The sequence below is a fragment of the Hemiscyllium ocellatum genome, chromosome 15, assembly GCF_020745735.1.
Source record: "Hemiscyllium ocellatum isolate sHemOce1 chromosome 15, sHemOce1.pat.X.cur, whole genome shotgun sequence".
In the NCBI taxonomy this organism is placed as follows: domain Eukaryota; kingdom Metazoa; phylum Chordata; class Chondrichthyes; order Orectolobiformes; family Hemiscylliidae; genus Hemiscyllium; species Hemiscyllium ocellatum.
In genome coordinates, this window is record NC_083415.1 from 4,224,852 (window position 1) to 4,513,209 (window position 288,358).

General features: G+C 43.0%; 3 protein-coding genes across 3 annotated transcripts in view; 1 reads left to right on the top strand and 2 right to left on the bottom strand.

The window, feature by feature from the left end:
• Positions 1–27,384: 27,384 nt before the first annotated feature.
• Positions 27,385–148,314, bottom strand: vapb (VAMP (vesicle-associated membrane protein)-associated protein B and C). The gene is made up of 6 exons (XM_060835934.1): positions 148,214–148,314; positions 104,837–104,989; positions 47,432–47,535; positions 38,978–39,058; positions 32,033–32,206; positions 27,385–28,550 (listed from the first exon to the last, which is right to left on the bottom strand). Exons 1-6 carry the CDS (start codon positions 148,269–148,271, stop codon positions 28,392–28,394), a joined length of 729 nt encoding a protein of 242 aa, XP_060691917.1. The 5' UTR covers positions 148,272–148,314; the 3' UTR covers positions 27,385–28,391.
• A 64,128-nt stretch (positions 148,315–212,442) lies between these two features.
• rab22a (RAB22A, member RAS oncogene family) lies at positions 212,443–264,976 on the bottom strand. The gene is made up of 7 exons (XM_060836246.1): positions 264,739–264,976; positions 237,934–238,013; positions 237,760–237,841; positions 226,039–226,110; positions 224,372–224,478; positions 215,900–216,009; positions 212,443–215,135 (listed from the first exon to the last, which is right to left on the bottom strand). The coding sequence occupies exons 1-7, from the start codon at positions 264,772–264,774 to the stop codon at positions 215,038–215,040; spliced, it is 585 nt and encodes a 194-aa protein (XP_060692229.1). The 5' UTR covers positions 264,775–264,976; the 3' UTR covers positions 212,443–215,037.
• A 310-nt stretch (positions 264,977–265,286) lies between these two features.
• The window catches only part of ppp4r1l (protein phosphatase 4, regulatory subunit 1-like), a 139,458-nt gene continuing 116,386 nt past the window's right edge, over positions 265,287–288,358 (top strand). Inside the window, exons 1-3 of the mRNA XM_060836247.1 lie at positions 265,287–265,367; positions 265,469–265,513; positions 279,048–279,180. Coding sequence (XP_060692230.1) covers positions 265,361–265,367; positions 265,469–265,513; positions 279,048–279,180 — 185 coding nt within the window. The 5' untranslated portion in view covers positions 265,287–265,360. The remainder of the gene's footprint in view (positions 265,368–265,468; positions 265,514–279,047; positions 279,181–288,358) is intronic.

Consider the following 288,358-nt stretch of genomic DNA (forward strand, 5'->3'; position numbering starts at 1 on the left):
TTTGTAAAAAATGTCAGTGTCAAATCATTAATGGAGGTGGAGAGGTCCAGGAAGGAGAGGGAGGTGTCAGAGATGGTCCAGATAAATTTAAGGTCAGGGTGGAATGTGTTGGTGTAGTTGATGAATTGCTCAACCTCCTCGCGGGAGCACGAGGTGGTGCCAATGCAGTCATCAATGTAGCGGAGGAAGAGGTGGGGAGTGGTGCTGGTGTAATTACGGAAGATCAACTGTTCTACGTAGCCAACAAAGAGACAGGCATAGCTGGGGCCCATACATGTCTGGAGGAAGTAGGAGGATTCCACCAGATGGCCTCCTTCTTTAGAGACCGCAATTTCCCTTCCCACGTGGTTAAAGATGCCCTCCAAAGCATCTCGTCCATATCCCGCACCTCCGCCCTCAGACCCCACCCCTCCAAACCATAACAAGGACAGAACACCCCGGCGCTCACCTTCCACCCTACCAACCTTCGCATAAACAAAATCATCCATCGACATTTCCGCCACCTCCAAAAAGACCCACCACCAGAGATATATTTCCCTCCCCACCCCTTTCCACCTTCCGCAAAGACCATTCCCTCCCTGACTACCTGGTCAGGTCCAAGCCCCCCTACGACCCACCCTCCCATCCTGGCACCTTCCCCTGCCACCGCAGGAACTGCAAAACCTGCGTCCACACCTCCTCCCTCACCTCCATCCAAGGCCCTAAAGGAGCCTTCCACATCCATCAAAGTTTTACCTGCACATCCACCAATAGCATTTATTGTATCCATTGCTCCCGATGCGGTCTCCTCTACATTGGGGAGACTGGACGCCTCCGAGCAGAGCGCTTTAGGGAACATCTCCGGGACACCCGCACCAATCAACCACACCGCTCCGTGGCCCAACATTTCAACTCCCCCTCCCACTCTGCCAAGGCCATGGAGGTCCTGGGCCTCCTTCACCGCCGCTCCCTCACCACCAGACGCCTGGAGGAAGAACGCCTCATCTTCCGCCTCGGAACACTTCAACCTCAGGGCATCAATGTGGACTTGAACAGTTTCCTCATTTCCCCTTCCCCCACCTCACCCTAGTTCCAAACTTCCAGCTCAGCACTGTCCCCATGACCTGTTCTACCTGCCTATCTCCTTTTCCACCTATCCACTCCACCCTCTCCTCCCTGACCTATCACCTTCATCTCCTCCCCCACTCACCCATTGTACTCTATGCTACTTTCTCCCCACCCCCACCCTCCTCTAGCTTATCTCTTCATGCTTCAGGCTCTCTGCCTTTATTCCTGATGAAGGGCTTTTGCCTGAAACGTCGATTTCCCTGCTCCTTGGATACTGCCTGAACTGCTGTGCTCTTCCAGCACCACTAATCCTGAATCTGGTTTCCAGCATCTGCAGTCATTGTTTTTAAGAGAGATATGAGATAGCCTTGGCAGGTTAGATTACTGACAATCCAAAAAGATTTTACAACTGTATTAAGAGCAAGAGAGCAATTCGAGAGAGAGTAGGACCCCTTAAAGATTTATGAAGTCATCTTTATGTTGAACTTCAGGAGATAGGAATGAATATTCAGGAATGAATATTTCGCATCAGTTTTTACTGTTGAGAAAGAAATGAGGGCTAGAGAACTCAGAGAAATGAATATTGATGTTTTGAAAGCAGTTCACATGATGAAGAAGAACTGCTGGAGGTCTTAGAAAACATAACATAGATAAATCTCCTGTACCTGACCTGGTGTATCCCAGGGCATTGTGGGAAATTATTGAGGCAATTGCTGGACCCTCACAAACATTTTTGTATCATCTACAGATGAAGTACCAGAGGACTGAAAGGTGGCTCATGTGCCTTTGTTTAAGAAAGGCTGTAAGGAGAAGCCTGGAAACCATAGCCTTGTGAGTCTGACATTGGTGGTGGGTATGTTGTTTGAGGTGATTCTGAAAGACAGGATTGACATGCATTTGGAGAGGGGCAAGGATGGACTAGGGCTAGTCAGCATGCTTTTGTGCAAGAAAAATCGTGTCTCACAATCCTGACCGAGTTTTTTAGTGAAGTATTGATGAGGGCAGAGCGGTAGATATTGTTCACTTGGATTTTAGTAAAGCTTTTGATACGGCTACACGTGGTAGACTTCTGGAAAATTTAGATCACGTGGGATTCAGGGTGAGTTTGCCAATTGGATACAAAATTGGATTGGAAACTGTGACCAGCAGGGTTCCATGGGAATTGGTGTGGGGACCACTTTTGTTTGTCATTTATTTAAATAATTCAGATGAGAATAGGAGGCACGATTAGTAAGTTTGCAGATGACGCCAAAATTGGTTGTACAGTGGACAGTGAAGAAGGTTAAAAAATGAGGTCTGCAGATGCTGGTGATCACAGCTGAAAATGTGTTGCTGGCTACGCCCTCCTCCCTACCTTTTATCTTAGCCTGCTTGGCACACTCTCCTCATTCCTGATGAAGGGCTTATGCCCGAAACGTCGAATTTCCTATACCAGTGAAGAAGGTTATCAGAGATTACAAAGATCTTGATCAATTGGGTGAAAGGGCTGAGGAGTGGCAGATGGATTTTAATTTGGATAAATGTGAGGTATTGCATTTTCGTAAAACAAACAAGACAGGACTTGTACAGTTAATGGAAGGACCCTGGGTCGTGTTGTAGAACAGAGAGAATTAGAGACACAGGTATATAATTCTTTGAAGTTTGCATCACATGTAGACAGGAGAAAGTGAGGATTGCAGATGCTGGAGATCAGAGCTGAAAATGTGTTGCTGGAAACGCGTAGCAGGTCAGGCAGCATCCAAGGAGCAGGAGAGTTGACATTTCGGGCATAAGCAGGTCGATTCTCCTGCTCTTTGGATGCTGCCTGACCTGCTACGCTTTTCCAGCAACACATTTTCATCACATGTAGACAGGGTGGTTAAGAAGGCATTTAGCATGCTTGTCTTCATTGCTCAGACCTTAGAATATAGGAGTTGAGATGTCACGTTGAGGTTGTACAGAATCTTGGTGGGGAGAGGCAGTTCTAGTTTCCCTGTTATAGGAAGGATATTATTAAACTGGAGAGAGTTCAGAAAAGATTTACCAGGATGTTACTGGGAATGGAGAGTTTGAGATATAAAAATAGACTGGAAAAACTTGGACTTTTCTCACTGGAGCATTGGAGGTTGAGGGTTGACCTTATTGAGGTTTATAAAATCATGAGGGGAATAGATAAGGTGAATGACAAGAGTCATTCCCTAGAGTGAGGGAGTTCAAAACTAGGGGACAGATTTTTAAGGTGAGAGGAGAAAGATTTAAAAAGGGCACAAGGGGTGACTTTTTTTACAGAGAGAATGTTTTGTGAGTGGCACGGTGGCTCAGTGGTTAGCACTTCTGCCTCACAGCGCCAGAGACCTGGGTTCAATTCTCGCCTCAGGCCACTGTTTGTGTGGAGTTTGCACGTTCTCCCCATGTCTGCGTGGGTTTCCTCCGGGTGCTCCAGTTTCCTCCCATAGTCCAAAAATGTGCAGGTTAAGTGAATTGGCCATGCTAAATTGCCCGTAGTGTTAGGTGTAGGGGTAAATGTAGGCAAATGGGTCTGGATGGGTTGTGGGTCGGTGTGGACTTGTTGGGCCGAAGGGCCTGTTTCCACACTGTAAGTAATCTAAATCTAAATGAACTGCCAGTGAAAATGGTAGATTTGGTGGTCACAACATTTTAAAAGATATTTGGATATGTTCCTGAATTGGAAAGGTTTAGGAGGTATGGATCAATTACAGGACTAGTTTAGTTTGGGAACATGTTTGGCTTCCATGCTATATGACTGTATGTCTCTATATAGTGGACACAGCATTATTAATAGGGGGACAGAGTACAATTGCAAGGAGGTTATACTGAACCTGTACAAGACATTAATTAGAGTATTTTGTATAGTTCTGTGATAACGTGAATGTGTTGGAGAGCATGCAGAACAGGCTTATAAGAAAGGTTTGGAGCTACAAGGAAAGTTTGGAGAATTTGGGACTATTCTTCTTGGAGAGGAGAAGGCTGAGGAAAGATTTGATAGAAAGTTTTGAAACATGAGGAGCCTGAACAGAGTAGGTAGGGAGATGGTTCCTTTTATAAAAGAATCGAGAACCAGATTGAAGGTTTTATTGCAAAAAAAACAAATGTGAGGTGATAAAAATGTTTTCCACATGGTGAGTTATTGGAGTACGGAGTGTACTGCCTGGAAATGTGATGGGGGCAGGTTCAATAGAAGTTTTCAAGAGAGTACTGGATGGTTACTAAATAGACACAACATGCGTGATTCAGGGGAAAAGGCAGGAGAAGTCAAAATACTCAGAGGGCGAGTGTAGGGTGAAATGGTCTCTTTCTGCATTAGAACAATTCTGAAATTCCGTCTCTGTGCACCACACACAGTTATAATACTCTTCATATTTACAATGAGGTAAAAACAATGACTGCAGATGCTGGAAACCAGATTCTGGATCAGTGATGCTGGAAGAGCACAGCAGTTCAGGCAGCATCCAAAATGCAGCGAAATCGACGTTTCGGGCAAAAGCCCTTCATCAGGAATAAAGGCAGTGAGCCTGAAGCGTGGAGAGATAAGCTAGAGGAGGGTGGGGGTGGGGAGAAAGTAGCATCGAGTACAATGGGTGAGTGAGGGAGGGGATGAAGGTGATAGGTCAGAGAGGAGGGTGGAGTGGATAGGTGGAAAAGGAGATAGGCAGGTAGGACAAGTCATGGGGACAGTGCTGAGCTGGAAGTTTGAAACTAGGATGAGATGTGGGAAGGGGAAATGTCGAAACTGTTGAAGTCCACATTGATACCCTGGGGTTGAAGTGTTCCGAGGTGGAAGATGAGGCGTTCTTCCTCCAGGTGTATGGTGGTGAGGGAGCGACGGTGAAGGAGGCCCAGGACCTCCATGTCCTTGGCAGAGTGGGAGGGGGGAGCTGAAATGTTGGCCCAGGGCGGTGTGGTTGATTGGTGCGGGTGTCCTGGAGATGTTCCCTAAAGCGCTCTGCTAAGAGGCGCCCAGTCTCCCCAATGTAGAGGAGACCGCATCGGGAGCAACAGATACAATAAATGCTATTGGTGGATGTGCAGGTAAAAATTTGATGGATGTGGAAGGCTCCTTTAGGGCCTTGGATAGAGTTGAGGGAGGAGGTGTGGACGCAGGTTTTACAGTTACAGATCCATGCACCGGTGCCATGTGCCTATTCCAGTACCCTTGGTCTTAACATCCAATTACACTGCCGCATGGTCCAAAATAGTTATGTTCCCAATCCTGCAGGCAAACACCGAGTCCAAACAAACCGACGGAATAAAGAGCATGTCAGTTCTCGTGTGACTTTTGTGCAGGTTGGAGTAGAAGGCAAAATCCCTCCCATTGGTATGGAGACACCTCTATACAAGCACTAGGTCCCACTCCCTACACAAGCCTACTAGCTGTCTGGATTGCAGGGGTGTATCCGACAGACCCCTTGGCATCCTGTCTACCCCAGGGTCCAAGCGACAACTAAAGTTCCCTCCTATGATCATACTGCACACCTCAAGAGCCATTAATTTAGAGACTGCATCAACTAAAATTTTGAGGGGGTAACTGGGGGACAATAAATGTTAAGGATGCCATACTCTTCTCCATATACCAGAGCCTTGAGAATGACCAACCATCCATGCTCATTCTTGATTTGATCTATTATCTGAAATGGAAGGTTCCTTCTTACCAGTATGGCCACTCCTCTGCTTTTGGAGTCAAAGGAGGAGAAGAATACCCTATCATATCCCCCCTGCTGAAACTTTGGATGTTCCCTATCAGTTAGGTCTGTCTCCTGCGCAGAGCCATGTCAACCTTTTCCTTCCTAAGGTTTGAGAGAACCTTCTTTCTTTTAATTGGGGAATAGCTTCCTCTTATATTCCAGGTGCACCATTTTTAACAGATCGCTAGCCATGACTGCTCACTGCAGCACGTGGTCTCCCAAAAGGAAGAGGCTTATTCAATATGTAGCGAGTGGAAAAACACAGACTTTATAGAATCTAAAAACTAGACCTACAAATATGGCTAAAACTAAAAAAAAGCTAACCACTATGCTTAACTTGACCGAGCACGACTGCGGCACAGTGGTTCAGTGGTTAGCACTGCTGCCTCACAGTGCCAAGGACCCAGGTTCGATTCCAGCCTCGGGAAACCGTCTGTGTGGAATTTGCACATTCTCCCAGTGTCTGCGTGGGTTTCCTCCGGGTGCTCCGGTTTCCTCCCACTGTCCAAAGAAATGCAGGCCAGGTCGTGTTAAATTGTCCACAGTGTTCAGGAATGTGTAGGTTAAGTGCATGAGTCAGGGGTAATTATAGGGTAGGAGAATGTGTTTGGGTGGGATACTCTTCAGAAGGTCAGTGTGGACTTGTTGGGCCAAATGGCCTGTTTCCATACTATACTATAGGGAATCTAATGTAATCTAAACATATAAACCACAAATCAGTAGGGATCCCTCCTTGCCTATAGGGGGCATACATTCCAAACCTTGCAGCCATCCTGGTCTCTTCCAGCTAAGGCTACCCCCAAACCCAAGCGATACACAGACAGAGAAAACATGTTATCTACACTCCTGGAAGTTAACAATGGATGCCCTTCCCTCCACCTGCACACCTCAACCTCATCCATCTTTACACAAAAGAAATAACCACCCCTCACCCAGGAAAAAGGGCAATGAAATAACAGATAATTACCAAATGGACGAAATATTCAACAAATGAAGTTTTACACTAAAGCCTATAGGACCAAAAACCACGAAAAGGAAAAGAACAAAGAAAAAAAAATACCTTGGTCCGCAATTATCTTTTTCTCCACTCCCCCCAACGGCCCAAGTAATTTATTTCAGAGAGTTCAAAAAATTCTTTGCTTTTTCTGCCAAGTCCAAATTCTAAACGGACCCTACATGAATAAAACAGTACTGCCGGGTATCTCAGAGAATATTGAATATTCAACTCTCTTAATTTCTTCTTAACTTCATCAAAGGATTTCCTCTTCTTAATTATGGCCCCGGAAAAGTCTTGGAAGAACATTCTTCTCGAACCTTTGTACACTTGGGCCTGTGGATCTGTTCCCAGTCTTCTGGAGGTTTCTATTATTAACTGCTTCTCTTTACAGTGTTGGAGTCACCCTAGGACCGGGCGTGGGGGCACTGATCTGACCTGGACCTGTGCACCACGATCCGGTGGACCCACTCCACGCTCGCCTGGCCCGACTCGATCTCCAGCCCCAGAAACTTCAGGAGCTACTGCTCCAAGAATCCAACCAGACTCTTGCCCATATCACGCTCCAGGAGACCAACGACCCATAAGTTATTCCTCCGGCCTCAGTTCTCGAGGTTGTTAACCTGGTCCAGTAGGGCCCGACCTGGCCTTCCAGAGTTCGGATCCGCCCCTCTGAGTTCTCCATCGTGGTCTCTGACACTGTGGTCCTTTGCTCGATCGCTTCCACACATTGACCCAATGTCTGGATCTCCCGCTGGTGCTTTTTCAGCGTGGCAGAAATCAGCTCCAGCGTTGTTTCAATGTTTTCTCAGAGTTTTATGAAGTCCGCGAGTAAACCTTGCTGATCCACCATGTTCAAAGGTGCTGCGATGGGAGTCAGAGAAGAGGCTGTGGATGTGCCCAACACAATAAGGGAATGCCCTGCCTGGTGTGATCCTTTCGCTCCCATTCCCTTGTTCGCCTTCATCTCAATCCCAGGGCTTCCAAATCAAATTTTAAGACGTTCTAAGTATTTTGCCTACTTTGTGCTACCAATTCTTCTTGGGGTGGCTAATGGGGGGGTGGGGTTAGAAGCCCACCTTGCCTGGGGTATGGGGCAAGACTGCTGCCATCTTGGATCCCCTTCATCCTAGAGTACTTAAGGAAGTGGCCCTAGGAATAATGGATGCATTGATAGTCTTCTTCCAAGATTTTATAGGATCTGGAACAGTTCCTATAGATGGTAGGAAAACTAAGTGACCTCATGTTTTAAAAAGCAAGGAAGAGAGAAAACAGGGGATTACAGATTATTGAGCCTGACATCAGCAGTGAGAACAGTGTAAAAGATGTAATAGCAGGCCACTTGGAAAACAACGGATTTACAAAAAAACATTTTGCTTGACAAATCTACTGGAAGTCTTCAAGGATGTAACTATTAGAATTAATTATGGGAGTCAGTGAATGTGATTTATTTGGATGTTCAATAAGCTCACCCTTAACAGATGAATTTGTAAAATTAAAGTGTATGAGATTTGGAATAGTGTTCTGACATGGATAAAGAATTGGCCAGTAGACAGGAAATAAAGAATAAATGGGTCTTTATCCAAATGACAGTGATCAATCAGTTGACTACAGCACGGATTGGTGCTCAGACCTAGCTTTTCACACTACAAGGAGCTCTTCTATAACGCAATGGTTATATTCTTGTACAACCCTGCATTACAGAAAAATCGCGCTTAGAAACAGCATTTAAAGTGTTGGTGGTGGAATCGTGTTACAGTCAATCCACGTTTTATAGGTTAGTGCTTTAGAAAGTGTCCCCAGTTCGTCAACTGCATTACAGCGAATTTGTGTTAACAAAACACTTGTTATAGCAGAATGACCTGAGTATATTAATGACTTAGATGAGGGAAAAAAATATAATATCCCCAAATTTGCAGAAGGTAGAAAGTTGGGTGGGACACTGTGCTGTAAGGAGGATGCAGAGATGTTTCAGCGTAATTTGGACAAGCTAAGGAAGTGGCCACTCATGGCAGGTGCAGTATAATGTGGATAAAGTAAGGTTAGCCACTTTGGCAGCAAAAGCAGTAAGGCAGATTATTGCAAGGTTTGTGAAGGTTTGTAGCTCAGGTTGAGGTTTAGGGTGTAAGTTTGCTCACTGAGCTGTAGGTTTGATATCCAGACGTTTCATTACCTGGCTAGGTAACATCATCAGTGGCGACCTCCAAGTGAAGCGAAGCTGTTGTCTCCTGCTTTCTATTTATATCTTTCTCCTGGATGGGGTTCCTGAGGTTTGTGATGTCATTTCCTGTTCATTTTCCGAGGGTTTGATCGATGGTATCTAGATCTATGTGTTTGTTTCTGGCGTTGTGGTTGGAGTGCCAGGCCCCAAGGAATTCTCTGGCATGTCTTTGCTTAGCCTGTCCCTGGATAGATGTGTTGTCCCAGTGAAACTGTTTCCCACACTGAAACTACCTCACACTGAATCTGTATCTCACACTGACACTGTCTCTCAACTGATTCTGTCTCTCACACTGAAACTGTCTGTCATACTGAAACTGTCGGTCACAATGATACTGTCTCCCACACTGAAACTGTGTCTCACATTGAAACTGTCTCTCACACTGAATCTGTCTCTCACCCTGAAACATTCTGTCACACTGAATCTGTCTCTCAAACTGAAACTGTCTCTCACACTGAATCTGTCGCTCACCCTGAAACATTCTGTCACACTGAATCTGTCTCTCAAACTGAAACTGTCTGTCACACTGAAACTGTCTCTCACACTGAATCTGTCTGTGACACTGAAACTGCCTGTCACACTGAAACTGTCAGTCACAAGGAAACTGTCGCTCACACTGAATCTGTCTCTCGCGCAGAAACTGTCTCCCACACTGAATCTTTGTCTCACACTGAAACTGTCAGTCACACTGAATCTGTCTACCACACTGAAACTGTGTGTCACAGTGAATCTGTCTGTCACACTGAAACTGTCTCTCACACTGAAACTGTCTCTCTCACTGAAACTGCCTGTCACACTGAAACTGTCTCTCACACTGAAACTGTCTCGCACTGAATCTGTCTGTGACACTGAAACTGTCTGTCACACTGAAACTGTCTCCCACACTGAATCTGCATCTCAAGCTGAAACTGTCTCTCACACTGAAACTGCCCGTTACACTGAAACTGTCTCTCACATCGAATCTTGTCTCTCACATTGAATCTGTCTCCCACACTGAATCTGCGTCTCAAACTGAAACTGTCTCCCACAGTGAAACTGTCAGTTTCACTGAATCTGTCTCTCACACTGAAACTGTGTCTCAAACTGAATCAGTCTCTCGTGCTGAAACTGTCTCCCACACTGAAACTTTCTGTCACACTGAATCTGTCTCTCAAACTGAAACTGTCTCCCACGCTGAAACTGTCGCTCACACTGAAACTGTCTCGCACTGAATCTGTCTGTGACACTGAATCTGTATGTGACACTGAATCTGTCTGTCACACTGAAACTGTCTGTCACACTGAAACTGTCTCGCACTGAATCTGTCTGTGACACTGAAACTGTCTCCCATACTGAAACTGTCTCCCACATTGAATCTGTCTCTCACACTGAAACTGTCTGTGACACTGAAACTGTCTCCCACAGTAAAACTGTCTGTTACACTGAAACTGTCTCCCACACTGACACTGTGTCTCAAACTGAATCTGTCTGGCACACGGAAATTGTCTCCCACACTGAAACTGTGTCTCACACTGAATCTGTCTGTCACACTGAAACTGTGTCTCACACACTGAAACTGTCTCACACTGAATCTGTCTGTCACACTGAAACTGCCTGTCACACTGAAACTGTCTCTCATTCTGAAGCTGTCTCTCACGCTGAAACTGTCTCTCACAGTGAAACTGTCTCTCACATCGAATTTTGTCTCTCACGCTGAATCTGTCTCCCACACTGAATCTGCATCTCGAACTGAGATTGTCTCCCACAGTGAAACTGTCGGTTTCACTGAAACTGTCTCCCACACTGAAACTGTGTCTCAAACTGAATCTGTCTGTCACACGGAAATTGTCTCCCACACTGAAACTGTCTCTCACACTGAAACTGTGTGTCACACTGAAACTGTCTCCCACACTGAAACTGTGTCTCACAATGAGCGGCATGTGGGCGGCACGGTGGCACAGTGGTTAGCACTGCTGCCTCACAGCGCCTGAAGACCCGGGTTCAATTCCCGCCTCAGGCGACTGACTGTGTGGAGTTTGCACGTTCTCCCCGTGTCTGCGTGGGTTTCCTCCGGGTGCTCCGGTTTCCTCCCACAGTCCAAAGATGTGCGGGTCAGGTGAATTGGCCATGCTAAATTGCCCGTAGTGTTAGGTAAGGGGTAAATGTAGGGGTATGGGTGGGTTGCGCTTCGGCGGGTCGGTGTGGACTTGTTGGGCCGAAGGGCCTGTTTCCACACTGTAAATCTAATCTAAAAATGAATCTGTCCGTTCCATTAGTTAGTTTCATTTTCCACAAAGTATTTGATTAAAATCCCAATGGTTTATTATTCAAGGCGTTTACGTGTTTGAACTATAAAAGTATTTCCTGCTTCAAGAATAATACTGTAGAGAAATATTTTAAAATTGAATCTTCAACAGCAGTAAACAAGTGACTGACCATGAACAGGAAACCCTGTTTCCATGTTTTGTTCACTCATGGTGTTGTCTGTCCATGAACATTGCACAATAGGACATCATTCAGAAAGAAGTAGCATCATTCTGGGAAATATTTCCCATGAGTCTCCCTGTCACTTGGCTGTAGGTCATTGGACAAGAAGAGATCTAAAATAGGCTAAATCATTGAGGTCCAAAGTCAAGATGACCATTATCTCCCTAGTTGAGAAGATTTCCATCTCTTCCTCTCTGTTTGCAATGGGGAATTATTGTAGAAAGAAGGCTAGTTGGCTCCCCAAGCCATTTCCATCAGTCAATGAGATTATAACTGATCTGTAACTTAACATCATTGACTGGCTTTGCTTTGCATCCTTTACTTGTCTTGTTTAGTTCAGTTCCAGTCATTTCAGGTTTAGAATCAGTTACTTTCTTCACAGAAAGAACTAACTTCCTTTTGAAATCATGATCATTTCTGTTCCCGCCCTCCCTGTCCTGGGCAGCGAGTTCCAGGGTATTACCACTCAATGTGGAAAAGTGCACTCTTTTCATATTCCCCAAGTTCTGTTGAATCTGTGATCCCTTGTTTGTCAACCTGTTCAGCAATGTTACGACACCCCTCTGGAGCAGGTGGGACTTGAACCCAGGCTCTGAGGTAGGGATACTACCACAGCACCACCAAAGACCCATCCTTTGTCCTTATAACACTAGTTATACGGGAACAGTTTCCCATGTGGACCTTATTCAAGCCTCTCATGACCTTGTACATCTCAAACAATAATTAGGGATGGACTATAAATGCTGGCTTAGCCAGTGATGTCCATATCCCGTAAATGAATAAAACAAAGAAAATCTGCCCTTGATCTCCTTTCATCCAATGAGAATGAGCCCAGCTTCTCCAACCTCACCTTGTTGCTAAAACCCCATATCCTTGGAACCACTCTAGCCAGTCTCCTCTGTCCCCTGCCCATGTCTAAGATCCCCATGTCCTTCCTCAAGTATGGTGACCTGCACTGAATTCTGGTAGTTATTCCATTAGTGACCTAACCAGTGCTTTCTGAAGAATTCACTGTAATATGGGAAATGGTTGATCATGACAGTGTTAATGAACAGAAGCTCCCTCCTGTACCAACATCAATATTAGAGGTAGCTACAGCTTAAGTCGTTTCTACTGAGCTCCCTTTCTCCCAAAGGGGTTGATTGCTGCTGTGCTACAGCCTCATGGACACTTGCTTCTTTCCCCTCTGCCCCCCCCCATTCCAAGGTGAAATAGATTTGGTGTGAATTTGGAAATGGTTGGGAGAGTTTGGGATCACCTTCCTCACCTTGCAAGGTAGGAGGCCAGGTTAGGAGAGCTTTGGAATGGTTTAAACACCACGTGAGGTTAAACCGAGAGATGGGAGCTGAGCTTAACTTCTGACAACTGCCCCTGGGATGGCTCATGGGGAGTCAGAAACAGTGTTGGATCTTGGGCTGTCAGTTTCAGTTCCTGAGGGTGAATGGCCACACTGTTATTAAAAACAGAAACTGCTGGAGAAACTCAGCACGTCTCTGTGGAAAGAAAGCGGAATTAACAAGTCATGTTAAAAATGACTCTACTTCAGAATGTTGGTGTCTGTTGGATCTTATTGGAGATTACTGCACATTTGAAATTAAGAGTTTGAGGGAGCTGTTTACATTCATCCCAGGGTCATGGCAGGGAGCAGGATGTGTAGTTTGTGTAGATCAAAGTTTGTGTGGAAATGGCCCTCTTTTACCAATTATTTCAGACTTTACAGACCTTTAACAGTCTGACGTGGAGACAGCTTACTGCAAAGATTGTTGTATTCTCACCAACCTCACCGGTGAGTTGTGTCAAGAGATCTGAAGAGAAGTCTCCAGCAGAGGGGGTAGTGACTCATTGATCCTGGCTTGAGATCAGCTGGCCAAAGAGAGTCAACTCATTTGCAGCTCATACACCTGTCTGGAGATGTACCTGATACATCTATCTGTAGAATTACTCTGAAAAGAATCATTCACAGACCTCTCCTTCCTGTTTTCATTCTGGAGAAGACCAGTTTCAAATTTGTCACATAAATTCTTGCAGCCACGGCTCATGGGGCAAAAGGAAAGTGGCACAGTAACTAGTGACAGCCACATCCCAGGAATGAATTGTCAAAACGTGTTCAAACACATGCCTTCACACACACCAAGGCAAAAGAGTTAAGCATCTTTACGGATTACAGTGATTGCAGTCTCTGGTTTGTGGTCTCTGGTCCCTCTGCAGCTTGCTGAACAGACTCGATGCTTTAAGATTAATGTTTATACAACATCCACAGCAGGTTGTTTTTGGAGCTGGATTCTCAGGTAAACATTAAGCAGGACTGGCTGCCTGATTTCTTACCGTTTGTTATGAAGTCTGCTTTGCAGAGTGAATGAACTGACAGTTCGGGAGCAAGTGGCTGCAGATGTTGGAATCTGTACTGAAAACCAAAATTACTGGAAATCAAACCAGGTCAGTCTGCATCTATCTGAGTCTGGATGACTCTTCCTCAGAGCTGATGTGAAGTGTGGAGGGGGCAGCGTTTGTGCAGTAGTGTGGAGTTGGCGTCCGGAGCGGGGGGAGAACGATTAAGTGATCAGAATGTAGGAAGGGCAGAACAACAGTGTGTCCAACTGCCAAACCAGAAAGAACAGATGGTCCCACTGGAGTAGAGGGAGAGGAGAGAGGATATGGTGGCAGAAAATGTAAAGGAAAACATCAAGCTAAAAGAAAGGGAAGGAATGGAAGTGGGTTCACAACCTGAAGATGTTGAATTTAATATTAAGTCCAGAGGTTGTAAAGTGCTTGGTGTAAAGATAAGCCTTTGTTCCTTCAGTTTGTGCTGTGATTTGCTGGAGCATTGCTGCGTGCCGTGCACAGGTAAGTGGGCGTGTGAGCAGGATGCTGTGTTGAAATGACTGGCTTTGGGAAGGTCGGGATCATGCTTGCGCCTGGCCCAGAGGTGTTTTGCAAAGCGGTCACTCAGTCTGTGATTTGTTTCTCCAGCATAGAGTAGGCCACATTGGGTGCAGTGAATGCAATAGACCAGATTGGAGGTGAAACGCTGCATCACCTGGAAAGACTGTTTAGGCTCTTGGATGGTGAGCAGGGAGGGGATGGAGGGGCAGGTGTTGCACCTTCTGCGGTTACATGGGTAGGAGGGTATGGTGTTAGTGGTTGTGGAATGTGCTAGGGTGTCCTGGAGGGAACCATCCCTGTGAAATGCAGACAGGGGGAGTGAGGGGAAGATGTCATTGGTGTTGGTGTTCTGTTGATGTTGTCTGAAATGGCGGAGGATGATCCTTTGAAGGTAGAGGCTGGTGGGATGAAAAGTGAGAACAAGGAGGACCTGACCATGTTGTCATTAGTGATGGGAAGGGGCAAGGGTGGAAGCACAGACAATAGGTCAGATGCAGTTGAGGGCCCTGCCAACCACAGAGGGAAATAGCAGTTGTGGAAGAAAGAAGCCATGGCAGTAATGCTGTTTTGGAAGTTAGTATCGTCCAATCAGATATGACATTGGTGAAGGAACTGGGAGAATGGGATGGAATTCTTAAAAGCTTATGCCTGAAACGTCGAGTCTCCTGCTCCTTGGAATCTGCCTGACCTGTGCTTTTCCAGCACCGCACTCCCGGCTGGAATCCTTACTGCCCAAGCGTGACCCTGACCTTCCCATGGCCAATCATGTTGACACAGCATCCTGTTCACATGGCCACGTGTCTGCTACCGGCAACCTGCGGTGTTCCAATGAATCACAGCACAAATTGGAGGAACAATATCGCATTGTCAAGCTAGGCATTTTCCAGCTTTCTGAATTTAATATTGAGTTCAACGCCTTCAGATTGTGAACTCACTCCCATCGCTTCCTTTTCTTTTAGCTTTACTTGTTGCATTCTCAGTCACCATGTCCTCTCTCCCCTCCCCCAATCCAATGGGACCATCTGTTCTTTCCACTGTGGCAGTTGGCCACGCCATTGTTTTGCCATTATTAGATTCTGAGCACTTAATCTGCATTATCAGCACCCTTTCAAACCCAGCACTCCACAAGCTTTCCCCCCTCCGCCCCTGCAAAATTGCATAACAGCTGCCCCCTCCACACTTCACATCAGCTCTGATGAAGAGTCAACTAGACTCGAAACACCTCAATGGATGCTGCATGACCCCCTCTGATTTCCAGTAATGTTTGGTCTCTAATTGACAGTTCAATGGCTCTGGTAGAACTGCCGACAAATAGCTTCTATATGGCTGTCTCCATATGGCTGTTTCCAAATTTGAAGTTGCTTTCTGAATAAGGTGGGATGTTCATGTTGATTATATGCCCTGGGTTGTGGGTTAACAGCTGCTGAGGGTTTGTGACAGGGGTCGTGATGCAGTGCTACATGAGCCATTCACTGCCACCTGCCTCAAAGTGAGGTCCAGTTACAGTACATGGAGAGACAACCCTTTTGTGTTTGTCCATCCTGAAACAAAGAGGAATTCTCTGAATGGCTGTGGGTAAACATTCGTTCAACTGATACACAGTATTGGCTCTCGTTCAAATGCCAACGATTTTCAACTTCCATTTTCACAACTTAGTTGTGCCCAGTTATTAAAAGAATTGACTGAAAATTCATAACAAATTAGGCATAAAAATATACCAACACTGAACTATTTACTTGGTCTTCCCAGTGCAAGCTGCTCCCTCACCTTGCAGTCCCCCACAGTGTGATACTTCTAATGTTTGAGACAATTATTTCGAAGGGTTTTCTTGTCTTTCAGAAGATTTCCATAGAATGCAGTGCATCTTGTTTGACATCTGATCACACAACATCTCTGTGGTAGAAATATTCAGGTGCGACTTTTCAAGTGAACAAACTGCATTCACAACAGATAGGAGAACTTCAACATGGACTGTGGTATCTGGCAAACACAAAATTAACTTAACCAGAGACAGGTATCCCACTCCCTCGCTGCCCACCTCCTGGAGAGCATTTTGCCAACTTTCATGAAGAAGTGCTTTCTCAGTGTTCCTGTGAAACAGGTGATCACTGGCCAGTCCTCAAAAGAATGACTCTTCTCTACTAAACACCATTTGGCAATTCTCTTGTTGCAAGTGATCAGGCTGTTTTGTGTGCTGTCTCACAGCACAACCCTGTTAAGCTTTCAGTATTATTCAGAAACGTTAATAAAAAATCTTGACTATATTGCAAACTACTTCCATCTGCAAACTACTTCCTAGTTTCAATTACAAGTTGAAAGAAAAGTATAATTTTGTGCAATGTCATTTGAGACTTTCTTTAGCATCAAAGGGCAATTCTCTTGAGAGAGAAACTATTCGCCAAAATTCTGTCCATTACTGGTCTGGTGAAAGGAATAGTCTACTTCCATTCTCTAACAATTTAGAACAGTTGGCGTTGAAAATTGGCGGAAGCCTTTTAATTTTTGGACAGGAACAGTGGGTGAAGGACTGTGTGTCAGCCAGCTGCTATTTGGAGACAGGTGTGAACAATGTGAGGTCGACAGCCAACATCAAAGATCTTTCTTGGGTTGAGCTGCAGTTTTTGCCATTTTTTTGAATTTAGTATGACCAAAGTTCGTATTAGTACTGTCTACACAAAGCCCTGCAAACATTTCACATTTCCAACGTCACAGGTTTTGATTAGAAGTAAATTTGGTAGTTTTTACACTTACACAAGAGCAAGGAGCAGCTTTTAGTGCTTTTTGTTGGTTGGATCCAATTCTTTTCCATTTCCTACAGTTTATTTAAAATTACATTTAATTTTCATCAATGTCAACTGTTAGCAGAACTGTTTATAGGATATAGACGTTGTTCAGAGATTTCTCATCCTCATTACATTTTCTGGATTAATGCACTTTGAATGAGATACAGAATTTTCAGAGTCATATTGTCATACAGCACGGAAACAGACCCTTCAGTCCAACTAGTCCATGCCTTGGGCCACAGTCTTCCAAAACTTTCCTATTCATGCACTATCCTTTTAATATCTTTTAAATGTTGTAATTGTACCCACATCCACCATCACTTTTGGAAGTTTGTGAGACACAATTTCCTCTGCACAAAGACATGTTCACTATCCCGAATCGGTCCCTGGCTTCCCCTTACCAATTTCCTTAAATAATGGCACAATATGAGCCAACCTCCAATCCCCCGGCTCCTCACCCATAACTATTGTTGAATCAAATATCTCAGCAAAGGGCCATCTTTGGACTGTGGGAGGAAAGCAAAACATCTGGAGGAAATGCATGCAGACGCAGGGAAAGTGTGCAATCTCCACAGGACTGAACCCAGTTCCCTCGCACTGGGAAGCAGTCGTGCTAAACCTGCCACCCATAAAATGGCTGTGCATTGAACTCTTCAACATCTGAGAACTCCTTTCTGGAGCAGAAGCAAGTCACCTTAAATCATGCAGAACTGCCTCAGAAGAAGATGATGTTCATATGATGTTAAGAGACATGCTCATTGTGCCATTAAGGAAATCCATAAACTTGCAGTGAGGGGAATGTACTCCTCATGTCTGCATTAACACTGTGGTGATGTCATTTCCTGTCCTTTTTCTCAGAGGGTGGTAAATGGGGTCCAAGTTAACGTGTTTCTTGATAGAGTTCCGGTTGGAATGCCATATCTCTAGGAGATGAAAAGAATGGGAAATAACATCACCACTGGAAATGACATCACCAACCCAAGGAAACCTAAACACATAAATAGAAAGTGGGTTACTAACACCAGTGCTTCACTGGAGGCTCACTGAGGATATTACCTAATATGGTGATGAAATGTCTGAAAATGAACCTTCTAGCTCAGCAATAAAACTTACATCCAATTATAAATCCTGTCTCTCAGAATCCTCTCAAATAATTTGCCCACCACCACCGTAAGACTGACTGGTCTATAATTCCCAGGGTTATCCCTATTCCCTTTCTTGAACAAGGGAATAACATTTGCCACCCACCAATCTCCAGTGGACAGTGAGGACTCAAAAGATCATCGCCAAAGGTGCAGCAATCTCTTCAGCAGCATTAACTGCAGAAACTACCTTGTTCTTTTGTTTCTGAGCTTTAGATAAACTATGAAGCTGATTATTGGAATTGCATTGCTAGCACGCCACAACAAAACAAGAACAAAGTTAAAGAACAAAGAACAAAACATCAGTAATAATTTTGTCTGGAATAAGGGACGAGGACAAATTATGATAGAGGAATTGAAAGCAATTAGCTACGCCAGGAAAAGGTAGGTTAAGAAATCATTTTAACAACTGGTTGCCCTATGTCACATAGATAAATGGTTACTCTGCAAAAGAATTTAAGGAGTTAATTGCAGATGAATTCTTCAAACAACAGTCAATGCTGAATGTAACAAGGAACTGAGAAACTACAGCTGATAAGCCATGGGCGTGGTGACTTCAGAAGTGTCATCAACGACATCACACATAAACTTTTGGGACAGAAACTATTACAAGAATTCAACTCCAGGATTCTTCAGCAACAGAACTTTAGAGAACAGCACTGCACAACAATCAAACCTTGGACATCCAGAGAAATATGATGTTGGTTGGAATTGTAGCTAATTTCCATGACTAATTGAGTAATCGTCAAGTTGGGTTGCGAGGCTTAATTTCCTTACTTGAAGGGTCTTATTTGGATGCAATGTCCAATAAAGTTTAAATAATTGCCTCAGTCTTTGATTGTAAGAATTTTTAATAAGTAGTTGAATTAAAGGTAGCTTATGGCAATTTACACACCACTGTGATGACAAATGGGCTGACTCCTGAGGTGACATAACCATGAACATACATTCACTTAAGCATTTACTGGCTAAAGAATCAGGTTTGACTTGTAAACAGGATATATGCCTGAGTTAGAGAATCATTTTCATGCAGAAAGAGGCCATTCAGCCCATCATGCCTGCACCAGCTCTCCAGCCTTTGATAATGAAGAATCTTTGACGTGTGGTCACTGTGGCAATGTAAAAGTCCCACTCTATAGATTAATAGAGGAATCAACTCAAACTCAGCAAGAGGCTATTATTGGTCACGGCATGGTGACTCACTGGTTAGTTTTGTGGAGAAAATATAGAGAATCTCCAGGAGACACAGGGAGTTCTTCAAGAAGTAGGGCTTTTATTTGCAAACAAAAAACCGTGTCACTGAGAAAGCTGATTCTTGAATGCTCACGGACCTCAGGGTCTGTGGATTTTTATATCTTGTATTATCATGTTTCAGCATATCCAACTATATTAATCAAAGTACCTCACTCTAGTTACACAATAAACCAGTGATTTTAGTTCCCATTATCTCTTTAGTTGTACTTTCTACTTAATGTTATTCTAATGTCACGGTTAGATATTTATTGCTAACTCTGCTACAGTGATCTTCCATTCCAGACTAACCTAACCTATTTAGCTAGTCCATCTATTACAATAGTTTCCTGTCTGAAGCTGACTCCACTATTAATTACATATTTTAATGTCATGTCCCAAATATTTATTATCCCAATCCTGTCATAATAACACTTAACAGAGAAACTTGCTTTATTACTTGTGTTATCTCAGCTCACCATAGTGACGTTTCAGCCTTAAACTTACTCTGCTAATTAGTGTATGGTTATCCCATCCTGCCTCCACAGAATACAGATTGCCAGTGGTCTTCATGCTTTAACCCTTCTCATGCTTTCATGTTCTTTATTTTCCATATTAGCACTGCCATCTCACAGCATCGGAGACCTGAACTTGATTCCAGCCTCGGGTGACTGTGTGGAGTTTGCTCATTATCCCTGGGTTCTCTGGCTTCCACCCCAATGTCCAGTGCTGAACAGAGAGACCTTGGAGTACACATCCACAGCTCCTTGAAAGTGGAGTCTCAGGTAGATTAGATTAAATTAGATTACTTAAGTGTGGAAACAGGCCCTTCGGCCCAACAAGTCCACACCGACCTGCCGAAGCGCAACCCAACCATACCCCTACATTTACACCTTACCTAATACTACGGGCAATTTAGCATGGCCAATTCACCTGACCCGCACATCTTTGGACTGTGGGAGGAAACCGGAGCACCCGGAGGAAACCCACGCAGACACGGGGAGAATGTGCAAACTCCACACAGTCACCTGAGGCGGGAATTGAACCCGGGTCTCTGGCGCTGTGAGGCAGCAGTGCTAACCACTGTGCCACCATGCCGCCCACAGCGGATGGGATAGTGAAGAAGGTGTTTGGTATGCTTTCCTTTACTGGTCAGAGCATTGAGTACAGGGATTGGGAGGTCATGTTGCAGTTATACAGGACGTTGGTTAGGCCACTTTTGGAATATTGTGTGCAATTCTGGTGTCCCTCCCATAGGAAGGATATTGTGAAATTTGAAAGGGTTCAGAAAAGATTTACAAGGATGTTGCCAGGTTTGGAGGATTTGAGCTACAGGGAGAGGCTGAACAGGCTGGGGTTGGAGGCTGAGGGTGATCTTAAAGAGGTTTATAAAATCATGAGGGGCATGGATGAGGTAATTGGCAAGGTCATTCCCTGGAGTAGGGGAGTCCAGAACTAGAGGGCACAGATTTAGGGTGAGGGAGGAAAAATTTAAAAGGGACCAAAGGAGCAAGAGGAAGTGGTGGAAGCTGGTACAATAACAACATTTAAAAGGCATCTGGATGGTATATGAATAGGGAGGGTTTGGAGGGGTATGGGCCGGGTACTGGCAGGTCGGACTAGATTAGGTTAGATATCTGGACAGTATGGATGGGTTGGACCGAAGAGTGTGTTTCCATACTGTATATTTCTATGACTCTATGTGCAGGTTAGGTGGATTGGCCATGAGAAATGCAAGGTTATGGGGATGGGGTGAGTCTGGGTGGGATGCTCTTCAGTGGGTTGGTGTGGACCTGATGGGCTGAATGGTCTGCTTCCACACTGTAGGGATTCTATGCTCTGAGGAGATTTTCATTTGATAAATTTGCTTGCTGTGGGATTGCATGAAGAGCAAGACAATGACCAGATAATAGCAGTCTGCACATCCGACTCTTTCTGGGAACTTTAACATTCACTTCAATTGGGGGGGGGGGGAAGGGGGTGGGGGTGGGGGGTGCTTGTTTAACATCTTACCTAAATGACTGTTGGCATGTATCAAGAATTCAAGTCTTTGGGGTGGAACAAACTCATGACTTACCCAGCAAATGAGCCAATCCTAGCCTTACAAATGATTCTGGTTGGGCTGCTTGTGTATTTGGGAATGTACCAGTGGGAGCACCAGTGCTGCATAACTACAGCAGCTTAAAGGGTCAGGCATCACCTCCAGCACTTTTCACATGGCCAAGTAGAATTGTGAGATCTGTGTGCACTCTGCAAGGAATCCAAGCTCTCAGAGGTTTCCTGATCTAGTTGGACAATGCGTATATGAAGGTACCCATGGAAATGTGGAAACTTAGGGATACAGGTGACCAGAGTATTGTGTGTTCTCCATGACTCCACGACTCCACAATACAGAGCTACAAGAGGTTTAATTATCCAAACAGATCAGGCAAGGTATGAAACCAACACATAGAATGTTGGAGAAATGCGACAGCTCGAACAGTGTCTGTGATGAGAGACTGACATTTCAAGTCCAGTGACCCTTCTACAGGACTTTTGCAGAGGGCACTTCTCCAGTTCGAAATTCTTTCCCAGAAAGAAGCTGATGCTGAGGCGGTCACAGCCAACCTCCACCCATCCTGATGCTGGGAGGAGGAAGCATCAGAGCCGCTCGGGATTCTGATGAGAAAGGGGACAGGGAATTCTGAAAAATACAAGGTCAGTGTGACATTCTGCTCACCTTCCTCCTCAGGCTGCTGGATTACAAGAATGCCCACAAAATATTATATTAATGTTCTGCTGAAAGTCATGTGTTCCTCAGCAACTTAACAACAACTTCCCTGGGAAGAAGCTAAACTGAGGCTCCATCTGCCCTCTCATGTCGACATTAAAGAGCCAGTGCAGATACAATGGGCTGAGTGGTCTCTTTTCTGCACTGTAATCATTCTGTGATCCTTCACCAGGAAATATTGAGCTCAAAATGAACCAAGTTCCTTTATTGCATTTGTCTTCACCATTTCCTTAACAAATACCAGTCATTGATCCAACACTCAGCAGAAATGCTAGGTGCTACAGTAGGGATGAGAAAACTGGGCTGGAAGGTGATGGTGTAGGTGTTATTGATTAGAGGGTTAAAGAGGCTCTGATAGAGAGTCTGGACTTCATGTCCTCTCCTGTTTGCAGAGGATCTGATGTATTGATGGTACTGTGGATTAGAACAAGGTATGTAGAGCTGATGCAGATCCATTAGAACAGTTGTGAGCACCTTGCAGTCATTCTTGGAAAGATGATTTAAAGGTAGAGCAAGTCAAAAGTGAGGACTGCAGATGCTGGGGATTAGAGTCAAGATTGTGGTGCTGGAAAAGCGCAGCAGGTCAGGCAGCATCCAAGGAGCAGGAAACTCAATGTTTCAGGCAAAAGCCCTTCATCAGGAATGAGGCTGGGAGCTTCCGGGGTGGATAGATAAATGGAAGTGGGGTGGGGAAGGTAGCTGTGAGTGTAATAGGTGGATGGAGGTGGGGATAATGGTGCTAAGTCGGAGAGGATGGTGGAGCAGATAGATAGGAAGGAAGATGGACAGGTAGGACAGGTCATGAGGGCAGTGCTGAGATGGCAGGTTGAATCTGGGATAAGGTGGAGGGAGGGGAAATGAGGAAACTGGTGAAATCCACATTGATGCTGTGGGGTTGGAGGGTCACAAGGCGGAAGATGAGGCGTTCTTCCTCCAAGCATCAAGCAATAGGGATTGGCGATGGAGGAGACCTAGGACCTTCATGTGCTTGGCAGAGTTGAAGTGTTCAGCCACGGAGCGGTGGGGTTGACTGGTATGTGTGTCAGGATGTAACTTTAAATAGAACTTCCACTCACCACACAAATGAGTAATCTTGTATATGAACTTCAGTGCCAGTGTGATGCCAGGTATGCAGACCACATATCCCAAAGATTGGTGGACTGTGCATAGTACAACAGTATGTCCCTTCAGCTAATTGCAACAAGAAAGGTATTGACTGTACCCAACTAGCTCATTCTTCCAAAACCCAGATCACAGCATCCAATATTAGATGTGGTTTTATGATTGGACATTTGCTAAATAATAGTGAATATGCAAAGAATTATGATGATAACTGATTTGGGATTCTCATTCTGGCTTGCAATGTGATACAATGGAGTGCACTGAAATTATATGTATTAACATACTGCAGGCAGATAGAACACATCCATACACTGCTCCGATTTCAAATCCAGAAAACAGGAGAAAGCCAGTTGTTGGTTCATTGCTCAGAGCAATGTCTTGAATAATCTAAGTCAACAATCATACAAAATTTGAAAGCTTGTAACAAAGTTGCCTCACAGCGCCAGAGACCCGGGTTCAATTCCCGTCTCAGGCGACTGACTGTGTGGAGTTAGCACGTTCTCCCCGTGTCTGCGTGGGTTTCCTCCAGGTGCTCCGGTTTCCTCCCACAGTCCAAAGATGTGCAGGTTTAGGTGAATTGGCCATGCTACGTTGCCCATAGTATTAGGTGAAGGGGTAAATGTAGGGGAATGGGTCTGGGTGGGTTGCGCTTCGGAGGGTCGGTGTAGACTTGTTGGGCCAAAGGGCCTGTTTCCACACTGTAAGTAATTTAATCTTAAAAAAAGTTGAGGCTAGATTACTGTAGACAGTTTTGGTCACTTTATTTATGGAAAAACACACAGGTATTTGGCAGTTCATCGAATATTCACTAACTGATACCAAGCATCAAAAATCTTTCTTACGACTAGAGGTTGAGCAGGTCGGACTTGTGCAAGTTGGAGTGTACTGGAATGAGAGGTGAGCTTATTGAACACATTCAACGTTCTTAGGGTGCTAGACAGGATAGGTGCTGAGAGGTTGTTTTCCCTTATGAGAGACCCTCTGGGACCAGAGGGTCTTAAATATCCAAAAGAGAAAATGCTGGAAAATCTCAGCAGGTCTGGAAGCATCTGTAAGGAGAGAAAAGAGCTGACATTTCGAGTCTAGCTGACCCTTTACAGATGCTGCCAGACCTGCTGAGATTTTCCAGCATTTTCTCTTTTGGTTTCAGATTCCAGCATCCGCAGTAATTTGCTTTTACTCTTAAATATCCAGTTTGAAAGGGATAGCCAATAAAAGTTAAAGATCCTTCAGAAGAATCCTATGTGTAAACATAAAAGCAGAAAGCAAGAGATCACCCATTTCGGGCAGATTAGGAATAATTTCTTCACTCAGAGGGTAGTGATGCTTTGGAATTTGTTTACAGCAGAGGGCAGTAAAGACTGGGTCAAGGCTGAGATAGACATTTTAAATCAGTAAGGAGACCAAAGATCAGGGGAATAAAACAGGAGAGTAGAACTGAGTGGCAGTTAACTGTCAGCCATCTTCTAAGTGGAGCATTCTCTATGGCAACACCTCTACAAATCAGTGTCCACTTGCCAACCAATCAGTACTCTCTTCACAGTATAGATATTGTTTTCCCTTTTCCAATGATAGTCTTATGAATGGTCCTGATAAGCACAAGATGAGTAATTCTGACAAAATCTCTTTTTCTTCAATACTCATTTATTCTTCATTTGCACCCATCCCAGTTACCTCTAATCCTCCACTGAACCAAATCATGATCAACTCTCTGGAGAGAGTGCACTGACCCTTCAATGTCTGCTGAATAAGTCACTGGGTTAAGGGAAAAAATTAGTTGAAATAATTTGAAGGTTTTTTTTCCTATTACTGGACCAGGGGATACAATTCAAAAACAAGGGATTCCCCATTTATTCTTTGATTGGAAAAGAAAATCCTCAGCACTAGAATTATGAGTCTTTGAAATTCTTTTTCCCAGTCATGGAAGCAGGCTGATTAAATATTTTTAATACAGAGGGATAGACAGCCCAACAAAAGAGCCAAAGGTTATTTGGGGGAAGCAGAAATGTGAAGTTATGGCCGCAGTCAGATAGCCCACAATTTTATTGAATGGTAGAATAGGCTAGAGGGGCCAAATGGGCTGCTCCTAATTCCTCTGTAATTTAGCACACTCAGTTCAGGTGCAATCTAACAATTTGCTTGCCTCGGTTTCTCAGCATCCAGAATTTACTGTGTTACAGACCTAAAGCATAGCATCCCAAAATCATTCTTGATACTTTCTTTCTCAGCCCATTCCTTGTTTTTGAAAGTATTCATGGAAACGTCAGCACAGAAAGAGGTCAAGTGGCCCATCTTGCAATGATCCACCCCTTTTGCTGCAGCTCCTCTGTCCCTGTTAGATCTTTCTCCAAGGGCTCTTCTCATTCACTTATAAAAGCTACTTGTCTGCTAATACACAGATGTTTGAAGCCTAGATCTCCAAAATTAGATCATGCACTCAAAACTGATTGATAACAATTTTGTTTCAATGGTAGATACACTGTTAACTTTGTTGCTTCAGAGTCCAAGCCTCTTGTGAGCAACCTGTAATTGCACTCCAGACAGCTGGACACATCTCCCAGCTTTGCTAATGAGTGCTGCTGCCTGGCTTCAGTAAGCTTTAGACTTTAGTTTCTCTGTGCTATAACCATCTGGTCAGATCTAACTACCTCGCACATCAGATTCACCATTAGTTTTTCAATTGTTGAGTCTTGGTCGGGATTGATGTACAGTGCTTGTGGAGCTGCAGTAGCATCCCTACCTCTGAGGCAGAGGATTCAAGTCCCATGTCTGAACAGGTTGACTAAAAATCTCCACACTGAGAAGAGGGTCAAGTAGTAATGCTGGCAGACTTGTACTGCTCGTGAGCTGTGGTCTACCAGCATCTGGCCTCAAGTCATGAAGTTCTTGGCAGTTCCTGCACAATTGTACTTTTCTAGTTAATAAATTTCAGGCTTTTTTACTGAAAACTCTGATCACCCATCAAGGCAGTGGCCATCCAATCTCGCCAGGAATGACTCCAAACTACATCTCTACTTTGCAGATGACTTTGCATACAGTATGTTCAATAACAAATGTTTCCTTTTAATCCTTTCACAGGATGTAGATATCAAATTTCCCAAGAGAGAAGGTGCTTTCTTGAACCACTGCAGTCTTTGGGCTGTGGGAACACCCAGATTGCTGTTAGGGAGTTCCAGGATTCAACATTTGGGAGAAGATTTGTAGCTCGGGTGCTCGTTGTTGTGGTTCTGTTCGCCGATCTAGGAGTTTTTGTTGGAAACGTTTCGTCCCCTTTCTAGGTGACATCCTCAGTGCTTGGGAGCCTCCTGTGAAGCGCTTCTGTGATGTTTCCTCCGGCATTTAAAGGTCTTCACAGGAGGCTCCCAAGCAATGAGGATGTCACCTAGAAAGGGGACGAAACATTTGCAACAAAAACTCCCAGCTCGGCGAACAGAACCACAACAAGGAGTTCCAGGATTTTGACCCAGCAGCAATGAAGGAAAAGTGAGATATTTTCAAATCAGAAAGGTGAGGTAGGAGTTTGCAGGTCTTCATTCTGCCATAGCCTTTTTAGGTGGTAGAAATCACAGGTTTAGAGGATGTTGGCAAAGTTGCCACACTGCATCTTGTAGATGGTACACACTGTGCATCAGTAAAGAGAGTGAATGTTTAGGTTGGTGCATGGGATATAATCAGGCAGGCAGCTGTGTGCTGAGTAGTGCTGAATTTCAGCTGATTATGGAGCTCCGCACATCTAGGAAAATGGATATGCAAAGAGGTCATCCCACAGTACAAAACTAGACATCTTCGCTGTGCCTGGATCAAGCATTTTGCACTGCACATTATTCAGGTGGGATGCTGGTGGATAGAGGGCTGCAGCTGGTAGTGAACTAATGTTCACACGCTAGACAGAATGATAATGACCTTACTGCGCTGCAGTGTATTGTGGAGATATCTAACCCCATGAGAATGTAGTGACCGTGCAACTTCTGAAGGAATAACTGCAGGCAGAAGGTTCCACGTACGAGGAAACAGAGTTCTGGAAAATAATGACATGGAGCAAAATCATTTAAATTTGGGTCTTTATTAAGATGCTACATAGCCAAACAGGATTGGTCATTACAGCATAGACTATTTAACTACAGTACTAATATTCATTGTGTTCTCTCTGATAAACAGTTAATTATATACAAAATAGTTGCCCAACTGCTGTAGTCCAATATTGAATGATCAAAGCTGATAGTACACATCTAATTTCACTGTAGTGCCTAAGGCATGTGTGGGGGCGACTATCCCACAGTGTGGTTCTCAGCAGCAATGGCCTTGTCAGTCCACCAAGCTCCCAAATGTGGGTTGAGCAGATAGCAGGTAACAATCTTTGACTTTAGTTACTTGTATTAAGTGTGAAATGGAATACAGGAGGTCCTTTATTATTTGTCAAATAAAAGCATGGGACAATACGTTAAAGAGTAAGTGGATCTAGCCATTTGTTTTTTTCTTGCTACTCTATCTTCTTTCTAACCCTGACACCGGCCATTCTGAAAGACGGCATTGACTGAAACTGTTCAACACTTTTCCCTTTTGGGGTTGGGAAAGACAGGGCGCTTTTGAAAATCTTACATGGGATTGATAAGCTCACTTTCCCAGCCACCCAGCCCAGTTATACACACCAGGTGGCAGAGACAGCACCAGCATTCATTTAGTGTACATAAACTGGTAATCCTGTGACAGGTACCATAATCTTACATGATTAAAATGACACCTAGAATATGCCATCACCACATCAAAATGTTCTCTCTTGACCCTCACCCACCCACCCCCACCCGATGATGTGAGAACTCTCTGCATGTGCAACTTACTGTACAACTTTATAATTAACACAAGGTTTCTCCCAATTATCTGACGGTGCTTGTGCAAAGGGGTAACTGAAAGGCAAGAACCCGTGAGATGCTGTACATTAAAGTGTTTTTTTTATTTTAATTTTTGATCATGAAATCATTTCTACCCCATGATATGGCAGATCAAACAAAAAGACAACCCAAGCTAACAGACCACCAGCATGCTGCCTCTGTCTACAATACCAGTTTTCCCACAATTGTCCCCAGGATAAAGAACAGGACAACCATAGCGATCATCCGAGTGGCAGGTCCTTCTTCTTTGATCATTACATTCTTGGATAGTATAGGATTCCCAGGCTGAGTAACCCTCCTCATTCGCAGCCCATCATCCTCCTACAGTACAAAAAACAGTTCAAAAGGTCCTTTAATCATAAGAGTTTGCTGACTGAGGTGAGCAACAGAATACCTTACATCTCAAACCCAGACAAGTACAGTACAGGTCGTTCTTCTAGAATGTGATGGCTGCATTCTTTTGCAACCCTGCATTATATAAAATTGCGTGGTAAAAACAGGGCTTAAAGTATTGGTGATGGAACCATGTCACAGCCAACACATGTTTTAAAAGTTTGAGTTTTAGAAAAGTGTCCCCAGTTTGTCAATTGAGTTACAGTGAATTCACACTAACAAAATGATTGTTATAGCAAAACGACCTGAACAGTTTAAATACATGGTAATGCTCCCTCTACACTGTCCTCATCAAACACTCCCAGGACAGATGCAGCATGGAGTCAGATACAGAGCAAAGTTTTCTCTACATTCTGCTCAGTAAATAATCCAAAGATAAGCACAACACGAGCTTAGATAGAAAGCTCACTCCACATTATCCCCATCAAACACTGCCAGGGCAGGTAACACACAGGACTAGTTACAGAATTTGATTCTACAGTGCTTCAGTGATGTGGTATTACCCCCAAACTGAAAGAAACCCCAATTGTGCACCAGCAAGTCTTTCTTTTATTTCACATTGTGCCATCTCATGCCCTTCACTGTCAATGACAATGTCAACATTTGGGTTAAAAAAAAAGCCCTAGATGCTGATGTTCAGCCCAGGAACTTAGGTGCAGAGGAGGAGTAAAAGGACAGCAGATGATTAAGGGATGATCCATTGCAGTGAGTTGGGGCAGCAAGCCAAGGATCAGCAATCTGCTTTAGCTGAGGAACTTCTCTTTCAAAAAAAGTCTACGTAAAATAAAAACTATTGGGAGCTGCAAATGAAAGTTTCGCAAATAAGCAGACTGACTCCACCAGGATGTGTCACTCCCATTAATAATATAATTACATCTATGGTTTTTATTTCTCAATAGAAAAAGAGTTATCTTAACTCTGAATTGATAGTTTTAAAAACATCTTACTATAATTTTGAAGTTTCAGTGTGGGCTTACCAGAGACTGACATTGCAAGGAGTAACAGAGAAAGGGTTTCAACCCCATGTCTTGGTTGTAATGCAGACTGGAGTTTCAATGGTAAGTAGGCTAGTGCAGGAATTTCCAACCAGCCATGCCCAATTTTTATCAGTCAGTTTGGATTACCATTAAAAATAAATAAGTTCAAAAATGAACTTGATTATGGGGCAAAAATATTTATTTAACAGAACTAGTTACAGAATTTGTTATATCTCCAATTTGTGCAGGACTTTCACAGAAGTCACCACGTGCTCGAAATAAATGCACTCAACTGGGAGAGCTAGACTGTGTTTTTGGTTTGATAATTGGCTTTCAGGTTGTCACTACTTTGTTTCTTAAATAACCAAGATGTTAAATTATTTAAAATGTGATCGTGGAAGTTTTTTTTAAATGGCTTGAATCAATAGCTAAAGAAATCCTTAATTCTCAGGATCATACATATAAAGTTTGTTTCAAAGATAATTTTAATAATAAAATTATGCCCACTTCACACAGAGGGCTATGAATCTTTGGAACTCCCTACCTCACAGGGTTGCAAATGCTCTGTTGTTGATTATATTAAGGTTGAGATAGCCACCTTTTTTGGTCTCTCAAGGGGTAAGGGGATAAGTGGGAAAATGGGAGTTGGAGGCCAAAGGAAACAGATTCCTTTCAAAGGGGTATAAAAGGAGAACCCCAGGTAACTGTCTGTGTGGAGTTTGCACATTCTCCTCGTGTCTGTGTGAGTGTCCTCTGGGTGCTCCAGTTTCCTCCTACAGTCCAGAGATGTGCAGGTCAGGTGAATTGGCCGTGCTAAATTGCCCCTAGTGTTAGGTGCATTAGTCAGAGGGAAATGGGCCTGGGTGGGTTACTCTTCGGAGGGTCGGTGTGGACTGGTTGGATCGAAGGGCCTGTTTCCACACTGTAGGGAATCTAATCTAATCAAAAAAACCTCACAGATTATTTTGAGGAGGTAGGGTACTTGCCCAGTTGGCCTGACCAACAATTGACCCTTGGTTATCACCAACAGAATTAGAATTAGGTTTATTGTCACATGTACTTCAGTTACAAAAGCACAGGAGTACAGTGAAAAGTGTATAATGTCACCAACACATGGCATCATCTTAGATACAAAAATAGAGAAAATAAAGAAAAAACATTACACAACATTACAGATATACATAGTATAAATTAGGAAAATAAAAAATAAAACTAAAAAGATAACTTTTACAGTCTTTCAATAAGGGCTATAAAGAGATGACCTGCTTATTATTACATTGCTACTTGTGGGAGCTTGATTTGTTACAAATTGATTACCAGGTTTGGGGTGTTACAGAGAATCATAGAGTCATACAACACGAAAACAGACCCTTCAGTCCAACTCATCTACACCAACCAAACATCCCAAACTAATCTTATCCCAATTGTCAGCAAATAGCCTATATCACTCTAACACCTTCCTATTCATATGTCCATTCAGATGGCTTTTAAAATCTGAAATTGTATTGGGCTCCACCACCACCAGACATGCACAACCCATATTTGAAAAATATACCTTCAGCTCCTTTTTAAGTCTTTCCCCTCTCGCTTTAAACCTAAGGCTTCTAGTTTTGAATTGTCCTATCCCAGGCAAAAGACCCTATACATGCTCCTCATAATTTTATAAACTTCTAAAAGTTCACCCCTTGGTCTCCAATGATCCAGGCAAAATAGCCCCAGCCTATTTACTCAACCAAAATGCAATAGCTTGCATTTATCTAAATTAAGTTCCACCTGCCACTCCTCAGCCCATTGGCCCATCTGATTAAGGTCCCATTGTATTCTGAGATAATAATCTTCATTGCCCACCACTCCACCTATTTTGGTGTCATCTGCAAACTTACTAACCATATCTCCAGTATTCACATCTAAATCATTTATGTAAATGAGAAAAGCAATGGACTCAGGATGGATCCTTACAGCACACCACAGTCATAGACTTCCAGTCTTAAGAACATTGCTCCACTACCACCCTCAAGTCAGTTATGTATTCAACTGGCTAGCTTCCTCTGGAACCTATGTGATCTAACCTTACTAACCAGTCTACCACGCAGAACTCTGTCGAATATTTTAGTGAAGTCCACGTAGGCAATGTCTATCATTCTGCCTTCAATGTTCTTTGTTACCTCTTCAAAAAACTGATTCAAGTTAGTGAGACATTATTTCCCAAGCACAAAACCATGCCAGCTACATCTAATTGGTCTTTACCTTTCCAAATGCACGTAAATCTTATCCCTCCTATAGCTTACGTAAGGCTCACTAGTCTTTGGTTCCTTAGCTTTTCCTTACAGCCTTACTTCCAAAGGATTTCACAGCTGCAAAGCGCTTTGAATATTCCAAGGTGGTGAACAGTACATCAATCCACCTCTTCTGTTTTCATCCAGGAAGCCTCACCTTTAATTGTTTGTTCTCCTCACGGAGTCTCTGAACCTCTGATTTAAGTATCCTGCAGTCGTCCATCACTTTCCTCAAGTCTGAATCATCCAGGGAGGAGCTGGTTGATTTTGTCATCATGGAGGCTTCTGTTTTCAGTGAAGTGGAAGTGACTTTATTCATCTCCAGCTCATGCTGCAGAAAATGGTCCAAAAAAAATTAAATAAAATGAAATAAAAGTGCCACATTTGAATCTAAAATTATTTAGATTAGAATGATTTAACATAGTTATCAGTTCTGTTACAAGTTAGTGACACAGGAGATAGGGATTTTGCTCACTGGCAGTTGGGATAAATAGCAGCATTCTCACCTCCAAGTGAGGCTCTCAAAGGTTCAAACAGTCCGACAGGACATACTCTGGTCTGTAGGCCAATGCATCACTGAGTGAGGACTGTATTGGTGGACGCATTATCGCTTGGTGAGATATTCAGCTAAAGTCCTAAAGCAGAGGAGCTCTCCCGGTTAATGCTCATTGCTTAATCAACATCAAAATCAATTCATATGGTCACCTATTTTGCAATTTGAGGGATTGTTTGTGCGTTTGCATTAGCTACTCTAGTTACGAAACCATAATGAACATAAGAATGTACTGACTGTAAATCACTTAAGGGTGGCATAAGCAGGTGGAAGACCACCATATATACAAGTTCCTTCTTTAACTGAAATAAAGGACACTAATTTTTTTCCCTCTTGCCTAAGTATTGGGGGACACCTAGGATAAAGCACTGAATGAGGAAGTCTGAACTCCCCAGTTCTAGATCAGCAACACTACTCTCGCTGGCAGTTAAATCTGACAATGCATGGCCTTTGAGAAAGTCGATAATCAGCAAATTCTACAGAACAATGCTCTCAGATTGAGTATGCTTGTTCCACTAAAACCCTTCTTAATGTTTCTGTCCAGGCTGAAGTTGCACACAGTTCTGAGGAGTGAAAACACTGTTGCATTACATTCAGGTGTGGATGTATTTGTAGATGCATGGATTTACAGAGATTTCACGACATGGTGACTGGTAAAAAATTCCAACAATAACGATGCAATAAGTAACGGATGCCACTGAGAAATTGACGGCAACTGAAGTAAGTTTCTTCAAAGGGTGAGGGATCCTGTGGAATGCACACCGCATCTTCTCAACTGTCCTTTGTGCTATTCAATTGCATGAGGATTGGAAACACAGGTAAAGACAAATGCAAGTTAAAAGTAGAACATGAAGGAAAGCAGGAAGTATCAGAAATGGACAGCAAGAGCTGTCAAAGTTGGTAAGGGAAAGGACAGTGCATGGATTAAACCATTCAGAGTTTTAGCATTTGCCATAAAACAACTGGGAAGTGGATATGGTGAACACTAGACTGAGTTTGTTTTATGCACACCATCCTGGCCAAGGACAATCACACATCTTTTAGTTTTGAATAGGTACACTCACTGTTTAGTTTTCAAGTGGGTTGCATGCCTTTAAGGGTATTATTACAAATCACCTAAATCTTATTTTAGTAAGTCTTCACACACACACACAAGTGCGCACAAGCACTTATTTAGTACACTAGGTATCTGGCATGGACCTTGAACAGATAGTACATGTTCATACGTACAGATACATTAAGTTAACGGTAGGGATGCCATCATAATATTGAACATTACAGCTGATGCTGCAAGAAAAAAATGTGTCAAGAATAACAATATTTAAGATCTTATACTTGCCCTGATTATGTGTCCTGTAATATACTGTCACACAATCTATAATGAGGTAGTTTGAATTGTCAAAGCCGCCTGGTTGTGGGAGCTCCTGTGTGTCCTTTTGTAAAACACTGCAGACCACTACAACTCTTAATGGGGAAGTGTGACATGGAGGGGTAGGTATGAAGATTGTTCATTATATAATGATACCTTACATCACTAACAGTAAGTGGAATTGGTAGATTAACCCTAAGCAGAGAGGTCCACTTTCAGGAATTCCGCAACAAACTACGACAAAAGTTGTAGACAGCCTGACAACATTCCTACAATGAACTCCTGATTTCCACTCCATTGTGGAGCCAGAACAGGTTGAGAAAATAATTATATTTATGGAGTGGAATTTGAAAACTTTACAAGCAACCTCTTACACCCTGTGCAAGAAAAGGAACGAGATTTCAGATTTCTCAATAACCCACCAGAAGTGAAAAATTCAAAATGGCAAAGTCTGGCAAGAGTCCTTGTGAGAGGCACCTCTTGATTGCAATGAGACTCTATTCTTACATACTTACAGCACAGGATGGGTTTACATTAGCCCATTCCTTAAAATGGGCTAGTGATATGGCATAGAAAGAACAAGAGCTTGTTTCCAATAGACTCCCACCATTTGAAGCACGGTATTGGACCATGCGATGTGAACAGTAGTGTTACTGGGGCTGAAGTCAGTATGTGCTGAAGGGGAGTGTCACACCACGTATATTATATATCATGACATCACCACATCCAAGAACTGGTTAGGATAAAACGGTCAATCCAAGACAACATTAATCTCACAACCGTGAGGGATTACATTTACATCCTTACATTTCTCTTTCTGTGTACTGGACGCCACTGAAACATTAAGAGAAAATGTTGCGGAGTTATACATTTAATAATACAATACCCTCTGGTCTTTCAAAATAAGGTGACAAATATCTCCCATAGACATCTCTGTCCCACCACTGATATTTCACATTTTTGATTTGCACAGTGTGTAGCTGTGAAACAGAAGCAGCTCATGGGGCTGCTCCAGCAAAAGCACATTTTCCACATTTTGAGTGGATTATAAATTTGAGGGTGTGTCCCAGTACAGAAGACCATTCAGAGGTTTGTGACGATGTTAGCCCTTTCAGGTTGGCCGAGCTGGTCTCACTCTTTCCTCCAGTAGCCCTGGAAGTGTTTCCTTTCCAAGTATTTTGTTATCGGTGTCTACCCATTGCAAAGATGACAAAATCTCCCCTAATTCGTTCTCACCTTACATACCAGCAAACTCAAATAATGTAACTTATCATTTTCTATCCTGGCCATGTTCTACGTTTCTCAAGATGGAAGTGTGGTAGGGTTTGACAGCTGCTAACAGCCGGTTAGAATGTGAGAGCCTAGTGTGGAGTCAGGCTATGTTACCGAGGTCTCTCAGACATCCACATTCACGTACATTCCTTTTGGGGCTACTGCCTTAATGCTGGGATCCTGTTGATCTGGAGTTTTGAGTTCCTTAGCCTAGGGGCACTAAGTTACCAATTAAAGCAATCCAAGAGTGGCTCAAACTGAGATGGGAAAACCTGTACAGGTCTCACAGCTTGCATGGTGTGGCACTGCACTTCATGGTGCTTGTCAAGCATTCTAAAAGACGGCTTCTCCAACTTAAACTCTGAACTTTCCACCAACTGACTGTGTTGATGGACATGGAGGGAGCAGCCACCTACCAATTGTACACAGATTAAAGCTGTCCCACTTGTTTCTAGCACAGGCACAGGATGACTTCCTAAATTAGAGACTACAACAGGTGAGTTCAATTTGGAACATTTGCCAGCAGAGGACTCGATGTGAGAGAGAGAGAGAGAGAGAGAGAGGGGGAAGTGTCTGAACAAGGTGCCATAAGTATGTGATGGTCATTGAGACTCTTTTGGTGCAGTGATAGTGTTCTTATCTCTGAGCCAGCTAAGTCTCATCTGCTCCAGAGCTGTGCAATAACATCTCTGAACAAGCTGGTTAGAAAATATCTTGCAGATAGTCATTCTTAATTTCAGTAAGGAATTTGGGGGAAACTAATTTGCCTGGAGAATGGTGAGGATGTGGAACTCACTGGCACAAGATTGGCTTAGATGCATTGAAACTGTGCTCTTATTTAATGAAGCAGGATGGAAGGAGTTTCATATGAAGGGAAGAAATGATTATCGATCCATTGGGACATATGTACTGTTAAATGCAACCTAATATGTAATTAGGTGAGGTCAAAGATGTGGCTGATTGTAGTTCATTCAGGTGTGTTGTCCAAAACATCATTCGTTTCCTGGCATCAAGATGGGTGTGAACAAGATGAAACAGCAATCCAACTCACAACTGAAGCCTGGTCCCACTATAAATTAGGGTACACTTCATAGATGAGGGACTCCAGTTGGACACAGAACTAGCTCGAAGGTAGAAGACAAAGGATGGTTGTGGAGCGTTGCTTTTCAGACTGGAGGCCTGTGACCAGCAGGGTGTCACAAGGATTGGTGCTGGGTCCACTGCTTTACGTCATTTCTATAAATGAACTGGAAGGGAACATTGGAGGTATGGTTAGTAAGTTTGCAGATGACATCAAAATTGGAGGTGTAGTGGTCTTGATCAGATGGGCCAATAGGCCAAGGATTGGCAGATGGAGTTTAATTTAGATAAATGTGAGGTGCTGCATTTTGGAAAAGCAAATCAGGGCAGGACTTATACACTTAATGGCACAAAGAGACTGTGAAGTGCAGGTTCAGGTTCTTTGAAAGTGGAGTCACAGGTAGATAGGATAGTGAAGGGGGTGTTTGGTATGCTTGCCTTTACTGGTTAGCGCATTAAATATATGAGTTGGGAGGTCTTTTTTCATTGGAACAAAGAAGGATGAGAGGTGATTTGCTAGAGGTGTACAAGGCATTGAGAGGCATAGATAGAGTCGATAGCCAGAGACTCTTTTCCCAGGGCAGAAATGGCTATCACGAGGGGGGCAGAATTTGAAGATGATTAGAGGAAAGTTTAGAGGAGATGTCAGAGATAGGTTCTTTACACAGTGGTGGGTGAGTGGAATGCACTGCCAGCAGTGGTAGTACAGTCAGATACATTAAGGACATTTAAACGACTCTTGGATAGCACATAGATGATAGTAAAACGAATGGTATGTAAGTTTGATCTTAGAGTAGGATAAAAGGTTGGCACAACATCGAGGGTCGAAGGGCCTGCATTATTCTACGTCGCAGCGGTACAGAACATTGGTTAGGCCACTACTGAAATACTGCGTTCAATTCTGGCTCCTTGTAATGGGAAGGATGTTGTGAAACTTAAAAAGGTTCATAAAAGATTTACAAGGATGTTGTCAGATTTGGAGGGTTTGAACTAAAGGGAGAGGCTGAGTAGACTAGGACTATTTTCCCTGGAGCATCAGAGGTTGACGGGTGACCTTATGGAGATTTTTAAAACCATGAAGGGCATGGATAGGATAAACAGCCAAGATCTTTTCCCTGGGGTGGGGGAGTCCAAAACTAGGGGTCATAGGTTTAAGGTGCAAAGGGAAAGATTTCAAAGGACCTAAGGGGCAACTTTTTCATGGAAAGGGTACTGTATGTGTGTGTGGAATGAGTTGTCAGAGGAAGCGGTGAAGGCTGCTACAATTACAACATTTAAAAAGCATCTGGATGGGTATCTGAATAGGGAGGATTTAGAGTTATACGGGACTAAAATTATTTAGGATATCTGGTTTCCATGGACGAGTTGGACCGAAGGGTCTGTTTTTGTGCTCTATATCTGTATGACTCTATTGAAATAGGCCGCAGATCGCTCAGAACAAAGGGAAGCAGGCATTCTTTTAAATGAACGACAAAATATTGCCAGGTAGTCCATGAAGGCAAGTGACATGTTGTACTGTTTAGAGGTGACATATTAGTGAGATTGCATGTGGAGTGTCCACATACTTTTGGTCTCCTTATTTATGGTGACAGTGACTTGGTTTGGTGGGTGGGATATTTCCCCCCAGCAATGGAGGTAGATCAGAGAACTTTCAGTAGGATGACTCCTAGGATAAAGGGGTTGGAATTTAAGAGGCATGAGAGGAGATGTAATTGAAAATACATGATCCTGAAGTGGCTTGTAGATTAGATTACGAGAGAATGTACTACTTGTAGGGAAGTATAGAACTAGGCCTCATAGTTTCATGGAGCCACCATACAATAGGAAGGGTGTGGTTGCACTGGAGGAGGTGCAGACAAGATTCACCAAGCTGTTGCCTGGGTTTGAGCATTTTTGCAGCGAAGGGAGGCTGAATAGGCTTGGGTTGTTTTCTGTAAAGCTGAGAAGACAGGAGGAGTGGGGTTCCTGATTGAGATATATGAAGTATATGGACAGGGTGGATAGGAAGCAACTGTTCCTCTTAATTGAAGAGTCAATAACGAAGAGGCATAATATTAGAGCGAAGGGAAGGAGAATTTGAGGAAGCTTCTTTTCACTCAGAGGGTGGCAGGAATCCAGAACACACTGCCTCCGAGGGTAATAGAGACAGGAAACCTCACATTTTAAAAGTACGTGGATGAGCACTTGAAATGTCATAACCGTGTACAAAATATCTGGTTCCTCTACTGACAAAGACTGAATATGAAATGATACTGAATGTACACAAACACACAGTTATAGCATCCATCATAAAATCCAGTTAAGAGTCGAAGAGTGTGGTGTTGGAAAAACACAGCCGGTCAGGCAACATCTGAGGAGCAGGAGAATCGACATTTCGGGCATGAGCCCTTCTTCAGGAATGATTCCTGATGAAGGACTCATGCCCGAAACGTCGATCCTCCTGTTCCTTGGATGCTGCCTGACCTGTTGCGCTTTTCCAGCAACACATTTTCAGCTCTGATCTCCAGCATCTGCAATCCTCACTTTCTCCCCTTAGTTTTGTGTAGCTTAAGTTTGTACCTTCAATCAACTACCTTGAAGTTTCCTGCCATTTCCATCAAGTTGCAACCTTCAAAGTATTAGTGGTTAAAATTAAATTGAATTACGTCTCAGTCAGGCATGTAATTACCCTGATCATAAAATGCCCGCTTGCTATGTTCCAATTTTGGGCACGCACTACTGTAGCTAGAATACCATCTCAAGTGATCACCAGGTGCTGATCTTAGTTGGAAAATCCCCAGGGCTGGAGCTCCCTTCCTCCCTTCCAGACAAGAAGCTTTTCAACTTACTGTTTTCTCATTCTCAGAGGGCAGTTCAAAGACGCACCGCAGCTTGGAATCCATCAAATCATCGGGCTTTGCCTCTTTCCACTGGAAAGAATCAATAAACAGGTTAAGTGTTTAATCACTGACAACCCCTTGTAAACTAATAGAGGAGCAAAAGATCCATTTCACACTCAGGTGGCCTGTTATACCAGGAATTGAAATATGTGGAGGATCTCAGGTAGTTCACTGAGGCAGACAGTGGGAGCCCAATTTGATGATCCAACAGATGACACTGGTCAAAATTCACTTTCATTTGTGACTCACTGCTTATGACACATAGCTGGCAAGCTCAAACAGGAGGTGAGCCAGTAGAAGGACATCGAATAAGATTTAATTTTACACAAACTATACCAAAGAGGCTCAAATTCAGACATAGATTGTAATACATCAAACTCAGAAACACAACACTCAGTGAGTTTGTCAGTACTAATGTTTCGTGGCACTGATTGCCAGTCTTAAATTTTATGTGTAAACAGTGTGTGTAATGTGATGGTGGGAATAATGACTGAGGGCAACAACTGAGTGTAGGGTAGGAGTAAGTGAGTGAAGAAAGAATAATGGATTTTGGGAGCAGCAGAGAGATCAACAGATCCAGGGAGAGTATGTGTGGGGGTGCGGATGTGCTTTTTTTTGGGGGGGGCATTGAGCATGAGTTGTGTGCATGAGCATGGGGGGAGTGTGCGGTGTGCGTGGGGAGTATGAGAGTCGAGACTGTGGTGCTGGAAAAGCATAGCAGGTCAGGCAGCGTCCGAGGAGGAGAATCGACGTTTCAGGCATAAGCCCTTCATCAGGAATGAGAATGAAGGGCTTATATATCCAAAACGTCGATTCTCCTGCTTCTCGGATGCTGCCTTACCTGCAGTACTTTTCCAGCATCACACTCTTGACTCTGATCTCCAGCATCTGCTGCCATCACTTTCTCCTGGGGTGAGCGCGCGCGTGCGGAGTGTAAGAGCATGTGCGTGGTGTGTGCATGTTGAGACAGAGGTGGTTGCAGAGGGACAGAAAAGATTCAGACGAAAATGGAGGGTGTGGTAAGAAGCAATATTGGAGTTTACTCATTTTAATTCTGCACTTTAGGAATGAGTGGTATTGGTCTTATGAGCACAAATATGTTAAAATTACCATTATCAGTAGAATGACTTTGCAGTATGCTGTTGTCATCTGCTTCTCCTGACTATCTGTGGCAGAAAGGCTAAATTAAATATGATTTTCCTGTCCAACCTGCTTTATGGACATTAGTAGCAGCCTTGAATGAGCACTTTCCACTGTTACTGGATATCTAAATATAGCCTTGTAATTAGTGATCTCCAGCACAGACAGAAAACCATTTTAACAGGCAGCAAAAGGGGAGGATTCTGGGTAATCCAAGATGGAGGGCAGGAAAATTTGCGGCTGTACGAGTTGCTCCTTTTTTTGAGGTATTTTAGATGCTGGAAGTGATTTCCTCGAATTCCAGGAGCAACAATACTGTTTTATATGCTGTTGCGTTGTTTTGGAACTTTGGAGAAAAAAGTCAAAATAAGGGCACTTTTAAAAGGGGGGAAGACAGGAGGCAGCACAGAAATGATAAAGGAAAGAGAGAGAAACCTACACGGCTAACTAACGTAACAGTGAACCTGCGCAGTTACTGCCTTCGCTCTTTGAATTCATGTATCTCTGGACATCGGAGTGCATCTCAGAAAACTTAAACAGCAAAATTCATAACTGATCTTGGAGGAACCTGTTTCCCAGAAGGCACAGCACAGAAACAATAAGTGCATAATTTTAAGTGTAGCCTTGCTGTAAATCTACAATAGCGGTTAGAGTGGGTTCTTTCTTGATTACATGTTTTATTAAGATCTGTCTCTTGACTAAATTTTAAAAATATAAGCCAAAAGTATTAAGTTAGCCTGGAGCAGTGCTTGTTTAGAGCAGTAAGACGGTGCTATTTTCTGGGTCTATAGATTGCGAAGGAGCAAAAATGGTCTTTAATAGAGTGATATGCTCTTCCTGTTGGATGTTGGAGTTTAGAGAGAGTTTACGTGTTACTGAGGATTATATCTGCAATAAATGTCTTTGGTTGCGAATCCTACATCTCTATGACTCTATCAGACTGCATGGATCGGTTGGAGCGACAGTTGGAGGCAACGAGGAACTTAGAGAGCAAGGGGGTGTGACGGATGGCAGTTATAGGAAGGTAGAAAAGCCGCAGATACAGTCAGACAGATGGGTTAACTCCAAGAAAGGTAGGCAGGTAGAACAGGAGTCTTCTGTGGCTGTCTCCATTTCAAACAAGAATGCTGTTTTGGAAAATGTAGGGAGTGATGGATTCTCAGGGAAACGTAGCACAAACAGCCAAATTTCTGGTATCAAGACAGGCTCTAATGAGGGGTACATCGGGTTCCAAGCGATCGATTGTGTTAGAGGACTCTCTAGTCAGGCACAGATAAACGTTTCTGCGGCCAGCAGTGAAAAATCAGAATGGTGTGTTGCCTCCCTGGTGTCAGGATCAAGAATGTCTCTGAGAGGGTGCAGACTGTTCTCAAAGGGGAGAGGGATCAACTGGAAGTAATTGAACACATTTGAACTAACCGTTTAGGAAGATAAAAGGATGAGATTCTGAAGGGGGAATATAGAAAGTTATGCGAAAATTTAAAAATAAGGTCCTCATAAGTAGTAATATCTGGATTATTTCCAGTGCTATGAGCTAGTGAGGGTAGGAATAGGACGATAGAGCAGATGAATGCATGGCTGAGGAGCTGGTGCATGGGAGAAGGATTCATATTTTAGGATCAGTGGAATCTTTTCTGGGGTAGAAGCGACCTGTACAAGAAGGATGGATTGCACCTGAATTGGACGGGGATTAATATACTGTTATTTGGGTGGAACTGAGAAATACGAAAGGGATGATCACCTTATTTGGATTGTATTATAGACCCCCTTACAGTTATCGGAAAATTGAGAAACAAATTTGTAAGGAGATTTCAGTTATCTGTAAGAATAATAGGGTGCTTATGGTCGGGGATTTTAACTTTCCAAATATAGATTGGGACTGCCATGGTGTTAAGGGTTTCAATGGAGAAGAATTTGTTAAGTGTGTACAGGTAGACAACCCTTTATCTAAAATCCTGAAAAGCTCCTAATTCCGAAGGTTTTTTGTGTAGTTGTTTTTCTCATCAACTAGGTCGTTTGGCGTGCAAACAGTTAAGCCAAGTCCACACCCACTTGATACATGTCACCAGTTGCGACATGGGGGGGGGGGGGGGGGGGGGGGGGGGGGGTGAGGGTGGCCCAGCACTGGTAGGCCTCAATTCTCTCTACAGGCCCATTTTATTGACAGTAAGTCTATTCTTCGGAAAGATTTCACCATCAAACAGCCACTTATTCTGAAATTCACAAAATTGTGAATTCTGAAAACCAGCTTGTCTGGAGCATTTCGGATAAAGGTTTGTGCACCTGTACAAGAAGATTTTCTGATTCAGTATATGGATGTACCTGCTAGAGAAGGTGCAAAACTTGACCTACTCTTGGGAAAAAAGACAGGGCAGGTAACGGAGGTGTCCGTGGGGGAACACTTTGGGGACAGCAACCATAATTCTATTAGTTTTAAAACAGTGATGGAAAAGGATAGACCAGAACTAAAAGTTGAAGTTCTAAATTGGAGAAAGGTCAATTTTGACGGTATTAGGCAAGAACTTTCAAAAGCTGATTGGGGGCAGATGTTCGCAGGTAAAGGGATGGCTGGAAACTGGAAAGCCTTCAGATTGTATTCATTGGAGTTTAGAAGATTAAGGGGAGACTTAATAGAAACTTACAAGATATTGCATGGTTTGGAAAGGATGGACGCTAGGAAATTTTTTCCGTTAGGTGAGGAGACTAGGACCCATGGACACAGCCTTAAAATTAGAGGGGGTCAATTCAGAACAGAAATGCGGAGACATTTCTTCAGCCAGAGACTGGTGGGCCTGTGGAATTCATTGCCACAGAGTGCAATGGAGGCTGGGACGCTAAATGTCTTCAAGGCAGAGATTGATAGATTCTTGATGTCACGAGGAATCAAGGCCTACGGGGAGAATGCGGGTAAGTGGAGTTGAAATGCCCATCAGCCATGATTGAATGGCGGAGTGGACTCGATGGGCCGAATGGCCTTACTTCCACTCCGATGTCTTATGGTCTTAAATTAGATAATGAGAATCCAGAGACAGTTTTTTCCTATTAGGGTGAAAGGAAAGGCTGGTAGGTCTGGGGAATGCTGGATGCCTAGAGAAATTGAGGGAGCGGTTAAGAAAAAGGAAGCATAGGTCAGGTATAGACAGGAGAGATCAAGTGAATCCTTAGAAAAGTATAAAGGTATATACTTAAGAGGGAAATTAGGAGGGCAAAAAGGGGACATGAGATAGCTTTGGCAAATAATGATTTGTAAAATCCTTTTGGATTTTCCTTAACACTAAGGACAAAAGAGTAACTTGGGTAAGAATAGGGCCCCTCAAAAGATCAGCAAGGCAGCCTCTGTAGAGCAGCTGCAGATGTAGGAGATACTTAATGACTATTTTGCATTAGTGTTTACTGTGGAGAAGGACATGGAAGGTATAGAATGTAAGGAAATAGATGGTGACATCTTGAAAAATGTCCATATTACAGAGGAGGAAGAGCTGGATGTCTTGCAACGCATGAAACACGGAAAAATGCCCAGGATCTGATTAGGTGTACCCTTGAACTCTGTGGGAAGCTAGGGAAGTGATTGCTGGGCCCCTAGCTGAGATCTCTATATCACTGATAGTCACAGATGAGGTGCCAGAAGATTGGAGGCTGGCTAACGTGGTGCCACTGTTTAAGAAAGGTGGCAAGGATAAGCCAGGGAACTATAGGCCAGTGAGCCTGACGTCAGTGAAGGGCAAGTTGGTGGAGGGACAGGATGTACATGTATTTGGAAAGACAACAACTGATTAGGGATAATCTACATGGCTTTGTGTGTGGGAAATTACATCTCACAAACTTGATTGAGTTTTTTGAGGAAGTAACCAAGAGGACTGATGAGGACAGAGCGGTGTTCGTGACCTATATGGACTTCAGTAAGGCATTAGACAAGGTTCCCCATGGGAGACTGGTTAGCAAGGTTAGATCTCATGGAATACAGGGAGAACTAGCCATTTGGACACAGAATTGGCTCAAAGGTTGAAGACAGAAGGTGGTGGTAGAGGGTTACTTTTCAGATTGGAGACCTGTGACCAGTGGAGTGCCACAAGGATCAGTGCTGCGCCCACTACTTTTTGTCATTTATATAAATTATTTGGATGTGAACATATGAGGTATAGGCAGTAAGTTTGCAGATGACACCAAAATTGGAGGTGTAGTGGACAGTGAAGGTTAACTCAGATCTGTACCAGATGGGCCAATGGGATGAGGAGTGGCAAGTGGAGTTTAATTTAGATAAATGTGAGGTGCTGCATTTTGGGAAAGCAAATCTTAGCAGGACTTATACACTTAATGGTAAGGTCCTAGGGAGTTTTGCTGAACAAAGAGACCTTGGAGTGCAGGTTCATAGCTCCTTGAAAGTGGAGTCGCAGGTAGATAGCATAGTGAAGAAGACGTTTGGTATGCTTTCTTTTATTGATCAGAGTCATGAGTACAGGAGTTGGGAGGTCATGTTGCGGATGTACAGGACATTGGTTAGGCCACGTTTGGAATATTGCATGTAATTCTGGTCTCCTTCCTATCGGAAGATGCTGTGAAACTTGAAAAGGTTCAGAAAAGATTTACAAACATGTTGCTAGGGTTGGTGGATTTGAGCAATAGGGACAGAGAGGCTGAATAGGCTGGTACTGTTCTCTCTGGAGCATTGGAGGCTGAGGGGTGAACTTAGAGGTTTATAAAATCATCAGGGGCATGGATAGTGTAAATAGATGAAGTCTTTTTCCTGGGATGATCGAAGTCCAGAACTGGAGGGCATAGGTTTATGGTGAGAGGGGGAAGTTTTAAAAGGGACCTAAGGGGCAACTTTTTCACACAGAGGGTGGTGCATGTATGGAATGAGTTGACAGATGAAATGGTGGAGGCTGTACAATTTCAACATTTAAAAGGCATCTGGACAGGTATATGAATAGGAAGGGTTTAGAGGGATATGGGCCCAGATGAGGTGAGCATATTTGGTCGGCATGAATGAGATGGACCGAAGGGTCTGTTTCCGTGCTGTACATCTCCATTACTCTAAATGCAGTTATTTAATGCTAGGTTTATGACCTCATGACTGACATTAACAATTTTCCACTCTGCACAATTTCCTTACCAAATGATCTATCTCTTCATTGTGCTCTTAAAGAGTCATAGTTCCTCCAGCTTAGTAACAACCAAAGCATTCAGAATATATGGCTTCTAACTCTGTGTTCTTAAGCATAATATATCTTTGGCAAATCTTCATCGATATATGATAAATAGCACCCAGTCAACAGGATTTCTAATTCTGGGGGAAAATACAGTCCTAAAAGCATATTCAAAATTTGGAATGTCTGTTTCCCTTCCCATGCAGTGGGTTTGTAGCAATATCTGCCACAGAGCTAAGAGAATCTAAAAAAAATTAGCTCATATTTGCACCATAAAATCATGAATTAGGGGTCTGGAGCTTGTACAGACCCAGTCAGAAACATCCTTTTTGCAACCACCCTGTGCTTGCTTTAAGGAATCAGTTCTCATTATTCTAAAGTTTAGGAAATAGATTGGAAATAGATTGGAACTGCAAGATTACAATAACATATTGTACAAATGGAAGTGGGAGGTTACAATGGGACGGGGCCAATCTAAGCAGATGGGCAAACTTGTGACAGTTTTAGTTTAATACTGGAATGTGTGAACCAACTCATTTTGGATCCAAGAAAAGACAAATCAGAATGACAAGAGCCTTAGACCTGTTGAGGAAGATATTTTTGTGTTTGTGCACACAATAATTGAAGACTGGCTCTGGTGCAAAACAAAACCTAATCAAAATAGTTAATACTGTTGGCTCTTATCTCAAGAGAACAGGAATAAGCTATAAAGAACACTGGTTAGTCCTAAACGAAGCACTGTGTTCAATTCTGGCAGTTTATGCTTGAGCAAGATACACTAGCTTTGGAGAGTACGAAGCCCAGAATCATCCAAATGATATCAGGACTAATGGGGGTCGGTTAACTCAGTTGGCTGGATTGCTTCTTTGTGATGCTACCAGTGCGGGTTAAATTCCCAAACCAAAGCTGAGGTTACAATAAAGGACCCACCTTCTCAACCTCACCTGAGGTTTGGTGACCCTCAGTTTAAACTCACCACCAGTCGTGAGTAGAGTAGCCGTGTGATCTTCTGGGATACTGGTGACTTTACTAGGACTGAAATGCTAAAGCACGCAGACTGGTTGCATAAAATTGGCTTACGTTCTTTGGAGGTTAGAAGATCAAAGGGTGAACTACCTGACGTATTCAAAATACACTAAGTATCATTAGGAAAGGTACACAATCCAGAATAATAAAATATGGTGTGAACACGTGAGCAAGGACATTCGGAAATCAGATAATTTGGAAGGATAAATCAGGGTAAGACTAAAACACTTGAGGTAAGGTTCTGAAGAGTGTTGCCAAATGAAGAGATAGTTGAGTGTAGGTTCATAGTTCCTTGAAAATGCAGTCGCAGGTAGACAGGATAATGAAGAAGGCTTTTCTTGCACCTGCCTTTATTGGTCAGTGCATTGAGTATCAGAGTTGGGACGTCATATTACGGCTGTACAGGGCATTGGTTAGGCCACTTTTGGAATACTGTGATCAGTTCTGATCTCTCTGCCATAGGAAAGATGTTAAACTTGAAAGGGTTCTGAAAAGATTTACGTGGATGCTGCCACAGTTGGAGGGTTTGAATTATAGGTACAGGCTGAATAGGCTGGGTTATTTTCCCTGAAGCATCAGAAGCTGAGGGGTGACTTTATAAGAGGTTTATATAATCATGAGGGGCATAGATAGGATGAACAGCCAAGATCTTTTCCCCAGGATAAGGGAGTCCCAAAGCTAGCAGGCACAGGTTTAAATTAAGAGGGAAAAGATTTAAAAGGGGCAACTTAATGACACGGAGGGAGGTGCATGTATGGAATGAACTGCCAGAGGAACAATTACAACATTTAAAAGGCATCTGGATTGGTATTTGAATAGGAATGGTTTAGAGGGATATGGGCCAAATGCTAGCAAATGGGACAAGACTAATTTAGGACAAGTGGTTGGCATGGAGCAGTTGGACCAAAGGGTCTGTTTCCAGGCTATACATCTCCATGACTGACTACTGCAAAGAATAATGCAAATGCAGAATTCTCTCCCTGAGAGGCTCTGGATGTTGGGTCACTTGACATTTTCACGACAGAAATACTCATATAGTGCATTAAATGAAATCTAAATATATATTGTAGTAATAAAAGCTGGTACGTACTACTGCTTCCATATCCTGGCAGTCTGCTGGAGCAACCATGGACTGAACCATAAATTTGTGCTTGCTTTTCTCATTGGGGTCATAGTCAAATGGCTGTAGCATCACTGTGAAAAGAAAAAGAACACTGTGGATGAGAAGAAAGGTGTGCACTGCTCCAATTACTGTCTTCCTCTCTCCACTGGGCACTAGCTACTCCACAATATCTACCCAGTTAGCAGCAAGTTGACATTGCATATAAATATGATGCATATATATATTCTGGCCACTTTCTGTTTTTGTGGGCTGTAGAGGTGAAATCTCCAATAAGGGATAATGTTAAACCACCCTCAAATGTAAACTAAACTTTAAGCTGCAATACTTTGACGAGCTAAACATCTATGAAAAACACCATAGCAGTAGTAAAAACAAAAATTGTGCATTCCCAGAGATTCTGGGCAAATAACCTTTTCAAAATAAAAGTTAAGGATAGACAGTAAACCAAAACATGTTAGCAGTTAGTTGGTAACTTGATTGCTGCAATTGAACACAGAATCCCACTCAGTTCCACTGCAGCCTTCTGACACTGTACCTTCCCATCTACAAGCCGAGACACAAATAAGTCATCTAACATTCTAAGTGTCAATACCTGTTGAAACTTACATTCAATTCTCTTCTCAGCATGAAATGGAGTATCCAGACAGCGACTGTGGGTTCATGCAAGATAAATCACTGTCACAGACAAATGTTAGGCTACTAATTTATCAATCAATTATTAGCCCAAATACTTTTCCCGACAGTATAACATTGATTGGGAATGATTTATTTTCCATTAGCCTCTTGCTTTTTCAGGGACAACTCCGATTCACATAGGGAAATACACAGTGTAGTCATTGTGTGTGTTATTCCGTATAGGATAGGAATGCAAAACAGAGATGCGACCATGTGCTTTCAACAAGAACATTCTGCAGTCGCTCAGGGGAAAGAACTTGGAACCACAATTTGAACTTTGCATTGTGAAATAAATAATGTTTTTCATCAATCCCATCAAGCGGCAAATTTAGAGGCACCAAGATGGAAGGTGGAACATTAGAACAATGTGCGGTCTCAACTCAATGGAGATGCTGGTGTAAAATCATACTTACTGTGTCACCTACGTCTTGCATTCTGTTTAGAGATTTAACAGAAGTAAGTTTCATTTAATGCTGGGAGAGATAACTGAAGCCTAGAGCATGTGGTACCTGGTGATGTAGGATATTTTCGAGGCTTGAAATGTCTCAGATGTCTACATATGCAGAAGGATTCCTTCTCAGCTGAACATTTTAGAATCTGAGGGTGCTTTGGAGACACTTGCCATCATCAGCAAAACCAGTTCATGAGGAAAGAAGAGAAAGGAAAGGTAAATTCATCACAGTCCCAGAGGACTGCTCTCTTGTTGAAGAGAGATCGGGTGGTGGTTTATCTTAAGGGTCACCATGCCTCAAGCAACAGGTATGGTTGAGAACACAGGGCCTTTATGATGACAGACAGTCAGTTTGGGAATTGAAACTGCAACTGCCGGCATCACTCTGCAGTAAAACCAGCTGTCAAGCTAACTGAGCTAACTGACACTAGGTAAGTAAGAAGCACAAAGAGAAAACAATGTTTGGCTTCTGCAAATGCTTGAACACCTTGAATACCAAAAATGTGTGGCAATGACAATCATCTTGCAGAAGCTATTGTAAACTGCAATGCAGATTTGAGATAAGGGGTTCATAACTAGGCACTGCTAAGGAATTCTGGATTAGTGGTGCTGGAAGAGCACAGAAGTTCAGGCAGCATCCGTGGAGCAGCAAAATCTACGTTTCGGGCAAAAGCCCTTCATCAGGAATAAAGGCAGAGAGCCTGAAGAATGGAGAGATAAGCTAGAGGAGGGTGGGGGTGGGGAGAAAGTAGCCTAGAGTACAATAGGTGAGTGGGGGTGGGGATGAAGGTGATAGGTCAGGGAGGAGGGTGGAGTGGATAGGTGGAAAAGAAGATAGGCAGGTAGGACAAGTCATGGGGACAGTGCTGAGCTGGAAGTTTGGAACTAGGGTGAAGTGGGGGAAGGGGAAATGAGGAAACTGTCTCTTTGTTGGCTACATAGAACAGTCGATCTTCCGTAATTACATCGGCACCACTCCCCATCTCTTCCTCCGCTACATTGATGACTGCATTGGCGCCACCTCGTGCTCCCACTAGGAGGTTGAGCAATTCATCAACTTCACCAACACATTCCACCCTGACCTTAAATTTACCTGGACCATCTCTGACACCTTCCTCCCCTTCCTGGACTTCTCCATCTCCATTAATGACAGCTGACTTGACATTGACATTTTTTACAAACCCACCGACTCCCACAGCTACCTGGATTACACCTCTTCCCACCCTATCTCTTGCAAAAATGCCATCCCATATTCCCAATTCCTCCGCCTCCACCATATCTGCTCCCAGGAGGACCAGTTCCGCCACAGAACACACCAGATGACCTCCTTCTTCAGAGACCGCAATTTCCCTACCCACGTGGTTAAAGATGCCCTCCAACGCATCTTGTCCACATCCCGCACCTCCAACCTCAGACCCCACCCCTCCAACCGTAACAAGGACAGAATGCCCCTGGTGCTCACCTTCCACCCTACCAACCTTCACATAAACCAAATCATCCGCCGACATTTCCACCACCAGGGATATATTTCCCTCCCCACCCCTTCCCACCTTCCACAAAGACCGTTCCCTCCGTGACCACCTAGTCAGGTCCACGCCCCCCTACGACCCACCCTCCCATCCTGGCACCTTCCCCTGCCACGGCAGGAACTGCAAAACCTGCGCCCACACCTCCTACCTCACCTCCATCCAAGGCCCTAAAGGAGCCTTCCACATCCATCAAAGATTTACTGCACATCCACTAATATCATTTATTGTATCCATTGCTCCCGATGCGGTCTCCTCTACATTGGGAAGACTGGACCCCTCCTAGCAGAGCGCTTTAGGGAACATCTCCAGGACACCCGCACCAATCAACCACACCGCTCCGTGGCCCAACATTTCAACTCCCCGTCCCACTCTACCAAGGATATGGAGGTCCTGGGCCTCCTTCACTGCCGTTCCCTCACCACCATACGCCTGGAGGAAGAACGCCTCATCTTCCGCCTTGGAACACTTCAGCCCCAGGGTATCAATGTGGACTTCACCAGTTTCCTCATTTCCCCTTCCCCCACCTCACCCTAGTTCCAAACTTCCAGCTCAGCACTGTCCCCATGACTTGTGCTACCTGTCTATCTTCTTTTCCACCAATCCACTCCACCCTCCTCCCTGATCTATCACCTTCATCCCCTCCCCCACTCACCTATTGTACTCTATGCTACTTTCTCCCCACCTCCACCCTCCTCTAGCTTATCTCTCCAACCGTCAGGCTCTCTGCCTTTATTTCTGATGAAGGGCTTTTGCCCGAAACATCGATTTTACTGCTCCTTGGATGTTGCCTGAACTTCTGTGCTCTTCCAGCACCACTAATCCAGAATCTGGTTTCCAGCATCTGCAGTCATTGTTTTTACCCTGCTAAGGAATTCTCAGTTCAACAGGCAACATTCCTAACGGTGTGTTGCTTCCCAGTGTGAATGTGTCAAGGTACATATTAACAGGGCCCAGATACAGAAGATGAACAGCCAGAAGCTTACGGTTTCTGATTGTAATCAATGGCACAGGAAAAATAGAGCAATGGAGGCCTCAAAGACAGCTCCAATATTTCAGAAATCAGTCATTTGTGAAACTGAATCTTATAAATACAACTACAAGGAAAAACGCACCTAATAGTGAAGATAACATAAGAGGCATGAAGAGACCTGGAAACCAGAAGGCTAACAGGAAACAATGATCCCAAATTTACTGAGAAAATAACTGAGTTTAATAGCCAATACCACTGCGTAGGCAGACAGTGAGAGAAACTCGAAGTTCCTGAGCAATTTGCACTGTTCCACTGTTAGCCTCACTAAAACCATAATCTTCTGAATATTTCAAGTGGTTGCTGCATTTATAGATTAATTGCCAATAAAATGCACCACTTGTTGACTTGAGGAGCCCTTTATTGGTGAGAATTATGCTGTTGCAGTGCCATTGCATCTTGTCAGCACAGACAGGTAACAATCAAAACTGGCAAGTGGTAAGAGATTTTTCAAATTTTATGTCTTTTCCTGTCTGCTTGATTTTCTTGAACTCATTCTTAATTCAATTTTTCTTATCCACTCAATGCTACATTTTCTGTCCTGGATAATAACCCAAAAGAAATATTAAGAAAGGTCAACAGTGATGCAGCAGTAGCGTCCCTATCTGTAGGCCAGAAAGTCTGGGTTTAAGTACCATCTGTCCCACAGATGTGTCATAACATGCCTGAACAGGTTAGTCAAAAATTGTAAGGAAATAGCCTTATAAACATGCATTTGTGTAGCATCTGCTATGATGCCCCTGTATTATTTAGCCAATTTATCATTTCAACTCACAGGCCTCCAGTCTGAAGAGCAACCCTCCGCCACCACCCTCAAACAAATTTGCAAGGAGATCTCAGTTGTCTGTGAGAATGAGGGTGATCATGGTAGGGGATTTTTAAACTTTTTAAACTTTGAAGCAGCTTCAGAGCGGAAAGGCGCCCGGTCCTGATGGACTTCCCAGCGAATTCTATAAGGAATTTATAAGCATATTGTCCGATGCAGGCCCGATGCTCAACATGTTCAATGACTCGGACAGTCATGACTGTCTACCACCACCTCTAAAAGACGCCAGTATTGCTCTTATTCTGAAAAAAGGAAAGGTCCTGGAGAACTGTGCTTCTTACAGGCCCATTTCAATCTTGAATGTTGACTTTAAAATCATCTCTAAGACTCTTGCGCTAAGGTTGGAAACTGTTACCTTCTGTTGTTAAAGAGGACCAGATAGGCTTCATAAAGGGCTGCAGATCCTCCAATAATGTTAGGAGGCTGCTTAATGTAATTTAAGCGTGTCAACAACAGTCAATACAGAGATTGGCGATTTCTCTAGATGCAGAGAAGGCATTTGACCGAGTTGAGTGGCTATACCTTTTCTATACTCTTTTTTTAAAAATCAAATCCAGCAGTTTCGGTGCCTCTCCTGACACAATGCATCATCTCGTTTGGCACCTTTTCAGGGCACAAGATTAATTTTGCAAAATCAGAGGCCATCCCACTGGGTGGTCTTACGAAGATGCTAGGTCTTAAGGGCGAATCTCGATTCTGGTCACAGGAGAGTTTTATGTATTTGGGCATATTCATCACTCCAGTTCTTGATCAGTTATTTAAAGCTAATTTTGTTCAATTATTCAACAAAATCAAATAAGACCTTCAAAGACGGGAGGCGCTTCCGGTCTCATGGTTCAGTCGGACAGCTGGTTCAGCTCTTTTATTTCGCATTGTAAGCAGCCCCTTATTAAATTAGCTAAACTGCAATTGCCTCAGACATTAAAACCTATCAACCGAGCTCGCTTTTATCTTACATGAATGATTGGGCTTGTGGGAACCCTCTTCCAATATTGTTAGATATCGAAACCTCTCAGGCAAAGTGCCCTCTTACTAGCTTGCTGTTTTTGGACAATATTAAGGAATATTGCCATAACTCAATAGTTATCAATACTATCAAAGCATAGAGGGCAATTCAGCAGAGAGAAGGCAATATTGGCAAAACATCTTTTCTTACACCTATAGTGGGTATGCCGGGTTTTCTTTTTTTTTAGAATTCTGAGTGTGGAAACAGGCCCTTCAGCCCAACAAATAAATGTAGGGGTATGGGTGGGTTGCGCTTTGGCGGGTCAGTGTGGACTTGTTGGGCCGAAGGGCCTGTTTCCACACTGTAAGTAATCTAATCTAAGTCCACACTGCCCCTTCAAAGAGTATCCCTCCCAGAACCATTTCCCCTGACTACTGCACCTAACCTATACATCCCTGAACACGATGGACAATTTAGCATGGCCAATTGACCTAAACTGTACATCTTTTGCCCATGGGAGGAAACTGGAGCACCAGAAGGAAACCTATACAGACTCAGGCAGAGTGTACAAACTCCACACAGACAGTTGCCCGAGGCTGGAATCAAACCCGGGTCCGTGGCGCTGTGAAGCAGCTGTGCTAATCACTGAGCCACTGGGCGGCCCTAAAACCAGGGATGATGGATTCAGAATTCAAACATTGGGCAGCTAAGGGTGTGTCTTGCATGGCTGACTTAATTGTCTTTTGCTCAGTTAGCACGGAAATACGAGCTCTTTGGTTTTTTTCAAGCTAGTGATTTTATTCAAAAAAGACGACACTTTTGACTGATCCCTACAAATCCAACAAAGAGGCGGGTGCTCAGTGCTAAGAGTACACTTTTTGTCAGCACTTTATATCACCAATTGGGCGGGCGGGGGGGGGGGGCGCGGCACCCCCTCAGTTGAGTTCAATCAGCTTTGCAGGGTGTAGGAGAGAGCGCTAGGCATTGAGGTCTCCTCAGAGGCATGGGAAGATATTTGGCAAAATGCAAGAAAGATATCAATTTGCAATAGGACCCATGCTTTACAGTTGAAGATCCTCCAGAGGTCCACTTGGCTCCGGATCATTTGTCAAAATTTAAACCAAGGTAATTTCAGCATGCCCCAGGTGTAAAGTTAGTACAGGCATTCGTACTCATTGTCTCTGGTCCTGTGGCAGGCTTCAAACATAGTGGAGTGCTGTGGTGGCTGCAATGAAGAGGATTTTGGGTGTAAGGGTGGAGAAGGACCCGATCTCTCCTCTTCTTGGCCTGCCCAATTAATTCCCTGTAGATGCACATAAGAGAAACCTTCTCAACATCCTCACTCTCTGTGCCAGAAAATCTTGTTAGGTTGGGTATCCTAAAATCCCCTGGGCCTGTCGGGTTGGCATAAGATTGGTTATGGAGCATATCCCCTTGGATTTTCTTACAAGTATGGTGCACCATAAAACTGAGAATTTCTATAAGACATGATGGCCCTCTTTTGAACTACCTGGACACAGATTTATCTGCCACACTAATGTTCTTTGTATTGTTTTGTATTTGTTGTAATATTAAAAAATCTATTTTTTCGATAAGAACATATTTTTAAAAAACGCCACTCTCCCTCCTCTCTTGCCTCCCTTTCCATCCTCCCTACAGCATTTGTATCCTGGAACATTAAGCTGCCAGTCCTGTCCATCCTTGAGCCATGTCTCTGTAATTGCTATGATATTCCAGTCCCATGTTCCTAACCATGCCCTGAGTTCATCTAGCTTCTCTGTTAGACCACTCGCATTGAAATAAATGCAGTTTAATTTACCTCGTTCTTTGCTTTGCTCCTGCCTGCTTGACTTGAGTCTTGAAGAAGGCTTTCACCCGCAACGTCCACTTCTCCACCTCCAGACGATGTGTGGCTTGCTGTGTTCTTCCAGCCTCCTGCCTGTCTACCTTGGATTCCACCCCCATCCTCCCCAATATATTAGTCCCCTTCCACTTCAGGTGCATCTGTCCTTCTTGAACAGGTCGCTTCTAACCTATAAGAGATTCCAATGATTCAAAAATGTGAACTCTTCTCCCCTGCATCAGGTCCTCAGCTACACATTCATCTGCCCTATCTTCCTATTCCTATCCTCAATAGCTTGGAGTACCGGGAGTACAGTGGCACAGTGGTGAGCACTTCTGCCTCACAGCACCAGAGACCTGGATTCAATTCCCGCCTCAGGCAACTGTCTGTGTGGAGTTTGTACATTCTCCCTGTGTCTGCGTGGGTTTCATCCGGATGCTCTGGTTTCCTCCCACAGTACAAAAAGAATGTACAGGTTAGGTGAATTGGCCATGCTAAATTGCCCATAGTGTTAGGTGAAAGGGTAAATGTAGGGGAATGGGTCTGGGATGGGTTGCTCTTCAGAGGGTCGGTGTGAACTTGTTGGGCCGAAGGGCCTGTTTCCACACTGTAAGTAATCTAATTTAATGTAATCTAATCTAGATAATACTCACCCTAGAGTACCTCCTTTTAAAATTCCTGCCTAACTTCCTATATTCTCCCTTCAGAATCTCATCCTTTTCCCTTTCCGTGTCATTAGTTCCAATGATGGGAATATTGGACCAAGAACCGATCAGTGAGGAGGGGAACCTTCTTATCAGGAATGCTGACAACTTGCTCTTGGCCTCTGCAAGACAGAACATGTTGGTGCCTTATTCTAATCAGCCATGTACGTAACTCTCAACTTTATTTAATCTGTGCCAGTTTGCTTGAGGTTCAGTTTGAAATCCTGAAGTTACTTACTAATTTAGTTCCTAACTGTGTAGGTTGTTTGAGCAGAACCTCCTTTCTAGTCCGATCAATGTTGTTAGTACTAACATGGATAATAACAACTGGATTTCTCCCCTCCAACTCCTGCCTCAATGCCCAAGATGTCTTTAGACTGGCACCACGCAGGCAACAGAGTCTTTGGCATGCGTGCGCGTGCGCACACACACCCCTCCACCTAAGTGGGGAGGTGGTGTATATTGGTACAGTCACCCCTCACTTTTTGAACATTCACTTTACATCAATTCGCTGTTATGGAAGTCCGACTTTAGTGCCTGTTTTTGCTAACAGGAAGAGAATTTTCGCTTTTATGAAAAGGCGTGTACAGCTAGAATGGCACTGCCAAGCACCTTCCCTAGGAACTACACCCAGCAACTCAGCATCAATCTGCCATAGTTTTGAACTGTGTCTGTGAGCTTCTGTGCTTTTTCTTGATTTATTTTGTGCATCCATTAGCAAGATATACCCTAAGGTATCCTGTATCTCCCACCACCCCAACCTCTGACAGCCTTTACTATATGCTAGTATTAGTTTAAGTTTTACGTGTTATTTGGTATGATTTGTTAGGATTTTTTTGGGTCTGGGAACCCTCAAAATTCTTTCCATATAAATTAATAGTAATTACTTCTTTGCTTACGTCATTTCAGCTTACGAACGGTTTCATGGGAACGCTCTACTTTCAGATAGCATGGGACACCTGTAATGACACTGATCGAGTAATCCAGAAACCCAGGCGATAGGCTACTAAGTGAGGATAATGGGTAGGTACCCAAATTGACAGGATGTGACCAGTGGTGTTCCACAAGTATCTGAACTAGGCCATCCGCTAGTCACAGAATTTATTAATGACTTGGATAATGGCACAGCAAGACAGCATTGTTGACAATGTAGATGATAGTCTGTCAATTTCCCTTTGCTATTTTATGCTAAGTGAATGAGCAAAACTGCAGCAGCTGGAACTCAATGTGAGCAAGTGTGACATTATCCATTTTGGACCAAAAAAAAGGATACTTCCAGGGTACTTTCTAGATGGTATCAGGTTAAATACAGTGGGTATCCGAACAGAATTAGGGGTGCACAAATCTTTAAAATGTCACAAACAGGTGCAGAAAATAATCAAGGAAATTAACGGAACACTGGCCTTTATACCGATAGGACTGGAGTCCAAGGATGTAGAAGTTACACCAATATCCTGCTTAGGCCCCACTTGGAACACTGAGAGAAGATCTGGATATCTCACATTAAAAAGGATATATTGGCCTTGAAGGGAATACAACCTTAAGTTTACAAGAATGATACCTGGACTTTAACTTATGAGGAGAATATACAAATCAGGCCTGTTTTCTCGAGAATTTAGAAGGTTAAGAGGTGATCTGAAGTCTTCAAGATATTAATAGGAAGACAGGATAGGTAACATAAACTGATTGAGGATTCTACATAGGGGTTTAATCTGAGAATTAGGGCCAGGGCCCCTTAGGAGAGATGTTCATAAGCACTTCTACACTCAAAAAGCAGTAAAGGTGTTTGGAGTTCTCTTCCACTATGGCAGTGGATATTGGATTAGCTGTCAATTTTAAATCTGAGATAGATACATTTTTGTGAAGCACAGGTCTTGAGGCATATGGGCTAAAGTCAGGTCTATGGAGTTAGGCAAGCGATCACACTGAGTGATGGCACTGAATGGTGGAACAGGCTCCAGGGACTGAATGGCCTACTCCTGTTCTTATTTTAATGTTCTGGGAACCACAGCAAATGGTGAAATTTTAATTTTAAAACAGCTAGCCAGTGGCAACCACTGTCATTTGTGATAAAAATCCACCTGATTCCCTGATCCTTTAGGGAAAGAGATTAGATTAGATTAGATTACTTAGTGTGGAAACAGGCCCTTTGGCCCTACAAATCCACACCGACCCACCCATACCCCTACATTTACCCCTTACCTAACACTGGGCAATTTAGCATGGCCAATTCACCTGACCTGCACATCTCTGGACTGTGGGAGGAAACCGGAGCATGCAGAGGAAACCCACACAGACATGGGGAGAATGTGCAAACTCCACACAGACAGTTACCTGGGGTTCCCCTTTTATACCCCTTTGAAAGGAATCTGTTTCCTTGGGCCTCCAACTCCCATTTTCCCACCTATCCCATTACCCCTTGAGAGACCAAAAGAAGTGGCATCCTTATCTGATCTGGCCGACTTTTAATTCCAGATCCACAGCTTGGTGACTTTTAACTGTCCTCTGGGAAAGCAGGGCTAGGCCATACATGCTAGCTCAGCCTGTGAGCCTCTAATCCCATGAATGAATTTTATTAAAAGACCTACAGCAATGTGCTCGACTCTGAGTTTGCCTTTAGGCAACTATGAAAGGGCAATAAATGCTGGCCTAGACAGTGAAAGAATTGTTTAAAACTCATACTGTCTCCTGTTTCTAATTCCACTCCCCAACTGAATGAATCTCTGTGCCATGGCACTGTGGTCAGTTCGCTCACCTTCCTTGCAGTCCCTACTCTCATCTACACACCTTGTTGGACAATTGCAGAGTCTAATGCTCTTCAAAACTACCCTCTGGGGTCTCTTTACCAGCAATAATGAGCAGTCACACCCATCTGTCCCTGACCACAGACTCAATATGAATTACTCAGTGAGGGATGTGACCACCTTGTGGAGCAAACTGTCCAGGTAACTTTCTAAGAGTTCTTGTGGCACAGTGGTATTATCCCTATGTCTGGGCCAGGAGGCCTGGGTTCAAGTATCCATGCTCCACAAGTGTGCAACAACAATCCTGAACAAATTGTTTGGAAAATGTCATTTTAGGGCTCTTGTGGCACAGTGGCAGTGCCCCTACCCCTGAACCAAGAGGCCCATATTCAATCCTATCTGCTCCAGATGTACATCTGAGTATATTTCAGCAGGTTAATTGAAACATATCCTCACAGGATTTCCCCACAGGAAATTTAAAATTAAACACCAGCATCAGTTTTACACTTAAGGTATTTTTAAAACCAAAAGAGAGAAGGAAAAGACTACAGACCCTACACAAAATGAAGTTTTTATTTTTATTTTATAGACTATTCACTTATGTCACAAATCACAATGTGGACATTAAGATATTATCATTTCTGTTCCCTGGATCACAAACTGTTCTCAGTATGTATTGTATAACTGTGTTATAAATGGTCTTAAAGACAATCAGTTGAGAGCCTGGTTACCAGATATGAAATAAACATGCTATCATTCAATTCAACAATGAACTTGAAACAGAAGTCCACTCATCAACCAAAAGACTCAAGATTTTTATTGAGGGTCACAAATTTAATAAGCATTGCCTTTGCATAACTGACCTTGACGTTTTGATCAGGACTGTCTAATTCTTTTTCAAAAAAGCTTCCATAGGATATGTCACCAGTTGTAGGGCTCCCCTGAAATGTGCCAACATTTGAAGAGATTCCTCTATAATGTGTCAGTAACAGAAGACAGCCCTTGTTGGTGTGTCAGTTTTTGAATAGTGACCTCCCCTCCTGCAGGGTGTTAATATTTGAAGGTAATACCTTAGAAAGAGCAGTATGAGAACTAGTAGAACAGTAAATATACTAGATGCTTGCACAGTCATTGCTATGACATACAGCGCAAATCAAATTGAACAGATCAGTTAATACAATGAACAGTGAATATTGCCAAAACAGCTACAATTGTATGAGGATATAACAGCAAGTAGTTAGCAAGTAGCGTCCCAGACTTAATAAATAATATTAAATTTTACAACATGCTTTAAACACTTCAGGAGCTGAAAAAGCAATGTGAATTTTGTACATCGTCACAGGAGAGAGGTTCTGATCCATCATCTCTGACGAGTAAATGTAAAGTTGCCATAGTCCCAACGGACACCGGGGCTGCTCCCTCATTAGAGACAGATAGATGACTGGTGGCGATTTAATCTGAGGGCCACCACGCCTTAGACGAGGGAAAGGTTGAGAAGAAATGTGCTTCGTGGTAACCTCAGCTTGTGTGGGAAGTGAACCCATGCTGTTGGCATCACTCTGCATGACAAACCAGGCATTCAGCCAATGGAGCTTACACTGATTTTAAAAAAAACCAGAAAGTCCTGGAGAAACTCAGCAGGTCTGGCAGTATGTGTGGAGAGAAAGCAATTAGCATTTCGCGTGACCCTTCTTCAGAGTGGACAATTTCTGTTTTTGTTTCAGATTTCAGTATCCACAGCTCTTTGTTTTATTTTAGAACCAATTCTAAACGGTTGCATGGACAGCACTACAAATTTATTGGAAACATAACAGAGATACTGCAGTTAATTTTACAACTCGGCAGACTGCCAATTAGACAAGACAAGTTAATCACAGAATCTCTACAGTGTGGAAACAGGCCATTTGGTCGTACATATCCATACCGACCCTTTGAAGAGTAACCCACCTAGACCCATTCCCCTATCCTATTACTCTACATTTCCCCTGACTAATGCATCTAATCTACACACCCCTGAACACAATGTGCAATTTAGCATGGCCAATTCACCAAACTTGCACATCTTTAGATTGTGGGAGGAAACTACAGCACCCGGAGGAAACCCACGCAGACAAGGGGAGAACATGCAAACTCCATACTGCCGCCTGAAGGTGGAATCAAACCCAGATCTCTGATGCCGTGAGGCAGCAGTGCTAACCACTGAGCCACGGCGCCGCCCTGCAATTTACTTCAGGGAAAGTATCTACACAATTATTAATTTCACCATTTGAAACAACATCCTCCTCTACCAGCTATATGGAGCAATATATGTACATATATATGTCGATAGTCACAGGTGAGGTGCCGGAAGACTGGAGGTTGGCAAACGTGGTGCCACTATTTAAGAAGGGCGGTAAAGACAAGGCAGGGAATTATAGACCGGTGAGCCTGACCTCAGTGGTGGGCAAGTTGTTGGAGGGAATCCTGAGGACAAGATGTACATGAATTTGAAAAGGCAAAGACTAATTAGGGATAGTCAACATGACTTTGTGCATGGGAAATCATGTCTCACAAACTTAATTGAGTTTTTTTGATGAAGTAACAAAGAGGATTGATGAGGGCAGAGCAGTAGATGTGATCTAAATGGACTTCAGTAAGGCGTTCAACAAGGTTCCCCATGGAAGACTGATTAGCAAGGTTAGACCTCATGGAATACAGAGAGAACTAGCCATTTGGATACAGAACTGGCTCAAAGGTAGAAGACAGGGTGGTAGTGGAGGGTTGTTTTTCAGACTGGAGACCTGTGACCAGTGGAGTGCCACAAGGATTGGTGCTGGGACCTTGACTTTTTGTCATCTACATAAATGATGTGGATACGAGCATAAGAGATACAGTTAGTAAGTTTGCAGATAACATCAAAATTGGAGGTGTAGTGGACAACGAAAAGGGTTATATCAGATTACAACAGGATCTGGACCAGATGGGCCAATAGTCTGAGAAGTGGCAGATGGAGTTTAATTCAGAAAAATGCGAGGTGCTGCATTTTGGGAAAGCAAATCTTAGCAGGACTTATACACTTAATGGTAAGGTCCCAGGGAGTGTTGCTGAACAAAGAGACCTTGGAGTGCAGGTTCATAGCTCCTTGAAAGTGGAGTCGCAGGTAGACAGGATACCGAAGAAGGCGTTTGGTATGCTTTCCTTTATTGGTCAGAGTATTGAGTACAGGAGTTGGGAGGTCATGTTGCGGCTGTACAGGACATTGGTTAGGCCACTGTTGAAATATTGTGAGCAACTCTGGTCTCCTTCCCATCGGAAAGATGTTGTGAAACTTGGAAGGGTTCAGAAAAGATTTACAAGAATGTTGCAGGGTTGGAGGACTTCAGCTTTAGGGAGAGGCTGAACAGGCTGGGGCTGTTTTCCCTGAAGCGTCAGAGGCTGAGGAGTGATCTTATAGAGGTTTACAAAATTATGAGGGGCATGGATAGGATAAATAGACAAAGTCTTTTCCCTATGGTCGGGAGGTCCAGGGCTAGAGGGCATAGGTTTAGGGTGAGAGGGGAAAGATATAAAAGAGACCTAAGGGGCAACTTTTTCACAGAGGGTGGTACGTGTATGGAATGAGCTACCAGAAAGAGGATATGGTGGAGACTGGTACAATTGCAGCATTTAAGAGGCATTTGGGCGGGTATATGAATTGGAAGGGTTTGGAGGGATATGGACCGGGTGCTGGCAGGTGGGACCAGATTGGGCTGGGATACCTGGTCAGCATGGACAGGTTGGACCAAAGGGTCTGTTTCCATAATGTACATCTCTATGGCTCTATAAAAGAATACCTTCCTCTCAGCAGGCACATTTAAATTGCCCTATTTGCAAGAATGGTAGCAATAAACTATTATTGTGTAAACCATCTCTCAAACTGGAGACCAAGAGCTGCAACAAGGTATACACATCAGCCAACACAGTCCTCCTCCAGACTCTTGTTGCATTTGTGACACTGACAGACTGACAATTTCAGAAATGCACCTGCAGCAGTGCTGAAGCCCAGGTCTTAAACAGCAACTGTTGTAAATTTACCATGAGACTGCATATTGGACAAATCTAGTTTTCTATTCACTTACAGGACTCTGGCATTTATTGCCTGCCCCTAGTTGCCTTTGAGAAGAGGATGGTGAGCTCCCTTGTTGAATGGCTGCAGTCTACATGTTATAGGTTACAACAATAGTGAATGTGCAGGAGCTGGAGGCCATCACAGAGACAGGGAGGGCCATGGATGCTGGAGGTTACAGTGATAGGGAAGGCTGTAATAGTGGAGGTTAAAGAGATAGGAGGGATGTAGGTGCTGGAAGAGGTGAGAGAGATGGGGTAGTGTACATGCTGATGCAGGAGCCAGAGATAGGGAGAAAGTATAAGGTCAGGGGGTTTTACAGCAAAAGAGGTGTAGGGCTGGAAGATGTTACAGTGACAGTGAAGTGTCTGGAGAAGATTGCAGTGACAGGGAGGGGCATAGGGACTAATGGGGGTTATAGGGATAGGAAGGAGTGTAGGTAGAAGAGTATATGAAGCTGTGTAGGGTATTACAGAGACAAGGAAGGGCGCAAGGGTTAGAATGGATTGCAAGATACAGAGAGATGCAGGGGCTGGAGGAGGTTACCAAGTTAGGTAATAATATAGGGTCAAGGAGAATACAGAGATCGGGAAGGTTGGAGAGGCTGGAGGAGGTTACAGCAACACAACAGGGTTTTGGGGCTGGATGTGATTATAATATTAGAGAACGGTGCAGTGTTTGAAGGCGGTTACAAATATAGGGAGGAATGCAGGGGCTGGAGGAGGTTACGAAGAGAGGAGGGGGATGTAGGTGTTGCCCTCTTTCTGCTCACTATTATTCAATGGCAGAGTTTGTCAATAAAAAAAGCCTGATCATCATAAATCCCCTCAGCCTTTTCAGTCTGCTCACTCCAGACAGAATGTGCTGCAAGACAAGAACTACCCAACAGGAAATGGACAAGGTTTAGTGCAGTGGACAAGTTCAATGAGAAACATTCCAATGAAGAGGACTCCGTTACAACTTGCAGAAATGTCTCCAATGTCACTTTACAGCCTGATATTGAAAAGACTGGTAAATAAGTGATTAGAAAGAATGAACAAAAGTTTGGTGAAAGTTGAGACATCTAAGCTTTCGACAGAAAAATCCAGGATGGGGCTAAGTTCACTGAAAACAAGTGTCTCGGTCACTCTTCTATAACCAAGAAACAAAAGGCCCACGTTATACATGCAGAACTTTGGTTTGCAGAGTCAATGTTTCGCAATTTTAATCAAAAAGCATACTAATGAGACTTTCAAGATTGCATTCTCAACTGTATTTCTTATGCATTTGTAACTGTTAACATTTAGTGAAAGAAACCACCATGTCACTCAGAAGCAGAGAAGGAGCCTCTGGTTTCCTGGCTGGCTCACAGCAAGAAGCACAGCCAGAATCAGATTAAAATCAGGAGATTTTAAAACTTCTACTTGGAGAATCTATTTAGGTTTCTGGGTTATTACCATTACCACATCCAGATCAAACATCCAAGGCCTCACCTCACTGCTGGCCAAGAATGGAGTGACTCTGATCAAAAATAAAAAGGTCATCAACAACATGGTGGGGGGAGGGAGGAGGGGAAGCACTTCAGAGATCTCCTCAACCTGAGAATGTGTATAGGGAACAAGCAAGCAGGGAAAGAGTTATGTTCTGAGTTTTGTGAAACAAGAGGCTCAGCTGAGAGAAAGTGAGGACTGCTGATGCTGGAGATCAGAGTTGTAAAATGTGATGCTGGAAAAACACAGCAGGCCAGGCAGCATCCGAGGAGCAAGAGAATCAACATTTCGGGCATAAGCCCTTCTTCATGAATGAGGCTGGTGTGCCAGGCGGGCTGAGATAAAAGGTAGCGGGGAGGGGATTTGGGGGAGGGGTGTTGGGAAAACGATAGGTGGATGGAGGTGAGGGTGATAGGCCGGAGAGGGGGTGGGGGCGGAGAGGTCAGGAAGAAGATTGCAGGTCAAGAGGGCGGTGCTGAATCCGGAGGTTGGGACTGAGATAAGGTGGGGGGAGGGGAAATGAGGAAGCTGGAGAAATCTACACTCATCTCATGTGGTTGGAGGGTTCCTAGGTAGACGATGAGGGTATGAGGTTAAAAACGTGGAAAAGCAATCATTATGGAGAGCCATTTAAGAATACTGGAAGCATTCAGTGCGCAAGGTCAGCTAACAAGGGAAAAATTATCCATTGTATGAATCCAGTTAACAAGGTTAAGAACATTCATTGTATAATGGTAAAGGGCTTGGTCTCTGCTATGATATCGTTGATTGTAACGGTCATCCAATTAATATGTATGTTGCCTTATCTGGATGCTCCTCCCTGTAAAATGACTAAAATAAACTGCTGCTCCAGAGAAGACGGTGAACTCATGTCTCTGTACACATGGGCGATCGTTCTCTCTCCCTTCAGGGCCCAGAATAAAGATGTAAGGTGAAACTACATGGGGTCTCTGAGTGTTTTGCTTTGACTGGGGGGTGGGGAGTGGGGGGAAACGACAAACCAAGGCTCTGTCATTGATCTGAGTGTCTTGGAAAGCGTCCTACAGAATGCTACATGCCACAAGCTCAGCAACACCCTAGCCATGCACCAAGGAGAGAAGACCATCTGCCAGCTTAGCAACAAAGCTGCTGGAGCAGACGGTATCCCCACTGAAGTATTGAAATGCAGAGGCAAAGTGCTCCTGCTGTAGCTACATGCCCTTATTGGCCTTATCTGGAAGGAGGAGAGCATCCCGAGAGAGCTCCAAGATGACACGGTCGTGGTCATTTTCAAAAAGCGATCTACTTCACTGCAATATTTCACCTCACTGCCAACAAGCTCTCTGCTGGAGTTAAGCTAACTCTGAACCTGCGGGAAATTATTCAACACCACCACCTTCAAGTCAAAGCTAAAGTCATCCCAAAGTGTGTCATCAAGCTGCAATATGCAAATGATACTTGCGCACGCTCAATCTGAGAGGATGCACTCCAGACCATGAGAGCGTGGGTCTTACCCTGAACATCTGCAAGACAGAGGTCCTGACCTGGCATTGTGGAGCAAACCTCCAACCATCAAGATCCTTGAGGAAGCCTGTTGATCACATCCAATACCTCGGGAATATCCTGTCAGCCAAAGCCGTTATTGATGGAGAGATCCAGTACTGCCTCCGGTGTGCTAGCGCAGCCTTTGGCTGCCCGAGGAAAGGGGTACTTAAGGACAAAATCAGATCCGACAGTAAGGCCATGGTTAAGAGTGTGCTGGTTTCCGCCTTCCTAGATGGCTCTGAGACATGGACTGCCTACAGCAGATACCTCAAGGTGCTGGAGCAGTATCACTACCACTCCCTGCACAAGATCCCGCAAATCCACTGGGATAACGATGCACCAAAACCAGTGTCCTCGACCAGGCCAACATCCCCAGCACTGAGGTATTGACTAATCTTTACCTGCTGTAATGGGCTGGACACGTTGTCCACATGACCGACATGAGACTCCCAAAGCAGGTGCTCTCCTCTCAGTTTCAAGATGGCAAGTGAGCCCCAGGTGGACAGAGGAAGCGCTGTGCTACCCTCAAGCCTCACTGGTGAAGTGTAGCAGTTCCACAGGTACCTGGGAATCACTGGTCCAAGACCATCCAATGTGGAGGAAGAGCATCTGGGAAGGCTTCGAGCACCTTGAGACCTGCTGTCAGGAAAAACCAGAAGCCCAGCAAAGACAGCAAAAGGAGAGCGCTGTCACACCAATGGTCTACTGAACTCTTCCCGAAGCCACCAAGTGTAACGAAGCCTATGGTAGCCACATTGGACTCACCCTGAGAGTGGAAGACAGTCATCCTTATCAGCAAGAGACTGCCAATGATTAACATCTCCTCAAGTCACAGTTTCTGGGCAATGCTCAAAGCACACCTTGGGACATTTGACTTGGTAAAAGATGTGATACAAAGGCAAACTGCTATAAACATTTCGGAATATAAAACTGAGTAGTTATTTGTAGTATACTATCTCCAAATAGGCAGAGCAGAAATCACTCTCCATGTTGTTGGGCACACACTAATCCACATAACCAGTAGAGAAATCACCCTACACACTGTCTGGTCTGACACTGATCCACATAACCAGTGCAGAAATCCAGATCCATCTGGGCCCAGAACCACCTTTCATGTTCACCTAAGTTGACAGCTCCAGAAATGAATTCTTGAAGTGTATGCTGCACAACTCTCAGAACGGCACAGTACAGAAGGATCATACTGGACCCATTACGCAAATGCTGCCTCTTTGGAAAAGCTACTGAATAGTCCTATGGCTCCACTTTTTCTTACAATTTATCCTTTTCAAGTTATCATTCAATTGCATGTTGCAAACTGTTCCTGAATTTCTTTCTTATATCTTGTGCTTGTAAAGCATTTAAATATAATTTGCTGTGAAAAATACTTCTCACCTCTAGGTTCTTTTGTCAATATTTTAAACCTGGGTTATGACTGGTAAAAGCAATTTTCCTCTTGCAAACACTTCATTTATTTATACTCCTTGTGCATTACAGAATTACTTCATGTTGCAGCCAAGATGTCAGCATTGCAGATGGTTTTAACAGCATTCCAGCTTTTTTTTTTAAGAATTGTAGCTCAGGTTGATGATAAGTTTGGAAGGTAGCTCGCTGGGCATGAAGGCTTGTTTTCAGACGTTTCATCACTATAATAGGTAACATCATCAGTGAGAGTCTCCAGTGAAGCGCTGATGAAGCATTCCAGCTCTCATAATCTTCCCAACATGGCACTTATTTTGTGATTTTCAAATTTCCAGGATGACCTAAAATGTTTTACATCTATTAAGGGTCGTCATTGCCGTTATGCAGGTACATACACAGAACATAAAACATTACAGCACAGTACAGGCCCTTCGGCCCTCATGTTGCGCCGAAATGTGAAAATAATCTGATGCCCACCTAACGTACATTGTTCCATTATTAACCATATGTATGTCCAATGCCCATTTAAATGCAGTTAATGCCAATGTGTCTAATACTGTTGCAGGCATGCCATCCCACGCCACTACTACTCTGAGTGAAGAAACGACCCAATATCTGTCCTTTATCTATCACCCCTCAATTTAAAGCTATGTCCCCCCCGTATTAGCCTTCACCATCCGAGAAAAAGACTCTCATTGTCCATCCTTTTTAACCCTCTGATTATTTTATATATCTCAATCAAGTCACCTCGCAATCTTCTCTCTAATGAAAACAACCTCAGTTCCCTCAGCCTTTCCTCCTAAGACCTTCCTTCCATACCAAGTAACACCCTAGTAAATCTCCTCTGAACCCTTCCAAAGCTTCCACATCCTTCCTATAATGCAGTGACTAGAACTGCATGCAATACTCCAGGCGTGGCCACACCAGTGTCTTATACAGCTGAAGCATGACCTTGTGGCTCCAAACCTCGATGCGCCTACCAATAAACGCCAACACATCATATGCCTTCTTAACAACCCTATCAGCCTGGGTGGCAACTTTCAGGGATTTATGCACCAGGACACAGATATCTCTGTTCATCTACGCTGCCAAGAATTTTACCATTAGCCCAGTAATCTGCATTCCTGTTACTTCTCCCGAAGTGAATTACCTGACACTTTTCCACATTAAACTCCATTTGCCATCTCTCAGCCCAGCTCTGCATCTTATCTCTGTTCCTCTATAACCCACAACATCCTGCGGCACTATCCACAACTCTGTCTACCTTAGTGTCATCCGCAAATTTATTAACCCACCTTCCATGCCCACATCCAGATCATTTAAAAAAATGACAAATAGCAGTGGCCCCAAAACAGATGCCTGTGGTACACCACTGGTAACTAAGCTCCAGGATGAACATCTCCCATCAACCACCACCCTCTGTCCTCTTTCAGCTGCTAAATACTGATCCAAACCGCTAAATCACTCTCAATCCCGAAACTCGGTATTTTGTGCAATAGCATACCATATCAAATACCTTACTTAAGTCCATAAAGACCACATCAACCGCTTTACCTTCATCCACCTGCTTTGTCACCTTCTTGAAGAACTCAGTAAGATTAGTGAGGCATCACAAAACCATGTTGACTTTCCAAATCAAATTATTCCTTTCCAGATGATTATAAATCCTGTCTTTTATAACCTTTTCCAACACTTTACCCACAACCGAAATAAGGCTCACTGATCTATAATTACCAGGATTGTCTCTACTCCCCTTCTTGATCAAGAGGACAACATTCGCTATCCTCCAGTCTTCTGGCACTTTCCTGTACACAATGATAACATAAAGATCAAAACCAATGAGTCTGCAATCTCCACCCTGGCTTCCCAGAGAATCAGAGGATAAATCCCATCTGGCCCAGGGGTCTTATCTGTTTTCAAAAATTGCTAAACCTCCTCTTTGTCAACCTCAACCTCATCTAACCTTATAGCCTGTATCTCCATTTTCTCACTAACACTGCCTTTTTCCATTGTGAATACAGCACTTGATTTGGGCACAGCAAACTCACACCAAAATCCTCATTCCTGGTGTTGAGGAAAAAGCAGTGCAATTATTGGGGTAATTCTACGTCATACCCCACAAAGTGACATTCTTACCATGGTACGTGCAGGATGATTAATGTGCTCATAGCATGAAGTACAAGTGATGCCAACAATAGAAGGAAAACTAGACCAATGGTACCACAGAGTGGAGCAGATAGAAGAAAAGAATCATCAGCCAGGAACGCTGTCTTTAGTTGGTTTCAGCTGTGCAAACAACTGTCAAATATTCCAAATTAAACTCCAAGAAAAATCTCCTGATTATAATCTTGTGTGAAATGTGTGCCATTATTCAATGTCACAGTCAGATGTCTTTTGATGAACATCACTGCAGTAAATGCTCACAAATACAATTTGCATCTGTGGTCTCCTTACCAGTGTGGTTACAATGCAATTGTGGGGAGTGAATACAATCAAGGCTTTGCTGTATTCCATCGTTCTTAACTGAATTAAAGCCTTGTTATTGCTCATGCAGTCACCATTATTCAGTATTAACTGGTGCACTTCCTGTCATTTCCTTCACAGCGAACATTCTTATAATAAAATTAGGATATTATTAAAATTTATGCTATTGTGAAAACTTTGTCCATTATTTGCGTGGTCTCTTCAGATTCCGGTCGAAGTTTTATTCCTCCTTGATCTTATTCAATGCTTTTTGAATGCTTCAACCTTTTTTGAATTTCAGTATATTGTGCTCTGTTCTTTTTTTTCTTTATGTTTCTGGGTTGTAAGTTAACATTACCTAACGCCATCCACAACTTGAGCAATAAAACACAATTGAGGGTGGGGAGAAATGGATTATGGAAGGGACTAAGGTTCAGGGACAATACTGAATCTGAGGGGGTCTACAAGGAGTACAAATCTACAGTAATAAGTGACAGAAGCAACAGTAGAGCCAAACTCTTGCAAATATGAAGGAGGATTAAAGCTCAAATGCATTGCCAAAACAAAAGAAGAATCTACAAGATTTTGTCTAGTTACGTATTCAAGAAACATAGGCAATACGATGAACAATGACTGGATACTAATGAGACACAGAAATACGAAATGATGAGAAAGGACAAAATCGGGAACCAGCACATTGTAGGGAGTTCAGTGAAGATTGTGGGATCTTTGAAGAAAGTAGCTCAGAAGAGGTATGACGTGGTCATTTGTTGTAGAGTGAGAGAACATGATAAGGTGAATGTTAGAGATGGATGGTACTGTCAGGGATGTGAAAAAGGATGAAGGCCTCAGGTAGCTGGAAAGGTGTGTTGGGCGAAAGTCTTGAATACAGCCGCAATGGGTGAGCAACAGGATGACATGGAAATGTGAAATCAACCAGCATTCTGGTAATGCCAAGTAAAATCAGAGGAGCCAAAACACGATGAAGCTAGGTACAAGATCCACATAAGCTAGCTTTAGCTGTAAATATCCAAAGGCCCATCAAACAACAACATTTATTCATATTACAGAAGATTAAGGGAACTTTAACAGAATAATATGTTTCAAGGCACTTCAAAGGAGCATCATCAACAACATACAGTACCAGGCCATATAAGGAATCTTGAGTCAGCTGACCAACAGATTACTCAAGACATAGGCTTTAAGGTATATCTTAAAGCAGAGAAGAGCATTAGAGAGTTGAGAAGTTTGAGGAGGTATTTTAAAACTATACTGAGGCAAATTAAGTCAAAGTCACCTGGATGAAAGCAGTTCCAACAACTCAAGAAACTGAACACGATCCAGGACAAAGCAACCCACTTAACTAGTAGCTGATCTGATATCTTCAACATTCACTCCCTCCAACACCACGCACAGTTGTAGTGTGCAACATTTATGCGCTGTGTCAGCAATGTGTACAACCTACAAGATGCACTGCAGTAACTCTAAGGTTCCGATGACAGCAACTTAAAAGACTGTGACTGCGACACACTAGGAGGACACAGACAGTAGATACGTGGAAGTTCCTCTCAGAAACACACATCAGCTTGACTTGGAACCACACTGTTATTCCATCACTGTCATTGTCTCGAGGTCCTGGAACATTACTCCATAGAGTAGACACTGCAGTAATGGTAATATCACTGGGTGAGTAATCTGGCTGCTGATGAAATTTAATAAAAGTGGAATTAAAAGTAATGGCAGCCATGTAACTATTATTGAATGTCACAAAAACCCATCTGATTGACGCATGTATTTTAGGGAATGAAATCTGATGTCCTTACCTAGTCTGGCCTACACATGACTTCAGACCCACAGCAATGTGACAGACTCTTACATACCAATCCTTAGAAGAATATAAAGAAAGTAGGAATATACTTAAGAGGGAAATCAGGAGGGAAAAATGGGGACATGAGATAGCTTTGACAAATAGAATTAAGGAGAATCTAAAGGGGTTTTACAAATATATTAAGGACAAAAGGGTAACTAGGGAGAGAATAGGGCCCCTCAAAGATCAGCAAGGCGGCCTTTGTGTGGAGCCACAGGAGATGGGGGAAGATACTAAATGAATATTTTGCATCAGTATTTACTGTGGAAAAGGATATGGAAGATATAGACTGTAGGGAAATAGATGGTGACATCTTGCAAAATGTCCAGATTACAGAGGAGGAAGTGCTGGATGTCTTGAAACTGTTAAAAAGTGGTTAAATCCCCAGGACCTGATCAGGTGTACCCGAGAACTCTGTGGGAAGCTAGAGAAGTGATTGCTGGGCATCTTGCTGAGGTATTTGTATCATCGATAGTCACAGGTGAGGTGCCGGAAGACTGGAGGTTGGCAAACGTGGCCCTGTTTAAGAAGGTTGGTAAAGACAAGCCAGGGAACTATAGACCAGTGAGCCTGACCTCAGTGGTGGGCAAGTTGTTGGAGGGAATCCTGAAGACAGGATGTACATGTATTTGGAAAGGCAAGGACTGATTCGAGATAGTCAACATGGCTTTGTGCGTGGGAAATCACATCTCACAAACTTAATTGAGTTTTTGTTTGAAGTAACAAAGAAGATTGATGAGGGCAGAGCAGTAGATATGATATATATGGATTTCAGTAAGGCATTCGACATGGTTCCCCATGGGAGACTGATTAGCAAGGTTAGATCTCATGGAATACAGGGAGAACTAGACATTTGGATACAGAACTGGCTCAAAGGTAGAAGACAGAGGGTGGTGGTGGAGGGTTGTTTTCCAGACTTGAGGTCTGTGACCAGTGGAGTGCCACAAGGATTGGTGCTGGGTCCTCTACTTTTTGCCATTTACATAAATGATTTGGATATGAGCACAAGAGATACAGTTAGTAAGTTTGCAGATGACACCAAATTGGAGGTGTAGTGGACAGCGAAGAGGGTTACCTCAGATTACAACAGGATCTGGACAAGACGGGACAATGGGCTGAGAAGTGGCAGATGGAGTTTAATTCAGATAAATGCAAGGTGCTGCATTTTGGGAAAGCAAATCTTAGCAGGACTTATACATTTAATGATAAGGTCCTAGAGAGTGTTGCTGAACAAAGAGACCTTGGAGTGCAGGTTCATAGCTCCTTGAAAGTGGAGTCGCAGGTAGATACGATAGTGAAGAAGGCGGTTAGTATGCTTTCCTTTATTGGTCAGAGTATTGAGTACAGGAGTTGGGAGGTCATGTTGCGGCTGTACAGGACATTGATTAGGCCACTGTTGAAATATTCTGTGTAATTCTGGTCTCCTTCCTATCGGAAAGATGTTGTGAAACTTGAAAGGGTTCAGAAAAGATTTACAAGGATGTTGCCAGGTTTGGAGGGTCTGAGCTACAGGGAGAGGCTGAACAGGCTGGGGCTGTTTTCCCTGGAGCATCAGAGGCTGAGGGGTGACCTTATAGAGGTTTACCCAATTATGAGGGGCATGGATAGGGTAAATAGACAAAGTCTTTTCCCTGGGTCGGGGAGTCCAGAACTAGAGGGCATAGGTTTAGGGTGAGAGGGGAAAGATATAAAGGAAACCTAAAGGGCAACTTTTTCACGCAGAGGGTGGTACGTGTATGGAATCAGCTGCCAGAGGATGTGGTGGAGGCTGGTACAATTGCAACATTTAAGAGGCATTTGGATGGGTATATGAATAGGAAGGGTTTGGAGGGATATGGGCCAGGTGCTGGCAAGTGGGACTAGATTGGGTTGCGATATCTGGTCGGCATGGACGGGTTGGACCGAAGGATCTGTTTCCATGCTGTACATCTCAATACTCTATGACCTTCTGACATTACTAATGAAGCCAAAGGTAATTAAGATCAGGGAACGATTTTTGGCCTTGCCAGCAACACCCACATTCCATGAAATCATTAAAAAAAAACAACGTATTTACATCACCCTGATCACTGCAGTTTAAGATGACTCACCACCACCTTATCAAAGGCGATTAGGGATGGATACTGGCCTGGTATCAGTGACTCCCACATTCCATGAATCAATACAGAGGAATCTCAATTATCCGAAGGACACGGGAGGGGAGTATTTCATTCGGTTAATCGAATTCCAGATAATCAAATGCCAGATAACACTGTTTAGCTGAGCATCAGGACCTCATGATCTTGCCGGATAATCTGATATTCGGATAATCGGATGCCGGATAATCGAGGTTCCTCTATATATGAAAACAACAGAGCAGTGAACAAAACCTGAGCTGCTTGAGAGGCCAGAATTAGAGAAGCACAAAGATTTTTTAAAGTGTATTCACTCATGGCATGTGGGTGTCACTGGCTGGTCAGCATCTATTGCCCGTCCCTAGTTGCCTTTGAGAAGGTGGCGGTGAGCTGCCTTCTTAAATTACTGTAGTCCCTATACTGCAGATAGACCCACAGTGGTCTTGAGGAGGAATTACTAAATTATGACCCAGTGACACTGAAGGAACGGCGATATATTTCCAAATCAAGATTGAGTGTGGCTTGGAGGGGTACTTTTAGGGGGTGGTGTTCCCATATTTCTACTGTATTTGTCCTTCTAGATGGAAGTGGTCATGGGTTTGGAAGGTACTATCTAAGTATCTTTGGTAAATTTCTGCAATGCATCACCATGATAGCACACACTGCAGATACTGAGCATCAATGGCAAAGGGAGTGGATGCTTGTGGATGTGGTGCCAATGAAGTAGGCTGCTTCATCCTGAGAGCTTTTTGAGTGTTGTTGGAGTTGTATCCATTCAGGCAAGTGAGGAGTCATGAGACAAGTTACTTGCCAAAATTAGTTGCAGTTTATGACCTGCCTTGTAACCACTGCATTTGTGTGGCAAGTCCAGTTGAATTTCTGGTCAATGGTAACCCCCAAGATGTTGATAGTAGGGGATTCAGTGATGGTAATACCACGGAACGCCAAAGGATGGTGGTTAGACTGCCTGATGGTAATTGCATGGCATCTGTGTTGTATGAATGTTACTTGCCACTTGTCAGTGCAAGTCTGAACATTGTTTAGATTTTGTTGCATGTGAACATGGACTTCTTCAGTATCAGGGGAATTGCAAATAGAACATAGAACATAGAACAATACAGCACAGAACAGGCCCTTCGGCCCACGATGTTGTGCCGAACATCTATCCTAGATTAAGCACCCATCCATGTACCTATCCAATTGCCGCTTAAAGGTCGCCAATGATTCTGACTCTACCACTCCCACGGGCAGCGCATTCCATGCCCCCACCACTCTCTGGGTAAAGAACCCACCCCTGACATCTCCCCTATACCTTCCACCCTTCACCTTAAATTTATGTCCCCTTGTAACACTCTGTTGTACCCGGGGAAAAAGTTTCTGACTGTCTACTCTATCTATTCCTCTGATCATCTTATAAACCTCTATCAAGTCACCCCTCATCCTTCGCCGTTCCAACGAGAAAAGGCCGAGAACTCTCAACCTATCCTCGTACGACCTATTCTCCATTCCAGGCAACATCCTGGTAAATCTTCTCTGCACCCTCTCCAAAGCTTCCACATCTTTCCTAAAGTGAGGCGACCAGAACTGCACACAGTACTCCAAATGTGGCCTAACCAAAGTCCTGTACAGCTGCAACATCACTTCACGACTCTTGAATTCAATCCCTCTGCTAATGAACGCTAATACACCATAGGCCTTCTTACAAGCTCTATCCACCTGAGTGGCAACTTTCAAAGATCTATGTACATAGACCCCAAGATCCCTCTGTTCCTCCACCTGACTAAGAACTCTACCGTTAACCCTGTATTCCGCATTCTTATTTGTTCTTCCAAAATAGACAACCTCACACTTGGCAGGGTTGAACTCCATCTGCCACTCCTCAGCCCAGCTCTGCATCATATCTAAGTCCCTTTGCAGCCGACAACAGCCCTCCTCACTGTCCACAACTCCACCAGTCTTCGTATCATCTGCAAATTTACTGACCCACCCTTCGACTCCCTCATCCAAGTCATTAATAAAAATTACAAACAGCAGAGGACCCAGAACTGATCCCTGCGGAACTCCACTGGTAACTGGGCTCCAGGCTGAATATTTACCATCTACCACCACTCTCTGACTTCGACCGGTTAGCCAGTTTTCTATCCAATTGGTCAAGTTTCCCTCTATCCCATGCCTCCTGACTTTCCACATAAGCCTACCATGGGGAACCTTATCAAATGCCTTACTGAAATCCATGTACACTACATCCACTGCTCTACCCTCATCCACATGCTTGGTCACCTCCTCAAAGAATTCAATAAGACTTGTAAGGCAAGACCTACCCTTCACAAATCCGTGCTGGCTGTCCCTAATCAAGCAGTGTCTTTCCAGATACTCATAAAATCCTATCCCTCAGTACCCTTTCCATTACTTTGCCTACCACAGAAGTAAGACTAACTGGCCTGTAATTCCCGGGGTTATCCCTATTCCCTTTTTTGAACAGGGGCACAACATTCGCTACTCTCCAGTCCCCTGGTACCACCCCCATTGACAGTGAAGATGAAACGATCATTGCCAACGGTACTGCAATTTCCTCTCTTGCTTCCCACATAATCCTAGGATATATCCCGTCAGGCCTGGGGGACTTGTCAATCCTCAAGTTGTTCAAAATTTCCAACACATCTTCCTTCCTAACAAGTATCTCTTCTAGCTTACCAGTCCGTTTCACACTCTCCTCTTCAACAATACGGTCCCTCTCGTTCGTAAATACTGAAGAAAAGTAATTGTTCAAGACCTCTCCTATCTCTTCCGACTCAATACACAATCTCCCACTACTGTCCTTGATCGGACCTACCCTCGTTCTCGTCATTCTCATGTTTCTCACATACGCATAAAATGCCTTGGGGTTATCCTTGATCCTATCCGCCAAGGATTTTTCATGCCCTCTCTTAGCTCTCCTAATCCCTTTCTTCAGGTTCCTTCTGGCTATCCTGTATCCCTCCACTGCTCTGTCTGAACCCTGTTTCCTCAACCTTATGTAAGCCTCCTTCTTCCTCTTTACTAGACAATCAACCTCCCTCGTCAACCAAGGCTCCCTCACACGACCATTTCTTTCCTGCCTGATAGGTACATACATATCAAAGACATGTTGTATCTGCTCCTTGAGAAAGTTTTACATTTCCACCACATCCTTCCCTGACAGCCTGTGCTCCCAACTTATGCTCCTCAAATCCTGTCTTACAGCATCGTAATTTCCCTTCCCCCAATTGTAAAATCTACCCTGTTGTGCGCACCTATCTCTCTCCATAACCAAGGTGAAAGTCACAGAATTGTGGTCACCATCACCAAAATGTTCACCCACTAACAAGCCCATCACTTGTCCTGGTTCACGATGGTGCTGAACATTGTAGAAACATTAGTGAACATCCCCAGTTCTGACTTTATGATGCAGGGAAGATATCTCGGGAAGATTATAGAGCTGGAGAAGATTAGAGACAGGGAGAGAAAAGCCACATAGGAATCTGAAAACAAGATGAGCATTTTAAAACCAAGGTATCACTAAGGAGTCAAGACCATCAGTGAATAGAGCATGAGGATTTGGCATGAATCAAGATTCAGTCACAAAGTTTAGGATGCTGGTTGTTGAGGAAAAAGAAATCTGGATAACAAAGCAGGAATGTGTTGGAATAAATTTAAAGGTAACAAAAGAACAGATAGGGTTTCAGCTGATAAGATGAAGTACGGACATATTTGGGTGATTTGATGAAAGCAGAAATAACGCCCCTAGCAATGGCATAGATATGACCAGAAGTTCATCTTGAGGTCAAACACGACACTAAGATTATCAACATCCTGGTTTGGTCTAGATGCCAGCAAAAGGGGTGGAGCCTGCTTAAGTCGCAGAGTTTGGACTTATATCACTGAAGACAATGATTTTGGTCTTTGTGATATATTGTGATGCTTATCATGCATTGCTGTCTGATAACAGAAAGACAGTGAGGACTTAAGAGAAGTGCTAGTAAGGTAGTCCTGGGTGACGTGTGTGTACATGTGAAAAATGATGCATTTTCATACATTGCTGCGGGGAGGGGTGGAAGAAGGTATAGATGAGAAATAGGAGGGGACCAGGGATAGATCCTTGGCAAAGCCCAAGGTAACAGTTCACAAATGAATAAACAATTGAATCAGTGTTTAAAAGTGACTATAGTAATGGCAAAAAGTGCACTGTGTCACATGTTTACTGCTGGTCAATGGGATTGCTTAAAACTCACTTGAACGGTTGTACAATCAACGGTGGCCAAGCAGATCCAATATAGTAGTAATTTGAAATATTCACATGATTGATATATGCCAATGCATTTGTTCAAAATTGACATATTTATTTAATGCCATACTCTCATAGCTAATGCAAAGTGTGTAGCGCACTTGATGCATTGTTTTGGGATGACAGCAGTATTATAGCATAATTCTGCTTCTTGTGCAGAGCTTTTTAACTTGACGTTATTTCTGCTTAAAAGTTTAACTCTTTTATTCAGCCTGCAGTCAGTCAGTATTTTAAACTGTTGATGAGGGTACTTGGCAGGGTGAAATTTGATCGTTCAGCATCAGTGACATCCTCACACAGTAGACATAACGTTATACTTGCTGCAGGTGCAGTGTCTCCTGTGAATAAACCATTTCTTAGTGCATCAACATGCTTGAGTCATCACACAGGCCATTTCTAACACAGGTCTCAAATACTTCTCCTTTAAATAGTAGATACTCTGAAGGAATACAAAGGTTACTTTTAAAATGCCCAAAACAAATGGCAGGAAAAGAGAAAAAACAGTTACTAAAACCTTTAATCCAATTCTTTTCAACGCTTGGTAGTTGGTTTTAAAACTGAATCCCAATGGCAGCACTTCCTTAATATCAAAATACCTATTTATTTGCTTGTAAGTTGATATTAAGCAGAATTTGATCTCCAGGTTTTTAGATTAGATTAGATTCCCTGCAGTATGGAAACAGGCCCTTCGGGCCAACAAGTCCACACCGACCCTCCAAAGAGCAACCCACCCAGACCCATTACTTTCAAATCTTCCATTATATTACACACAATGCATAGCTGTAATCTCAGCATTGGTCAAGTTTTGCAAGACTGCAACATTGCGCCTCTGACTTATTACTTTTTATAAATCTGAACTCCTTTAGAGATGATGGCATTGGTTTTTAAAAAAATACAAACAATGGTTTGCATTTAGATGGATGTGTGATTTCTGCTATTTTCCAATGCATTTCTGATCCAACAAATATCAGGTGGGATGTGAACGTTACTGTTGTATCTGACTTATCTTCAAATTCAGTAATTAAAATATTGTACATGCTTTGGTTTGTTGCCCATGCCACATGCTAGCGAGGGGAGGAATAGGGATAGAGCAGAGTTGAACACGTGGCTACAAGGATGATGCAGGGAGAGAGAGATTCGGATACCTGAATAATTGGGGCTCATTCTGGGGTAGGTGGGACTTCAACAAACAGGACAATCCACCCCTGAACCAGAGGGGTACTAATATCCTGGGGAGGGGGGGAGTTTGCTACTGTTCTTCCAGAGGGTTTAAACTAATTCAGCAGGGGAATGGGAACCTAAATTGTAGTTCAAGTTTCCAGGGAGTTGAGAATAGTAAGGTCAGAAATGAGGTTTCAAGGTCACAAGAGTTCACTGGCAAACAGGAAGGTGGCTTAAGTGTGTCTATTTCAATGCCAGGAGCATTCGGAATAGGTGGGTGAACTTGCAGCTTAGGTTGGTACCCTGGACTTCGATGCTGTGGCCATTTTGGAGACATAGTGCAGGGACAAGAATGGTTGTTGCAGGTTGCAGGATTTCAATGTTTCAGCAAGAACAGAGAAGATGCTAAAAGAGGGGGAGGTGTGTTTACTAGGCGTTAGTCAAGGACACTATCAAGGTGGCAGAAAGGACATTTGAGGACTCATCTACTGAGGTTAGAAACAGGAAAGGAGAGGTCACCCTGTTGGGAGTTTTCTACAGTTCTCCGAACAGTTCTAGAGATTTAGAGGAAAGGATAGCAAAGATTACTCTGGACAGGAGCGAGAGTAACAGGGTAGCTGTTACAGGGGACTTTAACTTTACAAATATTGACTAAAAATACTATAGTTCAAGTACTTTGGATGGATCAGTTTTTGTCCAATGTGCGCAGGAGGGTTTCCTGACACAGTTTGTAGATAAGCTATGGGGCGAGGCCACTTCGGATTTGGCGCTGGGTAATGAACCAGGTGTTAGATTTGGAGGCAAGAGAGCACTTTGGTGACAGTGACCACAATTCAGTTATGTTTATTTTAGCAATGGAAAGGGATAGGTACATACCACAGGGCAAGAGTTATTGCTGGGGGAAAGGTAATTATGATTCAATTAGGCAAGAGTCAGGATGCTTGGATGGGGAAGGAAACTGCAGGGAATGGGCACAATTGAAATATGGAGCTTATTCAAGGAACAGTTACTGCATATGTACCAGTCAGGCAGGGAGGAAGTAGTCGAGCGAGAGAGCCATGGTTTACTAAAGAAGTTGAATCTCTTGTCAAGAAGAAGAAGGAAGGCTTATGTAAAGATGAGACATGAAGGCTCAGTTAGGGCACTTGAGAGTTACAAGTTAGCCAGGAAGGACCTAGAGAGAAAACTAAGAGCAAGGAGGGGACATGAGAAGTTGTTGGCAGATAGGATCAAGGAAAACCCTAAAGCTTTTCATAGGTATATCAGGAAAAACAGAATGATTAGAGTAAGATTAGGGCCAATCAAAGGTAGTAGTGGAAAGTTGTACATGGAGTCTGAGGAGATAGAGGATCCACTAAATGAATATTTTTCCTCAGTATTCACACAGGAAAAGGACAATGTTGTCGAGGAAAATACTGAGATACAGGCTACCAGACTAGACGGGATTGGGATTCACAAGGAGGAAGTATTAGCAATTCTGAAGAATGTGAAAATAGAAAGTTCACAGGGCCAGATGGGAGTTATTCCAGGATTCTCTGGGAAGCCAAGGAGGAGATTGCAGAGCCTTTGGCTTTGATCTTTATGTCATCCTTGTCTACGGGAATAGTGCCAGAAGACTGGAGGATAGCAAATGTTGTTCCCTTGTTCATGAAGGGGAGTAGAGACAACCCTGGTAATTATAGGTCAGTGAATCTTACTTCGGTCGAGGGTGAAGTGTTGGAAATGGTTATAAGAGGTAGGATTTATAATCATCCAGAAAGGAATAAGTTAATTAGGGATAGTCAATATGGTTTTGTGAAGGATAGGTGGTGCTTCACAAACCTTATTAAGTTCTTTGAGATGGTGACCAACTGGTGGATGAGGGTAAAACGGTTGATGTGGTGTACATGGAATTCAATAAGGCGTTTGATAAGGTTCCCCATGGTAGGCTATTGCACAAAATACAAACACATGGGATTGCGGGTGATTTAGCAGTTTGGATCAGAAATTGGCTAGCTGAAAGACGACAGAGGGTGGTGGTTGATGGGAAATGTTCACCCTGGAGTTCAGTTACCAGTGGTGTACCGCAGGGATCTGTTTTGGGACCACTGCTGTTTATCATTTTTATAAATAACCTGGATGAGGGCATAGAGGGTGGGTTAGTAAATTTGCGGATGACACTAAGGTTGATGGAGTTGTGGATAGTGCTGAAGGATTTTGCAGGTTACAGGGGACACAGGTAAGCTGCAGAGTTGGCTGAGAGGTGGAAAGATGGAGTTTAATGTGGAAAATGTGAGGTGATTCACTTTGGAAGGAGAAATAGAAATAAAGAGTACTGGGCTAATGGTAAGATTCTTGATGGTGTCGGTGAGCAGACAGATCTCGGTGTCCACGTACATAGATCCCTGATAGCTGTTACCAAGGTTGACAGGGTTGTTAAGATGGCATATGGTGTATCAGCATTTATTGGTAGAGTGATTGAGTTTCAGAGCCGTGAGGTATATTGCAGCTGTACAAAACTCTGGTGTAGTCACACTTGGAGTATTGTGTACAGTTCTGCTCACCGCATTATAGAAAGGATGTGAAAGCTTTGGAAAGGGTTCGGAGGAGATTTACTAGGATGTTGCCTGGTGTGGCGAGAAGGTCTTACGAGGAAAGGCTGAGGGATTTAAGGCTGTTTTCGTTAGAGAGAAGAAGGTTGAGAGATGACTTAAATGAGACATATAAGATAATCAGAGGCTTAGGTAGGGTGGCCAGTGAGAGCCTTTTTCCTCAGATGGTGATGGCCAGCACGAGGGGACACAGCTATAAATTGAGGGGTGTTGGATATAGGACAGATGTCAGAGGTAGTTTCTTTACTCAGACAGTAGTAGCGGCATGGTACGCACTGCCTGAAACAGTAGTAGACTCACCAACTTTAAGGGAATTTAAATGGTCATTGGATAAACATATGGATGAAAATAGAATAGTGCAGATAGATAGGCTTCAGATTGGTTCCACAGGTCGGCACAACATCGATGGCTGAAGAGCTTGCACTGTTCTGTAATGTTCTATGCTCACTATACAACTGACCTACTTACAAAGAAAAATGAGTTGCTTAACAGTGGGTGCATGAAATTTATATAGTATGGTAGAGCGGGCCAAAGACAAAAAGGTTGCAAGCTCCTGGTGCAGATAAATTTCAAACCATGACAGCACACTGACCACGCACTGCATCCAAATATGGTAAGAGAAAATGGGAAAGGCTTAGTGCCTTGTACTGTACCAACTAGGAAGGGCTCGATGCCTTGTGTCCTGTACAGTGGGGATTCACTTAATTGGCAGCAAAAGTACAGGCAGGTCAAAATAGGGTAAAATTAGTTCCTTGGTCAATCACAGCTAGAAATGCACTTAGGTACATTCCATATAGCCACTGTGGTCAAATAGCTATGAATCAGTCTTGGTCCAAGTTTGCCATGAATAATGATTACTTGGCTGTGGCACCAGAGATCCCGAGACACTGTTCAAGAACGAGCTACTATGTTTGAGGAACAGAAAAGACAATAGGGTAATATTGGAAATTTCTTAAATGCAGCGTGTATATGAACTTATTTTCTTATACAGTGCCTCGCAATTGCATTGGTAAGCCCATTCATTCTAAGTAGAGCTTTTGCAGGATCAAATGTTGCAATGAAAGAGTTAAAGCAAACATGGAATAGGATAGTTAGGCAGTATCTTGGGTAGTAATAGATCCCAGATGAATAATGCACATGGCATAGCGTGTCAGCTTCTCCAATTAAGCAATGATGATTTTGCCAAGTGATTTTGCTAAGGAACAAGAAAGAAAAAATAGAAAAAAAATGCAAATTCAAGCAACTGATTTATTACAAAGGGAAAGATGTGTGGAAGATCCTCAATTTTCTGTTCAGCAGTCTTTGAGTCACAATTTTGCACATTTTGTTTTTGAAAGTGCACAGCAACCTACCACATTCAAAGACCATTGATCAGGGAAAGAGTTAAGTTGGAAGGACAAGTCAGTCAGGAAGGGCAGGAGTGCCTTTCAAATATCTCAATTAAACAGTAACAGCAGAACAGACTGCTTAAAGAATCCTGAATAGAGTTAGGGGAGTTGTTAAGGGAAATAAACCTGAATGGTATCATACCAATTTATCCCCATCAGAACACAGCTCACTGGCACTGATTCATTTGAACTTACAAATAAGTGGATGAATTGGTTGGCATCTGAGAAACTGAAGCCCAGAACTGTCTGGAGTACTCAATAAACTATTTGTCTACACATCACCAAGCTTTCCTGACACAATTTCTGTGACAGGCCACAAGAGGTATACACAGATCGGAAGCTTACTCAAAGCCCCAAGTGCCTTCCTTCCAACTGTACTGAAGCTACCTGTCTGCTCATTTTGACTGACAGTCAAACATTCTACTGTATAACTGCTACTTTCAAAAGGTTTTGATTTTTGGTTGAAATTTTAAAACTACACCCTGAAGCAGTCATATATTCCTTGGTACGTTTTACCATATTCAAAGCAACACATAAATCCAAGCTCTTGTTGTTAAAGATCCACAACACCATTCAAGGAGACCACAAGACACAAAAGCAGAATTAGACCTCAGCTCATCATCATCTGCCGTTTAATCATAGCTGATATGTTTCTCAACCACATTTTCCTGCTTTCTCCCTGTAACCCTTGATACCCTTACCAACCAATGACCTATCTGTCTCTGTCTGAAATACACTCAATGAGTTTGCTTCCATTGCCCTCTGAGGCAATGAGTTCCACAGATGAACTACCCTCTGTTTGAAGAGATTCCTCCTCATCTCCGTTCTAAAACAGGGAAATTTGGCTGCCTGGACACAGAATTGATGGGCCCACAGAAGACAGAGGGTGGTAATAGATGGAAAGCATTCAGCCTGGAGTTTGGTAACCGTGGTATTCTACAAGGATCTACTCTAGGACGTGTTCTGCTCCTTGTGATTTTGATAAATGACTTGGACGAGGAAGTGGAAGGGTGGGTTAGTAAGTTTGCTTATGACACGAAGGTTGGTGAAGTGGTGGATAGAGTGGAGGGTTGTTGTAGGTTGCAACGGGTCATTGACAGGAAGCAGAACTAGGCTGAGAAGTGGCAGATGGAGTTCAACCTGGAAAAGTATGAAGCCAGTCATTTTGGAAGGTCAAATTTGAATGCAGATTACAGGGTTAAAGGCAAGATTCTTGGCAGTGTGGAGGAACAAAGAGATCTTGGGGTCCATGTTCGTAGATCCCTCAAAGTTGCCACAAGTTGAAAGGGTTGCTAAGAAGGCATATGGTGCGTTGGCTTTCACTAGTATGGGGACTGAATTTAAGAGCCACGAGGTTATGCTGCAGTTCAATAGAGCCCTGGTTAGGCCATGCTTGGAATATTGTGTTCAGTTTGGACGCCTCATCATAGGAAGGATGTGGAAGCTTTGGAGGGGTGCAGAGAAGATTTACCAGGATGCTGCCTAGACTGGAGGGGACGTCTTATGAAGAAAGGTTGAGGGAGCCAATCATTAGAGTGAAGAAGGATGAGAGGCGACTTGATAGAGGTGTATAAGATGATGAGAGGCTTAGATAAAGTGAATAGTCAGAGGCTTTTCTCCACAGCAGAAATGTCTATCACGAGGGGTCATAATTTTAAGGTGATTAGAGGAAGGTTTAGGGGAGATGTCAGAGGTGAGTCCTTTATACAGACAGTGGTGGTTTTGTGGAATACACTGCCAGCAGTGGTAGTAGAGTCAGATACATTATGGACATTTAAGCAACTTTTGGATAGGCACATGGATGATAGTAAAATGAAGGGTATGTAGGTTAGTTGATCTTATATTACGATAAAAGGTTGGAACAACATCAAGGGTCAATGGGGCTGTACCGTTCCACGTTCTAAAAGGTCTCCTTTCACTCGGAAGCTGTGCCCTCAGATTCTAGCTTCTCTGACTCGTAGGAACACGTTCTCCACAGGCACTCTTTCTAGGCCTCTCTTTATCCTGTAATTTCAATCACATGACAAGCCCTTCAGCCCTGAGATCATTCTTGTAAATGCCCTCTGGACTCTATCCAATGCCAGCACATCTTTCCTTAGATACTGGACGCAAAACTGCTCATAATAGTCCAAATGTTGTCTGAGCAAAGCCTTATACAGCCTCAGTAGTACAACTCTGCTCATATTCTAGCCCTCTCAAAATGAATGCTAACATTGGATTTGCCTTCCTGTCAAATGAATCTGCATGTTAACCTGAAGAGAATCTTGAATTCGGACTTTAAAGTCGCTTTGTGCTTCAGATTTCCAAAATTTTTCCCCATTTAGAAAATAGTGTATGCCTCTATTATTCCTGCAACCAACCCCATAATTCCAAGCAAACTCTGAGTACTAGATCTTGGCTGTGTCCTCTGTAATTACATCTTTGACTTTCTGACCACATTCAGTAAGAATAAGCGACAGCACCTCCTCCACGATAATCTCCAACACTAGTGCCGCGCAAGGTTACATACGCAGCTCCCTACTGTACTCCACTGTGTGGCCAAATTCCGCTCCAACTCCACTTACAGGTTTGCTGACAACACCTCAAACAACAAGATGGAGTACAGGAAAGAGATAGAGTGCTTAGCAGCATGATGTCAAGATGACAATCCCTCCACCAACGTCAGCAAAATGAAGGTAGCAAAGTGGAAGACATACCCCAGCCTGCAACAATTGTACTGAGATGACGATGGTCCAGAGCATCAAGTTCCTGGGAGTGATCATCATCAACAATCGTGGTCCACCCATGTTGATACGATGGTCCAGAAGGCACAACATCTCTACTTCCGCAGGAGGGTGAAGGAATTCAGCATGTCCATAAAGGCACTTACCAATTTTTATAGATGGGGCATAGGAAGTATCCTCTCTGGATGCATCACAGCAAGATATGCAACTGCTCTTTCCAAGACCACAAGAAACTACAGAGTCATGAACACAGCCCAGTCCATCACGCAAACCTCCATCCACTGACTTTATCAATATTTCCCACTGCCTCAAAAAAGCACCAAACAGAAGATCCCCCTCACCCTGTTTATACTCCCAGCCAACCTCTTCCAGAGGGCAGAAGATATAAAAGTTTGAATACACGAACAAATGGACTCAAGAAGAACCTCTTCCCTGCTGTTTACAGATTAATATTTGTGACTTCTTTAGAACCTTATCAACATGCACTGCTACGTTTAGGGGTCTGTGTCCTTGCACACCAAGATCTCTCACTTCATCTACACCTTGTAGTTTATTCCCATTTATTGTATATTCCCTTTTCCTGTTTGACCTCCCTAAAGGCATCTCACACCCAGCAGATTTGAACTCCACCTGCCACTTTCCTGCCCATCATAATAATATTATTTTTTAGAATATATTACTTACAGTGTGGAAACAGGCCCTTCGGGCCAACAAGTCCACACCGACCTGCCGAAGCACAACCCATGCAGACCCATTCTCCTAACAATTTAGCACGGCCAATTCACCTAACCTGCACATTTTTGGACTGTGGGAGGAACCCACGCAGACAGTCGCCTAAGGCGGGAAGTGAACCCGGGTCTCTGGCGCTGCGAGGCAGCAGTGCTAACCACTGTGCCAGCGTGCCACCCTTTTGGAACTTCCAGTTATTCTCTACACTATTCAACTTTTGTGTCGTCTGCAAATATCCCAATTGTGCCCCATACATTCAAGTCCAAATCAATGTATAAAAGCAATAGCCGGGGTCCCATTGCCGAGCCCTGCAGAACACCACTTGAAACGACTTACCATTCACAAGGTCAACCAATCACAATTACCCTTTATTTCCTGTTACTAAGCCAACTTTGGATCCAGTTCAACACATTAACCTGTATCCCATGGGCCTTTACTTTTCTGACCAGTCTGCTATGTAGGACCTTGACAAATGCCTCACTCCAAATCCATGTCAACAACATCCACTATACTAACCTCCTCGATTCTCCTTGTCAATTCCTCAAAGAATTCAATCAAATTTGTTATGTATGACCTTCCTTTAACATTGTCGAAAATGTGGTGCACAGCAGGTCAGGCAGCATCCGAGAAGCAGAAGAGTCGACAGTTCTGGCTACCAGGAGGAGCAATTCCACTCCAGAATATCCCGATGGCCTCCTATTTCAAGGACCACACTTTCCCCTGCCACGTGATCAACAATGCCCTCCAGTGCATCTCTTCCACTTCCTGCACCTCCACCCTTGAACCCCACCCCTCCAACCACAACAAGGACAGAACTCCCCTGGTCCTCACCTTCCACCCCACCAACCTCTGGATACAACGTATCATCCTCCACCATTTCCACCACTACAGTCAGACCCACCACCAGAGATATATTTCCCTCACACCCCTTATCAGCATTCTGCAAAGAGCATTCCCTCCGCAACTCCCTCATTAGGTCCACACTCCCCACCAACCCACCCTCCACTCTCAGCACCTTCCCCTTGCCACAAGAAGTGTAAAATCTGCACCCACACCTGCCCCTCACCTTCATCCAAGGCCCGAAAGGATGCTTCCACATCCGCAGAGATTTTCCTGCACACCCAAACACCTCAGATCATGTGTCCATTACTCTTGATGTGGTCTCCTCTACACTGGAGAGACAGGACACCAACTTGCTGAACATTTTCACAGAATATCTCTGGGTCACAAGCACCAAACAACCCCACCACCCTGTGGCCAACCATTTCAACTCCCCCTCACACTCCACCAAGGACAGGCAAGTCCTGGGCCTCCTCCGCCGCCAAATCCAAGCCACCCAACACCAGCAGGAAGAATGCCTCATCTTCCACTTTGGGAGTGTCCAATCACACGGTACCAATGTTGATTTCATCAGTTTCCTCATCTCTTCCTCCACCTCATCCCAGATCCAACCTTTCAACTCAACACCACCCTCTTGAACTGTCCTACCTGTCCCATCTTCCTTCCCACCTATCAGCTCTACCCTTCATTCTGACCTATCACCCCCCCCACCACCTGCATCTATGCATCACCTTCAAAGCTACTTTCTGCCCCAGCCCCACCTATTTATCTCTCAACCTCCTTCCCCGCACATTCCTGATGAAGGGCTTATGCCCAAAACGTCAACTCTCCTTCTCCTCAGATGCTGCCTGACCTGCTATGCTTTTCTAGCACCACACTTTTTGACTCTGGTCTCCACCCTCTGCAGTCCTCACTTTCTCTTTCCTTTAACAAATTCTGACTATTCCTGACTGTCCATGCCTTTTTAAGTGACAGTTTATCCAATCTTTCAGAATTGATTCTAACAATTTGCCCACCACCGAAGTAAGACTAACTGCCTCATAATTATTTGGCATTTTCTTTGTACACTTTTTAGACAACAGAACTACATTTACATTCCTCCAGTACCTTACATATCTAGTGAAGATTGGAAATTTATCCTGCGGGGATCTACTATTTCCTCCCTGACCCGGCCTGGTGTCTTATCCATTTTCAAGGATTCCAACTCCTCGAACACTTCCTCTCTCATTATGATTATTTTGTTCAATATTTCACAACTGCTTCTCTTGTATTACTACAGTCAGTTCTGATATAACAATTATTCGTGTGCGATTTCACATTATAAGAAAATTGCTTTAATAGCCACGCCATGTAAACTAACAGGGCGCAATACAGTCGTATGTAAGGAAAGTTTACATTCTACAAGTAACAGTCTAAATTCTTCAATCGCATCAAAGTCAATTCATGTTGAAGAAACACACGTTACAGCAGAACCGAGTGCATAGCCAAACTATCCTTTCTTTTGGAAACACAGATGAAAAACTCACTTAAAATTCTTCCTATATCCTCTGCATCATCACACAAGTTCATGTCGTTAATTCTGATAAGACCCACTTTTTACTTTACCATCTTTTTGTTCGTCATATACTGGTAAAACAATTTTATGTTTTCCTTTATCTTGCAAATTTTTTCATGCCCTCTCTTTGACTTACTTTTTAAAAAAATTGACCCCTGCAATTTCTATACTCTTTTGGGCTGTCTGCAATGTTTAACTTTTCATGACTACCATAAGCTTTGTTTTTCTGTTTAATCTTCCCCTGTATTTTTCTGGACAACCATGAGGATCCTGATTTGGCAGTGCCATACTTATGTTGGGACAGGACATATCTGCTTTATGCCCTAAGATCGTACTTCTTAGTGCCTCAGTTTATTACTGAGTTATCCTTTAACAGTACAGATCAGTCCACCTCAGCCAAATCACTTCTCAGTTTTGTAAAATTTGCCTTTCCCCAGTCAAAAACTTTTATTCCTGATTTATTTCTGTCCTTTTTCAAAATGACGCTAAATTTTATGGAATTGTGGTTACTATGCTTGATAAGGTCACCCTTGCCACATTACTTCACCCACTTCACCACATTAATTTCCTAAAACTTCACCCACTTCACCACATAATTTCGTAAAACTAAATCCAAAATTGTGTCTCCTCTCGTTGGCTTGTCACGTGTTGTTTAAAACAATTTCCTGGACACAGAAGGACACAACTCACACTGAAGGGAAGACTAACGTTGAATGGTATTATCACTGGACTACTAATCCAGAGACTTAGGTAATGGCCTAGGCACTCTGTTTGAATTCTGCCATGGCAGATGTTGGAATTTGAATTCAACAAAAATCTGGATTTAAGAGTCCAATGATGACCACAAACCATTGTTGATTGTTGGAAATACCCACCTGGTTCAGCCGGGTCCTTTAGGGAAGGAAACTGTCATCCTTACCTGGTCTGGCCGACATGCGACTCCAGACCAACAGTAATGTGATTGACTCTTAAGTGACCTGTGGACAATTAGGGATAGGTGACAAATGCAAGCCTAGCCAGCAATGCTATCATCCCATGAATACATTTTTAAAATGCACAAGACCTTCAATGGCCATTGTATTGTTGATATAGTTAAAGTCTCCTACCATGATTGCCCTCTTATTTCTTACAGGCAGCAATTTGTCTAAATACGTGTTCTTCTATCTCCCTCTCACTATTTGCTGGGCTGTAGTATGCTCCTGATAGTGACTGCCCCTTTTTTCTTCCTAAGCACAACCTATAAAGTCTTTGTTAATCTGCTCAGTATATCTTCCTTCCTCTCAATTGTGATTGATTCTTTAACCAATACTTCTAACCACCCTCCTTTTTTTGTCACCCACTCTATCCTGCCTGATAATTCTATATTCAGAGATATTCAGCTGCCAATTTTACTTCTCCTTTAACTCGGTTTCCATTATGTCAATGGAAAAGTTTTGCCATGTGTTCAACATGCATTCTTAGTTCATCTGCCTTTTCTGTAATACACCTTGCATCAAAATATAACCACACAACCCCATTAATTTCCTTTGCTGGACGCTTTTTTAGCCCTCATTTCTTTTCCAACTTGCTGACTACATCACTCACTAACATTCTACCTCGCACTTCCTGGTTTGAATCTGACCCATCTAAGCCTACACTTTGGTTCCCATTCCCCCTTGTGAGAGTTGTGCATAAAATGGTTACCACAGCCGTCACATAAAAGCAATCATCCCTCTTTAAAATAATTTCATTGAATATGAAATGCCACTGGAGACATGAAGCAGCACTATATACAGTAAATGATTTTCCATTTTTCTTTTGCAGTGTCCACTGAGGATCAGCTAGTAACGCTCAACCCTGAAGTCCTCTCATTAGATCATAGGTTCTGGATTGAAATAGCGCTCCAGGACTTGAGTAGTTAATTAAGCTACATTTTCATTGGAACTCTTAATACAAGCCTAGGGGCTGGGCAACTACAGAGTTAAAATTACGTTTCAGTTTAATGCAACTACATATGACAAACAAAATCAGATTTCACAAAATAAAAAAAATGACTTTGCTACCCAACAACTGCACGCACAATCCTGGATTAAACCAAGTTGCTAGTCAATGCTAAATGCCTGAGTCATTTTATGTGCTTAACAGTCATCTGAAATGGCCTAGCATACCACTCAGTTCAAGGGCAATTAAGTATGGAAAATAAATGGTATCCTTGCCAGTGACACCCACATTCCAGGAAAAAGAGAGAGAAAAAAAAATCAGGAACAGTGACTCTCCCTCGCCTGGTGCTGAATACTAGTGGCAACGTTAACTTTCTAGCTGCCACCCCTGGCTGTTCCCAACTTATTAAATACTCAGTGGAAATTGAATTTGAGCCCCTATAATCTGTCTATGTTGCTCAATACCACACAGACAGTGCCGACATTGTCTGTGCAACAGAGGGAAAGACTGATAAATGGCTCTGGCAGTATGTTTTTTTTTAAAAAGTGATGTCTTCCAGTACTGGAAGCAATTGTCTGTAAATACCACCCTTTCCTTCACATGCTTACTGGCACAAAGCTAACTAATCTGGTTCGAAAGGCAAACTTCATATATCCATCCGCTCTTCCCTCCTAATTCAATACAAGGAAGGACATTGTTCCTTCCATACACATGATGCAGCTTGGCTAACCATTTGATGAGCTATAAAAATAGATCAAAGAGAGGAACAGGATGTCTTTGCAAGTAGTGTTCACTGAAAAAGAGCTCCAGTATACCATATTTACAGGGGAGATGAAACTCAGTATGTAGTGTATACACCCCCCATGCTAAGCCATTTCCTTATAAATTATAATGATGAAAAAAAATTTTCGCCACATTCGACTCAGTAGTGAGAATGAATATAGTAAAACGTCATCGATAAACAACTCGGTTCGGTACCAAGCTGGGACAAGTGATAGCACTCTTCCCTGAGCTAGGTTGGAAGTTCAGACTCGAGCACATAACTCAAGCCGACACTTAATAAAAAAAACTGCAGATGCTGAAGGCAATTCTGAAGGAGGGTTACTGAACTCGCAAGATTAATTCTGCTTTTGCTCCAAAGATGCTACCAGATCTGCTGAGTTTCGCCAACAATTATTGTTTTTGCTAAAGCCGACACTTACTTGCAGCACTGAGTAAGAACGGCACCTTTCACATAAGACTGTACATTTAAATATGATAAAACCTCCTAAGGGGTCTCATGTGAAGATTATCTTCTTACCTCATTAATAAGAGGATCTTGAAATCAAACCACAACAGTGAACTGAAGGGGTGCAAATTGGGCAGAGTCAGACAAAAAGTGATGTTTTATGCAATCATATGGAGTAGACAAGAGGACGACTTTGGAAATGCCTTTATGTTGTAATGGGATAGTATAGGTCTCTCTGATGGTTAATAGATCCAATAATACGTCTTTGCCATCTACAGAAATTCACTGGAATTAATTATTTCAAAATGATTGGCTATATGATTTATTTTGATGACTAAGGGGAAAATGTTGGTTGGGAAACTGGGAGAAACTTTCATCTTTTGAATATTGCTGCAGGATCTTCTACATCCAACAAATGGGACTCCAACGAGTTGAGAACATCAGTAGAAAGACAGGATATTTGAAAATACAGTTCTCACTTAGTGTTCAATGGGGAGTGAATCCACACCCTTCTATTCCAGAGGTGTGGGCAAAATTCAATGGTTGAATGAACTCATGTGAAAGCCAGTAGCAGCTGGGTATTTCTGTATTAAATCAGGAGAACAAGAATATCTTCCAATCTCAAACTGACACTAAAGTATCAGTTGTTATGATGTTACTAGAAAAGGTACTGCTTGCTGTCAGGCTGCTGGTCAACACTTTTCCTTGCATCCAATCTGTTGTCAAACTGTGTTACTGAGTCCAGCATTCAACTTGCAATTGATCTGTATTTGGATCAAGCAGAAGCCAGTTTTCCCCAGGACCACGTTGCTGAGTCTCATTTTCATTACCTTGTACTTTGGAGTTCCTTAATGCAGAGACCAATATTCCTGATTTCAAGGGATTTTTTTCCAAATACTAAGTTCCTGCAGCACAACCCATGAGCAAAATATGGGGTTCTGTTGCACTGCCCAAGAGGAAACATTAAGAACCCATGGCATCACAGGTGCAGACAAACATATATCAAGTTTAGTCAGTCCTGTTCTCTTACAAATAGAGCCAAAGTGCTTCTAAATTCTACAAAGTGCTTGGTATCTAATCGGAGATGCAAACAGGAGTTAAAGAGGTACCCCTTCAGGCAGATGGGCACTGTAAAAGAATTCAAAGAGAAACAATGTAATTTACATAACCAGCTTGTCATGTCAGCTTATAGTGTAGCATCAGTCATAATTCTTAATTGGTTTTGCCGTGAAATGGATTCCAGAAGTGGCCACACTTAGTATTACCGTGTAATTTGATAGCTCTGTTTGCTGTTTTCTGTCATATTTGGAAGAGCAACTTAACCAGATTCTAAAGGCACGATACATCGTAACCTGGGAGTCAGCGAAGGAACAGAACTAACTTACAACCAGCAGCCAACTCTCATTATCAAAAATAAAAGTGATGCTGTGAATTGGATCGAAGTGGAACATGCTAAACTTCGATGACAATTCAGCTCAGTGCCAAAAGTAAGGGAGAATGTGCTACTGGGTTAATAACCCATAGGCCTGGACTAATACCGAGAGAGACAAGTTTAAATCCTACCACAATACTGGGATAAATTTAAATTCAATCAACTAACCACAACCACAGTATTTTGCATTTATTTTGCTTTTAATATATTTTAATGGAAGGAGTTATAAGGAGAGGCTGGATAGCCTGAGACTTCTGTTCCTGGAGCATGGAGGCTGAGGGCTGACCTAATACAGGTTTACAAAATCATGGGGGGCATAGATTAGGTGAATAGCCAAGGTCTTTTTTCCAAGGATAGTCCAACACTAGAGGGCACAGGTTTAAGGTGGACAGATTTAAAAGGGATCTGAGGGGCAACTTGTGGAATGTGGTAGTGGCAGGTACAATTACAACATTTAAGACATTTGGACAGGTGGGATATTAAAAGAGTTAATGTGCTCTGCTGACCTGCAAGAAATTGAATGCCTCGGAGGTAATGCAGTGTGTCTTTGTCTTTTAGGTGAAATGTGGGAGGTTTACATGGCCATTTCCAGCAATGATTTACATTTTCATTCAGAAATCAATAAGAACATTACAGTTGGAATTTGACTACTCCCCGATAGTTACAAAAAGCGATTTACAACAGACTTGACCATTAAGGGACGATTTGTGTTACAATGTTTCTGGAGTGGGGTGGTCACTGCATTGTATCTTGAGTGACATGTGACTATGCGGGGATAGCTGAGAGTTGTCTTGTGGGCTGCACTAATTGTAATGCTGAGAGTTCTGTATAAAGCAAAGGCTGTTTCCTTTGTTCAGCGACAGCTTTTGCCACGACCCCGTAAACTCTGTGAGGTATGTGTTAAAGGTTCCTCCAGAAAGCTTGTACTGTACTGTGCTTAATAAATTTGATTGCTTGTTCACAGAAGCTGGTGTGTTGCAGTTGCATTTAGTGAGGAAGAACCTCAGGAAAAAAAGAACTTAACACAGGCACATGGACAGCAAAGATTTAAAAGGATATGAGCCAAACACAGGCAAATGGGACTAGTTCAGTTTAGCAAAGTTGGCCAGCATGGACAGGTTGGGCCAAAGGGTCTGTTACCATGCTGGATGACTCTATGTCTCTATAACTACCATCTGTTACAAAATCGAGCATCGGCAATGTTAATCATAAAATTACTGGATTAATATAAAACCCCAGGTAGTTTTCAAGTCCATTAGGAAATGGAGAATCACAGCCTCCAAGCAACAGTCCAAATGCACAATGATGTGACTGACTCTTATCTATCCACTGAAATAGCCTAGCTGGATACCCAGGTATTTTCATGACGATAGCTCTCATTCACCTCATCAAGGGCAATTCGAGATGCATAATAAATGCCAAAAAAACCCAAAGAACTGCAGATGTTGGAAATTCAAAACAAAAACAGAAATTGCTGGAGAGATTCAGCAGGTCTGGTAGCATCTGTGGAGAGAAAGCAGAGTTAACAGAAAAAGGAGGTGCTCAAGCTCTAAAATCATTGAACTCTATACTGAATCTTTAAGGTTTCAGCCTCCCTAAGCAGAAAATAAGATGCCATCTTCCAGCTTGCACAGAACTTGGCTGGAGCACTGCAGTAAACCCAAGAGATGTTGGGCAGGGAGCACAGTGGTGTGTTGCAGTGGCAGGCTACCAGCAGCTTAGGGTCATTTTTGCAGGCAGAACATGGATCTTCTGTAAAGCAGTCACCCAGTCTGCATGTAGTCCCCTCAACATAAAGGAGATAACATTATGGATAACAACTAGACTGAGTAAAGTGCAAGTAAATCACTACTTCACCTTCCAGTCTTTGCCCAAACCCCCCCACACACCAGGCCTTGACACCCAACCCATTTTTAGCAACTAATGGTCGCTATTTGCAACAATTGATTCTCCCAAAGTCACTTCACCTGATGCAGGAGCATTGCTCCGAAAGCTTCTGATTTCAAATAAATTTGTTTATTTATTTATAAACTATAATCTGGTGATGTGTGACTTCTGACTTTGTCCACCCCAGTCCAACACTAGCATCTCCACATATTGACTCACTTAGGCTGACCGTTACCCATTCCTTGTCTGCCCAACTGCTGTCCTCTGTCTCTCACTCTCGGCTCCATCCCCACCCATCATTTACTCCTCATCCCCTCTCCATCCAATCTTCAATATCGTTTTCCAAGCTACAATGAGTTCTGAAGAGTCGTCACTGGAACCAAAACGTTAACTTTTCAATTTAAAAAGGGAGGCTGAGAAAGAAATTATGAGGAGCATAGATAGGGTACTCAGGAAGAAATTTTTCCCACTGATGAAGGGATTAATGATTGGGGAGCATAGACTGAAGGTAACAGGCAGAACGTTTAAAGGAGATATGAGGAAACATTTTCACTCAGAGGCTGGTGCAAATATAGAATTCACTGCCTGTAAAGGTGGGAAGGGCAAAAACTCTCAAAACATTTAAGAAGTATTTACATGTGCACTTGCAATGCAAAGGCATACAAAGCTATGGGCCAAGTGCTAGAAAATGGGAATAGAATACTTAGATGGTTGCCTGTGACTGGCATAGACACAAATGCCTGTTTTCTCTGCTGTAGATCTCTGTGATTCTATGTAAAATAGGTCATGATAGAACATAGAACATTACAGCGCAGTACAGGCCCTTCAGCCCTTGATGTTGCATTGACCTGTGGAAGCCATGTGAAGCCCATCTAACCTACATTATTCCATTCTCGTCCATATGTCTATCCAATAACCATTTAAATGCCCTTAACGTTGGCGAGTCTACTACAGTTGCAGGCAGTGTGTTCCATACCGCTACTACTCTGAGTAAAGAAACTACCTCTGACTTCTGTCTTATATCTATCACTCCTCAATTTCATGCTATGTGCCCTCATGTTAGCTATCACCATCTGAGGAAAAAGGCTCCCAGTCTCCAACCTACCTCACCTTCTGATGACCTTTTATGTCTTAATTAAGTCACTTCTCAACCTTCTTCTCTCTAACAAAAACAACCTTAAGTCCCTCAGCCTTTCCTCATAAGACTTCCCTCCATACCAGGCAACATCCTAGTAAATCTCCTCTGAACCCTTTCCAAAGTTTCCACATCCTTCTTATAATAGTGACCAGAACTGTATGCAATACTCCAAATGTGGCCACACCAGAGTTCTGTACAGCTGCACATGACCTCGTGGTTCTGAAACTCAATCCCTCCACCAATAAAAGTTAGTACATCTTTTGCCTGCTTAACAACTCTGGATTGGAGCTGAAAATGTGTTGCTGGAAAAGCACAGCAGGTCAGGCAGCATCCAAAGAGCAGGAGAATCGACGTTTCGGGCATGAGCCCTTCTTCAGGAATCTGGGTAACAACTCTGGATGGCAACTTTCGAAGATCTATGTACCTGGACACCGAGATCTCTCTGCTCATCTACATTACCAAGAATCTTACCATTAGCCCAGTACTCTGCATTCCAGTTGCTCCTTCCAAAGTGAATCACCTCACACTTTTCCACATTAAACTCCATTTGCCACATCTCAGCCCGGCTCTGCAGCTTATCTATGTCTCTCTGTAACCTACAGCATCCTTTGTCATTGTCCACAACTCTACCGACCGCAAATTTATATATGGATTCAGTTTGGGTGGAAATAAAGAATAGCAAGGAAAAGAATCACGGGTGGGAGTTGTCTATCAGCCCCCAAAAGAGATATTTCAATACAAAACAAATTAAAAATAGTCAAATAATAAAGGTGTGTAATAAGTGCACTAGAATTGTCATAGGTAATTTTAATTGGTATTAGTAAATGGACAAATCGGATGGGCAAGGGTGTCATAGAAGATATTTCTACAGTGCATCATGGAGACTATTTTAGAACAGTATGTTGCAAAATCTGTCTGTGTTATTTTAGATCTAGCATTGTGTAACAAGACAGGGTTAATAAGAGATCTTAGTTAAGGAACTAGGGGGATAGTGATCACAACAAAGAATTTCAAATTCTGTCTGAGGAAGAATAACTTGGGTCTCATACCAGTGTACTCACTTTAAATAAAGGCCAGTAAGAGGTATGAAGAAACAGTTATCGAAAGAAGACTACAAAAATAGACAAAGGGAAAAATCAGTGGACGAGCAGTGGCAACCATTCAAGTAGATATCTCAGAATGCTGTACAATTTTTTCTGGTCAAGAAGGACTCAATGAGATGGACGGACAACTTGTGGTTAACAAAAATGGTCAAGAACAGCATCCAATCAAAGGCATACAAAGTGAAGAAAACTAGTGGGCCAAAAAATGGCAAATGGAGTTTAATATAGCTAAGTGTGAGGTCTTATGTTTTGGAAAGTGAAACTAAGATAGGAGTTTTATGGTGAATGGTAGAGCCTTAAGGAGTGTAGTGGAACAGGGGGACCTTGGAGTTCAGGTGCACAGTTCTCTGAAAGTGGAGTCACAGGTAGACAGGGCAGTGAAGATGAATTTTGACACAGTCAGGGCACTGAGTATAGAAGTTGGGAAGTTATGTTGCAGTTGTACAGGACATTGGTGAGGCCCACACTTGGTGTATTGTGTTCAGTTTTGGTCACCTTGCAAGAGGAAGAATGTTATTAAACTGGAAAGAGTGCAGAAGAAATTTACAAGGATGTTGCCAGGACTCAACGGTCTGAGTTATAGGGAGAGGTTGGACAGACTAGGACTTCTTTCTTTAGAGCGTAGGAAACTAAAGAGGGAATCTTATAGAAATATAAAAGATCAGGAAAAGCATAAGGGGAATGCACTTTGTCTTTTTCCCAGGGTTGGGGAACTGAGGACTAGAGGGCATCAGTTTGAGGTTAGAGGAGAAAGAGTAAAAGGGAACCTGAGGGGCAACATTTTAATGCAGAGGGTGGTTGAGGTGGGTACATTAAAAACATTTAAAAGGCATTTGGACAAATACATGGATAGGAAAGGAGAAGAAGGATATGAACCAAGTGCAGAGAAATGGTGTTAGCGTGGATGGACATTGTGGACAACACGGACCAGTTTGGGCCAAAGGGCCTGTCTCTATGCTGTGGGACTCTGACTTCAATGATCTATGCTTAGGAATTCTGTAGGACCCAACAGATGATGAAAACCTCACAAAAAGGGAGAAAGTTGATTGTGTAAGTAAATTGACAAGAAATTTAAAAACAAGAGCTTCTATCAATATAGAAAAAAAAATTGCCAAAGTAAGTGGGAACGCCTGGAGGATGCAACTGGGGAAATGATGAGATTGTTGTGAATGGGAGGAAAGTCTTATCACAGCCTCTATCATGAGCGATAAAGCATTTGACAACCCATTGGGACTAAGGCAAACACATTCCCAGGACTGGATGGTCTGTCTCCAAGGGATTTAAAGGCAGTGGTTGCAGAGATATTGGAGACAGATGTTAGTAAAATGTTTCCACAAGTGGAGGAACCACAAACAAGGGGAGGTAGCTACAGAATAAGGGGCCATTCATTTGAAGCTGAGAAAGAAGAATTTCTTCTCCCAGAAGGCAGTGAATGCCTGGAATTCTCTATTCCAGTCAGTTTGGAGACTAGACCATTGAAAGCATTTAAGGAGAAGGGAGTTAGATTTTTGAAGTATCAGGAAGTTGGCAGCTTTGTTAAGCTAGGAGAAAGTGAGCACTGCAGATACTGGAGATCAGAATTGAGTGTGTCATGCTGGAAAAGCACAGCAGGTCAGGCAGTATCCAAAGAGCAGGAGAATCAACATTTCAGGCAATAGCCCTTCATCAGGAATGAGAGCTAAAGGGCTTATGCCCGAAACATCGATTCTTCTGCTCCTTGGATGCTGTCTGACCTGCTGTGCTTTTCCAGCAACACATCCTTGAGCTATGCTAAGCTGGCACAAAAGAGGGATTGAGGCGTGAGTCACATCATGACCTTGCTGAATGGTGCAGCAGGCTTGAGGGGCTGGATGTCCTACTCCTGCTCCTATTTCTTGGGTTGTATACAATATCAAGGCCTAAAAATGAAAGAACTGGAATTAAATATTCTTGCCAATTCTGCTTCATAATAAAGCTGCCAATGGACTTAAGAACCTTCAACTTGAAGTCCTAGAACTGCACAGCAAGAGTGAACTGAAGGCCCATTATAATAACATTTCTGTCCTGTATTTCTACAGACCCCTTGTCGGTGCCCCCAAATGAACACCTTCCCATTCATTTTCATATGACCGTAGCAATATATCCTTCTATATACTGCTCCCTTATGTGTTTATCTAGATTAAGTTTCTGTGCGTGCAAGGTATCCCATGACACAGCAAAGAGGTTGCCAATCTTTGCAAGAGAGAAGATATGGAACCTGTTGTGATAGGTGCCTTTAAGAAGGATGTGTGTGTTTTGGTTTTTCTTAGAGGGATGTTGTAAACCTGATGCTGAGGTGTCTGCTCCTTGGAAAGCATAGTAAGGAGCTTTGGGATGAGAAAAAAGCAGCATGAGTGGGTGAAGTCACACTCACACAGACCCAGGGTTTTAGTTTTGTTTTCAGTTGTTGAAGTTGGGATTGTGAAGTTAAAGCAGCTAGGTACAGCTCAGTGCTGTACACGGTGGCTCAGTGGTTAGCACTGCTGCCTCACAACACCAGGGGCCCGGGTTCGATTCCAGCCTCAGGCAGACGGTCTGTGTGGAGTTTTCACATTCTTCCTGTGTCTCCGTGGGTTTCCTCTGGGTACTCCAGTTTCCTCCCACAGTCCAAAGATGTGCAGGTTAGGTAAACTGGCCATGCTAAATTGTATATGTAAATTAGGTGCATTAGTCAGGGAACAGGTAAAATAATAGTGGAGGGAATGGGTCTGGTGGGATACTCTTTGAAGGGTTGATATGGACTTGTTGGGCCAAATGGCCTGTTTCCACACTGTAGGGATTCTATGACTCCATGATTCTCTGCTGCTGCAAAATGTTTGAGTTCTCTCTCTGCTGCTAGATTCATTCTGTCGATGTTCCTTCTCCTTGTCTGGAGGAGATAGCACATAAGGGAAATCGGTTTTGCTGAATTTTGCCTTTGTGTGTTATGGGATGCTGCTATATTGGAACAGTTGATGAGTAGTAGTTAAGTACAGGGTGACCCCTGTATCTGCGGAATAGTTTTCAAAATCCCAACTTCAAAATCTGAAAGCAAAACTAAAACCCTGGGTCTGTGTGAGTGTGACTTCACCCACTCATGCTGCTTTTTTCTCATCCCAAAGCTCCTTACTATGCTTTCCAAGGAGCAGACACCTCAGCATCAGGTTTACAACATCCCTCTAAGAAAAAAAGACATTGAGCACTAGCCAGTTGGATACAGAATTGACTAGAAGATAGGAGTCAAAGGGTGGTGGTGGAAGGTTGCTTTTCGGACTGGTGCGCCAGAAGATTGGTGCCGGATCCACTGATTCTTTTTGTCATTTATAAAAATGACTTGGATATGAAGATAGAAGATATAGTTGCAGACGACACTAAAATTGGAAACATGTTTCCGCTGATGGGTGAGTCGCGAACCAAAGGACACAGCTTAAAAATAAGGCGTAGGCCATTTAGGACAGAGATGAGGAGAAACTTCTTCACCCAGAGAGTGGAATGCTCTGCCCCAGAGGGCAGTGAGGCCCAGTCTCTGGATTTGTTTAAGAGTTGGATAGAGCTCTCAAGGATAGCGGAATCGAGGGTTATGGGAATAAGGCAGGAACAGGATACTGATTGAGGATGATCAGCCATGATCATAATGAATGGTGGTGCAGGCTCGAAGGGCAGAATGGCCTACTCCTGCACCTATTGTCTATTGGTGGTGTAATCGAAAGCCAAGAAGGTTAGCTCGAAGTACAACAAGATCTTGATCACATTGGTCGATGGGCCAAGGACTGGCAAATGGAGTTTAATTTAGATAAATGTAAAGTGCTGCATTTTGGAAATACATTTAATGGTAAGGTACTGGGCAGTGCTGCCAAGCAAAGAAACTTTTGGTCCTTGAAAGGAGAATCGTGGGTAGACAGGGTAGTGAAGAAGGCGTTTGGTATGACCTGCATTGGAAGGTCATGTTGCGGCTGTACAGGACATTAGTTAGGCCACTTTTGGAATATTGTGTGCAATTCTGCTTTCCCTCCTATCAAAAAGATGTTGTGAAACTTGAATGGGTTCAGAAAAGATTCACAAGGATGTTGCCAGGGAGAGACTGAATAGGGTGGGGCTATTCGCCCTGGAGTATCACGGGCTGAGGGGTGACCTTACAGAAGTTTATAAAATCATGAGGGGCATGCATAGGGTGAACAGCAAAGGTTATTTCCACAGAGTAGCAGAATCCAAAACTTGAGGGTACAGGTTTAGGGTGAGAGGGGAAAGATTTAAAAGGGACCCAAGGGGCAATGTTTTCACACAGAAGGTGGTGTGTATATGGAATGAGCTGCCTGACGAACTGGTGGATGGTTGGTACAATTACAGCATTTAAAAGGTACCTGGATGGGTATATGAATAGGAAGGGTTTACAGGGATATGGGCCAAGTGTTAGCAAATGGGACTAGATTTAGTTAGGATGTTTAGTTAGTATAGATTTTAGTTAGCATGGACGAGTTGGATCAAAGAGTTTGTTTCCATGCTGTACAGCTCAATGATCTTCTATCTCAACACCCTATTCCTGCTTTTTCCCCATATCCATTTACGTCTAAACGTTTATCGTTTTTCTGAATATATTCAGTGAATTAGCCTCCACAGCCTTCTTTGATAGTTAATTGCACAAGTTGACCACCCCGAAATGAAGAAATGTTTCCTCATCTCAGTTCTCAATGGCCTATCTTACATACTGATACTATGACCAGTGGCCTAGGATTCCTGACCATTGGAAACATGCTCTCTATATTTAGTCAGTCTAGTCCTGTTAGAATTTTATAAGTTTCAATTCGATCTCCTCTCATTTTTGTTAACTCTACATGAGTTTACAAGTCAAAACTAGTTTCTCCTCACACAACAGAGATGCCACCCCCACAAACAGCTGAGTAAATCTTTGCTGGACTCCTTCTATCGCAAGTATATCCTCTCTTAGGTAGGGAGAACAAAAGTGCACACAGTAGTTCAGCTGTAGTCTCACCAAGACACTACACTGCAGGAAGGTACCCTGACTTCTGATCTCAAATCCTCTTGCAATGAAAGCCAACAATTTGCTGCATTTGCCTGTCTGCTTTCATTGACTAGTGAACAAGTACGCCCAGATCCCTTTGTATATCCATAATACCCAACATGTCACCATTTAAATAATACACTGCTTTTCTGTTTTTCACACCAAGAATATAACTTCACATTTCATTGTAGGATCCTGGCAATGTGGAAGCAGGCCATTCGACCCATCAAGTCCACAATGACCCCTCCGAAGAGCAGCTCACCCAGACCCACCCCATCCTTGCGTTTCCCATGGCTAATTCACGTAGCCTGTACATCTCTTGACACTATGGACAATGTAGCGTGGCCAATCCACCTAACCTGCACATCACTGGACTGCAGAAGAAACCACAGCACCGGAGGAAACCAACGGAGACATAGAAAGAATGTGTAAACTCCACACAAGTGGTCACCTGAGGGTGGAATCGAGCCTGGGTCCCTGGTGTTGAGAGACAGGAGCGGTAATCACTGAACCACCGTGCCACCACATTTATCCACAATATACTTCATCTGCCATGTGGTTGCCTAAACACTCGACTTGTGCAGATCGCTCCAAAGTTTCCTTACACCTTCCTCAGAATTCTACCCTCACGACCCTTTTTTCTACAAAAACACATCACCACACACTTCTCTGCATTGAACATCAGCACCATTCATGACTCCTCAGACATTGTGCAGTCCATGTTCAAATGCATCAAGACCTAGACAGTACACAAGCTTGGGAGGAAAAGTGGAAATTAATATTATTACCACACAAATGCCAGGCAATGATGATCTCCAAGAAGAGGCAATCTCTTGATATTCAACGGTACTGCCATCAATGAATCCCCGGCTACCAACATCCTGGGGGTTACCACTGACCAGAAACTCAACTGGACTTGTCATTTGCCCTCAGTGTTTATTTTCTTCCCTTTTTATTCATCATTTGTATGCTTTTAAAACTTTCCCAATCCAGTAGACCATCAACTAATCTTGAACACGTTGGTTTGTTTTGCTTTCAATTTGATGTTATCTTTACTTCCTTAATCATCCATAGTTGTTTCATCCTTGTATTAGAATTCTTCCTCCTCACTAGGATAAATCTCTCCTGTAGGTCATGAACAATCTTCTTAAACATTTGTCATTGTTCCTAAAGAGTCTTTTCGCTAAAGTCCTCTCCTACCCCACCACAGCCAACCTTGCCTTCATCCCTATATAATTACACTAATTTAGTTTCAGCGCAGTCATTTCCAAACCAAGAATATCACTCCCAAATTGATGCTAAATTCCAACATGTTACGGTCACTGTTCATTCGGGGACGAAGGGCATAGGTAAGGTGAATAACCAGGATCTTTTTCCAAAAGTCGGGCAGTCCAAATCTGCAGGGTATAGGTTTAAGGTGAGAGGACAAAAATTAAAGGCACCTGAAGGGCAACTTTTTTTCACACAGAGATTGGTGCATGTATGGAATGAGCTGCAGAGGAAGTGGAAGATGCAGGAAAAATTACTATGTTTAAAAGACATTTGGACAGAACATGAATAGCAAAGTCTTAGAAGAATCAGGGCCAAATACAGGCAAATGGGACTAGTTGATTTTGAGATACCTGTTGGCATGGATGAGTTGGACAACTCCATGCTGTATGAATCTATGATTCTCTGGCACAACCTGAAGGCCTTACTTTTACATTCAGTAGTCCCATTCACTAAAAACTGTCTTCCCTGGACTAAAGTCACATTTGGTTTGTGACATTAAGAAACTATTCATTCTGTTCACTGGATCATTTAACTGTTCCCAGAATGTATTCTATACTTGGTTATTAATGGTCTGAAAAACAATCTGTTGAAAGCCTGACTATCAGATATCCAATGTCTTAAGATTCTATTGTTCAATTCAACAATGGGCTTGAAACAGAAGCCCCAAGTCTTTAGACATCACATTTTCACTCATCATCCAACATATTCAGGATTCTTGTTGTTGTACACATACAGAAAAGTCATTTCCTTTGCAGAGCTCACATTGATATTTTGTTCAAGATGCCTTGTGGTACCATTTCAATTTTGAAAAGGCTCTCCTAAAATATGTCACCAGTTGAAGGGCTGCCCTGTAATGTGCCAACATTGGAACAGGTTCCCTTACTGTGTCAGTAATAGAAGTCAGGCCTTATTGGTGTCTCAGTTTTTGAAGAGGGATCTCCCCTACACCAGGGTGTTATTTTACAAAGGTAAGATCTCAGAACAGTATTAAACTATTAGAATGCAAAATATATCAAAATTTCACATGCTTTCACAGTTATGCCCACTACACATACTGCAATTCAAACTGAACAGATCAATTGTCATGAATAGATAATACAGCCAAAATTACATTCCTGCTCACTAAAGTACTGAGATAAATTTTGGAGCTACAATTCTACTAACTTAAACCAGTAAGAAGTTATAAAAAAGAGTTGCAGATTTACAAAATGGAATTGAATTTTACAATATGCTTTAAATACTGTGAGAGCTGAGAAAGCAATGCGAACACTTCAGTTCAAATTACACAATGTCACGACAAGAAGCTTCAGCTTCCGGTCCCATCATCTCTAGTAGCAGCATGTTGACACAAAACTTTAATTAGGCACAAAGACCTTATGCTCAAGCACAACACATCATACCAGAGACATTGATTGAAGTGCCTGCATCAATAACTCCGCTGTTAGGCCTCACACAATATCTCCGCGGGGCTGTAGTCTTCACTTTAAAGCATATGTTTTTATCTGAGGGATTACTTAGTTTCAGGTTTGTAGTGACAACATCTGTGAAAGGACCTGTAACCAAAAGCAGAAAAATAGGTTAAAAACTTTATTTCTGGCAGCAGTCAATACATTTTCTTTTCCAGAAGATGATCTTTGGCATTGATCAAACGTTATCTGGGCTCCAATTATGCATACCTCTAATCTGTCTGGGCTTTTATGGTCTCGCTTTTAAACAGAATGATAACTCTTGTTTTAAGGATTGTTTTACAACACTAATACCTACAAACTAAAGGAAGGGGCAGGTGGGTCACAAAGGGCACAAGAAAAGAATCAGCCAGGGTGCATATCTTCAAGCCCTCCCTGCCTTCCCAATGCACATCCAAACCTAGTCTCTCATTTAAATTAGGTCAGATAACAGAGGACATAGTGAGGACATGCATATAACTATAAACAATCATCTGGCTTGGACCAAACGGCCAGTGCTTGTTCACTGGCTTTCTGCTCTATATCAATATCCATTTCTCACCATTGAAACTGGACAACTGTTATTAACAGAGGCTCATCATGATGTTGTCTTTCCTTGATGAATTATTAAAACTCTACTTTTCTGACTGATGCATATTTTTGCCAAACGTATACCTTACTGAAGTAAATTAAATTTGTAATGTGAAGTATCAGAAAGAATATCTGGTTGCTAAGGGCGACACAGTGGCTTAGTGGTTAGCACTGCTGCCTCACAGTCCCACATGGGTTCGATTCCAGCCTCGGGTCACTGTCTGTGTGGAGTTTGCACGTTAGCCCCGTGTCTGTGTGGGTTTCCTCCGGGTCCCCCGGTTTCCTCCCATAATCCAAAGGTGTGCAAGTTGGGTGAACTGGCCATGCTAAATTGCCTACAGTGGTCAGGTTTGTGTAGATTAGGTGCACTAATCAGGGTAAATGTAGACCAGTAAGGTAGGTGAATGGGTCTGGGTAGGTTACCTTTTAAAGGGTCAGTGTGGACTTATTGGGCCAATGGCCTGTTTCCACACTGGGAATTTTATGAAAATGCTTCAGAAAATCTCAGTGGGCTACATAGAATACCTAAGTTTAAAAGTACACAAAATACCCCCAATAAAACAAGGCAGCTGAAGATACTGGAAGGATGAGCAAATGAACACAAGGTCAAGTCAGCAATGTACATCATGTACATTCCCAAACACAAAGTAAACTCATGTTATTCATTGCTGTAGCAATACAGGAAAAGATGTACAAAGACATTTATTGTACCGCATGTCTTTGAGAGGGGGCTCAGCCATGGCAAGTGACAAAATCCAAATGATTCCCTCACAGGAAACCACAAAGTAGCACAGCAAAGAATGAAAACTACGCTACCTATGTTCCATTTTAGACGCAAATAAACAATTGGGCAGTTTGAACGGTCGTTGAATGTCTTGATTTTACTGTGTTGCAAATCCACTAATAGTGAGGCTGATTTGGTTTGGCTTGCTACCCCTGTTTCAGAGCATGGAAACAGACCCTTCAGTCCAACTTATTCATGTGGACCAGACATTCTAATCTGACCCAGTCCCATTTATCAGCACTTGACTCATATCCCTCTAAATCCTTCCTAATCACATACCCAACCCAGATGCCTTTTTAATGCTATACTTGTATCCACCCCCACCACCACTGACAGCATGTGCCATACATGCACATCCTCAGCATGAAAATGTTGCCTCTCAGATACTTTTAAAATCTTTCACCTCTCACCTTAAACCACTGCCCTTTATTTTTAGATTCCCTCACCCTGGGAAAAAGATCTTGGTTATTCAACCTTTCCCGATAGCTCAAACCCACCAATTCCAGCAACTTCTTTCTAAATCTTTTCTGTACCCTCCCAAGTTTAACAACATCCTTCCTACTGAAGGTTGACCAGAATTGTATGTAGTATTCTAAAACTGTCTTCCCTAATGTCCTGTACAGCAGCAACATGATGTCTCAACTCCTATATTCAATATTACGACCAATGAAGGCAAGCAATGGCTTCTTCACCATCCTGTCTACCTGAATCTACTTTTTCAAGGAACTATGAACCTGTACCCCAAGGTCTCTTTTGTGGTTTCCTGCGACAATACTCCCCAGGGCTCTACCATTAAGTTTGTAAATTCTGCCGTGCTTGCCTCACCAAAATTCAACACCTCACATTTATCTAAATTAAACTCCATCTACCACTCCTCAGCCCAGCGGCCCATCTGATGAAAGGCACATTGTACTCTAAGATAATGTTGTTCACTGTCCACTACACCACCAATTTTGGTTTCATCCGTAACTAACCATGCCTCCTATATTCACATCCAAATAATTTACATAAATGATGAAAAGCACTGATCCTTGTCTCACACTGCTGGTCACAGGTCTCCAGTCCGAAAATCAACTCTCCTACCATCCTGTCTCCTATTTTGAAGCTAATTTTGTATCCAATTGGCTAGCTCCCCCCGGATCCCATGCGATCTGACCTTGCTAACCAGTCTACTATGCAGAACATTTTTGTTGCTGTCTTCAACATGCTTCTTTCGCACCTCTTCAGAATCCGAATTAGTGAGACATGACTTCCCATGCACAAAGCCATGTTGACTATTCCTAGTCAGTCCTTGCCTTTCCAAATGCATGTAAATCTTGTCCCTCAGAATCTCCTGCAAAAACTTACCCATCGCTGATATCAGGCTCACTGGTCTACAGTTCCTTGGCTTTTCTTTACAGCCTCTTTAAGATAATAGCACCAGATGAGGTATCCTCCAGTCTTACAGCACTTCATACATGGCTATCATAGAGATATTCAGCACAGAATCAAGATCGCTCAGTCCAACTTGTCTATGTCAACCTAAATAAATCTAGTCCTAAACAAAAAATTTGACCCATATTCCTCTAAACCCTTCATACACCCATCCAGATGCCTTTTAAATGTTGTAAGTATACCAGCCATCGCCACTTCCTCTGGATGCTCATTCCATGCACTTACCACCTTCTGCATGAAAAAGTTGCCCCTTAGGTCCTTTTTAAATCTTTCCCCTCTCACCTTAAACCTATGCCTCTAGTTTTGGACTCCATCACTACAGAGAAAATACCTTGTTTATTTACCCTATAAATGCCCCGCATGATTTTATAAACCTCTATAAGGTAATGTGATGCTGCTCCTTTAACAAGATTATGTTGTCCTTGGTTGTTTTCTCTCAGAGGGGTCATAAACACAGAGATTCCAGGAGGTCTTGGTTTTATGGGTTCTGGGGCCAATTTCATTTTAGCTAACAGACTGCCTCAGGAAAAAGGCTTTCAAGTTTAAAAAACACTTGTAGAATGAAGTTAAAAATCACACAACACCAGGTTATAGTCCAACAGGTTTAATTGGAAACACAGTAGCTTTCGGAGCATCGCTCCTTCATCAAGTGATAGTGTTGGACTATAACCTGGTAAAAACAATGACTGCAGATGCTGGAAACCAGATTCTGGATTCATGGTGCTGGAAGAGCACAGCAGTTCAGGCAGCATCCAAAGTGCAGCGAAATCTGGTGTTGTGTGATTTTTAACTTTGTACACCCCAGTCCAACACCGGCATCTCCAAATCATTGTACAATGAAAGGAGAATGACTAGTCCTCCAAGCTCAGCTTTGCTCTGGTTTGATTTGTGCAGTCTAGCTGTTCAGAGAAGACAATCAGTAGGTTTTGAAGCTGCTGGTCAAAGAAACAGCTCCATGAAAGGATTGTTGGGATTGTATTGTCCTGAGACACCTTGGGTTGATTTTTCCTTTTTTTGCCAATGGGTGTTTATTGGGGATTGTTGCAGGTATTTGGAGCAGCATCATTAAGTTGGGTTAATCTGTAAGGTTTTCGGATAAGTTGTTGCTTTGTATTTGGCTCTCTTTGCTTGTGTTTCATTTGGTCACCTTGCAAATAAATTCTGTTTTGTTTAAAACTAAATGGTTGGGCCAGCTGGCATCACTCCTGGAATATCCACTGTACACCTGCTTAAAACAACCCGCAAAGTTAGGGTCTGGACTACTTTGCTGAAATGTTTTGAGGGCGTCTGGCCTGGTCCATAATAAAGGTCACCCCTCATCTTCCGACACTCCAGGGAAAATAGCCCGAGCATACTCAACCTCTCTCTATAGCTCAAACCCTCCAACCTTGGCAATATCTTTGTAAATATTTTCTGAACCCTTTCAAGTTTCACAACATTCATCCCATAGCAAGGAGACCAGAATTGAACACAGTAATCTAAACGTGGCCGAATCAATGTCCTGTACAGCCAGAATATGGCCTTCCAACTTCTCTACTCAATGCACTGACCAATAAAGGTAAGCATACCAAATGCCTTCTTCACTATCCTATCTATCTGCGACTCCACTGTCAATGATACAAATATCTCAACAGAACTGCTGCTGACCATTCTGCACCCTGTCCGAGACATCCTTGACCCTGACACCAGGGAGGCATCACACCAGAGTGATGTCTCGCTGATGGATACAGGAACATCTGTCAATACCCCAGACTTACAGTCCTCTACTACAATTGGTCCCCTTGGAACTCAACATAGCCCTCATTACAGTACAGCAAGTCTCAGAAAGAAACCTGACTGCCAGTGCTACTCACCTGAGAAGCCATCACCCCCAACAGTATCCAAAATAGCAAACCTGTTCCAGAAGGGGATAGCCACAGGCTACCTCTTCTACCAGGTCAGCCAGCGTCCGAGGAGCAGGAAAATTGACGTTTCGGGCAAAAGCCCTTCATCAGGAATCCTGATCTCCAGCATTGCAGTCCTCACTTTCACCTACCATTCCTAGTAGTCAACTATCTATCTCAATTCCCTCTACAATAAAGCACAACGTTCTATTAACTTTCCTGATTACTTTCTGTACCTCTGACAAAGGGAGGGAAAGGCGTGAGGTCCTGGAAACTAGGCAGGAGGTTAAAAAGTAGGTCATCGATGGTAGTAATATCTGGATTACTCCCAGAGCCACGTGCTATTGACAGTAGTAATAGGAAGATAGAGCAGGTGAATGCGTGGCTGAGGAGCTGCTGCAGGGGATAATGATTCACATTTTTGGACCACTGAGATATCTTCAGGGAGAGAAACAAATTGTTCAAGAGAGATGGTTCCACCTGAAAAATCCATGCAGGGAGATTTGCTAGTGCTACTCTGGTGGCTTTAAACTAGTAACGGGGGATGGCAGGAGCCAAAGTGATAGTGAGAAAAGAGAAAAAACTGAGGCTAGTACAGCAGATAAGGGGAACAAGTCAAATAATCAAGGCAGACAAGAGCTTGGCAGAGTATGAGATACGACTGATAAATTAAACTGCGTTTACTTCAATGCAAGAGGCTTGACAATAAGGCAAATAAACTTAGCACATGGTTAGGAACATGGGACTGAGATTTCATAGCTATTACAGAAATGTAGCTCAGGAACAGACAGGACTGGCAGCTTAATGTTCCAGAGTAAAAAAGAAAAGAGGGGTGAGATGCGGCGTTTTTTGATTCAGGGTGACATTATGGCTATACTTCCGAAGGATATTCCAAGGAGCACATAAGTGAAGTTATTTGGGTGGAACTGAAAAATAACAGAGGGAATAATCACCTTGTTGGGATTGTATTGAAGACCCCCCACCCCGCCAAATATCCAAATGTCAGCAGGAAATTGAGAAGTAAATATTAAGGAGATCTCAGGTATCTGTAAGAAACATAGGGTTGCAATGGGAGGGGATTTTTAACTTTCTAAACACCGACTGGGACTGTCATCGTGCTAAGGGCTTAAATGGGGAGGAATTTATTAAGTGTGCACAAGAAAACGTACTTAATCAACATGTGGATATACTTATTAGAGAAGGAGCAATACATGACTTTCTCTTGGGAAATAAGGCAAGGCAAGTGACTAAAGGTATTAGTGGGGGAAGCACTTGGGGCCAGTGATTCATAATTCTATTAGCTTTAAAATAGAACAGATCAAAAAGTTGAAGTTCAAATTGGACTAAGGCCAATTTTGATGGTACTAGACAGGAACTTTCAAAAATTGGCTGGGGTAGCTATTTGTGGTTGGGAAGTGGGAGACCTTTAATATGAGAGAATGAGAGTTCACAGACAGCATGTTCTACTTAGTGTAAAGGGCTTGGCTGAAATTACTACAGAAATTGAGGCTCTAGTCAAGAAAAAGGAGGTATTTGTCTGGTATCAACAGCTGGAATCCAGTGAATCTCTAGAAGGGCATCTCTAGGAGTATACTTAAGAGGGAAATCAGAAGGGCAATAAGAAAGCATGAGATAGCTATGGCAAATAGAATTAAGCAGAACCAAAAAGATTCTATAAGTACATTTGGGCAAAAGATAACAGGGCCCCTTAAAGACCAACATTGCCATCTATGCGGAGAACCACAGGAGATGGGTGAGATCCTAAACAAATATTTCGTCTCAGTATTTACTGTGGAGTAGGACATGGAAGCTAGGGAATTTGGGGAAATAAATAGTGATGGACAAAAAGAGTTCGTTTAAAGAACAGGAAGTCTTAACATGCATAATGGCACCTGATCAAGTGTTTCCCAGAACTTTGTGGAAAGCTACAGAATAGATTACTGGGCCCCTTGCTGAGAATCATTGTAGACTATAAAATGTATCAGCTGTGTTGATGTTATTCTGGATAGTATAGGGTTTAGGTTCAGACTGTCTGAATTTGATAGTGTGAATCCACCGCAGTGTCAAACTACTTTCTGAAAAGAGGAGTCCCATACATGTCCACTTACATAGCCGTCTTCTGGGCAGGACAATTTGAAACAGAGTCAAGCGGTCAATGAAGCCAAAAGCAAGTGCATCAGATATTAGAAATTGAGGACAGGACAGAAAATACTGAAAATACACAAATCAGTATAAAAGAGTCGACATACAGATGAGTTAACATATTCAATGTGCGAAAAAGTTAAACTTGTCTGTTATCTTCAGTTACTGACTGACTTGCAGAGTGCTTCTGGAAATATGCTGCATTTGCTTTGGTATTAGAAAGGTCCAACTTATCCAGAACTATCTATATCCAACAGTTAGACACAGGAACCATGAAGCTGTACAGATAGCAAAACAAGGGCTCCATTTCACTGCTTCCACCATAGCTGTTACAATCAATTACACCAATGTTTTTGGTTTGTTAACATATCGCACTTTAGAGAGAATGCTGAGCCCAGACCTTTGGAGAACCTATGACTGTTGGATCTGAACAAGTAGCCATAGTCCATGAAAGACCATATTTCACTATGACTGAAATACAACTGGTTATAGCTTGAAGGACTTGAACAAGCATAGGCATGTCAGGATGGAAGGCCTCCCTGGGTTACCAGAGTCAACAGGAGGATGGAGGGCTGACTACATTCTATACCATCTTCACCTCCCACCAAAGGAGTTAACTGAGTTTCTGATTGGATTCCAGACTTTAGAAAGGCAAGATGCACAAGATTGGTATTTAACCCTTACAACAGGGGAAGCGTGCAATTAGTCCTTTGAATTGTTTTTCTTTGCAAAATGATATTTCGAAGTCAGGTGGTTTGGTGGTACAATACAATGAGTACAGCACAAAGGTGGGCAGATGCTTCATAGTTGGCAAGAGAATTAGCTCATGCTCAACTTGTACATATATACACAGAGGCAAGAAAGTGTGCCAACACAAAACTGTCCCATGTGGACGTGCATCCACATCCACCCCAACCCGGAAACATGCCCACATATATCCATCCCTCCCTCCTACAAACACACCCACAGGGAGGTGAACCCACACACACCTGACCCATGATGCACCAATAAACACAGAGGGAGGCATGCCCACACACACAAAGAAGCACACAACACAGAGCGAAAGGAAAGGCAGTCACTCTTTGAGAAACAGCTCTAGACTGCTGTTGAAATGGCCAAATCTTTTCAAACATTAGCACTGAAAGTGGGTACAGTCATACAGCTAAGGCTTAATCTACACCAACTGCAGAATCAACATCTTTACAGAACCACTGTTTCCAAGTTCCGTCTACCAACCCTACTGTACCACACTGACTATCTTGAATTGTAACACAACTGAATCAGTAATAGACAGATCCCCATGGACTCTTGCCGTATTCGCAGTGAATATCTTTGTTACTGATCCCTAAACGTCTCCTGCTTGAAACATGGATATTTTCGAATCAGCGTCATCAGACATGTTACTGCACACCTCTGGAGCAAGTGGCACTTGAAACTAGGTCTCCTGGATCAGATGGAGTGACACTATGACCATACAACAAAAGTTCCTTTAAGCTCAGTGTACATTTCTTCTGGCACAGCGGTAATGTCTCCCCCACCCCGTTGAGACAGGAGGCCCACATTCAAGGCAGAAGGGTCTAGTAACAACTCTGAACAGGTTGATTAGAAACTACCTTTACTTGCCTCAAGAGAAAGAAATAAAGATTCACTAGATTTGATTCCTGGGATTGTCATTAGAGAAGAGAGTTAGGAGACCAAGACTAAATTTTCTAGCATTTAGTAGAACAATAAGTTCTTGCACTGAACCATTTAAAATTCTTAAGTTTACTGTGGTAACAAGAGGAAGCTGCTTCTCCCTGGTTCAGGGATCTTGAAGGTAGGATCAAAGTCTCAGGGTAAGGGGTCAGTCATCTAGTCCCACCTGCCATCACCAGGGCCATATCCCTCCAAACCCTTCCTATTTGTATACCCATCCAAATGCCTCTTAAATGTTGTAATTGTACCAGCCTCCACTACTTCCTCTGGCAGCTCATTCCATACACGTACCACTGTGTGTGTGAAAAGTTGCCCCGTAGGTCTCTTTTATATCTTTCCCCTCTCACCCTAAACCTATGCCCTCCAGTTCTGGACTCCCCGACCCCAGGGAAAAGACTTTGCCTATTTACCCTATCCATGCCCCTCATAATTTTGTAAACCTCTATAAGGTCACCTCTCAGCCTCTGACGCTCCAGGGAAAACAGCCCCAGCCTGTTCAGCCCCTCCCTGTAGCTCAAATCCTCCAACCCTGGCAACCACCCCTGTAAATCTTTTCTGAACCCTTTCAAGTTTCACAATATCCTACCAATAACAAGGAGACCAGAACTGCACGCATTATTCCAACAGTGGCCTAACCAAGTCCTGTACAGCCGCAATATGACCTCCCAACTCAGTACATGTTTAGTGGGAAAAAATTGTATAAATTCTGAAGATTGCGAGTGCCATTTTTGGAGTAGTCTGAGAGAGCACGAGGTTGGTAAGTGTAGGTACCACTAATCTGCTGAGGTTTTAGAACCTCTACTTAGACCAGGGCTTGGTGTCTTGTTACTCTGTAACTGTGATACTAGTAAATGTTTCAATAAATGTACTAAACCTTTAACGGATTGCTTGTAAGAATTTTACTCCAGGCAACTGAACGACCTAAGGGAAAGAACCAGGGAAGGTTTAGTAGACTCCATTTGGGAGACCTCCCTTACCCACTGAAGCTCTCAGGGAGGCTTCGACAGTATGAGTGAGTTGGACCAAAGGATCTGTTTTCATGCTGTTTGCTTTTTCTTTAGTTTCTTTTTATTATCATAATTTGGATTGTAAGGGGGCTCTGTCACTAGTGGGGGTGGAAATGCCCACTTGCCTTCAGAGTCGTCAAGATATTCCTCTTGCTCAAGAGTGGTCTTAGTCTTAGTTTTGTTATTGCTGAAAAATGTGTTGCTGGAAAAGTGCAGCAGGTCAGGCAGCATCAAAAGGGCAGGAAAATCGACGTTTCGGGCATAAGCCCTTCTTCAGGAATGAGGAAGGTGTGCCAAGCAGGCTAAGATAAAAGGTAGGGAGGAGGGACTTAGGGGAGGGGTGTTGGGAATGCGATAGATGGAAGGAGGTTAAGGTGAGGGTGATAGGCCAGAGAGGGGGTGGGGGCGGAGAGGTCAGGAAGAAGATTGCAGGTCAAGAAGGCGGTGCTGAGTCCGAGGGTTGGGACTGAGATAAGGTGGGGGGGGGAGGGGAAATGAGGAAGCTGGAGAAATCTGCATTCATCCTTTGTGGTTGGACGGTTCCTAGGCGGAAGATGAGGCGCTCTTCCTCCAGATGTCGTCTTGCCATGGTCAGGCGATAGGGACTGGATGTCCAAAATCCACTAACCTGACTGCCCCGGCCGACCCATTGTCTCAGCCTGCTCCTGCCCCACCGAACTCATCTCTGCATACCTCGACACTGTCCTGCCCTCCTCAGTCCAAGAACTCCCCACCTATGCTCGGGACGCCACCCATGCTCTCCACCTCCTCCAGAATTTTTGCTTCCCCGGTCCCCAATGCCTTATCTTCACTATGGACGTCCAGTCCCTGTACACCTCCATCCCCCATTACGAACGCCTCAAAGCCCTCCGCTTCTCCCTTTCCCACCGACCCAACCAGTACCCTTCCACTGACACCCTCCTTCGACTGACTGAACTGGTCCTCACTCTGAACAATTTCTCTTTCCAATCCTCCCACTTCCTCCAAACCAAAGAAGTAGCCATGAGCACCCATGTGGGCCCCAGCTACCTCTTCGCCTGATATGTGGAATAGTCCACCTTCTGCAGCTACACTGGCACCACCCTCCACCCTTTTCCTCCGCTACATCGATGACTGTATCGGTGCTGCCTCGTGTTCCCACGAGGAGGTTGAACAGTTCATCCACTTTACTAACACCTTCCACCCCGAAGCTCAAATTTACCTGGACCGTCTCAGATTCCTCCCTCCCCTTCCTAGACCTCTCCATTTCTATCTCGGGCAACCGACTCAACACGGACATTTACTATAAACCGACTGACTCCCTCAGATACCTAGACTACACCTCCTCCCACCCCGCCCCCTGTAAAAACACCATCCCATATTCCCAATTCCTTCGCCTCCGTCGCATCTGCTCCCAGGAGGACCAATTCCAATACCGAACAACCCAGATGGCCTCCTTCTTCAACCGCAATTTCCCCTCAGACGTGGTTGGCAATGCTCTCCACCGCATCTCCTCCACTTCCCGCTCCTCCAATCGCCAGCAGGACAGAACCCCACTGGTCCTCACCTACCACCCCACCAACCTCCAGATACATCGTATCATCCTGCGTTATTTCCGCCACCTCCAAACAGACCTCACCACCAAGGATATATTTCCCTCCCCTCCCCATCAGCGTTTCGGAAAGACCACTCCCTCCGCGACTCCCTCATCAGGTCCACACCCCCACCAACTCAACCTCCACTCCCGGCACCTTCCCCTGCAACTGCAAGAAATGCAAAACTTACGCCCACACCTCCCACCTCACTTCCCTCCAAGGCCCCAAGGGATCCTTCCATATCCGCCACAAATTCACCTGCACCTCCACACACATCATTTACTGCATCCGCTGCACCCGATGTGGCCTCCTCTACATTGGGGAGACAGGCCGCCTACTTGCGGAACGTTTCAGGGAACACCTCTGGGACACGCACAACAACCAACCCAACTGCCCCGTGGCTGAACACTTTAACTCCTCCTCCCACTCCACCAAGGACATGCAGGTCCTTGACCTCCTCCATCACCAATCCATGGCAACACGACGTTTGGAGGAAGAGCGCCTCACCTTCTGCCTAGGAAGCCTCCAACCACAAGGGATGAATGCAGATTTCTCCAGCTTCCTCATTTCCCCTCCCCCCACCTTATCTCAGTCCCAACCCTCAGACTCAGCACCACCTTCTTGACCTGCAATCTTCTTCTCGACCTCTCCGTCCCAGCCCCTCTCCGGCCTATCACCCTCACCTTAACCTCCTTCCACCCATCGCATTCCCAATGCTCCTCCCCCAAGTCCCTCCTCCCTACCTTTTATCTAAGCCTGCTTGGCACACCCTCCTCATTCCTGAAGAAGAGCTTATGCCCGAAACGTCGATTCTCCTGCTCCTTGGATGTTGCCTGACCTGCTGCGCTTTTCCAGCAACACATTTTTCAGCTCTGATCTCCAGCATCTGCAGTCCTCACTTTCTCTTAGTTTTGTTATTACTGTACTCGGAGTCAGCAGGCGCGGCTGCAGACTTTTGATTTGTTTTCCGTTGGGGCCCCATAATCTTTAACTATCTGTTTCTAACTTAGCCTTCTGTTTCTGTTCCCTTACTTTCTCCAACGTCCCATCATAACTCAGACATACTAGTTTCAATTTAGTCCAGTCTAATTCATTTCCCTCGCGCGATAGTGTTTTGTTTCCAAATGGACTGCATTGACCTTTCCCATCTTTTCTTTCGTCCAACAACTTGCTGCTGCCTTCATTTTAGACTTACTCCCTTTCTTCCAAACACTTAGTTCTACTGCTACGACTTTTTCAAAATCCCATGTATCTCCTAGAGATATGCTTTCCCTTCGTGTCCTTTCTCAATGCCAACCAGATAGCCTAATTTAATCTCGTTCCATTTGCTAGCATTTGGCCCATATTCCTCAAACTTGTCCTATTCACATGTACCTATCCAGATGCCTTTTACAAGTTGCATTTGTACCAGCCTCCACCAGTTCCTCTTGAAGCTCGTTCCATACATGCACCACTATCTCCATGACAAAGGTGTCCCTCAGGTCCTTTTTCACCTTAAACCTATGCCCTCGAGCTTTGGACTCCACTACCCTGGGAAAAAGACCTTGGCTATTCAATCTACTCATGTCTCTCATGATTTTATAAACCTCCATAAGGTCACCCCTCAGCTTCCAACACTCCAGGGAAAATAGCCCCAGCCTATTCAGCATCTCCCTACAGCTCAAACCCTCCAACCCTGGTAACATCCTTGCAAATCTTTTAAACCTTTTCCAAATTTAATAACATTTCTTCTAAAGTAGGCAGACCAGAATTGAACACAGTATTTCAAAAGTGCCTAATTAATGTCCTATACAGCAACATGTCACCCCAACTCCTACACTCAAAGCGTTGACCTATAAAGGCAAATGTACCAAACACCTCCTTCACTATCCTGCCTACCTGCAACTCCACTTTCAAGGAACTATGAACCTGGAGTCCAAAGTCTCTGTTCAACAACACTCCACACACCTTACTTTTAAGTGTACGTGCCTGGCCCTGATTTGCCTTACCATAATGCAACACCTTATATTTAGCTAAACTAAACTCCATCTGTCACTCCTCAGCCCACTGGCCCATCTGATCAAGGTCCCGTTGTATTCTGAGATAACCATAAAACATAGAACACACCACAGGAATGGACCCTTCTTCCTGTGATGTTGCGCCAAACTTGATGCCAAATTAAACAGATCGCTTTTGTCTGCTATGATCCATATCCCTCCATCCCATATTCATGCGTTTATCTAAAAGTCCCTCAAATATCCTTATCATAGCTGCCTCCACCACCTGGTAGTGCATTCTAGATACCTTCCATTCTTCGTGTAAAATCTTGCCCCTAACATCTCCTTTCACCTCACCACCCCCGCCCCCGGCCCCCACCCCCACACACACCTTAAATGCTTGCACTGCAGTACTAGATATTTCAACTCCAGGAAAAGGATTCTGACTGTGAACCCTATCTATGCATCCCATAATTTTATTCACTTCTCGGTGTATAATTTTACATCTCTTCTCAGCCTCCGCTGCTCCAGAGAAAACGACCCAAGTTTTTTTTTGTCTCTCCTCATAGGTATTTAATCCAGGCAGCATCCTTGTAAACCTCTTCGGCATCCTCCACATTTTTCCTGAAAAGTGACGACCAGAAGTGAACGTCATACTCAAAGCGCGGCCTAACCAAAGTCTCATAAAGCTGCAATATGACATCCCAATTCTTGTACTCAATGCCCCAACCAATAAAGGCAAGCATGCCACATGCCTTTTTTAACCTCATCACCTTATCTTGTGTTTCACTTTCAGGGACCATTGGATTTAAATCCCAAGATCCCTCTGTACATCATTACTATTCAGAGTCCTGCCATTAACAGTACACTTTTCCTTAATATTTGACCTCCCAAAGTGCAGCACCTCACATTTACTCAGATTCAACTCCATCTGCCATTTCTCTGCCCACATCTGCACTGATCTATATCCCATTGCATCCTTTGGCAACCCTCTACACGATCCACAACTCGACCAATCTTTGTGTCATCTGCAGACTTACTCACCCAGCCATCCATGTTTTCATCCAAGTCATTTATTCATATATAAATCACAAACAGCAGAGGTCCCAGTATAGATCCCTGTGAAACACCACTAAACATGGACCCCCCAGCCAAAAAAAAATCACCCTTTCACCACTCCTCTCTGTGGGCAAGCCAATTCTAATCCATGCAGCCAAGTCATTGTAAATCCCATGCATCTTAATCTTCTTGATGCATCTATCATGAGGGACCTTGTCGAAAGGTTTTCTAAAATCCACATAGACAACACCCATTGCTCTACCCTCATTGAAAAATTCAATTTAGTTAGTAAGATATGACCTGCCCCGCACAAAGCCATGCTGACTGTCCTTGATTAAGATATGCTTTTCCAAATGTGCGTAAAGCCGAAGGATTCTCTTCAATAGCTTCCCAAACACCAATGAGACACTCGTCCATGCATAGTTTTCTGGATTATCCCTATTTCCGTTCTTGAACAGAGGAACAATGTTAGCTACTTGCCAGTCCTCGCAGGCCTCTCCAGTGGCTAGCGAGGGTACAAAGATCTTGGTCAAGGCCCCAGCAACCTCCTATCTTGCCTCTCTCAATAACCTGGGGTAGATACTTTAAGGCCCTGGGGTCTTATCCATCTTAACGCACTTCAAGAGGTTCAGCATCACTTCTTTCTTGATCTCAAAATACTTGAGCATATAAGCATGCTCCACACTAATCTCAGTATTCTCCATGTCCGTCTCCTGGGTGAACACCGATGCAAAGTACTCAGTTAGGCTCTCGTCCACATCCTCTGCCTCCAAGCACAAGTTTCCTCTTTTATCCCTGAATGGTCCTATCTTCTCCCTAGGTATCCTCTTGTTTTTGATGTATGTATAGATTGCCTCGTGATTCTATTTAACTCTACTTGTCAAGGTTATTTCATGGCACTACCTTGCTCTCCTAATTCCCAGCTTGAGTTCTTTCCTGCTTTCTTTATATTTCTCTCAGGCCCGGTCCAATTTTAGCTTCCTATACCTTCCACTTGCTTCTTTTTTGTCTTTTGATTAAACTCTCAACCTCCCTCATTCATTGTCCAAGGGTCTCTTACCATGCCATCCTTACTGGAACATATCAGTTCAGACCTCTGACCAAGGAGGCCTTTAGATAACTCCCACATCAAATGTGGTGTTGCACGATAAAAAGCTCTTAATTAAGTTTTCCTAGCTCCTACCTAATGCTGATTTAACTTGTCCTCCCACAATTTAGTACATTCCCACAAGGTCCTGGCTTATCCTTATTCACAGCTATTTGAATATAAAATGCTCTCCCACTGAAAAGTCAGTCATGTAGCCAAGCTCATTAGCCAACTCAAGATCCAGTATGCCCCCCCTCCCCTAGTTGGCTTTCCACATACTGTTTCAAGAAACTCTCTTAGGTGCAATTTCTGCCCAGTCCAAGCCTCTTGCTCAAAGGGAGTCCCAATCAATACTGGGGAAGTTAAAATCACTCATAATAACAACCCTGTTGTTCCTACATCTTTCCATAAGCTGCCTGCATATTTGTTCCTCAACGTCTCAGTGGTTACTGGGGACCTATATTGTAACCCCATCAAAGTGATCGCACCCTTCTTATCTTTGAGCTCTACCCATATTGCCTTCAGAGAATGGGCCCTCCAGCACGCCCTCTAAGTGCTGTTATAATATTTTCCTAATTAGTAAAGAAACTCTTCCACCTCTGAAACACAGACACTTTTCAAGATATCACCATTTATTTCTCCAAGGTTTTGGGGTTCTGTTTCCTTCTCCTCTGTAAATACTGATGCAAAATATTTTTACCAAGTATGACAAGAGTCCATGGTGTTATAGGTAAAGTACTGACTTGGATAAAGAATGACAAAGTGGGAAAATGGCTTGTGACTAGTGGAGTTCCACAGGGGTCAGTGCTGGGACCATGACTATTCAGGTTATACATTAATAATTTGGACAAAAGAATTGAGTGCAGTGTTGCTAAGTTTGCAGAGGACACAAAGGTTGGTGGAGGGACAGGTAGCATTGTGGAAGCAGAATAGCACAGAATGGCTTGGACAGGTTAGGAGGATGGGCAAATATGTGACATAGAATACAACGTGGGAAAGTATGAGGGTTACACACTTTGGGAGGAAGAATAGATTATTTCCTAAGCATGGAAAGGCTTCAGAAATCTGAAGCACAAAGGAATTTAGGAGCCCTAGTTCAGCATTCTCAAAGTTAATATGCAGGTTCAACTGGCAGTTTGGAATGCAAATATAATGCTAGCATTCATTTCGATAGGGCTAGTAAACAAGAACGGAGATATACTGCTGAGGCTGTATCAGGCTCTGGTCAGTCCGCGTTTGGAATGTTGCACTGCTGCCTCACAACGCCAGGGACCTGGGCTCAATTCCAGCCTCAGGTGATTGTCTGTGTGGAGTCTGCACATTCTCCCCGTGTCTGCGTGGGTTTCTTCCGGGTGCTCCGGTTTCTTCCCACAATCCAAAAATGTGCAGGTCACATGAATTGGCCATACTAAACTGCCCATAGTGTTAGGTGCATTACTTCAGGACAAATGTAGGGGAATAGTCTGGGTGGGTTACTCTTCGGATGGTCAGTGTGGACTTGTTGGGTCGATATAGCCTGTTTCCACAGTGGAGGGAATCTAATCTAATCAATCCTGGAAATATTGGACTTGTCATATCAGGTGCAGTTGAGGAGTTGGATCTATACTCGATTGAAATTCTGAATAATATGGGAGGATTTCATCGTAACTTGCCAAATACAGAGAGGTCTGGATACAGTGGGCACGGAGATGATGTTTCCACTTGTAGGTGACCACAGGACTTGAGGCCACAGCCTTAGAGTGAAAGGACAACCCTTTCGAACTGAGATGAGGAGGAATTTCTTCGGTTAGATGGTGGTGAATCTGTGGAACGCATTGTTAGAGAAGGAGGCCAAGTTACTGAGTCATTTAAGACAGAGATAGGCAGCTTTCTGATTAATCAGGGGATAAAAGGTTGCAGGGAGAAGGCAGGACGATGGGATTGAGAAACCCCTCAGCCATGATCAAGTAGCATGGCAGACTTGATGGGCCAAAAGGCATAATTCCATTCCTATAACTTATCGTCTAAAGAACTGAGGGTATGTACAGCTGCCAGAGTCTTAAAATCACAAAGAAAGCAGAACACAATGTTATTGCTGATTTTCAAATTCAATTTTATCTTGAATAGTGTATGAAAGTTTATTTAAACTTTTCAAAAAAATCTTAGAAGACTGACTTTGTGGCTGTTATACAAAACAATAAATCTTGCAAGATAAAAGTATTGCATTTGATATGTTCAACACTCAAACACAATGGGTCTCAAATTGTTACAATAACAAAACCATCAGCGATTACCATTGTCTGTCACTGAAACTGAAACTAACTGGTTTGCATATTTGTTTATTAACCCAGCAAGCCAGAGACACCACTGTATTAAAATATACAAAATGCCTTAGGAAATGATTATAACAGACTTTTATGCTGTTAGTCTCATTGTAAAAACCCTTGAAAAAGTTATATTAGAAAGAAAGTTCTTTAGTTCTGCTTTTACTTTAAACAAACTTCTTTTAAACCAGTTATGGGACATGGGCATCATTGTCTGGTCAACATTTATTGTCTCTCCTTAGCTCGCCTTGAGAAAGTGGTAGTGAGTTGCCTTCTTGAACCACTGCAGTCCACGTGCTGTAAGGTGACCCACAAGGCCCTTATGGAGGGAATTCTAGAATTTTGACAATAGGGAAGAAACAGCAATATGTTTCCAAGTCAGGATGATGAGTGGCTTGGAGGGGAACTTGGAGAGAGTGGCAATTCCATGTATCTGCTGCCTCACCCTTTTCGATGAAAGTATCCATGGGTTAAGGAAGGTGCTGTCTAAGAATCTTTTGTGATTTTCTGCAGTGGGAGCTTATGGATGTGGTGCCAATCAAATGTGCTGCTTGGTCCTGGGTGGTGTCAAGCTTCTTGAGTTTTATAGTGTCATACAGCATGGAAACATATCCTTCGGTCCAATTCATCCATGCCGACCAGGTATCCCAAACTTGACTTGTTCCATTTGGCTGCATTTGGCACATATCCCTCTAAACTTTTTCTATTCATGCTCATGTCCAAATGTCTTTTAGATGTTATAACTGTAGAGTTGTCTACCACTTCCTCTGGCAGCTTATTCCATACATTCACCACCCTCTGTGTGAAAACAGTGCCCCTCAGGTCCCTTTTAAATCTTTTTCTTCTCACGTTAAACCTATATCTTCCAGCTTTTGACTCCCCTAGCCTTAGAAAATGACCTTTGCTATGCCCCTCATGAATTTACAAACCTGTATAAGGACACCCCATAGCCTCTAATGCTTCAGGAAAAAAATCATCTCAGCCTGTCCTTATAATGTTAAACCCTCCAGGTCCTGGCAACAGCCTGGTAACTTTTTTCTGTGCCTTTTCTAGTTTAACAACATTCTTCCTACAGTAGGGTGAACAAAACTGTAATCAGCATTTCAAAAGTGGCCTCATCAATGTCTTATACAGCCACAACTCTTACACTCAAGTGTGCTCTGACCAATGATGGCAAGCATGTTAAATGCCTTCGTTACCAACCTGTCTACATTAATGCTGCTTTCAAGGAACTTTCAAGACACTCCTAGGTCCCTCTGTTCAACAATACACTGCAGGGTCCTACCATTATCTATGGAAATCCTGCCCCGGTTTCACTAACCAAAACGTAACACCTCACATTTATCCAAATTAAATTCCATCTGCCAATTCTTAGCCCATTAACCCACAGGATCAAGATCTCTTTATATTCTTCAATAATCTTCTTCAGTATCCACTATGCCCCTAATTTTGGTGTTATCTGCAAATTTTCTACCTCTTATATTCTCATCCAAATCATTGACATAAATGACAAACAACAGTGGACCCTGAACCAATCATTGTGGCGCACCATTGGTCACAGACCACCAGTCTAAAATACAATCCTCTACCACCATCCTCCGCCTTCTACCATAAAGCCTAATTTTGGATTCAATTCGTTCTCTCTCCCTGGATCCCATGTCATCTCCAATAACTATAACCATCTTCTTGTGTACTAGTTATGACTCCAACAGCAGAGAGTTGGCCACTGGATTCCTTAGACGCCACACTTAATCAAATGCTGCCTTGATGTCAAGGGCTGTCATTCTCACCTCACCTCAGGAATTCAGCTCTTTTATCCATGTTTCAACCAAGGCTGTAATGAGGTCAGGAGCTGAGTGACCCGGGCAGCACTGAGCAGGTGTTGGATGTTAATACTGCTGGTGACACATTCCGTCACTTATAGAGTCATAGAGATGTACAGCATGGAAACAGACCCTTCGGTCCAACCTGTCCATGCCAACCAGATATCCCAATCCAATCTAGTCCCAGCTGCCAGCACCCGGCCCATATCCCTCCAAACCCTTACTGTTCATATACCCATCCAAATGCCTTTTAAATGTTGCAATTGTACCAGCCTCCATCACTTCCTCTGGCAGCTCATTCCATACACGTACAACCCTCTGTGTGAAAAAGTTGCCCCTTAGGACTCTTTTATATTTTTTCCCTCTCACTGTAAACCAATGCCTCCAATGCTCCAGGGAAAACATCCCAGCCTCTCTCTATAGCTCAAATCCTCCAACCTTGGCAATATCCTTGTAAATCTTTTCTGAACCCTTTCAAGTTTCACAACATCTTTCTGATAGGAAGGAGACCAGAATTACACAGAATATTCCAATAGTGGCCCAACCAATGACCTGTACAGCTTCAACATGACCTCCCAACTCCTGTACTCAATACTCTGACCAATAAAGGAAAGCATACCAAACACCTTCTTCACTATCCTATCTACCTGCGACACCACTTTCAAGGAGCTATGAACCTGCACTTCAGGGTCTCTTAAGTGTATAATTACTGATGATCGAGAATAAACTGAATGGGTGGTAACTGGATTTGTCCTGCTTTTTGTGCACGAGACATACCAGGTCAATTTTCCACATTGTTGGTTAGATGCCAGTGTTGTAACTACACTGGAACAGCTTGAGTAGGGGTGCAGCAAGTTCTGGAGCAAAGTCTACAATGTTATCGTCGGAATGCTGTCAAGGCCAATAGCCTTTGCAGTATCCAGTGCCTCCAGCCATTTCTTTATATCACATGGAGTGAATCAAATTGGCTGAAAACTACCTTTTGTGATAATGGGGACCATCAGAGGAGGCCAAGATAGATGGTCCACTGGGCGCTTCTGGCTAAAGATGGTTGCAAATGTTTCTGCCTTATTCTTTGCATTGATGTGCTGGGCTCTGACAGCATTCAGGGTGGGGATATCTATGGAGCGTTCTCTTCTAGTGAGTTATAGAGTCTTACCACATGAAAACAAACCCTTCGGTTCATCCAGGCCATGCCAAACTAGTCTTACCTGTTTACGACTGACCCACATCCCTCCAAACACTTGTTATTCATAGACTTATCTAAATGTCTTTTAAACGTTATAACTGTACCTGCATTCACCACTTCCTGAGGAAATTCATTCCACATTGTATCAGATTTTTGTGGATGCTTTCTGTGAGGTCAATGGTTTAGTACCATTGCTTCACCAGTGACAGCAAAATCCAGATCACAGAGCACATGGGGAGGGAGAATCAATTGCTGTGCACACAAGATTTCATGAAATAAAAGCATCCGTCATAGAAAGAAAAGCTTTACTTCTCTTAAAAAAACGAAACACAATTAACTCAATCCCCACTGTATAAATAGCGCTAAATAGTTCATGAACCAATGAACTGCAATAAAGGCTTGTGAGATGCCAAATCAGCACTGAGCAAGTTGGTGGCCTTACGTTTACTAAGGTGATGCAGGAAAGCACTCGACCACAGGCGTGGGGCCCATTTGTTCAGAAGAATCTGTTCTTAGTGTCAATGAATCGGTATAAATAAGGTGATAACATTTGTTCACTTGTGGAATGTGTGGCAGTACTTCCTTCCCACGCCAGAGGCACACATATTTCACAGTGGGATGTTGGATAACTAAATTGCTAGCTTATATCAAAGACTCTGAACAAACTCATAGTCAATTGGAAAAGAACGTAATTTAATAAACTGAGTGGAATATGCACGTAATAGAACAATCTTGATACATTTTCATCTATAACACACTGAGCAGATTTGAATTTATTAAGCTTAGCTCCCTGATTTTGACTGTTCTGGGAAGTGAATGTCTGATTACCCTTACAGGCTAGGAAAATACAAAAGGCTGGAAGTTGGAAAATAGAGAGAGAAAACATTCGTCTGTTGATTACATTCACTGACTGAATGGTTCAAGGGACGGACACACACACACATACACACACACAGATAGGCAGGAGAGAAGCTGGTGGAAAGATTAACCCTTATGGTCTGACTTGAGTGAACACTGGCTTGTCATGGACTGAACGTGTGTTTGTTCCCTGGAGCTCATGATCTGGGAATATTATGAATTTAAGTTACCTTTTGGGAATCGTAAGATGATTGTAAAAGAAACATGGACATGTTAGCTGAGCGAGGTGAGCCCCCCGGCCTTTTTTCAGAGTTTAGACTAGTCTCCCGTTATGATGTACCAGCCAAAACAATTGACCATTCATCCGGCCTGGCTGGATAAAGGTTTCTCATTTTGATGCACATGGAGCTTAATTAATCAAGAGTACTTAGACCTGTCAATGGGTTCTCTTCCTCTGCAAACTTTTGACATTCTATTGCAGCTTATCGGATTAAGAACATATGGTGTTTCTGTAATGCTAATACCAAAATTTCTGGATAAAGACAACTTGTTTGTAGCAATAAGGGGAATAGCCTGAGAGAGTTCTTACAGGTAAGAGCTGGTGCCGCTACTCTGCTTAGGGTTTAACAACCTAAGCTCAAGTCTGGCTTATAGGTATCCATGCTATAGTGTAACACTGAATCCATTGGTAAATAAAGGTAAGAATTTAAACTAAAGAGTTTTATATTCCAGACTATCATAGACTACGATCTCCAGGATTTACCAAGAGAGGCTACAGGTTGAGTCCTAGGAGAAAGTGAGGACTGCAGATGCTGGAGTACCAGAGTTGAAAAATGTAGTGCTGGAAAAACACAGCAGGCCAGGCAGCATTCGAGGAGCAGGAAAAACGACATTTCGGGCATAAGCCCTTCTTCAGGAATGCGGCTGGTGTGCCAAGCGGGCTGAGATAAAAGGTAGGGGAGAGGGAATTTGGGGGAGGGGCACTGGGAATACGATAGGTGGAAGGAGGGTGAGGGTGATAGGCCGGAGAGGGGGTGGGGGCGGAGAGGTCGGGAAGAAGATTGCAGGTCAAGAGGGCTGTGCTGAATCTGGGGGTTGCGACTGAGATAAGGTGGGGGGGGGGGGAAATGAGGAAGCTGGAGAAATCTACATTCATCCCGTGTGGTTGGAGGGTTCCTAGGCAGAAGATGAGGTGCTCTTCCTCCAGGCGTTGTGTGGCCAGGGTCTGGCGATGGAGGAGGCCAAGGACCTGCATGTCCTTGGCGGAGTGGGAGGGGGAGTTAAAGTGTTCAGCCACGGAGCGGTTGAGTTGGTTGGTGCAGGTGTCCCAGAGGTGTTCTCTGAAACGTTCTACAAGTAGACGGCCTGTATCCCCAAAGTAGAGAAGTCCACATCGGGTGCAGCGGATACAATAAATGATGTGTGCAGAGGTGCAGGTGAATTTGCGATGGCAGGTCGAGTCCATCAGGGATTCCCTGAGCTGACTCGAATAGGTACTTCAGTAGCATCCTCTGGGAGTGATCTCCTTATGACAACAAAAGACAAAATCCAACCCACAAAGTTCAGACAGCTAACTATGCATGCACTTCTCGTTCACTGATCTGTTTTCTTTCAATCTTGAGACTCGTTCTCTGCACTGTTATACCATTAAAATGATAGCAGCAAGATGTGTTACATCTTTCATTGTGTAAGTGAATCGATGAGATTTTGCACAGCCTGTTCTAATGCTCCATAATGACAAAGGCTAGGCCTTGTAAGCCTTAAGGGGCTGTAAGGGCTACTTTTTGAAGTTGGATGGAATTGTGGATGAAACAGCGGCTGAAGATTTCTGCATTCTGTGCTTTTTGTATCATTTCATATTTCTTGTTTTTCTAGCAGCTATGTGCCACTGTCACATGAAACTTCTTTTGCACTGTTCTTTGGTATCTCTCCACAGCATTGAGTTGACTAAACACAATTTATAAAGATGTCTTGTTTGCATCTTCCTGTGCAATCTTACAGATTTAAACCACATCTTTAACAGAACCCAACCTTAAGCTGCTCCAAGCAATTTTAGCCAGTCACTGTCATTCCAATGCTTCCTTTTGAGAAGGTTAAGCAGGACAGTCCATGTGTTTTGGGCAATGTCTGAGCCTCGATGAACAAGTGCCAGAGCACCAGAAGACATTAAACCATTCAGTCCCATTTGCCTATTCCCCCTTTTGATAAACCTCAATTCTACTTATTAGCAATCTATTAATTCCAGTCTTGAGACATCTGTCACCTCAGCGTTCACAATATTCTTGAAAAGAGAATTCCAGATTTAAAATTCTGCTTCTTGAACTCACTTCTAAATGATCGTGCTGTAATTTTAAGCTTCTGTACATTTTTCCCCAGCAAAGCAAATAATTTTTCAGTAACTATTCTGTTGAATACTTCAATCATTTTCACACTACAGTTAAAATTACTGAGGAAAATTTGGATTGGGTGACCAACAGATAGAGGAAGAGTAAGTAGCTAGTGCAAGGATCCCTGGTGGTCATTTCCCTCTAAAACAGACATACTGGTTTGGATACTGTTTGGGGAGATGGCTCACCAGGGGAAGGTAGCAGCAGCTGGGTTCATGGCACCAAGGCTGACTCTGCTACACAGGAGGGCAGGATATTTAGTGGCAGAACGATAGTGATAGGAGATTCAATTGTAATAGAAAGAGAGAGGTGTTTCGGTAGTCACAACCAAGAGTCCAGGATGATATGTTACCTCCAGGGTGCAAGGGTTGAGGATGTCTTGAAGCAGCTGCATGACATTCGGGAGGGGAAGGCTGTTAACAGTTATCTGCCGTGGCACATATAGGCACCAATGATACAGATCAAAACAAGGGATTAAGAATTTGTTTATAGCATAAGCAGGCAGGGAAAGATTCTGTTCGCCAAGCTGGGAGTTTTTGTTGCAAACGTTTTGTCCCCTTTCTAGGTGACATCCACTGTGCTTGGGAGCCTCCTGTGAAGCGCTTCTGGTATGTTTCCTTCGGCATTTATAGTGGCTTGTCTCTGCCGCTTCCGGAACTGACAACCGGAAGCGGCAGAGACAAGCCACTATAAATGCCGAAGGAAACATACCAGAAGCGCTTCACACGAGGCTCCCAAGCACTGAGGATGTCACCTAGAAAGGGGACGAAACGTTTGCAACAAAAACTCCCAGCTCGGCGAACAGAACCACAACAATGAGCACCCGAGCTACAAACCTTCTCCCAAACTTTGAAGGCAGGGAAAGAGTTAATTCCTAAGCTTTGTGAAACAAGAGGTATAGCTGAGCAGATAAGAACTTACAGTTAACAATGGGGTGCAGGAGGCAAGGGTAATGGACTAACAAGGTGTAAAAGCAGTTATTATGTAGAACCATTTAACAATACTGGAAGCATTCAGTATGCAAAGTCAGCTAACAAGGGAAAAATATCCATTGTATGAATCCAGTTAACAAGGTGAAGAACATTCATTGTATAACAGTCAAGGGCTTGGTCGCTGCTATTAATACTTGTTGATTGCAACAGTCACCCAATGAATGTGTATGTTGCCGTATCTGGATGTTCCTCCTGTAAAATGACTATATAGTTCATTGAGAAACGGCTCTAGCAGAAAAGACCATGAACCTATGTCTCTCTCTTCTTCCAGGGCCCAGAATAAAGAGGAAGGTGGTGAAACTGTGTCTATGAACATTTCGCTTTGATGGTGGGGCGGACGTCAATATTGGTGTAGGCAGCAGGATCCAAATGGATAGTTTGATCGGACGGTGTCAGCAGATGCCTGGAACATCAATGTCTCGAGACTGACAGGCCCACAAGGTAACCTTGGTCCTTCTCGATATACTTGTGTGCTGGAGACGGTCCCCTTGTTCGGTTGCTCTCTATTCTACGAATTCCTTGAACGGCAATTAGTTCAGTCCAGAGACACAGCTTTGCAATAGCACAGGCAGGCAGAGGTTCGAGTCCTCAGAGCTCCATTGGGAGAATAGCGGTATGATTGAGGTTCGAGTCCTCGGAGCTCCATTGGGAGAATGGCGGTGTGATTGAGGTACGTGTCCTCGGAGCTCCATTGGGAGAATGGCGGTGTGATTGAGGTACGTGTCCTCGGAGCTCTATTGGGAGAATGGCAGTGTGTTTGAGGTACGTGTCCTCGGAGCTCTATTGGGAGAATGGCAGTGTGTTTGAGGTACGAGTCCTCAGAGCTCCATTGGGAGAATGGCGGTGTGATTGAGGTTTGAGTCCTCTGCGCTCCATTGGGAGAATGGCGGTGTGATTGAGGTACATGTCCTCGGAGCTCCATTGGGAGAATGGCGGTGTGATTGAGGTTTGAGTCCTCTGCGCTCCATTGGGAGAATGGCGGTGTGATTGAGGTTTGAGTCCTCTGCGCTCCATTGGGAGAATGGCGGTGTGATTGAGGTTCAAGTTCTCTGCGCAGCACTGGGGTTCAAGGCCCCTTCGGCGGATTTGATTGAGGGGCAAGTCGTCAGCGTGGTGCTGGGATTCGAATCTACAAGGTGGTTGATTTGAGGTTTAAGTCTTCCGCAACGTGCTGAGGTTAGAGCTTTATGTTAAAGTGAGCTTTGAGCTCTATGTTTCAGTGGGATTCGGGTTCTCTGCGTTTGGACGGCTTCGACTTCAGTGCCATGTGGACACTGTAAGGGCTTTCTCTTTTTATTTGTAATTTCAGTGAGAGGATGCAAAAAAAACAAGAGGCGCTGAAACTAAGGCTGTGCTAGTATTTGGGTTGAAAAAGGAAAGTTTCAATGTAAATTGTACCATACTGAGAGTGCTGTTTGAAAAATTTGGTTTGTGAAATACTGGTTCAGTAAAATCCTTTTTAAGTAATTGTTTTGCCTTGTGTGAATCAGGATCTCAATGTGTTTTGTGGGCTATGCAATGGGGCAGATTTTGTTTTACACTGAAGTTGCACAACATTATGTCTTTTTTAAAATTATCAAACTTACGACCTTAAAATTAAAACAAATTGATTGAGTGTCTTGAGCCTCTGATTAGTTTGAAATTCTATAATGCCTGTTAAAAAAAATAGGTCAGTGGTCATGCTTTAGCCAGATGAGAGTATTGTATTAAAATATCTTTGCTGCTGCTGTGTTTTTAATAGAGTGATCACAAAAAGAAGAGTGCACTTTCAGTTTGATGTTTTGTTAAGATTTTCTCGAGAATATTAGAACTTGAAACTGAGCTATTCAGTTCTGTTAATTATTAAGACTTTGTTGGCCCCCTTCACTTTGTAATTTCAAAGAATGTAGATCTCTACCAAAGTTGCCACTGTAATTCTGACTGTTTTATTTGGGAAGTTTCATTTGAAGAATGTATTTTAAAATATTCAACACATGTTTCCCAGCAATATTTGAGATTTAAATCTGAACTGAAACTGCCTCTTCAACTGCTAAAGCATAGGAAACATTTTGTGGTTTTCTTGCTGTTCTAGATTTTGGAAATACTTTTCCTGACAGCTTTCATATTAGCCAAGTCTCAATTTGTTAAAGGAAAATAAGTTTTGAATAACCTGAATATAATTCTCCGAGATTTTGATTTTAGAACTTTATTGTTTATATTGACTGAATTGTTTAGGCAGTACAATTTAGAAGTTCATGGATTGTAAAGAACTTGACAATGTCATAAATAGTGAACAGAGTAACAGACTTCAAGAAGTCAAAGAATATTGAAATAGGCAGACACAACTCTGTCTTTAAATGTGTGACTGTCTTCATACTGATAACTACCTTGACAAGGAAGGAATGAGACAGGGAATGCAAAGATACTTTCAGTAGCTAACATTGTCTCTAGAGTTTCTCCAGTCACAGGTAAAGCATACCTTGGGACCACCGCCCACCCCTCCACAACCTGATCCAATGAATTTAATCAGCTCCCCAGTCAGGAGCATGAAAAGTGAAGAAGTTAACAATATTGAAGAGGAGGTCGGTACGCTTTGTATCAGTGGCCTTCCTGCGGACATTAAACCACATGAGCTTTACCTTGTCTTTCAAACATTTAACGATATGAAGGTGCATTGATCAAGCTAACATCACAACAGCCAGTTGGCTTTCTTATATTTAACAGCAGAGCAGGAGCAGAAGCAGCAAAGAATGCTGTATTCACCTGGCCTGCTGCTGCAGCACTGCACACTCCGATGCACTGGTATCCTCTATTTGAAGCATCTCCGCAAGGATGGCAGTCTCTTCGGCTTTGTTAAGTATTTAATTGCCCTTATCCAAAATTCAGATTTCTCTGAGGAGGGATGCAAAAACAGACTGAATTTTGTTTTCAGGTTGGACTTTACTGAAGGAGATTTTGGAGAACTGATTCATTTCCACTCACCTTGGACAGGATGGAGTGGTCACTAAGGACTGTGGTTTAAGAACTTTTACTGGTGAATCTTTTTTTTTCCACATGGGAAGATTGTTCAAACTTTAATTACTGTAACCGAGTAGTAATTTTGTTGTTATAATCATTGTATGTTGTGTGTCAAGTTCGTTTAAATACTGGCTGTCAGTCTTATGAAAGCTAGTACTGCCATCTTGGTAGTGATCATGAAATAATAAAAGGAGGAAATGAGACTGTATATAGGATATAAACAGGCAGGGAAGAAGTTAAGTTGAGTTTGGTGAAACAGGCTCAGCTGAGCATGACTCAAATCAGATAAGAACTTACAGTTAACAATGGGGTGCTTGAGGCAAGGGTGTTGGGTAAGCAACGTAGAAAAGCGATCATTTTGTAGTACCATTTAACAATATTGGAAGCATTCAGTATGCAAGGTCAGCTAACAAGGGGATTAGTATCCATGGTATGAACCCAGTTAACAAGGTTAAGAACATTCATTGCATAACAGTAAAGGGCTTGGTCTCTGACATTGATATGTATGCTGCCTTATCGTACACTCCTCTCAGTAAGATGACTATAGTTCCAGAGAAGACTGTGAACTCATGTCTCTGTACACATGGGTGATCATTCTCTCCCTCTCCAGGGCTCAGAATAAAAGATGAAGGAGGTAAAACTATAATATGCCTCTGAACATTTTGCTTCGACGGGATTGGGGACAGCGGGGGGTGGAATTTGGAAAGTTAGGAGTTAAACAAAAATGTTGGACCTCAAAGGTAGTAATTTCAGGATTGCTATCAGTGCCACATATTAGTCAGAGTAGGAATGGTAAGAGAGCGAAGATGAATATGTGAGTTGAGGGATGGTGCAAGAGGGTGAGATTCAAATTTCTGGGACACTGAACCTGATTCTGGGGGAGGTGGGACGAGTACAAACCAGACAGTATGCACCTCGGTAAGACCGGAATCAATGTCCTGGGGGGAGTGTTTACTAGTACTGTTGGGGAGAGTTTATATTAATATAACAGGGTGATTGGAACCAATGCAGAAAGTTATGGGAAGTAAAGTGGGAACAGAAATAAAAGGCAAAAAGAGGAAGCAGAAAGTAGAGAAACCAAAGACAAAAGTCATTATTCATAAAGAACAATAAATGTCAAAAGAAAGAGCCTGAAGGCTGTATATCAATGCGAGGAGCATTTGTAATAATGTGGATGAATTAATTATGCAGACAGTCATTAATGAATCGTGTTCACGGAGACGTAGCTCTTGGGTGGCCAAGAATGGGAACGCAACATCCAGGGGTATTCAATCTTCAGGGAATAGATTGAAAGGGAAGGGAGGTGCGGTAGTATTACTGGTTAAGGAGGAGATTAACACAATAGTAAGGAAGGATGCCTAAATGATGTTTGGAGCTGCAGAACATCAAAGGGAAAAATAGTTAGTAGGTGATGTGTACAGACACCAAACTGTAGATGTAAGGTTAGGGATGACATCAATCTGCATATTGATTGTACTAACCAAACTGGTGGCAATGTGATGGAGAAAGATTTCCTGGAATGTATGAGGGATGGTTTCCTCAACCAATATGTCGTGGAACCAACGAGAGAGCTGGTCATCCTGGACTGTATATTGTGTAGCAGAAACATAGAAAACAGGTGCAGGAGTATGCATTTGACTCTTCGTGCTTACATCACCATTCATGATGATCATGGTTTATCATGCAATTTCAGCATCCATTCCTGCTTTCTCCCCATATCCTTTGATCACTTTAGCCACAAGGTCCATGTCCATCTCCCTCTTGAATATATCAAAAGGACTAGGCCCCAACAGTTTTCTGTGGAAGAGAATTCCACAAGTTCGCAACTGTGAATATAGAACTCCCTCCTCATCTCAGTCCTGAATGCCTTATCCATTATTCTTAGACTGCAAAACCTAGTTCTGGACTTTCCTTACATCGAGGACATTCTTCCTGCATCTAGTCTGTCCAGTCCCATCAGGATTTTATGTGTTTCTATCCCCTCATTCTTCTAAATTCCAGCAAGTACAAGCCCAGACATTCCACTTCTGCCATCCTGGGAATCAGTCTGGTAAACCTTCACTGTACTCCCTCAATGGCAACGTACTTCAGACTAGGAAACCAAACTGCACACAATACTCAAACAGGCAGGCTGAATGACTTACTCCTGCATCAATTTTCTATCTTTCTATCAGTTTCATCATACCATACTTTAACTGTAGCTCCTTAACTCAAGTTTCTAGATCCTAAGTTTATAACTTAACATTAAATCGAGATTTACACCATTTACCAAGCCATTTCATGTTATTTCAGTTCAATGTTGGTAAGTTAATGGGGCCTATGTTCTCTTTAAGAATTATAAGGTTCATTTTAATGTTGTGTCCCATGTAACTTATGACTAGCATTCCCTCTAATTTTCGTCTTGGATGTTCAGGCCTCTAAGGTCCATGTGCGCCATCAACTTCCGTAACTGACATCAACTCTCATGAACATAACCTTGGAAGAGCTGCTTTCACACACAGCCTTGTAGCTTAGAGGGAATGTTGTTTAAGACTCCTCCTCATGCCCAACTCTCCAACGTGTAGCCCTGCACAGCTTGCTTCAAAATGGCCCTCATGCTTGATTACTTTGTTCAATCTCTCGGGTTTTGGAATTAGATGAGCAAATTCTTTACCATCAGTGGATTTTTCTGAGTAGTGAAATATTTCACAACAGCATCAAAGGAATGTAGCTTCCACCCTGTACCGAGTATTGGCAGCCACATTATCCCAATGTCAATTGAGTAGGACTTTAGGGGAAGATGCCATACCACCTGTAGCACAGAATTTGAGATAAAGACAGCTGCTGCTATTGCTCTATAACAAAACAGGGGTAATTGCTGCAGTACCTTCATGCTAGTGAGAATAAATTACTTTAAATCAAACATTTACTGGGAGCAACCAGAGTCTAAAAACAAATGGAGAACAGCACCAATACTTCTGCAGCATCAGGCTACTCACAGTTTATTAAAGGAACATAGGTGCTGAGGTTTGAAAAACATTGAAATTTGCATCAGTTAAATTTACCTGCACCTTTGAGTTGTGATTAGCTTTGTATAAAACATTTTATCCCCAAGTTTCTCCATTCAACAATGGAGACATTTAACAATGTAAAACATTCTTCCTGAGATTATGTTGGAAAGTGAATACTACTCCAGTTCAAATCTGACATTTGACACAGTTAGGAATAAAACCTCAACGCACACCAACAAATGTAAACATACAGTTCAAAAGAGCAATTATCCAACTGAATGAATTTCACGTGAGCTTAGCAGTTTTTTTTAAAACTAGGGGATAATGATAACTGCAGATGTTGGAGAGTCAGAACAGTTAAAGAGTTGAGCTGGGAAAAGCACAGCAGGTCAAGCAGCATCAGTGGAGAAGGGGAGTCGATCTTTCAGGTCCTGAAACACTGACTCCCTTTTCCCTCTAATGCTGTTTGACCTGCTGTGCTTTTTCCAGTTATTTATCAGTGTCTCAGCTGTCAGCCGGTGTGGAACCCCACCTTTGAGAAACATGAAATTGGGAGATGCAAGTTACAGCTAATTAAAACCACTACTCAGACAAATCAAACAGCTTCGCTGACAACAGCTTTTGGTGTTAACAATATTTACCATGAATGAGTGAGATGTTTTCCCATAAGAACTTCTTTTCCACAGACATGTGCCAAAGAAGCTTTCCAATTCATCTGAACAGAAAAATGAACCAAGTCTAAATACAATACCCTCAACAATGCTCCAACACTGGAATGGCAAACTAAATCAGGTGTTTAAACATTTTGGAGTGTATTTTCAACACACAATGTTCTGATGCTGCACATACAAGTGAGCCACCGAGTCAAGCTAGCATTTACCACTATCATATCTCAGGCCTCTGTTATTTGAGCTGTATCACAGCTGTCACTGAAACTAGAAACTAAATATGTTAATGGTATTGGGAATTAGGTGAAACAGTCTTTTCAACTGCAGGACCCAGTACAGAACTAAACCAGCTAGGCGATTTCAACTGACCGAGTCTACATGAAAGAAACTTGGTCGTTGCAAACCAATGCTGAGTGAGTATAGACCAATAGAATGACGTTGCAATAAATTTACTCACAGAATTGTTGGTACAAAAACAAAACAAAAATAGTGATAGGTCTGAGGCTAAAAGCCTTGCCAACTATAGCAGCCGGGAATCCTCAGTTGAGGGAAAAGGTGGATGTTTCTGAGGCTCCCTTTCAGAAGGCAGCATCATCAGAACAGATGTGACTATGGTGGCGGCTGGTGCCCATAAACTGGAAATTCTGAAACTGATAGAAAGAGCCAAAAGAATTGTCAATGGAAGTGGGAAGGGATTGGACAGAGGAAGAAATGAAATCAAGTCAAGGTAGGAAGAGATGAGTTCCTGGGGTAGGATCAGGCAGGATCAATGGGTCTGACTTGGTAGTCCTGAGAGTCTATATAGCCAGTGTCTGCATGGGTTTCCTCCAGGTGCTCCGGTTTCCTCCACAGTCCAAAAATGTGTAGGTTAGGTGAACTGGCCACGCTAAATTGCCCATAGTGTTAGGTGCAGGGGTAAATGTAGGGGAATGAGTCTGGGTGGGTGTGCTTCGGTGGGTCGGTGTGGACTTGTTGGGCTGAAGGGCCTGTTTCCACACTGTAAGTAATCTAATCTAATCTAAGGTGTCCCTATCCTGAAGTCCCGTTCTTCCATTTGGAGCAAGATGCACTTTGAGGAATTGGGAAAATAGGAAGTAGTATGGACCCTAGGGGCAGAACAATAACAAGCATATATAAGAGAAAAACAAAAATGCTTTAAAAATAGTCTTCAGGGACTTCCTGAAGCCAAGCCCTCGTTATTCAATATCACCACATATGCAATTAGTAACAGCAGTGACTGCAATATATATATTTTAAATTACTGTTTAGATAAAAGGTTTCAATAAAAACTAGGAAAACTCAAATTAATAGAATTCCCCTGACAAATTAAAAAAGCTACTGAAATTTGAATAACCCATTAAAATTTAAATGTAGATCTACTGAAGTCAATATGCTCAGAACATACACAATGCCTTACAGAACATCTTCAACACAATAAACCCCATCACATGATATAAATCCTTGACATGCTCAGCTAGAAGCAGTCTCTTTGCAGTGAATTGGAATTGTATTTCAACACCTATAATCCTTTCAGGAACCACTTGAAAATATTATAAACATTCTCCTCTAAAGCTATTGTGTTTGTAGACCTTCAGCATGACACATTGTGCCTTTATAACTTTCTCCTTTACCATTTGAATTGAAAACCCAAGCTAAGCTGAGTACAATACTGACAGTGAGCTCATTGTTATACTCAAGATGTTCACTGGCACAGTGCCATAGTGATGGTGATGCTCCACTGTGGTAGGAAATGCAAGGGCCACACACACACACACACAACTACATCCAGGTCAGGAAAGATATGCAGCAAACAACAGCACAAGCTGCCAACCTAATACCAACTACAATCAACAAAGGAGGGTCAGCAAAAGCTTGCAACATGACTTGCTGCGGAAGGGGAAAGGAAAAACCCAAAATGAGTCATCTGTGGACAGAAACAACAAAGATTAAATACAATCAAATGGATTACAAATTCAAGTCCCCAAACAGAGTGGAATATATGGTTCTATTAGGGTAGCCTTGATGCTGCTGAAATCCAGCAAGAGATCCTGGTCCCCAAAGTAGAATGAAACTACTGCATTACTCCAAGCACTTAGAAGAGCCCAGTGAAGACTATGGCTCATCCTCTACAATAATACCAATTCCACAAGGTACTTTTGTACCAAAGAAGTGACAAATGAACTCCCAGCCAAACTTCTGGTATGAGTTCCGAAGAGTATGCTTTGTTCTTAAAACTTTTAAACTCTTTGTCTGTCCACAGGTGCTGCCAGACTTGCTGAGCTACTCCAGTACTCACATTTTATCAACTGCTTAGACACTATTCAGTGGATGAGCACATTTAGACACAAGGGTGACAGTTTCAGCCAATAGGGCTGCGATGTGGTTTCAGGACACCAAGTGTAATTTCAAGTTTGGAAAGAAACTTGATTTGGATGAGTACTTTCAATAAAGCTGTGACTGAGTGGATTCAGCTTTTCTCTCTCTCTCTCTGTACCGCAGATTTTAACCCATGTCATGTGTTACTGAATGTAATTAGGAACGGGTGAATAACAAGGAGCCACATCAAGCCCAAAATAGCAATAGACCTTGGTCTTTTACTGAGTGAGTTGTTCTCAGCTAGAAGTAGTGAACAGACGATACAACTGGTTTCAGACCACTTTGGGTATGGGACACGAATCATTTATCTTGCCCACTTGCTACACCACAGAATGGCCAGGGTGAGGGAAGGGGGCAGCAACAAGACGTGGGTAAGGTAATTACCAAATGAATAATTTATGACTTGCTCAACACAACAATTATATAAAAATATATTTCTCTGAGTCTTTATCATTGACCAGAAATGTAAGTGCTCTGAAGCTATAATTCAGCACTAGCCCAAATATTGCCACTATCGACTGACTCGCTCAATCACCCACTTGACCCAGGCTTAGTTTGCAGGTTGGCACCTATAGGGAAAACATTTATACCAAATCACAAATGGCAAATGTTCAGGGGGAAAGAATTCAAATCTCACCAATTCCAATTTTAAAAATTTAAATTTCAATGTTATGAAATCGAGAATTCAAAGCTGGTTTCCGTAATGGCAATATTTAAACTTCACAGATTATCATAAAATCCAATCAAGTTCATTAATGTCCTTTAGGGAAGGAAATCTACTTTCCTTACCTGGCCTGCCTTACATGCAAATTCACATCTACTGTAATATGGCTGACTCTTAACTGCTGTCTGAAATGGTCCAGCAAGCTACTCAGATCATGGTCATTAGGGATGGGCAATAGTTCCCAGCATTGCCAGCATTTCCCGGCACTCCAAGAAAGTTTTGACTTTACAAATACTTTCAGCACCTCCACAAAGACATCAGCATCTGCTGCAAGCCCTGTTGTATTTAGAATGCTTTCTTCAGACATAATGCAAGTTTGACATGAAAGGGCTCTGAAAGGTTCCGGAGATGTAGAGGAAAGGATTGCAAATAGCATTCTGGATAGGAGTGAAAGTAAAAGGGTAGTTATTATGGAGGACTTTAGCTTTTCAAATGTTAACTGGAAATGCTACAGTTCAAGTACTTTAGATGGGTTGGTTTTTGGTCGAATGTGTGCAGGAGGATTTCTTAACACAGTATGTAGACAGGCCAACAACAGGTGAGGCCACATTTGATTTGGTACTGGGTAATGAACCAGGCCAGGTGTTAGATTTGGAGGTAGGTGAGCACTTCGGCGATAGTGACCACAATTTGATTACCTTTACTTTCGCGACAGAAAGGAATAGGTATATACTGCAGGGCAAGAGTTATATCTGAGGGAAAGGCAATTATGATGCAATTAGGCAAGATTTATGATACATTGGATGAGGAAGGAAATTGCAGGGGATGGGGACAATTGAAATGTGGAGCTTATTCAAGGAACAGTTACTGTGTGTCCTTGAGAAGTGTGTACCTGTCAGGCAGGGAGGAAGTAGTCCAGCAAGGGAACCATGGGTTTACTAAAGAAGTTGAATCTCTTGTCAAAAGGAAGGCTTAGGAAAGATGAGACATGAAGGCTCAGTAAGGGCACTTGACAGTTACATGTTAACCAGGGAGGACCTAAAGGGAGAGCTAAGAGGAGCCAGAAGGGGACATGAGAAGTCATTGGCAGACAGGATCAAGGAAAACCCTAAAGCCTTCCACAGGTGTATTAGGAAAAACAAAATGACTACAGTAAGATTAGGTAAAGACAATGACTGCAGATGCTGGAAACCAGATTCTGGATTAGTGGTGCTGGAAGAGCACAGCAGTTCAGGCAGCATCCGAGGAGCTCTTCAGATACAGTAAGATTAGGGCCAATCAAAGGTAGCAGTGACAAGTTGTGCGCAGATTCTGAAAAGATAGGAGGGACCCTAAATGAATATTTTTCATCGGTATTCACACAGGAAAAAGACAATGTTGTCAAGGCAAATACTGATACAGACTAGATGGGATTGAGGTTCATAAGGAGGAGCTGTAAGCATTTCTGGAAAGTGTGAAAATAGATAAATCCTCTGGGCTAGATGCAATTTATCCAAGGGTTCTCTGAGAAGCTCAAGAGGAGATTGCAGAGCTTTTGGCTTTGATCTTTATGTTTTCAATGTCTACAGGAATAGTGCCAGAAGACTGGATGATAGCAAATGTTTTCCCCTTGTTCAAGAAGGGGAGTACAGAGATAACTAGAGATAATCTAGAGAGATAATCTAGAGATCATCTCGAAAGGAATAATTTGATTAGGGATAGTCAACACAGTTTTGTGATGGGTAGGCCGTGCCTCACAAACCTTATTGAGTTATTTGAGAAGGTGACAAAACAGGTAATTGAGGGTAAAGCATTTGATGTGATCAATATGAATTTCAGTAAAGCGTTTGATAAGGTTCCTCACGGTAGTCTACTGCACAAATTAGAGGCGTGGGATTGAGGGTGATTTCGCAGTTTGGATCAGAATTTGGCAAACTGAAAGAGAGAGTGGTGGTTGATGGGAAATGTTCGTCTTGGAGTTCAGTTACTAATGTGTACCGCAAGGAACTATTTTTAGGGACACTGCTTTTTGTCATTTTTAAAAATTACCTGGATGAGGGCATAGAAGGATGGGTTCATAATTCTGCAGATGACACTAAAGTCGGTGGAGTTGTGGGCAGTGCAAAAGGATGTTGCAGGTTACAAACGGACATCGATAAGTTGCAGAACTGACAGATGACAAATGGCGTTTAATACAGAAAAGAGTGGTGATTCACTTTGGAAGGAGTAACAGGAATACAGAGTATTGGGTTAACGGCTAAATTCTTGGTAGTGTTGATAAACAGAGAGATCGCAGTGTACATGTGCATAGATCCCTGAAAGTTGCCACCCAGGTTGATAAAGCTGTTAATAAGGCATACAGTGTGTTAGTTTTTATTGGTAGAGGGATTGAGTTTCGGAGCCATGACATCATGTTGCAGCTGTACAAAACTGGTATGAGCAAAGACTGAGGGTCTTGAGGCTGTTTTTGTTAGAGATATAATTGAGAGGCTGTTTTCATTTGAAAGAAGGTTAAAAGGTGACTTAATAGAGGCATACAAAATGATCAGAGGATTAGGAAGAGAAGAGCCTTTTTCGTGAGTGATGCCTAGCATAAGGGGATATAGCTTTAAACTGAAGGGCGATAGATACAAGACAGATGTCAGAGGGTAGTAAGGGCATGGAATGCACTGCCTGCAACAATAGTGGATCGCCAACATTAAGGACATTTAAATGGTCATTGGATAAACATATGGATGATAACAAAATAGTCTAAGTTAGATGGTATTTAGGTTAGTTTCACAGATTGACGCAACATCAAGGGGCAAGCTGCAATGTAATGTTCTAAGTTCTATGTCTCAACAGCCCTCTGAGGCAAAGAATCCCACAGATTCACTACCCTCAGAATAAATTCCTCCTCATCCCTCCATTAAATGTCAATCATTATTCTGAGATTATACTCTCTGATCTTAGATTCTCCCACAAGAAAAAACAAGCATTCCACATGTAGCTTGTTAGCTAAGTTCCTGAAGAACCTTGCAAGTTTCAATAAGATCACCTCTTCTAAGTCCCTTAGTATAGGTCGAAACCTATACTTTTGCATCTATTTTTGAGTTATCCACAAGCTTGGCTATAATACTTTTCTGCAAGTCATTGTTATATATTGTAATCAATTGTGACCAAGCATTGATCCCTGCGGTATTTCACCAGTTACAGGTTGCCATCCTGAAAATGCCCTCCTTCCCCCTGTTCCTAATTGTCCCTTCTATTAGTTAACCAAACCTCAATTCATGCCAACATACTATGTCCAACAAAATGGCCTCTTACCTTATTAAGCAGTGGCATGCTATCAAATGCCTTATGAAAATCCAAACAGAAATCACAGCCACTACTTCTGCTTTTTGTAACCTTGCTACCACCTCAAAATTAGAGTACACTGGCTGGCTTCACTTCCAATGAAAATTCAGTGACTGCCATGATTCTGCACTGAAATATCAGATTAAGGGCAGAGCAAACTATTAAGGGAAAATTCCTCGAGTAAAATGAAGAAATGTCACCATGCAGCAGTTAATTGGTCAAACCTGCACCTATAGCAAAGTAAAACTAGAATTGTGACTGTAAGAGAATTCTATTGCTGCTAATATTTTAAGTTGTGCCTTTTCGCTCAGTTTCTTGAATGAACATACATTAAAAAAAATGTCCATTGGTGAGCAGGTGCTCATGCCTCTCTTCAAGCCTTAATACACACACAATACTGAGCTTTGTCAAATCCTGTGATTGATACTGACTTCACAGACAGATATTTTCCTCACTAAATCTTGGATTAGAAATGGGTACTTACATATTGACTGCAGACATCTATGTTGCTGCATTATCACTGGTAAGAAAACACTGATCACCCATGGACAGTCGAGATTGCAATCCCTAGCAGTAGTTTCAAAACTCGGGCTACAGCGATGAGAGTGTAAACACAGGTCACTCCACACTCAAGAGCCAGATGTTTAGGCTGTGTTTTCTCAGGGATTATCCTGTCTAACCACCACAAGTTTGGAAGAACAATAGGCTCAGTCCCCCAAACAGGGACACCACTGGTTATGGTATCTGATAAGGGATTGCCTCCTAGGCCAATGTCTGGGTTACACTTCCTCTCCCTCCACATGATCAAGGTGACCTTTCTCATCTGTCACTTTCTTACAATTTGTTATGCAAATGCATTTTTGGAAAAGTTATACCGTCTCTCCCCCCCCCCCCCAAACCGGCTACCTTTCATTTAATTATAGAAGTTCTCAGCCAATTACAGTTCTTGGAACGTTAGACTTCGCTGCAATATTTATCATAACGAGCAAATTACTGGCAATAAACAATCTTCCACAGCTCCTTACTGTATCTGATGTGTTGTAACACATTTATAAAGCATCAGTCAACATTTGGAAAGGGCACTTGGAATTGCTATGACAGACTGGGATCCAAGTTCAGAAGCCAAGACAAGGACCACAGGAAAGAAAAATTTCTTAAGATTCTTTTGCAAAGCCAAGAGGATTATGGAATATAGTTTTCAGTACAGAAACTTTTGCATGGCTGCTTAGAAAATTACAGCTATTAATAAATTCAAACAAAATGGAAATCAGTTAAACAATTAAATTTAACTGCGATCCGGAGAAACCAATCTGAACCCACTTTGACAAGATCCCCTGAGAGATCCTATGCAAAGTGCAGGTCATCACAGTGAAGTGTCAAAAGGAAATTAAGTCCTTTTATAATACCCCTGACCTTATACATCTCCAAGAAGGCAAACAGATACTTTTCCGTGGGGAGTTAAATTGTGTACCTTTGGGATACATTAATGTGATCACAAGAAGTACTGCAGAATGGCTAAACATTCAGCCTTTTGAGACAGCTCATGTCAATCAGTTGCTCAGCTCAACATATCAGGCGTTTAATTCCGGCTCGATACTGTACAGGGTTATCTGCTTCAAGACAATAAAAATGCTGCACAACCCATTCCAGCCCAGTATGTGTGAAAATAAGGCAAAGGAAGGGCCCAAAGCTTCCTGGTGTTGAACATCCTCTCTACACCAAATAACAAGACCAAAACTTGAACACAAATCATTTGGATGACTGAGGGGATGCAGTTGCAGAAGGACAACACTGTTTATTGTGTCAAAGACAAAAATAGGAATAAGGTGGAATGGTGAAATCCAGAGGGATGGGGGGAGAGACAGAATGCGTGCAACTGTCTTTGTATGTGTGGGGGCAAGCATGGACGACCGGGAGAGGTGATCGTGGGCAATTGGGGGGAAAAGGGGGATCGAGGGCAACCAAGGGGTGAAGGCGGGCAGCCGGGTGAAGGAGGGAAACGCCAACAGCTTGTATGGGGGGGGGGGGGTGTTGCGGACTTCTTGGGGGAAGGGGGGGGGAAGACTGGCACCAGGTAGGGGTGGGAGGTGGGAAATGCAGGAAGCTGAGGGGAGGCAGGAGCTTTGTGAAATCCTGTGATTTCACGGGGGGGGGGGGCAAAGTGAGCCATGGGGGAGGGAACTGGGATATGGGGGTAGGAGATATGGGGAGAGGGAGGGATACAGGGGGGTGAGGGAATACAGGGTGGGGAAGGGGTATACGGGGGGGGGAAGGGGTATACGGGGGGGTGGGAAGGGGTATACGGGGGGGTGGGAAGGGGGATACGGGGGGTGGGAAGGGGGATACGGGGGGGAAGGGGGATACGGAGGGGGTGAAGGGGGATACGGGGGGGGAAGGGGGATACGGGGGGGAAGGGGGATACGGGGGGGATACGGGGGGGAAGGGGGATACGGGGGGAAGGGGGATACGGGGGGGAAGGGGGATACAGGGGGGAAGGGGGATACGGGGGTGGGGAAGAGGGATATGGGGGGGAAGGGGCATGCATGGGGGGGAAGGGGGATACGGGGGGGCAAGGGGGATACGGGGGGGGAAGGAGGATACGGGGGGGGAAGGAGGATACGGGGGGGAAGGAGGATACGGGGGGGAAGGAGGATACGGGGGGGGGGGGAGGATACGGGGGGGAAGGAGGATACGGGGGGGAAGGAGGATACGGGGGGGAAGGAGGATACGGGGGGGAAGGAGGATACGGGGGGGGGGAAGGAGGATACGGGGGGGGGGAAGGGGGATACGGGGGGGAGGGGGATACGGGGGGGGAGGGGGATACGGGGTGGGAAGGGGGATAAGAGGGGGAAGGAGGATACGGGGGGGGGGAAGGGGGATACGGGGGGGGGGAAGGGGGATACGGGGGGGAAGGGGGATACGGGGGGGGAAGGGGGATACGGGGGGGAAGGAGGATACGGGGGGGAAGGAGGATACGGGGGGGGGAAGGAGGATACGGGGGGGGAGGAAGGGGGATACGGGGGGGGGGGAAGGGGGATACGGGGGGGGAGGGGGATACGGGGGGGAAGGAGGATACGGGGGGGAAGGAGGATACGGGGGGGAAGGAGGATACGGGGGGGGGAAGGAGGATACGGGGGGGGGAAGGAGGATACGGGGGGGGAGGGGGATACGGGGGGGGGAAGGGGGATACGGGGGGGGAGGGGGATACGGGGGGGAGGGGGATACGGGGGGGGAAGGGGGATACGGGGGGGGAGGGGGATACGGGGGGGAGGGGGATAATGGGAGGGGAAGGGGGATACGGAAGTAGGGAAAAGGCACACGAGGGGGTTGGGAAGAGGAATACGGGGGGGGAGGAGGATACGGGGGGGAGAAGGGGGATACAGAGGTTGGGAAAGGGGATACGGGGGGTGGGGTAGAGGGATACGGGGGGAAAGGGGGATACGGAGGTAGGGAAAAGGCATACGGGGGATGGGGAAGAGGGGTACGGGGGAGAAGGGGGATACGGGGGCAGAAGGGGGATATGGGGGGAGGGGGGATTAAGGTGGGGAAGGGGGGATACGGGGCGGTGGGGAAGGGGGATACGGGGCGGTGGGGAAGGGGGATACGGGGCGGTGGGGAAGGGGGATACGGGGTGGGGTGAAGGGGGATACGGGGTGGGGGGGAAGGGGGATACGGGGCGGTGGGGAAGGGGGGATACGGGGCGGTGGGGAAGGGGGGATACGGGGCGGTGGGGAAGGGGGGATACGGGGCGGTGGGGAAGGGGGGATACGGGGCGGTGGGGAAGGGGGATACGGGGCGGTGGGGAAGGGGGGATACGGGGTGGGGGGGAAGGGGGATACGGGGTGGGGGGGAAGGGGGATACGGGGCGGTGGGGAAGGGGGATACGGGGCGGTGGGGAAGGGGGATACGGGTGGGGGGGAAGGGGGATACGGGGCGGTGGGGAAGGGGGGATACGGGGTGGGGGGGAAGGGGGATACGGGGCGGTGGGGAAGGGGGGATACGGGGCGGTGGGGAAGGGGGGATACGGGGCGGTGGGGAAGGGGGGATACGGGGCGGTGGGGAAGGGGGATACGGGGCGGTGGGGAAGGGGGATACGGGGCGGTGGGGAAGGGGGGATACGGGGTGGGGGGGAAGGGGGATACGGGGTGGGGGGGAAGGGGGATACGGGGCGGTGGGGAAGGGGGATACGGGGCGGTGGGGAAGGGGGATACGGGGTGGGGGGGAAGGGGGATACGGGGCGGTGGGGAAGGGGGGATACGGGGTGGGGGGGAAGGGGGGATACGGGGTGGGGGGGAAGGGGGATACGGGGCGGTGGGGAAGGGGGGATACGGGGCGGTGGGGAAGGGGGATACGGGGTGGGGGGGAAGGGGGATACGGGGTGGGGGGGAAGGGGGGATACGGGGCGGTGGGGAAGGGGGGATACGGGGTGGGGGGGAAGGGGGATACGGGGTGGGGGGGAAGGGGGGATACGGGGCGGTGGGGAAGGGGGATACGGGGCGGTGGGGAAGGGGGATACGGGGCGGTGGGGAAGGGGGGATACGGGGGGAAGAGATACGGGGGCAGGGTTCTGTGGGGGATATGGGAGAAGGGGGATGGGGATGGTGGGGGATGTAGGGGGTGATGGGCGGGTTAGGGGGAGGGGGTGATGGGGGGAGGGGGTGATGGGGGGAAGGAGGGGAGGGCGATGGGGGTGGGGGTGGTGGGGGATGTAGGGGGATGGGGGTGGGGGTGATGGGGGGATGGGGTGATGGGGGGATGGGGTGATGGGGGGAGGGGGTGGTGGGGGGAGGGGGTGATGGGGGGGGGGGGTGATGGGGGGAGGGGGTGATGGGGGGAGGGGGTGTGGGGGGAGGGGGTGATGGGGGAGGGGGTGATGGGGGGGAGGGGGGTGCTGGGGGATGTAGGAGGGATGGGGGAGGGGGGGATGGGGAGGGGGGATGGGGAGGGGGAGATGGGGGTGGTGGGGGATGTAGGGGAATGGGGGATGGGGGTGATGGAGGGGAGGGGGATGGGGGTGATGGAGGGGAGGGGGATGGGGGTGATGGAGGGGAGGGGGAGGGGGGTGGAGGGGGAGGGGGGTGGCGGGGGAGGGGGGTGGCGGGGGAGTGTCTCTGCAGAGCTCTGGCCCCGCCTCAGTCTCTCTACCTCCCGCAGCTCGGTCCCCGCTCTCCCGGAGGCCAATGCCACATTCTCAGGAGCTGTGACCGCGGGGATTGTCTGCCTCTCCCGGTCTCCCTCCTGCCCGCGGTTCCCATTGAATGGCCGGGCCGGGGGCCGGAGGCAGGGGGTCGGGGGCCTGGGGCCGGGGGGCGGGGAGCCGGGGGGTCGGGGGCCGGGGGGTCGGGGGCCGGGGGGTCTGGGGCCGGGGAGCCGGCCTCCCCCTCCATCCCTCCCTCCATCCATCCCCGCCGCCGGCGGCCGCGGGCTGAGCTGCTCCGATGCGGCCTACCCCCAGGCCGGCTCGATTTGGGAGGAGGTCCGCGCACGGGCGGCCTGCCCTTGAGAATGACAGTGAGCGAGCCCGGACCGGCGTCTTACCTCTGAATTTGAGCTCGTTGGGCGGCTCCAGGACGAGGAGCTGCTCCGGGCGCGCCATGGCCGACACACACACACACAGAGAGGGAGAGAGGGAGGGCGGTGACGTCAGCACCGGCCCAGCACTGACCCCTGCGGCCGGAGGCTGAACTGCAGCAACACCAGCCCAGTGGGTGCTGAATACTCAACCCTCAGTCTACCTGGGGTACCCTGAAAACCCCAAAACCCAGGGGGTGATCCCTCAGTCTACCTGGGGTACCCTGAAAACCCCAAAACCCAGGGGGTGATCCCTCAGTCTACCTGGGGTACCCTGAAAACCCCAAAACCCAGGGGGTGGTCCCTCAGTCTACCTGGGGTACCCTGAAAACCCCAAAACCCAGGGGGTGATCCCTCAGTCTACCTGGGGTACCCTAAAAACCCCAAAACCCAGGGGGTGATCCCTCAGTCTACCTGGGGTACCCTAAAAACCCCAAAACCCAGGGGGTAATCCCTCAGTCTACCTGGGGTACCCTGAAAACCCCAAAACCCAGGGGGTGATCCCTCAGTCTACCTGGGGTACCCTAAAAACCCCAAAACCCAGGGGGTGATCCCTCAGTCTACCTGGGGTACCCTAAAAACCCCAAAACCCAGGGGGTGATCCTTCAGTCTATCTGGGGTACCCTGAGAACCCCAAAACCCAGGGGGTGATCCCTTAATCTACCTGGGGTACCCTAAAACCCGGGGGGGTGAACCCTCAATCTACCCAGTGTACCCTAAAACCCGGAGGGGGTGAACTCTCAATTTACGTGGGGCATCATAAAAACCCCAAAACCCTGGGTGGCGAACCCTCAATCGACCTGGGTTCCTTAAACCTCAAAATCCAGGGGGTGAACCCTCAGACTATCTGGGTATCCTAAAAATAACCAAACTGCGAGGTGAACCCTTAAATCACCTGGATAACCCTAAAACCTGGCAAACATACAGGGTAAATCCTCAAACCACTCAGGTACCCTCAAATTCCAAAAACCTGTAGGTGAACTTTCAAACTTAAACATCAACAAATGGGCTGGATCCTAAAATCCTGTGGGAATCCCTAAACTACAAACACCCAAGGGGTAAATTCTCAAACCATCATAGGACCCTAAAACCTCCCAGGGACCTTAACTTTTTCCCTTAGGGTTGATGCCTCAAAATCTATGGTGGTTCTTAAAGTCCCTTCACCGCTCCTCCTCCCCACCCCATTAAACCTGCCAAAATAGGAGGAAAACACTCAAATCCTATGAAGGAAAATTTGAATCCTCAAACTCCTTGGAGGGAGACCAAAAGGTGAACACTCATACCTCATGGGGGACCCTAAATCTCCAAATCACCATTTTATGTTTTTTTGTTATTATCTCTCTTCCTGAATTAATTGGATTATAGGTCATCCTTTCTTTTGCTAATCAGCTGTTGACACTTTACTCATACCGTCTGACACTTTGATCATCTGCAAAGACTTGTTATTCAGCCTGTCGACTCTACACTGACACCATTTGTATGATATTTTGATCTCTCTGCCTATAAATTCTGTGCCTGTGTACTTCTCTTCACTTCACCTGACGAAGGAGCAGCGTTCCGAAAGCTATGAATTCAAATAAACCTGTTGGATGATAACCTGGTGTCATGTGACTTCTGACCGTCTCCAAAATCAAATCCTTTGGGGAACCCCAAAACCCAATGGGGACACTCAAACGCCGTATGTCTAGAACCCCAAAGCAGTGTGTGTTTGTGTGTGTGTGTGGAGGGGGAGGTGGTGAGCTTTAAATCACCGTGGAGAAAACCTACAACCTCTGAGGAGTGTTCCACAAAGAAACGCCAAAAAAATCCATAGTGGTAAATTCTACTGGAGGACATTTGGTTTTCATTGGTTTTATGCTCCCAACATGGGGTTTGAGGATTCACTCTGTTTGGTGTGGTTTGGGTTTCAGAATACCCTAGAGGGTTTGAAGGTTCACCAACAGGAAATTCTAAAATTCCGTGGCAATCCATAAAGGGGAAAATCTTAAACCCCTGCAGGGGAAAACCCTACAGCTCCTTGGGTGACACTAAACCCAATAAAGGAAAAGTACAAAAGCTGGTTTAAATACAACCAAAACCAGGGGAAAACACCAATGCTGGAGAGAAACTTGAAAAGCACCCATCACCCCATAACATGCAAATTGTACCAAACCAAAAGTTGAATACTAATCTGGAGAGAACCCCAACTCAATGACAAACTCTAAACCCAGAAAGAAAGCCCAAAACACAGAGGGAGACATCAAACATGAATCTGGGAGAAACGTAAACACAGAGCAGAAACCCAGACTACAGAGCCACACAAATCTGGTTACATCTACTACCATTGCGTTGAGACATTGCAACATGATGTTTAGGGTGCAATCACAGGACTGGCACATTGCAGCAGCAGTGAGAGGCATAAGGGGGACCTCTGTTCAATAAGCTGCAGGACATTTGAAAGTTGTTGGGGGAAGATCTTGGGACAAGGTGGTGCATTTGATGAGCCCAGAACATCACACTGTTTCCTACCTGCCCCTCTCCCAAATATTGCCCAGTCCTGCAGCTGAAACTCCTGGGGTTTCTGCCAACATGGGGTGAGATGAAGTCCTTAAGTGGTTAATGGTCACTAAGGGTTTCAATAAACCAAGGGCAGGCCAGTCCCCAATGTTTGATGTTGCCCTCTGTGACATGTTTGGAGGGATAAGGCAGCAAGAAGGCCACCAGCTGGATTTTGGGTACTCCCCCTCCCCATGGATCTTATAGTGTAAACTCCAGCTCATAGGAGCCTGAAAAGCCCAAATAACCAGCTTCACCACTCAATGAGACCATGACTGATATATGTCTCAACTCCCTATCCCCATCCTTACCCCATATTCCCCAATACTTTTGGTACAGAAAATCAATCACTCTCAAAATTTACAACTCATTCAGTATGAATTGTCATTGCGAATAAGAATTCCTAAATTCTACCATCTATAGAGTATGGAAGTGTTCCCAAACTGAACTCCTGAATGGTCGGGCTTTAGTGTGAAGATGACGTCCACTAGTCCCAGAGTCTGAACCATTGGAGATAATTTTTCCCTGTCTACTTTACAAGTTCTCTTTTATATCTTGAAACGTTACGTTAAATGACCTTGTAGCCTTTTAACTTGCACAGAATAATTATTTTCCCCAAAATATACTGTGTTAATGAAATGTGTAAGGGTACATTATGTAACTGTTCCAATTCTACATTACACTAAATGCAACATGATCAGTACAGCATGTGACATTCTGAAGTGTCTCACTATACTTACTGTTACAGATCATACAGTAAAACCTGTGTTATATGGCATGCAGCAGGATGTCACCGGTTTGTGCCTCACTACTCAGCATCCCTCGAACTGTCAAGCTTTCTAGGCCATGTCAGAGGGGTGGTTAAAGTTCAAGAACATAGTTGTGGATCTGGACTTACATGTACTGCTGAAAATGTGTTGCTGGAAAAGCGCAGCAGGTCAGGCAGCATCCAAGGAACAGGAGATTCGACGTTTCGGGCATAAGCCCTTCTTTAGGACTTACATGTAGGCCAGGTCAGGTAATGATGGCAGATTTCCTTCCCTGAAGGACATTAGTGAAGAAAGGTCACTGGACCCAAAACGTTAACTCTGCTTTCTCTCCACAGAAGTTGCCAGACCTGATGAGTTTTTCAAGCAATTTATGATTTTATTTACATTAATGGTTACTTTACATTAGTTGCCATTAGGCTAGCTTTTGAATTCCAGGTTTTAGCTGAATTTCATTTTTTTACCATCTAAGGGATTTGAATGCATGTTTCCAGAACATTATTCTGGGCTCTGGACTGCTGGTGCAGTCATTCACAATGCTGCCACTTCTCACATATTTTATATGGTAACTTTAACACCTGGTATATTAATTTTAAAAACTAGTAATATTCAAAATGTAATTGTGATCCTATGGCTGTAAATATTCCAGGTAAACACTTTGAAACACACCAATATCACAACAATAATGTAGAGTGCCACTGAGAATAGCATTTTGCTTCAACGCAGTCTTTGATTTTTGGTGTTAAGGTCCTTGTGAGGGCATGAAAATGCTGTGGTTGCAATTTCTTGTGCTGAAATGGATGTGGATACGTATGGATTGTGCATGGGTTTACATCCGATACACTTTGTAACCTGGAAACACCTCAGAAATCATTTCTTACAAGTACTTGGACTTGGTGGAACATTCCAGATTATGAGGAGCCAAATTTTGCTGCATTTATTGTACTTATCGAGTTGTAGAGTCATAGAGATGTACAGCATGGAAACAGACTCTTCAGTCCAACATGACCATGCCCAGCAGACATCTGAAATTATTCTAGTCCCATTTACCAACATTTGGCCCATATCCCTCTAAACCGTTCCTATTAATCCCTTCCAGATGCCTTTTAAATGTTGTAATTGTACCAGCCTCCACCACTTCCTCTGGCAGCTCATTCCTCACACACTCCATCCTCTGCGTGAAAAGTTTGCCCCTTAGGTCTCTTATAAATCTTTCCCCTCTCTTTCACCTTAAAACTATGTCCTCTGGTTTTGGACTCCCCTACCCTGATGAAAAGACCTTGACAATCATGCAATCCATGCCCTTCATGATTTTGTAAACTTCTATAAACTCACCTCTCAGCCTCTGACGCTGCAGGGAAAATGGACTCAGCATATTCACATTCTCCCTATAGCTTAAACTCTCCAATCCTGGTACCATTTTTGTGAATCTTTTCTGAACCCTTTCAAGTTTAACAACATCTTTCCTACAACAGGGAGACCAGAACTGCATGCATTATTTCAAAAGTGGCCTAATCAATGTCCTGCAAAACTGCAACATGACCTCCAAACTCCTGTATACTCAATGCACTAACCAATAAAGGCAAATGTACCAAACACCTTCTTCACTCCCCAGTTTACCTCGACTCCTCTTTCAAGGAACTATGAACCTGCACTCCAAGGTCTCTTTGTTTGACAATACTCTCCAGGACCTTATCACTAAGTGTATAAGTCCTGCATTGATTTGCCTCTCCAAAATGCAGCACCTTACATTTATCTGGATTAAACTCCAACTGCCATTCCTCGGCCCATCAGTCCATCTGACCACATCCAAGTCATATACATAAATAAGGGTAAAAAATGAGGTCTGCAGATGCTGGAGATCACAGCTGAAAATGTGTTGCTGGTTAAAGCACAGCAGGTTAGGCAGCATCCAAGGAATAGGAAATTCGACGTTTCGGGCATAAGCCCTTCATCAGGACTGAGGACAGTGTGCCAAGCAGGCTAAGATAAAAGGTAGGGAGGAGGGACTTGGGGGAGGGGCGATGGAGATGTAATAGGTGGAAGGAGGTCAAGGTGAGGGTGATAGGCCGGAGTGGGGTGGGGGCGGAGAGGTCAGGAAGAAGATTGCAGGTTAGGAGGGCGGTGCTGAGTTGAGGGAACCGACTGAGACAAGGTGAGGGGACGGGAAATGAGGAAACTGGAGAAATCTGAGTTCATCCCTTGTGGTTGGAGGGTTCCCAGGCGGAAGATGAGGCGCTCCTCCTCCAGCCGTCGTGTTGTTATGTTCTGCCGGTGGAGGAGTCCAAAGACCTGCATGTCCTCGGTGGAGTGGGAGGGAGAGTTAAAGTGTTGAGCCACGGGGTGGTTGGGTTGGTTGGTCCGGGCGTCCCAGAGGTGTTCTCTGAAGCGTTCCGCAAGTAAGCGGCCCGTCTCCCCAATATAGAGGAGGCCACATCGGGTGCAGCGGATGCAATAGATGATGTGTGTGGAGGTACAGGTGAACTTGTGGCGGATATGGAATGATCCCTTGGGACCTTGGAGGGAAGTGAGGGAGGAGGTGTGGGCGCAAGTTTTACATTTCCTGCGGTTGCAGGGGAAGGTGCCGGGAGTGGAGGTTGGGTTGGTGGGGGGTGTGGACCTGACGAGGGAGTCACGAAGGAAGTGGTCTTTGCGGAACGCTGATAGGGGAGGGGAGGGAAATATATCCCTGGTGGTGAGGTCCGTTTGGAGGTGGCGGAAATGATGGCGGATGATACGTTGTATGCGGAGGTTGGTGGGGTGGTAGGTGAGAACCAGTGGGGTTCTGTCTTGGTGGCGGTTGGAGGAGCGGGGCTCAAGGGCGCAGGAGCGGGAAGTGGAGGAAATGCGGTGGAGGGCATCGTCGATCACGTCTGGGGGGAATCTGCGGTCCTTGAAGAAGGAGGCCATCTGGGCTGTGCGGTGTTGGAACTGGTCCTCCTGGGAGCAGATGCGGCGGAGACGAAGGAATTGGGAATATGGGATGGAGTTTTTACAGGGGGCAGGGTGGGAGGAGGTGTAGTCCAGGTAGCTGTGGGAGTCAGTCGGTTTATAGTAGATGTCTGTGTTGAGTCGGTCGCCTGAGATAGAAATGGAAAGGTCTAGGAAGGGGAGGGAGGAGTCTGCCGAACTCATCTCCGCATACCTCGACACGGTTCTGTCCCCTTTAGTCCAAGAACTCCCCACCTACGTTCGGGACACCACCCACGCCCTCCACCTCCTCCAGGATTTTCGCTTCCCCGATCCCCAACGCCTTATCTTCACGATGGACATCCAGTCCCTGTACACCTCCATCCCCCATCACGAAGGACTCAAAGCCCTCCGCTTCTTCCTTTCACGCCGCACCAACCAGTACCCTTCCACTGACACCCTCCTTCGACTGACTGAACTGGTCCTCACCCTGAATAACTTCTCTTTTCAATCCTCCCACTTCCTCCAAACTAAAGGAGTTGCCATGGGCACCCGCATGGGCCCCAGCTATGCCTGTCTCTTCGTAGGATATGTGGAACAGTCCATCTTCCGCAACTACACTGGCACCACCCCCCACCTTTTCCTCCGCTACATCGATGACTGTATCGGTGCTGCCTCGTGCTCCCACGAGGAGGTTGAACAGTTCATCCACTTTACTAACACCTTCCATCCCGACCTCAAATTCACCTGGACTGTCTCAGACTCTTCCCTCCCCTTCCTAGACCTTTCCATTTCTATCTCGGGCGACTGACTCAACACAGACATCTACTATAAACCGACCGACTCCCACAGCTACCTGGACTACACCTTCTCCCACCCTGCCCCCTGTAAAAACTCCATCCCATATTCCCAATTCCTTCGTCTCCGCCGCATCTGCTCCCAGGAGGACCAGTTCCAACACCGCACAGCCCAGATGGCCTCCTTCTTCAAGGACCGCAGATTCCCCCCAGATGTGATCGACGATGCCCTCCACCGCATCTCCTCCACTTCCCGCTCCTCCGCCCTTGAGCCCCGCTCCTCCAACCGCCACCAAGACAGAACCCCACTGGTTCTCACCTACCACCCCACCAACCTCCGTATACAACGTATCATCCGCAGTCATTTCCGCCACCTCCAAACGACCCCACCACCAGGGATATATTTCCCTCCCCTCCCCTATCAGCTTTTTGCAAAGACCGCTCCCTTCGTGACTCCCTCGTCAGGTCCACACCCCCCACCAACCCAACCTCCACTCCTGGCACCTTCCCCTGCAACCGCAGGAAATGTAAAACTTGCGCCCACACCTCCTCCCTCACTTCCCTCCAAGGCCCCAAGGGATCCTTCCATATCCGCCACAAGTTCACCTGTACCTCCACACACATCATCTATTGCATCCGCTGCACCCGATGTGGCCTCCTCTATATTGGGGAGACGGGCCGCTTACTTGCGGAACGCTTCAGAGAACACCTCTGGGACGCCCAGACCAACCAACCCAACCACCCGTGGCTCAACACTTTAACTCTCCCTCCCACTCCACCGAGGACATGCAGGTCCTTGGACTCCTCCACCGGAAGAACATAACAACACGACGGCTGGAGGAGGAGCGCCTCATCTTCTGCCTGGGAACCCTCCAACCACAAGGGGTGAACTCAGATTTCTCCAGTTTCCTCAGTTCCCCTCCCCCCACCTTGTCTCAGTCGGTTCCCTCAACTCAGCACCGCCCTCCTAACCTGCAATCTTCTTCCTGACCTCTCCGCCCCCACCCCACTCCGGCCTATCACCCTCACCTTGACCTCCTTCCACCTATCACATCTCCATCGCCCCTCCCCCAAGTCCCTCCTCCCTACCTTTTATCTTAGCCTGCTTGGCACACTGTCCTCATTCCTGATGAAGGGCTTATGCCCGAAACGTTGAACTTCCTATTCCTTGGATGCTGCCTGACCTGCTGTGCTTTAACCAGCAACACATTTTCAGATATACATAAATAACAAAAAGCAGTGGACTCTGCACTGGTACATGTGGCATATCGCTGGTCACAGGACTCTAGCCCAAAATCAACACTCCATGACCACCGTCTGTCTCCTTATAACATTCACTTACATTCCACGTGAAACATTATCTGGGGTGCATACAGTGCAAGGGGTTTTACATGGTTTCCAGATCCTTTGTGTCCTCTGATAGGAGGACAGGAGACTGCGTGCTTTCCCTAGTGCACCGCAGCAGCAGCTACCCTGAGCTCCAGTACATCCCTCAGCACATAGTCCTGATGTTATCACCTAATATCATCTGAAGGGATGCTTGAGACTCAATGAAGTGAGGGAGAAAGTTGTAGATATATTACTTAAGAGTAATTTGCTTGAATTGATTGTATAAATATGGGGAGCCACTAATCAGTCAGGTGTCTGTCTTATGGCATGTCGTTGACTGAAATAAAACGCTCACTAAAAGTGTTGACTTGAATTCTGAACAAATACAATTATCATTTGGAGTATAACATTGGTGGCAGAGGATGGTTGAGCCAAAATGAAAAAGCTCGGGGCCTTAAATGCAGTGGGTGAATGAAATTACAGCGTGGACCTCGCTTAGTCTTTACCAAAAAGGGAACAAGGCCTTCCCCTAGCATTTTAATTATCATATCATTGTTGTGGTTCTGTTCGCCGAGCTGGGAGTTTTTGTTGCGAACGTTTCGTCCCCTTTCTAGATGATATCTTCAGTGTTTGGGAGCCTCCTGTGAAGCGCTTCTGTGCTGATTCCACCGGCATTTATATTGGTTTGAATCTGCCGCTTCCGGTTGTCAGTTGCTGTCCGCTGCAGTGGCCGGTATATAGGATCTAGGTCGATGTGTCTGTTGATAGAATTTGATAGAATTTGTGGATGAGTGGCAGGATAAGAAGTAAAGCTTTGAACACGATGAAAGTTTGGTTTTTAATTTTAATGGGTAAAGTTTACTAAAAAGCTGATCTATTAACAGCTTATGAGATGTGGTTAGCTTTTGACAAATTGGAAAGACAGTAGTATGGAAGGCTGCGTAATGGAATTTCATAGGTTGTATGTAAAACCACATAAATTTAAAAGGAAAATTCCCTACTGTGTGCTGCTATTTAAATTATTAGACTGTGCCAAGTACCGAGTTGGGAAAGACTTCTAGTTTTGACAGGAGTTAAATGTGCAGATACACATCGAGAACAAATGTCAGAAATAATAAAATAATTAGTAGGAAAGCATTTCTTCCAAGCTGGCCTCATGTCATAAAGGACACAATTGATGATATGACAAAAAAAATCTAATGATACAAATATTACGAAACTGACGAGATTTCTAGATACAGGTTAGAATAGCTGTAATGAATAGAAATGGAGAGGGTGAAATCAATCAATCTTTTATGGTCAATGCCATTAACCGTCCCAAACAGTATTTGTAACCAAGCAGGAAATGGATGTTTCAGAGGAAAAAGATGGAGAACGGTTAAAAGAGCGGGCATTGTATTTGTCACTAAGTTTCAGCCCAGTGATATGTTATCGGTTGCAGTCTTTCTATTGTGCAGTGTCAGACAGTGGATGCACACCTGCAACCGTGTGAATAGACTATCTTAAATGCTGCCCAGACTCTGCAAAACCAATCAGGATAAAGTTAAGGAATTTGAAAGTGTGATCAGTTTCAGATTTGGGGATATAACACACTAAAATCTTTGAAAAGCCTGGTTATTCTTTACAATGGAGTCAACCATTCTATTCAGAGGATAGAGTGTTATGAAGTTGAAAGCATGTACTGTACCTTTAAGAGAGAGTGAACTGAGAGATTACAAGCACCTGTGTATATGTCTAAATGGCAGTGCTAGAGTGTACTGGAAAATTGAAAATATGTTAGCTTTGGCTGTGAAATAGATACCTGAGTTTTGCTTGCTGGTTAGACAACAATTCAAATTTAACCAATCAGTTTAAATGATGCCCCAGGAGACTAAAACCCAATATCAAGTTTGAATTTATTGTTTTGCCAACATTGAACCAATGAGACAATCAGATGTTAGGGATATCAAATCCAGACATTTTGAAAATTGGAGAGAGAGCAATTGCCATCAAGACTGATCCAAGAAATTAGGAAACACTCTGTATCAAAGGTACCTTTTCATAGGAAATATACTTACAGTAAAAAGAAAGAAGACAACCCAGGGAATTTAGCAGCTGGAAGAATGAAGTGACAGAAGATGACAGCGGTTGTGTGGTCTTGAAATTAAGTAGATGTAATTTTAATAAGTGTCTTATTGGAACAGTATATTGTTAAAGAGTTGAAGGCAGGTAATAAGCGGATAAGAAAAAGGGGGTGCTTAGAGTTGTGAATAGTTGTTTAATGTTCACTTTCAGAGTTAAAAATAAATTGATGTTATTTTCTTTAAATAGTGGAATTTGGGAGTTCTCTGTCACTCATTTTAACAAATTACAAGGCGAAGTGAGCTTTTCTGGGTGTTTGGTTTAATTAACAAAGGCGTTCACCACCATGCCATAACAATAGTGACTAGTGAACTATCTTTGTGGGCGGCACGGTAGCACAGTGGTTAGCACTGCTGCTTCACAGCGCCAGAGACCTGGGTTCAGTTCCCGCCTCAGGCAACTCTGTGTGGAGTTTGCACAATCTCCCCGTGTCTGTTTGGGTTTCCTCCGGGTGCTCCGGTTTCCTCCACAGTCCAAAAAAAATGTGCAGGTTAGGTGAATTGGCCATGCTAAATTGCCCGTAGTGTTAGGTGAAGGGGTAAATGTAGGAGAATGGGTCTGGGTGGGTTGTGCTTCGGCAGGTTGGTGTGGACTTATTGGGTTGAAGGGCCACACTAAGTAATCTAATCTAAATCGGTCATTTAGATTAGATGAAATTAGATATGCAATTTACACAATCAGGATAGTTGCATTTTTGAATGAAATATAGCCTCTCCAGCAAAGAAATTTAAAAAGTGTTATTAACACCCATGAGTGGAGAGTTAAGCAACAAAAAGTCAGTTTGGTTAAATTACATATGCAAATTGCACAATTGATCCCCCAGAACGTTAAAAATGTTAGAAAAGGATACAGGACTAAGGGATTGGGTATACAAATACCTTAGAGAACAGACAAGTGATTGATGTGAAGTTTTTAAGAAATATTGAAGGACACCATCACCAGGGCAACGGTTGGGATAAAGGTAAAAAAAGCAAATTCAATTTACATTTTGTGACTTTGTCAACCCAGACTTTGTCAGACAAAAATACTACTCAGTAAAGACAAGAAAATAATTGTGGATAAGATAATGTAAAAGTGTATTACGGATGGTCAACACACGATTTTGTGTGTTGGAAATCACGTTTCACAAACCTGATTTGAGTTTTTTTTGAAGAGGTGACCAAAAAGACAGATGAAGGTTGTCTACGTGGACTTTAGCAAGGCCTTTGACAAGGTACTGCATTGTAGACTGGCTAGTTCACTTAGATTACATGGGAATCCAGGGAGAGCTAGCCAATTGGATATAAAATTCGCTTGACAGTAGGAGACATAGGGTGGTAGTAGAGGTTGCTGCTCAGAGTTGAACCACATAACCAGTGGTGTGCTGCAAGGATCGGTGCTTGGTCCACTTTTGTTAATCATTTGTATAAATATAAAGCTCAGGAGGCACAGTTAGTAAGTTTGCAGATGATACCAAAATTGGTGCTCAGCCATGAAGACTATCTAAAATACAACAGGGTCTTGATCTATTGGACCAGTGGCTGAGGAATGACAGAAGGGGTTTAATTCAGATAAATGCAAGGTGTTGCATTTTGGTAAGACAAACCAGAGCAGGACTTACACAGTCAATGGTAGGGCCCTGGGGAGTTGAATAGAGAGACCTAAGGTTTCAGGTACATATTTCCCTCAAAGTGACATCACTGATAGACAGGATGGTGAAACATTTGGCATGCTTGCTGTCTTCAGTCAGAGCACTGAATACGGGAGTTGGGTTATCATGTTAGAACTGTACAAGACATTGGTAAGGCCGCATTTCGAGTATAGCATACAATTCTGGTCACCCTGTTATAGGAAGAATGTTATTAAACTGGAAAGGGTGCAGAAAAAGATTTCCAAGGATGCTATCGAGACTGGAGCATTTGAGTCATAAGGAGAGGGTGGCTAGGCAGGGGCTTTTCTCCCTGGAGCATACAAGGCTGAGCAGTGACCTCAGAGGTTTATAAAATCGTGAGATGGATAGCTAAAGACATTTCCCCAGGATAGGGGAGTCCAAAAGGAGAGAGCATAGGTACAAAGTGGGAGGGGAAAGATTTAGAAGGCACCTGAGGGATGACTTTTTCACACAGTGGATAGTGCATATATTATAGAATCTCTACAGTGTAAAAGCAGGCCATTTGGCTCATCGAGTCTACACCAACCCTCGAACAGCATCTCACCCAGAGCCACCCTGTCTCTGTATCCCAGTATTTCCCATGGCTAACCCACCTAGCCTGCAAAGGCCTGGACACTATGGCCATTTTGGCATGGCCAATCCACCTAACCTGCACATCTTTGGACTGTGGGAGGAAACCAGAGCACCCAAAGGTAACCCACACAGACACAGGGAGGATCTGAAAACTGACAATGTCCAAAGTCTGGGATTGAACCCAGGCCCCTGGTATTGTGAGGCAACAGTGCTAACTACTGTGCGATCGTGACACCAATTTTCAAGCTGGGGGCTGATCACTCATTGCTGATGGGACGAGCTAGCAGAGAAATGGTAGAACAAAGAACAAAGAAAATTTATAGCTCAGGAACAGGCCCTTTGGCCCTCCAAGCCTGGGCCGATCCAAATCTACTGTCTAAACCTGTCTCCCAATTCCTAAGCGCCTGTATCCCTCTACTCCCAACCTACTCGTGCATCTGTCCAGATGCATCTTAAATGAATCTACCACCTCTGCTGGCAATGGTTTCCAGACACCCACCACCCTCTGTGTAAATTACTTGCTGCGTGTATCCCCCTTAAACTTTCCACCTCTCACCTCGAAAGTGTGACCTCTCATTATTGAACCCTTCATCCCGGGAATAAACTTATCTATATCCACCCCGTCTATACCTTGCATGATTTTGTAAATCTCAATTAGGTCCCCCCTCAATCTCCTTTTTTCTAATGAAAACAAACCTAACCTACTCAGCCTCTCTTCATAGCTATCACCTTCCATACCAGGCAACATCCTCGTAAACCTTCTCTGCTCCCTCTCCAAAGCGTCCACATCCTTTGGGTAATGTGGCGACCAAATCTGTACACAGTATTCTAAATGGAGCCAAACCAATATCTTATACAATTTTAACATGATTTGCCAGCTCTTATACTCAATACCCCATCCAATGAAGGCAAGCATACTACATAGGCAAAAATGAGGACTGCGGATACTGGAAACCAGAGTTTAGATTAGAGTGATGCTGGAAAAGCACAGCAGGTCAGGCAGCATCTGAGGAGCAGGAAAATCGATGTTTCGAGCAAAAGCCCTTCCTGAAACGTCAATTTTCCTGCTCCTCAGATGCTGCCTGACCTGCTGTGCTTTTCAAGCACCACTCTAATCTACTATATGGCTTCTTGACCACTCTATCCACCTGTGCAGCAACCTTCAGTGTACAATGGACCTGCACTCCCAGATCTCTCTGCTCATCAACTTTTTCCAAGGCTCTTCCGTTCATTGTATAATTCGCTCTAGAATTAGTCTTGCCTGAATGCATCACCTCACATTTGTCTGGATTGAAAGCCATCTGCCACATTTCCGCCCAACTCTCCAGTCTATCTATAACCTTCTCTATTCTTTGACAGTCCCCTATGCTTCCTGCTACTCCATCAATCTTCGTGTCATCTGCAAACTTGCTGATCATACCAACAGTACCCTCTTCCAGATCATTTAAGTATATTACAAACAACAGTGGCCCCAACACTGACCCCTGTAGAACACCAGCGGTCACCTTTCTCCATTTCAAGAAACTCCCTTCAACTACTACTCTCCATCTCCTGTTGCTCAACCGGTTCTTTACCCACCTAGCTAGGACACCCTGCACATCATGTGACTTCACTTTCTCCATTATTTTACCATGGGGGACCTTATCAAATGCCTTACTAAAGTCCTTGGATATGACTTCTACAGCCCTTCCTTCATCTATCAACTTGGTCACTTCCTCAAAGAACTCTATTAAGTTGGTAAGGCACAATCTCCCCTGCACAAAACCATGTTGCCTATCCCTGATAAGCCCATTCTTTTCTAAATACAAATAGATCTTATCCCTCAGTACCTTCTCCAGCAACTTTCCCACCACTGACATCAGGCTCACTGGTCTGTAGTTATCCGGAATATCCCTACTATGTTTCTTGTTCAGGGGGACAACATGAGCAACCTTCCAGTCCTCCGGCATCTCATCTGTATTTAAGGATGCCACAAAGATATCTGTCAGGGCCCCAGCTATTTCCTCTCTCGCCTCCCTCAGCAACCTGGGATTGATCCCATCTGATCCTGGGAATCTGTCCATTTTAATAACCTCTAGCCTACCCAACACGTCTTCCCTACTTATGTCAACATGATCCAGACTAATCAAATTTCTATCTTTAATCTCAACATTCATCATGTTCCTCTCCTCAGTGAACACTGATGCAAAGTAATCATTCAGAATCTCACCCATTCTCTCAGGTTCGACACACAGTCTTCCTTAGTTATCTTTTAGTGGACCAATTCTTTCTCTAGTTACCCACTTGCTTCTTATATAAAAATAAAATGCTTTGGGATTCTCCGTAATCCTGCTCACTAAAGCTATTTCATGAGCCCTTTCAGCCCGCTTGATTCCTCGCTTAAGACTTGTCCTACTCTTCTGATATTCCTCCAGGGCCCATTCTGTTCTTAGTTGCCTAGACCTTATGTACGCTTCCCTTTTCCTCTTGGCTAGTTGGACAATTTTTCCTGTGATCCAGTATTCACAAATCTTGCGCTTCCTATCCTTTGCCTTCAACGGGACATGCCTATCCTGCACTACCTTTAACCTATCTTTGAAAGCCTCCCACATCTCAAATGTGGATTTCCCTTCAAATAGCTGTGTCCAATCCACATTTCCGAGCTGCTGCCTAATTTTGATATGATTGGCCTTGGCCCAGTTTAGTACTCTTCCCTTCAGACCACTCTCATCTTTATCTACGAGTATTCTAAAACTTAGAGAATTGTGGTCACTGTTCCCAAAGAAATCCCCCACTGCAACTTCTACCACCAGTCCTGGCTCGTTCCCCAGTACCAGGTCCAATATGGCCCCTTCCCTCGTCGGACTATTGACATACTGCTCTAGAAAACTTCTCACAAATTCTACCCCATCCAGACCTCTGACGCTAAGTGCATCCCAATCAATGTTGGGAAAATTAAAATCTCCCATCACCACCACCCTATTGCCTTTACATCTTTCCATAATCTGTTTACCTATTTGTTCTCCTACCTCATGCTCACTGTTGGGAGGCCTGTAATACAGCCCCAACAATATAAGGTAGAAGCAAGCATAAGTACAACATTTAAAAGACATTTGGACAGATACAAGGATAGGAAAGGTTTAGAGGGATATTGGCCAAAGGCAGGCAAATAGGACTAGTTCAACTTAGGAAACCTGGTCGACATGAACATCATAGGCCCAAGGGTCTGTTTCCATGCTGTATGACACTGTGGATAGAGAAGCAATAAGATTTCTCACTGATAATGGGGGGAAATGGTTAATGTCGTGACATGTGTGAACATGAACATAATAATGATGAGTGCAGCAGCAGAAATGGGGTATGTGGAAAAAAAAACAAGCAGTAATAGACAACATGATTCATAAAATTCTGGAAGATCAGCTAAATTGTAAATTCTTGCCTATACTAGTGTGGGCTATCCAGGGCTAACAGTTTGTTGTAGATGGTGGGAGGGTACAGAGTCATAGACTAATACAGCATGGAAACAGGCCCGTCAGTCCAAACTGATGCATGTTGGGCACCCAGGTAGTTCCAATTGTCCACATTTAGTCCATATCCCTCTAAACCTCTCCTATCCATGTACCTATCCAAATGTGTTTTAAATGATGCTATTGTACCTGCCTCAACTCTCTCTGGCAGCCCATCCCATAAATGTGGCACTCTGTCGAGTGAAGAAGCTGCCCCTCACATCCTTCTTACATCTCTCCCCTCTCACCTTAGACTTGTGTCCTCTAGTTTTCAATCCCCCGTTCCTGGGAAAAGACTCTATGCATTCATCTTGGTCACACCTGACAAAATCTGCTCCCTCCAAACTATTTGCATTAAGAAACTCAGTCTTACGTTGGTGCTGGGCAAATTATTGGAGAAAATTCTGAGAGACAGATCTATGATTATTTGGAAGTGCACAGTCTGATTAGAGATAGTCAGCATGGCTTTGTTAAGAGCAGGTCATGCCTCACAAACCTTCTTGAATTCTTTGAGGATGTGACAAAACACATTGATGAAAGTAGAGCCGTTGATGCAGTGCATATGAATTTCAGCAAGGTGTTTTACGGTTCCCTATGATAGGCTCATTCAGAAAGTATGGAGGCTTGGGATACAGGGAAATGTGGCTGTCGGCATACCGAATTGACTAGTCCATAGAAGACAGAGGGTCATAGTGGATGGAAAGTATTCAGCCTGGAGCTCGATGACTAGTGGTGTTCCACAAGGATCTGTTCTAGGACCTCTGCTTTTTATGACTTTTATAAATGACTTGGATGAGGAAGTGGAAGGGTGGGTTAATAAGTTTGCCGATAACATGAGGGTTGGTGGAGTTATGGATAGTGTGGAGGGCTGCTGTAGGTTGTAACGGGACATTGACAGGATACAGAGCTAGGCTGATAAATGGTAGATGGAGTTCAACCTGGAAAAGGGTGAAGTGATTCATTTTGGAAGGTTGAATTTGAATGCAGACTATAGGTTTAAAGGGAGGATTCTTGGCAGTGTGGAGGAACAGAGGGATCTTAGGGTCTAGATCCCTCAAAGTAACCACCCACGTTGATAGGGCTGTTAAGAAGGCATATGGTGCATTGGCCTTTTTTTTAGCAGGGGGATTGAGTTTAAGAGCCGTGAGGTAATGCTGCAACTCTATGTTAGACCACACTTGGAATATTTTGTTTAGCTCTGATCGCCTTATTATAGGTGTCATCCTGTTTCTCCCTCAGTCAAAGCAAAATGCTCAGAGATACAGTATAGTTTTTCCTCCTCCATCTTTATTCCAGGCCCTGGAGGGAGAGAACAATTAGGACATAAGTTCACGGTCTTCTCTGGAACAGCAGTTTCTTAATAAACTATGTAATCATCTTACAGGGAGGAGCATCCAGATAAGGCAACATACATATTGATTGGGTGACTGTTACAATCAACAAGTATCAATAGTAAATATTAAGCTATCTGCTGTTACACAATGAATGTTCTTAACCTTAACTGGCTTCACATAATGAATACTTTGCACTGTGTTAAAATGGCCTTGCATACTGAATTCTTCCTATATTGTTAAATGGCTCGACATAATGAATGCTCTTCCACGTTGTTAACGCATTACCCTTGCCTCCAGCACTCCATAGTTAATTGCAAGTTCTTATCTGATCTGAGTCATGCTCAGTTGAACCTCTAGTTTCACAAAGCTCAGAACTTAACTCTTTCCCTGCCTGCTTGTACCCTATATACAGTCTCATTTCCTCCATTTATCATTTCATGATAACCACTGAGATGCACTACCAGCTTTCATAAGACTCCAACAGCCAGTATTTAAGCAAATTATTGACACACAGCATACAATGATTATAACAACAATAGTTACTAGACCGTTACAGGAATTAGAATTTGAAGAATCCTTCCATGTGGGAAAACGTTTACCAGTAAAGTTCTTAAATCCACAGTCCTTAGTGACCACTCCATCCTGTCCAAGGTGAGTGGAAATGAATCAGTTCTCCAAAATCTCCTTCAGTAAAGTCCAACCTGAAAACAAAATTCAGTCTGTTTTTGCATCCCTCCTCAGAGAAATCTGAATTTTGGATAAGGGCAATTAAATACTTAACAAAGCTGAAGAGACTGCCATCCTTGCGGAGATGCTTCAAATAGAGGATACCAGTGCATCGGAGTGTGCAGTGCTGCAGCAGCAGGCCAGGTGAATACAGCATTCTTTGCTGCTTCTGCTCCTGCTCTGCTGTTAAATGTAAGAAAGCCAACTGGCTGTTGTGATGTTAGCTTGATCAATGCACCTTCATATCGTTAAATGTTTGAAAGACAAGGTAAAGCTCATGTGGTTTAATGTCCGCAGGAAGGCCACTGATACAAAGCGTACTGACCTCCTCTTCAATATTGTTAACTTCTTCACTTTTCATGCTCCTGACTGGGGAGCTGATTAAATTCATTGGATCAGGTTGTGGAGGGGTGGGCGGTGGTCCCAAGGTGTGCTTTACCTGTGACTGGAGAAACTCTAGAGACAATGTTAGCTACTGAAAGTATCTTTGCATTCCCTGTCTCATTCCTTCCTTGTCAAGGTAGTTATCAGTATGAAGACAGTCACACATTTAAAGATACTGAGTTGTGTCTGCCTATTTCACTATTCTTTGAATTCTTGAAATCTGTTACTCTGTTCACTATTTATGACATTATCAAGTTTTATACAATCCATAAACTTCTAAATTGTACTGTCTAAACAATTCAGTCAATTATAAACAACAATCAATGGTCCTAAAATCAAAATCTCGGAGAATTATATTCAGGTTATTCAAAACTTATTTTCCTTTAACAAATTAAGACTTGGCTAATATGAAAGCTGTCAGGAAACGTATTTCCAAATTCTAGAACAGCAAGAAAACCACAAAATGTTTCCTATGCTTTAGCAGTTGAAGAGGCAGTTTCAGTTCAGATTTAAATCTCAAATATTGCTGGGAAACATGTGCTGAATATTTTAAAATACATTCTTCAAATGAAACTTCCCAAATAAAACAGTCAGAATTACAGTGGCAACTTTGGTAGAGATCTACATTCTTTGAAATTACAAAGTGAAGGGGGCCAACAAAGTCTTAATAATTAACAGAACTGAATAGCTCAGTTTCAAGTTCTAATATTCTCGAGAAAATCTTAACAAAACATCAAACTGAAAGTGCACTCTTCTTTTTGTGATCACTCTGTATTATAAACACAGCAGCAGCAAAGATATTTTAATACAATACTCTCATCTGGCTAAAGCATGACCACTGACCCAACTGTGTTTTTTTAAAACAGGCATTATAGAATTTCATACACATCAGGGGCTCAAGGCAATCAATCAATTGATTTTAAAGTTACAAGTTTGATCATTTTAAAAAGGATATAGTGTTGTAAATTTCAATGTAAAAACAAAATCTGCCCCATGACATAGCCCACAAAACACATTGAGATGTCTTTTCACGCAACCCAAAACAGTTACTGAAAAAGGATTTTCTGAACTCGTATATTAACAAATCAAATTTTAAACATCAAACACTCTCAAAATGGCACAATTTACATTGAAACTTTCCTTTTTCAACCCAACTACTAGCACAACCTTAATTTCAGCATTTCTCACCTTCATTTCTTTTTTTTTTGCATCCTCTCACTGAAATTAGACTTTCTAAAAAGAGGAAGCTCTCACAGTAGACAACGCGACACTGCAGTACAGGCCACACTCTTCCCCCCGAACAAAAACTCCCAGAGCCTCAAATTTTGTCACCAGGGGACTTTAACCCCTTTCACACTTTACTCCTCACGGGGGCTTGAACCTCGCTTAAACACAGAGAGCTCGAATCTCAGCACAGCGCAGAGGACTTGAACGTCAATCACACCCAGCCTAGGGGACACGAACTCCAGTATTGCACGGGGGACTTGAATCTCAATCACACCCACCCCAGGGGACTGAAACCTCAATCACACCCGCCCCAGGGGACTCGTACCTCAATCACACTCTCCCCAGGGGACTCGTACCTCAATCACACCCACCCCAGGGGACACATCCGTCAATCACACCCACCCCAGGGGACTAGGCCTTAAATCACACCCACCCCAGGTGACCCATACCTCAATCACACCCATCCCAGGGGACTCGTACCTCAGTCACACCCACCCCAGGGGACCTGTATATCAATCACACCCGCCCCAGGGGACACATCCGTCAATCACACCCACCCCAGGGGACTAGGCCTTAAATCACACCCACCCCAGGTGACCCATACCTCAATCACACCCGCCCCAGGGGACTCGTACCTCAATCACACCCACCCCAGGGGACTTGTACCTCAATCACACCCATCCCAGGGGAGTTGTACTTCAATCACCCCAGGGAACCCATACCTCAATCATACCCACCCCAGGGGACTTGTACCTCAATCACACCCACCCCAGGGGAGTTGTACTTCAATCACCCCAGGGAACCCATACCTCAATCATACCCACCCCAGGGGACTTGTACCTCAATCACACCCATCCCAGGGGAGTTGTACTTCAATCACCCCAGGGAACCCATACCTCAATCATACCCACCCCAGGGGACTTGTACCTCAATCACACCCACCCCAGGGGAGTTGTACTTCAATCACCCCAGGGAACCCATACCTCAATCATACCCACCCCAGGGGACTTGTACCTCAATCACACCCATCCCAGGGAACCCATATCTCAATCACACCCACCCCAGGGGACTCGTACCTCAATCACACCCACCCCTGGGAACTTGTACCTCAATCACACCCACCCCTGGGAACTTGTACCTCAATCACACCCACCCCAGGGGACTCGTACCTCAATCACACCCACCCCAGGGGACTCATACCTCAATCACACCCACCCTAGGGGACACGTTCCTCAATCACACCCACCCCAGGGAACTCAAATCCCAGTACTATGCAGGGGACTCCAACCTCAATTACACCCCTCCTCCCTCCAATGCAGCGCAGAGGACCCAAACCTCTGCTTGCCTGTGCGCTTGTGAAACTATGTCTCTCGACTGAACTAATCACAACTTAAGGAATCTGTAGAATAGAGAGTGATTGAACAAGGGGACCATCTCCTGCCCACAGGAATATTGAGAGGGACCAAGGTTTAAAAACTTACCTTGTGGGCTTGCCGTTCTCAAGACACCAATGTTCTGGGCATCCGCTGACACTGTCCGATCGTAAACATTCGTTTAGATCCTGCCGTCTACACCAGTATTGTCATCCCGCATCCCTCCTCAGTGGAAGCAAAACGCTAAGAAACAGTATAGTTTTACCTCCTTCATCTTTATTCCGGGCCCTGGAGGGAGAGAGAATGATCCCATGTGCGCAGAAACATGGGTTGTCCGTATTCTCTCTTGAAAAGCAGTTTCTTAATGAACTATATAGTCATTTTACAGGGAGGAGCATCCAGATAAGGCAATATACATATTGATTGGGTGACTGTTACAATCAGCAAGTGTCATTAGCAAAGATTAAGCCATCTACTCTTTCACAATGAATGTTCATAACCGTAACTGGCTTCACATAATGAATGCTGAAAATGTGTTGCTGGAAAAGCGCAGCAGGTCAGGCAGCATCCAAGGAACAGGAAATTCGATGTTTCGGGCATAAGCCCTTCATCATTCCTTCACATAATGAATACTTTTCACCTTGTTAAACTGACTTTAGATACTGAATGCTTCCAATATTGTTAAATGGTTCAACATAATGAATGCTTTTCCACGTTGTTAACCCATTACCCTTGCCTCCAGCACCCCATTGTTAATTGTAAGTTCTTATCTGACCTGAGTCATGCTCAGCTGATCCTCCTGTTTCACAAAAATCAAAATTAACTCTTTCCCTACCTGCTCATACCTGAAACACATTCTCATAGGAAGGATGTGAAAGCTTTCGAGAGAGTGTAGAGGAGATTTATCAGGATGCTGTCCAGACTGGAGGGCACGTCTTAAGAAGAAAGATTGAGGGAGCTAAGGCTTTTCTCATTGGAATGAAGAAAGATGAGAGGTGATTTGACACAGGTGTCCAAGATGATGAGAGGCATAGATATAGTGGATAGCCAGAGCAGAAATGGCTATCACAAAGGGGCATAATTTTAAGATGATTAGAGGAAGGTTTAAGAGAGATGTCAGAGGTAAGTTCGTTTCAGAGTGGTGGTGTGTGGAATACACTGTCAGTAAAGTTAGGTACATTAGGGACATTTAAGCAACTCTTGGATAGGCACATGGGTGATAGTAAAATGAAGGGTATGTAGGTTAGTTTGTTCTTACAGTAGAAGAAAAGGTTGGCACAATGTTGAGGGCCAAAGGGCCTATACTGTGTTGTACTGTTCTGTTCTACTACAGTGTGGAAACAGGCTCTTCAGCCCAACAAGTCCACACTGACCCTCCGAAGAGCAACCCACCTAGACCCATTCCTCTACATTAACCCCTTCACCTAACACTCTGGGCAATTTAGCAAGGCCAATTCACCTAACCCGCACATTTTTGGACTGTGGGATGAAACCGGAATACCTGGAGGAAACCCACGCAGACACGGGGAGAATGTGCAAACCCCACACAGACAGTTGCCTGAGGCGGGAATTGAACCCGGGTCTCTGGCGCTGTGAGGCAGCAGTGCTAACCACTGTGCCACTCTGCTGCCCATAATCTATGCCCCTCATAATTTTATATACCTCAAACAGCTCACCTCTCGTTCTCCTATGATCCAAGGAGTAAAGTCCTATCCTTGCCAACCTCTTCCATAACTCAGGCCTACCAGCCCTGACAACATCCTCATACATCTTCTTTGCTCTCATTCCAGTTTATCTATATCTTTCCTATAATAGGGTGACCAAAACAGTACACAATACTCCAAGTGTGACCTCACCAATGACTTACAAAACTGTCATATTACATCCGAACTGCATCTTGGATCTCATCCTTTTGGCATGAATCCTAGAGTCCCATCAGCATTTTGTGATCAGCCCCCAGCTTGGAACGGGGCTACAATTATTTTGACCCTTTCAGATCATTTGAATGCATTTGTCACAAAACTAGTCCCTTTCCCCCCTAAAAACAGTTCCTTGGCTCAAAGAGACTCTGTCCTTGATTATTTTCAGAGGGGCAATAAACCTGGCCGGGCTCTGATCAGACTGCTTTGGTACAGAGCTGAAAAGGATTTTGAGAGGCCTTTTGTTTATACGTAAACAGATGACACTTCAGGCCAAAGTGGTCATGTTTTAGAAGTGACCTGTCTAATGAAAGGGGAGTGGTGAGCTCTCTCGCTGAGCAGTTTAGTTCAGCCCTGAACTGGTGAGGAGTTCAACAATGAGCTGTGTGAAGACTCTCTCTCGCTTTCTGCCCTTCAACTTCAACCTGTAAGTATGTGTCCTATTTATACCGGGTTTTAAAGGGAGTTTGCTTAGTGGGACTGTTGTGCATATTTGGAACTGCATACTTAAGTCTGTGGGGGTTATTTATTCTGTTCTTTGTTTTTTTTGTGTAATTTTGTGAATTCATTTTTGTCTGTTTTAAAATCTAGTCGTCAACCTAGCTACCTTGCTCTGGGTAATTTTCACAATACATTTACCGAAACAAATTATGGTCTGGTTTGCCTGCTTAAGAATGCTTTGAGTGGTCTGGCCTCGCCCATAACAGACTGGGGGCTCTTTTCAGGATTTTAAACAGTGAGTGGCAGGTTCTAGTGTCTTTATTTCGCGTGTTTGTTTGGTTGGGTAGACAACGCTTGGATAGTAATGGCTCTTTCAGTCACCAAAAGTTTTCTGGATGTGGATGCGGCGATTTTGGAAGTTTTCCAAGAAGTGAATAAGACTAAGTTGCAGGAATTAACAGAGAAGCTCGAATTGGAACTGACTGTTTCTGTGAGGAAAGGAGAAATTAATAAGTCAGAATTCAGAGACCACCCATTTTGACTATATGTCAATTTTAGAGAACGATGAAATAGAGCTAGAGAGTTGGCTAGACAGCATTTAAAAGTATCACAGCACACAATGAAACAGGAAGTGGATAATAAATCACAAACTCGCAAGTTTACAATTGGGATAAGGTTTTGGTGTTCCTTCCAGTAACAGGTGAGCCTTTAAAAGCCAGGTTTAGTGGCCTGTATCAAATTGAGAGGAAATTGAGTGAGGTGAACTACTTGCTAAGGACTCCAGACAGGAAGAAATCTCACAGAGAGTGTCATGTGAATATGCTCAAAAGGTATTTTGACAGGGAAGGAAAGCAAGAGGAGAAGGTGCTAATGATTACAGCACAGAAGGAAAAAACAATTTCAGAGGATTCTGAGTTGGACATTCCTCAAATCAAATTGGACAATGAGGAAGTTGTCAAAAATTGGAATAAATGATTGAGTTACCTTCTACAAGAAAATCGAAATGACCTGAAAGAGTTATTACTGTGATGTGGGGAGATTTGGAAATAAACTGGGACGTACTAACCTAATTGTACATGATATAGATATAGGAGATGCTGTTCTGATTAAGCAACATCCTTATAGGCATAACCCTCTAAAGTTGGCACAGGTTCCGAAGGAGATAGAGCACCAAGATGGCATAATCGAAGTGAGTTACAGTGACTGGAGCTCACCCACAGTCATGGTGCCAAAGACAGATGGTACCCAATGGTTATGTGTGGATTATTGCAAAGTCAACACCGTTACAAAGACTGATGCATATCCAATTCCATGGTTGGAGGACTGTATCGGAAAAGTCGGACAGGCAATTTACATTTCTAAGTTGGACTCGCTCAGAGGCTACTGGCAAGTACCTCTGTCAGAGAGAGCAAAGGCGATTTCAGCTTTCGTGACGCCAAATGGACTATATCAGTTCAAAGTCATGCCATGAAAAATGTTCCAGCCACATTTCGGACACTGACTAATAAGGTCATTGCTGGATTACCCAACTGTGTGGTATATATTGATGACCTGGTGATTTTTAGTACTCATGGAAGGAATATTTACAGCATTTATCGGACTTGTTTGATTGACTTTGGAAGACAGGCTTGGTGGTAAACCTGGCTAAGAGTGAATTTGCCAAAGCCCAAGTCACCTTCCTAGGCCATGTTATTGGACATGGACAAGTGGCTCCATGGGATGCGAGAACGAAAGTAATTGGGGAATTTCCCACACTGTCACAAAAACAGCAGTACTACAGTTCCTGGGATTGAATGGATTTTAGCGAAAGTTTATGCCGAACTTTAGCAGTGTGGCTGTTCCACTCCCCAAATTGTTAAAAAAAGGCCAGAAGTGTCAGTGGACAGCAGACTGTCAAAAGGCACTGGGCAGTCTGAAAGCCGTGCTAACCACTGCCCCAGTATTAGCCACACCAGATTTCAAGGTGGCTATGATACCAGTGATGTGGGTGTCGGTGCGGTGTTCCTGCAGATGGATGATGAAGGGATAGAAAGACCCATCGGGTATTTTTTCAGGAAGTTGAACATTCATCTCCAGAAATATTCAATGGTGGAGTAAGAGCCTTTAAGCTTGGTGTTGGCATTATAACATTTCAGTGTTTATATTACCAGCAGTGCATCTGAGATAATTGCATACACTGATTATAATCCATTGACATTTGTGGAAAAATTTAAGGACAAAAATGCCAGTCAGTTTGGATGGAGCTTGTTATTGCAGCCATTCAATTTGACAACTGTGTATGTGGCAGGTTGTGAAAATGTGATAGCCGATGTGTTGTCGAGTTTCAAATGAGATATGGAGGCATTCAGTAGTGAGCGTACCGTGGCCTGAATTTGCATGGGGTTTTGCATGTTTACATGTTCATAGTTAGTATAGTGAATATGTGTGTTTAGACTACTAACCAGGTTTTGAAGGGTTAAAAATGAAGCCATCTTTTGGTATTGATGGTTCATGTTTTTTAAGAGGGAAGTGACACAAAGCACTCACCACCCTCTGCGTAAAGAACTTTCCACGCTTATCTCCATTAAACTTTTCCCCTCTCACCTTGAACTCATGTCCCCTAGTAATTGAGTCCCTCACTCTGGGAAAAAGTTTCTTGCTATCCACCCTGTCTGCACCTCTCATGACCTCAATCAGGTTTCCGCCTCAACCTCCATCCTTTTAATGAAAATAATCCTAACTACTCAACCTCTCCTCATAGCCAGCACCCTCCATACCAAGCAACATCCTGGTGAACTTCCTCTGCACCCTCTCCAAAGCAACCTCATCCTTCTGGTACTGTGGCGACCAGAACGATACAAATATTCCAAAGGTGGCCTAATCAAAGTCTACACAACTGTAACTTGACCTGCCAACTCTTGTACTCAGTACCCTGTCCGATGAAGGAAAGCATGCTGTATGCCTTCTTGACCACTTTATCAATCTGTGTTGCCCTCTCCAGGGTACAATGGACACCTGAACACCCAGATCTCTCTGTACATCAATTTTCCCCAGGGCTTTTCCATTTACTATATAGTTGCTCTAGAATGAGATTTTACAAAATGCATCACCTCTCGGATGCCCAGATTGAACTCCATCTGCCATTTCTCTGCCCAACTGTCCAATTTATCTATATTCTGCTACTCCATTAATCTTAGTGTCATCTGCAAACTTGCTAATCAGACCACGTATACCTTCCTCCTGATCATTTATGTATATCACAAACAACTGTGGTCCCAGCATGGATCCCTGTGGAACACCACTGGTCACCTTTCTCCATTTTGAGATACTCCCTTCCACTACTACTGTCTGGCTCCTGTTGCCCATCCAGTTCTTTATCCAATTAGCTAGTACACTCTGGACCTCACTTTTGCCATCAGCCTATCATGGGGAACCTTATCAAATGCTTTACTGAAGTCCACGTATATGACATCTACAAACCTTTTATCATCAATCAACTGTTATGACACGGGGTAAACTCTTCTGCATACTGTAAACCAGTGACACAGAAAAGATTTATTCCGTGCAGTAATCTGTGAAAACTCAAGAGGCCAAGAACTAGTTAAAGTAAAAATTAACAACTTTATTTCCTGAAGTATAACAGAGAATAATTAACTAACAACTATTTACAACTCCTCTCTTTTACCTTCCCTTCTATCATACTAGTCTGATAAAGCTACCAATTACGATTTATGAAATAAAACTTCATATCTCAAAACCAGCCAGCTTTCCATTTCCTCTGTATTTCTGTTGTCTTCTCTTCCTGAAGATTCTGTTTCTCAGGTTACTGATCAACAAAGGTACCTTTTGAGAGAGCTATTTTTCAGACAGCCTTTACATGCTGGTAGCTTAGCAGTTCTCCTCCCAACTCTTCAATTTTCCCCAATCTTATACCCCAAAGCATCGGATTGAGTCATTTGCTTTTGTTATTGATATTTTTTATTGAAAAAAGAAAATTTTAAAGATTTTTTACAAAATTACAGAAGTAATACAAACAAGTATAAACAGCAATATAAAATTAAATAAACAAGAGAAAAAAACAAAAGAACGAGAAAGAAAAACACAACTAACAACTAATCAATCCTGCAAACAACCAAAATATAAAATAGAATATCGTACATTACTAACAATAAACAACTAAATACTTAAATAATTAGATACATGCTCAAAATAGATTTACATGAAGTCAGAATAAAACCCGTATTTATACGGGAATCCTCCTCCTGGGGTTCCCCGAACCAGCCAAAACCATTACCACAGTTAGACAAAAGCCCAGGACAGTATGGCCGAGATATCTGTGTCGATGTAGTTCAAAAAGGGCTGCCATGTTTTACAGAATAATTCTGTTGTTTGGTGCACCATATTTGTGAGGAAGACAAGGGGGATTTATTCCATGACTAACCTGTGCCAGTTCGAAAGTCCTGGAGGGCCTTCAGCTACCCAATTCACTAAGATATTTTTCCTTGCACAGAAAGAAAGAATGGGAAATAATTTCCTCCCGTACACATCCAGGGAGGGAAAACCTGAAGAACCCAAAAGTAGGGACACTGGATCCAGACTAATCTCCGTGCCCAAGATCTCTGTCAAGGCATTCGCTACTCTGTCCCAATACCTACGGATCTTGTGGCATGCCCGAGACAATGTGTGAGACTGCCAGCTTCTATTTTACATTTAGTACACATCAGGGATGCTCCTGTCTTGAATTTTGCGAATCATTCAGGTGCCATATGAACTCTGTGGAGTACCTTTAATTAAATAGCCTGAGTTCTATTACAAACAGAGATTTTTCTGGCATTTTCCCAGATGTCCTCCCACCTTTCTACTTTTTGATTCCAGGTTTTAAATAATCATTCCATGTCCTTAGATACTTTATTATATAATGAGTGATAAAGAGTATTAACCGAAGGGGGCCCCACCAGCCATAGCACTCTCCTTTCTCTATCCGATTTGTAGGGATTAATTATCAGTGGGGTCTTCTTTTGTATATAATTCCGGATTTCGAAATACTGAAAAAGGGTCCCCGTTAGGCAGTCCAAACTTCTGGTGCAACTGATCAAAGGACATCATGATAAGGGGCCGTTTATGATTCCAAATAAAGGAGCCGAGCCAGCCTTAAAGCATACATAACGCCCACCTCAGCAGCATCAGGGGGAGCATTCTCATAGGATACAGAAGACAAGGTAGGATATTCATCTTCACAAGGGTTACTCTACCTAACCAGGATATTGGGAGATCTTCCTAGCATTGAAGGTCCTCTCCTATTTTCTCTAATAAGTGCTTGAAATTAGCTTGATACAGCTGACTAAATACTGTGGTGATAAAAATACCTAAGTACAGAAAACCTTTTAGTGACCACCAAAAGGGGAAGCAAGATCCGTCCGGTAAATTGGATACACAAGCAAGACCTCCTAACGGCATGGCCTCAGATTTCACAAAATTAATTTTATAGCCTGAGACAATACCAAATAAATTGATCACTTAGATTAGGCAGGGCACGGATAGCAAAGGATCACTTAAGAAGAAGAGGACATCATCCGCTTATAGAGTAATTTTGAACATAGAACATAGAACATAGAACATAGAAAAATACAGCACAGTACAGGCCCTCTGGCCCTCGATGTTGCGCCGACCCAAGCCCACCTAACCTACACTAGCCCACTTTCCTCCATATGCCTATCCAATGCCCGTTTAAATGCCCATAAAGAGGGAGAGTCCACCACTGTTACTGGCAGGGCATCCCATGAACTCACGACTCGCTGAGTAAAGAATCTACCCCTAACATCTGTCCTATACCTACTACCCCTTAATTTAAAGCTATGCCCCTTCGTAATATCTGATTCCATACGTGGAAAAAGGTTCTCATGGTCAACCCTATCTAAACTCCTAATCATCTTGTACACCTCTATCAAGTCACCCCTAAACCTTCTTTTCTCCAATGAAAACAGCCCCAAGTACCTCAGCCTTTCCTCATACGATCTTCCTACCATACCAGGCAACATCCTGGTAAACCTCCTCTGCACCCGTTCCAATGCCTCCACATCCTTCCTATAGGTGGGTGGCACGGTGGCACAGTGGTTAGCACTGCTGCCTCACAGCGCCTGTAGACCCGGGTTCAGTTCCCGACTCAGGCGACTGACTGTGTGGAGTTTGCACGTTCTCCCCGTGTCTGTGTGAGTTTCCTCTGGGTGCTCCGGTTTCCTCCCACAGTCCAAAGATGTGCGGGTCAGGTGAATTGGCCATGCTAAATTTCCCGTAGTGTTAGGTAAGGGGTAAATGTAGGGGTATGGGTGGGTTGCGCTTCGGCGGGTCGGTGTGGACTTGTTGGGCCGAAGGGCCTGTTTCCACACTGTAAGTCTAATCTAATCTAATCAAAACTGCACACAATACTCCAGATGCGGCCGCACCAGAGTCTTATACAACTGCAACATGACCTCAGGACTCCGGAACTTAATTCCTCTACCAATAAAAGCCACTACGCCATATGTCTTCTTCACAGCACTATTTACCTGGGTGGCAACTTTCAGAGATCTGTGTACATGGACACCAAGATCCCTCTGCTCATCCACACTACCAAGTATCCATCCATTAGCCCAGTACTCCATCTTCTTGTTACTCTTACCAAAGTGAATCACTTCACACTTAGCGACATTGAACTCCATTTGCCACCTTTCTGCCCAGCTCTGCAGCTTATCTATATCCCGCTGTAACCTGCCACATCCTTCCTCACTGTCAACAACTCCACTGACTTTCATATCATCCGCAAACTCGCTCACCCAACCTTCTAGCCCCTCCTCCAGGTCATTTATAAAAATGACAAACAGCAATGGTCCCAAAACAGATCCTTGTGGAACACCGCTGGTAACTGCACTCCAAGATGAACCTTTACCATCAACTACTACCCTCTGTCTTCTTCCAGCCAGCCAATTCCTAATCCAAACCTCCAACTCACCCTCAATGCCATATCTCCATATTTTTTGCAGTAGCCTACCATGGGGAACCTTATCAAACGCCTTACTAAAATCCATATACACCACATCTACCGCTTTACCCTCGCCCACCCCCTTAGTCACCTTTTCAAAGAATTCAATAAGGTTTGTGAGGCACAACCTGCCCCTCACAAAACCATGCTGACTATCCTTGATCACATTATTCCTATCCAGATGTTCATAAATCCTATCCCTTACAATTCTCTCTAAGACTTTGCCCACAACAGAGGTAAGACTCACCGGCCTATAGTTACTAGGGTTATCCCTACTCCCCTTCTTGAACAAGGGAACAACATTTGCTATCCTCCAGTCTTCTGGCACTATTCCTGTACACGAGGACATAAAAATCAAGGCCAATGGCTCTGCAATCTCCTCCCTTGCTTCCCAGAGAATCCTAGGATAAATGCCATCAGGCCCAGGGGACTTATCTACATTCACCCTTTCCAGAATTTCCAACACCTCTTCCCTACCTATCTCAAAGCCATCCATTCTAATTAATTGTGTCTCAATATTCACATCAGCAACAATGTCCTGTTCCTGAGTGAATACTGACGAAAAGTATTCATTCAGTGTCTCCCCAATTTCTTCAGCCTCCACACGTCACTTCCCACTACTATCCTTGACTGGACCTATTCCTACCCTAGTCATCCTTTTATTCCTGACATACCTGTAGAAAGCCTTTGGATTTTCCCTAATCCTACCAACCAAGGACTTTTCATGTCCCCTTTTTATGTTTGCCCGATCCAACCCTCGGAGCTGTTATGTTCAGGTCAGTTCGTATAGCTTCCGCATTTGGTTTCCAATTATACACACTTATTAGAGAAAATAAGACAGGACCTTCAATGCTGGAAAGATCTCCCCATATCCTGGCTAGGTAGAATAGCTTTGGTTAAGATGAATATTCTACCTCGTCTTTTGTACCCTATGAGAATGCATCATGGCCTGGGGAACCTTCCCCAGGACTCTCGAGGCCTCCAGGAGCATTTGTTTTTCTTTGTAGCATTGGAGCCAAATTAGAACCAGATGGGGGCGCTGGTCCGACCCTGGGCCTGCGTATAGCAACCCGGTGGGCCCACTGCACCCACATCAGGCCTGGTCCTGACTCCAACTTCAATAATTGTGGGAGCCATCGCTCCAGAAAGTCTACAAGCTGGCCTTCCCCTTCCTTTTCGGGAAGGCCCAGCAACCGAATATTTTTTCTGAAGGCCCCGATTATCGAGGTCGTCGATGTGCTCCTCCAGGGTCCGGATTCGTTGCTCGAGAGCCCGGACCTGACCCACGGACGATTCGGCAGCTGTCTCTGAGGCCGTGGCCCGTTGCTCCGCCCCTCCGACGCGCTGCTCAAGTTTTTCGATTTCTCGGTCATGCTGCAGAAGCATGACCGAGATTGACTCCCACCTGGACCTGGACTCCTCAATAAAGGCGTTGATCTTCTCCTGAAGTTTGGTGATCCTGGAGGTCAGGCTCGCCTCTGCAGGTAAGTCCCCCAGGGTGGCTGCGGATGCCTCTGCTGCTGTGGGAGGGGGTGGGGGAGGGATCCCTGCCTGTGCAAGCTGCAGGAGTATTTTGCCCTTAGTCATTTTAAAAACAACACCAAGTTTGATGTAAAATGACTAACTACGCTGGGCAAAAGCTATCTTAAATGATTTAAAGGGTGAGGTGAAGGTAGGTGCCCCACTTTGCCCGAGTCTTAGGCAGAGCACTACAGACTCAGACTTGCTGGGTCGCCGCCATCTTGAATCTCCATGTCATTGGCTTTTAAGATTATCAATATACAAAAGAACCCAATTATCCGAATATCAATTTCCGAATCTCGGATTATCCGAAGAAGATCTTGAGCTCCCGATAGAAACATTGCATCAAAGACGTGTTTCTAGCACTAATCATGTCTTTTGCTTACAGTGATTAGAAGTGAACTCAGCGTACTGAAATGGTGCCAAGAACAGTCCCGGACATCGATGGGAGCCCAGGCACTGTCTCCAAATGACTGACCTCCCGCCCACCTCCCCACCTTCCCCCCAGCGCCTTTCTTTCTTTCTCTCTCTCCCCCCCACAACTCTTTCCCTGGAGTTCTACACAGGGGTGTCCTAAACGCCCCATCCCAAGATAATCTCTCCAACATTGTCTTGTACAGGGCAAAGGTGGAACCTGTCAAAAGGCTGCAATAAACGTGTGTGTGTGTGGGTGTGTGTGTGTGGGTGTGTGTGTGTGTCGGTGTGTATGTGTGTGTGGGTGTGTATGTGTGTGTGTGGGTGTGTGTGTGTGTGTGTATGTGTGTGTGTGGGGATGTGTGTATGTGTGTGTATGTGCGTGTGTGTGGGGCTGTGTGTGTGTGTGGGGCTGTGTGTCTGGGTATGTGTGTGTGTGTGTGTGTGTGTGTGGGCTGTGTGTGTGTGCGGCTGTGTGTCTGGGGGTGTGTGTGTGTGTGTGTGGGCTGTGCGTGTTTGTGGGGCTGCGTGTGTGGGGGGGTGGAGGAACAGGGTTGGGGATTGGGTGCGTGGTTGGGGGCTGGGGGCGGGGTTGGGGATGGGGGCGGGGTTGGAGGCTGGGGGTGGGGTTGGGGTTGGGGGTGGGGTTGGTGGCTGGGGGCAGTGTTTGGGGGTGGGTGCGGGGTTGGGGGCTGGGGTGGGGTTGGGGGCTGGGGGCAGGGTTGGGGGCTGGGAGCGGAGTTGAGGGATGGTCGGTCGGGGGGTGTGGATGACCGAGCCCCAGAGGAAAGGCATTGAATCAATTAACCAAATAATCAATTATCCAAACGAAATAGTGCCTGCCATTAATTCAGATAATCGAGGATCCTTTGTACTAAATTCAATTGGATTGGAGTTTGGTATTTTTCGGGGTATAATTTAAACTGATTGGCAGAATTCAAATCTGTTTCGTTGTTTCCAGGCAACCAGCCACCCTAGCTACCCCAGTAATTGGAGCACGTTATCCTGCATCTTTTTTCAGAACACTTGGTGCTGTCAGCTAGTTTTTGCTTGCTTTTAACTCTCTTAAAGGTACAGTACCACCCACATCTTCATAACACTATTCTGTCACTTCCTCAAAGAAGTCTATTCAGTTGGTAAGATATGACCTTCCCTGCACAAAACCATGCTGCCTGTCACTGAAAAGTCCATTTACTTCCAAACGTAAATAGATCCTATCCCTCAGTATCTTTTCCAGCAGCTTCCCTACCACTGATGGAGGGCTGATGAAGGGCCTTTGCCCGAAATGTTGATTATTCCTGTTCCTCGGATGCTGCCTGACCTGCTGTGCTTTTCCAGCACCACTCTGATCTCCAGCATCTGCAGTACCCATTTCTCCCTACCACTGACCAATCTATAATTACTTGGAGTATCCCTGCTTCCCTTCTCAAACAAGGAGACAACATTAACAATTCTCCAGTCCTCCAGAACCTCACCCATGTTTAAGGATGCTGTAGAGATATCTGTTAAAGCCCCAGCTATTTCCTCTCTCACTTTACTCAGTAGCCTGGGATAGATCCATTCCAGACCTGGGGACTTGTCCACCTTAATACCTTTTAGAATAACCATCACTTCCTCCCTCCTTATGCTGACTTGACCTACAGTAATCAAACAACTATTCCTAACCTCAACATACATCATGTCTCTCTCCTCGGTGAGTCCCAATGCAAAGCACTCATTAAGAATCTCACCCATTTTCTCTGACTCCACGCATAACTTTCCTCCTTTGTCCTTGAATGGCCCAACCCTTTTTCTCGTTACCCTCTTGCTCCTTATATACGAATAAAAGGCTTTGAGATTTTACTTAACCCTATTTGCTAAAGATATTTCACAAACTCTTCTAGCCCTCTTAATTCCTGGTTTCAGATTGGTCCTACTTTCCCGATATTCTTCCAAAGCTTTGTCTGTTTTCAATCGCATAGACCTTATATATGCTTCATTTTTCCTCTTAGCTAGTCTCACAATCTCACCTGTCATCCATAGTTCCCTAATCTTGCCATTTCTATCCCTCATTTTCACAGGGACATGTCTGTCCTGCACTCTTAATCAACCTCTCTTTAAAAGCCTCCCACATATCAAATGTGGATTTACCCTCAAACATCTACTCCCAATGCACGTTCCCCAGCTCCTGCCAAATTTTGGTTTAGTAGGCTTTCCCCCAGTTTAGCGCTCTTCCTTTGGGACCACTGTCGTCCTTGTCTATGAGTATTATAAAACTTACAGAATCGTGATCACTATTCCCAAAGTAATCTCCTACTGAAACTTTGACCACCTGGCTGGGCTCATTCCCCAGCACCAGGTCCAGTAAGGCCCTTTCCCGAGTTGAACTATTTACATACTATTCTATAAAACCTTCCGGATGCTCCTTACAAATTCTGCTCCATCCCAACTTCTAACACAAAGTGAATCCCGGTCAGTATTGGGAAATTAAAATCTCCCCTCACCATCATCCTGTTGCTCCTATATCTTTCCACAATCTGTTGACATATTTGTCCCTCTATCTCATGCTCACTGTTGGGAGGCCTGGAGTACAGCCCCAACATTGTTACCGCACCCTTCCTATTCCTGAGCTCTACCCATAGTGCTCTCCTTCAGCACAGCTGTGGTATCCTCTTTGACCAGAATGCAACTCCTCCACCCCTTTTACCTCTCTCTATCCCGCCTGAAGTATCGATATCCTGGGATATTTAGTTGAAAAATGCATGGCTGGAAAAGTGCAGCAGGTCAAGAAGCATCCAAGGAGCAGGAGAATTGACGTTTTGGGCATAAGCCCTTCTTCAGGAATGAGGAGGGTGTGCCAAGCAGGCTAAGATAAAAGGTAGGGCGGAAGGACTTGGGGGAGGGGCATTGGGAATGCGATAGGTGGAAGGAGGTTAAGGTGAGGGTGATAGGCCGGAGAGGGGGTGGGGTGGAGAGGTCGAGAAGAAGATTGCAGGTCAAGAAGGTGGTGCTGAGTCTGAGGGTTGGGACTGAGATAAGGTGGGGGGAGGGGAAATGAGAAAGCTGGAGAAATCTGCATTCATCCCTTGTGGTTGGAGGGTTCCTAGGCAGAAGATGAGGTGCTCTTCCTCCAGGCGTCGTGTTGCCATGGTGTGGCGATGGAGGAGTCCAAGGATCTGCATGTCCCTGGCGGAGTGGGAGGGGGGGCTAAAGTGTTCAGCCACGAGGCTGTTGGGTTGGTAGGTGCGGGTGTTCTCTGAAACGTTTCACAAGTTGGCGGCCTGTCTCCCCAATGTAGAGGAGGTCACATCGGGTGCAGGGGATGCAGTAAATGTTGTGTGTGGAGGTGCAGGTTACCTCCTTACTGTCCACGAACCTCCTCATTTGGTTCCCATCTCTCTGCCACATTATTTTAAACCCTCCCCAAAAGTGTAAGGAAAAGCACCCCCAAGGATATTGGCTCAAGTCCTACCCAGGTGTAGACTGTCCAATTTGTAATAGCTCGACCTCCCCCAGAACCAGTCCCAATGTCCCAAAGATCTGAACCCATCCATCCTGCAGCATCTCTCAAGCCACTCATTCATCCTGCCTACTTTTTCATTTCTACTCTCCCCCAGCAGTATCCAAAATGGTACACCTGCTTTGGAGGGGAGATGACTGCAGGAGATACCTGCACTGTCTTCCTGCTCTTTCTCTGCTTTTTGGTCACCCATTCCCTTTCTCCCTCAGCAATCCTAAACTGCGGTGTGACCAATTCGCTAAACGTGCTATCCATGACCCCTTCAGTATCGCAGATGCTCCAAAGTGAATCCATCCACAGCCCCCGAGCTGTCATGCAGTCTAACAAGAGCTGCAGCTGGACATGCTTCCTGCACGCGAAGGAGTCAGGGACATCACCCATATCCCTGAGCCCCCACATTGAGCGAGTGGAGCATAACATTGCGATCTCTTGCCATTTTTACTCTTAAGCTTAACTTAGTCCAACTATAATATCAAATATTAGATAAATGAAATAAAAAACATTTTTACCAGTCAGACTACTTACCAGCACACAATGAAAAAGAGAAGGAAAGACCTTACCTTAGCAACACAGAGGATTCTGGGTAATCTAAGATGGAGGACGGGAATATTTCTGGCTGTAACAGCTGCTCCTTTTTTGAGGTATTTTAGGTGTTGGAGGTGATTTCCTCAAATTCCAGGATCAGCAATTACTGCTTTATATGCTGTTACGTTGTTTTGGAACTTTGGAGAAAAAAAAAGTCAAAACAACAGCAGTTTTAAAAGGGAGAGGAACAGACAAAAACAGCACATGGTGAGGTCTGTGCAGGAGACAGAGAGAGAAAAAAAACTGACGAAGCAGTGAAGCTGCGCAGGTACTGCCTTTGCTGTTGAATTCATGTATCGCTGGATTTCAGAGTGTGTCAGGGAAAAGTAACAAACAGTAAAATTCACAACTAATCTTGGAGGAACCTGTTTGGGAGAGGTCACAGCACAGAAATAGAAGTATTTAAGTGTGGTATTACAGTAAGTCTGCAGTAGTTAGTAGGGTGGGTTCTTTCTTGATTATATGTTTTATTGAGATAGGTTTCTTGATTAAATTTAAAATATAAGCCATAACTATTAATTTAACCTGGAAGTGTTTTGTAGAGAAATAAGATGGTGCTATTTTCTGGGTCTGTAGGCTGTGAAGGAGTAAAAATGGCCTTTAGTAGAGTGATATGCTCTTCTCGTCGGATGTGGGAGTTTAGGGAGCGTTTACGGGTTACTGAGAATTATATATCTGCAATAAATGCTGTTGTAGGGGGTGATGGGTTCTCAGGGGGACATAGCATGAACAGCCAAGTTTCTGGTACTGAGACTGGCTCTAATGCAATGAGGGGTATGCCAGTTCCCAAGACATCAATTATGTTAGGGAATTCTCTAGTCTGAGGTAGAAAGATGTTTCTGTGGACAGCAGTGAAAAATCAGAATGGTGTGTTGATTCCCTTGTGCCAGAAACAAGGATGTCTCAGAGAGGGTGCAGAATGTTCTCATGGGGGAGAGGACCCAGCAGGTGGTCATTGTACACATTGGAACCAATGACATAGGATGGGAAAAGGATGCAATTCTGAAGGGAGATTACAGTGAGTTAGGCAGAAATTTAAAAAAGAGTTCCTCAAGAGTAGTAATATCTAGATTGCTCCCAGTGCTACGAGCTAGTGAGGGCAGGAATACAATGATAGAGCAGATGAATGCATGGCTGAGGAGCTGGTGTATGGGAGAAGGATTCACATTTTTGGATCATTGGAAGCTGTTTTGGGGTAGAAGTGACCTGTACAAGAAGGACGGATTGCACCTAAATTGGAAGGGGACTAATATACAGGCAGGGAGCTTTGCTAGAGCTGCTCAGGAGGATTTAAACTAGTAAGGTGGGGAATGGGACCCAGGGAGATAGTGAGGAAAGAGATCAATCTGAGACTGGTACAGTTGAGAACAGAAGCGAGTCAAACAGTCAGGGCAGGCAGGGAGAAAGCAGACAAAGCAGGACTGATAAACTGCATTTATTTCAATGCAAGAGGCCAAAGAGGGAAGGCAGATGAACTCAGGGCATGGTTAGGGACATGGATTGGGATATCATAGCGATTACAGAAACATGGCTTAGGGATGGGCAGGACTGGCAGCTTAATGTTCCAGGATACAAATGCTACAGGAAGGATAGAAAGGGAGGCAAGAGAGGAGGAGGAGTGGCATTTTTGATAAGGGATAGCATTAGAGCTATGCTGAGGGAGGATATTCCTGGAAATTCATCCAGGGAAGTTATTTGGGTGGAACTGAGAAGTAAGAAAGGAATGATCACCTCATTGGGACTGTATTATAGACCCCCCCAATAGTCAGAGGGAAATTGAAAAACAAATTTGTAAGGAGATCTCAGCTATCTGTAAGAATAATAGGGTGGTTATGGTAGGGGATTTTAACTTTCCAAACATAGACTGAGACTGCCAAAGTGTTAAAGGCTTAGATGGAGAGGAATTTGTTAAGCATGTACAAGAAAAGTTTAGGTGTTGGAGGTGATTTCCTTGAATTCCAGGAGCAGCAATGACTGTTTTAACTAGAGAAGGTGCAAACCTTGACCTACTCTTGGGAAATAAGGCAGGGCAGGTGACTGAGGTGTTAGTGGGGGAGCACTTTAGGGCCAGCGACCATAATTCTATTAGTTTTAAAATAGTGATGGAAAAGGATAGACCAGATCTAAAAGTTGAAGTTCTAAATTGGAGAAAGGCCAATTTTGATGGGATTAGGCAAGAACTTTCAAAAGTTGATTGGGTCAAATGTTTGCATGTAAAGGGCATAGCTGGAAAATGGGAAGCCTTCAGAAATGAGATAACGAGAGTGCAGAGAAAGCATATTCCTGTTAGAGTGAAAGAGAAGGCTGGTAAATATAGAGAATGAATGATGACTAAAGAAATTGAGGGTTCGGTTAAGAAAAAGAAGGAAGCATATTTCAGGTAGAGACAGGATAGACCGAGTGAATCCCTGTGAGAGTATAAAGGCAGTAGGAGTATACTTAAGAGGGAAATCAGGAGGGCAAAAAGGGAACATGAGATAGCTTTGGCAAATAGAGTTAAGGAGAACCTAAAGGGCTTTTTTAAATACATTAAGGACAAAAGGGTAACTAGGGAGAGAATAGGGCCCCGCAAAGATCAGCAAGGCGGCCTTTGTGTGGAGCTGCAGAAAATGGGGGAGATACTAAATGAGAATTTTGCATCAGTATTTACTGTGGAAAAGGACATGGTAAATATGGAATGTAGGGAAATAGATGGTGACATCTTAAAAAAATGTCCATGTTACAGAGGAGGAAGTGCTGGATCTCTTGAAATGCATAAAAATGGATAAATCCCCAGGACCTGATCAGGTGTATCCTAGAACTCTGTGTGAAGCCGGGGAAGTGATTGCTGGGCCTCCTACCAAGATATTTGTATCATCGATAGTCACAGGTGAGGTGCCGGAAGACTGGAGGTCAGCAAACGTGGTGCCACTGTTGAGGAAAGGTGGTAAGGTCAGTGAGCCTGAGGTCGGTGATGGGCAAGTTGTTGGAGGGAGTCCTGAGGGACAGGATGTACATGTATTTGGAAAGGCAAGGACTGATTAGGGATAGTCAGCATGGCTTTGTGTGTGGGAACTCATGTCTCACAAACTTGATTGAGATTTTTGAAGAAGTAACAAAGAGGATTGATGAGGGCAGACCAGTAGATGTGATCTATATGGACTTCAGTAAGGCGTTCAACAAGGTTCCCCTTGGAAGACTGGTTAGCAAGGTTAGATCTCATGGAATACAGGGAGAACTAGCCATTTGGATACAGAACTGGCTCAAAGGTAGAAGACAGAGGTTGGTGGTGGATGGTTGTTTTTTCAGACTGGAGGCCTGTGACCAGTGGAGTGCCACAAGGATCCGTGCTGGGTCCTCTACGTTTTGTCATTTACATAAATGATTTGGATGCGAGCATAATAGGTATAGTTAGTAAGTTTGCAGATGACACCAAAATTGGAGGTGTAGTGGACAGCGAAGACGGTTACCTCAGATTACAACAGGATCTTAGCCAGATGGGCTATTGGGCTGAGAAGTGGCAGATGAAGTTTAATTCAGATAAATGTGAGGTGCTGCATTTTGGGAAAGCAAAACTTAGCAGGATTTATACACTTAATGGTGAGGTCCTAGGGAGTGTTGCTGAACAAAGATACCTTGGTGTGCAGGTTCATAGCTCCTTGAAAGTGGAGTCGCAGGTAGATACGATAGTGAAGAAGGCGTTTAGTATGCTTTCCTTTATTGGTCAGAGTATTGAATACAGGAGTCGGGAGGTCATGTTGTGGTTGTACAGGACATTGGTTAGGCCACTGTTGGAATATTGCGTGCAATTCTGGTCTCCTTCCTATCGGAAAGATGTTATGAAACTTGAAAGCATTCAGAAAATATTTACAAGGATGTTGCCAGGGTTGGTGGATTTGAGCTACAGGGAGAGGCTGAATAGGCTGGGGCTGTTTTCCCTGGAGCATCGGCGTCTGAGAGGAGACTTTATAGAAATTTACAAAATCATGAGGGGCATGGATAGGGTAAATAGACAAAGTCTTTTCCCTGGTGCGGAGGAGTCCAGAACTAGAGGGCATAGGTTTAGGGTGAGAGGGGAAATATATAAAAGAGACCTAATGGGCAACTTTTTCACACAGAGCGTGGTACGTGTGGAATGAGCTGCCAGAGGAAGTGGTGGAGGCTGGTACAATTGCAACATTTAAGAGGCATTTGGATGGGTATATGAATAGGAAGGGTTTGGAGGGATATGGGCTGGGTGCTGGCAGGTGGGACTAGATTGGGTTGGGATATCTGGTCGACATGGACAGGTTGGACCGAAGGGTCTGTTTCCATGCTGTACATCTCTATGACTCTATGACACCAGAGTCTTTCTTTTTGCTTAGAGGAGCAGGGTGGGTGGAAGACACTATATGTATAGTGTTAGGGTTAGCCACTGCCCAAATATATCAATTCAGTCATCTTCCCAGAGTGCAATTTGACCGCTCCCACTCAGTTCCTCGCTCTCACCACTCCCACTGGAGGCCGCTGATTCCATAAGGTAATTATTCAAATGGGAAATGTACTCTCTGGCAGCCCGTGGTCCTCACTCTCACTGCTCTAGCTGCTGCTGCAACTAACAAAAGAGGGTTCCAAAGTCAAATAATAACCAGAAGGGGCTAGTTAATGGAGGAACGAGAGAAGACCACATCGGGAGCACCTGATGCAGTAAACTGGGTTGGAGGAGAGGCAGGTGAACCTCTGTCTCACCTAGAAGGACTGTTTGGGGTCCTGGAGGTGAGGGAGGTGGTGTACTGGCAGGCTTTACATCCTTTCTGGTTGCAGGGGAAGATACCTGGGGGTTCAGTGGGGTTGGTGGGGAGAATGGTGCAAACCAAGGACTGTTGATGCATTGGTTGCAGAGTTTAAGGATGATGTCACCCAGACAGCCCTCCACTGCAACACCTCCCTTCCCCATTCCATTGCTCAAACCCCCCACCAAACAATAAAAACAGAGTCCCCCTTGTCCTCACCTACCATCCCATCAGTCTCCCCATCCAATGCATCATCCTTAAACACTTTCACCAACTCCAACTAGACCCCACCACCAAGAACATCTTCCCCTCCTCACCTGCCCCTGCCTTCTGCAAGGACCATTCCCTTCAACACTCCATAATTTGCATCAGGCTCCCCACTACCATCCTGAACCCTCAAGTACCTTCCCCTGCAACCAGAAAAAAAATGCAAAAGCTGCCGGTACAGCATCCCCTCACCTCCACCCAGGGCCCCAAACAGTCCTTCCACCTGCCTCTCTCCCAAACTGGGATACTGTATCAGGTGCTCCTGATGTGGACTTCTCTACATCAGGGAGACTGAATGTAAACTTAAGGAATGGTTCATCGAGCATCTCAGCTGGGCCCACAGGGGCTGACCAGACCTCCCAGTCACCACCCATTTTAATTCCCCTTCCCAGTCCCTTTCTGACATGACCATCCTTGGCCTCCTCCATTGCCACAAATTGGAGGAACAACACCTCAGAGGGAGAGCTAGCTAATTGGATTCAAAATTGGTTTGATGGTAGGAAGCAGAGGTTGATGGTTGAAGGTTATTTTCCTGTGATGAGTGGTGTGCCATAGGGGTGCCTGCTGGGACCATTTTTGTTATTCAGGTAAATGAACTGGATGTGAATTCACAAGCCATGATTAATAAGTTTGTGAATGATATAAAATTAGGAGGTATCATTGATAGCAAGGAAAGTTATCAAAAATTACAGAGGGATCTTGATCAGATGGAGAAATGGGCTGAGGATTGGCAAATACAATTCAATATAGATAAGTGTGAGGTGTTGCACTTTGGAAAGTCAAACCAAGTTAGGACTTATACACTAAATAGTAAGGTCCTGAGGAGTGTTGTGGAACAGAGGGACCGAGGAGTACGAGTATGTAGTTCTTTGAAAGTGGTGTCACAGGTTGACAGGGTGGTAAAGAAGGCATTTAGCATGCTGGCCTTCATCGATCAAGGCATTGAGTACAGGAGTTGGGACACTATATTACAGTTGTGTAAGTTGTTGGTGAGGCCATACTTGGAGTATTGTGTAGTTTTGGTCACCCTATTAGTTAAACTGGAAAGAATGCAAAGAAGATTTTCGAGGATGTTGCCTGGAATAGTAGGCCTGCGTTATAGAGAGAGAGGTTGGAGTCTAGAGTGTGGTGCTGGAAAAGCACAGCAGGTCAGGCAGCATCTGAAAAGCAGGAGAATCGATGTTTCGGGCACAAGCCCTTCATCAGGAATAAGGCTTATGAACCGAAGGAGCTGAGAGATAAATGGGAGGGGGTGGACAAGGGGGGGAAGGTAGCTATGAGTGTGATAGGTAGATGAAGGTGGGGGTAATGGTGATATGTTGGAGAGGAGGGTGGAGTGGATAGATGGGAAGGAAGATGGACAAGTAGGATAGGTCATGAGGGCGGTGCCAAGTTGGAAGGTTGGATCTGGGATTAGGTGGGGGAGGGCAAATGAGGAAACTGTTGACATTGATCCTGTGCGGTTGGAGGGTCCCGATGTGGAAGATGAGGTGTTCCTCCTCCAGGCATTGGGTGGTTGGGGTTTGGCGATGGACAAGGTCCAGGACCTGCATGCCCTTGGCAGAGTGGGAGGGAGAGTTGAAGTGTTCGGCCACGGGGCAATGGGGTTGGTTGGAACAGGTGCCCCGGTGATGTTCTCTGAAGCATTCTGCAAGTAGGCATCCTGTCTGGATGTAGGTTTGCTGGCTGAGCTGGAAGGTTCATTTCCAAATGTTTCATCACCCTACGAGGTAACATCTTCAGTGGGCCTATGGGTCATGATTCCTGGTTTCTATTTATATGTTTGGGTTTCTTTGGGTTGGTGGTGTCATTTCCTGTACTTTTTCTCAGGGGTGGTAGATGGGGTCTAACTCGGTGTTTGTTGATAGAATTCCGGTTGGAATGTCAGGCTGCTAGGAATTCTCGTGCGTCTCTGTTTGGCTTGTTCTAGAATGGAGTTTTGTCCCAGTCGAAGTGGTGTCCTTCCTCATCTGGATGTAAAGTTACTAGTGAGAGAGGGTCATGTCGTTTTGTGGCTAGTTGATGTTCCTGTGTCCTGGTGGCTAGTTTTCTGCCTGTTTATCCAATGTAGTGTTTGTTACAATCCTTGCACTGTATTTTGTAAATGACATTAGATTTGCTTGTTGTCTGTATCGGGTCTTTCAAGTTCATTAGCTGCTGTTTCAGTGTGTTGGTGGGTTTGTGGGCTACCCTGATATAAACAGAAAGCAGGAATCATGAACAATGCTTCGCCCAGAGGCCCACTGAAGATGTTACTTAGTAGGGTGATGAAACGTCTGGAAATAAACCTTCCAGCTCAGCGGGCAAACCTGCATCAAGAACCTCAACCTGAGCTACAAATTTTCTCAAAACTCACTAAGACATCCTGTCTCCCCAATGTAGAGGAGACCGCATCGGGAGCAACGGATGCAGTAAATGACATGTGGAAGTGCAGGTGAAACGTTGATGGATGTGGAAGGCTCCTTTGGGGCCTGGATAGAGGTGAGGGGGAGGTGTGGGCACAGGTATTGCAATTCCTGCAGTGGCAGGGGAAGGTGCCAGGAGAGGAGGGCGTGGACCTGACAAGAGAGTTGCGGAGGGAATGGTCTTTACGGAATGCAGATAAGGGTGTGGACGGAAATATATCTCTGGTGGTGGGGTCCGTTTGTAGGTGGCAGAAATTGCAGAGGATATATCTAGAGGTTGGTGGGGGTGGAAGGTGAGGACCGGGGAGGGGGGGGGGGGGGGGTTCTGTCTTTGTTGCGGTTGGAGAGGTGGGGTTCAAGGGCAGAGGTGTGGGAAGTGGATGAGATGTGCTGGAGGGCATCATCGACTACGTGGGAGGGGTAATTGAGGTCTTTAAAGGATGAGGCTATCTGGTGTGTTCTGTGGTGGAACTGGTCCTCCTGGGAGCAGATGCGGCAGAGGCAGAGGAATTGGGAATAAGGGATAGCAGTTTTACAGGAGGGAGAGTGGGAGAAGGTGTGATCCAGGTAGCTGTGGGAGTCAGTGGGTTTGTAGAAGATACTCATGTTGTGTCGGTCACCATTGATGGAGATGGAGATGGAGATGGAGAGGTCCAGGAAGGGGAGGGAGGTGTCTGAGATTGTCCAGGTGAACTTGAGGTCAGGGTGGAAGGTGTTGGTGAAATTTATGGGGTGGATCTGTAAGTTGCAGAATTACATTTTATTTTGTTCAAAAACTGCAAAACTTCATGTAGGATTCTGAAAGTCCCACTTTAGAAATAAAACTGACTCAACATTGGGACAGATTTTTAATTCATACCTTTAATACATTGTCTGAGCTAAGGTAACAGCTATTGTTAGATAAACAGAAGCCACCTTGAGAATGTAACTTAAAGAAGTTTTCAAATTTATACATTAAAGAACCTAAACCAGCATATCCCATCCTAAAAAATGCAAGACTTAATCTAAGCGTTTAATATATCATTACAGCTCCATGACACTGTAACCCATTTGCTATAAATTCTGTGTCTTCTGTCCTGTTCCACAACCACCTGATGAAGAGGCAGTGCCTTGAAAGCCAGTGCTTCCAAATAAACCTGTTGGACTATAACCTGGTGTTGTGGGATTTAAACTCTGATAATATACACCATGGTCATTTACTGAGAGTAGCCTTATATTGTTGATTCATTCATTTAAATTTAAATCCCTTCAGCTGCTGCCCTGGGATTTAAAAGTGTGAGTAAAAAATGAGGTCTGCAGATGCTGGAGATCACAGTTGAAAATGTGTTACTGGTTAAAGCACAGCAGGTCAGGCAACATCCAAGGAATAGGAAATTCGACGTTTTGGGCATAAGCCCTTCATCAGGAATGAGGAAAGTGTGTCCAGCAGGCTAAGATAAAAGATAGGGAGGAGGGACTTGGGGGAGGGGCGATGGAGATGTGATAGGTGGAAGGAGGTCAAGGTGAGGGTGATAGGGCGGAGTGGGGTGGGGGCGGAGAGGTTAGGAAGAAGATTGCAGGTTAGGAGGGCGGTGCTGAGTTGAGGGAACCGACTGAGACAAGGTGGGGGGAGGGGAAATGAGGAAACTGGAGAAATCTGAGTTCATCCCTGGTGGTTGGAGGGTTCCCAGGCAGAAGATGAGGCGCTCTTCCTCCAACCGTCGTGTTGTTATGTTTTGCCAGTGGAGGAGTCCAAGGACCTGCATGTCCTTGGTGGAGTGGGAGGGAGAGTTAAAGTGTTGAGCCACGGGGTGGTTGGGTTGGTTGGTCTGGGTGTCCCTGAGGTGTTCTCTGAAGCGTTCCGCAAGTAAGCGGCCCGTCTCCTTCCCTCCAGCTTTGGAGATGCCAGTGTTGGACTGGGGTGCACTAAGTTAAAAATCACACAACACCAGATTATAGTCCAACAGGTTTAATTGAAAACACACTAGCTTTTGGAGCGACGCTCCTTCATCAGGTGGTTGTGGAGGGCTCGATCGTAACACAGAATTTATAGCAAAAATTTGCAGTGTGGTGTAACTGAAATTATACATTGAAAATTATACATTTTCCCTCCAGGGTCAACACAAATTTTCAACTTGCAACTGATGGACTTTGTTAGTATGGGGATCAAGGGATCGGGATCTAAATAAAACAAAGAGCTGTGGATGCTGGAGACCTGAAACAAAGAAATACAGAAATTTCTGAAGAAACTCAGCGGGTCCAGCAGCATTGCAAAAGGCAACATTTAACATTTTCGAATCCGGTTTTAGAAGGAGGGTGAGTGGACGTGAAATTTTAACTTTGTTTTCTCTCCACAGATATTGCCAGATTTGGATGAGGCAGATAAATGGAATTACAGAACAGATCATGCTTATTCATAAATCTATTGGATTAAGCCCTACTTGCATATTAATTCCAGTTATCTAGCTATGCTCAGCACAAGCCAGACATATGCAAATTTTTAGTTAATTTGGCCCTTTATTTTCTGACATTGATCACCAAAGATGTTAAGTAAAATGAGAATCAGACTGTAAAACTAGTTTATGGTTTGCTATTGCTCTTTTTACAAAGATAATCATATGTTTATTGTTCTCAAAAATTATCCTGAGTACAGTGGTAGAGATGTAATGCATAGAACCAGACCTTTCATACCAACTCATCCATGCCGACCAGTTATCCCAACCTAATCTAGTCCTATTTGTCAGAACTTGGTCCATTTCTCTCCAATTGTACCAGCCTCCACTACTTCCTCTGGCAGCTCATTCCATACATCCACCATCTTCTGCATCAAAAGTTGCCCCTTAGGTCCCTTTTACATCTTTTTCCTCTCACCCTGAACTGATGACCTCTCATTCTGGACTCCCCAACTCCAGGGAAAAACACCTTATCTATTAACCCTATCCATGTCCCTCATGATTTTATAAACTTCTATGAGGTCACCCCTAAGCCTCCGACGCTCCAGGGAAAGCAGCCCCAGCCTATTCAGCCTACAAATGCAATGTCTTTCCTACTTCAGGTACTCTGCTTCTCCTCCTCTGTGGAAAAATTAAAATACCCCATTCTAACTAGAATGTTTCTGCTGTCTGGTGCCTGGATCTCTGCACTTAAACCCCTCTCCACTACTTTACTACTGGTAAGTCTGTGGGCAACTCCTCCCAGGAATTTACATGCTCGGGTCAAGGCAGTCCAAGGGAATCATACAGGTGATCCTCTGAGGTCCTGCTCCCAGGTTCTGTTCCAGTTTGGATACAGGTGAATGGTTTGATTCCTCAGGAGCCACAGCTTTAAGGTGATTGGTAGAAGGACTAGAGGGGTGTATGAGTAAAACCCTTTCATCCAGAGGGTAGTGGGTGCTTGGACTTCACCGCCCAGTTTGGTGGTTCAGGTAAAAACCTTCATCTCATTGAAACTGAACCTAGATCTGCACCCAAAAGGCTATACAGCAAGCACAGCAAGGTGAGGTTAGAATGAATGGCTAGTATTTTTCTCAGTCGGTGCAGATGGGCTGAATGGTTTATTTCTGTGCCATAACCTTGCTGTGCTTCTACCTTCACCATCTACAACTCCATGGGCATGTTGCCATAGAAACTTGGACTCCCTGAGTAAAATTGAGTACTGCACCTCAGAGAGTTGTGGAAGCTCAGTCAGTGACAATACTCAGGGTAGGGATAAACAGATTTTGAGATATGAAAAGTATGTGGATAATGCAAGAAAATGGCATTGAGGTAGATCAGTATGATCTGGTTCAATGATGTGGAGGTGTTGGCGTTGGAGTGGGGTGGACAAGTCATGTGACACCAAGTGACAGTCCAACAGCTTTATTTGGAGCGCTGCCCCTTTATCAAATGAAGTGAATAATAAACCTGTTGAACTATAACCTGGTGTCCTGTGACCATTGACCTGGTTCAATGGCAGAGTATGGAAGAGAATATCATTCTCTTCCTTTTTCAATTTCCCTGCCCTTCCATAGATTTGGGAGCTGGGAATACTGAGCTCCAAGTCATGCTAGCCCATTCTTTATAATGTAATCCTTAAAGTGAACTTATCCTAACTTATTTCCTTTATTTTATGCACCAACTGCATTTATATATAGACCCTATATTTGGGTCACACTCGACAGATTCTCTTTGTGGTCTGTGTCTTTCACAACGAGTGTGGGGGTTTCCTCTCCCATGCTCGAGCCAGTCAAAACGAACCCACATTGGCAGGTATCAGGTGAAAATGAAGGGGTTGGTGAGATACGAGAAAAAGCTTTTGAACAAAAAATGTTGGGATGGACCAAGTCACAGTTGGATGTTGTGTTTACACAGATCTAATCTTGAGATCAGGAGGCAATCCTACCCTCACAAAGCCACCAACCTCTAGACAATTTTCTGATTCATCCAGTGAGTAAGGCTGCTAGCAAATATTCATTCAAAAATGAATTATAACCTTACCATGTGGTCAATATAATCATGTGCACGAGGAAAGTGGGGCATGGTTGGAGGCAATTTACAGGTTGATGGACTCCAGTTTATTTTTTTTCCTTTTTTTTATTCAGTCTCTCTTGGGAGGAGGATTGAACAGGGGCCATACTGTGCTGAAGTTACAACTTAAATTGCATTTTATTAAGCAACAGGCCTTTTCCTAACCTTCATTTTCAGTAAGTTATGTCATGTCATAGGATCTAGGTTACTCACTTCCCTACTCCACTGTGACACATGATATCCGTAATCTGCACTGTCTCGTTTCGGTTCTCTCGGGGTACTTTTGAAAGTGCACTTTGACTACAGTTTTGACCTGAGCTAGTTTCCTCCTCCCCCCCCCCCCCTCATTTTACTTTTCCAGATCCTTCTCTCCTTTCATTATTGTTTTGTGTATTCTCCTGGAATCCCCGAATTGTTTTGGCGCAGGAGACTATTCAGCCCATCAGGTCTGTCGTGCAAATCCCTAAGCTCTTGAGTACCTGTACATTCCCCAAGGCTGGACTCCCACTTCGATAGTCCAATAGATTCTCTTTGCTGCTTTTTGCATCCTCTAGAAGGTCTATCGAGCCACACAATTCTCCTCGCACAGTCGCTCATTGAGCTTCCTCCCTAACACACTGACTGGGGTATAACTTTTCTCTCTAAAGCTTAACAATCTCATTTCTCCCAATACTGGTCCTGTGAACTACACCAGCTGACCAGCTATCACTGTCCCGTTACCCGTCTCCCTTCATGTGCGAGCAAGGCCTTGACATCCAAAAACATAATGAATGAATGCACCATAGAAATCACAGAAATTCCAAGGAAGCTACGTGGCCCAAATGTGGGCCTCTGAAAGAACAGGCACGCTTAACCATTTTCTCTTGCTTTCTTTTTTCAGAACCTGCATTTATGGAATCAGCTTCTGCATTTTCAGGTGGAGCAGGCCCCGTTCCCCATGACTCACTGAATTAAATAATTTCTCCCTCTTCCCACTCAATGTTTTACCAATGTGCACTTTAATTTGTTAACCACTGACCAGAGGAATGATTTCTATTTACTCAACCAAAATCATCTTATAACTCTCCTGTAAGCCACCTTTTAACCTCCATTCCTTCGAGAAGAATAGTCCTAACTTTTCCAACCTACCCTCATAACTGCAATCCCTCATCCCTGGTGAAATCCTGTTAAATCTCCTCTACTCCATTGGTGCACCAGACTTTAAGAAGGATGTGACATCATTGGAAAGGATGCAGAATGGAGGTGCCAGAAATAAGGGACATCAGTTTGTGGGCAGATGAGGTAAACTATTCCCATTGACAAACAAATCAAGAATCCGAGGATACTGATTTGAAGTCAATGACCAAAACAAACAAAAAGTGACACGTGGAAAAGCATTTCTAACACAGTGGTTAGGAATGGGATTGCACTGTCGGAGATGGCTTTGGAAACTGATTCAATTAAAGGAATTGGATAATTGCCTCTTCAGGTAATTATGAACAGCTGCAGAGAAAGGGCAGGAGGGTGGGAAAAAATTAAGAACCGGCTGAAAGGCTTATTTTCACACCATAACCATTCTATAATACTACGAATAAGTCTTTTCACCTTTCCTAAAATGTGCTGCCCAGAATTGTTCCCAATACTCCAACTGAGGTTTAACCAATCATTAGTAGTATTCATACACTACCACATCTTGCCCTTCTATAGTAAAGCTGTCTTCACTTCCAGGATCTGTATCTCTCTTAGTCAAGTATTCGTCCAAGTATTTCTTGAATGCTGCTATTAAGTCTGCTTCCACATCTCTTCTGGCAACTCATTCCAGACACTCACCACCCTTTGTGTGAAAAGTCTGCCTTGCACATCTCTTTTAAACTTTTCCCCCCTCATTCTTGAACCGGTGTCTCCCTCTTAATTGACACCCTAGGATACAGCCTCATACTTTCCACTCTATCCAAACCATTCACAATCTTACAAACTAAGTTATTGCTCAACCTGCTGCGCTCCAGTGAAAACAAACACAATCTATCCAACCTTTCTTCAAAGCTAAAATCCCCTCTATCAGACAATATCCTGGTAAACCTTTTCTGTACCCTTTCCAAAGCACCCACACCCTTCTGGTAGTATGGTGACCAGAACTGTGTGCAATACTCAAAGTGTGGCCTAACAAAAGTTCTGTAAAGCTGCAATATAACTGGTCTATTCTGTACTCAATGCCCCTTCGAAAGAAGGCAAGTATGCTTTAGGCCTTTTTTGTTAGCGTATTTGCCTGCACTGCCACCTTCAGTGATCTGTGGACCTGCACACCCAGATCCTTCTGCATATCAATATACCTAAAGGTTTGCCATTCACTGTAAAACTTTCACCTGTACTTGATCTTCCAAAATGCATCACCTCACATTTGTCCGGATTAAACTCCATTTGCCATTTTTCTGCTCATACCGCCAACTTATCTATGCCCTGCTGTATCCTCTGACTGTCCTCCTAACCATCTGCCAATTATTCACAAACTTAATTAGATCAGTTACATTTTCCTCTAAATCATTTAAAGTAGATCACAAACAGCAGAGGTCCCAGTGCTAATCCTCATGGAACCATGAGTCACAACCCTCCACTCCCAAAAAATCAACCTTCCACCATTACCTTCTGTCTTGAGTGACCAAGCCAGTTCTATCTTTCCAGCTCTCCCCTGCTACCAATGTGACTTCACCTTTTGTAGTAGTCTCCCATGAGGGGTTTCGTCAAAAGGCTTTACTGAAGTCCATGTAGACAGTGTCAACTGCTTTTCTCTCATCAACATCTTCGTCACCTCCTCAAAAAAATCTTGATTAAGTTAGTAAGGTATGACTACCCCCTCAGAAAACCATGCTGTCTATCTCTAATAAGTCCATTTGCTTCTAAATTCATATAGATCTTGTTCCCAAGAATCTTTTCCAATAACTTCCCTACCACCGACAGGAGGCTCACAGGCTTGTAATTCCTGAATTATCCCGGTTACCCTTCCTAAACAATGGGACAACATTAGTTTAGAGTGGTGCTGGAAAAGCACAGCAGGTCAGGCAGCATCTGAGGAGCAGGAAAATCGACGTTTTGGGCAAAAGTCCTCCGTCAGGAATAGAGGCAGGGAGCCTCCAGGGGTTGGAGAGATAAATGGAGGGGTGGGGCTGGGGAGAAGGTAGCAAAGAATACAATAAGTGAATGGGGGTGGGGATGGAGTACCTATTGTACTCTTCTCCCCAGCCTCACTCCCCCCCACCCCCCCCCAAACACTTATCTCTCCACCCTGGAGGCTCCTGCCTCCATTCCTGATGAAGGGCTTTTGCCCGAAACATGGATTTTCCTGCTCCTCGGATGCTGCCTGACCTGCTGTGCTTTTCCAGCATCGCTCTAATCTAGACTCTGGTTTCCAGCATCTGCAACCCTCACTTCTGCCTAATGGGACAACATTGGCTATTGCCCAGTCCTCTGGGACCTCACCTGTGGCCAAAGATGTCTGTCGATGCTCCCGCAATTTGTTCTCTTCAATATTCTGGGGTAGATCCCATCAGGACGCGGGGTCTTATCTGTATTAATACTTTTTAGGACACACAACCCCTCCTTCTTTTTAAGAGCAATTTGGCTTAGAAACTGGACAGTCTCTTCCCTGATATCACCCTCCACCAATGCCTTCTCTTTGATGAATAATTACATTGAGAGTGAACAAGTAAACTGGGCAGCACATTAAGCTTTCAAATAGAATATTTTGGAATTGTTTTGTTGCCTAGGGAAAAGACCCATAGTTTGGAATAAAAGTTTTTTTTTAAGTTTCAGTTTGAGTAGTTCTGCAGATTCTCAGTGGATGATGGGTATGTAAAGCAGTTGGACCTTAGAAAGGGAAAAGATACTCTAGAATTGCTTAGAAAAAAAACTTATTTACTAAATTCCTTACACTGAAGTGAGTATGTCAGAAAGGTTTCTACAGCTAGACTTTGGAGGCACTGGTGTTGGACTGGGTTGTACAAAATTCTTTTAAAAATCTCACAACACCAGGTTATATAGTCCAATGAATTTATTTGGAAGCACTTGCAGAATTACATTTTATTTTGCTCAAAAACTGCATGAATCCATGGAAGGTTCTGTAACTCGGTCTGAACATTGGGGCACAGACAGCCTCACACAGGGCACCTCGCACCTTCATTGCATTATCTGGGCCAACATGGCACCTATTGTTAAAGTTCACTTAAGAATGTAACTTTTGAAGAAAAGTTCTGGGATTTACACATGAAAGAACTGAAACCAACATGGTCATGTTAAAAGACGAGAGACTTAAACAATCCAGATCTTTTTCAATATATAATTTCAGTTGCATCACACTGTAAACTTTTGCTATAAATTGGCTTACAATCTTATACTCCACAATCACCTGAAGGAGCAGCGCTCCGAAAGCTAGTGCTTCCAAATAAATCTGTTGGACTCTAACCTGGTGTGTGATTTTTAAACTTTATAGGCCAGAAGGAGTTCTTTGTTTCTAAGAAAATTTAAACTGAATTTAATGAAGGGTCCAGGAAGAGGTTATCAGACTGTCAAGAGTGAGAGGTGAAACCAGTCAAGTGATAGACAAGGAAATTCCCTCTGGTGTGAATACAATAAGGAGGGGTTTGGGATTATAACTTTACTGTGTGTTTTGAAATCTTTACGGGTGATAGAATAAACCAAATAGTTTATGCCTGTTAGAGAATCATAGAGCCCCTACAGCATGGGAAAAGGCCATTCGGCCCAACTGGTCCACACCCGCAACTCTCCAAACAGCATCCCACCCAGATCCATCCCTCCCACCCTAACCCTGTAACTATGCATCTCCCATAGCTAACCCCCCAAGCCTGCACATCCCTGACATTCTCTTTGGTGTGAATACAATAAGGAGACCTTTGGGATTATTTTGGCAATTTAGCATGGCCAATCCACTGAAATTGCACACCTTCGGATTGTAGGAGGAAATTAGAGCACTCAGCAGAAGCAGATGCAAACTCCACAGTCACCCAAGGATGGAATTGAACCTGGCTCTCTTGTGCTGTGAGGCAGCAGTGCCAAGCACTGAGCTAGTGCCAAAACATTATCTTCATCTATTTTGCATAATAAACTTGTTTTATTGTTAAAACAAAATCTAAAACATTGCATGCTTCATCTCAGTGAAAAACCAGCTCATTAAAACCAAATAAATCAAAATACGATCTGTCAAGTTAGGTTTCGGTCTGGGATCTGACTTGTCCAGTAATAACACACGATGTCTTTGCTTTGACATTCCATGCCTGTAGTTGTGAACTGCATGATGCAATCTGTTTAGCAGCTGGGATACCTTTCTTCTGAAAGAAGGCACTTGTTCCACCTCAACCTACCAACTGCCCTACAAGTGTGTGGATCGTACCGTCATTTCACACCTTGGTCTGTCTCTTTACTCCTCTACTGCCTTCTCTTCTTTGGAAAAACTCACCTTGATTGACCCTTCCTGGATCATTATGTCTGGTGTCTATGTGGATCTCTTAGCAGCCTTCCCCTAGTTCGCACCCACATTTATTACTATGGTGAGGTTATCCAATAAATCAGATTCCACATGAGCACTGATGACATGCAGCTCAATGTCAGCACCACTTCTTTTGGTCCCTTCATTGTCTCTTAAGTGACAGATTGTTCCGTCCAACAGTGAAGTCTGGAGGAGCAGAAATTTCCTCAGGTTCTGTTCCTTGGCCATAGAGTCCTTCCCTTTGCCTAGCAACTCCCTGAGCCTGACCTAGACTGCTCATACCCTGATAGTGTATTTGTTCCGAGGGAGTATCTGACACACTTTGGCACCAACAAGACTAGCATGTCTACCGGATACATTGCTCACTTGAACTCACCTCATCTGCTGTTACAACCCTTCATCGAGATCTTTGTTACCTCCTAAACTCAATTTGGTGTATGCAGGGATATTCAATGATTTCAAAATGAAATTGGACAGGCACTTAAAGGATACAAACTTTCAGAGCCATGGGAATGTGACGAATTGGATTACTCCACAATTGGCATGGATTTAATGGGTCAAATAGCCTCCTTCTTTGCCATTCATTAACATTCTATCAACTGGAGTTTATCTAGAATTCTGGTGCTTATCCTCACCTCCACTCACTCCTATTCACCTATCATCTGGCAATACCTTAATTTTAAAAGCACTTAATAGCCTCAGCCCTCCCTGTCCCTGTTATTGCTTCCAGCCCCACAAGTCTCCATCATACTTGTACTCCTCCAGTTCAGATATCGTGTACGTGCCTGTTTTAATTGCTGCATTTTGGTGGCTGTATCTCCAGTCGTCTAGACCAAAAACTCTGGAAAATACCCAGAAATCACTCTCGTTCTCCTCCTTCAGGTTGCTCCTTAATACCTATCTCTTTCCACTAGGTTCTGTATCACATTTATTTCACGATAATCTAGTGAAGCACTTTGGGACATTTTCCTCTGTCAAATAAGAGCAAATTGCTGTTGTTGGAAGAATTTCTGTGTTCATGGGTTTGTTTAATGGGTGGTTGGGAGGTGGCATATGGGTGCCCATGTAGTTGTACACTCCAGAGCAGTCATATGCATTTATCAGAACAAGGGAGGAGAAGTAAGAGAGTGAGAGAGATTGGAACATAGATGGCAGAGAAGCAACTGAATGACACTGAATGAAGACTAGGATTGAAGTATGTGAGAAAAAGATAAGAATGGGACACATATCGGGACATACTGGAGCAGGATGACAGAGTTGGGAGTAAAACAGGACAAATAGCACAGAGAGGGGACAGAAATAAGAATGTTTAAGATAAAAAATAAGATAAGAAGCAAGCAGAGATATGATCAGATGTGCAGGTCTGCTAGAGGGGTGTTTGTTACAACACGACAGGGTAATGAAGAGTCAGCAGGCAGTCTGCACTGTTTAATTTTCAATGCTTCATTTGCACTGTGCAGGTGAAGCCCAGGCTCCCTCTAGTGGTTCATTTAGTAAATTTAATTCTTCTGCAGTCTAACAGACTTTTTGGAAGCCAGTCATAGTCATAGTCATATAGTATAGAAACAGACACTTCGGTCCAATTCATCCATGGTGATCTGATGTCCCAACCTGACTTTTGTCCCATTTGCCAGCATTTGGCCCATATCCCTCTAAATCCATTTTATTCATGTATCCATCCAGATGCCTTTTAAGTGTTTGAATTGTAGCCATTTCCATCACTTCCTCTGGCAACTCATTATATACACACACCAGCCTCTGTGTGAAAAAGCTATCCCGAAGGTCCTACATACAGCAGAGCCATAGTCTGCATGTCAGACAGATAGCTATCCTTATATCTGCTGGCTGGTTGTGGCCTGTAAAGGTTTGCAGCAACTAGGAGACAGTGAAGGCTGGAGAGTCAGTGTCAGAGTCAGGTGGCGCTGCAGAAAGCACAGCAGGTCAGGCAGCCTCCAAGAAGCAGGAGTGTCAATGTTTCAGACAGGATCCTACAGGAGGTCTTGCCTGAAAGATCGACTCTCCTGCTCCTCAGGTGCTGCCTGATCTGCTTGTCCATAATGGTTTCTACTTCACCAAATGATCCTATTATGTTTATGGGCACAATACTGTACATAGTCCTGGTCTTTACGTACATCCCTCACGACTATTCCACCCTTCAGTGTCTCATGCTTATTACTGATGTCATTTTTATATAACTGACTTACAAAACACTGCTCTATTCTACATCCTTCTTCAGCACTTCATGGCTCTCAACACCAAATCCTCTTTTCTATTAATTCTCATAGTGTAGCAGTCTTTCAACACCATCATCAGCAGTACTTTCAACCAGTTAGGTTCCAAATTTCAGAATTCTGTCCTTTTCTTCTACTTCTCCTTTAAGATTTATCTCAGCTCAAACATTGTGCAGTTCCTCTCAACCTTGCCTTGTTTAAAACTGCATGCATTTTAAACTTACATTTTTGTATTATAACATCAAAAAAATACTGTTCTTCAAAAAATTCTTGTTAGACAGTCCCTCAAGATATTTACTTGCTTCAACTCCAGTCTGTGATGGGTTGAGATAGATGATATATTCAATGTCTGATCTGGAACCTCTGCCACATAAGGGCAAGTGGTGTTTGAAGGGTAAGTGGACAAGTTGTTTTAAAGTGTGTATGGTTAGAAAACATGTTGCATCTGCGGCTGAAACAATTATTTGAAAAGTTATTTTCATACTACATACTTGTGTTCATAAAACCTGGGATTATAAAAGCTAGGATTCCATATTCCGTGGAGGGTCACACTGCTGCAGTGTGACTTGCAAAACAAAGGGTGGCTGGAAGGTGAGGGTGATGAGCACAGAGATAAGACAGGAACACAGGATAAACCACTCACAGAAAGAAGGCAGTGTTTTTAGTTGCAGAAACAAAGACAGAAGTGGAGGCCCAATGCAAGCTTCTAAAACTGAAAGATGGATGAATATCTCAGAGATACTAAAAAAAAGGTGAGTTTTGCTGTCCAGAAGTGGCCAAACCACAAACCAGGGTCTTGTTGTCAAACAGGAACTCTGGAAAGTTACACCATCAGGATGATTGTGATTTTGGGGAGAAAGAGGGCTTGTATTCTGCAACAGCACAGCTATATAGTGCTACAATTGGATGGGGAGTAGATACATCTTTGAACTTCACCTTTTCATTTCAGTGTAATATGATTCAATGATTCATGTTAAAGTAAAAACAATAAATAGAGATAGAGAGAGAGAGAGAGAGAGAGAGAGAGATTCAGTTTCCCCCAATGTAACATTATGACAGCATATTAGCAAAATTCTCAAACTGTCAGTTTAAAAAAACCTTAATAGCCATTTGATCCAACTGGCCATTTAGAGGGCAGTTTAGAATTTCAGCTGGGATCAACACCACTGGTGCTTTTCAGAGCAAAACAGGCCATATCAATAAACAAAGATGTATTAACTTTATTAATAATCTGCATACATTGTTTTCTTGCATATTAGAAATACATTATGAATGGTGTAGTGATTTCAGCAATTATTAGCTATACAAATACACACTTAGCAAATCTGGGTTTAAATTATTCTGTATTGATGTGCTACTGGTTGCAAACTAAAATACAGGTGATACACTTTACTACAAGAAATCTTACACAGGTTATACACCTGCCTTAGCGTAACATAAGTAAGTACACTGATTAACAAGTCATTTTTGTCTGGGCCCAGCCCAAGTTTTAAATGGTCGAGTTCTACCTCCTAGATAAGTTTAACAAAAAAGTCATCTTCACGACTAGTAATTAGGCAACATTTCATGCACGAAAGCCAAATGAGTTGCAGACTTCAATTTGTACCAGTGTTGTCACGAGGATTCAATTCAGAGTCAACAATAGGTTTGTATCAATTATCTACAGTAACCGATTTAATGGAAAAAGCAGTCAGCAGTACAATTTTGGACTCATGTCAAACAATAGCTGTATAGTCAGAATAATTTTAGCTGTGTAGCAGTAGAGGTGTGGCCATTTCAAGAAATTAACTGCAAATCCATTTGCACCTCAGCAGCACTGTTGCTGAACCCTCCCTTCTGCTGTATACAATCAGTGGTACAAACAGGCCCATGCTGCAAAAAACTAGTGACATAGTAGGTCTAATGAAAATATACGACTGCTATTTGGCCATTGGGATTGCACAAAGGGTCAACTCCATGATTTAAATGGAAACACACTTCACAAGATCAAATCCACACAACAACTATAACAGCACATCGATAGTCCTGAAATTAAATGCAGAATCATGTGAACAAAATTCTGGCATATTAGCAGATTATTAATTCTATTGACTTTATTTACTTTTCCCTGTTAACTACAGACTGAAATAGTGATGACACTTTGGGCCAAAACAGGTTGGTGAGCCAGAATAATGTCATCAATGGCAAAGCATTCTCTGGGTTTAAACTCATGTTCCCCCTGTCCAGCAGGAAGGGTAATCAGGATGGAACAAACTTGTGCTTTTGAATATTTCACAATAAATGGAGGCAGTGAGTACAGTGAGAAAATGGCAGCACGTCTTTGGATGACTTTACTTTGTACAGTTGAAGGCAATAGATGCAAGTAGAGTGCAATAATAACAAGTGAACATTTCTTCAAACTAATTGTTGATTTCTAAGGATTTTAAAGGCATCTAAAACCACCAGGTTTGGGCTGATCAAAAGTATGGATGGATATGATTTCAGAGCAGATTGTGTTCAGTTTTCAATATTTACACTTACAGCTTACCAGTAATTTCCTACTTCATGCAGGCAGTTAAAACTATAGGTTTCTGGTGAAGAGGGGCCAGAACAGGCATTAGGATTTAAAAATGGGGTTGAATTATTTTTATAGTACCATTATAAACTCTGATCTGCAACAAAGACAGATTATGAAATTATTTAGTTGTGGCAATATTGTTGCATGAACTCCAGAGGAAAACTGGGAGGGTAAATTTGCTATGGTAAGTTTATTTAGACAACTTTAGTACAGATATGGACACAAATGTAAGAAGAAACAAAGGTTACAGGAAGTATGTACAGCTATTCAATTTTCAAGGCATTACGTAAGGATAATATATTGGACTTCAGATTGCTTCCCAAATACAAATCTGTGAATCAACCCTCATTTCTCTCCCTAACATTTTCATTAATTCAATCTGCACCAAGGCTGTCCCAAAACAGAGACAGCACTACCTCCACCTGTTGCCTTATGAATTTAGAAATATATAAGTATGCAGAAACATTTCACACGACAAGTCTTATTCAAACCACAAGTCAACTGTGGTGCTCAATTCAGGGTGGCACAAGTGATAAATACATTACTCCCAACTTCTTAGCTCAGCCTGTCCAAGCCACACAGCAATGATCATGTAACAGAAGTTTGATATTGCAACACTGTGCCATTCAGCATTGAAAATATCTGCAACTAGTTTACTACATGGGCTAAAGTCAGCCATCAAACCCTGGGATGCAACAGATTGATCCACACACCAAATGGGAAAAAGTTAAATTTAAGAACACCATATGAAAAAGTAGCAAACGTGCATGAAAGTGGTCAAACATCAGTACTCTCTGGTCATAGTGAGAACAGTGAACAACTTCAGACAGACAGTCTTTCCAACCATTTGGAAAATACAAGATGAGCACAGTAAAAAAGTATGCTTTATGTACCATAACTCAACTTTCCAAAATATTAATCTGAACAGCTGTGTGGCTCAAAGGGCACACTTTCTTTCCACAAAAGGCTGTATTTAAACAGTGATGGGTGGCAAGGAGGAAGCGAAGATTAGACAAGAAAGGCAAAAATACATGAGCAATTTTAAACCACGGCTACACAACAGCACTGAAATACCATTTCATCTTCCTTGCATTTTAGCCAGCAAGTCAGTTATACCACAAGAAATAAAAATCGGGGGGGGGAAGAGAAGAGAGAGAGAGAGAGAGAGAGAGAGAGAGAGAGAGACAGACAGACAGAAGTTTTGGTTGTTTCTACTCATTTACAAAATTGTGCTGAACTAAGCATTTTAGTAAAAGGATACATGGATTTCCACCACAATGCAGGAGCTGTTCCAAACTGCATACCTTTCTGCACAATTAAGCAGTGCAACTTTCAAAATAGAGTTGGTATTGAACATGCAATTGAGGGTCCTTCTAACTCCCTCCAACTTCAACACTAAAGTATTACCTGATTGCATAACCAGTGAGCAGAGTGTAGTCAGTAGGATTCCACCAAGTCTCATGAGCATGAAATCTTCATTAATTTCAGCCCAAATAAACATCCACAAAACAGTTCTATTCTCAGTCCTTCTGAACTAGAGTGAGCAATTGGAGCTGCTTAACAGCAGTGATATAGTGACTATTGGGATCATGATTAGAACGATTCGAGATCTGCGTTCTTCAGGGTAACTGATAAAAAAAAAATCAAGACCTACGTGCTCAACATAATCTTTTAAAGGTTATGATATGGCCAGTGGGAACTTTGATAGGATTTGCCAAAAACAGAAAAACAACAATGACAACAAACTGTTAGATAAAAATGTAGCTGGTGGAGAGAAGAGCAGGTGATGTTGGTTTAGACACTGATTAACTCTCTTAGGATTCCTCTTCATTAAAATCAGATCAAGCAACTTTACTGTACCAGGGAAATCGTCTGCTAGTGGTATCTAGCATGCTCCTGACCCCTTGTCACAGGAAAAAAAGTTGTTGGACTGAAATGCTGCATTCATATTTTAAAAGGAGGATCATGAAGTTTTTATAGGAATTTGAGCTTTGCTGTCAACTCTTCAGCATTGCATAATATTGCTCAGAGACACCATTACAGCAGGGCAGCCATGCTGTAGATGAAGACATGGTTGCATTAGTTGGTTTATTTTATCTGGGTCCTCTCCTTGGCCAGTTGAGCTTTCTGCTACAACATTCCTCCAAGCAGTCAGCATCAAGAGGTCCTAGCAATTGGCAATGATTACCCATGAATCTGTCAATGTCTGTCACCTTGCCACTGTCCTTTTAAATTTTGTTTTTTTTTACACAACCAATATTTTTCAGAATAAACCAACTGATGGAGGCATCCCAGACCAGGTTACTAACTCCAGTTAGGCCTGATCGTCAATAGATGCGATTTTCTCTTACACTTTCTATACATGCAGCTACCAGTGTTGTGACTGACCATTACCTAGGACTAATTTTGGACAGGACCTTGACTCTTTGCTGTCATTATGTCCTGTACTACCCTTTTGTTGCTGTCACTAGTACTTTCCTCCAAAGAGATCTCATGTTAACACATCCCAAGGGAACCTTGCTCTGAAAGCATGACTGAAATCTCTTGCCCTCAGATATATTTGCTTCTTGCCTTTGGGTGGTCTCCATATTGCTATTGTGTCCCCATAGCTACACTGCCTAGTTTTCAAGTTAAGAACGATTAAATTTCATCCATCTCAGAACAAACGAGAGACTGGAGAGAAAACAGAAATACAATGTTTTTTTAAAAAAAAACTTCAGAAACAGTCTAAGTTAAAAATCACAACAGCAGATTATAGTCTTACTGATGAAGGAGCAGCACTCCGAAAGCTAGTGCTTCCACTCAAACCTGTTGGACTATAACCTGGTGTTGTTTAATTTTTAACTTTGTACATCCCAGTCCAACACCGGCATCTCCAAATCATAATTATCAAAACAAATTCATAACATCAAATGTTGTACCTGGTATAAGGTGAAAGTGATAGCCAGGAAATGACGTTAGTTAGAAGGCGAAAGGTTCATTTATGAGAACAGTCAGATCTGTAGAGGGCAAGTCATGCCAGAACTATTTAAGTTTCTTTTAATTCTTTCACAGGACATGGATGCCACTGGCTTGGCCAGCATTTGTCGTCTATTTCTATTTGTTTGAGACTCTGATTTAATATGTACTACAGCTGTTTACAAAGGCAAACAATTCAACAATTTATTTATAATGTGCAAGTCAGATAAAGGTACTGCAAATAAATGTTCTGCTTATGAATTTTCATGCTTTAGATACAAAATGCTACACTAGTTTAAAAATTAAGTATTAAAAAGAATATAAAATGAATGGAAAGATGGTCATGATACAGAAAGCAAGCAGTAGGAATACATGCACTTTTTGGATCAGTGGCATGTGGGTAATAGTATGTTCCAGAGCTTTTGGATGGGTGCTTATTGTTTTGTCATTTACAATAATATTCTGGACACAACAGTTTAGATTTCTCTGAAGGTTGAATGTCTTTGGAATTTCTTCCTCAAAAAGCACTGGAAGCAGAATCTTGAAATACCTTTTAAGAGGTAGATTTTTGATTAGCAAGGAAATGAAACATTATTGAAGATACACAGGACTGCAGAGTTAAATGATCTTACTGAATATTCGAGCAAGATTATTCACTGCATGTTTGCTGGTACTCAATTAAGGAGTCACTGCAAACTGTTGGGAAGAATGCAAGTAATTGAAAGCATACTTGTGGAAAGAATAGCTAGCTGGTTTAAAGCAGAGAAAAAGCAAAGCACTATATTTTGGGAAAGAACTGGGCCTAATGACTGAAAAAGTGAGGAAATGTTGACTATGTACAGTTGCCACAGAATAGATCTCTGGCACTCATTTACAGAAAGGTTATTAGAGTAATGGAAAAAATAAAGATTCACTTGACTGGCATAAACTTAGTGGTTTCAGCAGAAGAGAGACAATTAAAGAGGATCCTAATTTTTTTTAATGAGGTTGTAAGGGTGGAAAGTAGAAGCTTTCAGTGGTTAGTGAATTGGCAAGAGGGTTGTGGTCACAGAATATTCCAAAAGAACAAGTTGGCAGGTGAACCAAGTTTTTTTTTAAATTAGCCCAAAGCTGTCAAACAGGAATTCTTTCCTTAAGTGGTAATAGAGGCAAAATCTATAGCAGTGAAGTGGTTAAATCAAGCTGTCATACAGGTACAATTGAGTGAATATTTATCTCTGTGGATTTTTGTTTTAAATTTCTGACCCAAAAAGGAATTTATACTTACATTGTGTCACACATGCACTCTGCATAAACTGCAGGAGTATAACTCAGCATTACTGAGAATTGTGTTCATAATATATATTTAAATACAATGGGAGATCAACAATGCTGGACCAAGAATCACTTACGTACTTTCTATCAAGCTCTCTGATTTGCTGTCAATTAGCAGGGTTAAACCAGAAACTGAGTGTAAAACATCTCCAAAATCTATTTCCCTTCAGGTCTCATGGATAGGATTTTGTGACTTGAAGCAGTCACAACAAAAGACAACCAGAAAACATAGGCAATCCAATTTATGTTCCTGTCTGCAAGGATTACACCTGAAGTGGTAAAGGTTTAGGTGGAAAGCAGCGTACAAACCATTGGATCAATTATCAGGGCTTTACAGGCATTGCTCCATGTGCAAATATCTTTGGGACGGATTGAGAGTTTCATCAGCAGCTGACGACAGACTGACTGCTCTTAATATGAATCAACTGACGTACAAAGTACATGCTTGTCATTCAATTCCTTTGTGATAGCCCCAATCCATCCTATTACAATTAGCAACTGTATGGGAGGCTGTTAGAGACACAACATCCCACTTTTAACCACAATGAGGGGATCTCAACTGAGGTGAGGCAAGAATTACAAAGAATAGAGAGAGATGCCAGAAATCACTGGCTGACTTAGTTCAGTTGAGTAAACCGCAAAAAGACTGGTGCTAATCTAAATCCAACTTCCCTAACATCACACTCCGTAAACATCCTTAATGCTGTTGCCAACAGTCTTTGCGTGCTCCTCAAATGCTTTGGTCAATTCTAATCCCACTTTTACATCTGCAGTTCTGAGAGAGACTTGCAGCTAATTGAGGAAGGTACTCAAAATTTTTCCTGATTCTTCAAAGCAATTCAAGTGACCCCAAACCATTTAATTATCAAAATGATTTATCGCTCACAGAATGTAAGCACCTCTTCTCCAGAAGTCCATTAATTGCATTCTTGAAGGACCAATAAGCATTGAGGAGTACATTTTCAAGTCCAGGATCATAAGTTGACCAATATCCAGAAATTATAAACAATCCAAGCATCCAATCTCACTTGCTTTGTTTTTAATATGGCTGACACACCTATCCTTACCATCATAAGCATACCAGCTACTTTCATAGTGTCTTTGCCTTCAACAGGAAGTATCTTACATTAAATTCTCCTCCAGAATTAATGATGTTGTCATAAAGATTGATTATCAGTCTGTACTTAAGAATTGTTTTTAAGAATAGCAAAGCATTGTTTTTAAAACTAAGACAATGTGAATCCATTCAATAATTCATGTCTTAAGCTCACTTCTGAAAGTGCTGAGTTTACTGCTTCACAAAATGGAATCTGACATTAACACCATAAACATTCAAACAAGTGCAAAGTTAATTTGCTTATGAAACCCAGCGATACATTACACTTGAAAAAATTATTCTTAACACATAGGAAAGGGACAGCGGCACAGAAAGCAATAGGACCTGCCTAATCTAAGAGCATTTGTTCATCTTACTTTTCTGGAAAAAAGTACATTTTGTTTACACTGTGGCTAGGTGGTAGCAGTCTCACATTGGATTTGGAGGTTATGGGTTTAAGTGCCACCCAAGGATGGGTACAAAAATACAGGCTGACCTTAGAGTGCAGTATTGTCAGAGGTGTAGATTTTCAGATGTTAAGCAAATTGCTCATCTGTCCTCTCAATTGGTCATGAAAAATCTCATAACATTATGTCAAACAAGAGCAGACAAGTGTACTCCAATGACTTCGTCAATGTTTATCCCTCAACCAACATTACCAAATCAGGTTACCTAGTCTTCAACATTCTGTATTTGAAGGAACAGGGGAAATTGATTGTTGTAACAATAACTACACTTCACTAATTGTAGTGAATTTCTTAATTTTGTGATATTTTCAGCTTCAACGACCTAACTTATTTACAACTAATAAGCTGACACTGAATAACATCTACCAAGGTGACTATCCAGCTGGTCTCACTGTACTCCCAGCACAGAAGGGACGAAAGTGAATTTTGCTGACAGTGGCACTTGCCAATCTATTTAAAAAGTTCCCCGATTACACTTCACAACTTTTCACCAGAATTTCACATCACTTTGCTTGCAAATAGAAATATAGAATAGAGCAAGTAAGTATTAACCTACAGACTCTTCTCATCTTCCTTAGTACAACATGATAGCTCTCAAGGTGACTTTCAATTTGATGAAAGAAAAAAACCACCAAATACTTTGTAAAAACTAAAAAGATAAAAGTACAATTTGATAACCTAAACCAGGTCAGTTAGTTAAATATAATCAATTGAAGACTTTCTGACAATACAGTACTCTTCAAAAAGAAAACTGGGTGGTCTTTGATCAAGTCTGGCCACCAAAATGCTCAAAATTGCATTAAGTTAGAATGATCAAGGAAGCTAGCGTTAATCTGGGTGGTTCTTTTAAAAAAAACTTAAACCAAACCACTCTTCTGATTTACATTTCTTAAAACTCTCAACATTCACTAAATGAGCAAGGTTGTCAGATATGCATTCATAGACAGATAGGATTTCAGAAAACATTGACTTTGGATCCCAACCTATGGGAACAATCTAAAGACTTGGAAGTTAGTTTGAAGAATGTGCAAACTTCTGCCCCACATTTAGAAATACAGCCTCATTTCACCAATCAGAATTTAGCTGATTAAACACAACAGTCAAGAACACTTCCCTACATGCAAAACATTATTCTTTACTGTATACATATTTAGGTTGTCTCCCCTTTTGAATGGAAAAACTCTTGACTGAGAGTAGATAGCTCACCTCCAGGCAAGAGGTTCTGCAGTGAGCTTTGGCCAAGTACTTCACCTGAAGCAGAGCTCCAGACTGTCCTTACTGGATATTCACATGTTCAAACTTCCAGCAGTATGGTCATCAGAAGCAGGAGTACTTAACTCTTCTTCTTCTTCTTCGTCAATGGTAGAACTTCCTAGCCAGCTCATATCAGGCCTGGGACCACATAATATGTGGTGTATTTATTCTATTAGCCTCCATGTTAAGTATAACTAAACATTTCTTCAAGACTAGTTCTAATTTTCCTCCAGTCCACAGTACATGAGCCATCATGTGACTTGCTTAGAAGAGACAGTACCTCATCTCACATGGATATTTTTAATGGCCAAAGGAAACAGCTGAAGAGGATAACAGACAGATATTGAGGTGTTTTTGATCCTTTCAATCGCACAAGCTAGAGTTCAAATAGTTGTGTTCTGAAGACTGAACTGTGTCTTCCTAAAACAAGAGGAAAAGGCTCTTGTTGGAGAGTTACATGGAGTAGTTACATACTTAGCTCTGCATTTCTGAAACCTGGGTTCAACAGGTTTTAACATAGGAATCACTTCAGATTGTTGCCCCTCAGAGTGCACTTCAAAAGGGAATCCAATTACAAAACATAAACTAAACAAAGTGCTTCAGTTTTTATAATTTCCCTTTTTTATGCAATAACGAGGTTTACCTACACGCAAAGGAAAAACCCATAAAGTTTTGTTATGCACCTCTGCACCAGACTCCTGCTGATCACTTAAACGATCCCCTAGTTCATTGGTTTTTATACTTCTGGACGCAAAGTGTAAAACACAAGCAAAGTGTTGCTCAGAGCACTTTTATCGAGAAAAAAGGGAATTGTAATTTTGATACTAGCTATTACTCTTCCTCAAGGAGAGCACAGCAGAAAAGCTGAATGCAAGAGGGATGGTTTTACAGGAATCCATCCATCTTTTTACACGTTGCTCCGAAAAGATTCATTCATGGAAGGTCAGCAACAGTTACGTTTCGGGTCAGAAGGCTGTCTCCTGAGCTTGAATCCTTTACTGTTTGTTGCTGGATTGACAGCTGTTGAAGGAATCCGACGACCTACACAGACAGGGGAAAATAAATTAAAATGGCTTTGACTTACAACGAAGCAAAAAGAGTTTTAGAGAGCAGGCAGAAAAGTGAAATTAATGACAGAAACAGATCAGCCATAATCTTGCTGGTTGGTGGAGCGGTCTCAAGGGGCAGAATGGTCTACTCCTACTCAGATTTCTCTTCTTTTAAGGCTTGGCCTCAGTCATAGCCTCCTCTGCCAAAATCCAGTACATCACTATTTGGCAAATGCTACAGAGAACACAGTCATTTCCTACAAAACTACATTGGGATTGTAATTTTAAGCACATATGATTGATAACATATTGAACTTGCTCTTAGAAGATAAATGCTTATGATCACACCAAGTCAATAAAAGCTTTCTGCAGCTCCTTAGATATTTTGAAACTCCAGACTTGAGGATAAGACACAGAAGGGCAAGAAAGATTATTTGGTTTGACTGTAAGCCTTGAAACTCAGGAGTTATTCAGTGGCTTCTTTATTATTTTACATCAGAAAGGTTTGTCCCTTTGTGGCAAAATTTAAGAGATGCGGAGTTGAGATGCATAGTTAAGATCCCAAACTGCAGAATACCATCTGAACAGCTAGGTTCAGTTGGGCATTAATAACCTCTCATTAGTTCAGTGGCAACCAACATATTTAAGATTCGCTCTCTATTTTTCCTTGGAAAGAAAGACAATGAAACTTTCTTAAAGTTCATTGTTTGAGATTCTGCATACTTGATGAACTTTGTATAGTTAAGCCATACTCACTGATTTCTGCAAACAGCTCATTAATGTTAATGGCATTTTTGGCACTAGTTTCCACAAAGATTGCATGAATGGAATCTGCATAATCCTTGGCATCCTTTTCAAGTACTTCCCTGTAATAAAAGGACAAACAGATGAGCTTAGGCTTGCTTTGCATAATTCAGGAAAGATTTTCAGTAAAGGATTAATATAACTGTGCAATAACAAGTTAGGTTACGTCTGCTTCAAACCTCTAATTTATTGAAAAAGATTAAATCAGATGTTTGGTCAGCAGTTTTTGGGGCATGTTTGGAAGGAATAGTTAGGCCTGCATTGGCCATCGTTCCAAATATAATTTAAAACCTTATGTTAAATTAGCAAACTTTCTATTAGACACAACAAAGAGCATCAGATAAAATTCATATTATAATGAGAAGCGTTTGATGTGCTACAAACATCTTATTATAACGGACAGAACAATTACAAGATTGGGAAAAATGAGGTGAAGGTGTGTTTACTGTAAAAATTCAAGTTTTCATTTGCAGGCAGAATAGCCAGCTATCTAATGACAAGAAAGCCAAGCGATGCCTAACACATCTCATCTCTAATGGTACATAGGTTCTCAGATAATGCACATCTAACCTCTGGTTTATTGTTGCTGGTGCACACTTTAAGCAGGCAGATGGTGATACTGTCTGACAAATCCAGAAACTCTTAACACGGTGGCTCAGCAGCCTCAACACCTGGGACCCAGACTCAATTCCAGCCCTGGGTGATAGTATGGAGTTTGTATATTCTCAGCTTGTTTGCGTGAGTTTCCACTGGTGTGCTGGTTTCCTCCCACAGTCCAAAGACACGTCAGTTAGATGGATTGACCATGGTAAATGTGGGGTTACATGGATAGGGGAGGATGCCCCTCAGAGGTCAGTGCAAAGCTGATGGGCTAAATGGTCTCTTTTTGCACTGTAGGGATTTATGTTTTTTAAAAACCTATTGGTTCCTTAAGTCAGTAATACTATTGCTACCTGAAGCTGTCTTCTGCCCAGAAACAAAATCCAACTCAATTCCAAATATGGCTAAGGGAATGTTTAGAAAACAAGGCTAACCTTTCTGTACCCTTATTATAATAGTGAGAAGAGCACTTTCTCTTAGTCAAAGTAAAATCAGGTCTCTGAAGAGTTCAAATAATCAGTGTTACTTTTATTTCTAAAACTAAGTTTTGATAGGGCCATAGATCTCAAGTTGGTGGTCATGAAGGACTGCAGAATGGCATGATGCTTCACTGCTAACCTGGCATCTCTCTCCAAGGCCAGTACTTTAAATTGGCATATCGAGGCATTTGGAGCTGCTTGTAAATTTCAGCTCCAGGCTGATCAATTTTTTTTTCTCTCCCCAGAACAAAGTTGATGGAAGTACATTACATACTACAGTTAAAAGTCTTAAAACATCAATCCTTTCTGCACTAACAAACATTCTGCTGGAATCTATCTACTGAAACTAGACAAAACTTGGATCCAGCTCCTTCAGAGTACACATCTATTCATTGGCTGATTATGTTGAAGTCCAAAAGATTGATACACTAAAAATCATGTGGGGTTTTATATCACATCTCACTGTGCAGAAACCAGCAGAGGGGAGTGTTGAACAAAGACAGTGTTTGGTAAAATTTGCAAGAGCTATGCTTTAATAACTTGATAGCATGCACTGTCACTAAGGTTTATGGGAATTGTTAATGCTCACTTTCTAGAAAAGGCTGCAAATGATTGCAGAGGACACTGAAAAAGGTGGGGAAGTTACAATAAAGAAATAAGAAATTTACAAATGGAAATGGATAAGTTAGGTGAATGGCCCAAAATTTGGCTGTTGACGTTTAACATGGATAAGAATGAGGTTATCCATTTTGGTCAGAAGAAGAGGAAAGCAAATTACGTAAATGGAGACAAACTTCAGGATGCTTCATAGCAGAGGGATTGTACAAAGCAAACATGCAGGCATTGCTGGTAGTAAGGATGACAAGTGAAGTTCTGGCATTTATTGTTAATGGAGAGTATAAAAAGAAGGAAGTGCTGCTACAACTGTGTAAGGCCTTCGAGGGACCACACTGTGTACTGCATACTACTTTGGTCCTCTTGAGGAAGGACTTGGTTGTATTAGAGGTAGTTCAGAGGAGGTTCACTAGATTGATTCGAGAGATGAGGGGTTTCTCTTATGAACAGATATTATAGCCCTAAACTATTCGCTCTCTGGAGCTTAGAAAAATGGAGAGGAGAGGTAATTGAGGTGTTTAAGATCCTAAAAAGGGGACTGACAAAGTAGACAGGGGACAGTATGTTTCCTGAAGTGAGGCAATCTGGACTGAGTCGTCATAGTTTTAGAATAAGAGGTAGCAAATTTAAACAGAAGATAAATTACTTGTCTCAAAAGGGTCATGAAACGATGGATTTCGCTATCCCAGAATGCAGTGGCTGCAGGGACGTGGAGTACATTTAAGACTATAAGAAATAGGAGCAGCAGCAAACTGTTCAATCTTGTGACCCTGCTCTGCCATTCAAATTGGATCATGGCTGATCAGACACTTGTGTCCACCTTCCTGCCCATTCCCCATAAAGCTTGATTTCCTTCCTATGGAGAATCTATCTTAGCCTTAAATATATACAAGGATTCTACCCCTGTAGCTCTGTGTGGCAAAGTGTTCCAAAGACGGTCAATCCTCAAAGAAATCCCTCCTCATCTCAGTCTTCAATTGGCGCCCCTTTATTAGGAGGATATGTCTCCAGTCCCAGACTCTCCCATCAGGTAAAACATCTCAGTATTACTCCTTAAGAATCCAAACTGTCTCAATGAGATTACCTCTCATTCTTCCAAACTTCAGTTAGTAGAGCTCCAACCTGTTTAGCCTTTACTCATAACAATCTCTTCAAACCAGGGATCAGAGCAAACCTTTAATGAACTGCCTCCAATGAAATTATATCTTTTCTTAAATAAGCTTTCTGCAGTCTTTCTCCATTTAAATAATACCCTGTTCTTTTGTTCTCCCTGCCAAAACAAATAGCTGTTTCCCATCTTATACTCCATTTATCAACTTTTCGCCCATTTACTTAACCTATCAACTCATCTCTCTAAACTGTTTGCTTCCCTCTTGCAACCTGCCTTTCCACTTATTTTTGTGTTGCTTGCAAACCTGGCTTTAGTACATTCGCTTCCTTTCTCAAAGTCATTAATAATATTGCAAACAGCTATAGTCTCAGCACAATCCCTGTGGAACCCTATCAGCTACATATCGCCAACCTGAAGAATCCCCCCACCCCCCTCATCAGGAGGAAATTGATTTTTCAAAAAATTAATATTGGGTTGAAGGGTTATGGAGACTGGGCAGAAAGTGGAGCCAAGATGTGATCAGTCATCAAATATATGAACAGGCTCAAGTGACTGAATTACCAACTCTTGCTCCTAGTATTTTTTTTGGTTGTATTACAATTATAAAGTTACCACAATAGTGCAGCCATTTTAAATTCACACAATTCAATTTCCAAAAGACAATGAAATGGAGAAAGCAGCATCTCAGGAGGATGCTTTGCCAACATTTATAATCAAAATAACCAACTGTGTTAAATATTACAAGCAATCTAATCATTTGAGACTGATAGGACTGCAGTGTCATTTTTATACCATAGACACCAAGTTTTAAAAAACCTTGTAAATTAAAAGTAGGTGGTGCTTCTTTTTTCTTTTACTGTTCTCTCATTATATTTCCTCCACATCATTAGAAAGAAAACCTCTGGTATAAAGATTTTTGGAGAGTGCAGCACATAGTTAGGAAGGGATCAATGGCTAGCACAGATGGAGATAAGTATACATGACTTTAATCCTGTCCCTACAGTGCTTAAAGAGTGACCAAGACGGAGACCTGAATGTCAAAGGGTATGTGATATACAAGAGTAACAGAAAGCCAAAAAAATTTGGTGCGGTAATTAATGGTATTTCCTAAGTGCTGAGCAATAACCTTAATTGAAAGGTACAGTTTGGGTTGGGATAACAAATATGTAAAGCAAGAGGCAACTTGTGAGAGTAGTTTATAGGCCCCCTAACAGTGGTCACTCTATAACAGAGCACACTGGAAGAACAGGGCACCCAAAAAGTGCACCACAATAATGAGTAACTTTAATCTCCATGTGGATTGGAAAATTCAGAATGGCAAAGATAGCCTGGAAAATGAGTTCCTGAAGTATATACTGGAAACCATTTAAGAGTACATTCTACAGCTATCCAGGGAACAGGCTGTTGTCAGCCTAGTGATGTGCAATGAGACAGGACAAATCAATCACCTCAGATAAAGAGTATCTGGATGATGCTGATCATATTGCAATTGAATGTCATGCTCTATTTGAAAAGGAACAGACTGGGTGATGATTAGTGTTTTAAACCTAAAATAAATGAATATTCAATCAAGAAAGCTAGCCAGGAATATAAAACCAGATAGGAAGAGCTTCAACAGATACCTGAACTGAAGAGAAAGTAAAGCCAAGATCTTTCTCCTGCCAGAATGTCTCTCTTTTTCAGGGGAATTGATAATGGGAAACAAATTAATGGCAGGGATTTTGACAAATATCTTGTATCTTATAGTCTGCATACTATAAAGCTGAAACTAGACATAGACAATTAAAAATCAAGGGGTGACAGGGAATAAACTTAAAGCAAACCACCATTAAGGAAAAAGTGCTAGGAAATGCTGGATCTAAAAGGTTTTCAAGTTGCCAGGATCAGATGGCCTGTATCCTAGGAAATGCAAACTGGTAGTAGCGCAGATGATTGTTAGATGGGTTCTAATATTCTAAAGTTCCTTAGATTCTGTAGGGTCCCAGGAAACTGAAAATAGTAAATCTTGCACTCTAAGAAAAGGAAGGCGGTAGCAAAGAGGAAATGACAGGTCAATTAGCCTAATATCCATCATAAGGAAAGCACTGAAACGTATTATCAAGGTGAAATGTAAAGAACTGAAGAAATCACAATGTGATCAGGCAGAATGAACATAGCTTTGTGAAAGGGAAATAGCTAATTTGCTTAACTAATCTATAAAAATTTTTTTTGACAAAGTAAGATTCACAGTGAATAGCAAAGAACCAGTAGATGTCGTGGGTAGGGATTTTCCAGAAGTGTTTGATGGTGTCACAAATGTTGCTGCACATGGTCTAGAGGTAGTACATTAGTATGGATAAAGAATGGGGAAGCTAACAGGAAGCAGGGATGAGCGGGCCTTTTCAGGTTGGCAAGCAGAATGCCACAGGGATTAGTGCTGGACCTCAAATGCTTAGAACCTATATCGACAATTTGGATGAGGAGACAATGTACGGTAACTAAATTTGCTGTGGACACTAAAATAGGAAGGAAAGTAAGTTGTCAAAAGGTGATAAAGAATCAGTAAAATAACAGACATGAGTGAACAGGAGTTTGATAATGGATTTTAATGTTGGTAAAATGAGCTTGACTATTTTGGCAGAAAGAATAGACAAATAGTTTATGACTTAAGTGGAGAAAGATTGCAGGACTTTGGTGGTACAGTGGGATCTGGGTGTCCTGGTTCATGAATCACAAGGTTTATTATGCAAACATAGGAAGACAATTAGAATGTTGTCATTTACTGAAAGGGAAATAGAACATAAGTAGGGCAGTTTTACTAAGAGCACATCTGGAGAGTAGTTTACCTCCTTATTTGAAAAGGCTCACGTGATTCATTCCTTGGTTGAGAGCTTATATTATGAAGAAAGGATAAAAAAAAGTTAGTCGATATCCATTAGAGTTTAGAAGAATGAAAGGTGATTTTATTTATAAAATAAGATTTGAGTGGGGACAATCTAAAATAAACAATGAGAATATTCCCTATTGTGGGAGGCACTAAAACTTACAGGACACTGGTCTTAAACTTCAGTCTTATTCTTAAACTGAGAAAAGAGAAAGCTTTTGCTTTCAGAAGCTGTAACAGGGTGAAATTCTCTTCGCTGAAGATAGTGGAGGCTGGATCTTTAAAGCTATTTAAGCTGAGTTTGATTTTTGATAGACAAGAGTCAAGGATTACGGGATGTAGACAGGAGAGTGGAGCAGAGATCACAACTAGGCCACATTGAATGGTGGAGCAGGCCTGAAGGACTAAATAGAATTAAGAGTAGTCTAATGTTCTGAAGCTTATAGTCTAACCTTACTTCAGCAAAAATAAACTAACAAAACTGAAAATGAAGGGAAAAAAATGACTATCTACCTTATTTACTTATCCCCCCAACATAGGGATTCAGTCATATCATTATTAAGGCAACCTAGAGATTGTAGATATTTCTGGGTCTCATATTAAAATGGTTGCTCACCCAAGTGTTGCTGGATCTGTCATCTGTCTAACACCTGAACTTTTAAATAAGGTGGTCATCCTGAGCAATAGCCTTACTGCAAAGCATCTGTATGAATGCTAACATATTCAATGCTTACTCGGTGACACATCATCAAAAAGAAGAAAGTATGAATAAATGATTAACTGGAGGATATTACTAATGGAGATTGTTCATTTGTCATCCAGACATGCAGCAGGTTAGTAACAATCGATCAACAAACTGTTTTTCACCACAGTTCAGCAGTTTTGCTATTACTTTATTAATACCTGCCAATAAAAGCTGCAAGACAGATATTCTCAGTACATGGATTTCCTTACAGCACCTATCCAATCTTAATCCTGCTTATAGGTTGTTTAAAAGATTACTAATTTTTTTGATTGGATAAAAAATAAAATGGGAAAGATACAGCTTTAAATTAAGGGACTGAGAAAGATATTGCAATTTAAAAAGAAATGAGTTACCAGAACTCATTTCATGCTGTATCCACGATGTGCGCATTATTCAAGCAATGCTGGAGAATACTAGACACCTCAGATCAGCAGCAGTTTTGTCCAGTGTCAGACTGTTGATTATTTTTCCCAACTGGTACCAGTTGTGTTCAGAAGGACTCAGCATTGTAATAACCTTTTGACTGGTTCATGGGCAAGTGCCTACAGCCTGTTTTGGGCAGTACAGGAGAATCATCCAGCCTTTGAGGGGGAAAATCTCTCTCTAATCCCTCAATTGGTGAATTGAGAGAGATTCTCAGTAGCTAGCTACTCTCTTGCTATCTCACTGCAAATTCCATTCTTGAAGGATTTAAAAAAGGAAACAAAATCACTTTCAGGGACACCAAAAAGGCAAATCATTAATGAAAGAAACATTGAGAATTGTTATCAGAGAATCCCTACAGTGTGGAAACAGGCCATTTGGGCCTAAAAGTCCACACCAACCCTCCAAAAGAGTGACCCATTCTCCTATCTTATTACTCTATGTTTAGTCTGGATGAAACTGGAGCACCTGGAGGAAACTCTCAGACACAGGGAGAATATACAAACTCCACACAGACAGACAGTCACCCGAGGCTGGAATTGAACCCGGGTCCCTGGCATTGTGAGGCAAGTGTTAATCATTAAGCCACTGTGCTTGCCTAAGATAGGTTTCTAATCTGATGTCCTCAAAAGAGTTGGATAGACTTGGACAGGAACTAAAAGGTAAACATCTCATTGACTCTGTAAATTTGGGCTAATGCCAGGAAGTTTTCATTTCTTCCCTGCCCAGAATGCAAATTTTGTCTCTTTCTCAGTATTTGTATGGTGAATTTTTAAAAAAAATAGAAGCTAGATTGTAGAGAGCATGTTAAGTTTGCAATTCACATTTTCGAATGATGGCAGAAAGGAAACAATCCATTTATCAAAATTGGCCGTTTAGAATTCAGGGAAGTGTTTTCTTTTGATGTGGGTTTATTAGTTTGGAAAATTGAAACATTGAAGGGCTTGATTAAATGTTTTCACATTTGTGATAAGTCTAGGAATAATGGGACTCGATTTCTAGTGTTCTACCCGATCAGTCATGACTAATTTATAAGTAATTAGACATCTTCAGTTTGCAACACCCTAAGCTGTGGGGAATAGTCCATTTTCCAAGTGTAGAAGGATCCTGCAGCAACTCCCAACACAGTTCACATAATTATTGTACCTTCTGAAAGACCAGGATGCAAGAAAAAAAACCATTTCTAGATTTACGCATGAGATGGCACACAGGAACAATTTATTTAAAAATTCAAATCACATTCTAGGCTCAGTAGCAGTTCCACACAAAGGCAGACAGAAATAGTTTAACACTTATGTTTTTTTTCTGCCTATCTGCCAAAAATTATTATTCAACAAATTATAAATGAATGTCTTGTTCCTGTCAGTGGGTAGGAGTGTACAGGTCTGAAATGAATGCCATTCTTTGTCCTTTACTTCCACGCTCTGGTTCATTTGCTTTTGAGACTGGCAAACTGGAGGCAAATATTTGCCTTGTGAAGAGCATTTTATCAAAGCACAATGCTTAATATTCTTAAAAAGCAACAACTTATTAAACATTAAAGCATACTGTCAAAGATTCACACCAACTCTGGCACAGTGCTATATACCTGGCATCAGTCAGATCACATTTGTTTCCTGCAATTGCTACAACTATATTTGGAGGCCCATGTTGTCGCAGTTCCTTCACCCAGTTCTTCAACGTTTGTAATGTCTCCTGTGCAAGGGTATGAACAGAGTAATGAGTGCAAAAAATTACATTGATACAACATGTTTCATGTGAGTTCCAATAAAAAAGCAACTGATTTTCAACTTTTTTTTTGACATATCCTACACACTCCTGAGACAACATCTCAAGAAGAATTAACAGCAAATGATCAATTAGTTAATTGTAATCATTTCTACTTTGTCTTCTTTTGGACAGTTAGAATAATTGTCCACAAGAGATTGCTCACCAGCACCTGCTGACAAGATACAAGCAAGCAACATCAGGATCACTTGCTTGCACTTCACGTAACAAGCACTGATAAACTTGCTCTAGCTTCCATGACTTACCTTTGTACAGAAGAGTGCAATGCACCGGAAGCCCAAGCTTGCTCATTATCTATACTGAAAGAAAGTTAAACTGCATCACTGGAACCAGTCACATGCACTGCAAATGTCCTTTCTTCAGTTGTATATCTTTTTCTTTAAAAAAATATTTTTATTCTGTTCTCTATTTTGTTCTCTAACTTCCTTTGAACAGGATGGACAAGCTTCATTATACAGATTGGAACTATGTACCTGGTGAAGGAGAAAAGCTTCAGATGGCAAAAGGGGAGTTGAAAAAGTAGGAGTTAAGATATGATCATACCCTCTAACGATACTATCCTGAACGGAGTGGATATTGTAGGAGCGGCCATAACATTAAACTAATTGAGCAGCTCTTTCATTTATCATTTCCCTGGCTTATAAACAATGAATTTATCCAAAGAAAGTGTACTAAAAATAAACTAAATGACCCCTTCGCTGAATTAAAAAATGAATTCCTCAACAAATTGTCATTACACGCTTCTATCAAACAGCAACAAAGTGATCAATCTGCAACAAGGAACTAACAAGTTTAAACTTAAGGACAAAGGTTGTATCTACAAATATTCACTTGGTGAGAAAGGAGGATGTCAGAATGTAATATTCCGGGTGTTTTGAATGCTTTTGCATTCCCAGTGGTCATATCACCATTAATCCCAGCCTCATGGCCGAGGAGTATAGGTTTAACTTCCATCATGGCAGATAATGATATTTGAATTCAATATAAATTTTGAATTACAAGCTGGAGGAGAAAGTGAGGTCTGCAGATGCTGGAGATCAGAGCTGAAAATGTGTTGCTGGAAAAGCGCAGGTCAGGCAGCATCCAAGGAACAGGAAATTCAATGTTTCGGGCATAAGCCCTTCATCAGGAATGAGGAAAGTGTGTTTTCAGCTCTGAATTACAAGCTGGCCTAGTTGTGACACTATTGTTAGGAAGAAGACATCCTGATCATCAATGCCTTTTTCGCTAAGAAATGGGTCATCTTTACCTGCTCATCTGCATATGGTGCCAGACCTACAGCAATGTTGTTGACTCCTAAATGTCCTCTAACCAGTTCGGATTTCTCTTCACAAATGCTGCCAGACCTGCTAAGTTTTTCCAGTAACTTCTACTTTTGTTCTCTAAGCAATCCTCACCAGAGATGCCTGCATCTCTTGAAAATGAATAGAAAAAAAAATTCCACCCTGAAAATAAATGTTTTCTTACCTCTTTTGTGATATCATATACAATGATTGCAGCAGCTGATCCACGATAGTACATTGGCGCTAAAGCACGGAACTGTTTGAGGAAGAAATGGAAAAACTGTTAAACCAATAGGAAAATTGAGGAAATGCAACATGGTAATGGAAAAGAAAACTTGCATTTATATTTAATTGCTCAGATCCTTGCTAAGCATAGTCAACTGCCTGTTGTTGAATTGTAATCACTGTTGGAATGTAGGAAACACTGCAACTTGCAGTTAGATTCCATGAACAGCAATGAGATAAATGACGAGATCATAATGTTGTTCACAGACCAGTGGTGAGCAGAGGAGAATACCACTTCTTATCAAACCATGTACACTACCTTGTACTGCATGACCAAAGAGGGCAACAGTCTAGACACTGTATGAATACAAGTTATTGTTGTTGCTATTATTTCACCAACAAGGTGACTTTAGTTGATTGAATTTGGTCCACCCTCCGTAATGAGAAACCACAAATTTATGTGAAGATTGATTCCTCACTAAAATTCATATGAGTTTAAATGTAATTAAGTTTGACCACTTTTGCAAAACATAAGCAGGCTTTAAACGGAACAGCAAAAAAAAACTATTTTGAAGCAAACATGACTGCCACTGATCAGTGAAGGTTCAGCCAAACTCAGGTATGTCACTCAAAGAAGCAAAATTAGCCTTTGGATTCGTCTCTTTCTCCTGGACAGAATTCTGTAATTTGTGCAGAGGTTTTGTTCAAGTCTTTAACTGCTAGAGAAAAGGACCTCTGTGGACACTATAGACAAGGATTAGCACAACAAATGAGGCATCACACAAACATACATTCATCAACAATCAGCACTTACCCTTCCTGGTCATGATAGCACTTAACAAGTGACAACTGACTGAGGGAGGTTCCAAAAATCCTTGGAAGAGGCAGTGCTGGTGGGAATCAGAAAGGGGATGACATACACCATGGTCATACGCAGAGAAAGGAACTCTTGTCAAGAGGTATGTGGCCTCTGCACTGCATGTGTATAAATGTTCCTGATCAGAGATCATTCCCATCTATCTACATTCACAAGCTCCATATTGTCTCACCAAATGCTTTCTCCTATCGTGAGCAAATGCTCTGCACTATAAACCCTCCAGCTTTCCTGTTGAGGCTCCTAGGAGCACGATCCACCTCATCCATGTGGTATATCAAGGAGAAAAGTATGATTCCTGTCACTAGCAACTGCCTTGGACACTAGCTCAAAGAGCAGCATCACGTAACAAAAAGATTAGGTTACAATTTGAAACCTAACAGTGACACGGACCTGATGAGGGATAGCAGCAACCATGCCAGGCACAAGGGGCACCACCTATGCTACATTTACAAGGTGCATTATCACATACTAATTTTGCTGAGGAGGAATCAGACAAGGACTTTGAAAAGCCAACATTCAGAAGTCGGCTGATGGCTTTGACAAACCAAATTCTTATTTCAAGGAACAATCTGCTGAAAATAACCTATTGGTTGTGGCTAGAGGCAGCAGTTGATAACTGCTTTTTAGGCCAATTAAGAAACTTGAGTTGCTGTAGATTTCCCTTTGCATTTCCCTATAATTTCCATTAATTCTTACAAAAATATACTTCTATGTTGTACGATAATGATTCTTCTCTGTGCGAGATAAATTAGACTGATCACTATTAGTAATGTCAGCAAAGGAAGAGTTAAGGAGTCTAAGTTAATATCTAAGTTGCAATATGATATTGAATATCGACTAACATGTCTTTACAGCAATCCATTCCACAATTTCTACATTACTGGAATTTGTAGATTCTGTCCATCAATCACTGATAAAGGCCTCCTCATTGTGACAGTGTTTCCAGATAACAGAAGTTTGATGAGTGAACCTTTTCGTGCTCTATGGCTGGCTCAGTTGCTGTCACATCAATGTGATTCTCTTCGTGACTAACCAGATGGACTCAAGATACTCATATTTAAGAGCATTAAGTCCAATGTGAAAGACACTAAGATTACAGTATTAATTCTTTGTGCACTTCTGTTTGATAAATGTAGCAATACAGTAGTAACAGGAATGTTTTTGGTCTATTGCACCTACCCCTCCAAACAACAGTGCTTTCCTTATCATCCTTCTGAAATTAATAGTGATGAGTCTCATTATCTAATTAAGGTTTATTTTGTCCTTTTTTATAATCTTTCACAGTTTTCTGAACTATCATTGCTGCTTACAATCTGTTTCATGATACTACCACCATCTTCCTAGAATAAGGTTGTCTAAAACTTCTCCTTTTTGACATTCTGAACTTTAAATTGAGTTTAATAACACTATTGTCAATGCAACATATAATTCCAAATTATCTCACACTTTCTTTTACAGCCAACATCACCAAAAGCAGATTAACATTCTCAATTTATTTTTGTTATTGTTTATGAGACCCTGTCAACTTGGAAAAAATAAGTACTGCTTTGGCCACATAATAAGATCGACTGCTTCGAGATAGAGAGATTGGATGTGGTATAAGTACACATCTTATCATTTTGATTTATATCTCCGGGTGAAAACAGGTGACAGCGAATCAGCATCTTATTTTACAACTTAAAGAATTTGTCTTCGCAACTACTTTTTTGAAACAAAGTAGGTCAAGGTATAAAATGGACATCCAGTTAACTATCGCCTGATAGTCATCTGCAGATAAAGATTAAATATATTTGATGATGTTCCTTAAGGTCCGCTGCTAAGCCAGGAAGCTTGGGCTCAAGTCCCACCTGCTCCAGTGCTGTGTAACAACATCCATGAACCAGTTGATTAGATTAGATTAGATTAGATTACTTACAGTGTGGAAACAGGCCCTTTGGCCCAACAAGTCCACACCGACCCGCCGAAGCGCAACCCACCCATGCCCCTACATTTACCCCTACCTAACACTACGGGCAATTTAGCATGGCCAATTCACCTGACCCGCACATCTTTGGACAGTGGGAGGAAACCGGAGCACCCGGAGCAAACCCACGCAGACACGGGGAGAACGTGCAAACTCCACACAGTCAGTCGCCTGAGTCGGGAATTGAACCCGGGTCTCAGGCGCTGTGAGGCAGCAGTGCTAACCACTGTGCCACCGTGCCGCCCACAAATATGTTAGAAAATATGTTTTAAAAATCTTACCCTCACATCCTCCCTGAATCTCTTGCCTGAAACCCTAACTATATTCCTTGCACCATCAGCTAATGGGATTAACTTTGTCTTGACTACCTTACCTAAGCTGTTAAAATTGTGTACGCCTCAGGAAAAAAAAAAGAATATGCTTATGGTACATTGGCAGTGCCATATCTTTCAGCCAGCAAGTCCAGCTTCAAATCTCACCTGCTCCAGAGCCAACGATAACATCTCTGAATAGGTTGATTAGAAAATCTCTCTCAAAATGCTTGATGTGCTGCTGTGTCTAAATTACATTGCTGTATTGCCATTGGGAATAGTTTTAGCCTTGACAAAATAGCAGCAAATAAATGAGGTTTTGCATTGTTTTACACCAAAAAGGGTGATGTACACCTAACTATCTATATACCTACACCAATGGCAGAATAAGTGCTGAACTATTGGAGGTGGAATAGGCTAGGTTTTCCTCCATGGTTAGCTGCGCATTTACATCGTCACTTTGCTCACACTGGTCCATACAGATCCGCCTTGGACAATAAGGAAAGGAGGAACTCCAACATGAAAAATACAAAAAATGCATTTAAAAATGAAGACACATATGGAATCTCAGCAGGCACTATTGCCGAAGTATTGATGCAAAGATGTACAAACTGCTGTACAATAAAAAGGGTGCAGATTCTAACACACGCACACACAATGTAACATGAATAACTTCATTCCCTGAATCTGTTCTACAGTATAAGTGTAATAGTAAATACCTGGTTCCATTTCTCAACCGATATTTAAGTAAATTGACTAATTTCTTAGGTTCTGTGCCCATTTTGAGCTTAACTGTTTGATCAAACTGCAACCTTGCCAATTAGATTTAAAGAACTCAAATTCTCCAAAATTTCAAGAAATAGCAGTTATAATAGGATTGTCAGGAAATGTACAGAAGGATAATTTTTTTTATATATAGGTTATAATATCATTGTAATGCCAGGACTAATTTTAAGATTGGAAAGAAGAGTACATCGTGTGAAAATGTGGTTTCAGCCCAAATTGCTTAAATTTTGCTAAAGAATGGATTTAGGAGTCTCTTACCTCAGTTGACTAGATGGCATGTGATTCAAGAGAACAGCAACAGCTAAGGAGAAGCTGGAAACTGCATCATGCTAGTTGGAATTTTAAAACACTAAACATTGGCAAATCACCATTGCCAAAAATTGCCAAGAATGCAACTCAGGATACAGCCATAATTCCTCAGCAGAACCTCTTCCCTGGCCCTGCCTTTGTCATTAGTAACTATGTGGACCTGTCCCCCTCACTCCAGATTACTCTCCATCCCAGAAGAGATTACCTTAGCACCAGATAGGCTACACAACTTTAAGGCCTGTCTATCTTTGCAAAGGATAGTAACTATTCTTTCTCCTATTACTGCAAGATTTCTCTTCCGTGGTTTTGTGGTCAGTGCAACCATTTGTCCTTACAGTTTGCACCCTTATTCACACCAGGAGCAAGAACCCACTATCCTCTTTGCACACCATGCGAGTCCAAATAAGAGATGAGGATTGATTGGACTATAAATGTCGCATAGACTAGTTGGGCCTGTTACAATGTCAATACACATTATCTTAAACTTTCCTGCATAATGTAAATACAGAAATTTCAAAGCAAATCAATGTAATTCATTGTAAAGATTTGGTTACATTAATTTGAGGAGCGCACATCTCCTGGGCACTATTACACAGAAAAGATGCTGGCATGAAATTTATGCCCCGGCTGTTCCTTATAGAAGTTTATAAAATTGAGGGGCATGGATAAGATAAATAGACAAAGTCTTTTCCCTGGGGTAGGGGAGTCCAGAACTTGAAGGCATGGTTTAGGATGAGGGGGAAAGATATAAAAGACACCCAAGGGGCAACGTTTGCATGCAGAGGGTGATGTGTGTATGGAATGAGCTGCCAGAGGAAGTGGTGGAGGCTGGTACAATTGCAACATTTAAAAGGCATTTGGATGGGTATATGAATAATAAGGGTTTGGAGGGATATAAGCCGGGTGCTGGCAGGTGGGACGAGATTGGGTTGGGATATCTGGTCAGCATGGACGAGTTGGAGCGAAGGGTCGGTTTCCGTGCTCTATGACTCTATAACAGCAGACAATGCAAAGCACGTCATGTGTGCTCTGACCAACGGCATGTTAAAAGAATAGCATGCCCAAATGTATCTTGCAAATTTCCTTGAATGCATGCAGTATGAACAAGCCCATCTACATTATGCCAATTGTGTTGAATTTTGGAATTACATTTTTTCACACAACTGTCCTATCTTTTTCTCATCCGTTTGCAGTTTATGATGCACAGTATTCATGGTGCATGATCATTTATTTAAATTAAGTCTTGGGTTTCCCTTTTGAAATTGTTAAGAAATCAGCTGTAGGATATTGTATAATTGGCCTGATATTGACATAAAGCCATTTAAACAAGCTGGACAGCAGGAGACTAGAACACAGCAAGCCAGGCAGCATCAGGAAGTGCAGAAGTCAATGTTTCTGGTGTAACCCTTCTTCAGGTTCTTCAACTCAAAATGTTGACTTCTCCAACTCTTGATGTCACCTGGCTTAGATTAGATTAAATTACTTACAGTGTGGAAACAAGCCCTTCGGCCCAACAAGTCCACACCGACCCTCCGAAGAGCAACCCACCCAGACCCGATTCCCCTATGTTTACCCCTTCACCTAACACTACAGGCAATTCCTGATGAAGGGCTTATGCCCGAAACGTCGAATTTCCTGTTCCTTGGATGCTGCCTGACCTGCTGCGCTTTTCCAGCAACACATTTTCAGCTCTGATCTCCAGCATCTGCAGACCTCACTTTCTCCAGGCAATTTAGCATAGCCAATTCACCTAACCTGCACATCTTTAGACTGTGGGAGGAAACCCACGCAGACACAGGGAGAATGTGCAAACTCCACACACAGACAGTTGCCCAAGGCAGGATTTGAACCCGAGTCTCTGGCGCTGTGAGGCAACAGTGCTAACCACTGTGCCACCGTGCCGCCCATATCTTACAGCATCCTGCTTGTCTACCTCAGATTCCAGCATCTGCAGTTCTTTTTGTCTCTATCTAACCAAGCTGAGCATAACACCAGTAATAATTGCTTAAAAACAGGAAAATTGTTTAGTTTAACTACATTGACACAAACTGTATGATCTTTACATTAGATCATTCTACTGCAGGTAATAACAGTTTTAATAAGTTATCTATTTCAAAACTGTGGGCCTATGATATCCCTTTGCACATAACTCTTTCCTTCAATTGATTTTTATTTTTATATTGCCCTTTGATACTATTTCCTAACTTATGCTTTTTTTTGTCTTGTGGGGCTCACAGCATTCTGCTTCGTTTAACTGAGTTTTCTAATCAGTTTGAAAATGATTAGAATTCTTAATTGATGAATGTCACATACAAATTGCTAAAAAATTTATGTAAAACCAAATCTTGAAAATTCACCAAATGCCTACCAGAGTAAGCCTCTTTGCAAAAACTAACCTTATTGAGCCCTTCCCTTTCCTTATCAAATAGTTGACGTGGCCTCAGCGGAGCTCTGTACACGTACAGCAAAACATCCTTACTTTTACATTCATCCCCTTACAATAAACAATATTCCATTTCCCTTCCTAATCACTTACATTATCTGCATTCGGGGAGGGGAGGCGGGCAAAATCAGCATCCATTCTAGATAGCTAGCCATAGTATATTTTGGTGAAGCAAGCAACTGACTCATGCCAGTAATATTATTAGGCATTCTGAAGCACACGGTTTTCGGAAATGTTGTATTTGGATACATACAGAAATTTAACACTGAGCCATTATTATGGTATTATTCTGTTCCTGTACGTATCCAAGACTGGTAAAAGATCAGCATTAGCAGCTACACAGCAACACAAAACTTCCTGCAATTATCAACTTCTGAAGTAAAATTCACAATAAATTGAGACATTGATCATGTGTATATAATGAGCCAATATTTGGCAGCAAAAAACATTCTTTTGCATTTTTTATTATTAATGCACAAGATGTGGGCATGGCCCATTCCTAATTATCCAGAGGCAGTTAAGAGTCAACCACATTGCTGTGGTCTGGAGTCATATGTAGATCGGAGCAGATTAAGGATAGCAGACTTCCTTCCCTGAAGGATTTTGGTGAACCAGGTGAATTTTTCCAACAATCAACCATGATTTCATGATCATCATTAGACCTTTAATTCCAGATTGTTATTATTTCAAATTCCACCACCTGCCACGGGAGGACGTGAACCCAGAAACATTACCTGGCTTTCCGGATTAACAGCCTAGCAATAATGCCATTGCCTCCCATATACTTGGCTAAGTTGACCAAAAGAAAGTCAGGACTGGAGATCAGAGTCAAGTGTGTATGCTGGAAAAGCACTGCAGGGTAAGGCAGCATCAACATTTTGGGCATTCCTGATGAAGGGCTTATGCCCAAAACGTTGATTCGCTGGCTCCTCAGATGCTGCCTGACCTGCTGTACTTTTCCAGCACCACATTCTCATTTCTAAGTTGATTAATGAACAATACTACAGAAAAAGGTCATTTTTCTGCTTGGCAGAGAACAATGCAGGTTAAAAATGTTGAAAACTCCTGGAAAGCTAAGAAAATAGCTTGGAGATACTAAAGAACTAGACCTGAAGAGTTGGCATGGGGGAGGCACGTGTTGATGATGAAATTTGTACTGAAGATACAAAAAGGCAAAAAGCTGTTAAACAAAAGCAAATTGTTGGACAAACTCAGCCAGCCAGTCTAGCAGTATCTAGATTGAAAAAATCCAAATCACACTCAAGTACAAAAGGACAGATCACAGTAAAAGTACAAGGATCGAGGTATAGAATCTTAACAACAAGGCAGAAACAAAAAAAAATGTTAAACATTGCAGTAATTCTAGTATAGCATAAAACATACAAAACAAGATTAAGTTAGACATTGCAGACCTTCTTAGGTTTAAGTAGAATGAAAATAAAGCTGAAATTTCAAGCGTTACAGTCTTCAGTGCTTAGTCACGGTAGGACCACACGAGACTGGCCTGCACTGAGTTTGGAGGCCGGGAGAAGGAAAAAAACAAGGGAGAAAAAAACCTAAAAGAAAACAGGAGTTCAGTGACCCTTCTTCAAAGGCAAAAGGTGTTGTTAAACTGAAATCCTAACTTACCTTTGGGGGATAAAGGACTGCATGCTGTTGATCAGTGTAGCTACATCGTGCCATATTCATCCAGGTATCTTTTTGTTGTATTGACCAATAGAAGTGAAATGCATTTTTAAAAAACAAAATTGAAGCATCTTTCTTGACTATTCATTCATGTATAATTTGCATTGGTTCTGACTTATATTAAGATTACAGAAATAAACAAAATCAGTTTACAATATCCTTGTTTGGAGATCATTCAGCAAGTTTGGTTCTTTTGGATTACAGGTTTTCCCTCTGGATGCTTACAGAGCAAAGTGCATGTGGCATGGAGAATGATGGACAAACATAGGTTCTCCAACAAATCAAAATGAAGCAGAAAGCTGCTATCAAGCTGAAGTGTCAAATAACTGCTGCAGTCAAGGAAGTTAGTGTTCAGGAAAACCAGGTTCAGGGTGCTTGGGGAATATTTGTACATGACAACGACCTGGGAAATAATGGAAGATGTTGGACTATTTAGGAATTCTCCTGACTGAAAAGTGTTTTACCATGGGATTTCTTAGAAACTGAAGTCAACAGTTTAACAATAAAATGCTCAAGGAGAAAGAAAGGACTGCAGATGCTGGAGATCTCAGTCAAAAAGTGTGGTGCCGGAAAAGCACAGCCAGTCAGGCAGTATCTGAGGAGCAGGAGAGTCAACGTTTCGGACATAAGCCCTTTCTCGATGAAGGGCTGATACCCGAAACGTCTACTCTCCTGCTCTTCGGAAGCTGCCTGACCTGTTGAACTTGAATAAAATGCTCAAGAGACACAGCAAGTCTGGCAGCTTGAATGAACAGAAAAATAGTGTTAATGTTCAATCCAAAGACACTGTTGGAACCTTTTTTTTAAATTAAAAATTTGTGTTGTCAGCTACCTCGTTTTTACTGGGAAAAAGAATGACTTGAGAAATTGCAAATCAAAGATTTTAAAAGGACATAAGAGATTTGGTTTACTGTCTTAATTAATGAAAAATCTGGCTTTGAGAAAATTCAGTGGAGGGTGTTTGCTGAGGCTAATGGTGGCCCAGCTACCCACGCCATAGAGTTCAGTTCTAAAGATCCAGAAGTCAGTCTTTAAAGGCACCCAATGAGCTGCATGACTACCTCTCTCCCCCAATGTTTCTGGGAACTTTACACAGAGTTTCTAAGTACTAGTATTTTTGTCTTCCTACTAAAACTTGAAGTAGGGAACTGTATTCAATTTTTTAGATTCAAATTTAAGTTGGTTGGGATCAGAACTGGACACCACATTCGAGCTTAATTTTTCCTCAGAAAGTGTCCTTTCTGCAGTCGTTTCATAATTCAGCAAAATTTATTAGTATTAGGTTTTATCATATGTACTCCAGTACAGAAATACAAGAGTACAGTGAAAAGTTTATAATGTTGCCTGTCATGGCACCATCTTGGGTAAAAAGTATCTTGGTACAGATCTTGGGAGAGAAATTTAATACAATTTTTTTCTTCTTTACAGTATAGAGTTAGAAATAAGACATCATTAAAAGGATAAACATTACAACCAGATAAACAGATTATAGACCATTACATTGCAGTAGATCAATACAGGGGCTTCCAAATGGTCTGACCATGCCACTGACAACCCGCACCAGACTCCAGTCCAACAACTGTCCAGGCTCCGCTCCATGCCTTCAGCCCGCTTCACTCTGGCTCTCAGATGCACCATTCCATGCCTCCAGGCATGACTTTTAAAGCAGCTCAAATTCAAGTTCATTAGTATCAGACCTGGACATCTTCCATCAATCTGCAGCTGTTTAGCATCGTTGACAGGAAATTCAGCAAATTTCAACCACTGTTTCCAGACCCTGACCCATAGGATTGGTTTTTCCTCTTTCTTTGAAAATGAACATCCCTACAAAGATGTGTCTTTTTTGCGTTGCGAGAGTGCATCCTTTTGTGGGATTAAGTGAATATAATTTTAGCATCTAGCAATGATCTGGAATTAACTGGAGTTTGCCACTTGCTTTAAAAATAAAATTTTATTCACAATAAAGGAATTAATTTTACATCATTAAGAAGCCATCTGTTGAAGTCTTTTTTGATGGTAACTCAATCAACATATTTATATCAGTGGTGTAATTGGCATTAGTAGTAGGGTGTTCCTTCATTGCAATGCTCCCATTAGAGTTGTAACAAGGGGGAGGAGGAATTTGCCTTGAAGATGCCCAATTCCAAATAGACCATTTGAATGGGTTCTTCCATATATGTGACATGTGGTATCCGAAATCTCAGAAGTAGAATTCAACAATAATTTTCAATCTTTCTTTAAATTTAAAATGACAACACACAAGGAAAGCATTAATTTCCTAAACATCAGTGTACATGTATGCACCAAGTATTTTCCCCAAATAACTCCCAAATCTACACATTAAAAAACTATCACACATAAGACACTTTCCAACTCAAGGTTACAACTAATGCATTTCCAAAGCATATGTCCAAAAGGTGGAAGATTTTAACCACAGTTATAGGTAAAGTCGGTGCACCTCAGGTCACAATCTCAGATTTAAGTTTAGCAATTAACAGCATTCATTACAACAGAATTCACTAAATTTTCTGCACATACAGCAGTTCCTGAATATAGGCAGCTTAAAGCTGCAGATTTCATGTTCATTTACAATGAATTTATTATGGCAGTAATTACCAGTTTTCTTGGCTATTAGTTAGCTGAGTATTCCTGCAATGGTCAGGTTAAAACTACTGATCATCTTCTTTGCAACATCCTCTCTCTTTCCCATCACTCACCTTGCAGTCTCCCTCACTTATCTTACATCAACAAACCTTTGTTCAGAGAACTTCCCTGGACATGCTTCACAAGCATGGTGAACAGTGTTCAGGGTTTCTCAAAGATTGCATTGTAATGTGCTTGTGAACAGAAGCTGGTGTTGCAGTTGCATCAAGTGTGTAAGAATCTCAGATAAAAAGAACCTACAATTGCCTAGCATCAAGAGTGAGAGAGTAGGGAGCATTAAATGTTTACATTTCATTTGTGTTTACTATTTCATATGCTTTGAGTTTAAAATGAAAAATAGCCAGATTTGCAGCTACATCCTACCTTTCATTAACTCATGACATCGCAAAGCTATTTATAGCCAATTAACTACTTTTGAAGTGCAATCACTGAAACGTACGAAACTTAAGGCTGTTTTCAAAAATCCCTAATCCTGCTGTAAGTTACACAAACAATCGAGTGATAAATGAATGCTCATTCATTAGAATCAAAACTTTGCCTCAAATGTTCCTTAGTTAAGGAAAATAGTTACAATTAAGTCCCTCAAAATGTGTCTCCTGCACACATACTTCCAGGAATCAAGCTGCATTTTATCCACTTACCCTCTCCTGACCAGCTGTGTCCCAGATCAGAAACTTGTGCAACTCACTTTGATATTGTACTGTCTTTGTCATAAAGGATGCCCTGAATACAGACCAGAAAACAAATTAAACACTCAAGTAGGACAGCAAACATTTTCAAATGTATACCTTAAATAAAATCTTTATTCTACTCACCCTATTGTAGGATTGATGTTTGGGTCAAAACTGTCTTCCACAAACCTCCAAACAATGCTGGATTTACCGACCCCTGTGTCCTAGATATACATGAAAGAGAAAAAAAAAGGTCAGTTTACATCCTTTCAGTGGTCCTTGTTCAGGTGAGTAAAAAAAGAGATGCAAAACCAAAAAGATGATTTCAAATCAAATCATTACAATTAAGTTCAATCCATCTTTTGGAAATAAGTACAAAATTTAAATTTTACAAGTGATTTTCAGGGCCAGGAGGATGGCAGCAATGGGCCCACATAAAATTTATGGTGCAATAGAGTTGCTTGCTACGTCACTGCAGAAGCCAGTGAATGATGAACTATATTGGGGTTGTATAGATTTATATACAACCTAGATCAGACTTGCTTGAAGGAAATTAGCAAACCAGCTGACAATCTGACTTCCTAGACTTTGCAAGCCAAATTAAAGTATTCAAAACTTACATGGTGGGACCTCTACTTGAACGAGACCCTGGGATCAGCCAAGAAGCTTGTACAAAAGTAACTGAATTACAGTGGTTCAATGAGGCAGCTGATTACTACCTTCTGGGGCAACTGGGAAGCAGAACAAAAACTGGTCCAGCCTGTGATACCAATGAAGCAAAGTTATAAAATACTGAAATCAAACATTTACAAACTATTTAGGCAACAGAACCAGTCACTGGCTCACCAGTAAAACTGCACTGTATTTGGCTGGGTCTCTTTCACACCTACCAGGTGTGATTAAATTTAAACTTAAACTTACTGTGCAATCTACAAATTTTCATCACTCCCAAAAAGAAATAAATACTGATGTGATGCTACACAACCAGTGAGTTCACCAGTACCTTATCTAAACAATCAATTTGCAATCTTAAATCATTGATTTAATCACAAAGGATGCAACAGCTGAATTTCTCACCTTGTTAGTATCTAATACTGGGGCTAAAAAATGAGGTCTGCAGATGCTGGAGATCACAGCTGAAAATGTGTTGCTGGTTAAAGCACAGCAGGTTAGGCAGCATCCAAGGAATAGGAAATTCGACGTTTCGGGCATAAGCCCCTCATTCCTGATGAAGGGCTTATGCCCGAAACGTCGAATTTCCTATTCCTTGGATGCTGCCTAACCTGCTGTGCTTTAACCAGCAACACATTTTCATCTCTAATACTGGGGCTGTCAGGCTGTACCTTTTGTAATATGAACTTCTTCCAACCTCCACCTACTACTGCAATGTACAATGTCCAATATTTTCATAAGCTAAACATGTTTGAATAAAATGAAACAAGCAACTCTTTTAAAGCCTCGTTCTTCTGGATGGTTTACAGCAGTTTCCAAAAGATTCATTTCAATTCCTCAGGACAATTTTGAATAAACAGATTTCTTAAACCTACAATGTTTAAAGCATATTCTGAACTAATATGATTTTGCTTTCATTCATCAACAGAAAGTCCTTTGTGTTGCCCGTTAAGATGAGTAATCAGACCATATCTAATGGTTCTTCCACCCACAAATACCCAAGTCATCACACAGTAATCCAACAGTTCACATTCCAACATTGGTAATTTTTAAAAATATTGTCTTAGATTCATACAACTCATGTCTAAAGGAACAATTATCACAGGTCAAAAAAGATCAGTTTCTACAAGACACCCACACATGCTGAACAACTACATTTCAATTAATCTGCAGATATCACGTAAAACCTTACTACATCTAGAAAAAAAAACATACAGGTTTATGACACCGGAAAGGTAGAGTGATATCTAAACCATCAGGTTCCAAGAAGTAGCAACATCACATGCTTGAAGGTTGTGAAGAGATTGCATACAAACCTCTGAAGCAGATACTTAACCATTAAAGCCAAAAGGAACCAAAGCACCATGCAAGTAAACAGGATGCAGCAGCCAACAAAATGAAACTTATTTATGCGTGGGACAAAGGTACCTTATTGCCCATCCCTTATTGCCAGAGGATAGTTAAGAATCACATTGCTGAGAAATGGCACAACCACACGCAGGCGAGACCAGATAAGGTTGGCAGTTTCCTTCCATGAGTGAACCAGACGGGTTTTTCTGATAAATCGACAATAGCTTCATGCTCATCATTAGACTCTCAAATTCAGATTTTTATAGAATTGAACCCAGGTTCCCAGATTAACAGTCCACTGTTAATACCTTTGAGCCATCACCTCTTTAGAAAACCAGGTTTGTTCACAAAACACAATTCAAGATAACATATTGTACTGCTAATAAGTAAAAACACTCAATTGCACCAAAAGACATACTGGAAAGTTTCCTAGTCTCTTGCTTCACAAAACATTGTCTTAGGTCACTCACCTCAACTCTGGAGTTCAGTCATTTAATCCATGTTTGACTAGGAGCCAAGTGAGCACCGTTGAGTAGGTTATGGCTCTTAAGCAGCACTTTTACAGTACTGTCAAACTGCTACACCACTGAAATCATGATGGACAGACTGATGGGACAGTGATCCAAATTTGTCCTGCTTCTCGTGGTCATGCCATTTTGGGTTCATTTCATATTGTTGGGTACATGCCAGTTTTGCAACTGTGCTACAACAATTTGGGTAGGAGTATGCCTAATTTTAGAGCTGAAATCTTCAATGTTATTGCCAAATTCTTCTCTGGGCCTTTGCAGCATTTAGTATCTCAGTACAGCTGAATACACTATGTTTTAGATAAGACAACGGCAGAAATATCAAATCAATCAACTTCAGTGCCTTGGGCTTTCAGGAGCAAAATTCTGATATTTCTCAAGAGTATTGACAATACTACCTCATTTTTAGCAGGGAGGACTACATAACATATCCATCCAGCAGCTGGATTTAAATCTGCCCTAAAGAATCAAAGACTTGTCACAGTTTCTGGTCAATAACTTCTAAAATAATTTACTAAAGCGCTACTGGCACAACACCAACCCAGAAGTTTTTTTTATATATATGATAACTGTACCTATTTTAGTGGCTAGAAAGTAAACTAATCCATAAACACAGTTACTACTGTACTGGGATTTCAATTTACCATGTCCCAATTTTTTAAAAACATGCAAAGTTTCCTTACCAAGTATTCAAATTTTCATCTGTACTCCAGTTATCCTGAATCAGCAGATCCTCTTATTTTAGAATATTTAGTCCTCTTGAACTCTAGTACCATGATTAAATGGTGCAGAATATTTTGAATGATAGTCTGACGACTCATCACTATTGCTTAGTTGCTCCCCTCATACCAAATTAGTTATACACTGTGGATGATTTTCTCAACAATTCTATCTAACTTGACATTAAAATGCAAGATATTGATCGTTTCTTTAAAGTGTTGTGTTAACAAATGTGTCCTTTGATGTTTCATGAGTAAAAATCAGACAAAATTGAAATTATTAGAGGTCATAAAAAGCTTGGTTAGAGGTATAATTTAAAAGAAGGCCTTGTTGTGAGAACATAAGAGATGTCATAGAAGTAAAGCGTAAAGGCTTCGCCATTGAAGGCATAGCCACTACCATTGGTATGAAGAAATGAACCCAGATTTGGTAGCAGACAATTGTGAGAAGATTGTCGGACAAGAACAGGTTACAAGAATATGGAGGGGCAGGATCATGAAGGGATCTGAAAACACAGTTTGCAAAATACGTTGTAAGTGTTGGTGGACTGGAAGACAAATTCATAGCAAGCAAAAAGGATGCTGAGTGAGTGGGACATAAATTAATTTCACAAAGGAAGGTGGAAGGCCAGCTAAGAACCAGAACCATACAAAATCAGAGTCTCTGCTTCCTCAAATTGTAATTATAAATACCAGTGCTTCTTGCAACATTTGGAAAAAAAATCAAATCCCCTTACTCCATCATGTGCACCAATACCTGGAACTAACTGGTGAGTGTTGCTTTCTAATTTTCTGAACAACCTCCAAAACACTTACATCCTTTCTTAAATAAGGTAACCAATACATGCTCAACAGTGCTCTATATAAACGAAGCACAAGCTTGCTATTTTTGTATTTAACTCCAGTTGCGATAAGTTGCAAAATTCCTAATTTTGTGTTCTTACCTTGCCTGTTTTAACTGCATACTAATTTTGAGACTCATGCACTAGGACACTGAGATTCCTCTGTATCTCAGAGCTTTATCATGGTCTTCACTTTGTGTAATACACTTCACTGTTCCTCCTGCTAAAACAGATAACCTACTTTTATTCCCACATTACATGGTTTGTCACATTTGCATCCACTCAAATTGATCTATATATATTTTCTAGCTCCCTCACGCCCAATAGTTTACTTTCCTACCTGTCATGTCCTCTGCAAATTTGGTAATAATACCTTCTATCCTCTCATTCACAATTTGTTTAGCTTTTGTCTAAAACACAATTACATGTAGCTGTCTTCAATAGTTAAAGATCACAACACCAGGTTTTAGTCCAACAGGTTTATGTGGAAGTACAGTACTAACTTTTGGAGTGCTGCTTCTTTGTCTGGTAGGCTAGTGGAAGTGATGGAGGCTGGAAAAATTACAACATTTGAAAGGTACCTGGATGGGTATATGAATAGGAAGGGTTTCGAGGGAAACGAGCCACATGCGAGTAAGTGAGATGAGATTAATTTAAGATATCTGGTTGGCATGGAAGTATTGGACCGAAGGGTCTGTTTCTGGTCCTGGGCCTCCTTCATCGCTGCTCCCTCACCACCAGAAGCCTGCAGGAAGAACGCCTCATCTTCCGTCTCGGAACACTTCAACCCCAGGGCATCAATGTGGACTTCACCAGTTTCCTCATTTCCCCTTCCCCACCTCATCCTAGTTTCAAACTTCCAGTTCAGCATTGTCCCCATGACTTGTCCGACCTAGCTCCTTTTCCACCAATCCACTCCACCCCCTCCTCCCTGACCCATCACCTTCATCTCCTCCCCACTCACCCATTGTACTGTATGCTACTCTCTCCCCACCCCCACCCTCCTCTAGCTTATCTCTCCATGCTTCCAGCTCACTGCATTTATTCCTGATGAAGGGCTTTTGCCCGAAACGTCGATTTCGCTGCTCGTTGGATGCTGCCTGAACTGCTATGATCTTCCAGCACCACTGATCCAGATTCTGTACTGTACATCTGACTATAACTTTGTGCTAGATTATGAATTTCAATCTGCAGAATAATGTTTTAAAAAACTTTTAATTATCCAAATAAGAATTTCTTAAAATTGATATATAACACTACTGAACTAAAATAATTGCTTCATGCCCTCAACACAAGCATATAAAACTGAGTGCATTAAAAATTGTAAGCAAGCAATTTTACTTGCTTTAATCATAGATCGGCAGACACAGACAAAGGCATTCTACATAGTCAATCAACATCAGTGTTTTGATGCCAAAGAAAAACCATGCTCAGAAGATAGCAAGATTAAAAAAAGCCTCATTTTTTTTTGCTATTTTAATTAGTTAGCCCTCAGTTACAAACTTTAATTTCCTGTATTTACTTTTCATTTCATTTCCCCAGTTCAAACACTAGACACAAGTTTGTGACCTTAAGTGTTTTTTTATTAATAAAACAAAATTCAATGAATAGCTCCCCCACATTTTGTTTTTGAAAAGTGTCAGAACTAGTTGAATCTGGCACACTTGAAACATTCAATTCCTGCATTTACTGAGTTCCTCACAATTTAACACAGATTGCATTATAAATTTTTAAGATTAAAATGGGGTCCCCACATATAAAAATAGATGAAACCCTCTGCTTGGCCAACACAGTATCGCTAAGCTTTCCATCACATTGAGAAACTCCATTTCCCTTATCCTGCCTTGTAATATATTGTTTGCATCTTCCTGCTTAAGTTGTGAAGTGCACGGTAATGTGCAAAACATAAAATGGACAAAGCAGCAATACACTCCAGGTTTCCAGCCTTGGCTGTATTCAGATAAATTAGCATTAACAGTGCATCGGGCAAGAAAAATGAGTGAAGGTTCATGCTCCATCTTTACCCAGTAGCTCTTGCCATAAGCATGAGGGGGATTGCCAGAGCAGAAGTCTGGCTGTGATTCACCACCTACCTTGGCAATCAAACAGAAACCTTTGGGTAAGTAACCATTATGGAACAGGGGCAAGACAGCCAAAGGAGGGGAACAGATAGGTTTCAAATATAGTAAAATACAGCTTCCAGTAAAATTGATTGCTCCAAAAAAATCTTCAGAATCCAAAAAAAATGTGGACTCAGGCAAGATAGGACAGCAATGTATTATTATGCTGTTTAAAAAAGGTTAAAATAAACACTGAGGATTAGAATTCTTCTCCACTGGATATTCATAATAATCCATGACTATAAGGATTACATTACCCCAGTCAGTTGGCAAAGTAGAATTAAATGAATTTTACATCTATTAGTTAAAGAATAAAACAGCACAGGAACAGGCCCTTCAGCTCTCCAAACCTGCAAGGATACATTTTACCATTCCATACTACAACTTCTTCACTTACAGGATCCGTATCCCTCCATTCTCTTCCAAGTCATGTATTTGTCCAGGTGCTCCTTGAATCCTGCTATTCTGTCTGCTTGCACTCACCAACCTTTGTGTGAAAAACTTCTCACACTTCTAAACTCCCTCAGTGCACCTTGAACCTGTGCCTCCTAGTAATTGACCCCTCCATCCTGGGAAAAAGCCTCGTACTTTCCAGTCTATCCATACCACTCACAAATGTTATAAACTTCTTTGGAGGTCATCCCACAACCTCCCGTGTTCCAGGGAAAACAACCCCAGTCTGGCCAATCTTTCTTCATAGCTAAAATTCCCCCCTCCCAGGCAACATCCTCGTAAATGTTTTCTGTATCCTCTCTAAAGCAACCACAACCTTTTGGTAGTGTGGTGACCAAAACTGTACACAAGTTAAGTTTTTGCTTTACTCAATGTTGAAGGTTTCCTGAAAGTAAATAGCCATTTCCTCAAAAGTAATTGACTTGGTAATCCCTCTTTACCAGTTTTCCTGCCAATATCATGAAAACTGTGTGCATTTAAACAAGCATGAAATAATCCAAACTAACAAACAGATTAACCAGCTTTTCAAAGTGACTAACAGTATCAACAGTATTCCCTATTTTTATTCTGCTTATACAAGGCTGACTCAGAAAACAACATAGAAAGAGGCCTTTCAGCCCAGTATGTTTTCACCAGCAATCTGCAATTGTGCTAGTCCCACTCCCTGCCCTTTCCACTTAATCCCACCTATCATTTTTGGAAGTTACAATTTTCCCCTAACAGTCTCAGGAAGTGCATTCCACATGTCCTGAACATTGTGAAAAAGGAGGTTTGGAGGTCTTGTCATTCCATTCCTGTCCTCAGGCAAAGCAAAACACTCAGGAACACCGTATAATTTTACCTCCATCTTTATTCCAGGCTTTGGAGGGAGACAGAATGATCGCCCACGTGCACAGAGACATGAGTTCATGGCCTTATCTGGAATACTGGTTTCTTAATTAATTATAGTCATTTTACATGGAAGAGCATCCAGATAAGGCAACATACATATTAATTGGGTGGCTGTTAAAACTCAACGAGTATCAATAGCAGAGACCAAGCCCTTTACTGTTGTACAATGAATGTTCTTCACCTTATTAATTAGGTTCATACAATGGATATTTTTCACCTTGTTAACTGATGTTACATACTGACTGTACCTCATCTTGTTAAATGGCTGTATATAATGACTGCTTTTCCACCTTGTAAACCCATTACCCTTACCTCCAGCAACCTATTGTAAACTGTACGTTCTTAGCTGATCTGAGTCATGCTCAGCTGAACCTCTTGTTTCACAAATCTCAGAACTAACTCTTTCCCTGCCTGCTTGTACCCTATGTACAGTCTTAAAATGCAAAGTAGATAAATCCTCAAATCTTGATCAAGAGTATCCCAACACATTGTGGTAAAACATTGCCACATCCCTAGCAGAGAGTAGTATCAACAGCCATGGGTGAAATGCTGGAAGACTGGAGGGTGGTCAACACTGTGACATTATTTAAGAAAGAATACAAGGAAAAGCCAGGAACTACAAATGAGCCTAACGTCAGTGGTGGGCAAGTTGTTGGAGGGAATTCTGAAAGATAGAATATAGATGCATTTAGAAAGGTTAGGACTTAAAGATAGCCAGCATGGCATTGGGAAACATGATTTCCCTTGCACAAACTTGAGGTTTTTGAAGAGGTGACCAAGAAGGTAAATGAGGGCAGTGCAGTACATATTGTCAAAGGCCTTGCTAAAGTCCATGTACACAAGGTACTGCATGGTACATCGATTAGTACAGTTAAATCACATGGAATCCAGGGAGAGCTAGCCAACTGGATACAAAGTTCGCTTGAAGGGAGGAGACAGAGGGTATTGGTAGAGGGCTTTTGTTCAATCTGAGGCTGTGACCAGCAGTGTGCCACAGGATCGGTGTTGGGTCCATTGCTGTTTGTCATTGATGTAAATGATTTGGAGGAGATTATAGGAGAATTTGCAGATTATACCAAAACTGGTGGTATAGTGAAGATGGTTATCTAAGAGTACAATGGGATCTTGATCAACTGGGCTAGTGGTCGAGGAATAGCAGATGGAATTTAATGTAGATAAATTTGAGATGTTGCGTTGTGTTAAGACAAACCAGGGCAGGATTAGACAGATAATGGTAGGGCCCTGGGGAATATTGTTAAACAGAAGGACCTAGGGAGGAAGGTACATAATTCCTTGAAAGTGATGTCACAGGTAGACAGGGTGGTGAAGGTGGCCTTTGATATTCTTTCCTTCATTGGTTCGAGCAGGAATTGGGATGCCATGCTACAGCTATACAAGCTGCACCAACTAGAAGTGGTGCAAAAAAGATTTACAAGGATGTTATTGAGACTGGGAGGCTCGAGTTGTAAGGAGCGCTGGATAGGCTGGGATGTTTTCCCTGGAACGTTTCAGGCTGAGCACTGATCTTATTGAAGTTCATAAAGTCGTGAGGGGCAGAAATAAGTGGAACAGTCAAGGTATTTTCCCCAGAATAGGGGAGTCCAAAACTAACGGGCATAGGTTTAAGCTGAGAGGGAAAAGATTTAAAAAGGACTGGAGGGGCAACTATTCACACAAATGGTGATGTGTCTATGGAATGCGCTGACAAAGGAAGTGGTAGACACAGGTACACTTACAACATTTAAAAGACATTTGGACCAGTACATGGATAGGAAAAGGTTCAAAGTGCTCAGCCGAACAGTTAAATGGGACTAGTTCAATTTAGGAAACCTGGTCAGCATGAGTGAGTTGGACCAAAGGGTTTTGGTTTAGTGCTATAGGTTGTAGATTAGATTGATAAAACACAGAAAGGCCCTTTGGCCCATCAAGTCTAAACCAACATAACTACCACTAAAAGTGTGCTGATCCTAATTTCCTTCACTTGTCCCAGATCCTTGAATGCTATGATATTTCAAGTACTCATTGAAATATTCCTAAATATTCCTCCACTACCTGCATTATCACCTGCTGAACAGAAACGTTTTACCCCTAAATTGAATCCAAATCTCCTGCCCACAATCCCAAAACTCTACCTTCGTGATTGACCTGTCAACCAAGGGGAACAACTACTCTCTACTCACCTTGTCCATACCCCTCAAACCATGTCTCCCCATCAATCTTCTCTGCTTTAAAAGCAAACAATCCAAGTCTATCTAGTCTCGCAGCCCCAGGCAACATCCTGGTTAACCTTCCTTGTCGTTCCATTTCTGCCCTCAGTTGAAGCGAAACACTCAGGATTTAACCTCCTCAATCTTTATTCCTCGCCCTAGAGGGAGAGAGAATGATCGTCCATGTGCACAGAGTTATGGTTCACACTCTTCTCTGGAACCTCAGTTTCTCAAATGAATTGTATAGTCATTTTACAGGGAAGAGCATCCAGCTAAGGCAACATACATATTAATTGGGTGACCGTTACAATCAATGAGTATCAACAGCAGAGACCAAGCCCTTTACTATTTAATAAGGGATGTTCTTCATCTTGTTAACTGGGTTCATACAATGGATATTTTTCACCTTGTTAACTGATGTTACATACTGAATACTACCTCATCTTGTTAAATGGCTCTACATTATGATTGATTTTCCACCTTGTTAACCCATTATCTTTGCCTTCAGCACCCCATTGTTAACTAAGTTCTTAGCTGATCTGAGGCGTGCTCAGCTGAACCTCATTTCACAACACTCAGCACTTAACGCTTTCCCTGCCTGCTTGTACCCTATTTACCTTATCATTCCCTCCTTTTATCATTTCACAATCACCACTGAGATGGCACTACCAGCTTTCCTAAGACTCCGACAGCCAGTATTTAAGCAAGTTATTGACACAGCATACAATGATAACAACAAAAGTTACTAGACCATTACAAGAATTAGAGTTTGAAGAATCTTCCCATGTGGAAAAAAAACATTCACCAGTAAAGTTTTAAATCCACAGTCCTTAGTGACCACTCTATCCCATTCAAGCGGAGTGGAAACAAGCCAGTTCTCCAAAATCTCCTTTAGTGAAGTCCAACCTGAAAACAAATCCAGTCTGTTCTTGCATCACTCTTCAGAGAAATCTGATTGCTTGGATAAAGGGCAGTTGAATGCTTCACAAAACTGACGAAACCTCCATCCTCGCAGAGATGCTTCAGATAGAGGATACCACTACATCTGAGCATGCAGTGCTGCAGCTGCAATTGCAGGCTAGGTGAACACTGCATTCATAGCCTCTATATCCCCTCTAGTGCGATCACATCCTTCCTGTAGAGAGTGACCAGAACTGCACACAGTACTCTGGCTGTGGCCTGACCAACAATCTGTAGAACTCTAACATCACTTTCTTGTTCTTAAAATCTATTTCACAATCTATAAAAGCAAGTTTCCCAAATGCCTACTCAACCTTTTCACGTGCTCTGCCAACTTAAAGGATCTATGAATAATTACCCTAAGATCCTCCTTGCTTCTTCTGCAAAGTGCATCATCTCACAACTATCTGCCACCAGCATGCCCAATCCATCTTATAATGGTGCTGCTCCTTTAACAAGGTTACATAGTCCTTGTTTTTGTTCTCAAAGCAGTCATAAAGACACAGGTTGAGAGAGGTCTGGCTTGGAAGGATTGCAGCATCAATCTGTTTATAGCTAACAACTGTCTCAGGCAAAGACTTTCAAGTTAAAACAAAATTTGTACAACGAAAGGGGAGCGGCCAGTTCTCCCAGCTCAACTGTTCTCTGGTTTGATTTGATTTGATTTTAGCAAGCAGAGTTGTGAAGCTGCTGGACACAAAGAAGTGGGTCCGTGCTGATAGAGGAGAGATGTGAGAGAGAAGGACTAAGAACCAGCGTGGGATTTTTCCTTTTTTCACAAAGCAACGTTTATGGGGATTGTTGCAAGGATTTGGAACAGCAAGTTGGGATAATCTGATGGGTTTTCAGATTGCTTAAGTTATTTGATATTCTGTTCTCTCTGGTTTCATTCAGTAATCAGAAGAGTCAGAGATGTACAGCATGAAAACAGACCTTTCGGTCCAACTCATCCACGTCAACCAGATATATCCTAACCTAATCTATTCCCATTTGCCAGCACTTCGCCCATATCCTTCCAAACCCTTCCTATTCTATACCCATTCAGATGCCTTTTAAATGTTGCAATTGTACCACCTCCACCACTTCCTCTGGCAATTCATTCCATCCATGTACCACTCTCTGCATGAAAACGCTGCCCCTTGGGTCCCTTTTATATCTTTCCCCTCTCACCCTAAACATATGCCCTCTAGTTCTGGACTCCCCCACCCGAGAGAAAAGACCTTGTCAGTTCATTCTATCCATGCCCCTCATGATTGTATAAACCTCTATAAAGATCACCTCTCAGCATCCGGCACACCAGGGAAAACAGCCCTAGCCTATTCACCCTCTCCCAAAGGAAGAAGTCCTCCAACCCTGGCAACATCCTTGTAAATAGTTTCTGAAACCTTTCAAGTTTCACAACATCCTTCCGATAGGAAGGAGACCCACAACTGCACATGATATTCCAAAACTAGCCTAATCAACGTCCTGTACAGCTGCAACATGACATCCCAATTCCTATACTCGATGTCCTGACCAAAAAAGCAAAGCAGACAAAACGCTTTTTTCATTATTCTATCTATCTGCGACTCTACTTTCACGGAACTACGAACCTGCACTCCAAGGTCTCTTTGGTCAGTAACATTCACCAGGACCTTACCATTAAGCGTGTAAGACCAGCACTGATTCGCTTTTCCAAAGTACAGCACCTGGCATTCATCTAAGTTAGGCTGAGAAGTGGCAGTTTATCAGCCCATCTGATCAAGACTCCATTGTAATCAGAGGTAATCTTCTTTGCTGTTCATGATACCTCCAAATTTTGATGTGCAAACTTACTAACTATACCTCCAATATTCACATTCAAATCATTTACATAAATGATGAAAAGTAGTAATAATTAAAAGGACAGTAGTGGGAAGTTGTGCTTGGAGTCAGAGGAGATAGGGAAGCGCTAAATGAATACTTTTCATCAGTATTCATATTGGAGAAAGACAATGTTGTCGAGGAGAATATTGAGAAACAGGCTTGAGACTAGACGGGATGGAGGTTCACAAGGTGGTGGTGTTGGAAATTCTTCAAAGTGTGAAAATAGATAAATTCCGTGGGCTCGATGAGATTTTTCTGAAGATTCTCTGGGAAGCTAGGAAGGAGACTGCCGAGCCTTTGGCTTTGATCTTTATGTCATCATTGTTGAGAAAAATAGTGCCAGAAGGCTGAGGATAGCAAATGTTACTCCCTTGTTCAAGAAGGAGAGTAGAGACAATCCTGGTAGTTATCAGCCAGTGAGCCTTACTTCTGTTGTAGGCTAAGTGTTGGAAAAGGTTACAAGAGATAATTCTAAATCGTATATCTATAGAAATAAATTGATTAGTGATAGTCAACATGGTTTTGTGAAGAGTAGGTCATGCCTCAAACATTGAGTTCTTTGAGAAGGTTCTTACAGATAACTGAGATCTTCTTAGAAATTTGTGTCTCAATATCCCTACAACTATTAGAGGGACTATAATACAATCCCAATAAGGTGATCATCCCTTTCTCATTTCTCAGTTCCACCCCAGTGTATTCCTCGGAATATCCGATGACAACAGCAGTAATGTTATCCCTCATCAAAAACGCCACTCCCCATCCTCTCTTGCCTCCCTTTCTGTCGTTCCTGTAGCATTTGTATCCTAGAACATTAAGCTGCCAGTCCTGTCCCCTGAGTCAAGTTTCTGTAATTGCTATGATATCCCAGTCCCAGAGTTCATCTGCCTTCCCTGTTAGACTTCTTGCATTGAAGTGCGTGCAGTTTAATTTGCTAGTCCTACCTTGTTCTCTGCTTTGTTCCTGCCTGCCCTGTCTGTTTGACTTGCTCCTTTTCCCAACTGTACCAGTCTCAGATTGATCTCTTTCCTCCAATCTCCCTGGGTCCCACCCCCCACCTTACTCATTTAAATCCTCCCAAGCAGCTCTAGCTAATCTCCCTGCCAGTAAATAAACAAGTTTTGTATAAAACCTAAGTGGTTGGGCCAGCTGCATCCCTCCTGGAAGATCCACATTACACTTGCTTAAAACAACTAGCAAAGTTAGGGTCTGGGCTACTTTCTTGAAATGTTTTGAGGGAGTCTGGCCTGGTCCATAACAATCTATATTTTCCTGTAATCTACAACCATCACCTTCACCATTAATCACTCTTCCAATCTTTGTGTTGTCTGCAAACTTGTTTAACATTGCCCCCATATTTTCAAATACTGTATATAATTTGTGTATATAACAAACAATAAAAAGTTCCCAATTATGATCCTTGTGGTACAATGCTGGACACCAGCCTCCAGTCATTTAAACAGCCTTCTACTACTACCCTGAGCATCCTATTACTCAGCCAGTTTCTGATCAATCTAAGTTTAAAGTTTTTCAGCCTTCCACGTGGGACCTTGTCAAAAGCTTTGCTAAAATCCATGTAAACTACATTAACTGAATTGCCCTCATGCACACGAACATTTTCAAAAAATTCTAAGAAATTTGTTAGGCATAAACTCCCTCTGACAAAGTCATGATGACTATCTCTTATTAACCCATACCTTTTCAAAGGTGGGTATTAATCTGTTCCTTCAGAATTTTCTCCAATAGTTGCCTTACTGCTGACATGAGACTCACTGATCTTCAATTTCCTGGTTCATCTCCACAACCTTTCTTGAAAAGTGGAACCACGTTAGCCATTCTCTAGCACTTCCCATGGCCAGAATGGAATTAAAAGTTTGCCTCACAGCCTCTGCAATCTGTTGCCTTGTCTGTTCTTAAGCCCCACAGACCCTCCTATACCAAGCTGTGCAAGTTCCTCACAGTCACTTTTCCTAAATTCTGTACCTAAATTCTCCTTTTCCAGAGTGAAGATTGAAGAGGAGTTTATTCAACACCCTTACAATATCCTGAGGCTTCACATACAAATTGCACCCTTGGTCCATTAAGTGCCCTATTTCCCTGGTTAACCTCTTCCCTTTACATGTATTTATGGAATACCTTAGGATTCTCCCTAATCCTGTTTGCTTGTCCTTTTTCATGTTTCGTGTTCCTTCCTGTATTCATCTCCAGTTGAATTGCTCCCTTTGGGCTTACTAAAAGCTCTACTCCTCATCTTTACCCAGTCCTGTGTTGTCCTAGACATCCCCACATGCTTCCTGAATGCCTCCTATCATTTCTCCACTGTAGACTTACCTGCAACAGCCTGCCCCCAATCTACTGTGGCAGGTGCTGTTTTATTTTAATAAAACCTGCCTAACCACAAGGTATGAATTCAGATTTCTCCAGTTTCCTCATTTCCCCTCCCCTCACCTTGTCTCAGTCGGTTCCCTCAACTCAGCACCACCCTCCTAACCTGCAATCTTCTTCCTGACCTCTCCACCCCCACCCCACTCCGGCCAATCACCCTCACCTTGACCTCCTTCCACCTATCCCACCTCCATCCTCCCTACCTTTTATCTTAGCCTGCTTGGCTACTGTCTCTCATTCCTGATGAAGGGCTTATGCTCGAAACGTCGAATTCTCTATTCCTGAGATGCTGCCTGGCCTGCTGTGCTTTGACCAGCAACACATTTTCAGCTTCCTTCAATCCAAAGCAACCTTTTGCAGGCTCCCCCCCTTCCACACTTGTCCAGAACAAACCTGAACCACACTGTGTGGTGGTTGCTATCGCCTAAATGTTTCCCTGCTGTCACAAACACTGGTCCAGCTTCTTTCCCCAGAACCAGATTCAGCACTCTGCCATCCCTTATTGGACCTTCTACATAGTGATACAAAAAAAACCCCATTTGTTCATTTCAAGAAATCTATCCTCTCTAAATCCTTAACACTCTCTGAACTTACATGGAGAAAGTTGAAATCCCCTCGTTTGTTAACCTGATTAATACTCTTACCTCTCATTTGTCTACATATTAGCTCCTCCATTTCTCACTGACTCTTGAATTCCTCCAACACCACTCACAAACCTACCTTAAGCACGTTTGTCTCAACATGGTTCAGGTGCAGACTGTCTCATTTGTACATTTCCCACCTTCCCCAAAAATAGTCCCAGTGATCCAGGAAGCTAAAATCCTCCTCCTGCACTAACTCTTGGGGCGGCCCAGTGGCACAGTGGTTAGCACTGCTGCCTCACAGCGCCAGAGACCAGGGTTCAATTCCCACCTCAGGCGACTAACTGTGTGGAGTTTGCACGTTCTCCCAGTGTCTGCGTGGGTTTGCTCCGGGTTCCTCCCACAGTCCAAAGATGTGCAGACAGATGAATTGGCCATGCTAAATTGTCCGTAGTGTTAGGTAAGGGGTAAATGTAGGGGTATGGGTGGGTTGTGCCTCGGCGGGTCGGTGTGGACTTGTTGGGCCGAAGGGCCTGTTTCCACACTAAGTAATCTAATCTAATCTAATCTAATCTCAAGCCGGGCATTAATCTGTTCTATTTCTAAACTCGCCACCATGTGGCACCGGGGGTAAGTCAGAGATCACAACCATTGATGTCTTGCTTTTTAATCTGTTGCTTTGATCCCAGAATTGGTGATGCAAGCCCTCATTTTTCACTTTTCCCATGTCATTGTTACCAGCATGTACCATGACTTCTAATTCATTACCTTCCCACCATTCAGTGACATCCCTGACCCTAGCACTAGAGAGGCAACACACCATCCTGGAGTCACAGAAATGCTGGTAGACTAGCCTTTATCCGAAGTTCCAAAATTTGAAAAGCTCCAAAATCTGAAGTTTTTTCATGGAGTGTGGAGCATCAGTCATGTCTGTATAACAAAACAAGGTTTCTTTAGCAGGTGAAGGCCACACCTACTCAACCCATGTGGCAGCGTGGCCCAGCACTGGCAGGTGTCAATTGTGTATTTTTTTTTTACACACTGTGTTTAATTGTTTAAATTTCACTGTGAAAATGCCAGAAAGCTGTAGTTACACCTATGCCTAACAATAATAAGAAAAGGAAGCATCTGACGTTACCAGTAATGCACAGAGTTATTGCACAAGCTTCATCGTGGTGTGTCTGTGCGGCATCTTACTGAAGAATATGGTGTTGGAACTACTACTGTTTATGATTTGAAGAAACAGAAAGACACGTTACTCAAGTTTTATCGTAATAGTGATGACCAGAGATAATGGAAATAGGAAAACACTGCATAGGGCAAAAAATGAATATCTTAACCATATATCAATGGAGTGGATTCAACAACAAAAAGTGAACTTATGCCACTGACTGGTTTGATGGTTATGAAACAAGTCAGAAAATATCATAATGAACTGAACATTAAAGGCCAATATCGACATTCAGAAGATTGGCTGCAGACATTTAAGCATCAGAATGGTGTAAAATATCTGAAAATCTGTGGCGAAAAGGCTTCTGCTGACCATGAAGCAGCTGAAAATTATATTTCCATGGGCAAAAATAAGAGCCCATGGAATTCAAGGAAATTTGGCAAATTGGATCTACAGTTAGACTTTATTTAGACTTTAAAATGTAGGAGAGTTGATCAGCAGATGAGACAAAAATTGGTGGGGTGATAAGTATTGAAAATGTACACCTTTAGATTACGGGAGGACAGACTGTTCTATGGAAAATGGAACTCAACCTGGGTAAACATGAGGTGATGCTCTTGGATAGGACAAACACAAGGCAAGGAAACACATGATGAATGGTAGCATAATGAAAAGCACAGAGCATCACAAAGGACCTTGGTGTGCAAGTACAGTGGTCCCTTAGGATAAAGCAGTTAAGGCAGTGTATGTGGTGCTTGCCTTTACTGGCCAAGACACAGTTTAAGAGCAGGGAGGTTATGATGGAACAGTATGAAACATTGGTTAGGCCACAGTTCCAGCATCATAGATCATAATCCTTGGATTACTCCCTGCACTACACTATACCAAATATAGAAATAAGAAAGTAGAAATAAGCAACGGAACGAGGACATGCTGCAACCCAAAGGACTAGCCACACTACCATCCATCAGGAGCATTTCTGAACTGACAGCCAGACTGCTGCGACCACTAGGACTCAGAACAACACACAAACCAACAGCCACTCTCAGACAACAACTCACTAGGACAAAGGACCCGATACCCAGCATGAGCAAAACCAACGTATTGTACAAAATGCCATGCAAGGACTGCACAAAACACTACAAAAGGACAAACAGGAAGACAGCTAACAATCCACATCCACGAACACCAACTAGCCACAAAACGACACACAATCAGCTATCCTTAGTAGCCACACACACAGACGACAAACAACATGAATTCAACTGGGACAACACTATTATAGCGCAAGCCAAACAGAGAACAGCCAGGGAATTCTTAGAGGCATGGCACTCATCCACTGATTCTAACAACAAACACATTGACCTGGATCCAACATACCGGCCACTGCAGCAGACAGCAACTGACAACCAGAAGCGGCAGAGACAAGTCACTATAAATGCCGAAGGAAATATGACAGAAGTGTTTCACAGGAGGCTCCCAAGCACTGAGGATGTCACCTGGAAAGGGGACGAAACGTTTGCAACAAAAACTCCCAGCTCGACGAACAGAACCACAACAACGAGCACCCGAGCTACAAATCTTCTCCCAAACTTTGAATATTTATACTATGAAGTTAAATAAGCAAAAGGTGCCTACTGGCCAGATGAAGGCAGAGGAGGAATAGTGGATCACTTAACAGAATGGCTCATCACCATTACCTTCAAGGACAATTAATGTTGGTCCAGTCAGCAACATCTACATTCCACTGAACCAAAGTCCCAAATTGTCAGGTGAAAACAATTTATCGCTATCAGGAAAAGGATTAACAGAATGTAATTTATCTGGCAAAAGGCAACCCAAGAAAGACTGAGTAGAGGCAAAGTCAAAATGAGTCAGGTTACTAAGCTACTTCAATGGTCTTCTTCCATCAAAGTTAGAAATGGGGGCGTTGCTGACGATTGCAATGTTCTGTATCATTCGTGACTCTTCAGATACTGAAGCAGTCCACATCCAAATGGAGCAAGAACTGACCAATAAACAGTTTGGGTTAACAAGTTGCAAGTAGCATTCACATCACACAAATGTCAGACAATAACCACCTCCACTTCGTGCCAAACAAACCACCACTCCTGACATTCACTGGTGTTACCACTGGTGAATACCCCATGGTCAATACCTGAGGTTACCACTGACCAATATTTGAATTGGACTCACCATATAAATGCAGGGCTACAATAGCAGGTCAGAGGCTAAAAATGATGCAGCAATAAGTCACCTCCTGACTCCCTAAAGCATAAGTTAGGAATGTGATAGAATACTCCTCACTCAGCTCCAGCAACACTTGAAACTTGACATCATCCAGGAAAAAGCAGTCAGCTTGATTGTTTGTGGATGTGATGCCATTCATTTCCTCCATTAATGACATGGCAGCATATAAGATGCGCTGCAAAAATTTCCGAATGTTCCTTCAACAGCACCTTCCAAACCAGTGACCACCACCATGTAGAAAGACATAGTTCCAGATACAGGGGAACACTACCGCCTATTAGTCCCCTTTTAACTATTTACCATCCAGATTTGGAACAATATTACAATCCCTTCAGTCTTGCTGGGTCAATATCCTGGAACACCCGAACTGCATTTTGGATGTACTAACAGTAAATTGAATGCACCATACCAGTTTCTCAATGGCAACTTCAAAATAAAAAAAATTGTAGATGACATGAAATCTTAGTTCTGTCAAAGTCATTGGTCACCAGCGCAACATTTCCACAGGATGATACTTGGGATAAACCAGAAATCGGAGTTGATAACTTCTGTTGATCTAGAGAATTATGTAATCTTGTCATATGACTGTGCTAGCCACACAAAACAGATTCAGTAGTAAGAGCATGTGGTCATGGAACACAAGGCAAGCCACTTTTTTAAAACCATGATCTTCCTGCAAAGGATATACTGATATGAAGTTGAAGGCATGCCCTGTACCTTTAAGAGAGACGGCAACTGCCTTCGAGACAGAAACGTGAGGAAATATAACATCTTGCTCTCCAAGAAATTAGGAACACTTTCTATCAAAAGGTACCTTTTCATATGAAACATATTTGCAGTAAAACGACAGACATCTACCCTGGGGGATCCTCAGCCAGAAGAAGACAGACACAGAAGACGACAGTGACAGAGATTTTGAAATTAAGTTGATGTAATTCTAATAAGTGTCTTATTGGAACTGCATATTGTTAGAGCTGAAGGCAGATTATAAGCAGTTAAGAAAAACGGAGGCTTAGAATTGTGAATAGTTGTTTTATGTTCACAGAGTTAAAAAATAAGTGGATGTCATTTTCTTTAATGAGTGGAATTTGGGAGTTCTGTCACTTGTTTTAACAGATTATGAGGCGAGACGAGCTTTTCTGGGTGTTTGATCTAATTAATAGAGGGGTTTACCACTGTGTTGTAACATAAATAAAAGACCATGAGTATGGTTAAACCTGCAAAAAATTCTAAGCATCATAGGGCAGGTGATGTTAATATAGCCAGTGGAAAACCACAACATAAAACTACAAGTGGGCATGATCAAATAGCAGGATGTTCTAACACTGAAATTTGTCAACTACTCTGAAGTACAAGCTGTTCACCAGACTATATTGGAATAAGTCAATGTGCAGATATTTTCTCCTGCAGGAAGGAGAAGAGTGGCTGCCTGTCTCAAGACTGATATGCATCAAGGCACCTCCAAAGAACACTGCCATCTCCAATCCAATTGTACCTGGGGTAACATATGACTGAGAGTAACGGAGGGTTGTCTTGAGTGACATGTGACTATGGGGGAGTGGCCAGAGTATTTGTAAGTAGGCCAACAACTTGTATAAAGGGATGTGTTTTCTTTGTTCAGTTCCTCACACTCAACCTCGCACGCCTGCAGAAAAAAAGGGAGTTGGTTTAGGGGGTCACCTAGTTTATACAAGCTTTAGTAAACTTAAGTTTGCAGAAGTTAGTGTGCACAAATTGTATCTCGTGTGCAAAATCTCAGGAAAAGAACTTAAGGTACTGCAGGTTAGCCTGTAATCAAATGTCTTCTCAAAATCCAAATATATTACTTCAACTATTACTGCTTTATGTATCCTGCTTGTTACTTCCTCAAAAGAATTCTAGTAAATTTGTCAGGCATGATTTTTTCCTCTATGAAGTTATATTGTGTCTGCTTTATTATTATGTTATGTATTGCTAAATACTGCGTTGAGACAATCACTGATTTTCTTTATTTTTCTCACTTTGCATTGGAATTGTGAGCTATAGCATCAAACTCTGAAAAGTTTATTTTAAAAGTAGAACAAACTGATATTTGCATTTGGTAATTGACCTGGCAAGAAACTGCAGGTTAACTATTGTTCTAAGCACACTGCAGACCTTTCAACACTAGGACATGTTATGCTGGAAGACTATCAGCTGGATGTTGCATGGTCCATCAGCTAGCTATTGCATCGGTCAATCAAGACGAGGCTGGTGCTGGCTGGCAAACCATAGAGAATGTTGAAAAACAATTGATCGAGTTGGTTTCAGCTGTTTTTTTTTATCCAGGGGGCAGAAAGCCGTGTACTCAGGAGGCTGCAGGACTGAGAAGCTGTGTTTCAGTTTTTATTCACTAATTGTATATTCAGTTAAAGAATTAATGAATTTGTGAAAAGAATTCCAGTTTAGAATAATCAATCTTTGGAGTTGACATTGACCGGTGACTTTGGAATTCAAGATACTATCGCTTTTGCCTGTATTACAACGTATTGCTCGAAGGTTCTATAACAAGTTAGTATTTGATAATTTTTAAAGATCAATAAACAATAAAATTGTAATTTATCAAACATTTTAATTTAGCCAGTTCCCCTAGCTCTTTGTCTCGAGTAATAATTATTATATTTATTTCCTCTCCTATTTGTGGCTCGATTATATAGTAATTTTGGAAAGCTATCAATGTCTCCCATGAAGACCTGTGCAAAGTATTTATTGAACCTCTGCCATTTCCTGGTTTTGCATTAGTCCCTCAAACTTGCTCTCTCAAGGACCCATGTTAACTTTGGCCTCGCTCATTTTACACAAAGAAGTTCTTGCTGTGCATTTTGATATAACTTGCAAGTATTACCTCAAAGTTTATCTTCTCCCACTTAATTTTTTGTGCTATCTTTTGATGGTCTTAAATACTAATAAGCACCAACCTTTATAGTATTCCTACCTGCCAGTTTGAAAATGCCACATTCCTCCCTATTCTTTGCTTCTATTCACCCTCTAATCCATCTTAATATGTTACCTCCTATTTCATTATGCCTTTTCTTGCAGATTAATCTTTACGTGACTCTATTTCAAATGTGTTTTAGAAATGCCCCTAGTTCCCTTCTCACCTTAAACCTATATCCTCTAGCTTTGAACTCTCCCTAGCCTAGGGAAAGATCTTTTCTATTCACCTATCCAGGCCCTTCATGATTTTATAAACCACTATAAAAGGTAACCACTCAACCTCCGAAGCTCTAAGGAAAATAGCTCCAGCCAATTCAGCCTTTCCCTTTAGATCAAATCCTCCAACCATAGCAACATCCTTGTAAATCTTTTCTGTACCCTTTCAAGTTGAACATCTTTCCGATAGGAAGGAGACCATAATGGAATGCCAAACGTGGCTTAACCAATGTATCATACAGCCGCAACATTACCTCCCAACTCCTGTACCAATAAAGGCAAGAGTACCAAACGTCTTCTTCTCTACCCTGTCTACCTATGTGAACACTTTAGGTTAGGTACATCACTAGATGCAAACATCAGGCACACTCCAGTCTGCAAGATCACATGCTTCACCTGCAATCTCACCACATTTACTGCACTGGAATGACACTTATCTTAGTTCTCATACCTCACATCTTGCGACCTGAAAGAAAACTACTTCATATTGCTTACCCATATTGACGAGAAATTGGCACTAGATTGCATAAACTCATTTTGCACTTCAAGTCTAACCCACAGTGACAGGATGACAGTCAAGGCACTGTGCTCCCTGAAGTGACAATTGTATTAAAAAGGAAACAAATACACAATTAGTGAACACAAGATGGATGCATTGGCAAAAACAGGCAGATATATTTAGCAATGGGCAGTTTTTCAAGAAACAAGCAGATAATGCTGGAGCTACTAAGGAGGTCTGGCAACATTTCTGGAGAGACAAACAGAATATTTCAAGTCTGATACAAACTTCTCCAGAATTTTTCTTTTGTGCTTGCTCAAATTTTCAATGCTCACAGTATTTTGCTTTTATGCTTGAGTTTCAACAAAATTGATTCAAGTACATTTCAACGTGGACAAGAAATGATAATAAGTAGTGACATGGGAAAGGCTTTACTATTTTTACAAAATCAACAGGTAGTTAGGATTTTAAAGATTAACAGGGATGAGTAAACAGCATGGAAGTAGAACCATTTGGTTACCCTTTGAGACAGCCAGTGCCAAATTGATGGGTCAGATGTGTTGTATTCTGCAAGTCTGTATTACTCCTTCACTTAAACCAAGTGAGATTAATTTTGTCACCGGATTTCTTAAAAGCTTGCAATGAGAATAAATTACTAAATTATACAGCATCCAGTAAAGAACTTACACACTAGGTAATTTGTTTTCAAATTGGATCACTCAGTTAGAATACAGAAGAATCAGTCTAATCATAGAAATCTGTCTTCCCTGTGTATAACAAGCATCTACAGCAAAGCACATTCCTTTGCAAATGTCTAATATAGTCATGATTCAGATTTTTGTTTAATATACAGATGCTAACTTATTTTTAAAATGTAATATACTTAAAATGTGGTTGTAAATATTTAGGAAAACAAAGTGTCTACCAATATTTAATTTCACCAATGCCTGAGTGTAGCCTACAGGTGAAAAATATAAATTTTAGCACAAGATGTTGTTAAATTTGTGAGGGTGCACAAAATATTTACAAGGAAGCTGCTAGGGTTGAGAGTTTAAGCTGCAAGAGGCTGAATAGGCTGGGGCTATTTTCCCTGGACCACGAAAGGGATGACCTTGTAAGGTTTACAAAATCATGAGGGGCATGGATAGAGTGAATAGCCAAGATCTTTTTCTCAGGGTAGGGGAGTCCAAAATGAGAGGGCATAGGTTTAAGACAAAAGAGAAAGATTCAAAAAGGAACCAGGTAGTAAGGTGTTCATGCAAATGGTGGTGCGTGCAAGGAATGAACTGTCAGAGGAAGTAATGGATTAGATTAGATTACTTACAGTGTGGAAACAGGCCCTTCGGCCCAACAAGTCCACACCGACCCGCCGAAGCGCTACTCACCCATATCCCTACATTCACCCCTTACCTAGCACTACGGGCAATTTAGCATGGCCGATTCACCTGACCCGCACATCTTTGGACTGTGGGAGGAAACCGGAGCACCCGGAGGAAACCCATGCAGACACGGGGAGAACGTGCAAACTCCACAGAGTCAGTCGCTTGAGTTCGGAAATGAACCCGGGTCTCAGGCGCTGTGAGGCAGCAGTGCTAACCACTGTGCCACCGTGCTGCCCACGCCCGTGGAGACTGGTACATTCACAATATTTATAAAACACTGCACAGGTCTATGAATAGCAAGGGTTTAGAGGAATAAGGCCAAAATGCTGGCGAATAGGACTAGATGAATTTAGAATACCTTGTCAGCATGGGTGAGTTGGGACAAAGAGTCTGTTTCTGTGACGTACAACTCTATTTAAAATCAATCAGCCTGCAAAAGCATTAGTTTTAAACTCAGAACCGTTCATGCCAAATTTGGCTAGGGAGGGGAATTGATGGTTTGACAGTGAGTGGTGATGACGACAAAATAGATCAAAGACAAATAAATTCAAAATTACAAATTCTATCCTTTCAGTTTTGGCTACTCGTACTAGTCAATCCTTCCAAAAGATTGGGTGAAATTCACCAGTATAATTAGTTGACAACAGGGCCCAATAAACACAGTCCACCAATTCTTACACAACATGCATAGAGACAGTTGTCAAAAGCATATTTAAGCACATGATTCAGTTCAAACCTAGAAATTACCATAGATAGCACTGACAATATTGTGCATTTTGTGAAGATTTGTAACTCAGGTTGTGGTTCAGCCTGTCAGTTTGCTCGCTGAGCTTGAAGATTTGTTCTGATGTTTTGTCACCATGCTTGGTAACATCAGTGAGCCTTCGGTGATGCGCTCGTGTTCTGTCGTGCTTTCTATGTGAGTGATATTACTTCCGATTCTTATTCCAAGAGGCTGTCCTCTAGGAATTTCCTTGCATGCTTTTGTTCAGTCCGTCTCAAGTTGGTCGTATTGTCCCAGATGAACTGGTGTCCCTCATCATCTGTGTGCAAGGATAATAGTGATAGATGATAGTGTCTTTTGGTGGCTAGCTAGTGCTCGTGTATCCTGGTGGTTAGTTTCCTGCAAATCTGTCCGATGTAATGTTTGTCGCAGTCCTTGCATATTATTTTGTATATGACATTGGTTCTCTGGTTGTTGGTATGGGGTACAGGCTGTTTTGTGTGTTGTTAGGTTTGTGGGCTACCATGATACCTAGGGGCTGGAGTAGTCTCGTCATCATCTCAGATGTCTTTAATGCATAGTAGTGTGGCTAGTGTCTCTGGGCTTATTGTGTCTTTTTGTTTAGGTTTGTTGTTTAAGAATTGATGGACTGTACTTATCAGGTACCTGTTGTTCTTGAATACTTGTCTAGGTGTTTTTCTTTGCCATCTCTTTAGTTGTTGGGTGCTGCAGTGTGTTGCGGCCCATTTAAATAATGTACTGATGCAGCTGTTTGTAGGTGTTGGCATAATTGCTCTTGTAGTTGAGTATCTGGTCAGTGTGTCGCTTTCCTGTAAACACTGGTCTGCAGCTCTCCATTGGCTTTGCATTCTACTGTGATATCTAGTCTGTTGTTGTTCTCTTCATCTTTGGTGAACTTTATGGCAGTAAGGATTTTTTTTTGCATTTGTGGGTTTCTTTTAATTTGTTTCATTTCACGATGACAAAGGTATCATCCACGTAACGGATCCAAAGCTTGGGCTGGATCATGGAGATGGCCACTCCTTCCAACTTCTGCATAACTGCTTCTACCAGGAGTCCTGATACTGGTGGTCCCCTGAGTGTCCCATTGATTCGTTTAGGTCTTGCCGTTGACAACATTTTTACAATGTTTGAAAATAACTTGTATTTGTTCAACATTTTTTTGAAACTTCAATGTACAGAAGTGCTGCACAGCCAATTAAAGGGATAAAGTCACTGTAGTCAAACCACACCATTGGGCTGCAAGAGGGAGACAACTGATCGTGTTTTAACTTCATCATCATCAGCTCAGTCAGTGCAGGAACTGAACTTGTGCTATTAACATTACTTTAAATTTTAAACTGGCTGCCCAGCCAACTAAGCTGATCAAACCTCTTCACAACCAGGTAAATACAATCATTACCACATTTCGAAAGTATGTAGAAAAATACAACAGCTGATCTGTGTACACTTTTAATAAGCAGGTACCTCTTTATTAATGTTTTAAAAGGGTCATTAAGTGGCATGAGCTGACTAGTATTTGTTCAATAATACCATCAGCAACTATGACACACATAACTGCTGCAGTTTAGAACAGCTCCTTCTTACTATTTAGTCCACAATTATTTCTTTTAACATAGAACACTTATTTCCTTTTAATAACCACCAGTTGACATGAAAGTCCCATAATGCAAAAACATGAAACTGATTTTTTTTTAAGCTGAAAATGTGTTGCTGGAAAAGTACAGCAGGTCAGGCAGCATCACAAGGAGCAGGAGAATCGACGTTTCGGGCATGAGCCCTTCTTATCTTGAAGGGCTCATGCCCAAAACGTCGACTCTCCTGCTCCTTGGATGCTGCCTGACCTGCTGCGCTTTTCCAGCAACACATTTTCAGCTTTGATCTGCAGCCCTCACTTTCTCCTAGACTGATTTTTTTTTAAACCTCTGGCTAAACAATTTATAAGAGTGACTACTTCCCAACCTATTACTTTGCCTCTGGTGTTCTCTAGGGTGCTAGCAACATTGAGTTATTGTTTCAGATTTTCTACACGCGCAGTTTCTTCTTTCCTTTACTGTTCGTTCATCATTTGAAATCCACTGCAGAGATTTATCACAGCAAAAGGCAACAGTACAGAACGTCAAACGTTAACTGCCGCTGAGCTAACTACCTTAAGTCGGCTGTAACCGGGACAACCACTTACCCCAAGCAGACAAACTTTCAGCTCCCTCAAAGCCATGGTAAAAAAAGCTGGCAGCTTTCAGAAATCCACACACATCTCCAGTAGGACATTTAAAGGGGGAAGACAAAGGGGAGTAAAGTGGGAAAAGGTAACTTTTCGAACGTAATTTTTTTTTGGAAAGCAGGCCGATAGTCAGCCGCTGTGAAGCACAACAAGACTCGCCCTCCACAGGGCCAGCGCCACCATCTTACCCCAGCACCGTCACGTGACCAACGCCTGCCCTCCACCGAACAGCTCGCAACGCCAACATATTTTTGAGAAGTCACTCCCCGAACGGCATTGCCTCCTGTTCGGATCTTAAAAAGGGTAAAATACACACTGTAAATTTTTTTTTAAAAAAAAAAATAATATGAGGCGAGGTGAAGCCCGAGGGGAGGGTCCGGAACGTTGAGCACGTGATCGTCGGTCTGGATTTGAAAACAATTCTACCCAGCTTTAATTTTGATTCGAAATTGCTGTTTGACAGATGGCTGCCAGAAAGCGTTTTGCTGCGCTTGGCGCATTCATTTACTTTGTTCTTTAATCACGGAAGTGGGTGTCCTGCCCCTCCCCCTCCCCCTCCCCCCTCCCAGATCCATCCAAGATGGCGGGTATGTCAGTCCTTAGCCCGTTAGCCGCTGTTTTGACACTCTTTATCGGCGCCCTTTAACACCCTTTCTGTTTTTCTTCATCTCCTCTCTCCCCCCCCCAGGCCTCTCCCTGTATTACGAGGACTCACAGGACGAGCTGGAAGAATGTGAGTATGGCGTCGATGTGTTGTTTTTTGGGTCATGGGGACTATGGGGGCCCCGGCCTCGGTTGCAGAGGTAGTGGCTCGGGGGGTGAGGGGTGAAGAGGAAGGGGATCAGTGCCCTGTCAGCCCGGCCTTAACCTCTTCTTTCAATTTCCCGTGCTGGTTCTTTGGACGTTCCTACCAGATGTTGAGTTTATTCTCTGGTTTAACCCGCCCCGAGCCCTCAATCTCACGCTGCCCGTAGGAGAGGTGCCTGTCAGCGACTGATCGTGTTCGGTCTCGGTGTTGCCCTTCTCCTTTTGGGTTCGATGTTACTATCGCCATCGCAATAACTTCAGACCTTGCTCCTCCGGGAGTGGGTTTGGGGAGGTTGCCGTTGTCTCTGAGCTGAACTGTGTACTTGAACGCTGCAGTAGTGACTCAATGACTAGACAACTGTCCCGATGATGTGGATGCGTATGTACTAGTTGTTGCTTTTTGTTTTGGAAATCCCTCTTTAGTTTTAAATACGACTTCAATTTCCCGTGGATGCCCTGGTTCGAACAAGCGAATCTTGTTGAGTTTACTGATAAGTTGGAGGATTTAGGCATTATTTTGTTAAATTTCATGAGGCTGCTAGAACAGATGATTGAAGGGAGGCAAACTAAAATACACCACAAAATGTTTGTTTCTTCATGGATTTAAAAAAAGTCAATAAATGTTTGGAATATTAGCAAGTGTTAGCTACATTATCTCCTATGACCAAATCTTAAAAGCACTGTATTGGCGAACCTATGGGCTACCATTTCATATACCAGTTGCATACTATTTTAGTTTTGGATTAGTGGTGCTGGAAGAGCACAGCAGTTCAGGCAGCATCCACGGAGCAGCCTGAACTGCTGTGCTCTTCTAGCACCACTAATCCAAAATCTGGTTTCCAGCATCTGCAGTCATTGTTTTTACCTTTTGCATACTATTTTTAGTCTTGTGCCACAGAAAAAACTGTTTATGCATAGAAAAACCTAATTGTCATAAACTGATCCATTACTTTAAAGGGCTTGCCTAATACGGAGTTTAATAAGGTAACTAAAATCCTGGATCGGAAAGTGTGGCACTGGAAAAGCTCAGCTGGTCAGACACCATTCGAGAAGCAGGAGATTCGACATTTTGGGCATAAGCCCTTCATCAGGAGCTAAAATCCTGGTGAAGAAAAGTATAAAATTAAAGTTACACCTAACAAAAACAAACAAGAACAGAAATAGCTGAGGAAACTCAGCAGGTCTGTTCTGAGGAGGGTCACTGGACCAGAGTTGATTCTGCTTCTCTACAGATGTAGCCAACCCACTGAATTTCTGCAGCTATTTCTATTTTTGTTTAAGGTTACACCTGTTTGCTCCACTGACTGAATTGATTAATTTTGATGTTAGAATTGGCCACATTGGAAATGTATTGCTTGAATTTGTACCAGTAGTGCGTTGTTTTGTGGTGGAGGCAGAGACAAGGATTATTTAAAATTAAACAAAGTAAGGATAGACTCAAATTACTTTCCTTGAGGTGTTTTGTGTGTTTGCAGATTTAGGGCATTGGGATTATGGGGGTAGCCTATTTGGGTAGACTTAGGTATTTAAGGATGCGAGTGTTTCTGAGATGTGTTTTTGACAGTGTCCACATTTTATCCCTGGCAGTTTTTCCCCTCCTTTTTGTCAAAATTTCTACATGTGTACAGGTTTCTGTGCTGGGCTCTAGTGGCCCACCAAAAGATTTGCAAATGTCTTGGACCATTTATTTCAGGCAATCCTAAGGGAATTCTCTGCCAAATGATCACATTTTGAAGCATGCTGACTCTTGCCTCAGGCAAGCAGTACAACCATTACCAGAAATTTTTAACAAGTTGATTGAATTTTGTGTTGTTCATAGAGTCTGGCAAGATCTCCACATCAAATATTACTAGTGGATTAATTTTACTATGACTTGAACAGACAAATGTTGCCTTGGTTTAATTTTTTTCACCAAAGCACTATTGTGATAGCAAGTGAATAATGACAGGCTATTTACCAAATGGGGCATCACAACACAGCTAGATCATCTTCTTACTCATTGTTCACACATGTACTTCAACAGGGCTCAGTAAATGGACCAGCATCCATGCCCACATGCAGGAACAATGGGGCCAGCTATAGGAACTATGCTGCAATCCCTGCTGAAATCAGCTTGTCATATCTAGGATTGTTATGGTCTGCTGGAGACTGCCACAATTGTCACTGATTTATATGCTGAATATTGATCCTGCTATTTGGAACAAAACAACTTGAATGAGGATTGACAAAAAAGGTTTTTTTATGTACTGTACGAAAATCATATCCAAAGGTTTTTTTTATGTAAACTTTAGCAATTACTGGGAGTTTAAATTACATGATTTTACAGCTTCAAACGTATATGTAAATAATTGTAAAATTGTACAGACATCTAATGATCTGTGGTTGTTTGAATTTGCACACTGCTATTGTTATCTCAACTCAAGATTGCTGTTATAAAAATGTCCTTGGTTAAAAGGCTGATAGTTGTCACAAGCAGACTGCACAGTTGGAAAATTTAAGCTGTCTGTAACAAACATGGGTTACTTTATAGCTGCTTTGTCACTGCAGCATTTCTGATTAAACAAAGTAAAAGCTTGATGTCACTGAGTTAATTATCGAACATCTACACTGTTGAACTACAGCTATTTCTACTCAGAATCTCTTTACATCCAACTCCTGATTGCATCTGAAATTAGGTTTTAGCCTCTGCAACAGTACTGAAACAGCCCTTAAATACACAAATGGCATTCTGTCTTGTGTTGATTGTGGTAAACAATCTCACTTCATTCTTTTTCACCCATCAACAGCCAATGACACCATTGATCATGCCATCCTCCTCTAATGACCCTGCTTTGTTCCAAAGTTTGGACCTGACTGTAACCCATTGTTCCCTTCTTGTCGATCCAGCTGTAGCCAAAGAATCACCTGTAATGACTTTCTTTCCCACTGCTGTGTTGTTGTCTCCAGAGCACCTTCCCCTCTCTGCTTCCACAAAAGCTTTTGTCCTTTGCCTGTTTCTATTCTCATGTAAACACCATCCCTCGCAATGAAATTTATAAGGTACCACATGCCTGCTGACAGCATCTAATTCAACTACACTGCCACCTCATTCAAGTTGTTGACTGTCTATGATATATCCCTCTTTTCTGCTCATCTACCCAGGTTGTCATTAACTACTGGCAAGAACATCACCGCTGTCTTTGCACTGCAAACTTTTCCTGTTTCTGGATACAGTCCGAGGCTGAAATGATTTTTGTAACTTTACTGCTCTGTTTGACCGAGAGTAGAATTTTCAATAGCATAATATCACTTGGACATGTTTACTTTCAGCTTTGACATCAGGCATCTCTAGACCTTGCACATTCCATAAACTTGAGCTCATCTGAAAGTCTGGTGTCTCTTTCCAACCTTGTACAAGTTCCATTCACTCATCACCCTCATTCTCTCTGAGCTGGAATGCTTCCCTCTCCATTTATTTGTTTTGAAAACTATCTTGCCATTTTTTTTAAGTCAACAAGTGCTGGTCTGGCCAGTGATGTCCTCATCCAACGAATGAATAGAAATAAATCCTCGTTGGCATTCTTAAACATAAAACATAGAACAGTACAACACAGAACAGGCCCTTCAGCCCACAATGTTGTGCCGACCATTGATCCTCCTATACGGTAAACCTAATGTATGAACCCTCAAATTTCTGTGACCATATGCATGTCCAGCAGTCTCTCAAATATCTCCAATGACCTTGCTTCCACAACTGCTGCTGGCAACATATTCCATGCTCTCTCAACTCTGTGTAAAGAACCCACCTCTGACATCCCCTCTATACTTTCCACCAAACAGCTTAAAACGATTACCCCTCGTGTTAACAATTTCTGCCCTGGGAAAAAGTCTCTGGCTATCAACTCTATCTATGCCTCTCATTATCTTGTACACCTCAATTAGGTCCCCTCTCCTTTTTTCCAATGAAAAAAATCCGAGCTCAGTCAACATCTCTTCGTAAGATAAGCCCTCCATTCCAGGCAGCATCCTGGTAAACCTCCTCTGAACCCTCTCCAAAGCATCCACATCTTTCCTATAATAGGGCGACCAGAACTGGACACAGTATTCCAAGTGTGGTCTAACCAAAGTTTTATAGAGCTGCAACAAGATCTCACGGTTCTTAAACTCAATCCCCCTGTTAATGAAAGCCAAAACACCATATGCTTTCTAAACAACCCTGTCCACATGGGTGGCAATTTTAAGGGATCTATGTACCTCCACACCAAGATCCTGCTGTTCCTCCACACTGCCAAGAATCCTGTCTTTAATCCTGTACTCAGCTTTCAAGTTCGACCTTCCAAAATGCATCACTTCGCATTTATCCAGGTTGAACTCCATCTGCCACCTCTCAGCCCATCTCTGCATCCTGTCAATGTCACGCTGAAGCATACAACAGCCCTCTATACTGTCAACGACACCTCCAATCTTGTGTCGTCTGCAAACTTGCTCACCCATCCTTCAATCTCCTCATCCAAGTCAGTAATAAAAATTACAAAGAGTAGAGGCCCAAGAACAGAGCCCTGTGGAACACCACTCACCACTGACTTCCAGGCAGAATATTTTCCTTCCACTACCACTCGCTGTCTTCTGTCGACTAGCCAATTCTGTATCCAGACAGCTAAATTTCCATTCCTCCTGACCTTCTGAATGAACCTACCATGGGGAATCTTATCAAATGCCTTGCTGAAGTAAGGCATTTTCTTTTCCCTGTCTTGCTCGTTCTTTCTCTGTCTCTGCCTGTCTGTGTCTCTCTTTTATAACTCTTCAATAACTAATATCCCATCGCTAATTACCCTTTATTTGTTAATTCAGGGCGTCAATATCCCTGACATTCACTCTTTTTACATTGGCCAGGGCTCAGTGGTTGGAACAGATTGAGAACCCTAATCAGGAAGCTTCTATTCTATGAGGTTCATAACAATCATTACATCTCTCCACCTCTGAGTTCATGGACGCAGGACTGTCTGATTTCTTTGAGAGCCTCCTGGAGTGTTTTAACACCACCAACTCAGAATCTGACAGAGAAGGCGTGTAACGAGCAGGAGCTTGCCTCTTGAGTCTGGAGTGTCTCGGTAGATTTTTGCTCTCCTCTTCTGGAGACAGAAATGTCAAGGTGGTTAGTTTCATCACGTCCATCTCCGATTTGGCGGACTCAATGTTTGATGGAGAGGGGGAGTCATCAGTATTTGTGAAGACTCTGAAGGAAGAGCTTTACTCCTGCATAGTCTGCAAATTTTCAGCTTTCAAATGGTCCACATGCTTATTCAGGACTGTCACACCAAACTTGAAAAGTCACTGTTCCTGATCTCATGTTGATAATGCATCTTAACCATGTGACACCATTTGCATGATTCTTGCACCAAACTCTTTCCCCGTATCAACTGTCTCTTTCCTTTGGTGAAGTCTTGGGTTTGGCATTAGAGTTCCTGATGCCATTTCAATCTCCCTCACAGGTCCGGGAAGATCAGACTTAGCCTGATGGACAGTCTTTTATTCATTAGCAACTCTGCCAGGCTCTCTCAGTGGTTTGAAATCCAAAAAGGACCCTGATAACTTGGTAACTAATCAGGCAATAGACTTTTCTTTTCAGGCCTGTCTTCAAAGTTTGGACTGCTGTTTCTGCCACATTGTTGGATGATGGGTGATATGGAACTATCCTTGTACATTGAATCCTATTTGATTTTAAGAAATAATTATACTCCCTGATGATAAAAGATGGTCCCTTATCTGTTACCAAAACCTCCAGGACTCTGTGTGTTGCAAAAGATATCCGCAATCTTTCTATTGTCACTCCAGTGTTTGATGAATGTATGTTTGTCCAACTTCTGAGTGGGTGTGTACAATGTCTAAAAACATTGAACCAATGAACGGACTTCCATAGTCAACATGCAACTGAGTCCAAGGCTTACCTGGCCATTCCCACAAATGTGGGGAAGCTGCTGGCAGTCATTTTTGTCCTTGTTGACATTCTGGGTACTGTCCCACTAAAGTGCTTCGTTTGAGTTCAAGCCTGGCCACCAGACATAACTCTTTGTCGTCATCTTTTTGTGAACTGGATGGCCCTGGTGGAGTTCAGCAGTATTTGATGGTGACCTTTGTTTGAGACCATCATTCTTTCTCCCATAACAACATGTCCTCTACTGTGAGTTGGACTGTTGAGTCCATAAAGGTGTTAATTGTAGCTGCAGTGGCCCTTTGGTTTTCCCCATTAATGCCAATTGTTTCATTGGGAAAGGACTGAAATTTTGTGTCCAAAGTCTGATGTTGTCAGCTGTGACTGGGAGCATATCCAGAAAACTCAACACTCTGCTCCATGAGGGGTACCACCAGTGATATATCCACTAATGGAAGGTGGCTCAATGCATCTGCATTGACTACTTGGCCTCCTGGGTGGCTGTAATCTGTAATTATAAACACTTTAATATTAGAACCCACCACTGAATGCAGCCTGAAGCTATGGATGATGCCACTTTAATCTCTTTAAGTGGACCAAGTAGAGAGTGTGGTCCCTGATTATCATGAATTTCAACTTAAAAGAAAATAATGAAATTTCCTGACTCCAAATATGATTATGAATCCTTCCTTTTCTATTTGGTTATATTGGATGCTGTTGGACATTCCTCTTCAATGGGCCACCTCTGAGCTAATACAACTCCAATACCGTACGGGGAGGCATCACTTGTCATTACAAATTGTTTTCGGGATCACAGAGTAACAGTGCAGAGATTAGTCATTTTTTTACTTCTTTAACAGCTAAGGCCTATCTATGAGACCATTTCCAAGGTTGACCCTTTTATAGGAGTTGATGCAATGGTGCCACGTTGTGTACGAACTTTGCATAGTAATTTACCAGACCCAGAAAGGACTTAAAGTCTTGGACAAACATAAGGTCTGGGACACTTTTGATTGCTCTCATTATCTTCCAATGGGTGTAACCCAGTCTTGTCAATCCTGTAGCCCAAGCAGGTCACTTGGGAAGCCTGGAACGCACATTTTTCCCTTCTGAGGCACTTGCCTCAAAAAATGCCTTGGGATGATGTCCAGGTTCTCTAAGTGTTCCTTATTAATTTTTCCTGTTTTTGTTCCCTGTTATTAACATTATTAGGTGGATTGTGAGCTGAGGTAGACTTTGCAAAATGTTTTCCATCATCTGCTGAAAAATTCAAGTCTGATGATGTATTGGTATAAGCCCCCCTGAGTATTAGTTATAACACTTTTCCAAGAATTCTGATCTAAATGCAATTGCAAGTAAGCGGGGCTCATGTCAAGCATCATGAAGGACAATGCTCCTGCCAGCTTTGCGTACAAATCCTCTATCCAAATGAATGAGTATTCATCCAATTGCAAAAAAATTTACTGTTTGGTTTGAATCCCCATAAAGGCAAACAGACCCACTAGATTTCAAAATTGTTGTGAACAGTGCTGCCCATTCTGCAAATTAGACTCCACTTTCCAGTTTTCTGAATTCTTCTGCTTTTGTGAGTAAGGCAACTGGCACTGAACAGGCTTTCGAGTGTCATGGAATTATTTCCTGGTCAACATATAAAGTTACTTTGGCTACACTGAAAGTTCCTAGACCTTCCTGGAAAACCTCAGGATATTTAATTAGGACTTCACTCAGGCAGCCATTTTCTAATTGAAAAATGTTGAGTCAATCTAGGTGAATCTCTTGCAACTAATTTTGCCCCATCAAGATTGGGCCTGACCCTTTACTGCTTCTCAAAGAGACTGGAGCCAAAGTTGTACCCTTAATCTATGAAGATTCCCTGGGATAGGGTCTCTGCTTAGCTGAAGTCTTTTACAAATTTAAGGGCTGGAGTCCAGACCGAGAGCGAATTTTATTAGAAACTGGTTCTGTGATCACTTATACAGCTGTACTGGTATCATTTGAACCAGATGGCCATTTAACCAGACAATTATTTGATTGGCTCTGATTTAGATGTTGCTAAGTGATATAACTGTTCCAAACCAGTTGCAGCTGGACGTTGCAGGGTATGAACTCTCCTGGACAACTTCATGGATGCTGGTCCATGAATTACCTTCCTCCACTTCAATACTAGTAGGACTCTGCTATCCTGAATCTGTATATCAACATCAATTCCAATATATTAATGGAAAGATCCTGAAGAGATTTGTCGCTGTTTGTCCGAGACTTGGTTTGTTTTGGGATTTTACTGTAGGCTGACTTAAAGTTACTCTGATCAGAGTATGTTCTGAATGAGGCTATGCAGTTGCCTGCACTCACATGCTGTTCCTCAAGCTTGGGTGAACTGGTGGCGGTATCCACATCCATCAGAATACATTGCAACTTGTGCTCCACTTGCTGCATTTTCCGATGATAAGGCTAGTTGTAGTGCCTGTGTGATGTCCTCTGACCCTCAGCCAGTAGGTGTTTTGCATAGTCAGATTATTAATCTGGCATACTAGACAATCTCTAAGCATCTCATTTAGGGTTAAACCAAATTCATTGGTATCTGCCAATCCTCTTAACCTAGTCAAAAATGCTGATAACAGATTCCCGAGTAAAAGCAATAGCATCTTAGAATTAAAGGAGGCTTGAGGATGTAATATTCCTAAACTGTGTCAGTCAATTTCCGAAAGTTAAAAGTCATACAACACCAGGTTATAGTCCAATAGGTTTATTTGGAAGCACTAGCTTTCGGAGCACCGCTCCTTCATCAGGTGGTTGTGGAAGTGAAGATCATGCTCACAGACTTTATAGCCAAAGGAGTCTAGTGTCATGGAGATGTGATACAGTAAACAATCTAGAGAACAGAAACCAGCATATCCCATTATAAAATATGGAAGTTTTAATCTAACACTGGCACTTCCAATTCCTGAAAGTGTTTAGTTTCCTGTGCCTCAGGAAAATTTAACATCTTAAAGCCAGAAAAAGTTGCAGCTCCAGAGGCTATCAGGAAGTTAATCTTTGTGTCAGATGAGAAACAATGTTGTTTGTCTGGAGTCCTTGATGGCTGGCTCAAAAGAGTCAAGCTTCCCAAAGGCACAATATAAGAAAAAGCTTACCTCACCAACTTCATCAGGGCTGTTGCAAGCGAGTTTCTTCAGGATCATGCTTTACTCTATTGTGTTATTTCCATCGCCATTGAAATAATACGATGGAGGGCGTCATCCCATCATCAATCACTCTTTGTTTACAAACTGTAGCTTTTGACAACAGCACTGCCTCTCAGAGTCAGGCAATCAGGGCATTAGTGTCCCTGAAATTCACTCTTTTATGTCAGCCAGGGCACTGTGTTGGAAGAGATGAAGAGCCCCAATCAGGGACCTCATTCTATGATGTTGAGTTAATTGACCTCCATATGATCAATCCATTCCACATTTTCTGTAACTCGCACTCTTCTTCCTCACTTTGTCTTGTCCATGTTCCCGTAGCTTTCTCTCTCGCGCACTTTGGTATCATTTTCTCTCACCCCTCACAGTTTCCCACATGCACGCTTCCCTCATGTTTTCTTCCTGTCGCTTGCCCACGTACCCTGGGAGAACACAAGGGTACTAGCGCGCCCATGTACCCTCATGCTGTCCCTGATCGCAGGCTCCCCTCCTGCTGCTCGTCACAGAAGTGCACATGTTCAAGATAGAGCAAGAGTATATGCGCGCAAGTGAGACAGCATGAGTGTGTGCGCATACACAGGACAGCACAAGTGTATGGGCTCAGGGGACAGTGTAAGGGTACATTCGCATGCGGAAGGTACAGCACAAAGGGATGCACAACGCTCCCCTTGCTCATCTTGCGTGTGTGAGCGTGTGCATTCTTTGCATTTTCTCTCACGTGCACACTTGCTCGTGATTCCTTCATGCAGATGCTCTTCTCATGATTACCCTCATGTGCGCATATTCCTCCCACGGTTATCTTCATGTACGTGCTCATCTTGCGCTCGCGAGTGCTGTCCCTCATGCGTGCATTGTTTGTCCTCGCTCTTTCCTTCGTGCACTGCTGTCCCTTGCGTGCACTCTGTCCTTGCGCTCTCCCTTACGCACGCTTTCTCCTCTCACTCTCCAGCATGCGTCCTCTCCTCACACTCCCTCAGCATGCTGTTTTTCCTTGCATTCTCTCCCATGCAATCTCTCCTCACATGCTCTCCCTCGTGCACGCACGCACTGTCCTCGGGCAGTCCCTCATGGACACTTTCCTTGGTCTCTCTCCTTCGGCTCTCCCTCATGTGCCCACTGTCTCTCCTTGCATGTGCGCCCACTCCTCGGACTGTCCCTCCTGTGCGCACGTTCTCTCTGGCTCATTCCTCATGCTGTTGCTCGTGTGTGTATGTTCTCTCGGGCAGTTCCTTATGTGTGCACTCCTCGGTCTCTCTCTGGAGCTGTCCCTCATGCACGTGCGCTCTCTCCTCATACGCATAAGTACTCCTCATACTGACCCTTGTGCACGTGTGCTCTCCTTGCGCTCTCCCTTGTGTGGTGCGCTCGCTCCTTGTGCTCTCCCTTGTGAATGCATGCCCTCTCCCTCATGGGCTCGTATGCACCCCCCTTGCGCTCTCGTGCGCCCTGTCCTCACGCTCTCCCTTGTGCTCTCCCTTGTACACACACTCTCTCTTCTCGCGCTCTCTCTCGAGCATGCGCGCGTTTTCTTCTTGCACTCTCCCTTCATGCTCTCCCTCACCTGCATGTGCTCTCTCTCCATACTCTATCTCGCATGCACTGCTGTCTCCTCGCGCTCTCCCGCACACGCACCCTTGTGCGCCTGCTCTCTGCCGGTGCTCTCCCACTCTCCTCGCCCTCTCCTTTGTGGTCTCCTTGTGGTCTCTCCTTCCGCGCACACTCTCCTCGTGCTGTTCCTTGCATGTGCACGCCTCCCCTTGAACTTTCCCTTGCGCATCCTGTCAAGCTTCTCCTCCCGTACGCCGTTTCTCCTCTTGCCTTTCTGTCGTGCGCAAATGTCTCCTCTTGGACTTTCCGTCGCGTGTTCCTGTGTCGCGCTCCCCTCACGTGTCCCCTGTCCTTGTCCTTTCCCTCGTGCACACACTGCTGTCTCCTTTGCCCACATGTGCTTTCCATCACACTTCCTGTCGCCCTTCCCTTGGCGCTTTCCATTGCCGTTCCCGATGCCTGCTCCCTTTCTCCTCTCGTTTTCCCATATGCCATCCCATCATGCGCATGCACTCCTCCACTTGCGCTTTTCTTCTCTCGTTGCACTTCCCGTTGCATTTGGGCAATTTGGACCAAGAAGTCTGCATCCATGCTGTATGTCTCTATGACTCTATTTGATGGCAAGTTCCAGCAAACTCATTTGATAAATTGGAATATGTAGAGGAGTAGATAATATATGCTAATTGTGGAAAAACTGGGGAAACTTAAAAATCTGAATTTCTGAACAATATAGGTTTAAAATAATCTCAAACCAAGTCCCCAATTAGCTCAAAAGACCTGAGACAAATTGGTTTAAAATTAACGCAACTGCATTTTAAAATTCAGTACCGTGCTCTGCCCTTTCAGTTAATTAGGATGTGCCAAACTTGGTTAGTGACTCCAGCTCTCTACAAGGGTGTGAATGAAAGGATGGCACAAAGACTTAAAGGAAAGGTTTTTAAAATAAAAAACAAAACGACTCCACAAAGTTGCTTGAATCTGTAAGCAGCTCATAAACTCCACAAAATTATGAGGAATTGGTTGGTTGCTGGAGAAAGAAATATCCAAGAACAAATTCTGACTGTGGACAGGCTAACTAAATTGCTCAGAAAGGAAAATACTGGCAGAGAATTGGTGTGTTGAATGAGAGCTTTGCCTCTTCTATGACTAGGTTTTGTTGCAAATGTTTGAAATGAGAATGCAAAGTTCATATCTTATTAGTGTAGCATTTCAATACAAGGGGATAAAGATGCTAGAAAACTGAGTTTCACCGCTTAATTTACTGTACTTGTAGATAACCATCTGATTGTGACATTAATGTATTGTTCAGTACATAGACCTCCAAAATACAATCGGTTCTGATTTAATGCAATAGTTCTACTCCTGTGAGATAAGATCGTGCAATAGCCGCACTGTTTAAACTAATGGGGCTAGAATCACATTATAGCCAATTAAGATAAGGAAGTTTTCATTCTACAAGTAACGGTCTAAATTCTTCAATCACGTTAAAGCCAATTTGCATTGAAGAAACACTTGATGTAGCAGAACTGACTGCATCAATCTTGCAATTTCTAAAGTAATGCCTTCCATCTTCTTATACTGCATACAGATCACACAAAAATGAATGAGATATTGCATTTGATTTAATGCTGAAAAATTTGTTCTTGATGTTAAACCAAGTAGCTTAGAAAATAGGTTCAAGGGTAGACCATTCAACCGTTCCAGTCTGCTTCTTCATTGAATGTGATCATGGCTGATCATACAGTATCCAGTATCCCACTATCACTTTCTGTCTATCTCCATCTAATGAACCGGCCCCAATAGCTTTCTCTGGTAGGGAAATCCACAGGTTCACAACTCTGAGTGAAGAAAGTTCTCCTCACCTCGGTCCTGAATAGCTTACCCTTTATTCTTGGACCTTTGAGGCTGACTGGAAAAGCTTGTGATGATTTAGCACCAAGGCCACTCTGATTTGAGCACATAATCTTTCCATGAGGAAAACCGTATTTTTCTTTTAACTATGATGCTGTTACTGGGAATTGGCTGATTTTTCCAAAGTTCAAAAAAAAGCTAATTATTGCTTGTTGTTTGTAGGTTATTGATCTATGGCAGTTGGCTAGTGCATTTTTAAATGTAACTATGCTTCAATTAGAAATGAATCCACTGATGTTTTGGGACGTTGTAAGGAAAGCTGCCAAATAAGTGCATGGATTTTCTTGAGTCTTTTGAAATCTGGTGACTGTAATAGCTAGTTCATGTACTACGTGTTAACTGATTAAATGTTGCAACTTCAGTTGCTGCGAAACCAATTCAGGCTGCTAGCTCCAGTACTAATGACAATGGGAACTTACTGTCATAGAGATGTACAGATAATCACTTGGACACTACACATGTACACACATCTTCAGAGTTGTGGCAATTTATTTGACAGGTACTACTAACCAGGAAGTGCTGTGAAAGGTGGCTTAGCATTTGGGTCAAGTTTCCTAATGTTAAGCAAAGCCTTGCTGTCCAATCCTATCCCAGCACAGGGCTTTCACAGGCATCCTCCCCTTTTCCAAGCTGCTATTATTTCATGTCTGACAGATAGGCAAAGTACTTCCAATACACTCTAACCAGTTTATTTAGCACTTTTCTGCATGATATTAGTTACCCTCCATTGCGCAAAGAATCTTTCTGCTTTGTATCTTGCTGCTATGAAACTGCATTGGTGCATTGCAATACACAAACCTGCATCACATTTTTCTTATAAGGCACTGCGACTGTTTTGCCTAAGCTTTGTTAGGAACTGAGTGACCTGTGTCAATGCAACCACTTGACACTTTGTTCTTGGCTTACAGTTGGGTTTGATGAGTACAGCTCCGACTGTGATGGAATACGGATAACCTCGTTCTTGGATTTGGCAAATCAAGATGAAATGACACCTCTTTCCAGACTGGAGAAGTATGCTGCCAGTGACAATGTATTCAACAGGTAAGACAAGAAACAATAGAGACTTGTGTATGCAGGGCTGATCAAAATGTGGCAGTCCAGCCATGTAAGTCAGTGTCTCAACAGGTATCTGTTTCCTATTCACTGTTTTGCCTTGTTGGCATACCCGGAGTCTGGAGGTTTGGCTGTTTTTGACACTGTTTCGTAGGATCATAGGAACAGCAGGAGGCCATGTAGCCCTTCAAGCAATTCCACCATTCGGTGAGATCATGACTGATCTGTGGTCTCACTCCACATATTTCCCTTTGGCCAGAATCCTTTAATTCTCTCAGATTTAAAATTAACAATTGAACTTGCATTAACTGTCATTAGCGGAAGAAAGCTCCAAATCACTGTCACCCTTTGTGTGTAGAAGTACTTTGGAACATCTATCCTGAACCACCTGGCCCTAATTGTCAGACTTCACCCTAATTCTAAAATCTTCAACCAATGGAAATAGTTTATGTCTATCTACCCTATACTTTTCTATTAATATTTTTAAAAACTTTGCTCAGATCACCACTTAACTTTCTAAATTCTAAAGGAAGCAGGCCTAATTTATGTAATAAATCCTAAAACTTAATCCTTGAAGTCTCACAGATCATTCTTTTAAACGTATGTTGCGCTACTTTCAACTCAGCGTCCTTCCTAAGACATGGTGCCCCCCAGATCTGCTCACAGTACTTCTAAGTGAAGTCTAACCTGGGTTTTCTATAGCTGCAACAAAATTTCTGTGTCCACATGCTCCATTGCTGTAAGATTCAGGACTTAGCTGTAAAAGAGTTTCTTCACATAACAATTAATCAATATTTGGAGTTAAGGGAGTTGTGGAAGCTGGATCACTGAATGTATTTAAAGAACAGGTGTTTAGACTTTTGAATGGAGACGTACAAGGTCTCGATGAGCTGGCATGAAGGAACTGTTGAAACATGGGACAGATCAGCCATGATCTTGTTGAATGGAGGGTGGGATTGAGTGGCAGCATGGTCTCCTCCTCCTTTTCCTATTACATAAGTTTTTTTTCTTATCAGCTTTCTTTGGATTAGATTAGATTACATTCCCAACAGTATGGAAACAGGCCCTTCAGCCCAACAAGTCCACACCGATCTCCAAAGAGTAACCTACCCAGACCCATTTCTCTACCCTATATTTACCCCTGACTAGCTCATCTAACACTTCGGCCAATTCACCTGATCTGTACATCTTTGGATTGTGGGAGGAAACCCACGCAGACACTGGAAGAATGTGCAGACTCAACATGGGCTGTCACCTGAGGCTGGAATTGAATCCTGGTCCCTGGCACTGTGAGGCAGCAGTGCTAACCACTGAGCCACCGTTCTGCCCAACCACTGAGCTACTGAACCACTGTGTCACCCACTTTAATACTTGCTGTACCTGCATCCTAATGTTTTGTGATTTGTGCATTGGGATACCTAGATTCCTTTGCATCTCTCAGCTCTGTGATCTAAGTAGGTTAAATATTTTTTTCAAAATTCTTTGCAAAGGACAAATTTAAATTTTCTTGCATTGTAACATATGTGCCAGATCTTTGGCCAATCACAATATCCATATCCCTTTATAGCCTTTTGATTTTTTTTTTCAATACTTATTTTCCACATATTAGAATAGAATAGAGTAGAACCCTACAGTGTGGAAACAGGCCATTTTGGCCCAACAAGTCCACATTGAACCTCAGAGTACCCCACCCAGACCTGTTCCCCTACCCTATTACTCTACAGTTCCCCTGAATAATGCAACTAACTTGCACATCCCATATTGTCTTGTCTTTAGCAAATATTGCAGTGGTACTTTCAGTTCCTTCATCTGAGTAATTTATATAAATTTTTTAAAGTTGAAGCCTCAGTGCTGATGCATGTATCATGCTATTTGTTACATCTTACCAACCAGAAAAAGGTTGTGTGTGTGTCCCCTGTTTCCTGTTAGCTAGCCTATCTTGTATCCATGCCAATATATTATCCCATGCACTATGAGCATCTGCCCACGAACCTTTTGAAGTGAATGCCTTCTGGAAACGCAATGCAATACAGCCATCAGTTTCTGAACATCAACACCACATGTTATTTCTGCAAAGAATTCCAATAAATTAGCGAATCATGACTTTCACAAAACCATGTTGACTCTGCCAAGTTATCATGTTTTGTTTCCAAATGCCTAAGATAATGTTCTTAATAATAAGTTCTAGCACCTTCCCCACATGTTAAGCAAACTAGCCTGCAGTTCATTGTTTTATATTCTGTCAATCCGAGACGAGTTTAGGTCATTCCTTTTTTTGTGCTGATACCATTTCTAAATAACAGAGCTCCTTCTGCTCATAGCTTCCTGTTTTTCATTAGTGGCATGTAGTTTTCAATGTTTTGATCCCACTCTGTCATAGTGCAGCCCCATCTTTTGGAATGGATATAAGTTTGTTTTATTTATTTCTGTTCTTGCTATGGGTTCGTTTGTTTCAAATGTTACATGTATTCAGATACAGAGTCTTCAGTTTTGTTTTTATAACCTTTAAAGCTTTTTTAAATTAATTTTAATTTTAGATTTGTACTCTATCCCTTCCTGTCACAGTCTGTCATTTTCTATATTAATAACTTTCTCTGTTGCTTATCTTTACTTATTGATTTACCATTACTTCCTTAGTTTGATTCTTCACTCCCACTATTTAGTTTAAAACCTATTTCCCTTATTATGCAGCTCACTCAAACACTGGAGCCAACATAGTTCAGGTAAAGACTTTCTCATTTGTTTGTCCACAGATCCCTAAAGGCAGCAGGGCAGGCTAATAAGATGGTTAAGAATAAATACAGGACACTTGCATTGATCTGTCGAGATACAGATCACAAGAGCAGGGAGGTTGTGTTCGAGTTGTACATGACATTTGTTGAATCACCGCTGGAGTTTAGTATGCAGTTCTGGTCACCAGATTAAAGGAAGGATGTGATTGCACTGGTGGGAGTATAGAGGAAATTCACCAGGATGTTGCCTGGGATTGAACATATCAGCCATGAAGAATGGCTGGTAAACCCAGGTTGTATTCTTTTGGAGCAGTGAAAGTTGAGAGGGAAGCTGATAGAGGCAGATCAGATTATGAGGGGCATGAACATTGTGGATAGACAGCAGCTGTTCCCCTTAGTTGAAGAGCCAATAACAGAATCACCTCACACCCTTGAAAAATTACTTGGATGAGCACTTGAAGTATCAGAACGTTCAAGGCTGTGGGCCTAGGGCTGGTAAGTGGGACAAGTGTAAGGAGTAGTATATTTTTCGTGGTACAAACCTAATTGGCTGAAGGATTTCTTCTGGACTGTATGATTCTACAATCCTGATGCCAATCACCCAAAAACAGGAACAACTTATAATACACCAATTTATTACTGTGGTAGTGTACTAACTGTTATGATTATACAATACATTCATTCAAGCCTATGGTGAACAAATTTTGTCACTGCAAACTTTGGACATCCACCTGCCCTGAGAGTTCTGACCTTGCAGGGATGATTCTCGGATATTTTATACAAACTTTTTTTCCAAGCTAGATCACGTGATATCCAGAATTTGTAATTAAGTGAGTTTCTTATGGTTAAACCTCCAGACTTGACTTAGTGGCTGCTTTGATAGTTTGACACAATTAATGGTAGAGCTCTGAGGAATGTTGTTGAACAGGGAGACTAGTTCCTTTCTCTGTTTTCAAGGTAAATAGTTCCTTGAAAGTAGTGGGGAAGGTGGTGTCTAGCACGCTTGCTTCCTTTAGTCAGAGAATTGTGTATAAGAAGTGAGATGTCATGTTGTGGCTGTACAGGACATTACTGAAGTCATTTTGGAGTATTGCATATGTTTCTTGTTGCTATGCTTTCGGAAGGATATTACTAAATTGGAAAGAATGTAGAAAAGATTTACAAGGATGTAATTTTGAGTAGTGGGTTTGAGTGAAAAGGACAGGCTGGATATTCTGGGACTTTTTTCCCTGGAGCGTAGGAGGTTGAGGGGGTGACTTTACAGAGCTTTATAAAATCGTGAGAGGGTTCACTGGGATGCTGCTTGGATTAGAGGATATGAACTGTAAGGAGAGGCTAGAAAAAATAGGCTGAAAACAACAAATGCTGGAGATCACCGTGGGTCTCACAGCATCCATGGAGAGAGAGCAAGCTAATGTTTCGAATCTAGATGTCTCATCTTCAGAACTGAAGTGGAGGGGGAAGCACTGATGTTGTAGTTGGAAGGGAGTGGTGTGGCAGTGGAGGATGTAGAATGTTGGTGAAGAAAAGATGTTAATTCAGATTAAGTGATCGGAATGTGAGAATGGCAGACCAATGGTATGTCTTGCTGCCAGACTTGAAAGAGAAGACAGTCCCACTGGGATGGGGGTGGGGAGAGAGGACATGGTGACAGAGAAAGTAACAAGCAAATCTCAAGGAAAGGGAAGAAATACTCAGTTATGCCTGTATCTTTATGGGATATGTGGAACAATCCTTGTTTCAGTCTTGCACTGGCCCCATCCCACAACTCTTTCACTGTCTCCAGTTTCCATCCCTCCATAACTTTCACATCGTCCATTTCCGACACTTGCCTTCCTTTGCTTGACCTCTCTGTCTCCATTTTGGGGAATAAACTCTCCACTGCCATTCACTACAAAGCCACTGACTCCCTCCACTACATCTCTTCGCCTCCCACGTTCTGCAAGGACTACATCGCATTCTCCCAGTTCCTTCACCGATATCACATATGTTCCAAAACAGTGCTGCTGACATCACTTGCTTCTTCCTTAACAGTGATTTCCTGCTCACTGGAGTTGGAGATAGCAAGAACTGCAGATGGTTGAGTGTCAGAATGGATAAAGAGTGGGCTGGGAAAAGCACAGCAGATCAAGCAGCATCAAATGAGATGGGGAATCGATGATTCAGGTTAGAATCTTTTGGGGCGGATAAAGGGGAAAGATAGCTGGGAGGTGGCTGTGATTGGTCAGTGGCAAGAGTGGAATGGATAGGTGGAAAGATGGATAGGTACAGGCAGGTTAAGGGGGCAGGGTGGAGAGGGAGGGCTAGGCACAGAATGAGTTGGGGTTGGGGAGATTTGGAAGCTGGTGAATTCTGTGTTGAGGCCATATGGTTTAGGTTAGATTAGATTCCTTGGAGTGTGCAAACAGGCTCTTCGGCCCAACCAATCCACACCCACCCTCCGAAGAGTAACCCTCCCAGACCAATTTCCCTCCGACTGTTTCAATGGCCAATTCACCTGACTTGCACATCTTTGGACTGTGGAAGGAAACTGAAGCACCCGGAGGAAACCCACGCAGACACGGGGAGAATGTGCAAACTCCACACAGACAGTCACCTGATGCTGGAATTGAACCTGGGACCCTGGTGCTGTGATAACCACTGAGCCACCGTTGTAAGCTCCCAAGGTGGAAGATGAGGTGTTTTTCCTCCAGTTTGCATGTGGACTTGTGTGGACGATGGAGGAGGCTCAGGATGGATATGCCATTGGGGAGCAGGAGGGGAAATTGAAACGGATGGCAACTGGAAGATGGAGTTGATTGTTTCCTGAACCGGTTCCCGAGTTTGCGCTCAGTCTCACCGATGTAGAGGAGACCATATTGGTCGCAATGGATGCAATAAATCAGGTTCGAGGTAATGCATGTGAAATCTCTTGGACTTGGAAAGATTATTTGAGGCCTTGGATGGAGATGAGGGGGGAGGTGTGGGGTAGGTTTTGCTTCTGCTGCAGTCGCAGGGGAAGGTTTGAGACATGGGAAAGGAGTTGGTGGGATGTGTGGACTCCACTCCAACCCCAACTTCACCATCAAACCAGCTGACAAGGGACGTGCGGTGGTAGTTTGGCACACCGAAGCCATGCAACAACTTGCTGACACCTCCTCCTACTGTCCCTTTGATCACGACCCCACCTCTCATCACCAAACCATCATCCCCAAAGGTGATTCACAATCTCAGGAGATCTCCCATCCACAGCCTCCAACCTCATCGTTTCCCTATGAGAAGATTTTATCTTCTTCCTAAAATTCGTAAACCTGACTGTCCAGTTCAACTGATCATCTTTGCCTGCTCCACTGAACTCCTCTTATCTCAACTCCATCCTGTCCTGTTTGGTCCAGGAACTCCCCACCTACATTCGAGTTTCAGTTCCCTGGCCCCCAACACCTCATCTTCACCATGGAGATCCTGTCTCTCTACACCTGTATCCCTCATGAGGAGGGCCTCAAGGCCCTCTGTCTCTTCCTCTCCCACAGACCTAACCAATCCCCCTCCACTGACACTCTCATCCGCGTGGCGGAAGTGGTCCTCAGCCTCTACGACCTTTCGTTTCAATGCTCCCACTTCCTGCAAACCAGAGGGATGGCCATGGGTACCTGCATGGGTCCAAGTTATGCCTGCCTCTTAGTAGGGTACGTGGAACAGTTTTCTGCAGCTACACTGGCACCACCCCTCCACTTTTCCTCCACTACATCGATGACTGTATCAATGTTGCCTCATGCTCCCACAAGGAATTTGAACAGTTCATCCACTTCACCCACAGCTTCCATCCTGACGTCAAATTCACCTGAGCCATTTCTGACACCTCCCTCCCCTTCCTGGATCTTGCCACCTCCATCTCTAGCAAGCAAACTCAGCACCGACATCTATTACAAACCTACCGACTCCCACAGCTACTCTGATTACACCTCCTACCAAACCTCTTCCTGCAAAAAAAAAGCAATCCCATATTCCCAATTCCTCGACCGTATTTGCTCGTAGGTTTAGCAATTCCATTTCAGAACATCCCAAATGTTCTCCTATTTCAAAGAATGCAATTTCCACTTGCCCATGATCAAAAATGCCCTCTACTGCATCTCTTCCATTTCCCGCACTGCTGCCCTCATACAAAAGCTCCCCAACCACAACAAGGTTAGAGTGCCCCCGGGTCTTCACATTCTACCCCACTAATCTCCAAGTCCAACACCTCATCCACCGCCACCTGAAGTCTGACACTATGACCAAAATTATATTTCCCTCCCCACCCCTATCCACTTTTCGCAGGGACTGTTCCCTCTGCAATTTCCTTGTTAAGTCCAAACTCTCCTCCAACCCACACCTGGAACCTTCCCCTGCAGTTGGAGCAGATGCAAAACACCCAACACCCCCACCCCACACCTCCGCCCAAGGCCTCAAAGAATCATTCCAGGTCCGGTGGAGATTCATGTGCATTTCCTCTAACCTGATTTATTACATCTGTTGCTACTGATATGGTCTCCTCTGCATCAGAAAGACCAAACGCAAACTCGGGAACCAGTTCAGGGAACATTAATGATCCATGCACTCCAACCAACCCCATCTTCTGGTTGCCATCCATTGCTACTCGCCTGATGACATGTCCATCCTGGGCTTCCTCCACCTTCAACAATTGGCCACACGCAAACTGGAGGAAGCACACCTTATCTTCCACCTTGGGAGCTTACAACCATATGACCTCAACATAGAATTCACCAGCTTCCAAATCTCCCCAACTCCACCTCGGTCCAGGCCGAATCCTCCCTCTCCGCCCTACCCTCTTAACCTGGACCTATCTGTCCATCTTCCTTCTGACCTATCCGTTCCACCCTTCCCACTGACCAGTCACAGCCATCTCCTGGCTGCATACACCTATTGCCATCCCACTTGTCTTTCCCCCAGCCCCACCCTCTCTCTCTATTTATTTTGCAGACCTGAAATGTTGATTCCCCTTCTCCACTGGTGCTGTTCGACCTGCTGTGCTTTTTCCATTTCCACTCTTTATCCACACCCATTGTAGTTGATAGGGCCCTCAACCACAACTGACCTATCACCCTTGCTTCCACCCCTGCCCCTTCCCATCACTCACAAGAACATGATCAGGTCCTCCTTGTTCTCACTTTTCATCCTCCCAGTCTCTGCATTCAAAGGATCATTCTCTGCCATTTCAGACAATTCCAGCAGAACGCTGCCACCAAAGACATCTTCAACTCACTTCCCATTTGTATTTTGCAGGAATCATTCCATCTGTGGCCCTCTGTTCAATGCAATGACCACCAACTCCAATCCCCTCTTCTCCTGGCATCTGTTGTATAAGCACAGAAGGTGCAGCCCCTGCCCCGTTAGCACCTCCTTGCTCACCATCCAAGGTCCTAAACAGCCTTTCCACATGAAGCAGCATTTCATCTGTCTCTCATCCAATCTTATTTGCTGCATTCTACTCTTGTATGGTGTACTCTATATTAGAGAAACCAAAAGCAGACTGGATGACTGCTTTGCAGAATATCTCTGGTTTGTGCGCAGACATGACCCCGAGCTTCCTGTCAGTTCAACACAGTATCCTTGTATGCTCACTTACTGGTCCTCCGCATGCTCCAGTGAACCACAGCACAAATTGGAGGAACAACAACTCATCTTAAGAATAGCTACTTTACAGCCTTCTGGACTTAATATTAAGTTCAACGCCTTAAGTGAATCAACTTTCATATCTTCCCTTTATTCTGCTTTACATGTTACATTCTCTGTCACCATGTCGTCTCTCCCTTCCCCAACCCCTGTGTCTTCTCTTTCAAATCTGGTAGTGAGACGCAGCATTGTTCTGCCATTCTCACATGCCTATTCCTTAATCTGAACTATCAAGATCTTTTCTTCACCAGCACTATACATCCTCCACTAGCACCCTCCGCCAACTTTAGTATCAATGCTGCCCCTTTCCACACTTCACTGCAGTTCTGATGAAGTGTTGCTACATTTTGTTGCAGCTTGTGGTGGAGCCCACAAGGGAACAGGCAGTATAGGATTTAGTGTTGTGAAATGAGGCAGACTTGATAAGGGAGCTTAAGGTGAAGGAACCCTTCAGAGGCAGTGACCATAATATGATTGTGTTTACTGTGCAATTTGAGAGGAAGAAGATAGAATCACAGGTAATGGTATTACAGCTGAATAAAGGCAACTACAGAGGTACGTGGGAGGAGTTTGACTGAGAGAGGACCCTAACAGGAAAGACATTGGAACAGCAATGAAAGGAATTCCTGGAGTAATTCAAGAGAGACAGCAAAGATCCATCCCAATGAAAAAGCAACATGGTACAGGGAGGGTGAGGTAACCAAGGCTGGCTAGGGAAGTCAGGGATAGTGTAAAAGCAAAAGAGAAAGCATATAATGTGACGAAGGGATATGGGAAACCAG

Coding starts and splice junctions, on each gene's coding strand:
- vapb (XM_060835934.1), bottom strand. CDS start 148,271: ATGGCGCGCCCGGAGCAGCTCCTCGTCCTGGAGCCGCCCAACGAGCTC. Junction 104,990..148,213: donor CAACGAGCTCAAATTCAGAG/GTAAGACGCCGG, acceptor TTTTGGTTACAG/GTCCTTTCACAGATGTTGTC. Junction 39,059..47,431: donor GCCAGGATATGGAAGCAGTA/GTACGTACCAGC, acceptor GATTCTTTCCAG/TGGAAAGAGGCAAAGCCCGA.
- rab22a (XM_060836246.1), bottom strand. CDS start 264,774: ATGGCTTTGAGGGAGCTGAAAGTTTGTCTGCTTGGG. Junction 226,111..237,759: donor ACACAGCTGGTCAGGAGAGG/GTAAGTGGATAA, acceptor TTCCTCAAACAG/TTCCGTGCTTTAGCGCCAAT. Junction 216,010..224,371: donor TGTGATCTGACTGATGCCAG/GTATATAGCACT, acceptor CTTTTATTACAG/GGAAGTACTTGAAAAGGATG.